General features: G+C 39.3%; 2 protein-coding genes across 5 annotated transcripts; one reads left to right on the top strand and one right to left on the bottom strand.

Moving 5' to 3' along the window:
- Positions 1–47,465: 47,465 nt before the first annotated feature.
- On the bottom strand, positions 47,466–48,491 carry LOC121397280 (serine/threonine-protein kinase N2-like). Its single transcript, XM_041573887.1, has 3 exons — positions 48,198–48,491; positions 47,701–47,980; positions 47,466–47,596 (listed from the first exon to the last, which is right to left on the bottom strand). The coding sequence occupies exons 1-3, from the start codon at positions 48,243–48,245 to the stop codon at positions 47,466–47,468; spliced, it is 459 nt and encodes a 152-aa protein (XP_041429821.1). The 5' UTR covers positions 48,246–48,491.
- Positions 48,492–53,604: 5,113 nt separating this feature from the next.
- Positions 53,605–244,913, top strand: mid2.L (midline 2 L homeolog). Of its 4 annotated transcripts, XM_041571881.1 has the most exons (12): positions 53,612–54,920; positions 56,823–56,977; positions 57,760–58,468; positions 83,134–83,229; positions 97,632–97,739; positions 99,138–99,286; positions 118,573–118,700; positions 120,512–120,655; positions 178,234–178,395; positions 189,889–190,096; positions 240,544–241,514; positions 241,654–244,913. In XM_041571881.1, exons 3-11 carry the CDS (start codon positions 57,809–57,811, stop codon positions 240,950–240,952), a joined length of 2,064 nt encoding a protein of 687 aa, XP_041427815.1. In that variant the 5' UTR covers positions 53,612–54,920; positions 56,823–56,977; positions 57,760–57,808; the 3' UTR covers positions 240,953–241,514; positions 241,654–244,913.
- Positions 244,914–246,840: the final 1,927 nt, after the last annotated feature.

Genomic DNA, 246,840 nt, shown 5'->3' with positions numbered 1-246,840 from the left:
CTCCTTTAACTGTTAGGGGCACATTTACTAAGGGTCGAATATCGAGGGTTAATAAACCCTCGAATTCGACCCTCGAAGTAAAATCCTTCGAATTCGAATATCAAATTTGAAGGATTTACCGCAAATCCTACGATCGAAGAAAAATCGTTTCATCGAACGATGAAATCCTTTGAATCGATCGATCCGAAGGATTTTAATCGATCAAAGGATTTTCCTTCGATCAAAAAAACCTTAGTTTAAACTGCCGAAGTATGTAGTCAAAGTATTTTTTAAAGAGACAGTACTTCGACTATCGAATGGTCAAATAGTTGAAGGATTTTTAGTTTGAGTCGAAGTCGTAGTCGAAGGTCGTAGTAGCGTATTCGATGGTCGAAGTACCCAAAAAAAATACTTCGAAATTCAAAGTTTTTTTTACTTCGAATCCTTCACTCGAGCTTAGTAAATGTGCCCCTTAGTGTTAGTTACTTTATTTATTCAAACAAGGTCCTCCACCACCACCCAGTGGCGGATTATTAAATTGTAACCAAATATCCAGTTACCAGCCATTTACATTCATAAGCAGAAGTGTTGGCAACAAACAGTATAGTAATATTAACTGAGCAGTTTTCTGGGCAACACTTATGAGCACCAACACGGTGCAGTTTCAGCCTATGGGGCTCAGTATTATTTACATACATCGTATTCATCACTTCGTCAGAAATGAATGTCAAATACGGGGCAAAATCTAAAGAAAAAATAATGAGGTTAAAGGGGTGGTTCACCTTTGAGTTAACTTTATCTTTATACTTTCATATTTTGATTATTTGTAATATCAGAGCATCTGTAGGTTTGTGGTTGGAGGTTAAGTCCCATTCTCTGTACATATATTTACAATAGGTTTGGTTGTGGACACTTCAATCCACATGGCCTACGGACTTAACAACTTTGGATATACCTTGCTTGAACAAAATTGGTACTGTTTAAAAACTTTTCAATTGGTCTTCATTATTTTATTTTTTATAGTTTTTTTAACTATTTGCTGCCTTCTTCTGACTCTATCTAACATTCAGATGGGAGTCACTGACCCCTTCTCTGTAAAGCTACAAATGTATTGTTATTGCTACTTTGTATTACTTATCTTTATATTCAGGTCCTCTCCTATTCAAATTCCAATATCTTTTTTAAACATATTCCAGGATCTTTTCATTTAAGTTAACTGTTAGTATATGATAAAGTGGACAATTGTAAGCAACTTTTCATTTGGTTGTCATATTTATTTTTAGAAGTATTTGCTGCCTTCTTCTGACTCTTTCCAACATCGGGGTCACTGACCCCATCTAAAAAGCAAATGCTCTGTAAAGCTACAAATGCATTGTTATTGCAACTTTTTATTAGTCATCTTTCTATTCAGGTCTCTTCTATTCATATTCCAGTCTCTTATTCAAATCAGTGCGTGGTTGCTAGGGGAATTTGGACCCTAGCAACGCGATTGCTTAAATCTCAATCTGGAGAGCTGTTGAATCAAAAGCTAAATAAGTCAAAAACCACAAATGATAAAAAATTAAAACCAATTGCAAAGTGTCTCAGAATATCACTCTCTACATCACACTACAAAGTTATCTCAAAGGTGAACAACCCCTTTAATGGGAATATACAGCAAGTAAAGGCAATGAGAATATGTGGACAAACATATTTGCTAATGTAGATTTCCTTTGTGCCCTCAATAATATTAACCTTTGGCCTGCCAAGCACGTAGCTAAGACTCTATCTACATTTTGATATCCTTTTTTTTTTTATTTACACACTATCACTCAACTTTTTTGTTTATACACACATATACACAAAAAGTTTTCACTTTTCCTATTCATTTTACCCTTTTGTATTTTCCCTAATAACTGTTTATTTGAATGCGTGACCATAAATTACACAGCTGGATCGGTTATTTCGTTATTTCATGTGCTTTGCATATTTTACGCTTTAATGCATTTCTATCCCTGCATTATGGTTCCTTATATGTTTTCTATTATAGCTTTGCCGTTTAGTACTTTGGTTTAGAAAGGCATCTTCAACTGTATTGGGTCTGTGTAATTTCTAAAACGAAATCGTTTTCTGGTCTTACACATTTTACACAGTTAGAGGTATTTAAATGCAGAAGTTAAGTTGACAGCCGAGAATATCTTTATTTGGGGTATATACTTCAATGTATATTAGGCATCAAACCTTTCATCAGATCTCTGGCATTTACATTTTGGGTTATTTGGCTTTGTATGTAAAGCTGTCCATACATATGGAGATCTGCTCGTTTGCTGAGGTCGGATCTCTCCCCGATATTCCTGATATTGAGGTGGGCGATCATGGGCCCTAGGGCCCAACGATTGGATCACAACCAGGCGAAAACAGGAGTTTGGATCAAAGAGTCAGAAGGAGAAGGCAAATCATTTAAAAATGATAACAAATAAATTATGAAGACCAACTGAAAAGTTATTTAGAATTGGCCATTCTATATCATACTAGAAGTTAACTTAAAGGTGAACCACCCCTTTAAGTTGGCACCTTATTGCCCAGTATATGCGGCCCTCGAACGGGCTTTCCCCATATCTGGCCTAAAGTCGGCATCATTTAAAATCCTGATGCTGTATACAGTATAAATGCCACTGTATGGGGAGGGGTGGATGTATAATTAGGATCCAAAGAGAGTGAGTTTTACCATTTTTGTTGTCTTTGCTACAGCAATTAGACTGCTTACAGGCATGGTCTTAAAACCTTCAAGATTTTATTCCTTCCCAGCACCAGAGCAAGAGGTTGAATCTGAAAACATCCCTTGCATGACGATTGACAGGACTGACCTTGATTGTATCATATCATCAGAGTAATAAGGTAAGGTATTTTCTCTAAGTGTAATGTAAGTGGATATACTGCATTGAATTGATTCTGTTCAAGTACAATAAACGCACCCATCTAGCTTGGTTTTTTAGAAGATTCCCCTGATATTTCTCTTATGATGATATAATAACTTAAGATTAGAGTTCCAATCCTATAACATATTGCAGGAATGGGACCTGTTATCCAGAATGCTCAGGACCTAGGGTTTTCTGGATACTGGACCTTTCCGTAATTTGGATCTTCTTACCTTGTGTCTACTAGAAAGTCATGGAAACATTAAATATGCCCAATAGGCTGGTTTTGCTTCCAATAAGGATTAATTACATCCTAGTCTTGAGTACAAGGTATTGTTTTATTATTGCAGAGAAAAAGGAAATCGTTTTTAAATATTTGGATAAAATGGAGTCTATGGGATACAGCTTTCCCCTGTTTCTGTGCTTTCTGGATAACGGGTTTCTGGATAACGGATATGATAACTTTAGATTAGCGTTCTAATCCTATAACATATTGCAGGAACGGGACCTGTTATCCATAATGCTCAGGACCTAGGGTTTTCCGAGTAATGGACCTTTCCGTAATTTGGATCCCCATACCTTGTCTACTAAAAATCATTTAAACATTAAAAAAAACCAATAGGCTGGTTTTGCTTCCAATGAGGATTAAATATATCTTAGTTTGGATCAAGTACAAGGTACTGTTTTATTATTATAGAGAAAAAGGGAACAATGTTTAAAAATTTAAATTTTTGGGAGACAGTCTTCCTGTAATTTGGAGCTTTCTAGATAATGGGATTCCGGATCCTGTTTAATTAGGTTAGTCATAGCAATAAATGCTGGCCTACCAATACTTTTTTCACTGTCCCTGTGTGTTGTGGTTGGAGGGAATTTTTTTTTTTGTTTATTTAAATATTTTTTTTTTATTGATTTTCAAGTTTTAGGGAGTGGTAAAGAAAGAAAGAAGTGTCGGTTAACATTGTACAGCTTATTATGTTCAAAATAAATGTTTACAATCACTTAATACAGGTAAAACAACAGGTTATACTACAGTACTGCCACATCGCCATGGAAGCTCATGTAAATTGGATTTCATCCTTGTTAATTGTTCCCATTTCGTAAAGGGGAGTGGTTTCACTGACTTCCATTTTCTAGGGACTAAAGCTTTGGCCGCATGTGGAGATATAGGGGCAAATTTACTAAAGGGCGAAGTAGCGAACCCTGGCGCAAATTCGCCAGCGCAACATCATTTCGGTACTTCGCCGATTTACTAACGGGCACTGGCGTAAGTTCACTATCGAAGGAGATAGACCGTAGCACTACTTCGCATTCTAACGCCAGACGAATTTTCGCTCTGGCCAATGGACGTCACCTCTTACGCCAGACTTGCCTTCGCCACCTCAGTCCAGGTGAAGTGCAATAGAGTAGATAGGAGTCCCAAAAAACGCTGGCGACTTTTCCGTTTTTCAGGGTGATAGGCTGCAAAATATGGTAATTTTTTTTTTAGGGTACCCGGCTTCCCCCATACATTTCCTAACATATGGCACATAAACTATGCACTGGGCACATGTGTAGGGCAATATAACAACTCTATTTTATTTTGCTTGTGTAGTGTAATGTATTTGCTGCAACATATACGTCCATTCAACTTTAACTTCCCGCCATATGCAAATTAGCTAACGCTAGCGCAACTTCGCTTTGCTTGCCGAATTAACACTAGCGAAACTTCGCCAACGTTCGTCGCCCTGGACGCAACTTCGCATTTTAGTGAATTAGCGTTGTCCTGATGAACTTTCACCTGGCCATGTGAGCGAAGCCGTCGCTGGCGAATTTCCGGAGGTTTGTGAATTAGCCCCATGAAGAGCTAGTTTGTTCGTCAGAGTGGTATTTTTTTAGTCGAAGTGAAAAAAGATGAGAGCATAAGTTTCTAGTGGACTCTTCAATGTATGTTATTTTCTTATAAAATTTCATATGTCAACCCAATATTGTTTAATTGCAGGGCATAGGAGCCAGATGTGTTTTTAAAGCTGAATCTTTCGCATAACTATGAATAGGAAGGAAACCGCTTCTTTCATTTGATGGTATGTAATACCACCTAGTGTTAAGTTTATATAACAACCTCAAGGTGGGCATATCGGGCAGAGATCCGCTTGTTTGGCCAAATGAGCGGATCTCTCTGTGTATGGCCACCTTAAGATGAATTGCTGCTTTTATGGCCATAGCATAAATGTCCCAGTATTTTGGGTCTACTGCTATCTGAGGCATTGTTCGTGCAATTGTATCTCTGTACTGAAAGACCTACATTTCTAAAGTTAAGATAAAGCTTCATAAGCAGGGTATTTATTCAACCAGTCTAAAAAGATTTCATGCATCTGTATTGTGCAGTTACCGGTGCTTCACTTTATTCACTCTTATAGGCTGGAGCAGGGCAGTAAGTGGTAGTACTGTATCAATATGATCAAGGGACTTGCACCTTTAGTAGCTTAGTATAAGAATAAGTCTGGAAGCCTACTGTGCATGTTATTGTTGAGTTTGGGGAGGGTAGGATTTTTTTTTAGTTATCTTTTTAAATGGGGTTGTTCACCTTCCAATTTTTTTTTTTTAGTTCAGTTGGTTTCAGACAGTTAACAGAAGAGACTTTTTTCCAATTACTTTCTATTTCCTTTGTGTGACTGTTTTGCTAATATTGTTTATATTGGAAATGTAAAGTGACATTTTTTTACCTTCTAAAGCAGCTCTGGGAGGGGAGTCGCCGACCCTGTCAACTGTTCTAAATTGATGAAATTTAGTTGATACATTTCTTATCTTTGTCCTTGATGAGCAGAATCCCTGGTTCCATTAAAGGGGTTGTTCACCTTCAAACAACTAGTTGTTTTCAGATAGATCACCAGAAATAACAACTTTTTCCAATTACTTTCTATTTTCTGTTTGTGGCCGTTTTCTAATATTGAAGTGTAAAGTGTAATTTTTCACATTCTAAAGCAGCTCTGGGAGGGGGGTCGCTGATCCCCAAAACTGTTCTAAATTGATACATTTAATGGATACATTTCATATCTCTTGAGTTTCATTACAGGCAGCTGTGAGAATCGATACAATAGTTGCGAATACTCCAGAGATGCTGCTGAGAAATGTATCAACTAAGGGGCAGATTTATCAAGGGGTGGAATTCGAATAAAAAAAGACCAACCGAAATTTATTTAAAAAAAAAAAATCTTGTTTTCCCCCCGGATAAATAGGCCGTTTTAGTTCGAATTCGAATCATACAAATCGAAGTAACATTGTATTCGAACGAATGTGATTCGAAGTTTTTTTCTAAAAAACCAATTGACTCTTCTACTAAATGGAAGGGAAATCCGTGTGGGTGAAGGGGTTGGTGGAACGAAGTGGAATTACCCAATATAGCTAATTAACTGTATAGCTACATTTGAGGTTGAATGGTCTGATATAAGCAGTCAAGGGAATCCGTGATGCTTCTCTCCGAGCGTTTGCCTGCGGCATTAAGGTGCACACTTCCACAGCAGAAATAGTAGCAGTGGTGCAGGCCAAATGCCTGTAGGTTTCATATGAAACCATACACCCGCCGTTGGAGAAATCCGTCACGGAGCAGCTGTGTGAATAATAGCATGGACGGGGATAACTTGTCTGTTTAATAGAAAGTGTAACAGCTCTGCTTGTGTCTGGCCTGAGAGGCCACGTTTTTCTGTTAAATGGTATGTTCCATATCAACTGTCTCCTGCACATGAAACCTAGTGTAAAAGATATACAGGTATGGAACCTGTTATCCAGAATCCTTGTGACGTGGGACTTTCCGGACAATGGATGTTTCTGTAATTTGGAACTTCATAGCTTAATTCTATAATTAATAATAATTTAAGCAGTAAATTAACCCCAGTAGGTTGGTTTTGTTTCCACTGAGGATTAATTATATCCGAGCTTAGATCAAGTACAAGGAACTGTTTTATTTTTAACAAAAAATTTTTTTTTGTTATATCCCAATATGGGGAGAGCCCATGAGGGTCGTGGCCCACCAGGTTTTTTTCCTGGTGTCCACCGGCCCAGTCCGAAACGTATTTGCGGGCTAATGGTACAGTGTGTGCCTTTGCTGCCAGCAGTAAAAGTAAAGCGTAAGTAATTAAACAAATAATATATATATATATATATATATATATATATATATATATATATATATATATATATATATATATATATATATATATATATATATATATATATATATATATATAAAACAACATACCGGTGCACTCAAAAATCCTCAGGTAGTTACTGCCCAGGTGCTGGTTAGAAGTATCATATGGAGCTGCAAAAAGAACCGCACTCACAGGACTTGTTCAAAGTGTAGAAAATGGAATATCTTTATTTCAACGTTTCGGCTCCAAACTCAAGCTGTCTTCAGGAAGTCGGCTTGAGTTTGGAGCCGAAACCTTTTTGCAGTTCTATATATATATATATATATATATATATTGTATATCCATAATGCGGGTTGATGAAACTTTTATATATATATATATATATATATATAATAAAAGTTTCATCAACCTGCAGTATGGATGGATTTGGAAGCTAAATATTGTCATTAAAATATTCACCCTATGGATTAAGAAACATGGCACAATATCTTGGAAAATGCGACCAAAACTCCAATTTGTATTTCTTTAAAAGAGAACATATATAAGATTTTGATGGGCTGTTAGCATACCCCCTCCTTGTTACAAGATGTTGTTACAAGATGTTTTCGCAAACAACCTCCCCAAACTGTTGGAGGGGCTGTAATTTGGAGGGAACATTAAAACATGTGTTTTGGACCTGTCTAGGCATTCAATCATCAATGGGGAGACATTGGTTACAAAGGGTGTTGCTTCTTGAAGTGCAGCTTGATCCTATGGTTTTTATACTAGGGAAAAGATTCTCCAAGCTTAAAACCCCAATGCAAAAACTGGTGAACGCTTTACTTACAGTGGCCAGATGTGCAATTGTGGGGAAATGGAAAAGCAGAGAGAGGAAACTCACAGGTCCACATCGCGGCCACTCATTCGTTGTGTCCAGTCCTAATAGTGTGCTGGCTCCCTCTTACTGGTCTCCAATCCAGTGGACATCATATGTAGGGGGTTAGGTGGGTGAGAAAGCCAATCCACACACTTTGGATAAAAATCACTGTCCAGCTTTATTGAAGAAATTAAAACAACAGACAGGCATCTTTAGCAGTTGTACTCCTACCCTATGACATGTAGAATCACCTGACGCGTTTCATGCCCCCTTCTGGCACTTCATCAGAGGTGAGGTCACAGGATATCCTGTGCCTTATATACCTGTGTTCATTAAAAGAATCTCACATATAAAACAAAACAAACAAAAAATATAGAAAGATTTTTCGTTTGTTACAAGTCATATAGGTCACAGCCAATATTATCATAATATCATATAAGCCATACAATGATTTTACACTTATCTAACAGCGATGTTATTCACTCTTAAATCATTATGACATCATATTATCAGGTTACTACTGACACATTATGGCTAAAAGGAACATTATGGCTGAAAAAAGCATGTTACTTCCCAGTCATTATTGAGACCATGTGGATGTCTAGTCTTTAAAGTGAAAATCCAAAAGATTTCCCTTTGGTCAATTATTTTCTTGATATCACCTCCACGTGGTCCCAATTTGACATGTTCTATGCCCTGAAATTTAATGTGTGAATAATCACCCCCATGTCTACACATTATATGTTTACTAACAGCAGATGTGCGCTTATTTGAAAAATTTGTTTCTTCCATTCTGTCCAAATCAATGGGTGTAAGATGTTCCCTTGCCCTCTCCTTCAGTGACCTGTACGTTCTGCCCACATATTGAGCACCACAACTACAGGTCGCCAGGTAAATAAGGCCCCTTGAATCACAGTTTATATAACTTCTTATGGGATAGATCTCCCCAGATGTGGTACTCTTAAAGAAATTTTGAACCAATATATGTTTACACACTTTGCATCTGTTTTTACCACATTTGAACGATCCTTGCTTCACTAACCAGTTTTTGTTCGTTTGCAACTGTTTATTTTTAGGTTGATACAGACTAGCTGACAAGTCATTTGAAATGGTCCTACTCTTTTTGAATACATACTTTAAACCTCCCAGCACTTCTCTATCTAACAAGGGATCTACCTTCAAGACATCCAATCTCTTGTTTATGATTCTCCTTATTTGGTCGGCCTGGTTGCTGTACTTGGTAATAAAGTATAAATTAGATCCACTTTGTTTTTTGTTCCCTTTCTTGTTTTTAAATGTTCTACTCTTGTTGTTCTGGTATTTAACTGGATACAAGAGTTCTTCCCTGGAAGTACTGACTGCTCTTTCATAAGCTTTCTTTATTACAGTAACATCATATTTTCTCTCGATCAATTTATCCCAAAGTATCATCGCCTGTTTGTTAAAGGTATCCCATGTGGTACATATGCGTCTAAGTCGCAAGAATTGTCCCACCGGGATTCCCCCAAAACAGGACGAGGATGGCAACTATCAGCTCTTAATAGAGTGTTCCTAGCTATTGGTTTTACATAGAGGTCACAGCGTATTTCGCCAGTTTTCATTCCTTCCAACTTGATGTCTAAAAAATCAATCACTTTATTGTGGATAGAATGGGTTAAGCGTAGATTAAATTCATTCTGATTGCAATATTCCAAAAATTTGGCACTATCTTCTTGGGTGCCATTCCAAATAAATATTAAATCATCTATAAAACGGTGATAGGTAATAATTCTATGTCTGTAGGGGTTCCCACATCCATAGACGCGGCACCGCTCCCACCAACCCATGACGAGGTTGGCATAGGTTGGGGCAAATTTTGCCCCCATAGCGGTGCCACGTCTCTGGAGGTAGAACACCCCATCAAACATGAAAAAATTATGAGTGAGCAAATATTCAATACTCAAAAGAATAAATTCCTGTGTTATATCATCATATAGATCAGAATATCGCAACCAGAACTCAATTGCTCGCAATCCTATAGTATGTTCAATGCTAGTATATAGTGAAGTTACATCCAATGTTAACCAACTATAGCTCCCCATCCATTCAACATTTTGTACTATTTGCAAGTAATGCACATTTCAAAAGTAAAAGTAGTAACCTCCGCTGTATGCTGGCAAATGCACGGAGTTTGTCAGGTAAAATGGGAGACCTAGAATTAATTGCATGCTCTAAAAATTATGATATAATTGGTATCACTGAGACCTGGTGGGATGAAACATGTGACTGGATTGTGAATTTAAATGGTTACACCCTTTTTAGGAGGGACAGAGGGATTAAAAAGGGTGGAGGAGTGGGTTTGTATGTAAAGCCTGAATTAAAGCCATGCGCTAAAGAAATAAAAATAGCTGGCACTGGTGAGGGTGTAGAATCACTCTGGGTAGAGATTTCGACTGGGCAAAAGGTATCAAAAAGAATTATCATTGGTGTATGCTATAAACCACCTCGTATAAGTGTCGAGTATGAAGCCCAGCTACTCTTGCAGATACAAGCGGCTTCACAGCTGGGTCAAGTTGTTGCTATGGGTGACTTCAATTATCCAGACATTGACTGGGGTAATGGGGTTGCTAAGACAGAAAAAGCTAGTAGGTTTGTAAATATGCTGAATGACAACTTTTTATTCCAGCTCGTTCAAGAACCTACTAGGAATAACTCTCTTTTGGACCTTGTAATAACTAACAATACTGAACTCATCTCTAACATTTGTGTGGGTGAGCATTTAGGGAATAGTGATCATAACATGGTCTCCTTTGAGATTCTGTTGCAGAAGCAATTCTATAAGGGAGTAACTAAAACACTAAATTTCAGACGTGCAAACTTTGACAGTATAAGGGCATCTCTGCAACATATTAAGTGGGAAATGCTTTTCACAGGGTTAAACACAGAACAAAAATGGGAAGTCTTTAAAATGCTGCTTAATAAATATACTTGTCAGTATATTCCACTTGTAAGCAAGGAACGTCGTTGCAAAGCAAAACCTTTTTGGTTCAATAGAAGCGTTTGTGTTGAGGTGGGTAAGAAAAGACGTGCTTTTAAGGCTTTCAAGTTAGCTGGTACAGCCGAAACATTTATAAGGTACAAGGAGGCCAATAAATCATGCAAAGAAGCTATAAGGCAAGCTAAAATTGCTATAGAAAAGGATATTGCAGCAAGCAGTAAAAAAAATCCCAAATTATTTTTTAAATATGTCAATAGTAAAAAAATGAAGCAGGAAGGGGTGGGACCCTTACTATCAGAGGGGGATCAGCTGGTTGATGAAAACAAAATAAAAGCGCAGATTCTGAACTCGTATTTTTCATCTGTTTACACAAATGAAGAACCAGTAAGTGAAGGTTTCCTTCTTAACACTCCCAATTCTAGTAATACAACTAATGATGCATGGTTCACACAAGAAGAAATTCAAAAGAGACTTGAACAGGTTAAGATTAACAAAGGTCCAGGGCCAGATGGTATTCATCCCAGGGTAATTAGCGAGCTTAGCTCTGTGATTGCCAAACCTCTTTACTTAATTTTTCAGGATTCATTGAGATCTGGTATTGTGCCAAGAGACTGGCGAATTGCTAATGTGGTGCCTCTATTCAAAAAAGGATCCCGTTCTCAGCCTCAAAACTATAGGCCAGTTAGTCTGACGTCAGTATTAGGAAAGCTTTTCGAAGGGTTAATAAAGGATAAGATACTGGACTTCATAGCAAATCATAATACTATGAGTTTGTGCCAGCATGGTTTTATGCGTAATAGATCTTGCCAGACTAACTTAATTTCTTTTTACGAGAATGTAAGTAGAGACCTCGATTCTGGGATGGCAGTGGATGTGATTTACTTAGACTTTGCTAAAGCATTTGATACAGTGCCACACAAAAGGTTACTGGTTAAATTAAGGAATGTTGGCCTGGAACATAGTATTTGTACCTGGATAGCGAACTGGCTAAAAGATAGACTACAAAGAGTGGTGGTAAATGGAACATTTTCTAATTGGACCAGTGTTGTTAGTGGAGTACCGCAGGGCTCTGTACTAGGTCCCTTGCTTTTCAACTTGTTTATTAATGACCTGGAGGTGGGCATTGAAAGTACTGTTTCTATTTTTGCAGATGATACTAAATTGTGCAGAACTATAGGTTCCATGCAGGATGCTGCCACTTTGCAAAGTGATCTGTCTAAACTGGAAAACTGGGCAGCAAACTGGAAAATGAGGTTCAATGTTGATAAATGCAAGGTTATGCACTTTGGCAAAAATAATATAAATGCAAGTTATACACTAAATGGCAATGTGTTGGGAGTTTCCTTAAATGAAAAGGATCTAGGGGTCTTTGTAGATAACACGTTGTCTAATTCTGGGCAGTGTCATTCTGTGGCTACTAAAGCAAATAAAGTTCTGTCTTGCATAAAAAAGGGCATTAACTCAAGGGATGAAAACATAATTATGCCTCTTTATAGGTCCCTGGTAAGGCCTCATCTGGAGTATGCAGTTCAGTTTTGGACTCCAGTCCTTAAGAGGGATATAAATGAGCTGGAGAGAGTGCAGAGACGTGCAACTAAATTGGTTAGAGGGACGGAAGACTTAAATTATGAGGGTAGACTGTCAAGGTTGGGGTTGTTTTCTCTGGAAAAAAGGCGCTTGCGAGGGGACATGATTACACTTTACAAGTACATTAGAGGACATTATAGACAAATGGCAGGGGACCTTTTTACCCATAAAGTGGATCACCGTACCAGAGGCCACCCCTTTAGACTAGAAGAAAAGAACTTTCATTTGAAGCAACGTAGAGGGTTCTTCACAGTCAGGACAGTGAGGTTGTGGAATGCACTGCCGGGTGATGTTGTGATGGCTGATTCAGTTAATGCCTTTAAGAATGGCTTGGATGATTTTTTGGACAGACATAATATTAAAGGCTATTGTGATACTAAACTCTATAGTTAATATAGGTATGGGTATATAGAATTTTAATTAAAAGTAGGGAGGGGTGTGTGTATGGATGCTGGGTTTTCATTTGGAGGGGTTGAACTTGATGGACTTTGTCTTTTTTCAACCCAATTTAACTATGTAACTATGTAACTATGTCCCGTATCCCTTAGGTATGAGGGTAGGGCTTTGACAATAGGTTGTAACATTATATCAATTATATTTGACAATTTTTCATTAAGTCCATCTATGCCTGAGATAATCGGTCTCCCTTTTATGTTCTCTAATCCTTTGTGAACCTTGGGTAATATATGGAAAATCGGTATCTTTGGGGTATTAACCACTATGTCCTTCAATTGGTCTATACTAAATACTTTGGCAATTACACCAAAGTGAAATATTTGTTTCAATAAAGTCTGGTACTCACTAGTCGGATTACATTGTAGGGGTTCATATGTTTCACAATCATCCAGTTGTCTAGAACATTCTTTAAAATAGTCCAAACGATTCATTATGACTACCGAACCACCCTTATCTGAATCTTTAATAATGATGTCCAAGTTATCCTTTAACTGTTTTAATGCCATACGTTCTGCTCTATTTAGATTATCATGCCCCTTTCTATTTCTGGACCCATCTTCGATATTTTGAGCTAATGTAATGAGGTCTTGTTCCACAAGTCTTTGAAACAAGTCTATATAGTGTCCTCTATTGGAGGCTGGGTAAAAGGAAGAGTGGGTGTGTACCCTTATAACATTGGTGGGAAGATCTGTGTATCTAGTTCTATCTAAATCAGTGTCTATAGTGTTGCAGTGCTCAAAGAAAGATAAAGAAGGAGAAATAATTTGAGAAAGTGTTATTTCTGTGTCTATGTGTTCATCACTGATGTGTTCAATAGGTGCTAATGCCTCCACAGATGTGGAATCAGACTGCCCTCCAATGTGCCGGTGAAAATATCTCTTTAAAGTAAGTTTCCTAGTGAACTTATTCAAATCTAAAATAGTGGAAAAAAGTGAAAAATCATTATTGGGTGCAAAATTTAAACCCTTATTTAAAAGGGAATGTTGTGCATCTGTTAATACATGTGACGATACATTTATAATATTACTTTTCTCATTACATTTTTCAGTGTTGGGCACTTCTAGTTTTTTTCCCCAGTGGTGGGCCCACCCTCCAAAAATCTCTTCCTTTTAGCATTCTGTAGGAACCTGGGTTTCTCTCTCAAACTAGGCTCAGAGTCCTCATCACTTGTATTAGCCATATCTGAGAATGAGACCCGGGTAGAAGACATGTCAACCTGTGCAGTTTTGGATTTAGATTTCTTTTTCCCATTCCCATAGGTTCTCTGTTTAATTACAGGTTTGGGAGACCGCGACAATCTTTCTTTGTGCCAGGTATACACATTGTCGTTGTCAAAATCTAATTTATCGCGATTATATTTCTGCTGTTTGGACTGCATAATATTGTTCTCATTTAAATTCAATTTTGTTCTCAATTTTTTATCACGTTGCAAAAAATCATTATTCTTTGGTAAACTATTTATCTCTGTCTGTAATAGGTTGATCTCAGTTTTCAATCCTGCATGTTTGTTTTTTTCTCGGCTCACTATTAAACCCATAAGAGACATAGAACATTGTGTTAAAACCTCATTCCAAGATGTAATGAAGTCCTGGTCATGTGAATCCACATAAAAGGAGGGGTATTTATTAATTCTCAGTCCCCTAGGTATTCTTCCCTCATTTAAATATCGTTGCATCGTGGTAAAATCCCACCAAGTTTTCTGTTCCATCAACATGAGTTTCTCCATATCATTAAACAATAATGGCATAGGTTTTGTACCCACATCATGTTGGACAAAAGTTCCACTTGTAAATAGAACATCCGCTCTGTTCTCCCGTGTAAGGTTCAATGTATCAATATCATTCATACAGAATACTGCTGTGTCCTGTGTTTCCATAATCTGCTGTGAAGCCTGTTCCTCCATTGTGTTTAGCTGTGTTAAAATATATGCATATAAACTCATAAATATAAACATGTCTCTTTCAAATATAATAAGTCAAAGTAGGTAAAATGAAATAAATCCTTCCAGTAACGAATTATAAATTAATGGGAGCAAGAAGAAGAGGGGTAACAGAAAGTGGAAACTGTAACATATCTGTAATATATAAAATACACTCTTTAGTTGATATTGCAATGCCACAATGGTCCTCATATATAATCCTGACTCTTTTGTTTCCCAGAAGGTTATTATAATACATGGATATGGTGCATGTGCTTCACAGCAAATATAATAAAAGTGTAGAGTTGCTTGATCTAAGTCCAATATCTGTTGTCAAATATCAGACAGTCTTGTAGGGCTAGAAGTATTAGAAAATATAAGTAGCAGAGCCCCAAAACATACTTGAACATATTGTTAAAGTCTCTCACCACGTGTCGCTGTTCCTGCAAATGTGCGTTCCAGTCCTCCTTATCCGGGTTAGTACAGTGTCCCGCAACTGAGGAGGAATTCAAATATTAGGAGCCATGCCCCAACCTATGCCAACCTCGTCATGGGTTGGTGGGAGCGGTGCCGCGTCTATGGATGTGGGAACCCCTACAGACATAGAATTATTACCTATCACCGTTTTATAGATGATTTAATATTTATTTGGAATGGCACCCAAGAAGATAGTGCCAAATTTTTGGAATATTGCAATCAGAATGAATTTAATCTACGCTTTACCCATTCTATCCACAATAAAGTGATTGATTTTTTAGACATCAAGTTGGAAGGAATGGAAACTGGCGAAATACGCTGTGACCTCTATGTAAAACCAATAGCTAGGAACACTCTATTAAGAGCTGATAGTTGCCATCCTCGTCCTGTTTTGGGGGGAATCCCGGTGGGACAATTCTTGCGACTTAGACGCATATGTACCACATGGGATACCTTTAACAAACAGGCGATGATACTTTGGGATAAATTGATCGAGAGAAAATATGATGTTACTGTAATAAAGAAAGCTTATGAAAGAGCAGTCAGTACCTCCAGGGAAGAACTCTTGTATCCAGTTAAATACCAGAACAACAAGAGTAGAACATTTAAAAACAAGAAAGGGAACAAAAAACAGAGTGGATCTAATTTATACTTTATTACCAAGTACAGCAACCAGGCCGACCAAATAAGGAGAATCATAAACAAGAGATTGGATGTCTTGAAGGTAGATCCCTTGTTAGATAGAGAAGTGCTGGGAGGTTTAAAGTATGTATTCAAAAAGAGTAGGACCATTTCAAATGACTTGTCAGCTAGTCTGTATCAACCTAAAAATAAACAGTTGCAAACGAACAAAAACTGGTTAGTGAAGCAAGGATCGTTCAAATGTGGTAAAAACAGATGCAAAGTGTGTAAACATATATTGGTTCAAAATTTCTTTAAGAGTACCACATCTGGGGAGATCTATCCCATAAGAAGTTATATAAACTGTGATTCAAGGGGCCTTATTTACCTGGCGACCTGTAGTTGTGGTGCTCAATATGTGGGCAGAACGTACAGGTCACTGAAGGAGAGGGCAAGGGAACATCTTACACCCATTGATTTGGACAGAATGGAAGAAACAAATTTTTCAAATAAGCGCACATCTGCTGTTAGTAAACATATAATGTGTAGACATTGGGGTGATTATTCACACATTAAATTTCAGGGCATAGAACATGTCAAATTGGGACCACGTGGAGGTGATATCAAGAAAATAATTGACCAAAGGGAAATCTTTTGGATTTTCACTTTAAAGACTAGACATCCACATGGTCTCAATAATGACTGGGAAGTAACATGCTTTTTTCAGCCATAATGTTCCTTTTAGCCATAATGTGTCAGTAGTAACCTGATAATATGATGTCATAATGATTTAAGAGTGAATAACATCGCTGTTAGATAAGTGTAAAATCATTGTATGGCTTATATGATATTATGATAATATTGGCTGTGACCTATATGACTTGTAACAAACGAAAAATCTTTCTATATTTTTTGTTTGTTTTGTTTTATAATTGAGATTCTTTTAATGAACACAGGTATATAAGGCACAGGATATCCTGTGACCTCACCTCTGATGAAGTGCCAGAAGGGGGCATGAAACGCGTCAGGTGATTCTACATGTCATAGGGTAGGAGTACAACTGCTAAAGATGCCTGTCTGTTGTTTTAATTTCTTCAATAAAGCTGGACAGTGATTTTTATCCAAAGTGTGTGGATTGGCTTTCTCACCCACCTAACCCCCTACATGAAATGGAAAAGCACCCACCCCCCTTCTGAAACAGACTTTTTAGAAAGAGTCAGATTCATTAGGAGAATGGAATATCTAACAGCACTTAGAAATGATACTGTGCACAGTTTTGACAAAATTTGGACTGCTTGGGATGCTTATTCGGGTGGTATAGGTACTGTCCTGATCTAGATCGATCTCTTGGTCACTTTAGCATTCCGACATCCATGACCAAATGGAACAAGATCTAGGCCTGAAAGGGATAACTAAGGGGGGGAGCCACAGCCATCAATACTCCAATCCACATACCACAAAGGAAGATCTTTTGTACTTTCTGTTTGTTTACTTTTTTGGTTATTTTGAGTTATCCGCTTTTATCCGAGTATGGATGGCCTACTTGTAGTTCCTTTCTATCTGGTTGATTATGCTTTGGTAATGACAAATGCTTCATAACATGTAACTCATGTGAATATATATAGGCTCAATGGATGTACAGTATATCATTTAATTTATGACTGCTTACAGTCAGAGCTGGGCCAACTCGGACAGACGCCCTAGGCAACCTGGACAGCCATGGTGCTGGCTGAGTGTGCTCTCAAACGCGCATGCGCTAAACTGCACTCGAGCGCGCATGAGCATGCGCATTTACACAAAAAATACCAGGGAGAGATGGGACCGGACATGGAGTAGGCGACAGAGCAGGTACGTGCCTGGTGCCCCCCCAGCTTTGCTTTAAAACAAGACAAAGGTGAAGCAAATTTTGTTTTGATATCACACAGCACATCTCAGGCCAGTGTGTCATATATAGTTATTTAAACAAGGTGTTATAATGGTAAGTTTCAATGGACTCTCAAGATGGGACATGACTTCCTATATTTTTTTTTCTTCCCTATTAATTACATTAGCATCAAGCATAATTTTTACCACATTCTATTGTTCTATAATCCCCCAACTCCGTGCCTTCTGTTTAAGGCAGAAAGAAGATAAAATTACTTGGGGGGGCCCCCTCCAGTTATCATAATCACGTAACTTGGTATCCCACACATGCCCCAGCTCGGACCAAAATGAAAAATAGACAAGCTGAAAAAGATGACGACAAAGAGCTTCTACAGAAATACCCTGGGCTAGTGCAATGTTTATTGAACAAGAGTACTAGCCTTGAGAATTAGGTAAGGGATTATAATTGATTTGGGGTGCCTAACAATTTGGCACCCCCCAGCGATTATACCTCTTGTTTTCCTTTAAGGGCCCAGTGGCATTAAAATGATGCCTTAAAAAGATGTTTATGGAGTATATGGAGGGGGATCTGAAGTGCAGATCAAGTATCTTCAGTTGCTTAGCTCCGTCCTTATAAAAAGCCAAAAAATGACATGGCCCAATATTGCCATTGATTGAACCCTCCTTACCAACTTCTCAGGCTTTTTCATAACCAGAAAGAGACACTATTTATCTATGCCAGTGTAGGTATTGAATGCTACAGAACATTATCCATCTGGCTAATCTGATGGGGTTTTTTTTGTATTATACTTTAAATAGGGTAAGAGTTTAACCAAATCCAGTTAGTATATATATGTCTATTACCAATCATGGGACAGCTATACAATAGGGTTAAAACAGATGTTCTGTTTCCTTTAACATAATGATATCAAAGAAGGTGCACTTGCATTTCATCAGGCGGAGCATAGCCTCCCTAGACAGTCCGTTTGTTATTACTGTGGAAATATGCACCCTGTCCGAGGGAAAAGAAAATTCTTGTTTATAGTTTAAAAGCAAGAGTCTGCAGTCTGTCATCTGAGCATCTGTATGTAGCAACTATAACTATTAATCCCAAAGGCTTTACAATTATATAATAATATGCTATATGAAACATTGCTATCTTACTAGGACTTGTGTAAGCAAAATTATAGGATCAGTTATTCAGTAAGGCCTGAACTCCAGGAGCGCTTTTGTAGGATGGTGTTGGATCAACAAAACACATCCTACAAGTCAGATGTTGTCACATGGGTTAAAATATAATGGGACTTTTTTATCATTGAAATATATGAACTGTTGACAGGGGTGATTTGTGTGCTGCTGCCCACTGAGGCAGCTACCTCAATGCTGCCCCCCTCTCCGCGCTTAAAAAGTTTAGCATCGGAGCAGGTCAAAAGGGTCTGCATCGCTAGCGCAACGAGCGTGTACTGCGCTTTCTGCACTAGCAGAGCCGAATTTCCGGTTTAAAAACCAGAATTTCGGCTCTTAAAGTTACAGGAGGCGACTTTTTGCCGCCCCTTGTAACTGGCGGTTCACTGCCACCTGAGGCAAGCGGCTCATCATAACCCAGTATGCTTTGAAAAAAAATATAGGGTTTATTAACAATGAGTTGGAAAGGTAAAACCCAAAGTGCTCTGTGCCACTGAATTGTGCCTGTCACTCAGATGCAACTCTTTACTCTCCCTGTATTAAAGAAGAACTAAAGTTTAAATCATTGGGGGGGGCTCTACCAAATGTTAGGCAACGCCCAGTTATTAAAATCCCTTACTTGATACCTTAGGCTGGTGTTACTGTTTACAAAAAACTGCACCAGCCCAGGGTACCTCTGCAGATTCTTCCATCTGTTTTTCATTCAGGTTCTGGCAGGCGCATGAGCAATAGAGTGAAACCCAAAATTAGAAACACCAGCTTTTCACTGTAGTGCGCATGCCCTTGCTCAGAGGAGAGGAACAATTGTACCTGAGAACATCTGCACTGGACCAATGCAGTTTTCTGATAACTGGAGCGCTGGCCTGGAGTATCCAGTAAGCCATGGGTCCCCAACCTTTTTACTTGTCAGCCACATTTAAAGGTAAAAAGACTTGGAGAGCAACACAAGCATGAAAAAAGTGCATGGGAATGTCAAATACTGTAAGTGATTGACTATTCAGTAGCCTCTATATGAACTGACAGCCTATAGAAGGCTCTGTTTGCAGTACACCTGGTTTTTATGCAACCAGAGTGCAGCAGCAACAAATTCTAATTGACGGTAAACAAAAAAATCACCACAAAGCAATGTTTATGTTTCTAACAAATGGGAAAATTAAAGGCTTATATTCAAACTGTTGCCAGAGTTCTTTAGGTGTATTTTAATATTGCTTTTTAATTTTACAGATTTTACCATTCAGAGCAAACTTAACAAGACCAAGTGAGTAAATATAAAACTCTCTAGCTGCAATGTCGTTTGATCTATGGGAGTTTCTGTTATATTGGTGATACGTATCTGACAGTTTTAATGGATGCCTGTTGCTAACCACTTTTTATTTTTTATGATGAAACACTAAAAACTGGCGGGACTCTGCTTCCCAAAGTTTTGTCGAAATGCAGAATTTATTATTCTTGCCTAATTTGTTATTCCTATGCAGTTAATTAGCAAATATTGTCATATGCAGAAAATTGATCTGATTTGCCCTGGTGTAATAACCCTTTCCATAACATATCCCAGGTATAATCTGCTATTCATTTTGACCATTCCACTTCTGGAGAAAAAGGCAAGCATATCATTGACTGTTTATTCTGGATTACCTCATTGGATCACAGCAGCATAGAAAATTGAGAGATATTAGCACTGCTAAGCAGAAAAACATTGCAGTTAATTTTCTGACTTTTTTTTTTTTTACTGTCTATTGTCGGCCAAATTTAACAGCAGGTGACGCTGTTGTCAATGTCATCATAGATATTACATGATAAAACAAGAAAAAATTCAGAAGTTTTCCTCTTACAAGAAAATCAACTTGTCTGTAGTTGTCCTTGGTGGGCATCTAATGTATTGTTGCTCAACTCTCTTAGGAGCTTTAAATCTAAAGACACTCCATATTATGCGGTCACTACGTCAGCAATAACTTTCTGTTTTATAATATGGTGGTGATTCTCTTTTGCTGCTCTCCTTTCCTATAGTTATATAACAAACTATCATAGACTTCAATCTTTTAAAATTTTACAGATTCGGATTGATCCCTAAATTGATGAAGAACACTAATACACCGGGGAAGCGTTGAACATATCGCACCCCTGCCAGTGAACTGGCGTTTCATTGTTCTTTAAAATTTAGATAAATTGAATAATTTTTACCCCAGTACATTGTTTTAGGAAAAAATGCATCAACCCCAGGAAAAATAAATAAATTCAGAACTGCAATTAATATTTATTAGCTGTTATTTTTAATGCACAGCAGTTGTTAACGGAGATTATACATTTTTCACATTGGTGGAGCTTGAAATCAAGGTTATGATACTTACATTTCCCAGGAGACCCTAGTGCAGATTGTACAGTAATATATGTAAATGTTACTCTACTGCACATGCGCAAGAGGGACACCTACTAAAGGTAAGTAAGAGGGTGGCTATTATTGTTGACTCTTGTCTTTTTTTACGGCTCATAGTGATACTTTTCAAAATCCTTTTGCTAGTACTGTATCTGTGACTTTACCTTAGTATAGAAACACCCAGTTTCCTGTTATTTCCAAACATGACTGCTGCAATATATTTACATAGTTAAATCAGGTTAAAAAAAGACAAAATCCATCAAGTTCAACCCCTCCAAAAGAAAACCCAGCATCCATACACACACAACTACTCGCACATAATATAGATATGGGTATATATAATTTAACTATAGAGTTTAGTATCACAATAGTCTGTCCAAATATAATCCAAGTCCATCTTAAAAGCATTAACAGAATCAGCATCACCTGGCAGTGCATTCAACAACATCAATGTTCTCACTGTGAAGCACCACAGCGAGCCTTGCAGACATTCCAGTATATACCATCTTTCATAATTTCAGTCTGTTCTAAACACTGCCACTAGACTATTCCATCATTTTCATCATTCATTACCAGCTATGCAGGTCCCTTCACAGGCTTCAGTTTTATCTCAAATCAAATTCAAAATGCTCAAATTCAAGACCCATAACAAAGTAGCTCCTTCCATATTTCTAAACTCTTGATTCAATGTGCCCACTATTTTTGTGCTGGACCATCATCACCATTTCAACAACCATTTCTCTAAATCTTATCTGGTAGGGTTGACATCTCTTCTAGTTCCACCCTTTTATATTAACTAATTCAAATAAGAAGCTTCTTTAACCTACAGAAATGGTAAAACAACATCATCAAGACAAGGTAAAAGCTACGATATGAAAATGAGTTTAACAAAGGTTAGTGGAATTTACAATGTTGAGACCTGCATAACAAACATAAGTAAAAGTTAAAACATGGAAACCAATCTAGTAAAGACAAGCAGAAGTTGCAGCATGGAGACTAAGGTAGCACCAAGTTCCAAGAGACCAGCATTCCTAATGAAGCCCAAAGTAATAAGGAAGGTTCAACATGGAACCAAGATAATAAATAAAGGTAGGTGAAACATAAAGACCTGCATAAACAAGAAAAGAGTTAGGAACAACATGGAGATGTCTATAATAAATCGAAGAGGAAGGACATAAACATAATAAATAAAATCAGCATGGTAGAACATCATCACAAAGGAAGAAACGCAAAAGTTTAACACAACATGTTGTCACAGTGTGTTTTCCAAATGTGTCTACTCTGGCAACCTGTTTGGAGGCAGGTACTGTGAAAGTCTGTCTACTGACTGGTGAGAGAGAAGGTGACTCTCTGGAGAGCTGCAGCAGAGGGGATCGGACAGAAAGGTAGCAAATACCATGTCTGGGTGGAAAAATCCATATAGGCCCCAAGGAATGAGGGTCCTTCATCAAATTTACCCAGAACCTTTGGGGACGTGACTATTTTACTGAACTTTTTATTTCAAAGTTGCACTGCTGATAATTAAGTACAGTGAGAATACTACTTTAATATGATTTAGCTTTGCTTTCTCCTGTCTGCCTTCAGCCAGCCAGTACCAGCCTGAGCAAGCCCCACAATGGCTACAAACCTAAACCAGAACCAAAACTAAGAAAAACTTTTAGTTTAGTTCTTCAGTTTTCTCCCACACTTCAAGAACAGGCAGTTACTTGGCTCCTGATAAAATCTACTTTACTGCGTGTGAGAATGAGATAATGGATGTTAGACTGTAAGCTCCACTGGTGCAGGGACTTCAGATTTCATCCGAAATAAAGACTTTTTCCAATTGCTTTCTATTTTCTATGTGTGACTGTTTTTCTAATATTAAAGTGTAAAGTGTCATGTTTCACCTTCTAAAGCAGCTCTGGGAAGGGGGGGGTGGTCGCCGACCCTGTAAACTATTTTAAATTGAAACATTTAGCTGATACATTTCTTATTGTTGTCCCTGCTGAGCAGAATCCCTGAGCTTCATTAAAAGGAAACTCTGGCTTCCCAACCCAAATTTGATAAAGAAGCCCACATAACACTGATATACCCATCACAGTTATCAAATGCACTTAAAAACAAGGGAACACTGAGTATCCAGAGAGAAGTGGAATAATACATGAGACATATGAGTTGTATATTAGTGGCAAAACATACTATGGAAATTTGTCTGTTTGGTCAGCCAAGTCCCCGTCATGACAGCTGGCAGCATTTTGAAGGATCAATCTGCACTTTTATGCAACATTTTCAGCATGAGAAAAATAAATAGAACAACTTAAAATACATTCTGCCCAATCTTTTAACTAAATGTGTACATTTCCTTGTTATTTGTATTATAAATCAATAACTGTGAATTATTGGATCAGTTAACTAGAGATACTGAGCTCTGTATGAACAACCCCCTGCCGTCAACCTTAGTTGAGACTACTGTCTTATAGATAAGTAGACTGGTATTATATCTACCTTGCAAGGACAAACACTTATGATATCAATCATACTAGGCTGGAATCTGTTTCCCTCATTTCTTTGTAAGACCAGATACATTATTTGAAATCCCAAGTTTTGGCACTGTGTGAAAGCAGTGCTAGTCAGGTGTTCCAGTCAAAGGGTGGAGCCCATGTAGATACAGCTCAGAACGAGTACTTCCATCACAAGCAGTTACTTGCGCATATTCAGTTTTATGCACTGATCTGCATCTTTATGTTTTTTATGTTAGGGGCACATTGATACTTTGTGCCATAACAACTTCCTATAGACTTGCATCAGAATCATCTGCAAAGCATTTGTTAAGAGATAGTTTGTAATGTAATTCATTCATGCTGTTTTTGTCCTTGGCTGCCAAAAAAAGACTACCAACATAGCTGTTCTCATGTCACTGTGATTGTGTGCAGGCATCACATTAGTACCATGGCTGCAAGGTATATAATGGAAGTTAATTAAGCAGTTAATTAGTTCTAGAGCATTGAACCCTTTTCTCTGGTCTGGGACCAGCCAATTGTTGTGTTAGGGCTTGGTGGACACTGAGCTTCTTTCATGCAGTTGACAAACTAATGTTTCAATGCCTATTCTTTTTTTCTTCTTCTTCTATGCAATTTTTCATTCCCAGAGATCAGTTCTCAAGTATCAGATTCTGTATCTCTCCTTCAGCAGCTCTCTGAGCCTTATCATGTAGGTTAATGAGTTCCTAAGTGGCCTCTATTTGGAAGTGTCTTCTTGGAAAACACCTGGAAATACTACTCTACCCATCTCTGCTTCCCGTTCCTTCTAGCCCTGGCATTCTGTTTGAAAGGGCCCCTAAAATTATTTATATGCTACAGCTACCTGCTGAGAGAAGGATGGATTGCAAAGAAGCCCTCTGCTTATGTTCTGAAATTCCTCAGGAGCTCGTTTTGGCACAGATCTCTCGGCTTTGGTCTTCCCTTTCTTTCTCTCTTTGCAGCTAGAGGCCTATAGGGACACGGTTACCTCCTACAATATGCTGACTCATTGACTTTGTGTCATTCACCAAAACATCACAGTTAGAACGCACAAAGTCATTTTCAAATGACACGGTTTAACCTTGGAACCTGTTCTGCTTTTTTGATTAAAGATTCAACTGATGTAAAGTATCCTTAATTAAGGCGACCTTAAGTATTTACGGCTGACTGTTGTAAAAAGGGTTGTACTACAGTATATTTTGTTGTGCAATAAGATAGTCCAAAGTAATGTAATAGATACACTGCACACCCGGAGTTTATTCACTCTGCAGTAGTGGTGCTGGTTCTCCTTTGACCCGGCACTGTCCCATAGCAACAGCAACTTTTTGTCACGGGAGGGGCTCTTTCCCCACTGCAGAAATTTGTGTGTGCGCGGATCCATGAACAAAAAGTTGCTGGGGCACTAAGACAGGCAATATACAACACATACAGGAGGGAAATAATATACTGGCTGTTTAAAGGAGCCCAATGACACAGTGCTGGAACAAGAAATGTATTTAACAGGTACCGATAAAGCTGATGATTTTGTGAAAACAATCAATTTTGATGTGCATGTACAGTGCCATGCTTATGGCCAGTGCTACACAGTAAGCAGATGAGTTCAGGGGCGCTTCGCCAATGAGGCGAGTTGAGGCTGTCACCTCAGGTGGCAGCCCCCCACTAGGTACCAGGGGCGGCAAAAATGGCGCTCCTGGTAGGTTAAGAGCCGAATTTCCTGTTTTCAAACAGGAAATTTGGCTCTTTTTAACGCAGAGAGCGCAGTTAGGCTCTCTGCGCTAGCATACTGGCCCTCTCTGCCGCCCTTTTGGATCCCCTCAGGTGCAAAAAGGTAAGCACATGGGGGAAGGGGGGCAGCAGCAGCAACTGCTGCTGCCTCAGGTGGCGGGGGGGCCAGGATCGCCCCTGGGTGAGTGTTGGCAGACAGCTACCTAGGGGTTGGTACAAAACTTCAGGCAGTGATGGAAAAGTTAAGAACATGTTATTCAAGCATCTCTTCAAAAACCGATTGTTTTGATCTGTAACAGATCAGTTCTCAGGGTACAGAACACACTAAACATTAAAGTTTATTTGCTGGCAATGACCTGCACCGTGAGGCTGTCTCTATGAGAGGCGCATAACACAGCTCCTAGCTACAGTGATTCAGTGGCCCACGGAATTAAATCCATTCTTGCTGTTCTGATGACCGTGCTCTGTTCTTGCTCCCTGCTCTGCTGCACCTCTTTATTCCTTCCCTTGGTGAGCACCTTTGACCCACCTTTGCATTATAACAACCAGTTCAGCTCTTCCTTTATATAGAACTGGCTTCAGTCATTTCCAGTCGACTGTTTTACAATTGAAAATAAATGTGTCCCCTTGTTCCATATAGTTGGGCTGGTGTTAGACTTTCTGTCCATGGGTGTATATGATTGCATTTGCAAATGAGGCACTGTCTTATGCATTCCTCAAGTTATAATGGATTTCATTCGGCCCAGTATTCATGGTAACTGACACTAAACAATTAAAAAATATTGCTCTTTATTGATATATTTCTTGTGAATAGTATTGGGGTTTGCTTCCATGGGATGGGTGGAATGAAATTACTTATCCCCTGTGTTGCTGTGTAGTGGAAAGCATAAGCCCTCCTCATAGCCTTATATATTTATATATTTTTAAATTGATGGGACTCACTCATCATATCACCTATTAGGGGCATTTATATGTAACTCCAGATACAGTGTGTAACACTGCCTTGTACTTGGTTCCAACTAAGATTAATCCTTATTGGAAGCAAAACCAGCCTATAGGGTTCATTCAATGTTTACATGCTTTTCTAGTAGACGAAGTATGAACATTCAAATTACGGAAAGATCCATTATCTGGAAAACCCCAGGTCCTGAGCATTCTGAATAACAGGACCCATACCTGTACTTTCGTTCAAAAAATGGCAGTTCAACTTTAATATTTCTCTATTTTCCATTAGTTAGTTAATACTTTAAAGCTTATAGTAGCTTTGTATTTAGTTGGCCTTCCAATTCCTGCATCTTACAGCCGAGGGATATTATCCTGATATGGCATTAGAAAGACTAATTTTATCTTTCCCAGTAGCAGGTCTGATGCATAGTTGGTCATGATCCAGAAAAGACACCACATTTAAAAGGGCAAGACTGCCACCTTTTGGTAAAGCATACTCTGTTTTATTGCTGATATCTCATGCAAGAGGCAAATTTATTTTTGTGGAGTTGTGCTGAAAAATCCATATACGTTGTTTAATGCAGGTACCATTGGTGAACCAATTAATGCCACAACCAGAAAACTGTTAGGCAGAAAGGTGGAAAAGCCTGACTAACTTCAGATTCTTACTATGGCAAGCTCTTCATGCATATTGCATATTTCTTACTATTTCATACGCTTTTTATTAACTTTAGCCCATCTGACACTTCTTTTTTTATAATTCTTTTATGCGATTTACAATAATTTACAGAAATTACAAGAAATTCTTATTCTCTTATTCTGGAGACATTTTTATAATTATTGCTACCCTGCTTATGCTCATTAATTTGCTTCAAGATTGTTTTATATTTGTTGCATTTCTATTTAATGGTATCTTTCCTTTTTTGCTTATCTGCTCCTTTTTGAACTTTCAACAGGTTCTGTCTCCGTTAACAGTCGATGGGGGTGTAAGGGAAATTCTTGACATTGAAGGGAAAATGTATCTGGAGGGACGGCCTGAACCTAGAGAAGACATACAGCTTTCCCTTGAGGTCTGGGCAGAATTCCTTGGTCTAAGATCTGTTGGTTGCATTCGGGACTTCTTTGTTGATGGCAAAAGCAGAGATATCTAAAGACTGGCAGAGTTATGTGGGGCCCATGGTCTTGCTCCTTTCTATACTCTGAAATGCAGTGACAGCATCTTGGTGCTCTCTATTATCAGAGTTCCTTGGCAGATCAGTAATCGCCTCCCCTATGCCTCTCGTGGGACTTAGAGCCGAGGTGTTAACAGAAATAAGGCAGGATTCAGAGTAATAAAGACAGGCTGTAGACACTTAACTGTAACCGGAGGCAGAAATTGGATTCAGGCAAGGAGCGAAGTCAGCCAGTCCAAGGTCAGGATCAGGACCTGGATCAGGACAACCAGGCAAATCCAAAGAGTAGTAGAAAACAAGGCAAAATTCAAACCAGGAATCATGAAGAAACGATCAGTGTCGATCTGTGAAACGACCACCTTGTACTGGAGTGTGGGCCTTTGTGACCATTTACGCACCGTGTGTATGAGGCAGAAAGTGCGCAGGCACCCTCAAAGTGTGTGCACCAGAAAGCGACCAACGAAAATTTATGCCCAAACAACCTTGATTGATGAGGCCAGCAAGAAATGTCTGACACATATGCACCAGTACAATCTATAACTTACATGCGTATGGCAGTCCAGAGCTCCCCTGATTATACACACTATATTCTGTGATGTAGAGCAATTAAACGGATCAATTATATATTAAATGGCCTTATTCAATTGAATGTTGTGCATCACCACAATGCATAAGTGTATGAATATGCAACTTTGACAAAGTATAGTATATAGTACAAAGTGGGTATAGAAAACCATATCTAAAGGACTATTGGTGTTAAAAATTGTTTTAACATCAGGACAATTAACCCACAAATCCAAGTAAGCCTGTATCCTGATTTAAAATGATCCGTTCTATGTCACATCCCTTTGGCCAGGGATATATATTTTTCAAACTCATCATATTCACCCCCTCTACGCTACAATTACATTTAGTCAAAAGACTGGCAGCTACTGGTGTTAAAACCTTCTCTTCCTTAACTCTCTCCATGCTGTGGATCAATGTAAAATGTTGTAGTTGCTGCTGGAGATTTTTGACCTGTCATTAATTTCTATAGAACTATACATATTGGGTATTGGCACTTTCAGGAGCAATGGGACTTTACAAATCAGCTGTAATTGTGAACATAAATGTATTTTTTTGTGATGTATGTCTTTAAGTTTTTGGAAATATGATTTTTTTTCAGACTGCAGCCTACATCTTGTTACAGAAGGGGAATTACACAAAAAAGTTTTTTTTGAATGCTGAAATGGTTTATAGTTTTCCTAGTAAAACTAAAAGTCCCATCAAATGCGCCCAAAAGTGCACAAAATGTGTAAAAACTCATTAATAGTACCAAAAGCCCCAAATTGCCTGGCATTGAAAGGGATACAGTGAGAGGAAGTATTTATGGATCATAATTGATACTCTAGGACGGTTTTCTTAATACTATCATTGCCCGAATAGACTTATCACAAGTTGTATGTGACAGTGACAGGACAGAATTCTCTCTAAAATGGGGTTCTTGAAGGAACACAATATTAGCTTTGTTTTTCTTGCAATGGAATTTCTTGTTTGTATTCAAGCTGAATAGTGTATAGGGATGTATAGATAGAAGGATAACTATACATAAAAGAGGGGTCAGGAATGTAAATGTTACTCAAGTGTCTTTTTCTTCTCTTGTTCTAGGTGTACTGTACATACCATTTCTTGTATCTGGCAGTAGTGTGTTATGTCTCCTTCTTTTTTAGGATTCTATCCCCAGGGAGCTTGTTGGATCCCAGGCAGGTACGTGGAGACATCTAACCTTGACTTGTAGGAAAACTCCTCTGTATCTTAAGGAGAACATAGACAATGTTGCTGCCATTTGTTTTTATGATGAGGGGAAAGGCAGCGTTGGGATGGAAATTCCTGGACCCACCAGGAATGGCTCAACTAGGGGTAAGCAGAAGAGACAAGTGCCTAGGTGCAGAATCCAGGGGGGGGGGGGCACTAGGCACGTACCTCATCTGCTGCCTACCCATGTTCGGGGTCTTGTACCACCACTGCTTGCTGGGTATTTAAATGCCAGGTCACCAGCATGCGCAGCAGGTGGGTCATTAGTATGTACACACTCGTGTGTGCGTTGCAGGTGGGGCTAGGAGCTGGCCACTTGGGTTGCCTAGTGCTGCCGGCCAGCTTGGCCTGCCTCTGCCTCCATGGGAACTGAAGGGCCCGTCTTCTGATGCTCAAACTCGCCCCTCTCCCCCAGTGTGCTCGACAGTCCTGCATACCTCTCTCCTTAATTTAGCACTGTTATCAGGACAGGGGAGAAGTGAAGCCAGTTTCTCTTAAAATGTCAGTGAGCGATTTTAAAACATTTCTTTTAGCCAAGGTTTCCTAGGATACATCTTGGAATATCGTAATTTTACTTCCCTCGTGCATCATGTTGTAACATAGGTAGCTTTATATAACATTTCTTCTTTAAAGGGGTGGTTCACCTTCAAGCAACTAGTTGTTTACAGATTGATCACCAGAAATAACTATTTTTTCCAATGACTTACTATTTTCGGAAATATCTAGTATAGGTCAATCTAAAAACAACTGGACTTGCTGAGTAATCAATGAAGACGTTTCACTACTCATCCGAGCAGCTTCTTCAGCCAGGTCATAGATATACTATGACCTGGATGAATGAAAATCTTCATAGTCATATTTTCGGAAATATTTTCTATTTTCCGTCTATGTGTGACAGTTTTTCTAATATTGAAGTGTAATTTTTCACTTTCTGAAGCAACTCTAGAAGGTAAACTATTCTAAATGGATACATTTAGTTGATACATGCACATGCATACACAGTCTCACACAACCCTTCCTTTTTACTTACCTGGGAAAATGCCCCTAACTTTTTACTTACCCCTCGGTGCAGATTCAGGGATTGCAGTTCACGGCAGCCCTCTTCTGGGTCTTCCTTTCTTCTTCCGGCGCTTCTGCAATTTCTGTCCATTTCAGCGCATGCGCAGTTGTTGCACACCGGGAAATTGCTCCAACTGCACATGTGCTGCCAGTCTCATTCTCAGATTACCAAAGACCCAGAAGATGGCTGCCGTGAGCTCTGATCCCTGAATCTGCACCGAGCGGTAAGTAAAAAGTGGTGGGAGCCTTCCTGTCACTAAGTTCTAGAACCTCTGACATACAGTAGGCATCCATAAAGGGCGCACGTGACCCCCTGTTTTTTTCCAACAAACAGGACAACTATACAGCCTTTCTCTCTCTCTCTCTCTCCAGAAAACAGCTGTTTCTGCCTGGCACCAGCTCCATACATTTTACTTTGTATCTTTTTAGAGTCCCACCCTGATCACATGATGCTGTGTGTGAGAGACAGATTGACAAAATGGTGCTGCTTCCATGTGGGTGAAATGTTAATTCTGCCTGTGTCTGTGTGAGTATGAATATTATTGCTGTAAATGTGGGATAGTGTTTATAGCAAGGCAAGATTGTCTCCAGGATTGTTGCTGTATCTATGGGATAGTGTGAATAGTAGGGCAAGATGGTCACTAGTATTGATGTTGTAATGGTGGGATAGTGTGTATAGCAAGGCAAAATGGTCTACAGGATTGTTGCTGTAACTGTGGGATAGTGTGTATAGTAAGGCAAGATGGTTTGATGCTTTTGCAAAGTTTGGAATAAAGCATTCCTGGGCCAGCACTTCCCTTAGTGAAACAAGTGTTTTTTTTATTTTACACACATCACAGTGTTCCAACGTTTCAGTACCTCTTGGAACATTTCTCAAGGATAGTAACAATGTGCAATAAAACTTTATATAGTGATCACAATACAAAATGGCGCCAACGTGACCTCATAGGGTTCAACAATTTGTAACCAATAGTGTTCCATCTAATTTACATAAATCAATTATTGCATGTGTTAAAAATTGCAGTAAAAATTCTTTAGAATTTACTTAAATATGTGCAATATACCGTGTTGTCAGTAGGTGTCGCAATCTGCTCAATAAAATATCCTATGAAATAAAAACATAACAAAATACTATGTTACAACAATTTATCCAAATACTGCTTGCCACATATTTTTCCATCTTATAGAAACCCATTATCTATTTCAGAACATTCGTATCTATTTAATAAGCCATTTCAAACGGATGTTTTATCTAAAGAATAAATACTCTCAGATCTATGGTGTTTTAAGTTAGGAAGCAGTTGTATGCTGTTTGCCCATTTAACCCTTTTGGTGCTATACAATCTAATGTATGGATCTAGAAGGCCTCTCTGCGTTATAGCTCATTTTCGATATCACCCCCTCTAGGTGTAGGTTTAACTACATCAATAAGAATGCACCTAAATGCTGATGCATCATGCTTGTCCCAGTCCTTCGCCACTGGCTGCTGTGCGATATCTTGCTTCTTTTTGCCCTCCTTAGTTATAACCTTCCTGTCTGGATCTAGGGCTGCTGGAATGCGTGCCCTATGCATGGCTATCCTCTCCTTCAGCTGCCTCGACGTCTTATTAAATAGATACGCACGTTGCGAAATAGCTGTAGGGGATATTGTTTTTGCGTACTTCTTGAGTCATTGGAGAGAGATCCATAAATATTGATATTTTAGCATTTCAGAAGAACAGCTCTGTTTGTTGGTGACTCTTTGTAAAAATGGCTTCCTTGGATTCATAATAGTGAACTACTACGTCTCTTGGTGGTTTGGAGGCTGGTGGCTTAGCAACTAATGCACAATGTGCTTCATCAAGACGGCAAGGGGACAAAGATGGATAAATAAGCCTTTTAAATATTGCTGCAATCTCTGTGGGCTCACATCCATTGGCATCCCCCTGATTCTCAAGTTCCTCTCTTAAAGCTATATTGTCATCTTCTATTACTGTGTAGCATTGGGCCAGCTCATCTGTGATAGCTTCCACTTTGTCTGTTTCTCGCCTAGATCGCTAATATCCGCTCTGCTGTATAACTTTGGTAAAAGTCTTACTAATAGAGTCAGTTAGCCTTTGTTGTAAGTTATGTAGCTTTTCCAGGGCCAGAACTAGGGGTAGGCCGAAGATGCAGCTGCCTAGGGCACAACAATTGGGGGGCACTGGTCAGCTACCTCTTCTGCCTACTCCTAGACCAGACCTGGCACTAGACTTGCGCCCCAGAATAGCTCTTCCGTGCATGACTCTGAGCTGTTCTGCTAGTATTTGGCAGGTAACAGGCTGTATTTGCAAATTTCTGGTCAGAGTAATGGTGCTGATTGAGACTGACCTAGTGAAAGTGGTGTTGGATTGTCGCTACCACTATAAGAAGAAGCAGGTGAAAGAGAGGCACATTCCAGCTCTACTTCGCCAGCATCTTGAAAAGACACAGACCTTTCAGTTTGTGCTGATTTTTGAGAAAGGGCGACATGGTGCAGGTTTGGTCGTTCAGTTTTCAGTCTAGCCTGATGTGGGTTCTGAATGCTCCTTCTGGCTATTGTTTTGGGAGTTGAAAGGCCTATATTTAGGGTGTTTTATCTTAGTACCTAACGATATGTGGGAGATACTGTAAGATGTTGTAAATGTGAAGATTCTGGTGATTTCTTGAAATGTTATCAAAATTGCCAACATTAGGAAAGCTTTGTGGCTTAGTACTTTGGAGTTGAAAGACTTGTATCCATTTTGAATTTGGGGGAATGTGAGCTTTCCAAAAATATACAACTTTCTGGGGTGAGTGTGCTTTTTTTGTTGCTTTACCCATCATGAAATGCTGTAAATGTGTTGATTTTGCAGTAACTTAAGTGGCATAAGTGATTATTTGGGGTGTCTTCATTTAGTGGCCCCTATATGCCACAAACGTAGGTTAACCTAAGCACATTGGGCATCAAACTGTTCAGCGGATTCCTGGCATTCATATTTTGGGTGTTTTAGCTTGGTTCCCGGTGACCTGTAGGAGACATGCTGTGGACTGGAAGCTTTGGTAATTTTTCAACAATTCCACAAATTTTTATACAAATCAATTTAGTCACAAACTATACATATTTGGTATTGGTGCATTTAGGAGACATTGAAATTTCCTAATCTGTTGTGTTTTTATGCATAAACTAATTTATGTCTCTGATATATGTGTTTATTTTATGGGAAACATTCTTTTCAAAAAATGTTGGACACTCAGAAGCCTATATCTTATTACAGAAGTGGAATGACACCAACATTCTAGTAGAGTTTGAAAGCTAATGTTGTCCTGAAAAAAATCACTTTCCTGGGTAAACGCAAAGACCTTCCCAGGAAACATCCCTAAAGGAAAAGAGTTCAAAATGTTCAAAACCTCTCTGGCAACAAAAGTACCAAATTGGTTGTCAGTTTTAAATATCTGTGTCTCCAAATATGCTCCAGTAGCTCCAGCACATACAAACTCATCCAAAGGTGTTTGCAGCCGTTTGATACAATAGACTCAGGGGATCAGCCCCTCGTGGAAGATGCAATTCCGTGTGCCGGTTGTGTGTTCTTTATGTTTGTTTTGTGCTGATATTGCTTCCAGAGACAGTTTAGAACTCAGCAGTGAGTGTTCCATCTAAGAACATGTCAGTTTAGTTGGCTTCCGGATCATAGAACCGCTGATTTCTCAAGAAATTGCAGGTGATACAACACAGCTAATGGGGCAATTGCAGCTTTCCTGCAGCCCCACATGCATTATTGTATTTATAATCAGTGTAACATAGTAAGTTAAGTTTACAAAAGACACACGCCTATCAAGTTCAAACTTTTAACTCTATTTTAACCTGCCTAACTGCTAGTTGATGCAGAGAAAAGCAAAATACCCCATCTGAAGCCTCTCCAATTTGCCTCAGAGGGGAAAAAAATGCCTTCCTGACTCCAAAAACAGTCCCTGGATCAACTTGTACTGTGTTGTATCTTCCATAACCCTGTATTCCCTCACTTGCTAAACAGCATCCAACCCCTTCTTAAAGCTATTTAATGTATCAACCTGTACCACTGATTCAGGGAGAGAATTCCACATCTTCACAGCTCTCACTGTAAAAAAACCCTTCTGAATATTTAGGCAGAACCTCCTTTCTTCTAATGGTAATGGGTGAATAAAGGGTTATTTTCTTAATTTGCCATCAAGTTATACTGCACCAAATGACCTACACCTAAAACACACGGCTGCCCCCATGTTATACCAAACATATTTGACTCTTCCCCTGTAGTGATGTGCTGGTTGACTTAAAGTGGACCTGTCACCTACACATAAAAAGCTGCATAATGAAAGTCCTTTGCAAATTAAATATGAAACTCCAAAAAAAAATTTCATTAAAACATCCATACCTGTTATAAAGGTGTTTAAATATCTAAACTGTCAATCAAATATTACCTGCCCCGCCTCTATGCCCGTGGCATAGAGGAGGGGCAGTCAATTACTTTCACTTTCCATTCAGCACTTCCTACATATCACTGCTCTCCTCACATTCCCCCTTCCCTCCTCAGGCTCTATAATTGTGTAGGGCACTGCACATGGACATTAGGCCCCCCATTCTGGTGCATACACATGATTTTGGGGTGATACACAATTTCCCTTAATAACCGTGTCCACAAAATGGCTGCTGCCTGCTTGCTGTGATTGTATAATTCCAAGACATAAGGAAACAAAATTTAAATAATAAATACAGTGTAAGTAAATTTATTTTGCTCAACTAACATGATAGAAAAGAATTTGAAATTATTTCTTTGGGTGACAGGTCCCCTTTAAAATCCACATGTTGGGGGGGTTCGGGTGGAAATTTGGGCGACTGCTGTGGGTTTGAGTTTGGTGTGGGTCAGACTGGGGAAGTACTTTACTCCTCCACTTGGAAAGATTCCGTCTTCAGGTGCACAGAAGTAGTGTACAGAGAGGGGTAAGACATTAGACTGGAGTACAAATATATCTGCTGGGCACTGCAGGTCTCTCTGAGGGTCGAAGGGTTAAATCAATTTCTTTGACTTGACAAAAATGCCCCATCCTCCTTTTCCCTCATTCACCATCACCCTTTCTTCACTCTCCTCCCATTATTCCATTTTCTCTGTTTCCTCTCTCATTCTTTCTCTTCCAACTTCTCTTTCCTTGAATACTCCATAAAGCTATAATGAAAAAAAAAGATGAGGGGAATGAGCTGTAATTGGGGAATAGTGTGTATAGTAAGGCAAGAGGTTCTCAGGGGAAAGGACTGTAACTATTGGATAGTGTGACTAGTAAGGCAAGATATTATTTGGAGTAGAATTTTTAACTGTGGGATAATGTGTATATGGCACCAGGGCCGGATTTACATAGCTGGCACCCCTAGGCTTGCTGCTGTTCATCACCCCTATTCCCTCATCTTCCTTTTTGCACATGCGCAAATTTTTAGCATTGGGTTCCAGAGTTCTTGGGATTGGTGGACAGGGAATTTTAAAAACTGCGGATTGGGGCACAGGAAATTTTAAAAACTGTTGTATCTCCTCAGGGGCGTTTCGGGCATTTGCAATGCGGCCCCCCTGCCACCCGTCACCCTCACTTTAATAGCCGACGAGGGGTCCAGTGGAGTCCACGTTGAAATTGCGCTCTCTGCACTAGAATAGCCAGATTTCCGGTTTAAAAACCAGAAATTCGGCTCTTTAAATTACTAGGATCGGCTTTTTGCCGTCCCTGGTAACGTCTGCAGAGCTGCCGCCTGAGGCAAGGTGCTCACGTTGCCTCATGGCTGAAACACCCCTGTATCTCCTGCGAATCCCCAGTGCTTAGGGACCAATGTGGGTGTGGTTGGGCAGCATGCCACCCCACTAAAATTCTGCCACCCTAGGCCTTATGGGCCTGTATGGCACAATTTTCTGCAGGGTAGAGACTGTAACAGTGAGATAGTGTGTATAGTGAGGCAAGATCGTGTCAGTGGAATGATGAACTGTGGGATAGTGAGTATAGTAAAGCAAGATGGTCTCAGGAATAAGGACTGTAACCATGGGATAGTTTGTGTAGTCAAGATGGTCTCTGGGGTAGTGGCTGTAATTGTGGCATAATGTGCATCATACAGCAAGATGGTCTTATGAACAGAGATTGTAACTGTGGGATAGAGTGTATAGTAAGGCAAGATGACCTTACTGGTAGTAGATATAACTATGGGATAGTGTGTGTAGTATGGCCAGATGTTCTCAGGAATAGGGGCATGTTCTTCGCCATATCCACTTTATTACTGTACTTTTCTGTCCCTTACTGTGGGATTTTGCTGTAGTTCCACATACCTCCCAACATTTTGGAAATAAAAAGAGGGACAAAAAATGTGGCGTGCCAAGCGCGGCAAATTTTTGGCCACCCCCTAAATTACCATGTTCATTTTACAAAAATTTGGCAGGTTATGAAAGTTTAAACATATTTCTGTGTTTTTTTTTTCAGTTATTACAGTTTTGCTAATGAAGGTGAATTGCATTTGAGCTGTGAGTCTAACATTTCCTAAGGGACCTCCTTATCTAAATTGTTACAATTACTTACTGTAATTGCTTTTCTCAAAATTGTTACATAGTATTTTATCTGCACCTTGTGGCTGTTCTGGGCTCTTTTCCAAAAGCCAGTTAAGTTAGAAACTTGTATCTTTTTTTAGCTGTTCGGTGCCGAGAAAATCGGGACTTTCCAGTACAAACTCGTACCTGCGGGTTGAGCTGTCCAAAGAGGTGATTTTTCGCTTAAATCGGGACAGTTGGGAGGTATGGTTCCACTCACGCTGCTTCCTTTGGGTTCGAGTTGCAAATTTTTACTAGTGACTTGATATACAGTGTTGTAACTGAAATGGGTCAAGTCGAGAGCAATAATTAAGTGATGTACAGGATGTATTATGGGACAGATCTTGTGTAATGTGCCTCTTATAAAGTAGTGAGATTATGTAAGGCAGGGGTTTGATGCTGATCACTGGATCTAACCCACCTCTCTTACCCCTAAAATGACACAAGGGGATGGAGTTACTAAAGAAATCTCCTCTAATGCCATGGTTGATGATGGTGGCCAAACTATAAGCTCCATTGAACAATGCCTCTGATCCCTTCCCACTGCTCCGGCCCTTTTCACCAACATCTTAATATGATATTACACTACTTAGTGGATCAATACCGAATGTAATTGTCCTACAATTCAGGGTCTAGAATTACACCTAAAGATTTCTTTGGTGCTTTTCACATGTGATTGAAGTATTGAATGTTAACTGCCTCTAACTTGTTACTCAACCTTCAGCGCAGGTCCTCTGCTGCGGAGTTCACTGGCGCCATCTTCTCTCCGAGCGTTCTTCCTGCTTTGACCGGCGTTTTTTTGGTGCATGTGCAGTACGAGCCATTTAACGGTAAGGATCTTCTGTGCATGTGCCGAAAGTCACAAAGTTTCCAGGAAAAAAAGATTGGAAACTTTGTGACTTTCGGGCGCATGCACAGTTGGAGGCATTTGCCGGTACAGAGCTACTGCGCATGTGCCCGAAAGTCACGAAGTTTTCGATCTTTTTTTCAGAAAACTTCGACTTTCGGCATTTGCACGGGGGGCAGGTAGGCCGGGGGGGAGGGTTCCCCCCCCCCGTACAGGTTGACTTCTCCTTTAACTGTCACTTCAGTGCCATCTGGTGTCCATTTCCATTTACTCCTGAATGATGTGATTTTATGGAACTTTTGCGCCATCTTGTGTTCACTCTTTTTCCTGCAGTTTATGGAATGAATTGAGGTGCGGCACAGTCCGGAACAGTTCAGTGCAAGGGAGCCGGTTAGTACTTAAATACTTTGGGGTTTTATGTGGTTTGTTCATCATTCCTTTGCAGAATATTTACAGAATATATACTAACACCTCACTATTTGATCCCAGACAATCTTCCCTGGTCGTTTCTCAAGGAGGTGCTTGACTTTTCAGTATTACTATGGTGCAAGAACAAACATATTACTACAATACCTGCCTCATTAAATGGGGATATTTTATTGTAAATTAGTTTTCTACTTTACTTATATGTCTATGTTTATCTGCTTTATTTTAATATTTTTTATTTTGGTTCTGTTTTGATTTATTTACAGACATCCCGTTGATGGCTTTCAAGTTTTAGGAGGGGCCCGGGTAGCCGCCAAAGGGAGCCAAAGCCACCGAGGAGAATGAAGAAATTGCCAAGGAGGAAAAAGAAAGACGGTAAGTTCCATCGAACACCATTTTTTTTTTAAACTCCTGCCCACCAATGTTTGTTTTTTTAACTTGTAAGGGAGGCTCTAAGCACTAGTGTTTTTTTTATTTTTTTACTTTTACTGGGGCCCTGTCCACCAATGTTTTTTTACTTATAGAGGGGACACTGGCTAGCAATGTTTTTTTTTTCTTATTGGGGGCTGACCACCAATGGGTTTTTACCTAGTTTTTTTGATATCAACTGACAGGTAAAACACACCACATTACTGTTTTAGCACTTATGTCTGTGGTGTGGGGGTAGGTGGACCCTATGATTTCTGATGGTGGCCCTGACCATTACATTTATCTCTCTCTCTCTGTGTGAGGTTGAATACAACAGAATTTTTTTTCTTTGTGTTTGAAATACTTCCTGAATCAGCCACGCAAATTGTCTATATGATTTGTTAGACTTATATAAAAAAGCAGGTTGTGCCTATTGTTTTCTTATTTATACTGCTTTTTTTTTTACCAGTGTATAGATTTCATCCAGCTTTTTTGTTTACTATGTATGTTTCATACATGATCATCAAGGCTGGAAAAACACTTTGGTTCATGAAATTAAAATTTATTAAGCTCCTAAATGAGAGTAAAGGTAGGGCTCCATACTACTAAGTTAGCAGGTCCCTCTTCCCCTAGGTGCCCCAATTATAAGCTCACTGATCATTGTGGCTACCTGGTCAAGTAAAATGAAGCCTGTGTAGGACTGGTCCACTGGGGTACCAGGAAAATGCCTGGTGGGCCCAGGTGTCAGTGGGTCATCATGCTGCTAAACTTTTGGCCTATTTCATGGCCATTCCCTATATTTCTATGAGAACAATGAGGCTAAATAGCTGGAATAATATATTATAGTATAAAGAAAACAGACTAGGAGAATAGAGGTTGATTGAGGAGATTTAGAATATTAGTACTGAGAGTGGTCCCATGGTCTAAGGTTTTTGGGTGGGCCCCTGGACTAATGTTTTTGGGTGGGGCCCTGGTGTCCCAGTCCAACATTGAATGAAGCCCCAGTGAATAAAAGCCACGCGTACACATAGTTATGCCCCATAATGTCAAAACCCTGTCCATGTTCAACCGGACCCTCCCCCAACTATTAAAAAGTAATAGGATAGATAAAGGAGCCATATATTTCAAAGATGTTCCAGTTAAATAAAATAAGATCATTGCCATTTCCAGACATGCTTCATTCTGAAAGTATTTAGACATCAGTGGATTTGTCTGCAAAACATGTATGAAACGTGAGATGTGGCGCAGTACAGTCACAGCCTATAGAATGAATTTGCTTCCTGGAAAAAATGGAAGGATACTAGACTACAAGTAATAACTGCTCTGTAATAATGGTGATATATGGATAATAATAATAATAGCAAATGACAAAACTTAAATTTACACACTCTACCTTCCCCCTGCCCTCCGCCGATTGGGAGGAGCGAGCTAGTCAATTTAAAGAAAATAAAAGCAGCGGGATGTGGATTTCAACGTTATAGAGGAAACAGATCTGCTTCCTCTTCAGTTACATTAGTGTTCCAATGTTTTCCAATAGGCATTCCTTTTATTGTGTATGAAATGTGTTATTTCTTCTCATTTTCGTATTTCCTCTCCCAGGACAATCTATTGGGAGTGTGTTGGGGGCTGAGACAATGTCTAGGGATCAATGTTTTTACTGCATGTAGGAGACGCAAGGTAAGTAAATCATAGAATGTGCTTTTTTGTTTCACAAACTGTTGCAATCTCACCCTTCCACCCTCTCACTGACACAACCACACACACTCCTACCCACCAGTGTGTATATGGCACAATGTTCTAGGGTAGAGGCTGTAACTGTGGTATTGTGTGTATAGTAGGCAATATGTTTTTCAGGGTAGTAACTGTAACTGTGGGATAGTGTGTATAGTAAGGCAAGATTGTTTCATTTGTACCGCGCTGCTGCGTTATTATGAGCTTGTACAACCTAGACATCGTCCCTTTTTGTTTATCCCGTTACAACCAGAGATATTTGTGAGGCTTCAACCACATTGTTTTTAACTTGGTTACTTTAACGCAACATCCTAATAGTGCTGTATGACAACCACTGGGAGTATGTCAGCCCCTTAGTGTTGTGTAGAGTAGCAAAGGCCACTGGGCGGTTGCCCTCCTAGAGGCTGCCTATTACGCCCAAGCCCCTCTCAACCCAGCATTGGTGCCTCATATTTTTCAAATGTAAAAAATTCACAGTTGTTGAGTAGTGGAATTTCAGGGTTTAAAGCTTGGTGTTTTGTTAGCCTGGGAGCTGTGGTCCAGACTTTCCTCTTCAGCACTAAGAGAGGGTTTAGTATAGTATCCTGTCTCTTTGTGCTGCTGGCCAGCAGTCCTCTAAGCTGGGAGCTAAAGGGGGATGTTATTGCCTTCCAAAGGTTAATGATGCCAGGCTCGGCCCGGCCCAAGACTATATGTCTACATTGAGTAAGTTGGGTAGATAAGAAATACACCAAGGGTCTCCGACGGGTCGGTCGGGTAAAAATCAAACCTTCCCGATCGATATCGTGGCTAGATATCGATCGGGAAGACCTGTCGGAATCCCTCAGATAAGATGTCAAATTGGTCTAAATGACCGATATCGGCAACTTTATCTGCCCGTGTATGGCCACCTTAACTTGTATCCCCAGATTGGTTAATTTGTCCACTAGCTTTAGTGGGCACATACAAAGGGGGGAACTCTGTCAGCTGGACCTGAAACAGGCCGAGAGGAGGGAGGAAGCTCTTTAACTGAGATGTCCCTTGATCCACTAATGCTTGTGCTGTTGGCTTTGCCGAGTGCATATTATGTGCCGATGAGCTGGGTGATATAGTGCAAGCTGGAAGGTAGAAAGTTTAGTTTGCATCTATACAGTAGTTATGCAATTTAGGCCAGTCATCATAAACCGTTTGCTGGGGTTCTGTGAGGATTGTCGTGTTGGTTCTGCAGTCAATAAGGCAACCTAGTTGTGCTGAGAGGGTTGTCAGAATTTTAGACCTGTAGCTCTCCAGGTTTTCACATGACCACAGAGTATTTAACAAGGACCGAGGAGCCAGATTGCCCTTCTCTACTCTACACAACACTAAGGGGCTGACTAACTCCCATGGTTGGCATACATACTATTAGGATGATGCGGAAAAGGAACCAAGTTAAAAACATTGTGGTTGAAGCCTCACAAATATCTCTGGTTGTAACGGGATGATGTCCAGGTTGTACAAGCTCATAATATTGCCTTTCAAAGGTTAATGATGCCAGGCTCGGCATGTCCCAAGACTATTTGTCTACAATGAGTAAGTTGGGCAGTTAAGAAATACACCATTATATCAGGGAAGGCTTGGCATCCTGCTCCCTGGGGCAGTTGGAGTGTTTCCAGCAAGAGTCTACCTCTGCTCTTTCCCCATATAAATTATTGAGTGCTACAAAAAGGTTTTTACTAATCCACACGGTTGAATGACAGTACACATTGGACTTTAGGGCTAATGATCATTTTTGTAAATTGGTTCCGGCCCATTGGGCCTAGGGGGAGAGTAGCCCACAGTTCTGTTTTGGCTTTTGCCCATGTCAGTACTGGGTCCACATTTAGTTCAACATATTTTCTCAATGGAAGAATAACTTGTATCCCCAGTTAGGTAAATTTGTCCACTAGCTGTAGCTACTAAGATCCTCGTGTGGTGCAAGGGAAAGAGAGTAAGAGAAAGAGGACTGACTTGCTAGGGCCCACCTGCAACCCTGACATATCACCAAAGTGTCAGGTTAGTTCCATCAGGGCCTTTAGGGAGGTGCCCCTGTCACCCATATATACCAGCGTATCATCCGCGTATAATTGGATTATTTTTTTTGGATTTTCTCCCTGCCATCTCCCATCCTGCTATCTGGGGTTGTTGCCTCACTGCCTGTGCAAAGGGCTCAATAGCTAGGGCAAAGAGGAGGGGCAACAGGGGGACCCCCTGTCTGGTTCTTCTGGCTAGGTTAAAGGGGTCAGTTGTCTCAGCATTTACCCTGAGGGATGTTGACAGCTTATTATATAGAAGCTTTCCTAAGGCCGTGAACCTTGGACCTATGCCATTCCTGGCCATTACTTCCCACAGGTATGACCATTTAACTGTGTTGAATTCCTTGGCAATGTCCAACGCCGCCACTGCTCTATTTCCCGTATTGGTGTGAGATATGGAAAGATATAGGAAAAGACTCCTCAGGTTGAGGGCTTTTGCTTTTGTCTGGTGTTTTCCTACCTGATTTGTTATAACCTGGGTGCCTATTGAATTGAATGCCTAGCAATGAAGTGGGTAATTTTGGTTTGGGGGGGGGGGGTAAATTACTGAGAGTGAGAGATGGACCAGTTAATGCAGGAGAATGGGGAAAAGGGACTTGAATTGGGAGACTCCTGACAAATACAGTGTAGTTGACATGTCTGTACAGGATCTGTTATATGTTAATTATGCTCAGTACACCCCAGCCAGGGTGACACGGCAGAACTATATCTAGCAGGTCTATTCCAAGATACAACTCCCCCACAGGCCCAATTAATAGCCAGTGTCTGTCTTACAGCAGCCCCTTCTGGTGCCCCTTCTACACATTGCTAGTCCGGGCCAAGTACCTTGGAATTATGGGAAGACTTTTGGCCTAATAGTCATATCCTAACTAATCCCCAGTCACAAAACCATTCTTGGCAGCTAAACATAGTGCAAACACAAAATACACATCGCTCTATAGTGATATGCAGCAAGGTAATCAAACCTATTAAATGAGTGTCTGTGTATTTGGTATTTTTTTCTTACAATACTTGTAGCTGAAAATGCAGGCTATGGATACAGCAGAAGAATAAATGCTCTTGCTCTCTCATTAACTCCCACACCTTCCTTCCTTTCTCTCTACTTCCTTTGCTCTCTGTGTCACTGCTGCTGGTGCTGCTGCAATATTTGGATCAAGAACAACTCTATTTAATAACCCTACATTTAATGCTCTCATTTTGCTAGCTCTTCTGATGAATAATGTGTAGTGAACCTATTGAGGCAGTGGAATCCGCAGCAGCATACTTCCCCCGGAAATCAGAACATTGCAACATTTTCAGCATATTACCATCCAATTTGTGTGATAAATGCATTTTAGAGCAGTGTTGTCCAACTGCTGTGGTTACGAGGGCCGGAATTATTCGGGCCTTCATGGTGGATAATAGAAACCAGTGTTGACCACTCCCTGTTTTAAACCGCACCCACTTTAAACCACACCTACCTTAAACCAAAGCCACGCTATCACTAGACCATATCCACATTAATCATGGTTGCACACCAAAAAGAGTTTATAGACAGGTAGTCATGCTGCTCTCGTTCTTACGCCTCAATCTTTAATCTCACTCGGCCAAATTTTATTTGCGCCAAACCTATAACCTAACTCATCACTTTTGTTTTTGTGTAGGTTCCCCAGGGACTCCCCCTGCTAGACTTCGATTGCGAAGCTCCGAGGAGAAGATTTCAATGAGCCCCCTGCACAGAAAACTCTAGGTAAAATGACAAAGGGGGTGACTTCTTTGCACTTTGCGTCTCTGTGATTCGAAAGATGGTGACAAGGTAAGTGTGCCTTTTGGGGGCTGTAGTTCAGAGTAGCTGTGGGGACAGTGTGGGTTGTGTTGTTTGTGTCACCCCAAAATGAAAAGATATCTAATAGGAATAATTTCATAAAACTGTTATCTGTAGGTGTATAGAACTGGATCGTTGCCGTGACAGCTTGCTGCCACCAACCAGTGTGTCAATCAATAGGAGCTGCAGCCACAGAGTGCTGTCCATGGTACTGAATGGAAAAGGCAGTTTCAGCTTCCCTCAATGGCTGCATTAGTTATTGCAGGGAGAGAATTCCACATCTTCACAGCTCTCACTGTGGGAGCTCTGACACTCTCTTTACCATAGCTCCCATATTAGGTGCAATGTATTGCTGATATATAGAGATACATCACTTGTTCAGGACAGTGGAGATCCGTTGATGGCTGGAGGGCTCATTAGGTTTTCTAATAGTTTCTGCAGGAGACAGAGGGAGGCCATACAGCATAATGCAGTCCCTTTACAGTGGCTCTGCTAGCATTGATTTCCCTCTAATTAATAGACTCAGTTTCTCAGATACAACTCTTGCTTACTTTATTCACTTGGCACAGTTTGCCCTGGGGCTTGTTATATCCCTCCCCTTTACCCACACAGGGAACCCACCCATCCTCTTCTTTACCCACACAGGGAACCCACCCCTTTACCCACACAGTGAGTGCCTGCGTGCCTCTTTACAAACACAGGGAGCTCTCCCTCCCCTTTACCCATACAGGGAGCCTGCCCCTTTTCCCATTCAGCCCACCCGCCACTTTACCCACCCAGGGAGTCCGCCCGCCTGCCCCTTTACCCACACATGGAGCCAGCTCACCCCTGTACCTATGCAGGGAACCAGCCCGCTCTGTGCCCGCACATGGAGCCCGCCCACACTTTTACCCGCACAGGGAGCCTATCTGCCCTTTTACTCATACAGGGAGCCCGTCCCTGTACCCGCACAGGGAGCTGCCCACACTTTTACCCGCACTGGAAGGTCGCCAGCCCCTTTACCCGCACAGGGAGCCCACCAGCCCCTTTATCACACAGGGAGCCTGCCCGCTAATTTACCCTTACAGCAAACCTTAACCCACACAAGGAGCCCATCCTCCCCTTTAACCACACAGGGAGCCCGCCCCTTTACCCACACAGGGAGCTTACCTGCCCCTTTACCCACACATGGAACCCTTCCGCCCCTTTACCCACACATGGAACCTGTCCACCCCTTTTCCCACACAGGGAGCATGCCCACCCCCTTACCCACCCAGGGAGTCCGCCCCGCCCGCCCCTTTACCCACACATGGAACCCGCACGCCCCTGTACCCACACAGGGAACCAGCACGCCCCTGTACCCACACAGGGAACCAGCCTGCCCCTGTACCCACACAGGGAACCAGCCTGCCCCTGTACCCACACAGGGAACACGCCCGCCCCTTTACCCACACAGCGAAACCAACCACCCGCCCCTTTATCGACACAGGGAACCAACACGTCGCTCAAATGAGACCAGTATCCAGAATAAAGACACACACAGTGACTTGATTTTAAATCTGTGCAAGACACAGTTTTATTAATGATAAATTGAATAAACTGCGCTTTTTGATCCTGAAGAAGGCAAAAAACCTCTTGTGAATCTTTGGGCTTCACTAGAGGGAAAAATTCCTTCCTGACCCCTTAACAGCGATCGGATTTGCTCCCAGGATCAATGCTCCAAAATAAATTCAAGGGAACCAGGGTGAGGGAAATAGAAGGGAATATGGTAACATACACACAAGCATCTTTAAGCCGCAAAGTGAATGCTGCATTCCTTTCCATTCCGTTTGATCCCAGACAACCTGCAGGCCCGGCTTCTACAGTCTGAGAGATGGAATGAAAAGGAATGCAGTATCAACAGAGCGGCTTAAAGGTGCACCTGTGTAAAAAAAACTACATTTTGGGAGGAGAAAGCACCATTGGGGGAAAAGCAGTAAAAAGTAGGGAAACAGAAAGTAATATGGCTGCATACACAGGTACCCCGTTAAGCTACTAGGTGAATACTGCATTGCGCTTCATTCTATTGGCCCTCAGGCAGCCTACAGACCCGGCTTCTGCAGTCTGAGGGATGGAGTGAAAAGGAATGCAGGATCTACCGAGTGGCTTAAAGGTGCACCTGTGTATAAAAACATATTTGTGGAGAAAGAGAAGGCACCGCTGGAGGAAATACAGTCAAGGGAAAAAAAAAACAATTTGGCTGCATACACAGGAGCCCCATTAAACTACTAGGTGAATACTGCATTCCTCTTCATTCTATTGGTCCCCAAATAGCCTGCAGACCCGGCTTCTACAGTCTGAGGGATGGAGTGAAAAGGAATGCAGGATCTACCGAGTGGCTTAAAGGTGCACCTGTGTATAAAACATATTTATGGAGAAAGAGAAGGCACCGCTGGAGGAAATACAGTCAAGGGGAAAAAAAACAATTTGGCTGCATACACAGGAGCCCCATTAAACTACTAGGTGAATACTGCATTCCTCTTCATTCTATTGGTCCCCAAATAGCCTGCAGACCCGGCTTCTACAGTCTGAGGGATGGAGTGAAAAGAAATGCAGGATCTACCGAGTGACTTAAGGGTTTTCCTGGTTATGATGCCATATTTTGGTAGAAAGCAGAGGTAACTTTGATTAGTACAAGGGGGGCGCTGCTGATGTGGATATTATGGTGGATAGAAAGAGAGGCATACTAGTAAGAAGGTAATAGGCAGAAGGTGATAGTGGTAGAATTATAAGGGATAGAGGAGAAGGCACTGTTGTCATTGGAGTATTCTTACTTGAATACACAATTGATTGTTCTGTCGGTAGGTGCCTTTTCTGAACGCAGCCTGTAAAAGCCAAATGAAATAACTTTAAACTCAATGCACATTTTTTCATCTTAACTAGTGGTATTACTGTGGTAACCCTATAACACTTATTGGCACATTAATCACAATTGTAGCACTGTTCTGCTCAGTGCCCCTGCACCCATACCACAGGGAATCCTAATACAGAATTACAGTCATCTCAGGGATCAATATTCCCATAGAATCCACTTCTCCTTGCATGTACCCAGTGTATCCTCTTCTCATAATGAATGTAGTGATGAAAAGGGCAATGCTTGTGTTCAGCCCAAGAAATGAATGGCATCAGTGTAATGTACTCACTTGGGAGGAGTCACTGGCGGGTTGTAAAACAACCTGAACCTCAGGCTCAGTGACCTCTCTTGGGAATGCTACACAGATATCTCCAGCATTCTCAGTTGTCTCGTGAACTGCCTCTGAAAATATAGCAAATTGAGAGATATAAGGATGTGAAGTTATGATGACACACAGGTTCCACATGATGGCAATAGGAAAGAGGCCAGAGACTGTTATATCTCACCTGGAACATTCTCTTCTTCCCTCCACTGCGCTATCTCCTCATTCAGCTTGTGGAGAGAGGTGTAAAGGTCTTTCACCTTTTTCTCGCTGCTGTTCCTCAGCTCCTTTATCCGGGCTCTCGTCTTCCTGTCCTTGGTGAAACGGAACAGCTTTTCCGCCCCTGCTGCTATCCGCATTTCCTTCTGGATAGTAATTAGCAGCTCCTGCTTCATATCTAAAAGATACTTACGCATACTTACTGAGGGCCCCAAAAATTCAAAAGACTGACTGATGTCAAAAGTCTATAGAGAATGGAAAAAATGTAGAAAAAATTATTAAGCGCTTGATATTCTCCCAAACTATCATGAATATTGTACAACGAAACATGATATTTGTGAAGAACATCAGAGAAATGTAAAAAAAAAATCATTGGAAGCTGAGGCAATTCTCTTTGCATTGACAGTTCCCTTTTATTTCATAAGGTAAAAAAGAACAGCTTTATATTTCCATCTGCCTTACCTCGGTATGCCGGTCCCGACATGAGATGCCACACACTTTGGCGCCCATCTTGAAACTCCTGTACAAGAAAAGAAAGGTTGGTATAAGTCACTGCTTTAGTGGAGATAAAGAATACAAGTGTGTGTAGCTGCTTGTAAAGGATAAGCTGAAGACAAGCACCTCTCTGTAACCTCACAGCTACACACCTGAGCAGGTAGGGAAAGGGAAGCTGATATAGGCAAAGTGCTAATATTATGCTTATATCACACTTCTTATCCCCATTGGTTTAAACCGGACTAGTCAGAGCAACCAATCATTTCACAGCTGCCATTGTTAATGTCAGAAATGTATGTTTAAATGTTATACATTACTGAAATTGGCAATGTATGCCAGAGTACGAGTCCCTCATTGAATTACTTTGGGGTTAGATGATAAGAGTTACTATTTTAAAAGTATAATGAGCAATATGGAACTCCTACCGAACAGGAGTGATACCGTACACACATTATAGAGAGGGGGAAATTATGTCTATAAGAGGTAGTTAGAATTGTATTGCTTATAATGTCATGATCAGGGCTGGACTGTGACAGGACAATAGATCCCATCATGCACCTCAGTCATATTATGAAGGGATCATCTTAATGTTCCCATAGAATCCACTTCTCCCTGCATGTACCCAATGTGCCTGCTTCCCATAACCAGCTCTGTTCTGATTAGTGTCCCTGCACCACAACATAAGACATAGCAAATGGAGTTAATAAAACAGACAGAAAATCGTTTTTCTACTTGCATAATATTGGAGTAGTGAGTTTAATATTGGAAAAGTGGCTGTTAAACTTGTTAAAGGTTACATATAGAGAAAGAATGAGCCATAATAGGAGTGGCAATAGGAATTGAAAACTATTGTTTTACATCACTTTAGGGCTGTGGAACATGGGGGCAATTGTCCCCTAACTAAACCGTGGATTTGTGGGTAATCCGGCCTAAACGCTAGAAGTACAGAAGCAGAAGGCAGTTTCCAGAGATAATGGTGGATCCCATCATGTGTTTTACGTACAGAATTCTACAGGTTAGTAAAGGGAAAGACATTTTTAGGAAATATTAGAAAATATTAGAATCCGTTATTGGGAGTGGCAGCGAGTCAAATGCAGAGACATAAAATGTGTAAAAATAATAAGGGTTGCCTTAAGGACCAAGGATTATGTTAAATAATGTGCATCAAGTGTAAATGAGATAAAATGCTTTTGTGCAATAAATATTTCAGAAACTTTACCACAATAAATAAGTAAAACGCCACCATGAAACAATGACAGATTTCAGTAAGTAAAAAAGAACCGTTTTTAAATAGTCTCTTTTTAATGAGCCATATAACCCAAAAAAAATGGGGATTAAGGCACTAGTTTGTTTCTAACAATAGTATTTGTACCCTCCCCAAATGGACACTTATTTAAGGCCAGATTTTGGTACAAAGTGGTGCTATCATTTTCACGTTGTGTTCTTGTTACTGGTGTCATTATTTCTTTCCAGACCATCTACTATTCATCTCCCAATGTTATTTCCAAACTGATGTGTGGTTGTTAGGGTAATTAAGCCCTAGCAACTAAACAACAACTATCACTCCAAGTCTGGGAGTCACACAATGTTGAAGTGCTCTACCTGTGTATGCTTTCTTTCGAAATCAGGTTCTCAGCAGTAAAATATCCCACCTGCTATGGGTTAGGGAATACACATGCAAAGTCCAAAGCACTGCGGCACACTGACAAGATGAATGTGTTTATATTCGTGTCATTTATTGGCTCCAATTCAAGTAGACAGACGGCAACGTTTCGGGCCCTGTGAGGCCTGAAATGTTGCCCTTTGTCTACTTGAATTGGAGCCAATAAATGCCACGAATATAAACACATTCATCTTATCAGTGTGCCACAGTGCTTTGGACTTTCCAAGTCTGGGAGTGACCATACAAAATATCAAGAAATTAGTCAATTTTTAAACTCTTTTGAATTCGCATGTCCCTTTCTGTTTTAATTCTGTCAGTTAGATTGCCAGTCTGACCTGCAGAAAACTACCCTGGGTAGGTGCATTTCACTTTTTGAAGAAGACGAGCACAGGCCTGGGAAAGAGATGTGGGACCTTACAAATTGCCCTCCCCCTCCTGAATTTAGGGCAGGCTTGCTGTAAAAGAAATCATATCAATTTGATTTGCAAGAATACCTCTTAAAACAAGCTCTTCAGATGTCCGATGATGTTTAAAAAAAACCAAAAAAAAAAAACCAAACGCCTGAGGTGTTCTGGCTTTTTGGCTAAAATAGAGGGGCCGGCACAAGGCCGGGGTACCCCAGGGGGTCTCCCTCTTTAAATACTGGCTCTCCTTATTTATGTTCAGAAAAGAATGTTGTAATCTGAACTAAGGAGATGCCAGGAAAAAAACAATGCAATATCGCTGGTAATTTGCTAAAAAAAAGTAGCAATCCGTCCACTGTAGCAATCTGTATAGGAAAGAGAATAAATTGACAAATTAGCTTCTAGGATAATGCATTTAACACTTAATATTTCCTATAAAGGAAAGCAGAGATCTAAATGTGAGCTTTGTGTAACTCCCAGTGGTACTGGCACTTAATACATTGTACATAAGATCACTGGCCAGGTGCAGATTGTCCAGTGTTCATCTTTGCCTACCCCCCCCTGCTATAGGAAGTATTTAAGGAATAGCAATTAAATATCATTGTAATCAATACTGGCCCTACAATATACCCTGTTGCCCCCCCACAGCCGGGACATTTGAGGGGAAAGGACATGAGACATGAAAGGAAAAAACATTGCTATGTATTCCATTAAATTCATGTTAAGGTTGGTATATCAGAACAGGTTAGATACCATGGGGCAGAGGGGCAAAACTGTAAGGAGCCTGTTAATATTGGGCATACAAATAAAGTATTTATAGTGAGGCACAGGGGTCCCCATATGTTATCTGGGCTCCAAGTGGGAAAAAGTTAATATTTCCTGACAGCCCCTGTATAACTGTCAAATCCTGGGTCTGTGTCCCTCAATCAGCACTAAGATTAAATTCGTCTCTAAAGCCCATTTTAGGGGAAAATTCTCTAAAATCTGTAAGAGGATCACCATCCGCTTGTCTGTCCCCCCTTATTTTACTAAAATAAGGGTTATTGGTCAAAAAATCTCTCACATTTATCACTCCAACCAACCAACGGACCAAACCAACTGTCAAATCCCTATAGGTAAAGTCACCTCTCATCCCTGCACTATGATTAAAGGCATCTCCAAATCCCATTTTAGGTGAAAATTCTCTAAAATAAGTAAGAGGAACAAAATCCGCTAGTCTGGGTGGGCATAACACAACTATTTCCCTCCTTTTTATTAAAATAAGGGTTATTTGCCAAAAAAATCTCTCACATTTACCACTCCAACCAACCAACGGACCAAACCAACTGTCAAATCACTTGGGGTAAAGTCACCTCTCATCTCTGCTGTTAAACCATGAGACTTATAAATGAATGTCATTGTGTAAAAAGAAGAAGCATTGCTATTTATTCCATTAAATTCAGTTACATGTTAAGGTTGGAACATAAGAGCAGGGCAGATACCCAAGGGGCTGAGGTGCAAATCTCTAAGGAGCTTGTCAATACTGGGCATAAAAATAAGTATTTTATCATGAGGCACAGGGGTCCCCAAATGCTACCTTCTTATGGAGTTACTGTAAAAAACATGTAAATTTGCTGTCAGCTCTGTATAGCTGCCAAATCCCGAGTCTGTGTTTCCCAACCAGCACTAGGATTAAAGGTGTCTTCGAAGCCCATTTTTAGGGGAAAATTTTCTAAATGTTTCTAAAATCAGTAAGAGGATCAATATCTGTTAGTCTGGGATGTCGCCCAACAATTTCCCCTCTTTTTTCATTAAAATAAGCATTATTTGACAAGGAATATCTCCCAGAGGGAATATACACTTACCACTCACCACGATGGCAACCAACAGACTGAACCAACTGCCACAGCAATAGGTTGGAAGTCAACTCTGTTTCCTGCTCTTAAAGGGGAAGTGTACCCTGTAAGTAGGGTTCATAAGAGTAATGTTCATATTGCATTTATTTCCACTTAGATGTGCAGTACATACATAGCTTGTTACGTACACAGAGCATTGCTTTGTATGTGTGGCCTATTGAGCCAGTGCAGTTACTGTGCTGCCATATCTTTTTGATCCATGAATTCTTCAGCCATGGATTCAATCACTGCTGCTGCTCTAGTTGTTTTTGGTTTATAAAACTTTATTTCCCTTTTAATTGTGCTATGCAGAGACTCATTGGTCAGACAACAGAACCATGGGGACACAGGAAAGTATAGAGGCAGGGGATAGATTAGTTTGTGAACCTTCCTTCATGTACCATCTTACTCCCCCAAAAACTGTTTCTATCACCTTGATCCATAAGAATTTATGAAGGTTCACAGAATGGCAGTAAAGATGATTTGGGAAGGGATGATGTCTGAGGCTGACTTTGTGGGGGAGGCCAAGATGCTGATCATTTATAAAATCTGAGAATTTGCCCAAACCCTGTAACCCATAGCAACTAGTGATGTAGTTGTGACCATCACCTGTCCATATTCTGCCTTTTTAATTCCTTCAGAACCGATAAACTTTTTTGTTTCCATCATGTGAGCCAAACGTAGTTTTCTCCATTTCTCCAATTGGCTGCTTGCAATTGCCTGGTGGGGAATTACTGGTTGTTATGGTTTCAAATTTTAGGTTGGCCAGGTAAGTGCAACTAATTTCAGTTTCAGAGACAATTTCAAACTCCACCATAAATTACTGTATAAAGCAGCGGTTGTCATACTTTATTAATATAAGCCTCACTTGAAGGTCCATCCTCTGGCCAGTGCCCCTTTAGCTCATGAAATGGGTACAGGAATAGTAAAATATTGGTGTATCGTTGTTTCATCATAACATGGTTTCAAGAATATAAAGTGAAGTGTGGGTCAGTGTTTAGCCCAGGTCTAATCATACCTTTCTTTTCTCTCTCCTTTAGAAGTGTTCGTGTGGGAGGTGTTCAGCAAGGGCAAGATACAATCTGAACATTTTTTCAACTCTGTGGCTGTGGATAAAATCTCAGCTGGACCTAGGCTCTTCAAACCCAAGGGGGTAAATTTATCAAAGAGTGAAGTTCCGCCACTAGAGTGAAATTCCGCAGCTCACAATTCATTTCTATGGGATTTTGAAAGGCATATTTATGAATGGGTGAAAGTGAAAGTTCACCCTTTGATAAATACGCCTTTAAAAATCCCATAGAAATTAATGGAAAGTGGCGGAATTTCACTCTAGTGGCAGAACTTCACCATTAACTTCACTCTTTGATAAATATACCCCAAGATGTCTTCAGAAAGAGTGTACATGCTGATGAACAACTGCTGGTGAGGGATAAGGTTTATGTACACCTTTAACATAAATAAAAAAGCAGTTGGATATTCTGGTCCAATAAAGAAAACTACATATGCCTATGTGATTACAATCCATGGACAGACTGTAGAAGCAGGTACTGATAATGGGACCTGTTATTCAAAAATCTCAATACCTAGGGTTATCTGGATAAGTGGACTTTCTGTAATTTGAAACTCCATACCTTAAGTCTAAATGAATTGCTAATTAGCCATACAGGCTGTGAATTCAATATGTGGCTGGTATTAAAGAGGTGAAGAGACAACACCCCAAAACAGATAAAAAATAATACTTTATTATATAAATTAAAAAAAACAATATAATAATATTTGTGCTGCAATGCCTTTTTCGAAATACATTACTAGACATAACAAGGAGAATGTGAGTGTAGTTACTACACTTTATCTTATCCAAAAAGTCAGAAAAGCAAAGCAGTGCTGCACTTTTAATATATGCTGCTACCCAGCATTCCCTGCGCTATCCCTCCTACAACGTGCTCCCTGTTATTGCTTTTCCACCAAAGGAAAGTTGGCTGCACTGTGGCGCTGCTACCAGCAGAGGGAGCCTTCTCCCCTTCTAAGGGAACCCGTGAACGTGTGACTTCCGAACGTGCCAGGGAGTGGGAGTGAAGATGGATCGATCCTGGAAGTAACTGCACTGCCTGTTACTCCCTCCCTCTCAGAGATAGCGACGTGAGAGTGTCTGGCGCTCTGAGCACTGGATCCTGCTCTCCTTCCTCTTGGCATAGACACACAGGCAAGTGACAGCCTGCCCTTTACTTGGGAGAGACTTGATCCCTTCCTGGATTTTTGGGGGAAATTGCCAGGGATGTCTGGGCAGCCTGGCATAGCACACTGGATCTGTCCGTCTGTGTGTATTGCACCCTGGGTCCCTTGCCCTGCTCTGCATAATCATTACTGTGGATTTTGCTATTATTAGAGCCTGGCACAGTGCATTGGTCCCATGCTGGCAGCTTTTGGGCTATGCATGTACTCAGCAATAACTGTGTGCTGCCTGCCAGTCACTTTGCACCCCCTGATTGCTCCACACTGTTGGCTCTAGCCCATCAGCACTGGGACAGGCATATGGGCACTAGCCCTGGGCACGGAGGTGACAGCTCAGTGCCTGCTCCGACTCAGTAGCTCTGGATTTGTGCAAAGCCCTGTCTGATACCCCCTGGACAGCCAAGCCAGCACCTCTCTCCCTGTGAATCTCATTGCGCCCATCACTGCTTCTTCTGCGACTGACTGCACCTTGCTCTCGCTCTCCACTGAAGATGGGCAGCTGTCGGGAAAGTTACGGGTAATTCATGATGTGCATATGTGTAAATGGGCAGGTGAAGGACACATGGCAGGGGGCATGGGGGTTTTCTGGCCACATCACAGCAGGTCTAGGGCATCACATTGGCTCCCAGCCTGTGTATATTAGCAAGGACTATACACTTATACTCTCAATACAATGTAATGAGATCTGTGTGTCTGTCCATATATTATCTGGCGTGCCTCCGTCTGTCACACAGCTGCTGTGACTTCATGCACAGTACAACTACATGCAAGCACAAACGTTCTTGGCATGTGCACAAATATTGTATAGTGGGTTTGTATTTTTATTTAATGAGCACAGTCTGATTATACTGGGACGCAACACTCCAATAGCCTAGGATGAAAGCCAAATCTCATATTTGTTGTCCTGTTGTTTTCATGCTGCCTGTTGCCATCTGGGAGATAATAACAAATTTGGTCAATTTACCATATGTATATGTTATCATTGGGTCGGTTGTTTTGACTAGCAAATTACGAGCTTACTGGGGGGGGAGGATTGCTGGCTTAAAATGAATTAATAAATTGCCTGGATCTCTGACAGCCTGTGGTTATGGGCAGATTCTACTCCGTGGAATCATTTAACTCATAAAGCCTAATATTACTGGGCCCCCTAGCGCTATAAACAGCCACTTTATATCTGACGTATTTTATTTGTATTTTTGATTTAACGTGGTTATAGAGGAAAATACAAGAGTTTATGATAGTATAATATTCATGTTGCTTGTATGATCCTGTGTGATAATTAGATTACTGTCTTTGTATAAAATGAACGAGTTATTAAAAGTGACTTCCCTCTCAAATGTTATAACGTCACAATGGAAATATTACGCACCATCGTGACATCACTCATTCATTACTTATGAAGCAACACATACATTCTTCCAGTTTCTGCTTATGCCTATATGTGCCTCTTTCAGGAAACCCTCTTAATTCTAAACGTTAACCCTAAACATTGATTATAACATTCAGGAAACCCCTAAATGTTAGCCCCACTGCTAAGCACTTTAATCTAGAATGCTAAATGCTTTATAATATTGTGTTTAAAGAGGAAGTTCACATTTACAGTAACATCATGGTATAGATGGACTTATTCTAAGCAATGTTTCAGTTGTTTTTCTTTATTTATTTTTTATGAATTACAGTTGTTCCTATTCTGGCTCTTTCCTGCTTCCAGCTGCTATCTGCTTATGTGGGTCGCTGTCCCAGCAACCAAAACACAGATGACATTAAATTTTATTCTGTTTTTTTTATCGCTTATTATGTATCTTCTATTCATTCTATTTCTTGATTTAAAACACTGCTTCCTGGTTGCTAGGGTTATTAACCCCTAGCTACCAGATTACTGTTTGAATTCCAAGCTTCAAAGCTGCAGAATAAAAAATTTAAATAATTAAAAAATTTTAAATGAAGTCTCAGTACAAAGTCAATCCAGGGACTGGTCAGATTGCCATCTTGGGTGTCAGAAGGCAATTTTTTTCTGCTGTAAGCCAAAAGGTTTGAAATGTTTCTTCTAAATAAACTAGTACTGAGGAAGGTTTCACTTAGACAAAGAGGTTAAACTTGATAGACACAAGTCTTTTTTCAACCTCATTTACCATGTTACCACAACGGATAAAATAAAGACAGATTCTACATTGTTTTAGACTTGTCTACACCATACTTAAAGTCAACAGAAGTTTTGCATATGTTAAAAAAACCTTTATTTATAATAAATTGAATAAAAGCAAGTTAGTTTAAGTAGCAATAATGAGCTCAGTATAAACAAATTCTCCTATATATTTGTTTTGTCTCACTTTTATAGATAAGGAGCAGTTCATTCATAGATTTTAATCATGAGCTGGGAACTGAACTAACTCCTCCTTCTCCCATGATTGTTTTAAAGAACCAAGATGATGGGATCAAGTGTAAAACCAGTGATTTCCGCTTTTCAGCAAGTTGACCCACTATTGGGTACCAGCTTGGACACTGTACGATGCATTCACTGTACGACGCTACATCTTGAAAGAAATCCTTGAACGTCTATTTAAAATGCCTTAGGTACACAGTCTTCAAGAGTCATAAAGGAACATGGTCATAGTTTGTCTTGTCGCATTGGTTTTGTGATTGGCAGTAAGGGGAATCTCAAATTTAAAGATCACAAATAGCTGGTGAGGCACACGGTGGGAGAATTTACTTGGACATGTCACACTTGCTATGTTATTTATTCCTTAATATGTCTGTATTATACAGTATAAAACATTTGTAATGCCGTTGACTGGATTACCTTGCATCCATTTGCTGCTGGAAGTTTATTTAAAGGGGAAGATAGTCTATTTTTTATTGTAGGTATGATCATTAATTAGCTGATTGCACAGAACATCCTCTTAACATGTCTGCATATGTCTATTAATCCTTCCTATATATCCAGGTTTGGGAACCGTTATCCAGAAAGCTCTGAATTTACGGGATGCCATCTCCCATAGACTCCATTTTAATCAATTAATTTACATTTTTATTTTGTTTTCCCTTTTCTCTGTAATAATAAAACAGTACATTTTAATTGATAATTCCAGATGCTAAGATATAATTAAGCCTTACTGAAGGCAAAACCAGCCTATTGGGATTATCTAATGTTTAAACTATTTTTTTAGTACACTTAAGGTATGGTGATCCAAATTACAGATAGATCCCTTATACGGAAAACCCCAGGTCCTGAGCATTCTGGAAAACAGGTCCCATACCTGCTCAATCAACTTGTGAATTGTCTATTGAGAGTTTAAAAATGCACCCCAAAATACAATGGCAAGTCCTTTAATTTTGCTACTGTTGTTTCCCTGCAGGTGAATGACACAGCCCTGCCTCATTCTAAACCAAATGTTTTAACTAAAAATGGAAACACTGGAGTCAGAACTGACCTGTCCAATCTGCCTGGAGTTATTTGAGGACCCGCTGCTTCTCCCTTGTGCCCATAGCTTGTGCTTCAGCTGCGCCCATCGTATCCTCACTTCCGGATGTGCTTCCAACGAAATAGCTGAGCCAGTGCCAGCTTTTCAGTGTCCCACTTGCAGATATGTCATATCTTTAAATCACCGCGGTCTGGAGGGTTTAAAGCGCAACGTTACCTTGCAGAACATTATTGATCGCTTTCAGAAAGCTTCCTTAAGTGTTCCCAACTCTCCCAGTGAAGATCACAGGGAAAAAATCTATAGGAGTGTCCCCATTATGGCCTCCGAAAGGATTTCTTGCCAGTTCTGTGAGACCGAGCCGCCACGGGATGCCGTGAAAACATGTATCACCTGTGAGGTGTCCTACTGTGATCGCTGTCTGAGGGCCACTCACCCCAATAAAAAGCCCTTCACTAGCCACAGACTGGTGGAACCAATTCCAGACGGTCATTTCCGTGGCCTGGCTTGTCTAGAGCACGAGAATGAAAAAGTCAACATGTACTGTACGACAGACGATCAGCTCATCTGTGCCTTATGCAAACTGGTTGGTAGGCACAGGGAGCACCAGGTGGCTTCTTTAACTGACAGATATGAAAAACTCAAGGTAGGAAACTGAGGGAGTATTTGCTCAACTGCAATAACTATATAAAGTACTTCATATAATGTTTATAACTCACTCTATTGCTGGTTTTATTGCTTGATATCCTGTGAGCACCCCTTATAAATCCTAATTCTGTGTGTTCCCGTAACCAATACACTATCCTTAAACTTCTGCTGATAACTCCTTCTGTTGCTTGAGAATTTATTCCACATGGCTTGTATCGCAGGAGGCAAGGATTTTACCATAACTGTTTTTAAATGTGTCAAGACTCAGAGACACAGCAGATGCTAGGGTGGTATTTGACATCAAAGATTTGCCCATTCTCTTTCCCCTTTTTTGTTTTTCGGATTTAAAGGACCAGTAACACCAATTTTTTTCAAGTTATTTCCTCCCCAAAATAGCTATAATAATAGGTAAGGCTTACTTCCCCTTGGCTTTTTTCAAATCTTTAGCCTGAATTTGACTTGCAATAGGAGAAAGGCAAAAAGGCGTGAATTCCTCTGTGCGCTGAACCAGCTTTGTACCAAAGGGCTTTTCCAGTACTGACATCTATTGCAGCCGCTACAAGAGGACAAAGTCCATTGTGTTTATCTTACCACTGACCGTGATCTCCACCAATACTTTAAAGAAACAGTAACACCAATTTTTGTATGCTTAATTCCCCCAAAACAGCTATAATAATAGGTAAATCTTACTTCCCCTTGGATTTTTTTAAATCTTGAATTTGACTTTCAAAATGCCCTAGGAGAAAGTGGAAAAGGCTTCAGCAGCTTGAATCCCTCTGTGCGCTCAACCGGAAGTCCGCTTCATATGGATAACCTAAAAGCACCTAGGCTTTTCTCAGTGCAGCTTAAATTTATGTTTCTATTTCTTCATACTGCTTTGGGGGTAATGATGTGAGCATATATTTTAGCTGCAGACACTGAAAAAAGCATAGGGGCTTCAGGTTTCTGGTATGAAGCTTACTTCCGGTTCTGCACATAGAAGAATTCAAGCTGCTGACGCCATTCTCCTATAGGGCACTTAAAAGAAAGTCAAATTCAAACTGAAGATTTCAAAGAATTCAAGGGAAAGGAAGACTTACCTGTTATTATTATAGCTGTTTTGGGTGAAATAAAGCATTAAAAACATTTGGTTTTAGTGTTTCTTTAAAGAATAGGTGTAGATGACAGTCAGTGATAATATAGATACAAGGGACTTTGTGCCCTTTCAATACATGTCCTCTTGAAGCTGCTGATGTCAGTACTGGAAAAACACTGTGGAATTAAATACAATAACCTGATGGTTTTTAGTGGCTTTAGCGATATATACATGGTGGCGCAGAGTTTAGATGTGTCTTGGGTTCAATCCAGACCAGAACGCTATCTGCAACTAAGTGTATATGGAGATGAAAGAAAGAAGAAAATCTTTCCTTAAGCTTTCCATGACTCTCTATTATATCTTAGGAGAGGGCCACATTGGTGATCTTAAAAACACTGGCTAGAGGGAAGCAGTTTTGTCCCTCCAGCTCTCATGAAAGTGCAGAAATTATCCTTAAGGTGGCCATACACGGAGAGATCCACTCATTTGGCGATGTCGCCAAACGAGCGGATCTCTCCCTATGCCCACCTTGAGGTGGGCAATATCAGGCTGATCCAATCTTGGGCCCTAGGGCCCAACGATCTGATCCTAACGAATGGTAATGGGCGGTCGGATCGTGGGACCGCATCAAAGAATAGATGCGGCCGCGATCCAACGGGAGGCCCCATACACGGGCCAATAAGCTGCAGACTCGGTCTGTCAGCAGCTTTTATCTGCCCGTGTATGGCCAGCTTTACATAGAGCTTTTTCCTCCATGGAGAACCTGCCTAAATTGTTGGGTCACACTCACAGCCCTTCTTAAGCCATGCTGAATCAAAGAGACCAACAAGAATGTTTTAAATCCTTAGAAATACCCTTACAAAAGGCACCATGCGGTACCATACCAATGATCCTCAAGATTAAAGAAAGTACAGGTATGTGTCCTTTACTTAATTTGGATCCACATACTGTACCTAAAATCTAAAAATCATATAAACGTTAAATACACCTAATACGTTTTGCCTCCATTAAGGATTAATTATGTCTTAGTTGAGATCAACACAAGATAAAGTTTTATTTTTACAGAAAAAAAACATTTGAAAATTGTAATCATTTGTTTGAATATAAATATAGCAAAGTTTAGGGAAGATAGCCTTCCCGTAACTCAAAGTTATTTGAATAATGGGCTTCCAGATAATGGATCCCATACCTGTGGCAGTATACCTTTACTAGACATTGGAATTGTAATACATTGTAGATACTTATTACTTTTCTTTGACAAAACTGTGGTCCTGTGGGAAGTGGCTGCAGTGTTCCTGAATTCTGCACAAATACAAAAAGGCGCTTATAATGAATCTTTTGCATCACAATGTTGTGCTAGCATGTTCATGTGACCAGTGCAAGCGGCCAATCAGAGCTTTAGAATGTTCACTGTGAGCAGCGAGGTACGCCAGCTCCGACAGGATCAGATGTCTATGGAATGTGTGAGAAGCGCCTCTGTGAAATTCATACATTTAGCTCCTATACACTATGATGATGCTGTCTCAGTTTACAATGCATCTCTTGTTACCACATATGATGAAATTAATCATAACCTGTATTAACATGTTATAGGTGGACTTGTGTTGTCAGCACCTACATCTAATACAGGTACAATGTGTCTCGTTGTTTTCCGTAAGCTTGTATGGGAAAGATATTCAGAGATGCATTTCTGCCGTATGATCCATTATTATTTTATCATATTCAAGACATGTTGTTAATTTGTAGTTCAGGCTTGGTTTACGGATCCTCAGATTTTCATAGGGAAATAGATACTATGTAAAAATAAAAATTTAATTTTTTCACCAAAGGGAGTGCTGGTTTGGAAACTATTGGTGTATATATATATATATATATATATATATATATATATATATATATATATATATATATATATATATATATATATATATATATATATATATATATATTCTAATGCAGAATCCACTGGTTTCTGAGCTGGCCTGTAAAGCAAATCTGAATGAATTACTAACTAACTTGCTGTGACTCAGTAGAAATGAAGGTTGGAGCTACTGGGGGTAGAATCCTCCAGACTTGTCCCCAACCTAGACCCGCTGGTCTGCTATAAAGGGCCCTGTCCCCGCATCCAGTAACGATAATTGTGAGTTCCCCCCGAAAAATAGGTTGGCAAGTAAAAATTTTATATATATGGCAAAGGCCTAACGTGTTTCGTGCCTGTTGGGGCACCCTGTCCCCGTATCCCTAACCTATTTGAAACGTTAACCCAACCTGGGACCTACACACATTAGAAGTGAAGTCACTGGTGGGCGGATATGATGTTGCTTCAGAGGTGGATCAACCAGATCAGGGGGAGGAAGTTACTTTTAACTTTAGGAAGTGGAGGCAATGCATGGCTGCAATGGGCCCGGGCATCCAGGCAGGGTACCTGTGGACTACCTGCATGCTCCAGGAATTGTGGTCTCTCTGCCCAAAACCAGACACTTAGTGGGTATTCTGCGGGTACCTGATGAAGGACTCTAACTGTCCCGTTTTTCACAGGACAGTCCCAATTTTAACAGCTCACCCCCCCCAATGAACTGAAATGTCCCAAGTTTCTCTTTGATCTCCTGCACTGATGGCAGAAAACGATAAAAAAATGTTAAAGCTTAATAAATAAGAGGCTTTTTGGCAGAGTCCAGAATACTCAGCACCTGCAATTAGATGCATTTGTAACTATTTAAGACAAGCAGTTGTAAGTATTTGGGATGAGAAAGTCTTTTGGGCGAACTGAGGCAGCTTAAAGGGCAATCCATTTTCATTAGAAAAACTATAATAACATAAAACATGACCCTAAAACCCCCAGAATTGTATTCAGACCTTCCATAACGTGCCACATTTTTAAAATGGACATGGAATTTAGGGGGTGTGGCCAAAAAATGGACATGGTCAAACAGTTTCCATGCTGCGGGAGAACTTTTTGTCCCTTTCTACAATTTCCAAATGTTGGGAGGTATGAACAGATTTTTTTATAGTAAATCAAACCTCAAACATAATAGGTGAATAAAGACACTCCTTGCACTTATAGTTGCTTGTGTTGCCAGTGTGTCGATCCCACCTCCTTTTCTGAAACACTCAGTGTTTGGCCTACTGTGTCCTAAATGAGTGATGCCATTCAGCAACCTTATCCGAGATCTCCCTATTACTGAAACTGAAATTTCTCAGGGAATTGGCACATTCAGTTAAGCTAGCCGAACAGATCCGCACGCAGACATATCCAGCCATTTACGTCAAGTGCTTTTATCAGATGGACTGGAAAGAGTTCTCTGTATGGCAGTCAAGCAGTGCAGATTAAGAGTGATTATGTTGTTTTGGGAGGGCTACAACTGTCACCATCAGTGCAATGCCATAACAGTGTATAATATTTGTGCTTGTTTCTACTCTTTAGTTCTGTGCCTGATACAACTAAAGTGCCTTGTTAATGTATTCAGACCCATGACCCATTTTCATTTTACTGAGTAACACATTCTACGCTATGACATTTTGAAATGTCCTTTATATTTTAGCATTTCACATTCCATGACTTTTCTTAAGGGGGATATAAATAATAATTTCCAGTAACGGGAAGGCTTTCCATTGTGCATTTATTATAATTTGATTAAACATTGTCTGTGGTTTCAAAGTTAATTGCAAATGGTATTGCAGCATTCGTCAAACTCTTTCTACACTGCTGGTTTAGACTTTTGAAACGATGTACCGGTAATCAGCCAAAACTCTGTTTTAAACAAAACATTGCATATCTTTTATTAGCTGACCACTGCTACATTGTTTGAGTAGTCAGAACAAGCTTCTGATGAAGTGACCGCTGTAGTCACGAAACGCGTTGAGCCATGCACTCCCCTGCCCTACTCATTCGGATTTCTGTGTTTTTAACCAAGTTTATATAATAAAAGAAGATTTTATACAGTTCATTCATCTAGTGTCTCTATCCAAAGAAGAATCCGAGTCATGCGCCTTCAATATAGTGTCAAGCAGTAAAAAAGGCAGGCGACAGACAGGGGCAGATTTATTAAGTTGTGTTTTCCATAAAAAAAAGTTTTAGAGGTTATTTTGCAGTCAAAAATAATTTTTTTGGGTAAAAAAACCCTCAAATTTATCAATATTTATTATACCCCAACTCTGGAAATAGCTTAAATCTGAAAATACACCATCTAAAACCTGTCGAGGTCATGTAGAATGGCAGAGCGTTCCCTTGAACCATTTGAAGATGTTAATAGCCTTCATGATGTTCAAGTTTTTTTTCAGATGGTTTTGTCCAAAAACTCGATCAATTTGAGCGATTCAAGTTTTTTTTGAGTTGTCAGGAGTTTCGTGTTTTTAAACCTGAACTCAAAGATTTGAGTTTTTTCTTAAATTGGGAACCATATTAGTTGTGAGTTCATTTGAGGTACAAAAATACTAAAAAATTTGACCTTTGATAAATAACCCCCTTTATGTTTAATTATAAACTGCATATATGTAAGGGTGGTTTGATTCTATTGATGAGGATAATTTTTCAGCAGGTATGAATTCTAGGGGAAATTTTGCATTTCACCAGCAGCAAATATTTTTGAAATGTATTTTGTGCAAAAATGTTGCCGCAAAAAAATGTCCATTGATATTTTGCAATTTTTCCAGCAGTCTTGCCAGTTTTTTAGTGAAACCAAACGCGTCAGATTCGCTCATCACTATTTGGCATCTCTGGTGTAAGTGCATTAAAATCAATGCTTAAATGCATATATATGAGCCTTTACTAGGAATTTTGGGGGTCCAGGAAGGAGGCTGTTGAGTTGAAATGCTCTGTGCATCCAGCCTTTGCAAGGTGCATTAGAACTTTCTCTTTATGAGGCTTATTAACGTACATACTGTAGGTACTAATAAAAGAGCAACCAATGAACAATTTATTTTGCACAAAGACCTGATTATTTAGCACCTATTTTAGTCAATGAGCACTTGTGTGTGCATGCCGTTGCCTCAGCCCCATCCCCTGTTATAGGGGTTATATATTGCTCATTTCACTTTTCCTTGGCCTTGTTGCCTTCCAGAGAAATAAGAATGGTTAAAATCAGCCAGAATCAAAGTCAAAACTCTTAGGTGGTGATTGATCGTAAGTCTACAGTCAGGGTGTATGTCCTATATGCTAGGGGAATATATATATATATTAATGCAATTCAGCAAGATATTACTTATCCTTTCATGAAGTAATGAGAAAATGAACACCAGAATGTCCTCTTTAAATAGCTGTATTTTTACATGAGAAGCAGAGAGCAAGAGCGAGCCCAGAGGTTAAGTGCTCTCACTGTGACTCTTGTTTTCATGCTGGGACTGAAGATTAAATATCTGTGTCAGCTGCTTGTGACCTTGGAGAAAGCACAAAAAGGCCCACTATGCCCTCACATTTCCCTCCAGTTGCGTGCAGGAGTAGAAAGCACTGACATAGTTTTAAGGACTCTCTCTGTTCAAGCTCTGAGAAGACTCTAAGGAGTTTCATTTAAAGAGCTACAGTATTTAGTCATTATTTTTCCTAATGATATAAGATCTTCACCCTTGAATGGTTGTTTCTAGTTTGGGGATTATAATAGAACAATAGGGTTGTGAGAGGTGATAAGGAGTCTGTAAACAAGGCAAGGCAGAAACTGCAAGCTGCAAATTAGACCAAGTAGTAGTGCTGCCTCCACCCTGCTGCCACTCAGTCCATGTAGCTTTTACAAATAACTTAAAAGGCACTGAAATGTTTTAATAAATATATATTGGAAAGTTGCTTTTCTTTTAGGCACATTTTTATTTTGGGGATTGACTTGCCCTTTAAAATGCTGTGTGTTTAGATATATCCTCAAACAAACTCTGGGCTCTTCTAATAATGGGTATATAGTATTTATTTTGAGATTATGTGACACTTTAATTGCACCTTGGGGAATTTCATCTAATCAATGATGTGGCTTTTTAAAGGAGTTGGTTGTGCCAGAGCTTATTTAGAGGTTTCAGAGCAAAGGTGGTGAATACTATCAGTGTCAAGTCTTTTTCAAATTTTTATTTGTAGCTAAACCTGTGTTTTTTGCACTTCAACATTCAGGGTTATTCTGTGCAGGTCAGTTGTAAAGATCCATTATTGACTCCATTTTGCGTTGTGTTAGGTTGTAGGAAAAAAATCCAAGGGGTTGAATACTTGAGCAACACAATGTATAAAGCTGGTCTGGAGAGGGACATTTGGTGCTGCCAAGTGTGCCGTTTTTTTTTTACAGGGTAGTGATGTATAGTGCCTTCTGTTCCATCTGCAAATAGTCAGAACCCAAACATTTTGTGTTTACATTTCACAGAAAAGTCCAGATTTTTGCTGCAGATTGTCCCTTGAATGTCCTGTTCTCCTGCCATCCCATAATAATCTTGGTACATGAGACTGGGAGGGTACTCGCAGCTGCCTGGATATAAGAGAATGGGGAGTGCTGATGGGGCATGGACTTGCAGTGTGTCTGTCATGAAATGCTTGGGGTCTACAGAGTTATGAAATGCTTGGAGGTCACAACTGTGTCTGCCATAAAAATGCTTAGAACCACCCCCATTTATAAACACTGGGTAAAATTACTCCTGGACAGTAACCCTTGTCAACCAATCAGATGATTACTTTCAGTGTTCAACCTGCAGCTGACTGAACAAAACTAATCACTGATTGGTTGCCCAGGTGCAAATTAGCAGAGTTTTGATGAATAAGCCCCAATAATACTTGGGAGGCCACCATTGTGCATGAAATGCATGGGGTCCACAGAGCCATGAAATTATTGGGGTCATGAAATGCTTGGGGCCATAGTGGGTCTCATTTATAAACACTGGGCAAATTTGCACCTGGGCAGTAACTCATAGCAACCAATCAGCGATTAGATTTTTTTCAGTCAGCTGTAGTTTGAACACTGAAAGCAATCATCTGATTGGTTGGATCGCACCTGTCTATCTAGATCCTAAGTTTTCTTTTTTTTATAGCCAGACACTCTGTGTTATCCAACTCACCTGCTTGTTCAGCAATAATTTGTTCTGTTGCTGTACCACTGTCCTGCCCAAGCTACAGCTTCCCTTCTGTGTGTACATAATATTCTGTATAAATCACAGTTATTACCAGCAAGATATCAGGGCTTTATTCAATTCATAAGGACTGCGGTGTTAAATGGCTCCCAGCGGAGACATCAAATTGCTCAAATTACACTATGAGACTCTGCATTACTCCAGAATAATATCTGTTCAACATCTGTCACTGCTGCTTTCCCCCAGAAACATCGTAATGTCATGTTAAATTGTGGCAAAGTGAGTTAAGACATTGATGTTTAATTGGTTCAGCAATCCCTAAGGGTGACTAAACATTCAAATAATAAACGTAGGACTGTTATTAAGGGGTATGCTATCATCTCTTTGCGAATGATTTTATTAGGTCTCTTTTGATCTCCTTGTGATTATGGTGTATAGCTCCTGGGTGCCCCATAGCCACTCGGACAGGCTCATATTCAGTTTAGCACCTTTCTTGTTCCTTCAGTACTCCAGCTTCTGTTGACATGAAACACAGTTCAGGTATGGGACCTGCTATCCAGAATGCTCAGGACCTGATGTTTCCAGATAACAGATCTTTCCGTAATTTGGCTCACCATACTTTGTCTATTAAAAAAACGATTTCAACATTAATTTAATCCAATATGATTCTATTGTTTCCAGTATTGATATGTTATTTTTTGTAGCGAGCCTCTTTTTGCCCCATCTGAAAGCTGCATAGAGGTACAAGAATAGGGCAAATAATTAAATAATGATCAAAAAATAAAAAATGGTGACCAGTTGAAAAGTTGCCAAGAATAGGGCATTCTGTAACAAGCAAACATTTAAATTAAAAGTAACAATCCCTTTAACTGGCGAGCTGGAAAACAAATCCAGTTAAAGCAAATAAATAAAGGTTTGCTCCTTCCAGATCTCCAGCTTTTCTCTTGATTTACCCCGAGCACTACAGAAGCACATATTTAGAAAATGTTTCCATATGAAGCGTTGGCCCAAGGAGGGTGGAGTATGTTAATAAGTAGAAATGTGATATAATTATTTGGGGTTTCCTGGTGTGGTGGGTGCTACATTGCCAGACAAGTTTTGAAACTGTAATCTGATAATAACTTAATACATTGCTCCATACGCTGAATGCATTAGGATTTGAAAGATATCAGCAAGCTGCACCATTATTCTGGAATTTAAGCATGAAAAATAACAGATACTAATAATCCACCTTTTCCCCTTCCCAACACACCTGCTGTTGTAAATCTATGCAGTTTCGGAAGGTTGTATTTGCGGTATTTTGTAGATCTGCTCACCTACTTTAGAGTCTTTCAGGCCTTTGCATAGCATTATCCTAACTCCCAAAAGGGTAGAGAGGAGTTGATTGTGTGGTTTGATTGTTCTTTTAAGTAATGGGGTGTCAGATTACTGGAATTGCTCAATTTTTGCTTATAGTTGACAGATAAACCTAGGGAATGAGATTTTTTGCTATACCTGTGCTTAGGGTTGCCACCCGGCCGGTATTTTACTGGCCTAGCCGGTAAAACACCTGCCAAGGCCGGGGCCGGTATTACAAATTTACCGGCAATGTAGCTGCCGGTAAATTTGTAATACCCTTAAAAAGACCCCCTCGGCCAGCCCCCAATCCCTTGCAAAACTTACCTTGTCCTTCGGTTCTTGTCCTGGCCGCGCAGTGGCCCCGCCCCTTTGTGGAATAACCCCGCCCCTTTGACGTCACTCCACGCCCCCTTTTTGTACCCGCCCCCACCAGCCGGAATTTTTTTTGGGAAAAGGTGGCAACCCTACCTGTGCCAGAAATGGTGGAGAATAGGCTATATGCAAACATCCAAACAGCAAGGCCAGAGCTAGGGGTAGGTTGGAAAGGCACCCACCTAGGGCACATTGCTTGTGGCTGCATTTCAGAGTTTCAAAGTGAGCTCCTATGGGAAGGGAGTGAGCAATTGTCAGCCAGGAGGGTGGTGGTGGTGGGTTTCACTATTTGGGGAGAGATGTGGAGGTGGCTTGGGGGGGGAGGTGGTGGTGTGAGCAAAAGGGTTTTAGGCTGGCAGAGCAACAACTAATTAGTATTGCCTTGGGCACCAATGCTACTTGTCCTGGCTCTCTCTATGGTTTCTCTTATTATTGGTGAATAAACCAAAGAGAGAGAACAAACCCCCCAGTCACAACTTGCACTGAAGTACAATATAGATTGGAGTCAGGTGAATACGACTACTAAATGAGAATGTTTTGGCATATAGAGAGGATTTTTATTGCTTTGCTAATTTGTATTCACCATAATTATAGGTATTGCTTTCCTCTGATATAATCCCTACCATTTTGTCATGGTGTTTTTTTCCCTGGGAAAAGTCTTTGAGACAGGATGCCACATGTTTTACAGAAGGGAGTAGTGAGGAACACAACAGGGTTAGACCTTGCGGACATTGGACCGAAGATATCTCCCATTCATTCTAATGGATTTTAACTGATCTAGAGCAGCATCATTATTTGGTGAAAAATACATTCTACACAGGCAAATTATATCGGCTTCATGTTTTTATAAATGGGGGAAACATTTCTATGCAAATTGGTACCCATTTTTTGTTAAAAAAAAATAAGCAGTAACCACTTTAGCTCCCTCAGATAGACTCAAGATTCCAGTGCTGAAACATAGCAGTACTACTGAGCCTTTCTGCCTGGAAGGAAGCATAAATATGACGTTAGAAAATTAGAAACAAAGTACTTCTAGAAAAACAAGTGTAATTGCCATTTTGTTTTAAAATAAGCATATGTTAAAACAGGTTCCATTATCCCCAAACCCGTTATCCAGAAAGTCCAACATCCAGGAAGGCCATCTCCCATTTTAATCAAATAATACAACAAAAAAGTTTTCTTTTTTATCTGCAATGATAAAGCAGTACCTTGTTCTTGATCCTAATAATTAATCATTATTGGAGACAACACAATCCTGTTGAGTTTATTTAATGTTTAAATGATTTTTTAGTTGAGAAAAAGTATGGTGACCCAAATTACGAAAACAACCCTTATCTGGAAAAACACAGGTCCCGAGTATTCTGGATAACAAGTACCTGTATAACAAATTACACCTTGTATTTTAGATTTAGTGACCTTTCAGATCTGGTTCATTGGAGGACCAAATTCAAGAAAATCTTCAATTTGATATTTAATTTGCGAAGAAAAAGACTTTTCTCTTCAAATTGAATCTCACCCATAAGTTATGATAAACCATAAAATAATTTTTCCTCGTTGATTTAAATCTGGCCCATAACGTGTATGGGGCGAAGTATAATACTGGTAGAACCATTTCTTATACTTACAACGTTTTGGTTGTATTGCTTTTGGTTGTATTTGGTTGTATTTAGGAAGTATTGCTATAAACAAATTGCCACCTTTTGCAATGGGCAGAGGGTGGGGAAGATGATATCAGCAACAGGGTGAGTGATGTCAGGGGGTAGAGCACGTGACATTATGGGGGTTATTTATCAAAGTACAAATTTATCTCAATATTTTCTGCTACAAACTACAATCAAATCCGCTCGGGTTTTTTACGTATATTTATTATTACATTTTCCCAAAAATTTGGTTTGCTGGAAAAAAATCAAATCAGATTTTCATAAATTTTTCGGACTTTTTCATCCGATATCCAAGATTTTTTCGTAATTTTCACCTGAAAAAAATTGGGGTATTGCCCGAAACCCAGCGCACATCAAAAAATCATTGGGACTTCTCCCATTGACATATATGCAACCTTGACAGGTCTGAGATGCTGGATTTTCAGATAAAGACTTTTCCATCCTCGTGGTTTAATAAATTCCGAAAAATTGGTGATTTTTTTAAAAGTCTGATTTTATATAAAAAAATCACAATTTTTTCGTGATTTTTGCATTCGGAGTTTAGTAAATAACCCCCCCAAATGTCATATCTATGATGTCCGGGTTCTGAAATTTAATGTCCAGTCCTAATGTTGAAATCTGGACAGGCTGTTTTTATCTGGACAGCCCATCAGAAAACTGGGCTGTATGGTGAAAGTGGACAGGCTTCAACTCTAGCTATGGGATATGTTATCTGTAAGCAGGGGCACTGCACCAATGTTCCTTACCACTGATTACAAGGGGTGGCAAAAATGCTGCTCCTGGTTACTTTAAGAGCCAAATTTCTGGTTTTCAATTATGCTCTCTGCACTAGCATTCTTGAACCCCCTGGACCCCCTCTGGCAGCATTGTGGACCCTGCTGGGCCTCCTCCGGTGCCAAGACCAGCAAGCCAGCTCAGGTGGCAGAGGGGCCAGGATCACCCCTGTCTAAAAGCCTATTATCCAGAAAACTCTATGTTGCGGGAAGGTCATCTCCCATAGACTCCATTATAATCAAATAATTCAAATGTTTAAAAATGCTTTGCTTTTTCTCTGTAATGAGAAAGCAGTACCTTGAACTGTATCTCAGCTAAGATGAAGTAAATCCTTATTGGTGACAAACCAATCCTATCGGGTTTAATTAATATTTATATTCTTTTTTAGTAGACTGGTAGGGGTTGTTCATCTTCAAACACTTTTTTTCCTTTCGGTTGTGTTCTGATAATTCACCAGAAATAAAAAGCTTTTCCAGTTACTTTCAATTTTCTGTTTGTAACCAAGCGGAACGTTTCATATTTCATTAGTTGATACATTTCTTGCGTTTGGTCCCGCACAATCCCTGAGCTTCATTAAAGGCAACTGTTTAGTTACTAGTATTCCACAGATGCTGCTGAGAAATGTTGGAAATTGTAACAGTTCAGAATTTGCACCTGGATCACTGACCAGCCAGACTGAAACACCAGAGACAGGGACATAAACTTCAATTTTGGAAAAACTGTAAAAAAAAAGATGGAAAGCAGTTGAAAAAAATCTTTATTTCTGGTGAACAATCTGAAAACAAATGAACTGAAAATAGTGTTTGGAAGGTAAAAAAAAAAACCCTTTAAATACAAAGGGGAATTAAAAAAGAATATTATCTGTCATTTAGTACTTTTTTTAAAGTTTTTATTTTTGTTTTTTAACAAACATAAACTTGGTTTACATACACGGGGTACATACACAGTAGTATATATCCATAGATTATTCCAACGATCAGAGAATCAGTATACCAGATTGTGGGCAGTACCGTAACTAGAGGGGGGCGGGCCCTGGTTGCCTCCTTCACTTCTAATACCTGTCTTAGGGATGGATATACACCTAGTAGTCCGGGGAAGTCCCTTATTATGAAGGGTCACTGAGGAGTTCTGGGGTTGGATTAGCTTCCAACCGGGGGGTCCAAATTTTATCAAACGTTTGAGGGGAGCCCCTGGCAAAATATGCTATCCTAATCAGTGCAGGGGTGTAACTACAGAGGAAGCAGGCCCTCTGAGGTATAGGGGCCCCCGAGAAACCCTAATATGCAATTTCAATAAATATTGGCAAGACTAGTAAACCTCTAGACATTTTGGGGGCCTGAAAAATAATTTGCTGTGGGGCCCAGTGATATCTAGTTACGCCACTGAATCAGTGGGAGAGTTTTGTTTGCCAGCGTCACCCAATCCTCCACAGTGAGGGGCATGTTACTCATTAATGTCATGATGATTATGACATAGAATAAGACTGATCTTGCCATAACCCTTGTGTGACTTTGAGTCATCAATCAATTAGACCAAGTAAACAAACCTCAGGGGATTTAACCTGTGGTATATCTAGTTGTTCAATTGTTTAATTAGATGATATTAGGTGTTTGTTTTTTGGTACTACAAGTCCATTGAGCAGCCATCATGTATATATATATATATTGTGGTGATGTGACCTATTAGCCAGCCTCGAAGCTAAATGGTTTCTAGACTTTCTCTTAAAGAGAGAGGCGATCTAGAGTACAGTTGTGCACGAATTAAGAAAAGCTTTATGTAGATTGACTTTGCTTGGAGAATTCTAGTTCCCTTGCATATGTATACTTGCAGATTTTGGAGTGGGATTTCATGGTCCCTTAACATCTGTCTCAGTCTGTTTTTGTGACATAAAAAAACAATCCAGCATAAACAGTTAAAATATATTATTTCTTTAAACTGGAAAAATAGAAACTGTTAGATTGTGCTAGCATTCTTCAACATATTTAAATATGGTATTTCATTTTTGAAATCTGTCTGATAAAGATTTACAGTTTTTGAAGAGGGATAATCCCCAGACAGCTCATGGGGTCTGATCTGCGCCTCCCATTAGTAGATTAGCTCCTTTCAAATTAAGTATAAATCTGCAAATGTGGTACTTATGTTTAGAATACCAAAAAGTGTTGACCACAAAACAGGTAGTCCAGTGCTTGTATATGGGGAGGGAGTAAAGCAAGGCTAAGGGTCAGTAAAAATAGTTACAGATGTATTACAGGTATGGGATAAGTTATCCAGAAACCTGTTATCCAGAAAGTTTCAAATTATGGGAAGGCCATATATCATATTCTCTCTATTTTAATCAAAAATTTGCCCATTTCTGTGTACAGGTAAGGAACATGTTATTCAGGATGCTTGGGACCTGGGGTTATCCAGATAACAGATCTTTTTTATACCTTAAGTCTAGCAAATTATACCTTAAGTCTACTAAAAAATCATGTAAACATTAAGTAATTATATCTTAGTTTGGAGGTACTTTTTTATTATTACAGAGAAAAAGGAAATTATTTTTATAAATTTGGATTAATTGGATAAAACAGAGTCTATGGGAGACGGCCATTCCGTAAATCAGAGCTTTCTGGATACTCATATCTGTAATAATAAAACAAGTAAAATACAGAAAGACGGGCCAAATTGGGGATGCTCACGAATTGCTTAAGGCGAGATATGATAACTATGTATAAATATATAAGGGGATCATATAATAATCTCTCTAATGCTTTATTTACCAGTAGGTCTTTCCAGCTGACACCCATTCCGATTAGAAGAAAAGAGGTTCCGCCTAAATATTCAGAAGGGGTTTTTTACAGTGAGAGCTGTGAAGATGTGGAATTCTCTCCCTGAATCAGTTGTACAGGCTGATACATTAGATAGCTTTAAGAAGGGGTTGGATAGCTTTTTAGCAAGTAAGGGAATTCAGGGTTATGGAAGATAGCTTAGTACAAGTTGATCCAGGGACTAGTCTGATTGCCGTTTTGGAGTCAGGAAGGAATTTTTTCCCCCTCTGAGGCAAATTGGAGAGGCTTCAGATGGGGTTTTTTTGCCTTCCTCTGGATCAACTGGCAGATAGGTAGGTTAAAAAAAAGTCAAAAGTTTGAACTTGATGGACGTGTGTCTTTTTACAAACTAACTTATGTTACTATGCTACTTGATCCAAACTAAGATATAAATAATTAATACTGGAAGCAAAACAATCCCATTGATTTTATTTAATGTTCAAATGATTTTTTAGTAGAGATTAGGTTTGGCGATCCAAATTACGGAAAGACCCCTTATCCCAGGTCCAGAGCATTCCCTTACCTGTACTACGACTGCCTCTTCCAGTGGCGTAACTAGATATTACTTGGCCCTTACAGCAAATTATTTTTCAGGCCCCCAAAATGTCTAGAAGTTTACCAATATCTATTGAAATAGTTTCTGAATTAGGGCTTCATGGGACCCCTATACCTCCTGGGCCCCCAGCAACCACAGGGTCTGCTTCCTCTGTAATAATGTTTCTGGTCTGGAGACATCCAACATATATGGGCCTTTCATTGGGATGTATCCCCAATTAGATTATCAGAATAGAGCCATGCTGTCATACTAAACTATGCACTATGTAGTGAAGTAAGAAGTGAATGGAAAATCAGGGCAGCAGCTCAGATATAATAGCAGATAAACTCTTCAGGAGTTAGGGGTACAAATATATTAAGCTGCTATTTATGTCTTGGAAAAGCAGCCCGAGGGTCTTCAACAGCATACAGTCCCAGTGGAAGTGCAGATTACCCTATCTTCCCATCCACCTTCCAGACCTGTCACATTTAATTTCATCACCTTGCCTGTCACAGATGCTGTCTGTTCATCTGAGCAGAGGAATGCCCCAGAAATTGCAAAGGTAACTCTTGCTGCCACGGGGTTAAATCAGAGTTTCTGATTTTATTATCTGGCCAAGCCCGGACTGGCACACTTAAAGTGTTTGCTAGAAGGGTTGGCATGCCATGATCTGAAAGTGGGAGTCACAGTGCTCTGTGTCTGACATTTATAAAAACAAGATCAGTTTAACCCGGTGCTAGTTTGGATTTACTGCGTCTGGGATATATTAAATACTTAGATACGCAGACACGTTCTGTGATAGACAACTGGTGAAATGCAAAACTGACAGTTCCAGCAGGTAGATGGGAAGATAGGGGAAGCAACACTTCCATGGGATTGTATGTTGTTAGAGACCCTTAGCCTGTGTTCTAGGACATACATAACTATTTGTAAGATTTGTTCCCCTTACTCCTGAAATAAAAAGGTTAGCTTCACATACAGGAAAGGAGGATATTGCAGGATACCTGTGATCATTCTCCTGTTGAGACAGGGAAATTGTCAATCAAAGTCTTGCTGCTTTATAAGCAGCCTAAGCAATGGAGCAACAGTTACATCACTGAGCAGGGAGGGCATTGTTTATTGCATTGGTTGAGGGGCTCTCATGGAGGAATGTGTAGCAAATTGGTTTTGACACATTGTGCTTTTGGATTAGCGTAAGACCTAAGGTTTTTGGCTTGTTTAATAATTTTTTTAAAAAAAAAAACCTTGAAATAAGCTCTTGAGAGCAGAGACTTCTAATCCTACCATTTTGTTATTTAACCCTTGTTTGCAACTTTAAGAAACCTGCTGCCACTGCTTAAATAAATTATGATGAGAAATTAAAGATTTAAAAATGGTTTAATGATTTTCTTTTGTAAGTGCCACTCTTGATGTAATACAAGGCTTCAAGCTAAAATGCCTTCTTAATTACCTATTCACATTTTATTAACAAAGGCACAGATTGTTGGCGAGAACAGCAGGAGCAGGCTCAAGTTAAAGGGGTCAATTGTGACCACATGGGCAGTGTGCAAAGATCAAAAATGGGTGCAGTGGAACTCTGTTCTGGAGTTGGTGAGTGGTAGGGAGGGCATAGACTGCAAATGGGTTGGCCTGCTCCCTCTTACACTCCCTAAAATCAAGATGCACAGTTATCCCCCTGAGTAGATGTGCTGCCTGAATGAGCACTAAGGGGTGTACTTTTTTATTTCTGGGATCTAGCAGTTCTACCTGGGGGATTCATAATTTGCCCTTAAAGTGTTTGTGGATGCCATTCTAGGTCAGGCTGTTCACTGTGGAGTACTGGGCTACCCGGAGACTGTCCAGAAAGGCGGTCAATTCCAAATTTGAAAGAGCTACAGGATTTATGACTACAAGGCTAAGGCTAGTCAAATCTGACCTGTGTGTTAGGGTGGCAAGAATGAAGTCACCTAAAGTCCATCTTGAATCCTGTTTCAAGTATTAATCATTAAATTAAGTTTAAGTGGTAGTTCACCTTTAAATAAACTTTTGGTACGAGTCAGATGGAGATATCCTGAGACAAATTGATATTGGTCTTTGGAGAAACGTAGGCAGAGGATCAGCTCCTCTGCTGCTGCTGGTGGATATCAGCCAAAAACTGCGAGAGTTTGTATGTCACAGCCGAAATTCGCCACACCTGTCAACACCCAGACAGAGACAGTGCTTCTCGGTGCAGGCACATCAATCAGGACAACAGCAGAAGAGGAGCGGATTCTTGGCCTGCGTTTCTCCACAGGCTGAGATGCGCCTAGTCTATCACTAACCTAACAGTACAATGAAATTGTAGCCATAGAGAGCAACAGTTTTTTGGATGCTGGGGTCAGTGACCACCATTTGAAATTCACTCCTCTGCTCCTGCTGTCCTGTCCGATGTGCCTGCACCTGGAAGCATTGTCTTTGCCCAGGTGCAGGCAGAGGGATAAATGCAGCTGTTTGTGGTCAATGATCTGCTCTTTAACAGCTTAACAGCTACTGGTTCATTCTATTGGTACATTACAGTCTATATTCACCCCTATTGACCTATCCTTTTTATTGATTTTCCCTTTTCCATTAAAGGAGACGGAAAGGCTTTGTGCACTTGGGGTGTCAAATGTGCAAGTGCACAAAGCCTCCATCCTCTTGTCTCTTTGACAGCTCTAAGGGCTTTAGCACACAGGCAGATTCGGGGAGATCGCCTGGCGACTAATTGCCTCTTCTTCGGGGCGACAATCTCCCCGAACTACCTTCCCCCGGCCTTCCGCCTGCTAAAATGAAAAAAACCCTGTGGCAATGCACTTGCGGCGCTTCGATTTCCGAAGTCGCGAGAAGTTGCCGCATGAGAAACCTTTGGGCGACTTCGGAAATCGAAGTACCGCGAGTGCATTGCCACAGGCATTTTTTCATTTTAGCAGGGGGAAGGCAGTTCGGGGAGATTGTCACCCCGAAGAAGAGGTGATTAGTCGCCAGGCGACTAAATCTCCCCGAATCTTAAACTTTATTTTAACTGTACTTTGTATTTATGGTTGTATAGGTACTCCCTGTTTGTTCTATTGATTGATTGTTATGCTGTATAGTGCTTTGTGCATAAGTAGCGCTATGTTAATAAAAATATCCTATATACTAACCGAAGGCCTATCTATGTCCCGAGTGGAGGGGAGGCAGATGCGCACGCAACTTCGGTTAGGATCTATGAGATGCGCGCGCAACTTCAGCCGAAAGACATAGATGCGGCCTTCGATTAGCAGATGTGCTGGAAGGTTAGGATCAGAACAGGTTAGGATCGGGGAGGCAGATGCGCTGGAAGGTTAGGATCTAGGGAGGCAGATGCGCTCACCGTCTCCTTCTGCCTCCCGCCGCCTCTTCTTTCCTGCTCACTCAGGCGGCGACCGCTGGAAGGTTAGGATCTAGGGAGGCAGATGCGCTCACCGTCACACTAGGGGAACCGGTTGCGTACCTGCACGAAAGTCTGTATAAGCGTCGGCCATCTTGCTACTCCTCTGCGACTTTGTCATCCGCCCACTGCCAAATCCGCCCACTAAAGTCTGTATAAGCGTCGGCCATCTTGCTACTCCTCTGCGAGTTTGTCATCCGCCCACTAAAGTCTGTATAAGCATCGGCCATCTTGCTACTCCTTTGCAAGTTTGTCTAATGGCGGCGCTAGCGTCACTCTAGGAGGGGAACCGGTTGCGTACCTGCACGAAAGTCTGTATAAGCGTCGGCCATCTTGCTACTCCTCTGCGACTTTGTCATCCGCCCACTGCCAAATCCGCCCACTAAAGTCTGTATAAGCGTCGGCCATCTTGCTACTCCTCTGCGAGTTTGTCATCCGCCCACTAAAGTCTGTATAAGCGTCGGCCATCTTGCTACTCCTTTGCAAGTTTGTCTAATGGCGGCGCTAGCGTCACTCTAGGAGGGGAACCGGTTGCGTACCTGCGTGGGTGGCCATTTTTAGCAAAACGGGCTATATTATCTCCAAAAAATATTGATGTTGACATGATAAACAACCAAGTGATTGCATTACTTCCTGGACAAAGCTGTGTCTTTCTGAGTACTGACTGTATTGATTCTGAGGACGAAAGTGAGAAACTTAACTTCCCATTAGAATATTTAAACACTATCAACAATGCTGGATTACCACAACACAATCTTATACTCAAAGTAGGAACAATAGTCATGCTGTTAAGAAACCTTAAGGGTAGGGGCACACGGCGCGATTTCGCCGCGATTCTGCGCTAAGCGAGTTGTCGCTGCGTTTTTTAAGCCGAAATAGCTTTGCTAACTTTGGCGCTGGCGTCAATGCAAATCGCGGCGAAATCGCTGCGCTAATTCACACGCGGCGATTCGTTTTCTATTGTCGTCCGAAGTTGCCTCGCTGAGCGTTTCCGGGCGACAGTAGAAAAAGAATTGCCGCGTGTGAATTAGCGCAGCGATTTCGCCGCGATTTGCATTGACGCCAGCGCCAAAGTTAGCAAAGCTATTTCGGCTTAAAAAACGCAGCGACAACTCGCCCAGCGCAGAATCGCGGCGAAATCGCGCCGTGTGCCCCTACCCTAACACTAAGCAAGGTTTATGTAACGGTACACGGTTGGTTGTGAAGAGCATGAGACAAAATGTTATCAAGGCAGAAGTGCTTACAGGATCCCATAGCGGTGATACTGTTTTGATTCCCAGAATTGACCTTACCAGTTCTGACCAGGAATTACCTTTTAAACTTAAACGACGACAATTCCCCATTAAGGCTGCATTTGCCATGACAATCAACAAATCACAAGGACAAACATTGGATAAAGTCGGCATTTACCTATCTGAGCCTGTGTTTGGTCATGGTCAACTTTATGTTGCATTTTCAAGAGTGCAGCGTTCATCTGATGTTAAAGTCAAGATTTTAAGTACAGCTCACCAGGGAGAACTCATTCAAGGACAGGAGAACATTTTCACAAAAAATGTTGTTTATAAAGAAATTTTTCAGTAACACTTTACTACCAATAAACTCAAAATTTAAGAATTCTAATAGCAGATAGGTAATAACAAGCAATAGGCACAGATTCACTCTACATCCCCACAAATTAGCGTCGCCAGTTGCTGCCTGGGGATGCCGAGTGAATCAGCACCCATCGCATTTTGCTGCCTCACTGTTGTTACCATTCTTTCATTAACGATTCTTTAGAGAATCGGGGGTTTACTGGTACATACAGATTATAAAGAAGGGCAAAACCAAGAGAAGTATCTTGCCCTTAAGCATATCTATTATTAGTGCTGTTGGTTTCTAGATGGCTCTGTCTTCACATGAAGTCACTGATTTTCGGTACTGTACTCCTACACTCTGTTCCCAGGAAAGAATTATTCTGGTTCTTCAGGATTCCCAACTGGGAGTTCCAGATAATTGATTCACTCCACATCATTTAATTTTGTGCCGCGGTGGATACTTGAAATCTTTGCCTCTGAATTATAAAGAATTAATTTCATGGAAGGTTTTAACTATTAATAAGGTATCACTTACGTGATAGCTAAAGCAGCATTGCCTTGCCTCATAGCCAAAACCACATCATTTAATGGGAATTCTATGTCCCTTGAATTATTGATGTTTCTATGGTCTGCTGTGACCAGAAGTATACTTTCAAATGGAGTATCTTTAGCTCCTCTAAGCTCTGCCCTGCCCTTATAAATGTTGCATAGTGCACAGTGGGCAGATAAACAGTGGCTAAAGTGGCGTACGGTTTGCTAAATGACAGCTCCGTTGAAGAGGACCCACATTTATGTAAATGTATTCATATCTTTCCACATTCCGAGAACGTAAACATTACCTGTTGAGTGATTTTAAGGCCCAAGACAGATGTGAACGAAGAAACTGTATAACCGCGTCACTTAAAATGTTGCGCAGCTCTGCCTGTGATGGCGTCCCTGAGCCTGCTATTCTGTGATTATCTCATTCTGACATCTCGGCCCGTTTGCTGATTTCTGCATCTCATTATATTTCCCGTACATGCTCTGTTGTACATTTGTGCATTATCAAGCTTTTGCTATTATAATAATGTGTGTATATAGTGTGGCATAGCAACTGTAAAAACAGTAGTGTCTCTCACAGAATGCTCTATGAGACGCAGAAAATGTGGAGAATAACAGGGGCTATGTTCACTCAGGCTGACAAGCCAGTACAGGTGCTGGAATTAAAAGGGTTGATCACCTTTAAACTTTTAGTATGATATAAAGAGTGACATTCTGAGACAGTTTGCAATTGGTTTTTAATTTTTTTTATTATTTATGGTTTTTAGCTTTGTATTCAGCATTTTTGCAATTTCTGGTTGCTAGGGCACACATTACTATAGCAACCATTCATTCATTTAAATAAGAGACTGGAAAATGAAAAGAGGAGTCAGAATAGAAAGATGAGTAATAAAAAGAAGCAATAACTTAACAGTTGTAACCTTACAGAGCATTTGTTTTTTAGAAGGGGTCAGTGACCCCCGTTTGAAAGCTGTGAAAAAGTAAGTAGTCAAATAATTCAAAAACTATTAAAAAAGACAAATAAAGACCGATTGAAAAGTTACTTCATATTAGACATTCGGTAACATTCTGAAAGTTAACTCAAATGTGAACCACCTCTTTAATGAGTCTTAACGTGTAATAAATGGGTACAGCTGGGTGGGATTTCTTTGTTCAGGAAGTAAGAATTAGAAAGTATGGGATGAGCTTGTGCAGTCCTGGTAGAGCAGAGAAAAAAACACGTAATTACAGTGTGAGTTAAATATTGGTCATTTTCCTGAATTGAAACAGGTTTTTGAGATATTCAGGCTGCCAATGAACCAGACTTGTCTGGTAGCAGAAGAATAAATGTTACTTTTGTTTATTTTCCCATGTTGCTTTATTTTAAAATTGTCTATTTGTAGAAGTAAAAATAAAACACACGTGTGAATACAATTTAGGACTAATATATATATATATATATATATATATATATATATATATATATATATATATATATATATATATATATATATATATATATACATATGTGTGTGTAGCAATATTTAACATTCCTCTATTTTATTTTATTAATTTAAAAATCAAAGTTGTTTTTCGACAGTCACAGTTGCCATAGCAGGGGACAAGTTAAGCTAGAATATATTCAGCCTGGGGCTGCAACTAGTTTATTCAAACAAAGAAACCTAAGCAAGGACTCACATAATCTTGCCAATGTCTAACATCAGCCTGCAAACATATATATATGGGTCTATATCATAGTAACATAGTTATTCATGCATCTTGTCTCTGGGGATACTCAGTCATTTTGCCTTGCATTATTTAAAGGTGTCCATAGGTGCAGAACACTGGAATTGTAACGTTTGCCTAAAGCGGTGGAGTAAGGCTGGATTCTGCTACTTTGTTGTAATACAGGTATGGGACCTGTTATCCAGAATGCTCGGGACCTGGGGTTTGCCGGATAACAGATCTTTCCATAATTTGGATCTTCATGCCTTAAATCTTCTACAAAATCATGTAAACCTTAAATAAACTCAATAGGCTGGTTTTGCTTCCAATAAGGATTAATTATATCTTAGTTGGGATCAAGTACAAGCTACTGTTTTATTATTACAGAGAAAAAGGAAATCAGTTTTAAAAATTTCATTATAATGGAGTCTATGGGAGATGGCCATTCCGTAATTCGGAGCTTTCTGGATAACAGGTTTCCGGATAAGGGATCCAATACCTGTAGTCAGAACTACTACAGCCAATATATTGAATATCAAGAGATAGGCTGCATTCTATTGAATCAGACCCTGGTATTAATATACACAGTGCTAACACAGATATTTCCCTGGTCCCTATTGAATAGGCTGTGTAGATTTGGAAGTCTAAATCCAAAATAAAAAAGGTTCTAGGTAACGTTTTTTAAGTATAAGTCAACTAATGTATTAGCTTTCACAGTAACAGTTAGCTTTTAGTTTACTCAGTGGTGCTACAAAGAGACTAAAATATTATTTGATGTTATCCAATAAATCCTTAATGGTACAGGTATGGGACCTGTTTTTCAGAATGCTTGGGACCTTGGGTTTTCCAGATATTGGACCTTTCTGTAATTTGGATCTTCATACTACATCTACATCATTTAAACATTAATGAATCCAAATAGACTGGTTTTTGCCTCCAATAAGGACTGGTTATTTCTTAGTTTGAAATAGAAGGTACTGTTTTATTATTACAGTGAAAAAGAAACACATTTTCATGACTACCTGAATCATTTGGATAAAATGGAGTCCTTAATTCAGCACTTTCTAGATAGCGAGTTTCCATATAATGAATCTCCTACCTCTATTTACTTTCACTTTAAACTTCTATTTTTGGGTTTAAGGGATCTCCTAGTTGTTTCTGTTCTTTCAGTGGACGGCCCTCTAAATCTCTCAAAGACAAGTCTGTAGCAAAGATAAAATTCCCCTGAATGCGTGATATTTATCTGATTATATAGTTTAGCACTAGTTATAGCATTTCGCTTTGCTGAAAAATTGGAAAATTTACCCGAAAATTCGTAGAAGGGTGAAAAATTTGCAAAAAGCATTGAAGTCAATAGTTCTCAAAATAATTATGATGCGCTACAAATTTGACGCGAGCAACATTTTTTATACATGCTACTATTTTGTCCAAATGCATTAATGTCGATGGGCATCAGAATAATTTTGTCGCGTGACAATTTTGACACGCGACAAATTTTCGTCACAGGTTTACAAATTTATTCGCTGCCAGCGAAACGCAAATGTATTCACCCATCACTATTTAGCACACATCCCCTACGTGCAGAATCAAATTGAATACCGTTGTCACTTTCATTGGGGTTCCCTAGTCATGCAAAAAAAAAGTTGCTTTATTTGTTATATTACTGTTGGTCTGTTATTGATCCTGAGACCTTTAGCAAACAATAAGGTAAGAGGCAGAGTTTTTGAAGAAATGCAGTTTGTAATATCTGTTAAAACGGTCATTATAGAATTAGTGGAGTTCTGTGTATTTTACATAAAAGAGATACTGTGTTTCAAGTGTTTTTTTTTTTTTTTTTTGTTTCAGCAAACTTTGGAATCCAATTTTTCCATCTTGGTCAAGCACAGCAGTGAACTCGAAAGCCAGATGACAAAACTTATTCAGATTTGCCAGCAGGTCGAGGTAAGGGCAGTGCTTTTTATGCCCATGTATCAGTGCCGGGATCTGCACATGCGTGCAATAGAATGTGTGCACACCTGCGTCTTTATATGGTGGAGGAGTGCAGGGAGGATGAGTGAGTGGTGTGAAGATCCTCCAGGTGCTATGAACTAGGGGTTGACAGACAGAAGAGGTACATTCCTAGCACACCCTGGGCATGTGCCTCTTTTGCCTACTCCTAAAGGTGTCCATAGACGCACCGATAATATTGTAAGAAACACATTTTTGTGCGATATTCGGTGCATGTATGGTGGGAGACGAGCTGACGGGTATTGGCAGAAGACTTGTATATCTGTCAGCTCGTCGATCGGCCCAGCCGGAAAATTTTGCTTGGGCGCCTTTGGAGTCACCCGAACATTGGCCATTGTTAGTGCTGAATCGTCAGATACAGGAAGAATTCTATTGTTTCTACCTGCATTTTTGATGATTCAGTGCTACATGTGTATTGAAATGAATGATATTTCTTGGAAAGGTCATAATTGTTATGTCTATGGCCACCTTAATTCTGGCACTGTCATGTAAAAAAACATTATTCTTTGTACCAATGTGTAACAATTAAACGGATAACAGTTGGGATTTAGGCACATCCTATTTCCCCTGCCTCCTCCCTGACAATGCAAGTGCTGAGGACAGAGATCTGTACAACTGCAGATAAGAATAACTCAGCAGCTTTAAGCTCCCCATAGACGCGACGATTCTTCTTGCCGAACGACCGATTTTAGGGAAGCCCGAACAATCCTTCGAAATTATTGTGCGGTTAGTGGGATTCGAATGATTGCACATCATACGATTATTCGGCCGACAAGTGTCAGGAAATTGATCCGCCAGGTCAAAAAATCTTTGTCGGTCCCAGTGCAATCTATCTATGTTTGCAGGGCCAAGCAGGCAGCTCCCCTTTGTTTTCCTGGCAAATTGGTCTTTTTAGTTGATGGTAAATTCGTACGATCGTTCCGAGAAAATCGTGGTCTCACGATGAGGATCGGATCTTTTAAAAATCTCAACATCTATGGCCAGCTTTAATGAAGCAGAATTAACCAATGGGAGTGGCCTGGCATGGATATCACACTAGTAGGCAGGCAGGCTGGAGTGCCCTTTATAGGAGCCTATTTATCAAATAGCTAACCTGCAAAGTGTAGACAGGCATTGGGTCCTAAATGAAATGGGAAAGGCGTTGATACACTTTGCCTTCAAAATTCAGCTACAGAAGTAAAAAATATACATTAAAAAGTAGATTTCAAACTATTGGTAGAAGCCAGTGTAATACATGAATTATTAATGCAATGTCCCCATCACCCTCAAGCTACTGCAGGTTTGATCATGCAGTTCAATCACACTCACTGTCACTAACCACCAGCCTAACATTTCTCTAGTAATAATGCCACCAAACATTATATAAATATATATACTGTATGTATAAACCCACCAGAGAGCACAGCTGTGCCCTATACATGCTGTAATCCATCAGAATGTTACAAAGGGAATAAATCATACTAACTAGCACAGTCACAGACAAAGTATATAAATACATTAAAAGCATAATTAATGTAATGTGATTGTTTTTTTTAATGCAGCAAAAGCCTTATTAAAACAGATGTTATTTCCATGCCTAATGCTACAGTGGTTTGATTGCCTAAGAACCAAACTATGGACCTTACTGAAGCAAAATCAGAAATAAAAATAAACAAAGGCTTATAGTACATACAATAGCTGACCAGTAAAGTGTTCCTGCTGTTTAATTGTATAGGTGATTACTTGTAGCAAATGTATCATTTTTCATTACATTTAACCCTTAGAATGACCCGGATTCTGGTCGGTTTTCGTCCGAATCTATCATGAAGGCTTTCTGATTCGTCCGAATCCCAAATAGTGGATTCAGTTCATCCCTAACTATAAAACTACTACATACTATTACAAAAGTATATTTTTAAATAAATGTGCTTAATTTATATGAAAGTGTTTTACATATGGGCTGATTTACGTGATATACTGTATTTTTAGACACCTGCAATACTCAGTTTCCATTTTAGAAAGCCATAACCCTATAAAAAAATCTTTTAACAGGTGATGTTTCATAACCCAATACATTGCTAGAAAGGCACCAAAATTACAGTTTACAAAAACATATTGTTATATCATGATATTGCAGCGACTCTAACTCTATTGTGTGAGACAGCTTCTCTCAAAGCACTGCTTTCTCTAAATGCTGCCTGTCAGGTTATAGGACACGCTGAATGTCACCTTTCATATACAGAACCATGGATCATTTCTTTCTAAGGTAGTCATGACAATATTTGATTTAGGTCAGCAAGATATTCAAGGGAAAATGTCCTATTGTTATGGCTACTTTGGTGGAATATTGCCTGCAAAGAAAAGCATTGCTTGGTCTGTTCTTTTATATGGAAATTGACATTTAGACTGCGTGATGGTTTGAATGGCAGCATTAAGAAATACACAGAGGAATATACTCTTACCCTTGTTAAACTGTGTTTTCATACAATACAATTTTCTCAGAGAGTTATAAAATTTAGGGCAAATGTGTTTCTCCTTGTGAAAGTCAAATACATAAGATTCTGATGTTCGCTTAAAGATTAAACATTTAAAAAAAATGTAATATATCTGTTCCTTGTGCACAGAGTCAAGGGATATGTTCATCTGTGTACCATGGGTTAATTATAATGTGCAATGGAAAATGGAAGCTTTGTGGTTAAATAGTATACAAAACATCTGGGTGAATAGTATACAAATCATCTCTCCTATCCTCAGTGTAGTGCAGGGATCCCCAACCAGTAGCTTGCGAGCAACATGTTGCTCTCCAACCCCTTGTTTGTTGCTCTCAGTGGCCTCAAAGTAGGGGCTTATGTTTGAATTCCAAGCTCCAAGCAAGTTTTGGTTGCATAAAAATCAGGTGTATTGTCAAATAGAGTCTCCTGTAAGCTGCCAGTCCACATAGGGGCTACCAAATGGCCAATCACAGTCCGTATTTGGCACCCAAGGAACTTTTTGCATGTTTGTGTTGCTCCCCAACTCTTTATTTTTGAATGTGGCTCATGAGTAAAAAAAGGTTGGGGACCCCTGTAGTGGTATTAGATGGTTTTAGTAAAGGGGTTGTTCACCTTCCAATACTTGAGTTCAATTGTTTTCAGATAGTTCAATAGAAATCAGAAAAAGACTTTTTAAATTATTTGCATTTTTCTATTTGTGACTGTTTTTCTAATATTAAAATTAGATTTTTCTCCTCCTTTCTGAAGTAGCTCTGGGAAATGTTTTAATCTGATACATTACATTTCTTATCTTTAGCCCTGCTTGTATCTAATGTAGCAACAATCAGAGACAGTAACATTCAACTTTGAACTTCAACTTCGAAAAACCGGAAAGTAATTGGAAAGCAATTGAAAAAGTGTTTGAAAAAGTGTTTGAAAAAAGTGTTTGGAACAGTCCGTTTAAAAAACCCAGTTTGTTACAGTTCTTAATTAATGTATGTTCAAATAATTGTTTCTCAGTAAAACCACCTTGCAACTAAAATTAGTATTTATCTGTCCTTTTCTGCACTCCATTTTTCTGAAACAATGGTGCAGACATCAGCACTCCTGCAGCCAAGATTTCATGTGAGTCATTTACAAAAGCACCCATGCACAATGGATGCAGTATTGATGCACTTCATTTAGGTACATGCAGCTGCCTCTATTGACGCTGCTGCCATTCTGGAACTAGTAGTACCTCCCAGGTTCCCACAGTGTTGTCAATAGGTGTGTCAAACCAAATCAGATGCAAACACAGTTTTATATTCAACCACATCCCCACTATAAAATTGCTAGGTGCAACTTGCTCAGTTAGAGCAAATGCAATCCAGAGCAATAGTGGTGAATGCAGCTTAGAGGGTCTCTGCAATTACACTGGAATTATAAGGAGAAACCACATTATAGGTAAAAAGCTATGGTGATTTGCACCTGAAATTACACTTTGGACACTGATGTTGCACAAGTAAATGACCCCTCATTTCTGGCAATACCCTGCATGCTTCTTCCCAGACGTGTTAATCAACTGGCTTCTATTACACTGTTTCAGTTTTCAAAACCATCAGTGCAGAGAACAGAAAGTAACCGGCAGATAATACTTTTCATAGCAGTTACATTTACAAATACAGTCATATGAAAAAGTTTGGGGATCCTTCTGAATTCCTTGGAGTTTTGTTTATCATTGTCTGAGCTTTCAAAGTAGCAAACTTCCTTTTAATATATAACATGCCTTATGGAAACAGTAGTATTTCAGCAGTGGCATAATGTTTATTGGATTAACAGAAAATATGCAATATGCATCATAACAATTAGACAGGTGCATAAATTTGGGCACCCCAACAGAGATATTACATCAATACTTAGTAGAACCTCCTTTTGCAAATGCAACAGCCTCTAGACGCCTCCATTTGATGAGTGTCTGGATTCTGGTTGGCCGTATTTTTGACCATTCGTTCATACAAAATCTCTCCAGTTTAGTTAAATTTGATGGCTGCCGAGCATGGACAGTCTGCTTCAAATCATCCCATAGATATTGGATGATAGTTTTGTCCTTATGCCCGGATGCCAGGGCAGAATTTAGGTAGCTTTAGGGAAGCCAGAATGGGAACAGGCAGAGGCAGCTTTTGGGGAGCCTGCACTTGTTTGGATAACGTTACAGAACAGGGCAGCTGGTGGTTCAGCAGTTCAGCAGTTCAGCTGAGACAGAAGAAAATAAATCTTATGCAACTGGCCATAAGCCCCGTATAAAATGTATTTTCATTAGGGATAGAAAAATACAGGGATCATACAAGATGGGTCCTGTCCTGTTCAGCTCAATTCTGAGCACAGGGCAATGAACCTACTTCTCATATACACATGGTTTGCAGGACAGTCTTTTGCACAAAACTAGAAAGTCCTTTTGCTCTGCATACCTTTTAATAGCAGGGAGCTGCCCGGCAGTTGAGCTATGTGCAGCATATTAAAGTTACCAGCAGGCTCCATTATATTAGGCTGAATCATTCTGTTAGGAATATTGCTGGCAATTAAATGGAAATTAAACGATGTGCTGATTAATTATTCAGTTTAAAAAAAATGTACAAAGACCCCTGCAGATGAGCACAAATAAGGGCAGGCAGGAAACAAGGCAACGGCGGGCAGCAGACAAATGTAACCAGGAACAGGCCAAAGGTTGGGACAGGCCAAATGTTGGGACAGGCAGAGGACTTGTGGAGTCAAGAAACAGACTGAGGTTAAATCGGGGAGTCAGAACTAAAGAGAACAAGGACAGGAGCAGGCCTTACAAGGAGCAGGGAATCAGGAACAAGGTTGCAGGAACAGGGACAGGAACAAGATCACAGGAACCAAAGCAAATCAAGATCAGGAACATTACACAAGTCGAGGATAAGGCAGGTTGGCCAATGATCCAGCAATGGGGAGAAGGGGAAACGGCTTTACAGTAACACCAAAAAATTTAAGTAATGAAAATGTAATGTACTGTTGTGCTGCACTTTAGCTTTAACAAGCTACAGCTGGATAGTGGGTATGATTTAAGAAAAATGGACTTGGAGCCAGCGTTACAGTAGATGTTTTCTCAGTATCAGGCTGACACTACACTGCCTCCTGTGGCTTAAGCAAAAGGATCAGTAGAATATACATGTAACTAAATTTTACTGGGCCCCACAGCAAATTATTTTTCAGGCCCCAAAAATGTCTAATGGTTGACCTGTTTTACAACTATTTATTGAAATTTGATATGAATTAGGGCCTCATGGGGCAGATATACCTCCTGTGTCCCCCTGCAGCTGCAGGGTCTGCTTCCTCTGTAGTTATGGCAATGAACATTTTTCACATATCTATGTATATCTTCTCTCAGAATGAAAAATTGACTTCTTTACAGCCACGTTGTTTACTCACTCATTAATCCAAACACAGAGGTTGATTTGACTAATGTTTTAACGGGGAAAATCATGTGCCATCAGCCTACTGCTTTGATTTCTGATTTCTGAAGCTAAAAGAGTTAAAGGGTTATGTACTGTATTTTTTGATATCAAATCCCTTTTGAAACCAAAGTTATTTTTTGTCTCCTTTTATATTTATTTAAGTACTGGACAGTTTACACATCAGAGATGCACATGTGCCAAAACTACTATTCTAGTGCAGAAATAGTTAAATATGGCCTTTGACAACATTAAAAGAAAGCATAACAAGCATATTGCTGCTATCTGCTTGAGGGCCATGAAATACCTAATTATTTATATTCTAAGTATAGAATGGAAAGCCAGAAAAAGTAATTCAGCGATTGTCAGAACAAACATCTCATTTTTTAAGTGAACAGTGCCTGAGACAATGGGGTTCTGTATGGAACAGCAATTCTGTGCTATAGCTTCAGCCCATTGGCCTTACATCAGCTGCAGTATTTGCTCTGTCAGTTAGACAAATAACTCCAACGATTGTGTACGACACTACACCACTGATACCCTGACACTTTGAAAATGTAAGTAAAAATCCTTTTACTTTTCACCAAGCCTCAGAAGCAATGCAATCCCCAATCATCAATTATATGGGATTTAATGATTTTCCCTTCCATTCCTTTCCTGTTCTTCTAGGGAAAAATATGGAATGCATGCATTGCTAGACACTGTAATGAAAACTTTATACTGAACTGTCATTATAATAGGAACCTCACCATGGCAATGTCAAGCAGTTGCCTGCTTTATATTATTTCATTAAAAAACGTGAGCTTGAGTATGCTTGCTCTACAGCATATGTTTTGTATGTGTGTGTGTGTGTATATATATATATATATATATATATATATATATTTATTTTTACACACCGACAGCAGTGATTTATTTTATAGCAGTTCATGTCAGTGATGCTTTCAGCAATAAAGTCAGAGACAATGAAAGCGTAATGGAGATCTGACGTAGCTTAAAGCCTTTAAATCAATATAACTCATCAAGTCATTTACAGCCGTAGCCTGTTATGGCGGTGAAGAGTGGATGGTTGCCCAGGGCTATTGTGTAATAAATTTTATATATTTTTAGTACTTTGCTTCTGAAATACAGTTCGCCATTGTGAACCTATAAGTACAAATGGAGGCTGGACAGTTGTTTGAAGTTGAAGACTCCCAGCATTCCTAAAGTCCCTGTGTCAGTCTCCCCCCCCCCTATTTGCATGTGTCTAGATTGTTTAAGGAACATGCTGAAATTGCAACTAAGAAGGGACACACAGGCAATGCTAACACTTAACACTGCAAGCACTTCATTTTTATTGTCATAATCCAGTTTTGGCGTAGCATATTGTAGAATTAAGCCGTCTACAACTGGACATGCCTAAAAAAATTAGAATTACCGCTTCTTGTCTGCTATTTATAAACAGATGCTCAGCCCCTTGGGTGGGCTGCTTTTCCCACCGTCATTACCAAAATAAGGTTTATATAATTGCAGAAGTGGTGTATTCTTACTGTTATACCCTGGCTCTACAAGACCGCAATGCTGCCACTTTTGAAGCTGTTGCCATGCAGATAACACCCATGCATGTACTATGGGCCCCTGCCTAATTGGAGCAGTGAGCAGTAATTTTGGTGTAAGTGAAAAAGGCTTGCAATTACACAGCAAATATACTTCCTCATTGAGTTTATTACTATAAAACGTTATACAATATGAAACCACAATCAAAAATAAATCAAGATAGTCTACCAGTACATAGTTTCAGAAAAATCAGACTGTCCCTGAGAATGAAGGACAGTATGCAGTTGTGTTGTCATTATTTTCTAGAACCATTTCCACTACCCTCAGCCTCATTGCATTAAGGCCAACTGTGCTGTAAGTGGGTACAAGTGCTATGATTGGACAAATCGAGTCAGAATTGAGTCTTGTGAGTGTGTGATTCAACACTTCAGTGGGAAGAATGCAACTCGCATTTGATGTTTTTTTGGGTTAAAAAAGCTTACATTTTTCCAGATTTATAATACCCAGACTCTGGAAATAGTTCAAATCCGATAATACACCATCTAAAACATGTCGAGGTCATGTAGGAGTCAATGGCAGAGGTCACTTGAACCATTTGAAGATGTAAATAGCCTGCATGATTTTCGATTTTTTTATAGAGGGTTTTGCCTGAAAAAAAATTTTTTAGCGACGGATTTGCAACTCAAATTTGCTGAATTTAGTTTTTTACATTCAAGTTTTTTCTTAAATAATAAACCATTTGAGTTGAGTTAATTTGAGGTATAAAAAAGCTCTAAAATTCGACCTTTGATAAATAACCCCCTAAAACTCTGTAGGTTCTAGTGCCACTGTACTAATCTCAGCACTTTAACTACAGACAACTGGTCCTACTAGAATCAAGGCAAAGCTAGAAGGAGCACAGAAAAAACACACCTACAGATATTCATATTTATTTATGAAAAAACACGAATACCCATGTGTGGAAAACATTGGTATTAGTGGTTTTTCATAAATATACATATAATGTAAAAAAAAAAAAATATTGCCACAAAGCCACACTGGGGTGGGCAGGGGGCCCTGATGTGGCAACCCAGGTGGGCCCAGACCCCCCCAGTCTGACACTGGACCTATTTTGAGCAACATTTTATTGTCGTCATGAGTTTTGCCTCTTTACAGACTGAATCTCCAACTGTTGTATGGTTATTGTGGTCACTAACACTGGTAACCAAAACCATATCAGGTGTGAGGCTTTAACTTTTTTTGTTGTCATTTTTTTAATTCACTATAATTCTGCTCCGATACTGTTTATCTCGCATTCTGATTTCTTAAAAGTTGCTAGCTACCAAAGAGAGGTAAAAATTCCAAGTGAGAAAACTGCAAAACAGGAATGTAAATAATTCAGAAAGCATAAAAATAAAAACTGCAAAAAAAATAAAATGATCTTAGAATATCTCTGTGTTTGTCCTGAGCCCCTGAGTGCATTAAAACAGCCTTGCCCCAAATGATGATTCCACCTTTACTTTAATAACCAAATAACTTTTGTTTATGTTGCCCATGATGTTAGTGTTTATTAACCACGTATCTCCTGCTCTCCTTCCTTTTTATATTTGCTGCTTGAATCATTTATATTTCTTGGACCTACTTCCGACAATAATACCTCGGGCTGATAGAGTGATACTGTCTCTATTTGAATTGTTATATTTTTTACTTTTCTAACAGGCACCAGAATGTATGGCTTGATAAGAGGAGCCTACCAGGCTTTGGGCACATTATCCCAGCTTTTAGCTTTTTTTTCTATAGCCTATAAATGCTACATTTTATTTATTGGGCTCAGGGGACTTTGTACCATGAAAGTTCTTTCTTTTCTATGATGCTGTATGCTCTGTGAACAACAACTATGAAGTCATTACTAGTAGCATAAAGAAGGATCAGTGCCTGTGTTTTTTTAACAGATTCTGTTGCATTTAAAGGCCATCTGTATCTGTTGTATGTGTTCACACAACACCTTCTAATAAACCAATTTATCGTAGCAATGGTTGTGTTTTATTGGTGATAAGGTTTCATTATATAGTTCAATAGAGACCTATAATTAACATTTGACCCCTGTTTATCTTGCTGTGCAAAGACTAAAATCTTTGTATTCGACACAATTTATCGGTTTCCTGCTGTCCAAATTTTGCCATGTTTTGGGCCAATAAGCTAACATTCTACATGCTCATAGGCTTTACAATATGTCATACACAGCAGTAGTCCATAGTCAAGCTGGGGTCCAGATGGCCACAACAGCCCTGTACTATGTAAACATGTTCCCTTTAACCTGTTTTAGCTTGAAGTCCTGTCTCTATAGCTGCACATCAGCTTATTTTTTAAACCATAGAAGTGTATCTAAAGTAAACATACAAAGATAGGAGAACACTGCATTATATTTAAATTTGTACAAAATCATGTTTTCCTGGCGTGGTCCTTTATCAACTGAATAATAAGACAGACCAGAAAATTTAAAGGAAATGTGCGTGGACATGGGCTGCTGTGCTCTACTGGTCAAGATCTTCTAGTAGACCACAATACTTTTGGCCACACTTCTTTTGTGGAATAGCAGGAATGGCAGTATTATTAAGTAGGTAGACAAAAACAAAGTGTGAATTTATTATTAAGTCGGGAGACAAAAAAAACTACCAAGCATGAATATGAGTCTAGCAATCTAGGGTACGATATTGGCTTCCAATTTTCATCAACCTCTTACAATGTTCTCCCCAGAAAAAAACAAAAAAGAGGTGGGTGGGGATAAGAAATAAAAGCTAACCTATTCCCTTCCTCCTTAGCATGCCTATTTTTTTAGAAGCCAGAAGGAAAATCCGCTTCTGCAAATACACCTCATGGTCCTACCTGCTTTTGTTAAATGAGAAATAAACCCTAAAAATGAATGTGGCTAAAATGCCATATTTTACAGTATATATTGAACTAATTGCAGCAGCCTAAAGTTTCAGCTTCTAAATAGCAGCAATGATCCAGGACTTCAAACCTGTCACAGGGGTCACCATCTTGGAAGGTGTCTGCGACACTTTCATGTTCAGTGGGCTCTGAGCAGCTGTTGAGAAGCTTAGGGGTTGTCGCAAATGAGGTTTGTCTGTAATATAAGATGATGCTACAATTCGGATTATTACATTCTGATGCTAGTTGCTATGGTTTCTGAGCTGCCATGTAGTAATTAGCTGTATTAATAACTAATCTGCCTTGTTTAGTGACATTTATATTACATATATAGAGCATATTGTGCATCGGTCCCTAAGTTTAGTAAGTGACAACATCACAGAACATGTGCAGTGAATCAGCAGAAAAGAAGATCAGGAGCTACTGGGGCATATTTGGAGACACAGATCTTCTCCACTAAAGGGCTGATGTTGCCTTGGGCTGGTACAGATAAAAAACCTATTGTACAACATTTCTATCTACTTCTTTAGTTAAGCTTTCTATTAGTGGGAGTGAGGTACAGGTGGGAGAGGAACGGGATGGCTGCTAAAGGGTTCTGGCTGTGTGTGGGCCCTAAACAATGCCTTTTGAAACTTCTTCAATATTAATATGGAATGCTGTAAAATCCCATATATAATTTGAAATGTCACTTTGTGTCCCTTTGTGACAGTATACCCCAGTGGCGTATATATGCCCTGTTCATTGCATTTATATTGAACAAGTGGCTATACTACCCCTTCAAATATTGTTCTATTTATGCAGATCCTCTTCTAAATGTTTACAATTAATTAATTGAATCAATTAATTTAATTCATTTACAATTAAAATTTACAATTATAAAGCAGTTGGTTAAATGAAGCCTCAATACCATGACTTAGCCTTGTGGTATACATGATATTAGGGGTCACAATGAAACACATAGTGCAAAGTGCAAAAAAAAGCAGTAATTGCAATTTATTGCACAACCATGGGGGACCCAAGTTCTGTTAAATGAGCACTAAAGGCCACGCTTTTGCACTTATGCTCCCGACAGCTTATAAATGAGCCATTTGAAGTTAATTTCATTCTATGAGGGGATTCTGTGAATGCGAGATAATTTGATTACCATTTATTGGCACTTATTCAAAATAGCGGGACTGGAACCTGTTTCTATGGAGAGTTCAGCACTGGACAGCACCTTTCACCTTAGATTGCATACACTGGTATTGTAACTGCAGCAAAGGGGCCGAAAACATGAAGACAGAATTCTGCATGTATTACTACTCCAAAACTTGTATTCAGCCAAATAACAAATACTTCACAAAAGATTATGGTGAACACCAAATGAACCTGAACTTGAAATTCATGTTACCAATGGGCAATCCATTGGTAACATTCAGTCTGAGGCCTTACGTTTTTATTTGTGAAAACGTAAGGCCTCAGACTGAACTTGAAATCCCCTTCAATGGTAAGGGTACCATTGAAAAACATTTAATTTAGCCTCAACTATAAAATGAGCCGATACATTGCGGATGTGATTTCCTTAGGCAGGGGAAGACATTGCTGTATTTCACAGTGAGCTACTTTACATCATATTGATTTGTTTGCTTATTTCACCTGACACTGGATCCTTGTCAGATATTTTGATACAGTACCATGTTAATGGGTAAAGGCGACAAAACTTGATTTACCATTTGGAACTGATCTCTACTGTTATTGATTGGAATAAAGTACAATACAAAGTATCTGTTGCATTCATTTTCTAGCTCATCTTTAATCTGGAGGCAAGTCTGTGGTTTATTTTTTGTCTCCTTCTTCAAATACCAGAGGTAAACCCCCTTCTTGAAATAATGAGAATTAACATTTTAAGTCTTGTGGATGTTTGGATACAAATACTGAATATGACAAAACTGCATGGGGGGAACTTTACTTGTCTGCCTTTAAAGGGATGGATCACATTTAAGTTAACTTTTATAGAATTGTCAATTCTAAGCAACTTTTCAATTGATCTTAATTTGTTTTATGTTTTTATAATTATTTATTTGACTTCTTCCAAATCTTTACAAATTTTAAAAGGGGGCCACTTACCCCATCTAAAAACAAATGCTCTGTAAGGCTACAAATGGATTGTTTCATATATACAGTCCAGTCTCTTGTTCAAATCAGTGCATGATTGCTAGGGTAATTTGGATCCTAGCAACCAGATTGCAAACTGGAGAGCTGCAGAATAAACATTTAAATAACTCAAGAACTAGAAATAATAAAAAAATGAAAACAAATTACAAGTTAGCTCAAAGGTGAACAACGCCTCTAAGCATGAACAAGTAGCTTAGACATAGTTGCATAAAAGCTAAAAAACAGCAAAACAGCATCGCTTTTGTGTTCTGTGACAGCAAACAACAAAGTTCTTAAATCATTACTGTGCAGAGCAGGGGCAATTCAGGGCCCTGTGCTGCCATAAGGTGCCCAACATGTTGCTGCCCCCCTCCTCCCAGTGCTTAACTTTTCAGCTTTGAAACAGGGCAAGGGCAACCAGGGCCGGATTTAGATAGTGGGCGCCCCTAGGCCCACTGCTGTTTGTCGCCCATGTCCCCTCCCCTTTATTCGTGCAAATTTTCATCATCTGTACCGGAGCAATGTGGATTTAAAAAATTATTGTATTTCCAGCATATTCCCAGTGTTTTTGAACCAGTGTGGGTGTGGTTGGGCAGCATGCCGCCCCCTAAAATCCTGCCGCCCTAGGTCCGGGCCTAGGTGGCCTTTCCACAAATCCGGGCCTGAGGGCAACGCCATTGCCGCACTAATAGAGGTGAAATTCCAGTTTAAAAAACCTTGAAAGGACCAATTCAATTTCCCTCTTTCTGTCTAAAACACCATACATTTTTTGTGGTTAAAACAGGCAAAACGTATGTTCAGCACGAGCCCTGTTCATTGCATTTTGAACAAGTGGGTATACTACCCCTTCAAGTATTGTTCTATTTTTGCAGATCCTCTTCTAAATGTTTACAATTAATTAATTGAATCAATTCATTAATTTAATTAATTTACAATTAAGTTTGACAATTATAAAGCAGTTGGTTAATGAAGCCTCAATACCATGACTTAGCCTTGTGGTATACATGATATTAGGGGTCACAATGAAACACATTGTGCAAAGTGCAAAAAAAAAAGCAGTAATTGCAATTTATTGCACAACCATGGGGATGCAAGTTCTGTTAAAAGGGCACACTTTTACACACCTATGCTCCTTAATGAGCCCTATTAAGATTAAGATTGCCTGTTTTAACCACAAAAATGTATGGTGTTTTAGACAGAGGGAAATTGAATTGGTCCTTTCAAGGTTTTTTAAACTGGAATTTCACGTCTAAGCATGAACAAGTAGCTTAGAACAAGTTGCATAAAAGCTAAAAAACAGCAAAACGTTTGTGTTCTGTGACAGCAAACAACAAAGTTCTTAAATCATTACTGTGCAGAGCAGGGGCAATTCAGGGCCCTGTGCTGCCATAAGGTGCCCAACATGTTGCTGCCCCCCTCCTCCCAGTGCTTAACTTTTCAGCTTTGAAACAGGGCAAGGGCAACGCCATTGCTGCACTAGTAGAGATGAAATTCCAGTTTAAAAAAGTGAGTTTTTTCTCAACTTGCCTCATGGCTGGAGCACCCCTGATGGGCAGATGTGCTACATCATCTTTAGCCAGTCTTGAAACTATACATTATGTAAGTGACACCAGAATTACTTTGGATTTAGAGAAAAATAAAGGGATGTTTAAAAGATTAAAAATATGCTAATGATGGCATGTCTTACTGAGATGGAAATTATGTATTCAAGTGATATGGAGCAATTTGTCAACGTGAAACGACTGTATTAAGAATCCATTAAACATGCTGCTGCTACAAGGTCACATTCGCCTAACAACCAGAATAATCAGGGTGCATCTTGTCTAAAACCTTTGGGTTTCATTTTGTCTCACAGGTAAATACCAGCATGCATGAAGCAAAACTGAATGAAGAATGTGATGAGCTAATGGATATCATTCAGAGAAGAAAGCAAATGATAGCCGTGAAAATCAAAGAGACAAAAGTAAGAGTTTATGTAAAATTTACTTTCATGTACTGATTCTACTTTAACAGAATAGAAAATATTTATATAATGTTTTTCTTCTGCTCAGTGTTCTTGTTATTAAAGTAACTGACATATGTAAGTGTAAGAAATGTGCCAGTAGATTAAAGGAAACATATAGCATAAAGTTGGCCACACACAAGCAGATGTATGTATGGGTCCCACCAGAACCCTTATCTGACCAAAAAAATATCCAATGGGATTTTCATATGATTTTACATTTGCCCAAACAGTGGAGCATCATGTTGATGTTGTCCTTGTCTGACAGGTCTCTGTAGGGCTGGGTAGATGATCGTCGGCCCTAGGGTCAAGCTATAGATCAGCCTGATTTGGCCCAGCATGGGGATTGCCAAATTAGGCCCAGATCAGCTTGTTTGGTGATCTCGCTAAACGAGTAGATCTGGCCATGTATGACCACCTTAACTCAAAATCCCCCTAATCTTGAAGGCAATTATGAATATTATATGGTATGGTTACACTTTGGGCTAAAAAATACCATTATCTTTATTGGAGCTCCCCTTAGATCTTATTTGTTCCCTGTGCGTGTTTCAAATAACTGGTGGTCATGCCCTTACAGTCTCAGCCTGGGGCATAGGAGAGGGTGGGTTGCCAATAACAGCCCTGCTGTCACACAAGCAAAGACAGGCTTTGATTCCCTGTCAGGTACGCCTAGTTGCTGATTGGTTCCTATCCTACGGTGCTACAAGCTGCTGGCTTCCCTACACAGCCTGGGAAATCAGCCATCAGGAAGTGGAACAGAGGGACAGGACTATTAAGATTTCCGGGGGAAATTTTCTATTGAAACTAAACTTTTCTTCCTTCTCTGTCTAGAGGAGTATAATGCAATGGCACATTCTTGATTTTTACACAATATGTCTCTTTTAAGTGATGTGTCCTAGTTCACAAAGACTCGCCATTGGAATTCCAATCCAACATTTGATCAAGCACTCATATTACAGTTCTCCCAATTGGTTCTGAAAGCACATCTACAGTTTGTCTTCCAAATACAGTTGCAGGACAAGCTGAATGCCAATAAGGTTTTATTGAATAACAGCAAAAATCTAGTCTCCCCGTAGCATAACCGAGTAAACAGAAAGCTAGCAACTTTGTTACTGGGGAAGCTACTGAATTAGTTTACTTTCAAATAACAAAACAACTTTTCCTAATCCCGTTTGATTTGTGGATTTGGTTTCAAATCATTGCATGCTTCAACCTATCCCATGGGGACCATGTTATCACTGTGCATATTAATCCCAGGGTCCTGTGCATCAAATAATCTGAGATGCAGCTGGCATAATGTATATGATGTGCAGTGAGTAGTTTAAATCTCTTCCTAATACCTGCTGTAATATCTCAAAGGTCATGAAGTTAAGAAAACTTGCTCAACAAATTGCCAATTGCCGTCAACGGCTGGAACGTTCAACAGTGTTAATCAACCAAACAGACCATATACTCAAGGAGAGCGACCATGCAAGGTTTCTGCAGGGAGCGAAAACTGTAGCAGAGAGGTGAGCAAACCTATCCTTTTATGTTGTAGCGTATCTAAATATTGTTCAGGGTTAAATACAGCCAGTCTACCATTTTTTGGCTATCACCCTTTGAATATATTTGGCTTGCAAAGACTGTCCATCTCACCTCCCAACTATTATTTTCCTGAATGCGTTATTGAATAATAATTTTGTAAATGAATTGACTGAGCTTTTCTTATTTGACAGGCATTGCTGGCTGATAGTAGCTGTTGGCAGATTAAGTCAAAAATTAAGAAACCATTAACTCTAATTGATTGTCATGAATTCCTCCCAGTGGGACTGAACTTTCAACCCATTAGACATTTCACAGCCATTGCCTGCATAATCATGATCTTCTGATGCATTACTATTCTCTTCCATTTAGTAATAGTGTTTCTATTCTCAGCCTTAGTATGGTTTAATAGGAATCTAATCTAACTTCATTTTTGTAAGGGAAATATGTTTTATGAACTTAAAAGTCAATATAACATAGGTAAACTGCGTGCTCAGTATAATCAATTCATCAGAAAAAAAGCTCAGTACTTAGTCCAAATCTTTCTAAAGCAGCACCAGCATTAATGTCTGTGGACCCACTCATCCACAGTTCAAAAAAATATATAAGTTCAAAGACTGATGCGCTGTCAGAAAAAATGTATATATTCCTCAGTCCCTAGGGGTGAAAATACATTTTAAGCATCAATAGTAAGCAAAATCGGATCCACTCACACTGCGTCTTTTAGTTGTTATGCATATCACAGGTGCTGGGAGGCAATGCACCTGTGATATGCATAACAACTACTGTAAAAGACACAGTGTGAGTAGATCCAATTTTTCCTACTATTGATGCTTAAAAGGTTAACTATCGAATGTATTTTCACCCCTGGGGAATGAGGAATATATACATTTTGACAGCGCATCAGTCTTGAACTTATGTTTTATTAACTATTTTATACCTATATGAAAGTGGAACTGACATAAATGGAACTGACATGTAGGGGCCAATTTACTTAGCTCGAGTAAATAGAATAGAAGAAAAAAAAATTTCGAATGTTTTTTTTGGCTACTTCGACCATCGAATGGGCTACTCCAACATTGGACTACGACCTTGAATCGAACGATTCGAACTAAAAAACTTTCGACTATTCGACCATTCTATAGTCGAAGTACTGTCTCTTTAAAAAAACCTTCGACCCCCCAGTTCGCCACCCAAAACCTACCGAAGTCAATGTTAGCCTATGGGGAAGGTCCCCATAGGCTTTCTTAGTATTTTTTGGTCGAAGAAAAATCGTTCGATCGATGGATATTCGAAGTTGAAGGATCTCAATTCGGCAGTCGAATATCGAGGGTTAATTAACCCTCAATATTCGACCATAAGTAAATTTGGCCCGTAGGGTTGCTAAATATAATTTTTAATCCAATATGACAACAGTATGACAACAGTAATATATGTACTCATCTTTATAGCTAGTTTGGGCTAGCTATAAAAGATGAGTAGAGGCAATTTGATGATTGTTCCCAGCCATTTTTAGGGTTTGAGCTGATTCATTCAACAGAGATGTATATAACTTAATCACAATCACAATATACAAAGAAATATACTCTTAGTAGTCAGTCTATAACATCAGATTCAATAGTATCCTGGCAGAATAAAATATAGAAGGCATGCATGTGAGCACTTGCTAACATGAAATAATCGAAAAACCTTCATAATGAACCATTAATGCAAAAAATTATTCCTTACATTCCTTACATATTGTTATAAGAAATAAATGCACTCCTGTTTTAAACTTAAAAGGAGAAGGAAAGCTACCAAGGCAGTTTATTGCCACAATAGTGCAAGCTAGAATGTTATTTATTCTGTAGAATGCTTTACCATAACTTCCCGCCTGAGTCTCTCCCTGCTGCTTATGGCTCTGGGCTCTAGTGATGTGCGGGCCAGCCTAATAGCACAGGTTTTTGGACCGACCACACTGCTCCTCTTGTAGGCTGCGGGCGGGTTTGGGTTGAGCTCTTCTGCCTGCTCTCCCCACCCGCACCCTTAGACTGCTGGCTTCCGACTTGGCTTCCTGTTTTATAGACTCCTGCCTGCCCTGCCCCGCCCCTTTTGTGACATCACCGTCAGGTGGGTACGGGTCTATAAATGGAGGGGGAGGCGGGTGCCGGGCAAGGTTTTCTAGACCAACACATTGCTACTGGTCTCATATTACAGCAGGAAGGGGAAGAGGGAGAAGGGAGGGAGAGAGGATCAAACTGAGCATGCTCAAGCCGTGCCCTGGACGATACCCCCCAAACAATGTAGGTCTCTATAAAAAGATATTGCATAAAACAGCTCATATGTAAAACCCTGCTTTAAGTAACTAAACCATTTTCATAATAATATACTTTTCTAGTAGTATGTGCCATTGGGTAATCATAAATAGAAAATTGCTATTTTAAAAAATAAGGGCCACCCCTGGAATCGTACGATTCACAGTGCACACAAACATACCAACAAACCATACTTGTTAGTTCACATGAGCCAATTAACAGACAGAGTTCTGTCTTTTGCTTTAACACTTTTTCCTGTTACAGTTAGAGTTGTAGTATTTCTGGTCAGGTGATCTCAGAGGCTGCAGCCTGCCAGAGACCATCACGAAATGGTGGCCCGAGGCAAGAGATGTAAAAGGGCAAGATTTACTTAAATATATAGACCAGTTTGGTAAGATTCTTTAATATGCCACTTAATATGATGATATGCTTGTGTTCATTTTGGGGGTATAGTTTTCCTTTAAGCTGAAAGAAGGAAGTCTGATACACAATATGTGTACACAATAGAAGGAAAGAAATGTGATGTTTCTTTTGACAGAGGAATTGAAGCAGCATTGCTTTGATAGGAAGGAATCTGTCTCTTTTGTGCCTTGGATTGTTAATAGAGAATAATTATTCTTCTTTATTAAGAGTGGAACATGTTGTTCATCCAGAATATTAAATGCATTTTGGTGTACATAGAAGCAACCAATGCAAAAAAAAAAACCTGGTTATATCCCAACTTTGCTCATCCAAACACTCAAAAACTGTCACTGAGTTGGTCAGAATGTTAGTGCATGGAATAGTAAGGGGATTCACTATTTATAAGTTGTGCTTTTTGTTTGGTACTCCTAGTATGCTGATTTCCTGACTGCAACTGAAAAGGCTGTCTTGTTTACAGGGTCTCCGACCCCAGCAACCAAAAACACACTTGCAGTGTGAGGGTTTTCTTTTCAGACATGTTCCTTTCTGAATAAACTGCTACCTGGTTTCTAGGGTAATTAAGCCCTACCTACCAAATAGCAGTTGAAATTCCAAACCCAAAAGCTGCAGAACAAAATATGTAAGTATTTTTTTTAAAAAATCACTTCAGTTGTAAATTGTTTTAGAATACGGCTTTCTACTTTATATTAAAAGTTCATGTTAAGGTGAATGACTCCTTTATTGGAGAGCATAAGCTCTTGCGCAGCTGTTTGGATAGCATTACCAATATTCTTTATGAATACTTATCCTCTGTGCATTGGTGGAAGCTCACACGTTGCTTGGCCTACTTATGCATTTGTATACAGACATTTCTTTTTAACAGTAGACTGCTTTTGTTTAACAGGTTTTTAAAACAGACATCAGTCTGGCCTGGGGCAATGTCAGAAAATATTTGAGTTTGAGATCTGGGGGTTGCTCAGCCAGCAGCTCTTCCTCTGGAAATATTTCTCTGTTACAGTATGCCGAGATTTAAATCCAAAATTGAACCTGTAGTTGCAGTGAACCTTGCATATAAAAAAAAAAGGGTGTTCAATGGTATTTAGGAAAAAACCTGGGATTCGGTGTCTGGGATATTAACTATGGCAAAAAACAGATGGGCCTTGGTTAGATGTGGGGTTGGAAGAGGAGGGACCCCTTGACAATGCAGGAAGGTGTGGACATCCGAGGATGACAAAAAATTGTTCAAGGGCCTCTGAGATGCAGTGAGCCCTAGAGAAATGCAACGTCTACAGCAAGCTGTACTCTTTATTCAGTTTATTTTTCTGTTAAAACCCACAGCATATTTTTCCATTGGGAAAGAAGAGCAATTAACGTATGCATTGCTGTGGTGTGAGGGAATAGAACTGTACCTGTGAATATATATAGAAAAATCTTCAGTGTCAATGTAATGAGCAGTAATGATGGGGTTAACATACCCAAACAAGCGGGGGATCCAGGTGCTTTAGCCCCAAACCTTCAGCTCAGAAAGGCAAAGTAGCAAATAAAAGATAGTGATGGGCTGGCACAAACCGGATCACACTCCAAAAATAGATGTACCGGTAGTAAAAAGTATTTTTATTAAAGCAAAAACATCACAGCAAAGGCCTTACGCGTTTCGTGCCATAGGGGCACTTAGTCATAGAACTGTACCTGACATCAAGCTTCCTTTTCCTTTACTGATTGGCATGTGATGAAGTCTCATAGTTATAGTTCTTATCAGATGTCTATGGCAACAACTAATGTTTATTAATCATAGGAAGTACAAGGCAAATAAAGGAGTTTGGGAAATGTATACCCTTTCCCTTTGTGATCTAATATTTGGTTGGAGCTCAAAACAAGTTCAACCGGCTATACTTCTAGGGGGTACCATTTGGGGCCATAAAGAGTCACTTACATATATTGTATATATTCTAAAATACTTTTATGTGGATATGTGACATGGAGGTAGCATTGTGGCAGCATTGGGTTAAAATGTGTAATCCCCTTTGATTCTCATTTGTGACACATAAAACACAACGCAGAATGTAGTCTCTCTTCTTCTAGACAAATTAACGGTTTGGTTTATAAACCCTGTAGATGGCCTGGGTTCATTATTAAGATTAATTAATCTCATAATGGCATGTGGGTCTCCAATATATAGCCCAATAACTATTTCAGCTTTAGATAAAAGTATTAATCAAAAGCTGTGATTCCAGTGGTGGTGGTGGTGGGGGGGGGGTGCAGAACCTTTAGTGTAGCTGAGAAAATATGAACAGGAGGTCCCCTTTTTAAAAAACACCAAGGTGAGGTCAGTAATATTAAGGCTGTGATCACAGCTAGACCATTGCTGTCAAAGCAATGTTCTCCAGCTGGTGATGTGCAAAAAAAATAGGTCTGCTTAAAAAAGCAAATCAAAAATAGTATTTTGTACAACATGCAGATAAAAACCTCTGGGTCTGCTTATTGCTGATATCCATGAATGGGTTTTATGGGGACTATATAAGGACAGCAATGACTTTATATTCAGTGTTCTGGCAAGCATGACTTGCTGTTTATATGTCATCATTTGAAAGTACAAGTAAAAGTACTTGTGGGACTCTGCTTAAAAAAATACGTATATTATTATCACATATATTATTTATTATATCACATTATATAATATAATGTGAATGCTAAATTACATTATTTAAAAGGAAACTATACAGACTATTGGAACTTTGCAAACACAATATGGTAAGGGCAATACTTCAAAGGAAACTTCAAACTTCCATTCCATTAGTATTTTAGCCTTATTTTGCTGCTTGTTTGATATCATGTTGACTCTTCATTGAGTTGGCTAGCAATGGGTTACACAAGCAACTACATGGTTCTTTTAGGCTTTTAAATCAAATAACTTTTTCTTAATATATGTCAGAAGCACTTGGTTGCGGAGAGCTCCACTTCAGGAATCAAGATTGCGGCACCCAGGGCACATGACATCATCATGCCGAAAACCGGCGCGAAATTTGAAAATAAAAGGACGCAGGTTAAATGTCCGATTTTAGGTCCCAATAACGGGTGTTCCTGGGTGCTCCTAAATATTATTTCTGATTCCTGGACTTTGACCTGCTGCTTTGACTGACTTTGATCCTTTGCTGCCTGCCTTTACCCCTTTGCCCAAATTACGACAAGTCTCTTCTTAACCCTTTGGATACCGGCAACTGAACTTTTTGAATCCGGTGCTTCCTCCTTGTTCCGGACTTCTCCATCATCTGAGCCATAAGGCCCTGACAATTTAATTGTTACTTGGGACTTGGTGTTTGTGGAAAAGTTTTCTAGTTTGGATCTGGCTTATATAGACCACTGGGAGCAGCATTTGTTTATAGTTGTGTTTTTTTCTTTAGCACCTTCGGGACATTGGTAGCAAATGCCTTGACTCTGCATTAGACTGAGACGGTATTTGCTAAGATGAACAGACCTTTGTCAGGACATCTGGCCAGTTGGCTGATGTGGGGGACGTGATTTTTTATAATATTTTTTCTGTCTGTCTCAATGTCGGCCTGATCTCTTTTTGTTTTTAGTAAACCACATAAAACCCCTAACTACAACAATGACACTCCTGAAATGGTCCTGCTCATCCATAGTTGTCCTTGGAAGGCAGAGCTGATTGCCGGACATGTGCATGTACACTGGAAGCCTATCTGGTCCTGGCTTTTAGTGCAGAGCAGCTGAAAGTGGCCAAAAATGGCTTCTGCCATATCCACTGTGCAGCACTATAGTTGGGGGTGTGGTTGCTTCTTTTTAAAATGCTGTTGCCTTTGTTTTAAAGGAGAAACAAAACCCTTATTAAAGAAAACCCTACCCCACATAGACCCCCCTTCTTCCTCCCCCCAACCTAGCTGCTACCCCGGGCAAATGCCCCTAACTTTTTACTTACCCCTCGGTGAAAATTCAGGGATCGGAGTTCACATCTACCGGGTCTTCTGTAATCTTAGAATGAGACCAGGGTGGTGGCACATGCGCAGATGGAGCAATTCCCCAGTTCGGGGCAACTGTGCATGCTCCGAAATTGCCGGAAATTGTCGAATCACCGGAAGAAGACATAAAGAAACGGAAGATGGCTGACTCCGATCCCTGAATCTGCACAGAGGGGTAAGTAAAATGTTAGGGGCATTTGCCTGGGGTAGCAGCTAGGCTGGAGGGGAGGAGGGATTGGGGGTCTATGTGGGGTAGGGGGTAGGATTTTTTTAAATAAAGGGGTTTGTTTCTCCTTTAACTGACATTTGTGATTGCTAGACTTGATGTGCTCAGAATGCCATCCATATGAATTCCATCCATAAAAGTAACTTGTACTTGATCCAAACTAAAATATCATTAATCCTTATTGGAACCATTATTTAATTTTTACATTATTTTCAAGTAGACGTAAAGGAACAGTAACATCAAAAAATGAAAGTGTTTTAAAGTAATAAAAATATAATGCAACGTTGCTCTTCACTGGTAAAACTGCTGTGTTTGCTTCAGGAAAACTACTATTGTTTATATAAATATGCTGCTGTGTACAATGGGGCAGCCATTCAAAGGAGAAAATGTTCAGGTTACACAGTAGATAGTAGATAAGCTCTGTTGAACATAATGGTGTTATCTGTTATCCACTATTTAACCTGTGCCATATAGCCTTTCTTCAATTTCCCCCATTGCTACACAGCAGCTTGTTTATATGAACTATAGTAGTGTTTATGAAGCAAACTGATCCGTTTTACCAGTGCAGGGCAAAGGTAAATTATAGTTTCATTACTTTAAGACACTTTAATTTTTTGATGTTACTGTTCCTTTAAGGTTTGAAGATCCAAATTACTGAAAGATCCATTTTCTGGAAGACCCCAAATCTCAAGCGTTCTGGATAACAGATCCAATACCTGTCATCTTCTATATACATACATATGAACTTCTCTGTACTTGGGAAAATAATATGCATTTTTCCCTCGCCGGTGGTAAATTTTAGGGATGCACCGAATCCACTATTTGGGATTCCCTTCATGAAAGATTCTGCCGAATACAGAACCGAATCTGAATTTGCATATGCATATTGGCAAACTGCAAATTATTGTCAGGAAAGGGAAAAGTGGAAAAAAAAATTTTTGTTTCCTTGTTTTGTGACAAAAAGTCATGTGATTTCCCTTCATGCCCCTAATTTACATATGCAAATTAGGGTTCAGTTTGGCCATTCATGAGGATTCAGCCGAATCCCGAACTGAATCCTGGAATCAGTGCTTCCCTAGTATTTTTATGATGATGCACATTGACACCAAGGCAGTTTGCATTTCATTTACCAAACTGGCACAACTTTAATGCTAAGGATTGACACATCAGGAGCAAATAGCTTCATACACGCATTTTATGGAGCAATGACACTGGAATATGAAAATGATACCCTTTTGCACTGTTATATAAATGAGCATAAATGTAGTTATCTCAAGTGACGCACAGAAAGAAAACATGAAAAAGAACAGTTAAGGAATTTCCATATAAGCTCTACAGCAATGAGAATAAGTGCAGCCAACAAAGCTTTCCTATGACCTACAGCCAGATTGCGCTGATTATGTTTAGAAACTGTTTTAAATGCACACCCTCTGGCAGTCCTTTTTTTTAACTTTAAAAATGAAAGTGAACAGATGGAAAGGGCACAAGCATCGTCACTGCTGGTCGGGTGGAGATTTCTTCTTGTGCATTCTTGGACAGACTAGGACGATGCCAGTTAATTTAATACAAACCCGAAGTGCATTTTTAAAGGCAAACAATTATGCCCATTTTTAATTTGTTAGCATTGAATGAATAGTGGCAAGGGTGGGGTTCATTCTGGAGAAGATTATGCTTGAGTTAGATGAGAAGCTAAGTGTCAGTGGGAGGCATTCCTACTTGTAAGATATGATATTGTATTGTATTGTATTGTTGTATGGCAGTTGCCTGGAATTGTGTGTGTGTGTGCCTGCTGAGCAAAGCAATGCTGTATAGTTTTATTGAACAAAAGCTTACCCAAGCTGTGTGTGCATTTCCTTTTTCTGCCACCATAATATGTAGCAGGATGTTAATGATTGATTATTGTTTTTGGGCAAAAATGGCAGAACTCACTCATGTTTTTTTCTTTTCCTCATCCTCTTTTGCAAAAAAAAATTGTCTATTTTTCTTCAGGCTGTTTTTTTGCAAAGAATTAAAAGGTTGCACATGGAAAAAATTGTGTTTTCAGCTATTTTTTATTGTTAATAATTCATTCTATGACTCCAAAGCAAGTGACATTGTCTTTAAAACAATATTTGTGTTTGCTGTCTGATTAATTTTTTAGCTTGTTTGAATTCAGAGAACTACATTGTTGCACACAAAGGTACGGGTTCCTACTGCAGGAATTTTGGGCCCTTCATAAATAATTTTGTTTTGTAAATTATTAAAGGCCAGGAGAAGAATGTAAAACCTCCCCGTTAGGAAATTAATGTTACTTTTCCAGCAAGGATTCATAAGAAGTTATTAATGTATACTGGTAACTTGCCCTGTTTGTCTCAAACACACTGGGGTTATACCTTTGTCGGCAATGAGGGGTATAAAGGCTGTATTTATAGTGCCATATAGTGTATGTACTGTATAGTTGTGAATCTATAGCTACCCCAAAGATGTGTTAAGAACACATGCAGACACAAAACATAAAATGATTCCTCTTTATTATAGGATATTACTTTGTATAACATCCTCATTCCTCAGTAAATTATCTATATTGCCCATTAAGATGTTCTCTATTGCAAACAGCATAAATCACATATAACGATTACAATCCTGCGCTGTAAAAAACATTTATTTGCCCTTTTTTCCTTGAATATGTAGGAGGGTGTTAAACATTTCAGGACTTGGATTTTATTATCTCACTAGTGACCCGGAGTTAATTGATGTCTCTGCCTTTTGTATAAAAGCTTTGCTATTCCATTTTGTAAAAACTAACTTCACTGGCAAAGTTCACTTAGCGGAGCGAGAAGAGAACTGCTGGGGATGTTATATGTGCTTTCCGAAGAAATTAATTGGTAAAGCAGAACAAGGAACGGGCAGTTTGATCACATTCATAAAGCGACTGGAAGCTTTGAACATTGCAGCATTCATTCTGTGGCTCAAGAACAAATATATATATATATAGATAGATAGATAGATATAGATATATATAGAACTCCTGCCCCCCACTCATGCACATTTTGCATCTTCTATCCTTGCAATCATGACCAGGGACGTGGGTCTGGGTCGGTGACAAGGGTTGTGTCGTCAGTATGACACTGGATATTTTCATTAACAGGAAAATTGGGAACTGCAGTTTAGAAACAATGAATTGACCCAGCAGGTCATGGCAAGGCTGTGAATGTGAGTTATCCAATGACAAGACATATGAAATGTTTCTATCTGTGGATCAGTAATGGCCAATAGCATAGGGCTCATTTATGACTGCAAGTGCAATTGCACCATGCAGCTTTTCTCCACATTTCGAGAGTAATAGTGACCTCAAAGTGGCCAAGCACCTGACTTAATTGCAGCCGATTCGTTAAATCGTGCATTAGCATGTTGGCTTCAACATGAATTGATATAAACAAAAAGAAAATGCCGGCTCCAATCTCTTCTGGACTAATTTTTTTATATACATAGAGCAAAACCACTTTTGAACTTGTGGGTATAATCCCCATTAATTGCTTAAATAATTAAATAATTATATCGATATGAACCACTGGGTAATCCTTACCAAGCGGAAATATCTGACCTGGGTGTCCATACCCCAGGCCCGTCACTCGAATTACTTTAGGTAGTAGAAAACAGCCAAAGAGCTTTTCACTCACCGAGTTAGCCGGATGGCCCGGGTGCCGTGCCCCGAACCCGCAGCTTAGGCAAAATCAATCTTCAAAATAAATCTGCACGCACTCCTGCAACCATGGCCATGGAGGTTAAAAATGTAACTTTATTCCATATTAGTTAAAAGGTATGCGTCCTAACGCGTTTCGTATCAACAGATACGTAGTCATAGGCACAGACTTGTGCCTATGATTACGTATCTGTTGATACGAAACGCGTTAGGACGCATACCTTTTAACTAATATGGAATAAAGTTACATTTTTAACCTCCATGGCCATGGTTGCAGGAGTGCGTGCAGATTTATTTTGAAGATTCAACATGAATTGGACATACTTGCTTTGAATATCTTTAGGTGCAAATGCCAAGCCACGTGGGACAAATGGGCATGAGCCAGAGATATTAGTGTGTGTTGGCCACCATATTTGCTAGCTGGATCTTCTCAATGAATACCAAAGTCAATGAGCAGCCAATGTTTAAATAATATAATAACCAATCAGCAATTAATCTTGACATTGGATAAATCAGCTACAAGTTACAAAATGAAAGATCTGATTGGTTGCTACAAGTGACTGAATGTTTCATTTGAATTAGTAAATTAGCCATGATTGACTCTGGCCTAAGTCAGGGTTTATATTAAAAGCAGCTTAAACATTTGAATACAAACACTTGTTATGCAGTGTTGCAATATGTGGTTTTGTTGGTCACCCTCCAGTGATTCAAATCACTTACCTCCTCCCCCGGGCTGGCATTTGGCTTCTTTAAAAATGCAGCAGTGGGTGGTGTTTACAGCAGAGTGTGCACTCACCAACTCTACTCTGTTACAAGGAATACCATGCACTTATTTAAGATACAGAAACTGGGAACATTTCCTCAAGGAAAAGAGGGGAGGCCTAGGGTAGGAGGTAGATGACTAGAATTACTGTGGGTGCCTATTTTGGAACATCCCAGCCATTAGTGCCAGGTTTTTACACTTTCCTATATATTGTAGCTACATAAAATTATTACACAAAACAACATTTTGGACACGTTTTATAAAAAAAAAAAAAAAACAGGGCTAACCGACACTCAAAGGAATCCACATGGCTAGAAAAAAGTATGTAAAACATTATATTTATTCGTAGAAATGAAAAATTACAAATCTACATGGGCCCTACTAATTTCGTACCCTAAGGACGTTTAACATGACTAAGTGCCCTTAGGGTACAAAACGCGTAGGGCCCATGGAGGTGTGTAATTTTTAATTTCTACTAATGCATATCATTTTTTACTTAATATTTTCTGTCCCTGTGGATTCCTTTGAGTGTTGGTCAGCCCTGTTTTATTCTACTTGCACATACTGGTTTGCCGCTCCCTGAAGCTGAGGGTCTGGTGCATCTGGACCACTGAGTGTACTTGGTAAGCTATTTATATTGATATTCTGGAGCACCTTTTCTTTTTCTGTACACATTTTAATAAAAAACCCATGGTGGCTGGGTCCCAGTACTGAATTGTGTGAGTACATAACAACATTTTATGAGAACTTCATAACTGATAGTGTTTATTGTGTTTGCAAGCACACAGTTTAAAGAGAGCAGTGCTACCCCAAGTCCTCTCCGTGGAACCTTCAGTTGGGGATGCTTCTCTGTACAGGTACATGATATCCATAATCCAGAAACCCATTATCCAGAAAGCTCCTAATTACAGAAACGTCTCCTATTATTTTATCCAAATAATTTTCACTGTAATAATAAGATAGTACCTTGTACTTGATCCAAACTAAGATATAATTATTCCTTATTGGACTAAAAACCAGCCTATTGGGTTTATTTAATGTTTACATGATTTTCTATTAGACTTAAGGTACGAAGATCCAAATTATGGAAAGATCCATCATCTGGAAAACCCCAGGTCCCGAGCATTCTGGATAACGGGTCCCATACCTGTACTAATATCACAGTTTGGTCCTTTATACTGTATATGACTATGAAGAGAAGAATGCACTTATACATTGCCAGCAAAGATTTGTATAATTCTGGACTTTTTGCCCTTCAAAGTTTTGCCCCGCCTAATCAAAATGTATTTCCATGGAGGTAAACAGGCCTTGCTAAATGTTATATCACTTAAAATAACCATGTGCAGGTACTGTATGTTCCACTACCCCTTTGGTTAATCATATTTTGTGATATGTGACACATTCACCCCTACTGGCATAATCTAATCTGTCTTTGCTTGGGCCCTAGGCATTTGAACTTTCTATTACTGCTCCAATGATTGCTCAGCCCTTAGCTCACGCTAACTGTGCTATTACTTGATTACTTCCAGGCCCATTCTCTTCTTTAGCCTCTGTTATTTTTCAATCAATTATAGCAGTCAGGGCTTGCAGTTCATGTCTCAGACTCACAGCAGCAAATGAAATTGCCTTGAAAGGACAAACCTGGGAATTCATTTAACATTTCCACTCAGAGGGGCACAGGGTCTGGAGGCCAGGAGGGCACATTGTGCATGATGGAGGCTGCAGTACAATTTTTATATAGAAATAGCTTACTTCAACTTGACCCTGTAATCCAAGAATTGCTTTCCATAGTCAGTATCCAACTTTAAGGGGCAGATTCATTAATTCATTAGTTAAAAATACTTCGAAATTCGACCCTCGAATTGAAATCCTTCGACTTCGAATATCGAAGTCGAAGGATTTAGCGCTAATCCTGCGATCGATCGATCGAAGGATTTTTCGTTCGATCGAACGATTAAATCCTTCGAATCGAACGATTCGAACGATTTTAATCCAACGATCGAAGGAAAATCCTTCGATCAAAAAAAGGTTAGCAAACCAATGGGGACCTTCCCCATAGGCTAACATTGACTTCGGTAGGTTTTACCTGCCGAAGTAGGGGGTCGAAGTTTTTTTTAAAGGGAAAGTACTTCGACTATCGAATGGTCGAATAGTCGAATGATTTTTCGTTCGATTCGTTCGATTTCGTTCGAATTCGAACGAATTTAACCAATTCGATGGTCGAAGTACCCAAAAAATACTTCGAAATTCGAAGTATTTTTCATTCGAATCCTTCACTCGAGCTTAGTGAATCGGCCCCTTAGTCACATTAATTTTGTTTCATTTCAAATAATGAAAATCCACATTTCATTGAGTAGTTGGTACTTCCACGTGCAACTGCCTCGCCCCTAAAGAACTGCACGGTAACACAATTTACCCCTAGTAAATTGTGTGTGAGGTACGGTACACTGTATTTAGTGGGTGCCAGCAGTTCTGGAATTCTGGGGAAAAAATACGACATTGTTGGCAAAAACATGGTGATTTTAGCACTTTGTGCTTTAATTAATACACAAGCTCAAAGTTTTTTTAAAAAAAACATTTTCATTGCTTTTGCCATTGGTCTATATGTCCCTGGGTAGCATGAAATCAATTAATACAGGTATAGAATCTATTATCCAGAATGCTTGGGACCTTGGGTTTTCTGGATAAGGGATCTTTCCATAATTTGTAGGGATGCCCCATACCCTGCTTTTCAGGGTTTGACCGAATCCCTAAATACATGGTTATGGATTCGAACAAATACCGAAATGATTATGAACCCTTTTTCTGTGCTAGAAATTCCAGCGCACAGGCAGAAATACTCGATGCAAAATACATAAACAAATGATAAATACAAATACATACAAAGTCCAGTTACATTAAAGTGGCAAAAAGATAAGGGAAAACGTTTAAAGGGGTTGTTCACCTTTGAGTTAACCTTTGGTATGATAGTGATATTTTGTAACAATTTGCAATTGGTTTTTATTTTTGGTTTAGGTTATTTAGCTTTTTATTCAGCAGATCTCCAGTTTGCAATTTCAGCTATCTGGTTGCTAGGGTCCAAATTACCCTAGCAACCATGCATTGATTTGAAAAAGATACATGGTGTATGAATAAGAGAGGGCTAAATAGAAAGATGAGTAATAAAAAGTAGCCTTAAAGCAGCCTAAAAGTGACCCCCATATGAAAACTGGAAAGAGTCATAAGTAGGAAGCAAATAATTCATAAACTCTAAAAAATAAAGACCAAATCGAAAAGTTGCTCATTCTGTAACATACTAAAAGTTAATTCCAAGGTGAATCACCCCTTTAATATTCTGCTTTTGTGCATACATATTTTTCTGTAGGTGTATGGTCTAACTTGTGTGCACAAGTGCACAGTTTAGAGGGAACATTAAGTTCTGTGTCAGTTATTTCATTTTCTGTGAACAGTGCCTCTTTAGTACCTCTTCTCTTGGACTCTTCTGCAATAAGAGAGACTTTTTATAGGACCAGTAATGTTTATGGAAATGTTGCTTGCGTGTGAAAAGCCGGATTGTGAGGTGCAGGGCGTGTATGCCATCTTTTACATGACTCCACTGAACTTATATTTATGTAACGTGTGTGTGTGTTTAAATAGCTGATTTTAACAGATTTATTTTCCCCTGGACTGTCAATGAAGGCACAGACTGTTACAGAAATAGAGAGGTTACAAAAAGCTTCTTAAAGATGGAGACGTTTTTCTTTCCTGGTGCATTTCATGCACTGAACCTTTATGTTTGTATATGTGTGTACACAAGTGTGTGTGTGTGTGTTTGCCATTCCATTTCACCACTGGAAACTGTAATGTATTCAGCCTTACAAGCCCTAGGTCATAACATCACCTTGTGTGTTTTATTTTTTGTTACATTCTTAATGAGACATTTTTAGTTAATTCTAAATGATGTAGTTTGTTGAGCTAACACCTGGTTTGATTGACATTTGTGGAGTTAGAAAAGATATTTTTAAAACCATTTTAGGGCAAATTAGGCCCATCTGACCAGCTAAGGGACTCATTGTTTCAGAATCCCAGTTTTAATAGTCGTGGGTTCCATTTATCGAAAATTAAATAAGGAATTCTGTAAGATTCCTATTCATTTGATCTTTGATTGATTTGTGATTGACTTGGTCAAATTAACTTATTAATAGTCAGTGGCATAACTGCTGATTGCTGGATCAACAGTGTGGGACCAGTACCCATTTACACCACACAGATACATTACAAACACCACATTCACAAATGCAGGGCCATATTTCAAGATGCTGCACCCCTAGGCCCCCACTGCTCGCACCTTACAGTTTACTCACCGTTTATAACTGATGACATCAGAACTCACCGTTTATTAAGATATAATTTACAAGAAATTCATAGCTTTTGTGTATTTTATATATATATATATATATATATATATATATATATATATATATATATATATATATATATATATATATATATATAGATATAGATATATATATATAATATATTGTATGCCAGATGAAGAGGCAATATTTATTTTTATAATAATTCTTTGCATTGAATGTTTGATTACTACAAATACAGGGTTTTTTTACCTTCTCTTCGTTTAGTTGTAGGTATGGGATCTTTATTCCACAAGGCTCCATACTGGCAATGCTGTTCCTCACAGTGTGTTTTTTATTAAAACAATACTTCATTGTTGCCTGATTCAGTGTTCCAGTGTAATAATTGGAAAATGTCTTGTAACTGATCCTTACTCACTAATTGCTACTTAATATAGATGGAAAAAGGTAGGTTAGTAGATAACAGCATGTGTTATTTTGTCATTAAACAGGAGAAGTATTTTTTCATGTGTTTAAAGATGATGCCATACGTCTAGAAGGCCATATGTTTAACAAAGTTTCTGTACTTAGTAGATATAACTAACTGGGACAGATCTGGGTCAGCACAGAAGATGACGTCTCTGTAGATATTAAAGGAACATTATAAATTTCAAACAAGGATGACTATATATGTCATGACAATGTGTGTGTGTGTGTGTGTGTGTGTGTGTGTGTGTGTGTGTGTGTGTATATATATATATATATATATATATATATATATATATACATACATACTGGATAGGTGCACTCAGAAATCAATGGAATATATATACTGGATAGGTGCACTCAGAAAACAATGGAAATGCCTAGGTGCTGGAACATATATCAAAATCTATAGAGCAAAGAAATCTGCACTCATAGGTCTTTTGTGAAGAAAAAAATGGGTTTATTCAACGTTTCGGCTCTTAGACTCGAGCCGTCATCAGCCACCAGCACCAGCTAAGCATATATATATATATACACTGTATATATATATATATATATATATATATATATATATATATATATATATATATATATATATATATATATATATTCAATATGCTTAGCTTGTGCACTCTTAAAAATCCACAGCTGCCTGGGTGCTGGTCAACACATTAGTATGCAGTGAACAAAGAAGCCGCACTCCAAGGACTTCATTTTGAAAAATAAAGGTGAAGTTTTATTCTCAACGTTTCGGCTCCTTAACTGGGGCCGTCTTCAGGAGAGTGAAGACGGCCCCAGTTAAGGAGGACCAGTAGGTCCTTCCAGCAGGCACAAGGGCACCCATTCCAATTACAAGAAAGGAAGTTCTATATTAATATGGGAAAGCTGATGTTTTTTTGCAGCGAGAGCTGTGAAGTTGTGGAATTCTCTCCCAGTTGTACTGGCAGATGCATTAAATAGCTTCCATGAAGATTGGGGGCTTTAAAGAAGTGAGAAAATACAAAGTTACTGAAATTATATTTTTGCACAAAGTTTATCCAGGAACTGGTCCAATTGCCGTCTTGGAGTCCGTAAAGAATGTTTCCCCCAAATTGTTTTTTTTTCTACATCTTCCTCTAGATCAGCTAGGAGTTAGGCAGGTTTCACTTCAGTTTCATTCAAAAAGGTTGAACTTTATGGTGATGGGTCTTACTCTTTTTTTTTAACCTTATCTGCTGTGTTACTATGTAGAGTTTATTGCATGGTCTGATATATATTTATGCATAATGATCTATTCCTCTTAGGGGTTTCTTCTCCCTTGTAAACAATTCTAACGTGGTCAGCCTTTCTCGTAACTTTCACGCTGGGGGGGGGGCAGAATGGTGCCTGGCCAGAAGGGCACCTATCATTATGAAAATTGCTTACCCCACTGAAGCTGCAGGCTGACAAATCCTGCACTCTGGAGTACTGCAGCAGTCTATATCAGTTACCTGTTCCTGGTGGAGGTTCCATAATGGGGCCCTCTCATATGCACATTCAATAGGACAAAGTGAAGCCCAGTGTTTGCAATCATGTCACCCGAATTTTATGTTACATGCATATTGCCCAAGATGCCCCTTGGGCTCCAGGACTAATCACTTTGCACATGCATGTGCCCTAGCATTGCTGTCCACACCAGGAATATGCACCGCCAACCCCACCCCCAGTACTCACCGTGACATAATATTTCTTCAACCAGAGTGTTGCAAAAACACATTTATAGTGATAGAACATAGAAAACTGGTTTAATAAAAATAGACCGCAATTAAAAAAAAAAAAAAAAAAAAAAAAAAGAACATTATTTCTTAGGTGCAATATGTAACATCCCTGACCTTATAAGAGGAAACATTATTGTTGGTAAGGTATGAAGAGGAAATGCAGAAGAAACACTGGAATAAAAAGGAATATCTTGAGAAATGGTATGTCTTTTTGATGGTGGAAGCAATATGCACACAAGTAGCTGACTCAATAACGGTACATACATTTGATTGCTATTGCATGGGAATGACTCTTCTCTTAGGGAAAGTGCATTTCTGACAGTTTCTATTGTGTTGCCTGCTAGTGTACCTTATAATTACTTGTACTCTTTGCAAGAATGTTATTTTATCAGCATGCAGCAAGGTAGTTTGATCTGAGCAGGTACTAAATTATGCATCAGTCCCGTTTGCTCTATGAACTATCAATTTTTAATGGAATGGGGTAATGTTAATTCTTTTATGTTATATGCTGTGATTTTTTTTTTTTTTTTAACCGTGTGCTTAAATCAGCTGCTTAAAGGAAACATTACACAGAGCTGCAGGTGAAGTTCTGTATATGAGATCCTGTTTAACCTAAATAAACCTAAAAAGGGGCATAGCTTAACCCAAACTGGGTAGAGTTCCAAATGTATCAAGGGCATGGTTGAGAGTAACTGGACATGGCCATGATAGATAAATATGGGGAATTTTGGAGGTAATGTGCTTTATAGCTGCTATGTACAGCTTTCTCCACTATAGTTATGGGACCTATCATCCAGAATGCTCTGCACCTAGTTTTCAGGATAAGGGATCTTAACACAATTTGGATCTCCATACCGTAAATCTAAAATAATAAAAATTTTAAATCTAAAAAAATAAATTTTTTAAATAAATTTATAATTAAATAAACCCAAAAGAATTGTTTTGCCACCAATAAGGATTAATAATATATTATATTTGGATCAAGCACAAGGTACTGTTTCTTTATTACAGAGAATCTGAATTATTTGATTAACATGGGAGACTACTTTCCTGTAATTCTGAACTTTCTGGATAATGAGTGTCTGGATGAGGGATCCCATACCACATACCTGTATAAGTTTTCATAGATATGCTGATGCCAAATAATTTGCCCATGGCAAATACCAGTGAAAGCCTCATCTGCCGAATAGGTCTGCTGTAAATGACAGAATATGCAGCATCTCTTTGTAAGGAATACAGAATACAAACTGCCACACCATGAACTCATGATAATAGCCTAATATCACTTTTATTGAAGTCGTTTTCTTTGTTGCACACCTTTTGTTAAAAGTCAAGGAACAGCCCTTATATTTAACACCATTCTTATTTTACTACAGAATCTCCATGACAACAACCTCCTCTCAAATTCCAATGCATGATGTCAACTTAAACGACGCCTTTGAGAATTTTGCTTTGGATTTCTCCAGAGAGAAGAAATTGCTTGAAGGTCTTGACTATGTAACTGGTAAGAATATCAAAAAGTTCATGTCTAGGCACTTTCTCAGTTCATGCTGCCTACGACTCCCAGCATCCCCTGACAGCCTGCTTGCACATTTTAAAAGTATATACTTTTTGATATATATATGTTTTATATTATTTATTAATATAGTGTTTGCAGCAGTCCGGGTTATGCTTATGCTAAGTGACAAAATGTATAATCCCAACTATAAAGTTGGGAGGAAGAAAAATACAGTTCTGGGTCTGTTTTTTAATGGTTTGGACTTGGGGCCCCTGGTTCTAGTGAATGCAATGATGTCCATGGTCAAATAGATGTTAGTAGGAAATCTATTGCTAAGATGGATGTTTAATTCTGACCCAGCTGCACATTTGTGGGCTGAATTAGAACTGGCAAGTGCGAGCAAGGCCCAACATCAGTGTCCAAATACTTTTATGGTCTAGTGGCTGAATGGAAACAAGTTTCACCAGTGACATGCCAACATTTAGCAGAAAGTCTTTCCAACTCTTAATCTTCTACACCTCTCATCTTCTTTGCCCCTTTCCCTTCTCCCCCCCTCTTATTTTCACTGCTACTTTCTTTTCTTCCTTTTCCAGATCTGCTTTTTACTTCCACATCAATTCAATCTTTCTTCACTTCTCATCTTATCACTTATTCTAATCTACTCCTTTACTGCCTCCACTCGTTTTCTTCATCCCATCCCACTTCTTTTTTTCTTTTACTTTCTTTTGTACTGTAGATCCACCAGGGCCAGAACTAGGGGTAGGCAGCAGAAACTGGGGCACAATTGGGGGAGTCAGCACAATTCCAATGGGGGATGTGCGTTAGTAAGCAAGTGGTGGGGGGAAGTCTGGTGCGGCACTAGGCCATTATAGTATTGCCTTAGGAGCCTTTAGCTCTGGATCCCACCATTCACTTTCCTCCTCCTCCTCTCTCCCTTATGCCTCCTGCTATCTTCTGTCCTACTCTACCATTCCCTGGCTCCCTTGCTTCTTCTCTCCCCTTTCACAAATGGTCTTCCTTCTACCCTCCTTTCCATTTCCCCATCTCTTTTCTCTTTACTACCAATTTCTATTCTTCTACACAATCCCACTTCCTATTGTAAGAAAGAACATTATTTTTGCAGTGTGTGTACAAGTATGGGATCCATTATCCAGAATTGTGTCATCCGGAAAGCTTCAAATTAGGGGATGGCTGTCATAGACTCCATTTCAATCAAATAATTCACATTTTTAAAAACAATTTTCCTTTTTCCTTTGTAGTAATAAAACAGTACCTTGTACTTTATCCAAGCCTAGATATAATTAATCCTTATTGGAGGCAAAACACCCCCCACAGGTCCCAAGCATTGTAGATAACAGTCCCCAAACCTGAACATGTACAAATAAGATGGGTTGCATTTTTTTTTGAACCACTATGCAACTACTTGATTGCCAGACTGTCATTTTTCATAGTGTCCGATTTAAATATTTTTTCACTTTCTATTGATTTGCTTTTTTCTTTAAGCATAAGTCACTGACTTGTACTTGATGTTAACCAAGCTAGCATGTATCCCTAATAAATAAACAAACATTTTTTAAAGGTCTTTCATTATCCTTTAAGCTAGGTGCTCCACAGACCCTTTATCCAGAAAACCCAAGGAGAATAGATCCCATAAATGTATTTTTATCAATATGGGTTTGTAGCAACTAAGATGCCAAACCGTTTCTTAAAAATCCATCAGAACTGTGTGTAATTTATTGCAGTGCACTGGAGCCAGTTAAGATGAGGCATGAAGCGTTGCTTTCTCTGCTTTAGATGGATATTTTCTATCTCCGCAGCTCCCAACCCTCCATCTATCAGAGAGGAGCTGTGCACTGCATCCCATGACACCATAACAGTCCACTGGATGTCGGATGATGAATTCAGTGTGGGCTCCTATGAGCTTCAATACACCATTTATACTGGACAAGCCAACTTCATCAGTAAGTCTTTATCTACAGTTGTCTGCAATATTAGCGGGTGTTATTTTGTTAATCATGCTGAACCTCTCTGTACTGTGACACACAAATATTACAATACACAGTGTAAAGGCATAAGCAGATTTAGCTACATGGAGATAATTAAAAACATAAATATATCAAATGTTGGTAAATACATAGTAGAATAATTAAATGCAGAACTGCAGGCATTTTGCAGTAGTAATCAGTTTAAGAGAATATTGCCATTTCTTTGCCAAGTGTTTGTCAGAATAAAATGAGCTATGGTCTTCATTCATTTAAAGATACAATCAGAAGCCTTTGCAAATAACTGCAGTTCTGGTGTATATCACGTTGTTGGATTTCTTGTACTCTTTGAATTTGTTTTTGATAATCATTTGGCAGAAGTGGCAGGTTATTGTGTTAGGCCATTCATTATGCCTGGAGCCTGTGCACAAAAGAGTGAACATTTTAAGACCTTTAATTTACAGAACAGACACATCAGACTGATATTGTGGCCCACTCCTAATCCGAGGCCCCAAGAGAGTTTTCAGTCTGTAAGTTAAATGTGGCCCACCCCCTTTTACACTGTAGATAAACTGGGGTTTCACTTTATCAGTACTTTTTAGGGTTCTGGGTAATTAATTAATGAATCAAATATAAATGTAAATAATGAAGGAGGAAAGAGAATTGTCTACCCTCTTATGCCCAATTGTGGTTAGTCTCAAACTCCTTCACCCACTCTTTGGTGCTCTATAATGCTGTCTATCTTTTTTGGTTTAGTGAACCAATTATTCACTATATTATATGTTCTGGGAACAGATTATATTAAAATAATGATGTCATCTAAATAGGTTAGTGAATCTATGGAATGTCTGGGGGGGTGTCTTAAAATCTCTTGGAGGGCCTCATCTGGAACTTAGGCCTCCAGTTGGACATTTCTGCTACATAACATTCACTGCTTCATGCCTGAAATACAGTCTTTACCTGGATGATGCTGAGTGTGATCTTCTTACTGAAGAATCCTGACTTTGACCTTATAATGTCTTTGTTAGATTCTGTGTATTGTCCTTGAAACATTGGCCTTCTGTGTGGCTCAAAACTAAATATAGGTTGTAACCTAAACAGGTCAGAAACTGATTGTGGAAGAAACCCACAGTTTACCGGAACCTGCAGATGGTGTCCCCAATAAGATACTGTTGTACACATTGCTCTCTCTGTCCACTGGGGTATTTTAGAGCTGTATTGGCTGCTAAAGAGAAGGAGTTTGCTCCCTAAAGCCTAACTTCTGAAATGGGGTCCTTTAAGCAATCTAACTTAAACCAGATGTTCTTACCTCACTAACTGTGTGGGCACAATGGGTCCATCTGTTTGAGATCACTGACAGGACCCAATAACTGTGGTTTCAGAAAGGTGTGCTTGGCTGCATGGAAGAGACTTCTTTCCTCTGTCTTTCCATACAGCTCTGAAATCCCAAGATTGCAGTGACAGCATTGTACAAAGTAGTATGCTATTAGAGACTTTGCCTATATATTCAGCTAACCTTTGGGCCACCGGCACAGCAGCTCTTAAGAGAGTTTCAGTATAAAACAGCTAATATTATTTACATGGCACAAAAAACATGGTTTTTGACAGAAGTCTTAAAAAAGATTAATAGTTTATTTTATGCCACAGACACTGAAATCAATCATATCCCTGCTATATCCGAAGAACCATAATTAAGTATCCTGATACAATGACCTGCCCATCTACCCATGTTTGTGTTGATTAATAAATGTTCTTACCAATCCTTCATGCTTACACAGCCATCTGCATTCTGTTTCATAGACCCATAGACTGATAAAGTGATAGTACAGGTATGGGACTTGTTATCCAGAATGCTCAGGACCTGGGGTGTTCAGATAATGGATCTTTCTGTAATTTGGATCTTCATACATTTGGTCTACTAGAAAATCATGTAAACATTAAATAAACTCAATAGGCTGGTTTTGCTTCCAATAAGGATTATTAATATTTTAGCTGGGATCAAGCACAAGGGTACTATTACAGAGAAAAGGGAAATAATTTAAAAAAATTTTGGATTATTTGGATAAAATAGAGTCTATGGGAGATGGCCTTTCCATAATTCTGAGCTTTCAAGATAGGTTTCTAGATAACTGATCCCATACCTATAAAACATTTACACAACAGTGTGCAAAGGGTGCATATATATATATATATATATATATATATATATATATATATATATATATATATATATATGGTTAGTATCCAAACCCATCCAGTGTCCATCTCTTTGTGTCCAGCTGATGACTTTTATAGAATATCTACAAAACAAGGGAGGCACAGGGAAAGCCTGGGACACAGAACAAAATAGAATGAGGTAGGAGGTAAGTGACTGGAATGACTGGAGGTGCCAAACAAATTCGCTTCCTTTGATTATACCTTCCAGTTATCTTTTATGTGAAAAAAGCATACAACATCCCCACAATTGTTACTGGGTAGATGCAAATAAGCCTAGTGTTTATAAATGACCCCTGGACTCTTAATGGAGCTGCAATAAAGCCAACACACTCAAAGGTCAGGTGGTACTTGGCATATTGGGAATATGTTGCAAAAAACAGCCTGTACTCTTTAAATTCAGTTCTCAAGAATACCCAGCTATTAAGATTTATGAGCACAGCAGATTAAAATTTGATCTTCTCGTAACACTGTGATATGTCATGTCTTATACCTGTATTAATGTTAATGTGTGTGATTTTCCTTTGTCTAATCCGATTAAAGCAATGAGTAAATATTAAAAACACACAGTAATCACTACTGTAATTAACAGCCAAATGTTTTACTGTCTATGAGAAATTCCTTTTATTAAATAAAAGTACTCTAGATTAGCTTGAATAAAGGGCATTGCAAGAACTGAGACAGCAGACATTATTTTCAATTAAAACTTGTGTTCAATAGATTTCCAATGGAGACACCAGTTGGTTCTGCAGTTAATTTAGGGTTGCTGAATATGTTGCAGAAAGACATTTTTATAATACATGTTTATTAAACAGCTACAACAGGGAAACAGTGAGTAAATGAGTTAATCATGTGGCACTTTAATTAATGAATGGTCGTAAGTGTAACAGGGCAGGCAGTTGTTCAGAGACAATAGGGTTGGGTCCTTGTTTGTGAAAGCTTACAATCTAGTGTAAGAGAGTGGGAGAGACAATGCAATCAGCGGCTACCTGTTATCCAGAATGCTTGGGATCTTGGGTTTTCCGGATAAGGCGTCTTTCCATAATTTGAATCTCCATACTTTAAGTCAACTAAGTAATATAAAAATTGGGGCCCTTATTTATCAAAATCCTAATATTTCTGATTAATTTAATAAAAAAATACTAAACTAGAAGCCATGATTGGACCTTATTTATTATTTAAAAAGTACAATTTAATCAGATCAGGGACAGACATGAAAAATAGAGCAAAAATCCAAATCGTACGTTTTTTGGGGGGTTTTTTTTCCCAAAAAGCCTGAATTTTTTGGGAATTTTGCTTGAAAAGTCAGAAAAATATGGATTTTGGGCTAATTCTAGCGCAGACCGCAGAAACTTCCAAATAGGATAGGAACCTCTTCCACTGACTTATATGCAACCTCAGTAGGTCTGAGATGCCAGATTTTTTGATTCTGACTTTTTTTTAAATACATTTTTCCACTAAAAATTCGGATTTTATAGTAATAAAAAACTCAAATTCGACTTTAATAAATAAACCCAATAGGATTGTTTTCCTTCCAATAAGGATTAATTATATCAAGTACAAAGTACTGTTTTATTATTACAGAGAAAAAGGAAATCGTTTTTATAAATCTGAATTATTTGATTAAAATGGAGTCTATGGGAGATGGGCTTCCCGTAATTCAGAGCTTGCTGGATAATGGATCCCATACCTGTATGTTATACTGGATATGAAACTTTTCAGAGGAAGAACTATACGTTTGTACATCTGCTTATCTAAAATATTGCATTTTGGATAATTAGACTGGACAGTATTGTATTTTATAATCTGCCCATTTGTCATCAGAGCTAGCTTCACATCTTGTCTTTATAGCTGATGGCATTGTATTATAATGACAAAAAAAAGAGAAATGAAGTTGCTGTGTGACTTGGCAGTATTTGCGCTCATTATTTTCCAGGGATAAAAAGATACTTATTGCGCAGGATTGAACAATTAAAGTAAGGGATACCGCACAGCAAAACACTAGCAGTACTAGACTGCCTAAATAGTTATTTAATTAGCAAGCTCTGCTTTTGAATTTGGCTCATTGGGTTTGTTAGACCACTGTTATTCCATTTCTAAATGAGGTTGTTTACGGTGAGCGGATTGAAGGCCTCTTTATCTATACCCCACAGTTTCATGTGGTTCATTTTATTTTATATTCTTCTTGACTGAGGTATGTTTGAAAGAGAATTTCCTTTTTTTATCTGTAATTAGAAAGTTGTACATACTGTTACACTTCATTAATGTCTGTCTGGAGTTAGTGGGACGCAGCTTGAACCAGTCTCATTATAATTCTATCTTCTACCCAATATGCATACACATATAGCTGGCAGGTGGGCTTGAGTCCCTAGGGAAAAGTTAGTCAGGTCACTGGTCGTGTGTGTTTTCCATGCATATTTGTTATATTTCAGTCACTTTTGTTTGGATAATATTTCATATATTGATGTCTTTACATGCATAGCTGGTCAGCCAACTGATCCTATAAATGTTGGTACAGGTATAGGACCTGTTATCCAGAATGCTTGGGACCTGGGGATTTCCAGATAAGGGGTCCTCCAATAATTTGGCTCTGCATACCGTAAACTCAATATGATAGTTTTGCCTCTAATAAGGATTTATTAAATCTAAGTTTGGATCAAGTACAAGGTACTGTTTTATTATTACAGAGAAAAAGGAAATAATTAAAAATGAAATTATTTGATTAAAATGGAGTCTGGAGAACTTTCTGGATTCATCTATATATATATATATATATATATATATATATATATATATATATATATATATATATATATATATATATATATATATATATATATATATATATATATATTGCACAAATTGTGGTTACATATCTCCATTCTATTTACAGTACATCAGGGATGGCTTTAATCTTTAATCTGAGTGGCAACCAAAACCTGATGATGTTGCTTGCAGTATGTGAAGAAACACATTTGACGAGGCCGAGCAGTATTGTTCTGGTTTATTGAACACTGACTAAGTGATTTTATTTTTCTTAATTTTTCTCAATTGAGCTCAAGTATAGATAGATCATTAATCGTTGGGAATTAGTATTTAGTTAAATGAGTATTTAAAGGAGATTGCCGAGTTGCAGCCTCATTGATTACATGGACTGGTTAAAATCCGATTGAATGTTATTTTACACATTACTCTTTAGACTTTATTTACATGATCCAAAGAAAATGTGTAGAACGTACTCGCCTGCGCACTTTTGCATTTTTGCTGTATTTTTAGTTTAATGGTGCAGTGATGAGCGACTGTGCCGTTTTGTTGAAAAATTTGCAAAAAATTCATCAAAAACGCCCATTGACTTCAATTTGTTTTGCATCTTTTTTGCCGGAAAAAAACCATTAAAATCAATGGGCGTCATCATTTTTGTTACACATGACAATTTTTTTTACATGGAGAACAATTTTTCTCGCTCCAAATGCATTAAAGTCAATGGTCATTTTTTGTCTCTGCTTCATTTTTTTATGCTTGCACCAAATTTTTGCTGCAGTTTCGTGAAAAGATTTTGCAGATGGCAAAATGAGGAATTTTGTTGCAAATCCATGGCTGGCGAAAGAATTTGCTCATCACTATTAATGAGTCTTTTTCGAGAAAAAAGATCTCCAGATTAGAGAATTAATTCTTGCAGAAACTCTTCATAGAGTAAACTGCCTCCTGGTGCACTGGGCTCTGGTAGGACTCACTAAACCCAGCAAAAAGCTCTGGCACCTGATTCAGACTCACTACCGCCACCATATCTGGGATAGTAATTGGCCATTTGGGCACTGGCAGATTCTTTAAATGGTTTGTTTAAAAAAAAAAAAAAAAAAAAAAAAACATTGTTAAAGAGAACACTTTGTGCATATACGATTCTTTAGATGCCTTAAGTTCCCCGTTTAACTGTGTTTTGTTGCATTATCCAGACATTAACAAGGCAGAATATAAAACTGAGCTCACAAATACATTAATTTACCTGTTTTATTAACAGTGGCCATGCTGATAAAATCTGTCAATTTTTTTCAAGTAGACTTTTATGATATGGAGATCCAGGCCACTTATACACCTAGGTCCCAAACATTCGGGATAACAGGTCCCATACCTGTACTAGACTGAAAGTAGCCATGTCCACTCTGCAGGGCATTCTGTATGGTGCTGGATGTCTTCAACAAAGAGCTGTACATTCAGCATGCAGACTCGCAGGCAGCTGTCAGACTTAAATAGACCTTAAAGCAAACATTTTCTGAGCTGATCTCACTGTGCAAGAATCCAGATCCATCCTGAGGAATGAGAATAGGAATTTGGGCATTAAAAGGACATTATCATAACATTTTATATTCCTGTTTAGCTTTAAATACCTAGCTTAAAATATGGTGTGCCTTCATTCTTTATTACTCTTGCCAATTTAGTTAAAGTTACATCCTTTTAAGTACTGGGATCCTGCTGATTTATATGTCCCACTCTGCTGCTTAATTCTATTATTGATTCTGCCTTGGCTTTATCTGCGTGCAAACTCTACGGTAGTACGTGTCACTTTATTGGCAGAAGCTAAGCTTCTCCTTATGGCCATAAATAGTCACTGTAAAAGAAGGAAAAAAATCACATTTTAACATAACAGTCACAGTTTATTCAATATGATGCAAGATTTAGGTGTTAGGTAATACAATAACAGACACAATGGTAATGGAACAAAAGGTGCAACGTTTGCCTTGGTCTAGTAACCCATAGCAATCCAGTAGATGTTTGTTTTCAAAAAATGTTATTTGCTGACATTAGATAACTTTGCATCTTTTTTTACATTACCCAAAAAGCTCACCTGATTTTAAAAACCCAAAGCAGCCCGTCAGGCCTTGGCTTTCAAACAACCAGTAAATGATAATTATAAATCAGATACTAAATTTGGAAAAGACTTGGCAGATGCTTTAGTAAGAGCATTTTCCTTCTTCTAGCAGACACTTCTGTTGTACATTTCTATTCATGCCTGCTCTGCCATATGGACAGTACAGTGCAGGTGTAGTTATATATGTTTGTGCATACCTGCATAGCCAAATGGATTGTATAGTGCAGCTGCAGACAGTGGCAGATTAATGAGATGCAAGACCCCTAGGCTACACTTTCCACAAGTCCCCCTTTTAGGCCACTCCCATTCCCAAAAGTTTAGAAATATACAATTGATCAGGGTCACGGGTGCAGCTGGAGACACAAGGGGCCCTTCATATAGCTTTTTCAATTATTATTTGTATTTTCTTTTCTATCTAATTTTATGTGCACTGCTGGGCCTGGGTCCGCTCGGGTGCACCCCACACACTCCTAATCGTCTCCCCTAATCTTCTCCTAGCAGCTACCATGCGCCTGTCCAGACCCTGGCCCAGCATCGTAGATAAAAATAATTTTTTTATAAGAAAAGAAAAATAATAATTGAAAAAAGCTAGATGGGTCCCTAATTACTCTGGTCCCCAAGCTATAACCTAGTGTAGCCTATTCATTAATTTTCCCCGGCAGCAGATATATGTATCTGTAACTGCTTCCCAGCTGAATGGTGTGTACAGTGCAGACACCAATATGTACAGTACTTCTATAACTCTTTTCCCAGATGAACAGAATTAATAGTATGTACAGTATATTGCAGCTGCAGCTAGTACTGTCTATAACTGCTTGCCCTGCTGAATGTAATATACAGTGCGGTCAGTGCCAGGCCGAAAGGTTGCGACTGCAGCTATGCAGAGCTATAATTAATGGCCAATAACCAATTTAAACAGACATGGCTAAAGAAAAAAACAAACCCAGCTTGCTATTGCATGTTTTGTTGAAATTGTTTGTTCATCTTTGCGTTAACTTTTAATATGATATAGAGAGATATTCTGAGACAATTAGCAATTGGTTTTCATTTTGTATTATTTGTGATTTATTTAGCTTTTTATATCAGCAGCTCTCCAGTTTGCCATTAATGCCATAACATTATTATATGTTTCCATAGTGGCTCATAAGGGTAGTGTTGTGGGGTTTAGGGATGGGCGAATTTGCCCCGTTTCGCCAAAAATTCGCCTCCACCAAAATGTCGCCGACGCCCATTAAAGTCTATGGGCATCAAAAATATTTTGTTGCGCGTCTTTTTTTTGTTGCACTACACCATACAAGTCTATGGGCGTCAATTCCACGGCGAAACAAGGCGAAAAAATTCGCCCATCCCTAGTGGGGTTCATTGGAGCAAGGCCATGTAGGGTTGGCTCTCCCAGTTCGCTCATTAGATCATTGACTTTTCAGCAGTGGAGTAACTAGATGCTACTGGGCCCCACAGCAAATTAATTTTAGGGCCCCCAACATTTCCAGAGGTTGTCCTGTTTTACCAATATATATTGACATTTCTCATTAATTAGGGCCTCATAGGCCCCTTATACCTCGTGGGCCCGCTGCAGCCGCAGGGTCTGCTTCCTCTGTAGTTACGCCCCTGCTTTTCAGTTTCCAGTAGATAATTGAATGTGATCCATTTCTTTAAATGAGCCCAGTTGGAGTTTTTGCTTTGAGAGAACAAGGCATCGCTAATAAGCAAGGAAGGTTCATTTCCTCCCTAAAAAAGAAAATATATAATCAAATTATACATTATTTTGGTGGCCTGCAATGTTAAATCATATTTGTTCTTTATCTTTCTAGTGGAAGGCATGGTAATGGAATTAATTTATTTCAGCTGCAACAGTCTGCGTGCAGTTGTTCTAAAATGCCGCTGTCCCATTTAATTATCAGCATAATGATGTGCTGGTTTGCCTGTCAGGAAATGGATTCAAATAATCATTTTTAATTCTCCTGTGATTGAAGCACATCAAGTAGAAATGAACAGACTGCTTCAGAGGACATAGTAGCTGTCTACTAGAAAGTGGCCTGTGTAAATGAAATAGGGCTACTGTGCATTCAACCCCTTACTGGGCTTGGGAGAATCGATAACCAACTGATTAAGTGCTGGATTAAGTGGTGGACCCAAGCTGCAACACACAGTGTGAAATTGTACTGCCCCAGTGTCAGCATTGTAGATTCTAAGATCTGTGGCACTGGAAGGCTTAATATCAGTGGCGTAACTACAGAGGATTCAGACAGAGGATTCAGACCCCGCTGTCAGGGACCCGGGAGATACAGGCAGTGACGTAACTACCAAAGGAAAGCACCTGGCAGATAGCAAGGCAGGCATCAGGGTGGTACAGAAATATAACTTCTTAGAACTCTGAAAGTTCAATAATACAATGACGTGTATGTTTGCTCTCAAAAAACAAATATGTATATGTAATCAGAAAAAAGTTACACTGTGGTCTCAACACATAAGTCTCAGTCCAAAGGTTGCCATAAATGACAAAATACCAGATGCTTGAAAGAGACCCACTCGTAATAAATGCAATAGGAAGAATTGTTCCAAAAAATCTAAATTATTTATTAGGACATGTGTGGCCTAACGCGTTTTGTGCCTAATGGGCACATACTTATAGACTCGTGGTCCCACCCCTGTACAGGAATTTTATAGGGTTTATGACCAGTCAAAAGGATTTCATTATACAAAGCCTTATCCAATCAAAAGAAAATACATCATACAAGACCTTCGCCAAAAGGGATCATGTGTACAGGCAACAGCCAATAAAAACAAGTAGCGAAAAGACCATCCAGTGTAAATGAACATTGTTTAGTTGATATGGTGAGGATTTATATGAAAGGCAGTATTTATTAATTCACTGGAGTTGCTGGATGTTTTTTTTCTGGCGGCTATGTGCTTTTATAACATAGTGACTGCTGAAATCTGTATAATTTATATAAGTGATGTGGTTTTACCCTATATAATTCAGATGCAGCCTTTATGGCTGTATAAAGTCAGTGGGTAATAGACTTAATAGTAAACCATTTTTCCCTTTCCAACTCTTTTGATCTTATAACCGAGTCTGATGTTTCAAAACATATAATGTCCTCTCTAGAAACAACTTGCTCACTTGATCCTATGCCATCACCTCTAGTAAAACCGTGTGCCCCTGTACTTAATCATATATTCAATTCCTCGCCAACTTCAGGCACTTTCCCTTCATTGTTTAGACAGGCCTGTGTCAAGCCCATTCTGAAAAAGGCTACACTAGACCCATCCTGTTTCTCTAACTACTGCCCTGTCTCTCTCTTACCGCTAAACTTCTGGAACGTCTTGTCTTTTCCTGTATTACTAACTTTCACTGCACCAATAATCTGCTTGACCCTTTGGCTTTGTACTTGCACACTCTACTGAAAAGTGCCTTATGTAGAGTTTCAAACTCTTTCCATACTGCTAAGGCCAAGGGACATTACTCTATTCTTATTCTCCTGGACTTATCTTATTGTGTGTTTTTTGATACCTTTGAACTGCATCCTGATTCTTTTACTACCTTTCTGACGGCTCCTTCTTTGTTACTAACAAATCCTCTCCCCTCGTTCATCCTAGTGTAGGAGTTCTCAGAGTTCTGTACTTGGTCCTCTGCTGTTCTCCTTGTACACTCTCTCTTTAAGAAACCTTTTATCTACATTTGACCTTAAATACCACCTGTATGCCGATGACTTCAAGATATATTTAGACACCCATTCACTAACCACTGACATTTAGACCCAGATAACAATCTACTAGCAATATCCTCTTGGATGAACCAACTTCACCTCAAGCTCAACTTGATTCCCACACAAACCTATCCCATCTCTTTTTTCAGCATTCACTTTTAATGGCAGGACTTTTAACCCTGTTTATTCAGCACTCTAGTTGGGGGGTCATCTTCGATCAGTCACTCTCCTTCTCTTCTTATATTAATACTACTGCCAAAACCTGATGTTTCTTTCTTCACTATATAGATAATAGATGCCCCTTTATTTTACAAACAACAGCCAAAACACGAATCCATGCCTTTATCTTATCCCGTTCAGACTATTGCAATCTCCTACTAACTGGTCTTACCTGACTCCCACCTCTCTCCCCTCCAATCAATCTTTAACTCCCCTACCAGGATCCTCTTGCTCTTTTCCAAGAGGGAACCTGTCAACCTCAACTAAAATCCTTACAGGCAGGGACCTCTGTCTTACTGTGTCTCTCACCACATAGCACTTAAAGGAGTGATTCACCTTTTAGTTAACTTTTAGGATGATATTTTTGCAGTTGGTTTTTGTTTATTATTATTTGTGGTTTTTGAGTAATTTAGGGTTTTTTTTTCAGCAGCTCTCCAGTTTGCAATTTTAGCAATCTGGTTGCCAAATTACCCTAGCATTGATTTGAATGAGAATATGGAATATTCATAGGGGAGGGTCTGAATAGAAAGATGAGTAATAAAAAGTAGCATTAACAATACATTTGTAGCCTTACAAAGCATTTGTTTTAAGATAGGGTCAGTGATTATTTTGAAAGCTAGAAAGAGTCAGAAGAAGACAAATAATTCAAACACTATAAAAAATAAATAGATAATGAAGACTAATTGAAAAGTTGCTTAGAATTGGCCATTCTATAACATACTAAAAGTTAACCTAAAGGTGAACCACCCCTTTACAAACACTTTTTTAGTTGAGTTGTTTTCAGATTGTTCTCCATAAATAAAGACTTTTTTCAATGACTTTTCGTTATTTATATTTTTTTTTTACCATTTTTCCAAAATCCAAATTTAAAGTTTAATATACGGTACCTGTCGCTGGTGTTTCAATCTGGCAGTTCATTAATTCAGGTGCAGATTCTGCATTGTTACAATTTTGCAACATTTACTGTAGTTTAATTTCTCAGCAGTATCTGTGGAATATTAGCAACTATTGTATCAATATACAGCTAGACAGCTGCATTTCATGAAATGTTCGGATTCTGCTGAACATGGACATAGAAAAGAAATGTAACCCCCAGAGCTGCTATAGAAGGTAAAAAATTAGATTTATACTTCAATATTAGAAAAACGGTCACACATTGAAAATAGAAAGTAATTGGAAAAAATCTGAAACCAACTGAACTCTGTGTAAATTTATTGTCTCACTTGTCCTCCCTGTGTTTACTTTTATATATTGTTCTTTCATTTATATTTTACTTTAACCCTTTGCCTGCCAAGCACGTACGGCGTACGTGCTGGCAGGCAAATGCTCAGGCTGCCAAGAACGTACATTGTACGTTCTTTAGCAGCTGAGCGCTCTCTCTGCTTCGGCGGCTTTTGCCGCCTCCGCAGAGAGTGGGGAGAGAAGACAGCCCCCTAGGCAACGAGGCTGGGGGGCTGTCAAGTCGGATCTGCGACTCGATTGTCGCAGATCCGACTTCAAAGTAGCAGACGCATCGCATGGAGCGTCTGCTACTACACTCACCTTCTTCCTGCCTGCAGAGCCGCCCACGCACTTCCTGCTGCGCAGCAACTCTGCAGACACGCTGCCAGGACTCCTCCAAAGAAGACAGCGATTCTCCTGCTCCAAAAACGGTAAGTGCACGTTTTTTTACACACTTACCTGCACCTACACATACTTACAGTACATTTATGCATTTTAGTAAAGATTGGAATTTTTTTAAATTTTTTTTTTTTAATTTTAGCACACTTGGTCCCTTTTGTACAGTTATTTACACTTATTTACACTTATTTACATGTATTTGCACACTCAGATAACTTTTATTAGTGCACAAATATGTATACACAAACAGGTGTTTTTTTTTTTTTTTACGAATTCATTATACTGTTATCTTTTGTTTTTTTTGCCTAAAAACGTGTTATTTTGGCAGCGTGACTATTGGATAATCGATTTCGGCCACTAATTACGCTGTCAGAACAATTATTTTGTTATTTCATTGATTTACGCTATTTTTGTGGTTTTATTGCAATTTTATCCCTGCATTATTGTTCCCTATGTATCTTTAGTATCGTTTTGCTGTTTGGTGCTTTGGTATAGAAAGATAGATTTTACTTAGTTTGATCCGCCAAAATATGTGCTTTCCAAAAATATATGGGTTTCTGGGGGTCTTTTTACAGTTTGGGGGTCTTACGGCACATAACGTACAGTTAGGGTTCTCTTTTCTGCAGCTTAGTTGGCTAGCGTGAAAATTCATAGTTACGTTTTTCATTTGGGGTCCATACACAACACATACTTTGGTAAATCTATACATATTGGGCATCAAACTATTTATTAGACCTCTGACGTCCATATTTAGAGAGATTTTTCTTTGTACGTAAAACATTGTGTCCGATAAATGCGGCAAACTGCAACATTTTTAGGCGATTTTCAGAAATGTTGTAAAAACCTATATGTTTAGAAAAGCTTTGCAGTTTGGTAGTTTCGTGTAGAAAGACGTCGTTATCTTTGTTGGAATCGGCAGAATGTGTACTTTCCAAAAATGTATGGTTTTGGGGGGTCATTGCTGTTAGGAGGGTCTTGAGGCAAATAATATGAAGTCAAGGGTCTATGTTCACAGAAGGCGAATGGGCAGCGGAGAAAACTCATATTCACTATTTTTATTTGGGGTCCGCACATGCCAGCTGCCTTGGTATATCTATGCATATTGGGCATCAAACTGTTCAGTAGACCCTTGGCATCAATATTTATGGTGTTTTACAATTGTATGTAAGAAATTGGGTGAGATAAATGCGGCCAATTGCAATATTTTTAGGCGATTTTCAGAAATGTAAAAACAGTTGCTTTTATCGCCAAATTTAGGAAAGGCTTGCGACTTGGTACTTTGGAGTACAAAGACATGCATACCCAATTTGGATTCGCAGGAATGTGTACTTTCCAAAAATATATGGTTTTATGGGGTGAACGCACTTTTTTCTACCTTTGCCCCCCCAAAACAATGTAAATGTGTTGATTTTGCAGTACCTGAAATGACAGACCATATGGGGGTCTTTGTTTTGGGGCCCCTATACGCCACGTGCTTGGGTACACCTATACATATTGGGCATCAAACTGTTCAGAGGACCCCAGGCTTTCATATTTGGGGTGATTTGTCTTGATACCTAAAAGTATGTGGGTAACACAATGCTGCAGGGTCGAAATTTTGAAGTCATTTTTGGAAATGTCCCCCAAATCACCAAATTTAGGAATGGTTTGCGGCTTGGTACTTTGGAGTACAAAGACATGCATACCCAATTTAGATCCGTGGGAATGTGTACTTTCCGAAAATATATGGTTTTCTGGGGTGAACTTACTTTTTTCTACATTTTCCCCCCTCAAAACAATGTAAATGTGTTGATTTTGCAGTACCTGAAATGACAGACCATATGGGGGTCTTCGTTTTGGGGCCCCTATACGCCACGTGCTTGGGTACACCTATACATATTGGGCATCAAACTGTTCAGAGGACCCCAGGCTTTCATATTTGGGGTGATTTGTCTTGATACCTAAAAGTATGTGGGTAATACGATGCTGCAGGGTCGAAATTTTGAAGTCATTTTTGGAAATGTCCCCAAAATCACCAAATTTAGGAATGGTTTGCGGCTTGGTACTTTGGAGTACAAAGACATGCATACCCAATTTAGATCCGTGGGAATGTGTACTTTCCGAAAATATATGGTTTTCTGGGGTGAACTTACTTTTTTCTACATTTGCCCCCCTCAAAACAATGTAAATGTGTTGATTTTGCAGTACCTGAAATGACAGACCATATGGGGGTCTTCGTTTTGGGGCCCCTATACGCCACGTGCTTGGGTACACCTATACATATTGGGCATCAAACTGTTCAGAGGACCCCAGGCTTTCATATTTGGGGTGATTTGTCTTGATACCTAAAAGTATGTGGGTAATACGATGCTGCAGGGTCGAAATTTTGAAGTCATTTTTGGAAATGTCCCCAAAATCACCAAATTTAGGAATGGTTTGCGGCTTGGTACTTTGTAGTAGAAAGACATGCATACCCAATTTAGATTCGTGGGAATGTGTACTTTCCGAAAATATATGGTTTTCTGGGGTGAACTTACTTTTTGCTACCTTTGCCCCCCCCAAAACGATGTAAATGTGTTGATTTTGCAGTACCTGAAATGACAGAACATACAAGGGGGGGTCTTCCTTTTAGGGCCCCTATATGCCACGTGCTTGGGTACACCTATACATATTGGGCATCAAACTGTTCAGAGGACCCTAGGCTTTCATATTTGGGATGATTTCTCTTGATACCTAAAAGTATGTGGGTAATACGATGCTGCAGAGTAGATATTTTGAGGTGATTTTTGGAAATGTCACCTAAATCACCAAATTTAGGAATGATTTGCGGCTTGGTACTTTGGCGTAGAAAGACATGCATACCCAATTTGGATTCGTTGGAATGTGTACTTTCCGAAAATATATGGTTTTCTGGGGTGAACTTACTGTTTTCTACTTTTGCCCCCCCCAAATCGATGTAAATGTGTTGATTTTGCAGTACCTGAAATGACAGACTATATGGGGGTCTTCATTTTAGGGCCCCTATATGCCACATGCTTGGGTACACCTATACATATTGGGCATCAAACTGTTCAGAGGACCCTAGGCTTTCATATTTGGGGTGATTTGTCTTGATACCTAAAAGTATGTGTGTAATACGATGCTGCAGGGTAGATATTTTGAGGTGATTTTTGGAAATGTCACCTAAATCACCAAATTTAGGAATGATTTGCGGCTTGGTACTTTGGCGTAGAAAGACATGCATACCCAATTTGGATTCGTTGGAATGTGTACTTTCCGAAAATATATGGTTTTCTGGGGTGAACTTACTGTTTTCTACTTTTGCCCCCCCCAAATCGATGTAAATGTGTTGATTTTGCAGTACCTGAAATGACAGACTATATGGGGGTCTTCATTTTAGGGCCCCTATATGCCACATGCTTGGGTGCACCTATACATATTGGGCATCAAACTGTTCAGAGGACCCTAGGCTTTCATATTTGGGGTGATTTGTCTTGATACCTAAAAGTATGTGTGTAATAAGATGCTGCAGGGTAGATATTTTGAGGTGATTTTTGGAAATGTCACCTAAATCACCAAATTTAGGAATGATTTGCGGCTTGGTACTTTGGCGTAGAAAGACATGCATACCCAATTTGGATTCGTTGGAATGTGTACTTTCCGAAAATATATGGTTTTCTGGGGTGAACTTACTGTTTTCTACTTTTGCCCCCCCCAAATCGATGTAAATGTGTTGATTTTGCAGTACCTGAAATGACAGACTATATGGGGGTCTTCCTTTTGGGGCCCCTGTATGCCACGTGCTTGGGTACACCTATACATATCGGGCATCAAACTGTTCAGAGGACCCTAGGCTTTCATATTTGGGGTGATTTGTCTTGATACCTAAAAGTATGTGGGTAATACGATGCTGCAGGGTAGATATTTTGAGGTGATTTTTGGAAATGTCACCTAAAGCACCAAATTTAGGAATGGTTTGCGGCTTGGTACTTTGGCGTAGAAAGACATGCATACCCAATTTGGATTCGTTGGAATGTGTACTTTCCGAAAATATATGGTTTTCTGGGGTGAACTTACTGTTTTCTACTTTTGCCCCCCCCCTAACGATGTAAATGTGTTGATTTTGCAGTACCTGAAATGACAGACTATATGGGGGTCTTCCTTTTGGGGCCCCTGTATGCCACGTGCTTGGGTACACCTATACATATCGGGCATCAAACTGTTCAGAGGACCCTAGGCTTTCATATTTGGGGGTGATTTCTCTTGATACCTAAAAGTATGTGGGTAATACGATGCTGCAGGGTAGATATTTTGAGGTGATTTTTGGAAATGTCACCAAAATCACCAAATTTAGGAATGATTTGCGGCTTGGTACTTTGGCGTAGAAAGACATGCATACCCAATTTGAATTCGTGGGAATGTGTACTTTCCGAAAATATATGGTTTTCTGGGGTGAACTTACTGTTTTCTACTTTTGCCCCCCCAAAACAATGTAAATGTGTTGATTTTGCAGTACCTGAAATGACAGACTATATGGGGGTCTTCCTTTTGGGGCCCCTGTATGCCACGTGCTTGGGTACACCTATACATATCGGGCATCAAACTGTTCAGAGGACCCTAGGCTTTCATATTTGGGGTGATTTGTCTTGATACCTAAAAGTATGTGGGTAATACGATGCTGCAGGGTAGATATTTTGAGGTGATTTTTGGAAATGTCACCTAAAGCACCAAATTTAGGAATGGTTTGCGGCTTGGTACTTTGGCGTAGAAAGACATGCATACCCAATTTGGATTCGTTGGAATGTGTACTTTCCGAAAATATATGGTTTTCTGGGGTGAACTTACTGTTTTCTACTTTTGCCCCCCCCCTAACGATGTAAATGTGTTGATTTTGCAGTACCTGAAATGACAGACTATATGGGGGTCTTCCTTTTGGGGCCCCTGTATGCCACGTGCTTGGGTACACCTATACATATCGGGCATCAAACTGTTCAGAGGACCCTAGGCTTTCATATTTGGGGTGATTTCTCTTGATACCTAAAAGTATGTGGGTAATACGATGCTGCAGGGTAGATATTTTGAGGTGATTTTTGGAAATGTCACCAAAATCACCAAATTTAGGAATGATTTGCGGCTTGGTACTTTGGCGTAGAAAGACATGCATACCCAATTTGAATTCGTGGGAATGTGTACTTTCCGAAAATATATGGTTTTCTGGGGTGAACTTACTGTTTTCTACTTTTGCCCCCCCAAAACAATGTAAATGTGTTGATTTTGCAGTACCTGAAATGTCAGACTATATGGGGGTCTTCCTTTTAGGGCCCCTATATGCCACATGCTTGGGTACACCTATACATATTGGGCATCAAACTGTTCAGAGGACCCCAGGCTTTCATATTTGGGGTGATTTGTCTTGATACCTAAAAGTATGTGGGTAATACGATGCTGCAGGGTCGAAATTTTGAAGTCATTTTTGGAAATGTCCCCAAAATCACCAAATTTAGGAATGGTTTGCGGCTTGGTACTTTGGAGTACAAAGACATGCATACCCAATTTAGATCCGTGGGAATGTGTACTTTCCGAAAATATATGGTTTTCTGGGGTGAACTTACTTTTTTCTACATTTGCCCCCCTCAAAACAATGTAAATGTGTTGATTTTGCAGTACCTGAAATGACAGACCATATGGGGGTCTTCGTTTTGGGGCCCCTATACGCCACGTGCTTGGGTACACCTATACATATTGGGCATCAAACTGTTCAGAGGACCCCAGGCTTTCATATTTGGGGTGATTTGTCTTGATACCTAAAAGTATGTGGGTAATACGATGCTGCAGGGTCGAAATTTTGAAGTCATTTTTGGAAATGTCCCCAAAATCACCAAATTTAGGAATGATTTGCGGCTTGGTACTTTGGCGTAGAAAGACATGCATACCCAATTTAGATTCAGGGGAATGTGTACTTTCCGAAAATATATGGTTTTCTGGGGTGAACGTACTGTTTTCTACCTTTGCCGCCCCCCAAAACGATGTAAATGTGTTGATTTTGCAGTATCTGAAATTACAGAACAAACGGGGGGTCTTCCTTTTGGGGCCTCCTATGCCACGTGCTTGGGTACATCTATTCATATTGGGCATCAAACTGTTCAGTGGACCCAGGATTTATATTTGGGGTGTTTTACATTGATACCTAATGATGTGTGGGAGATATGTTGCTGTAGAGTGGAAGCTTTGAGGTCATTTTTCAAAAAATTCACCAATTTCTATAAAACACTATAACTTTAGGAAACAATTGCAACTTGGTGGTTTGGAGTACAAAGATATTTCTACCCATTTTTGATTCACCAGAATCTGTTCTTTCTAGTAATGGGTAGTTTTCTTGGGTAAACCTACTGTTAGTGGAATGTTTGGCCTTGAAATCAAAAGTATGCCGTTTGGGGAGTGTTGCTTTGGAAATTTGGTTGTGTACTGCTTGTAGATTTTGAGCTATACAAGTGAGAAATCTCCATAAAACTATATATATTTGGTATTGTCGCGTTCAGGAGACATAGACCTTTCTAAATCAGCTGTGTTCTCGTACGTAAAATGAATGATGTTTCTGATATATGTGATTGTTCTTCGTGCAACATGATTTTTTTCATTTTATTTGACACTTAGAATCCAATATTTTTTTAGAGAAGTAGAATTACACCAAAATTCTTGCATATTGTGAAAGTTCAGGTTGTCCTGAAAAAAACAATATATTGTTTTCCTGGGTTAACTAAAAGACCACCCCAGGAAAGGCCCTTAAAGTGAAAGAGTGCAAAATATCTAAAAACTGCTTGGCAGTAGATGTTCGCATCTAGGACAAAACGGCTGGCAGGGAAAGGGTTAAGGCATTCTACGGTGCTGTGGCTCCTTAACAGCACATTACAAAGAAAGTTATACATACATACACATTATGCAGCATCACTGAAGACATTTTCCTTGGCTCTGTTTCAGCTCGGGTCTGTTTTTTGCAGGAAGAGGATCTGCTTTTTCTTTTAATTACTCTAGTGCTGAGGGCTTGATGTGCACCTGTTCTAAATGCACCACAGCAAGCAAGCAGCTTGTTTTCTATCATACATTGTGGGCAATCCCATATACTTGATTCTGATAAACAAAAACTCCCAGGGAAATGCCCTAAACTATGAATGCCTGTACATTATAAGCCAGTTGGTATCTGGACGTCCTTGTAAAATCACATCTCCTCAGTTGAGACACTCAGTGCCAATTCTTAATTGTCCCCAGAAGCATTTTTAAAACATGAACTCCCCATTGATAGGGTGCACTGGCTTTGTATGTGTCCCCAGAAGCTAAGAAACCTAACATCACCATATACAATGCAAAAATGTCATCTGGAGTGGTGTAAACAAGGTCACAATCACTGAACCCTGGAGCAGTGGAAACGTATCCTCTGGAGTGATAATTGGCAGTTTATTATGTGGCAGCTTGATGAAAAAGTATGTGTTTGGCAGATGCCCGGTATACATTACCTGACTCAAGGCATAGTTCATGTAATGTAGAAGGAATACTGTTATTTTGCTGTATTCTATGGTTTGGGCTAGGGCCCCTGGTTCAGTTTGAATGCAAACTTTAAAGGAGAGATCCCCTACCTCCTTTCCCAGGCTGTGCAGGGGAGCCAGCAGCTCTCAGTACTCTGCAGTGTATGATAGGAACCAATCAGCAGCAAGGTGGACCTGACGTCTGTATTTGCTTGTGTGCCTGCAGGGCTGTGATTTGCTGCCCTCTCATACTGCGCTTCTGGCAGGGACTGTTTGGACACACCAACCCTTCATTTGAAGCATGGACAGAGATCAGAGAGGATCTATGGGGAGTTCCAATAAAGGGAGATTTTTAAAGATAATATTAACTTTTAGCCCAAAATCAAACCAGCACCAGGCTACAATGACATTCTTGATAATTTTGTGATTCCTACATTGTGGTAACAGATATAAGAAAGCTGTGCCCTGTTTGTGTGCAAAACAATGCCCATAGGAAATAGAGATCAAACTTGAACTTGGCCAGCACTGAACCCCGAGCACCTGTATGATGAACTGGAACATTAACTAAGGGCCAGGATTGATCCTCAACATCAGTTTCCAACCTCACTAATGTTGCTTGTGACTGAATGAAAGTAAATCCAATCAAGACTGCCCCAAGATCTAGATGAAATTCTTCCCAGAAACGTAGAGACTGTTACAGCAGCAAATGGAAGATACATTTCATATTAAAGGAGAAGGAAAGGCAAACGATAAATAGGCCTCTAATCAAAGTCTTGTGGACAAAGAATTTACCTAGCATTTTCAACGTTTTCTCCCTGGTCTAATCTGGAAGCAGTTGCGCTCATAGGAAGACTGAAGTGTAGGACTTTGGTGACATCACGCTTTACACAATCTTCTACTTTCCTGCTGCCCGAGGCACCCTTGAGGCGCATAGGGTATAATTTACATCCACTGCGCATGTTCTGTGGGCGCTGCTAATCTGAATATGGCACGTACCTGCTCTGTCGCCTACCCCGTGTCTAGTCCCGTCTCTCCTCGTCTGGCACTGGCGTAAATACGCTTCTGCGCATGCGTGCGCACATTTTGCGCATGCGCACTGGAGCGCACTTTCGCGCATGCGCAGTCGAGCGCGCACAGAGCCGGCGCCTGGCCGGGTTGGCCCGGCTCTGCAGTGGCCCCTTTAATAAACATTGCCTCTGTAACATCTGCCCTGCAAATATTCATTGGTGGTCAGGTAGGTGTTGGGTTGCCCCCTTTAAGTTCAATGAAGTCTGGGCAGGGGTCAAGGCAGTGATATCATGGGGCAGCATAGTGACATTGTGGGGCAGAACAGGTGATGTTGGGAGACCAGGCCATGACATCAGGGGAGGCAGGGTTGTAACATGATGTTCGACAATTTGACGATCACCACGCCAATCAGGGAGAGTCTTGTCCAGATTTCCAAATTTGGAAAACCAGGCAGGAAGTTTTGACCAATGCAGCCCTTCCAAAGACCAGGCAGTCCTGGTCAAAACCAGGCAGGTGGCAACCCTTCTGACCCACATACTTACTAGTTTCACCACTCCCTTTTGTAAACTATATTACCTAAGTAACACAAACCAGCTAGGGTTGCCCCCTTTTGGTTTTGACTGGCCCGATAAGTGGATGAGGAAGCGGGACAGAGAAGGGGTGGGGCTATGACAATGCAAGGGTGGGATTATGCCATAAATTGTGGGCCGAGCAGGGATGCTGGGGCCAAAGCGGAGGAAGAATTGGGGATATAAAGGCTAAAAGAGGTAATGGACTGGGGAGTAGGGAGCAGAATTTGGGCGGATCAGGGGTGGGCCAGAGGCAGAGCAAATAGGGTTTGCAAATTGATATTCTACCTGCTGGGTGGCAACCTTAAAACCAGCACAGACAAACACACTTAAATACACTGACGCACAATTATGTCATTGCCCTGTGCAATTAAAATACATTCTAAGCAAAGGATTAAAAGGATTTAATTGAGTCTGCACTGGCTTGTGCATCCCTACCTTCTTATGCCTGCAACTCATGCAGTATTTAAGCATGTTCAGGTTTTATTATAATGCCTGCAGTTTACTCAGAACCGGGATTCTTTAATGAAGCAGAGAGGGCAGTTATGTACACAGCCTGAAGCAAGCGTGCTGTCATAGTAACCTGAGTTCCCTGTATGACCTGTCGTTTATCATTATTCTCCCTGGCAGCCTGATTCCATTGCCTGAATGGTATGTTTACCTTGACAGCGTATGGACATCTGATCACCTGCTACATGAGGGGCAGAAGTGAAAGAGTGGTGAAATTGCTATACCTTGTACATAAAGCATCTTAGTGACATTGAGTATTTTGGTATTATTTTTTATTCTTGAGGTGTCGTGCATACAGTATTATTCTGTATTCAGGCAACAAGATGGGTAAATGATTATTATTATTATTATCCTTTACACCATGTTCATCAGTTTCTGCCTCAGCAGCAACTAGGGGGTATTATAATAAAAGGTGGAAAATTTGCCCAGGTCTAGTAACCCATAGCAACCAATCATATGTTTGTTTTCAAACAGGTGACCAGTAAATGCACTTGCTTGTTGATTGCTATGGGTTACTACACTATGAGCACATTTACAGTAGGGTTAGGGCTATACAGTATTTATCAAAGAGTGAAGTTAATAGTGAAGTTCCGCCACTAGAGTGAAATTCCGCCACTCTCCATTCATTTCTATGGGATTTTTACCCACTTTCACCCATTGATAAATACGCCTTTCAAAATCCCATAGAAATGAATTGAGAGCTGCAGAATTTCACTCTAGTGGCGGAACTTCACTCTTTGATAAATTTACCCCTTTGTGAATTAAACTGCTTGCAAGTTTTTGGAGTGTGGAAGGCAGCCAAGCTACACAAAGGAAACCCACCAAGACACAGAGAGAACATACTGACCCAATACATTGAACTGAGGACCCAAGTTCTGCAAGGCATCGTAATACAGAGGCACAGTTAAAAAGGCATAGGAAGCACAGTAAGATAAATTAAGATCGACTGAACTTGTTGAACTCCCTTTTATCCACATGAGTTACACCATATGGCAACACAAGTCATAATTCATTTCATTCTGGTCTTGATCAGGTTTTTCTTCCGTGAGTACAGACCCGCAGATGTGCCACGTGGCAAACACACGTTAAAATCCCTGAAGTGGAGAGCCTTATACTTCAGTACAGTGCCACAACATATGTTAACTAGGACCACACGAGTGGGCTCTCAGCCTGCGTGAAACACAGGCAGAGAGTTCGCTCCTTTACTGCTGCCTTCTGCCTACACCCAGAAACATTACTTCTGCTTGGGTGCAGACAGATGTGATGGATTTCAATGGGAAATGCAAAATCTCATGTTTTTTTGCGTCAAAATTCACTGCGTCTGCTGGCACCCAAGCAGAGAGAATTTTTCTTGGTGCAGGCACAGCGGGCAGGGGGCAGCAGCAGAGGAGCAGATTCTTGACATGCGAACCGACTTGTGTGCCCTAGGGTTGCTACCTGTCTGGTTTTTACCTGGACAGCCCAGCTTTTGGAGGGGCTGTCTGGGTCAAAATTGCCTGCCCAGAGAATAACATCCAGACTGGACTCCCATTGATTGACATAGTGATTGGGAAATCTCCAATTGACAGATAATAAGTCCTGCCCCTGATATAAGCAGTCACACCCTGATGTCAAAAGACACACCGCGTGACTTCCCTGCAGCGCTGCTGTGTAGCCATGAGGATTATAGAGCATTGGTTTTATCCGCTATGTAGCCTGTGCCTTATGACTACATAGCAGTGAAGCAAACACACCAGTTCTTCCAGTGCAGGGAAACAGTAAATTATATTTTAATTACTTCAAAAAACTTGTTTTTGTTGCTATACCTTTAAACTTAGACAGTCCTTGCCCCTTTTCACATCAAGTATTTCAAAGGGTGCATATGACTGACCAATCAACCGTTAATATCTCCCCATACATGTAAATGCTGTGCTACTGCTAAGCATATGTATTCTGTGCTTTTTTCAGCTTTTTTTCTAGAGCAGATGAATAAGAATTTGAAGAAGAAACCAAGTCAATTATTACATTGATTCTGGCTGCACACAATGAGCTGTGTATATCCTCTGGGGATAATTGAAAAAGGAACAAATCTAAGCTTATGTTTCTAAATAAACACTCAAGCAAAGTAATGGGGATTAAAAGAGGACAGAGGCAGCATTCGGAAAGTCCAAGCAATTAAACATAGTGAGCAAAGGTAAATTCAAGTTGGCCAGAGATGCTCAGATCAATTCTTCTTTGGTGAACGACCGATTTCAGTGCAGTCCGACCAATCCATCAAATTATCGTGCGGTTAGTGGGATTTGAACGATCGTACATCTTAAGATTTTTCAGCCGACATCTGTCAAAAAATTGATCGGCCAGGTTTAAAAATCTTTATCGGTCCCAGTGCAATCTATCTATGTTTGCAGGGCCAAGCAGGCAGCTACTCTTCAGTTTTGCTGGCAATATCGCCTAAAATGGTCTTTTTAGTTGATGGACACATCATACATTTAAACCATCATTTCGAGATAATCGATGACGATTGGATCTTTTAAAAATCTTTACAGCTATGGCCAGCTTTAGGTTGTTACTTGTAAACGGCATAAGAGAAGGAGGAACAGACCAGTCGAAAATAGATCTCCCTGCAAAGATCAAATTCCCCTAGAAATAAGATGAGAGCTATACAAGCGAGATCTGTATCATGGGTAGCATCTGCTGGTTCCAGAAATATTTTTGCAGGGAAACTCAGGGATTTAAATTTACACCTCTTGTGTCTAGTTCTGCCTGAGGACTCATATAATATATGAAATCAAACACAGAAATCTATGTTTATATGGTTAAGTGGTAGAATACAATCTCTCATTAGTTCCCTCTGAGAAATGCAGGATCCATAGGCTATAAAGTATTTACAGCAAAATAACATATTGCACTTACATTTAATTGTTGCACAAAAAAAACAAAATGTATGGGATATGTTGTGCTAGTAAGGCACAAAGGTATTCTTGGGAATTAAGGCATGACAAGCAAATTTGTGAAAATAGTACAGGTATTGGATCCGTTATCCAGAAAGCTCTTAATTATGGGAAGGCCATCTTCCATAGAAGACTCAATTTTAAGCAAATAATTAAGATTTTTAAAAATGACTTCCTTTTTCTCTGTAACAAAGAAACAATATGTTGTACTTGATCCCAACTAAGATATAATTAATCCTCAGAGGCAAAACAATCCTATTGGCTTTATTAGATGTTTAATTTAATAATAATAAATCTCCAGGCATCGCCATGTAAAAAATGGCATAAAAATTGTGTGTTGTTTAACATGCTTTTTATTTAAGCAACTTCTGCTGGAACTTACTTACAAAGGTCTGAAGCAGTGTAAAGATAACGGTGGAAAGTCTGGAATAAGATAAAGCACAGCTGGATAAATAAGCAGTTTACTTTACACAGCTTTTTTACACCGCTTTTTGCCTGCAAATTTCATTTGGCATAATAAATTTGCCCCTTAAAGGAGAACTAAACCCCCAACCTAATGAAAACCCCTACCCTCCATACTCCCCCCTCCCTGTTCTCCCCGCACAGGTGTTAATACCTGTAAATGCCCCTAAGTCTTTAGTTATCCCTCGATGCAGAGTCAGCGCAGCGGAGCTCAAAGCTGCCATATTCACCACTTCAGGAATCTTCAGGTCCATTCTGCCGTTTTTGCGGCTGTTGGCGCATGCTCAGTTTTGGGGACTGGAAAATCAAAACAATTGCGCATGCACCGATATGCCGCTTACTTACTGAAGAATCCCGCAGTGAAGATGGCGCCCGTGAGTCTTTCAATGTTTTTTCTGAGCAGAGCAACATAGCAAGATTTTTTTTAACTGTCTTTGTACAGTGTTTTTTTAAAAAATATTAATTAAAAGATAGTATATCTTTCTGACCCATACCTCCAAATATTTCAGATTTGAAATAATTGGGCTGCTTTATGGTCCACTCAGGTGGGTACACTGGGGAGAACCGCTGACCTTATTAAGAGTCTGTGAACAGAATAGAGAAGTCATGACCAATTATTCTAATTATATGGCTAAATTAATTTATTACAAATTAGCACCAAACATAAAAAAAAGTTCATGCACATATAGGTATCTATATGCAGTATATTTCTATTATTTCTATAAAGGTTTTCCATTTTGTAAACAGAAGGTCTGTTCTATTTATTGTAACAGTGAAATGAGTGGTCTGGTCTCTGTGTGATAGAGCTTCACTCTCTCCCCCACTTGTTTATTAACAAGATTAGCTCCAAACAAGACTCATGTTTCTCTGGCAGTGCAGACAATTATTGATATGTTATGCTTTTATTTGTATTGCTTCTCCAATACTCGGCTTCCTGAAGGGGCATTGAATCAAACATATTATATTGTTCGGTACTGTAATTAATGAAATGTATAGAAACTTGAGGCTCTTGACAGCAGGGATTGTAGGTCCAGCCCCCCCCCCCCCAAGGAGCAGTTATCATTTCAGCACTTGATTTTGTGCAGTGTTTCTGTGTAAAACAGCAGTTTAATAGGATCAAGGGAATTCAGTTGAGCCCCATGACCTAAAAGGGAACCCACTGACTTGGTACAGTACATGCTCCTTACATACTAGTAGAGGCAATTAGCAGTATGGAATGAGTTAGATTACCAGTGATTGCCAGTGAATAAATAATCTCCCTGCATAATGAGCTCCTGCTTGCAAAACAGTAACAAAAAAGGGTGAATGGGTTGTATACTGGTAATCTAATTATATAGTTTCCCTGTTTGCCAACTTATTTTAAGAGATAACAAACCTGTAGATATTGTTGATTAAAACAGGCAAAACGTATGTTCAGCACAAGCCCTATTCATTAAACTGTATAACGGTATACTGTTCCTTTAAGTTTAAGGGTTAGGAGCTGACCAAGCCCTAAATGTTCAACCACACTGAATCCACACCCTAAACCAGAGATGTAACTACTGATCAAGTAGACCCTGCAGCTGTAGGGTGACCAGGAGGTATAGGGGCCGCAACAGGCCATTTTGAGGGTCCTACTGCCCTAAACGTCATGTTTATTCTCAACAACAGATCATATAAATTAAGGTTCCGATTCAGTTAAGCATTTGGTCCAAACTGTAGGGGTTGCTTCGGTATTCAGCCAATTTCAGAAATGATGGATTTGGCACATCCCTACTTTATAATCTGGAATAATAACAGCAACCCTATCACTGTTCCTTGTCTTTCCCCTTTCCCTGTCGTTCACAATGCAGCATAACCCTGCCTGTTGCACCCTGCAAGTATTATATGGCAAATGAATTTCATTTTATTGTGTAGTGATCCTCTTTATGTAGAGCAGCAAGTTCATTAATGGTGTATAAATTGCCAGCATCATTACCCGGCATCAGGATTCATTGAAAATTCTCTGTAGCTTGAAACTGTGAGGCAATGCTTATAATCAGAACTCTAGGACTTGGCACATTAATGAAGCACTATAATTTATTATTGCATTGTAATATGTAGAATATAGTGAATTCTCTACCATTCCATTCTAATGTTCTTCCCTGGAACTAGCAGTGTGCATGAAAATGTATAAAATGGATGGAAGCTGGTGCTGGCTTTGTGCTCGTTCTCTGTCTGTGAATCAGTGCATCATAGTTCATGGCTCTCTGTTCCAGTGCTATTTATGTAATTTGTCAGTTCATTGGAAGCGCACGTCTTAAAATCTATAAACAGCCACTTTAATTTGATTTTTCTCCTGTAGACAATGTCCCTTATAATGACAATGGCTTTTCTACTACCAGGCATCCACTTTGATAAACGACAGTATTAGGGTATATTGGATGTAGCTATTCTGACTGTAATGTCCCAGGAGCAGCTGCCTTAGAGAAGTGCCAGTATTTAAACAAGAATGCTCTAATTATGTCATATATTTGGCTGAGAAAAACATAAATGGTTGGTGGGGTCAAACAGAAGTCTTATCATCCATTAGCATATACATATCAAAGTGTATCATTTTGTACAGTTCCACTTCTGCATCTGCAGAGAGCAGCAGGGTTTTTAAGCATTGTGTTTGTAAATGGCTCAGTGATTCCTATATATTTAGAGGCCAATTTACTAAAGGTTCAATTTTAGTGGTATTAGAACTTTTTGGAACCACAATGAAACTTTTTTTCTATAAAATCACGAATGCAATGAACGTTATTGAAAGATTCGAATAAAAAATGAAAATAGCTGTTGAAAAAATTTGTAAACCCCTGAATTTTTTTGTGAACGGACAAAATTTTTTATAACAATGAAAGTTTTGATCTCCGAAAACCTCTACAACCATGAAAGAAAGGCTGATCTTTGCAATCTTCTACATGACTTTGACATCTTTTACTCGCTGTACTTTTGTATTCGTACATTTTATGGTTTTACACTCGATAAATTGCAAAAAAAATAAAAAATCATTGATTAGGTAACTATACAAAAAATGTGTTCATTTATGAACTAAAAATATGATTTGGAAAAATTAATATTCTGCGAACTTTTATAATTCAGATTTGGAAATCTGAGCAAAAAATTGTAATTTGAATGTGATAGGGCCAAAAAATAAAAGGGTTGGGTTAGTAGTGATCTAGATAAGATCTTTAACCTCTGTATCTCTGTATCTCTGTATATCTAGAGGAGCCAAGTTTTGGAAACAGGTTGGTGACCTGCTTCTCAACAGCCTATAGGTTAAGAATATGTGCTCTACGTGAACGTATTAATTTCCCCACCCAATGTAAATAGACATGGGAAAAGGGTATACTAGACTTTCTTGCTCTGAATTAACTTTAGACAGAAGACCTCTGATGCCCAATCTCAAACTGACCTTTGTGGTGGGACTTGAACATAACGTGAAGGATAGTTTTGTGATAATGTCTACTTGTTCTCCTAGATACCCCTAATAACCCAGCTAGAAGGTGAATTAAGTGGAGATTGTGGTAAGCACTTATTTTTAAGGGCAATGGCCAAAAGGTTTATACACCAAGCACTCCTTATATTTGTTACCTTGTTATGAGCTAAGAAGGTCCCTGAAAAAAAAAACAACCAACAAAGTCAAACATCAACTGGCAAAGGGTGTGGACTTTAAATTTCTTCCCTCCCTAATATTTTAAGTCAAATGTATTTTTCTGTAAAGATGTAAATACTGATTTACTGTCCTGGGTGGCCCTAGAACGTTTGATTTGGTAAGGTTTTCATATGACTTTCTTGTACATTAAGAGGGGCCCAAACAAATGTTGGACAGCAATGGGATCTGGAAAATCAGGGTAATGTAACTTAGGGGCATATGTATTATGCTGTGAGATAATACACCACACATCACCAGGCTTTGCCGTGTAAAAAAAACAACATAACATTTTTATGCTATGCTGTCGTTAGCAATGTAAAGTAACAGCAGCAAAATTACACACCTTGATAAATACACCATTTTTTCTGCAAATTTTGTTATACACAGCATAATAAAAAAGTAACCCGATCAGGGCCGGATTTACGTAGTGGGTGCCCCTAGGCCCACTGCCGTTTGTCGCCCCTGTCCCCTCCCCTTTATTTGTGCAAATTAAATTGTTATCATCTGGACTGGAGCAATGGGGATTGGTGCATGGGAATTTAAAAAATGATTGTATCTCCAGCCCATCCCCAGTGTTTTTGAACCAATGTGGGTGTGGTTGGGCAGCATGCCGCCCCCTTAAAATCCTGCCGCCCTAGGCCCGGGCCTAGGTGGCCTTTCCACAAATCCAGGCCTGAACCCGATCAACCAATCAGATGTTTGTTTTCAAACAACTGACCAATAAATGCTACCTGCCGATTGGTTGTTATGGATTAATAAACAAGTAGCAAGCTTAAAGTGCACCTATGACCTAAATATTTTTCCCCACCAGAGGTGCAGACTAACATAGTTTGCACTCTAGATAGGGGAAATGATTTTAAGGAAAAGCCCCCTTTTGAATACTGAGGCCTTATTCACATATGTGTGTCCCATCATGGCTACCCACACTGGGAGCTCCACCCTGGTGTGGAGGCTAGAGCAATCAATAAAGGATTTTTTTTATAATTTCCCTATCCAGAGTGTGGGGGAATAGTGATAGGGGCCCTTTAAGACCATTTATTACATAACCCCCACATTCAGGGACACATTTAAAAATGTCAGCTTGAAAGGGCTGCACGGACTTCAATTAAATTTATATGCAATGAATGCAATTAGTGTAGCCCTTCAATATATATTTACATTTACATTTTTAAGTGATGTGGAAACCCTATCTCAGGTCTTTGCTTTGCAGTAATACAATACGTTCAATGGACCTGGTAGCTCAGAGCTGATGGATTATGTTTACCCATATTTTCATGTTCTTTTTATGAGCACTTAATAAAACATTGTTTCTCTTTATAAAATTCAAGAAAATGCCTGCTATGCTGAGTATTCACAGTATAAAAATTTCCGTTTGATCTCTGTGCTCTGTACCTACAGAGTCCAACCGCCGTGATTCATATAATGCACATGTTATTTAGTAATGAACTTGAGGCAGTCCTTCCAGCAGCAGTTTTCCTTTACTTCATTTTGACAAGCATATTCAGGTATGAAACTTGTTATCCAGAATGCTCTGGACCTGGGGTTTTCCAGATAACGGATCTTTCCGTAATTTGGATCTTCATACCATGTCTACTAGAAAATAATTTACACATTAAATAAACACAATAGGCTGCTTTTGCTTCCAATAAGGATTCATTATATCTTAGTTGGGATCAAGTACAATGTACTGTTTTATTATTACAGAGAAAAAGAAAAAAAATTTTTTTGATTATTTGGATAAAATGGAGTCTATGGGAGATGGCCATAATTTGGAGTTTTCTGGATAATGGGTTTCGCTGGAAAAGAGACAGTACAATATTTCAGGAGTCCATCTGAGGAAGGGATGATGGTCTCCCAAAATTTTGTGCATGCTAGTGACCTTCATATGAAATGATCAATTTGCAATATATATTTTGGATATCAGGTATGGGACCTGATATGCAAAATGCACCGGAGCTGTATTTTTCCAGATAAGTGGTCTTTCTGTAATTTGGATCTTCATACGTTAAGTTTACTAAAAATCATGAAAACACTATAATAAACCCAAAAGCCTAGTTTTAGCTCCATTAAGGGTTAATTATATCTCAGTTTGGATCAAGTATAAGGTACTGTTTTATTATTACAGAGAAAAAGAATCATTTTAAGAATTTGAATTATTTGGATAAAATGGAGTCTATGTGTGACAGTCTTCCTGTAATTCGGAGCTTTCTGCATAACGGATCTCATACCCATACATGTACTAAACAAATATTTATATCAGTAACAGTTCTGCTTTAATGCTTTCAAACCTGAACATCTTCTCACTTGCGTATCTGTAAAAAAAATTTATGTATTGTGTAGATAACTGAGTGATCATATAAACCATGTTCAGGAAACCTTGACATAGGTATCAGTAGAGATAAAATTAACTTTAAAGAAAAAAGTGCAAAAATCTCAAACTCCCTAATGTACAAGCATGATGGAGTCAAACAAGATATGGCACTCAATGAGCTGTGTAGGGCAAAATGTTTATACTGTGGAACAATGTAATGCATTTAAAAAATCTAAAATGCTTAGGGTGGTAAAGTAATAACACACATAACTTTTGCATAGGCTCTAGTATCCCATAGCAACCAATCATCAGGTCACATTTTCTTGTCTTCAGTGTAAAAGTAAACATCTGATTTCTGTTTTTATGGCCGTTTATTACATTACCGATTATAGTAATGGTATTTTGTTTTTTTGCCTTTCTAAATAATAAGCAACGAGCTTGATAAACATATTTTTTTCATCCTAATAACTAGGTAACTCATTAACTTAATAACAGTGTTATGCAACCAAAACTTGTCCTAAGCCAGGAATTCAAAAATAAGCGGAAAGAGCACGCTACATGGGAGTCCATTACCCAGAGACAGGTGGTTTCTGAGGCAGTGACTAGCACAGCCACGAAATGCATTAAGCCGTGCTCACCCCTGCCTGCTTTATTTGTCTGCCGTTATGCAATGATTTTACCAGAAAACCGAAATAAACTTGGATTTTTATTTATACACTTGTAAGACACGCTGGGAGATCCTTCAGCTCTCTTTCCTCCCGGCACGTCTCTTCCATCTTGCGGCCATTGGCCCAGCGCTGACGTCATCTTTTCTGGATTCCTGAGAGGCAGGAAATGTTATTATTGACAATACCTTTGGCAAGTCCTGTTCCTCTCAAGATTCCTCTTTCTGCTCGGGCTGTGGATGGCAGACCTATTTCATGAGGGCACTCTTCATGAAGACAAAATCTCCTTCTTGCTCATTGAATGTCCTGAAACTCCCATTATATTTGGTTTTCCTTGGCTCCGACTTCATAATCCAACCATTGACTGAACTTACGGCTTGGAGTTCCTTTCGTCGGTCCAATTGTATTTTTTCGTTTCACTGGCAGCTTCATCCTTGCTTCCTGCTTCCAACTCTCTTCTTCCTGATGTCTACAAGGAGTTTCTGATGTCTTTGAGAAGTTCTACCTCCTTTCCGTGTGATTGTCCTGTTGATTTAATCCCTGGCTCCATTCCTTCAAGGGGTAGAACATATCCTTTGTCCATACCTGAAACCCAAGTCAAGTAAGAATACATTCAGGAAAATTTGTCCAAAGGTTTCATCAAGTCCACGTACCCAGCAAGCTGGTTTCTTTTTTGTCCAGAAAAAGGGTTAGACCATGCATTGATTATCAAGCCTTGGATAAGATAACAATTAAGAATCATTATACTTTAACGTTGAGTCAAGAACTTTTGGACAGATTGAAAGGAGCTGTAGTCTTCACCAAATTATACTTGCGCGGTGCGTATAACCTAATTTGCATTAGTCAGGGAGATGAGTGAAAAACAGCCTTCAACACCAGGGATGGCCATTACGAATATTAAGTCATGCCGTTCGGCTTATACAACGCCCCCGCTGTTTTTCAAGATCTCATTAACGATGTCCTTCGCAAGTTTCTACAGACTTGTGTCATTGTTTATTTGGACAATATCTTAATTTATTCCTTCTCAATGTCTCTTCATCTTCGTCAAGTGAAACAAGTTCTACTCAAGTTAAGGGAGAATCACTTTTATGCCAAGCTTGAGAAATGTGAGTTTCACATGTTTACGATCTCTTTTTTTGGGTATGTTATTTCATCCCCCGGATTCGAGATGGATCCTAGTAAAGTTTCTGCTGTTCTTGATTGGCCTGTTCCAACGAATTTGAAAGCCATTCAATGCTTCTTAGGTTTTGCCAACTTCTACCGCAAGTTCATTAAAAACCAGACAGTGTCTCCTATTACGGCTCTCACAAAAAGATATTGTAAAGTTTCTTGGACCTCTCTAGCTCAGGAGTCGTTTGTGACTCTAAAGAGACTTTTTAGTTCTGCTCCAATTCTTCTTCATCCTCATCCTAGCCGGCCGTTTATTCTGGAGGTCGATGCTTCTAAGGTGGGAGTTGGTGCCGTCTTGTCTCAACGAGCGGAGTTTCAAGGGACCCTTCATCCTTGTGCTTATTTTTCTCATAAATTATCTCCTGTGGAGAGTAATTATGATGTGGGTAACCATGAACTCTTGGCCCTTAAACTCACACTGGAGGAGTGGCGCCATCGGCTTGAGGGGGCTAGAGAGCCTATTACCATTCTTACGGATCACAAGAACCTTGAATATATTTCTTCGGCCAGGAGGCTTAATCCTCGTCAGGCTCGCTGGGCTTTGTTCTTTTTTAGATTTAACTTTTTAATTTCCTATTGACCTGGTTCTAAGAATACAAAAGCGGATGCCTTATCCAGATGTATGGTGTTGAGAGAGGGCAAGCTAGTTCCACCCACCCCAATTTTTCCCTCTGACTTAGTTGTGGCGCCTACTTCTCTGGCTGACTTATCCAACTTGGAACATTCTCCTGAATGCCCCTCTGGGAAGATTTTTGTACCTCAGCCAAGGGTTGCTCAAGTCTTTGAATGGGTTCATTCGTCTAAAGTTTCTGGTCATACTGGCATCAAGAAGACCCATGAGTTTGTTTCGAGGTATTGCTGGTGGCCTTCACTCACTAAAGATGTCAAGCTCTTTGTTTCGGCCTGCACAGTCTGTGCACAACAGAAGAGTTGTTTCTCCAATTCTTACCTATTCCTACCCAACCCTGGCAGGATGTGGCTATGGACTTTATCGTGGACCTACCCAGATCTTTTGAAATGACTACTATTCTAGTAGTAGTAGATAGATTCTCCAAGATGGCCCATGTTGTCCCTTTGAAAAAACTGCCTTCAGCTGCCGGCCTAGCCCAAGTTTTCATTAAGGAGATCTTTCACCTGCATGTTATCCCTCAGTCTCCTGTGTCTGATCGTGGAGTGCAGTTTGTATCCAGATTCTGACGGGCCATTTGGGTATCAAACCCAAACTTTTCTTCAGCTTATCACCCTCAAAGCAATGGTCAGACAGAGAGGACCAATCAGATCCTAGAAAAGTTCTTACGATGTTTTATTTCTCAAAATCAAGACAATTGAGTTGAACTTCTTCCCTGGGCTGATTCTGCTCATAATAAACTTCAGCATGATTCTCTGGGTTGCTCTCCATTTTTCTTTGTTTTCGGCTATAATCCATCTGCTCTTCCACCTGGTGTTTTCAAGACAGAGATACCTGCGGCAGATGCACTTGTTCGCAATTTCAAGTCCATTTGGTCCCAAGCCAATCAAACTCTTATCAAAGCCTCTTTGTCTCAGAAAGCTGCTGCTCATAAGCACCGTCATTCTACTCCTCCCTATCAACTCGGGGATTTAGTTTGGTTGTCCACAAAACACTTTGAACTTCAATAAACTTCTCCCAAGTTTGGACCTCGTTATGTTGGACCATTCAAGATTAAAGAAATCCTGTATCCATTAGGCTAGATCTTCCTTCTTGCATGAACATTTCAAATTATTTCCATGTTTCCTTCGTCAAACCTTTTGTGAAGAATATTTTTTCTAGTGATCAACTTCCTCCTGCTCCTATTGTTCTTGATGATTATCAGGAATTGGAAGTCCAAGAGATTCTGGACACATGCTCCTTGGAAAGACCCCTTATTTGGGAAAACCCCAGCTCCTGAACCTTACAGATTCTACTTAGGGTCATTGCAACAGTTAGGGACAGATTTATTAAGGGTCAAATAGTAAATATGAATTTGTATTTTTGGTCAAAACTCACAAATTCAAATTGGGAATAATCCAAACTCTATTCGTATTAAAATTTTGAGATTTATCAAACCTTGACCCTGGGAACAATTGATTTTAACTATTTGCCGCCTTAAACCTGGCAAGTTCACGTAGAAGTCAATGGCAAAGGTCCAGTGACCCATTTGAAGATGTTTATAGCCTTCCTGACATTCGAGTTTTCGTCGGAGAAAAAACTTGATTAGAGTTTATTCTAATGTGATTCAAATTCAATTTGAGTTTTTCGAGTTGGTAATATTCGTTTGAGTTTTAGACGTTTGCATGCTTTCTTAAATAACCTTCCATTTGAATTTTGGGTATATTCGGATTTATTCGAGTAAAAAAAAATTCACATGAATTAGAAATTTGACCTTTGATAAATCTGCTCATTAATATCAATCAGTTTGTTGAGCTGGCAGATATCATGGAATACTTGTATTGCACATGTATTGTATTTGTATATTACAACAATCTAAATGTAAATTGAATTCTAAATGCTCTGACTATAGTAAATGCTGGATAATTTAGAGCATCTGAGGAAAATTTTGTTTTTGAGTAGACATCTGCTGCTGACTTCAGTTGTCAGTTTATTTATGACTTGTAGTCAACCAGAACTGAGAGAAGAGGGTTGGGGCTGGGAGCTGGGTTAGGTTCTGTATATTTAAGTGTGTGTTGTAGAAACAAGGATCATGGCTGGAGGGAGAGTATCATGGGTAAAATATAGATGTGTGTGTTTGCAAGAACATGTAAAAAAGGAAAAGGTAAGGTTACTCACTATGCAGAGCTGAAAAATGTTGGCATTAGAAATATATTCAAAATACTGAAAGAACGAGAGAAAGGGAAAGTGTGCTGGAATGAGTTTTAAGGAGAGAGAGAACGGTACAAACAGAGGTCCTGTATATTGTAAAATATATGCAGACTAAGAAAGGAGACGAAGGATAAGGACAATATACTAAGGATTTATGTTCCTCTGAAAGCAGTGGTAGGTAGCAAATAGAAAACAGAATAGGTGGAAAAAAGGAAAATATTAAACAGCAAGGGAATTCATAATACTGAAGAGAAGTTATTGAGTTGAGTAGGAAACCGAGTGATGAATGACAAGAAGAAGAGAGAATAGCGGGAGAGGTTTAGGGAGTGTTCTGCACCATAGACACAGATCTGCTTATTACCATTCACAGTGTGTCCCAGACAGAGAGCCGGCTCGCACTTCCAGAGTTTGGAACTCTACAGCAGAAGATTACGATAGATGCTTAACCAATTTACTGCCAAAGGTTCCTGGAAACTGTAAGGCAGAAATAATCTTACAGCCAAATTTTATTAGAGCAACCTCCCAAAAAATTATGGAATTATAGTTTATAGTGTACCAGTCAATGCAAGTTTTAGGGAAAGAATTAAATGGACACGAAGGGGCACATTTACTAATGGTCGAATATCGAGGGTAAATTAACCCTCGATATTTGACCCTCGAAGTTAAATCCTTCGACTTCGAATATCGAAGTTGAAGGATTTAGCGCTATTCGTTCGAACGAACAATCGAAGGAATTAAATCCATCGATCGAACGATTTGTCCGTCGACCCCAAATTGGCAGGAAAGTCTATGGAGACCTTCCCCATAGGCTAACATTGATGCTCGGTAGGTTTTAGGTGGCGAAGTAGGTGGTCGAAGTTTTTTTTAAAGAGACAGTACTTTGAGTATCGAATGGCCGAATAGTCAAACGATTTTTAGTTTGAATCGTTCTATTCAAAGTCATAGTCGAAGCACGAAGTAGCCAATTCGATGGTCGAAGTAGCCAAAGAAAACGTTCGAAATTCGAAGTATTTTTTATTCTATTAATTCACTCGAGCTAAGTAAATGTGCCCCTAAAACTAACAGATTCTACGTTAAACAAATACAAATATTATAAATATATGTTTAAAAAACATACTTTTCCCCTCTGAATATGGTGTCTTTCCTGGAGAGCAGATCTGCTTTCTTCTACCATAGCCACCTTCAGGTATGACTGTGAAGGCAGTCTACTCCAAGATATTTCTAGCTTGTCTAGAACAAAGGTCCTCAGTGTTTTTGTGGTTCAAGCCCCCCATTCTGAAGTCCATCATTTTCTCAGGGCCCTGTTTTTGGAATTTTATCAGGTCCAGGGACAGAAAATTTAGATGGGCAGTCATTAAAAGATCTTTCCCCGAAATGCCCACCATGATCATCACAACAGAACAGTGATGCAGTAGATAATTGTGGAGCTGACTTGGATGGATTCTGTTCTCAAGCTAGCCTTAATCACCAGTACCCTGGCCTTGAGGCAGAGCCACCTGCTTGGCTGTAAGGGCAGTTCTTTGTTTTAATTCTGTGCTGTGAAGAAATATCTCTATGCTGTCTCACTGGTAAATCCCTTTTACTATAAAAAGTCTATAATTACCCTGTGATTTCTTTGTGAATCCAGAACCCAAGTGGTTTGTGTCAAATAAACTTTGTCTTTCACCACAAGTGGTCTTAGGTAACTGAACTTCCGCATTAATCCCAAATAGTGTAACTTAACATTTTGGAGGTTATTAATTAAAGCCCGAATGCCAAAAACTCAAAAAATTTGATTTATTTACTCAAAATAAAAACATTTATTTACTCAAAATAAAAACAAAAATTTGTTTACTATAAAATACGAACTTTTACTGGAAAAGAATACTCAAATTTTTCGGGATTTATTATACCCCGAGGATGGGAAAAGTCAGAATCCGAAAACCCAGCATCTCAGACCTGCCAAGCTTGTATATAAGTCAATGGGAGAATTATGAAAGATTTCCTGATCTGCACTGGGTAGTGTGCAATAATCATGCAAAAAATCAGTGTTTTCAGGTTGAAAATCAGAAAATTTTGTACGAATCGCTTTTTTCACAATTTTTAAGATTTTTTTCCCGCATAGGAAATTTTCAGAAAAATGTATTGATAAATAAGGGGAAAAAACCTGTGCGGATTTGGTAGGAGTAGTTTTCAAAATATTTGGATTTTGATAAATATCCCCCTTTGAGAATAATAGACTGGTCTGTACTAGTAAAAAAAAAAGTTTCTACAATGGTGGGAAATTATTATTTAAGGCTGAAAATGTGACTAGAGACAACTCCATGAACATTCTGCCAACAGTGATAATGTGTTTTACTTCATCCGTGAAAAAAAAGTAATTTCAGACATAAAAAATTTGCTTTGCTAACCGTTTAAAAAATGTGTGATTAAACTCAGTGTTCTCTGGAGATTTGTTTTGCATTCGGAAATGAGACCAGGATTTCTGAACCTTTTTCTAATAGGTCCCAGGTTTGGGAGTCAAGTTCACAGCTTAAGATTTAAATTGTTATGAACGATGGATCACTGTTATATATCTCCTTCTATAGATCACATATATTTGTATTTAAATAAACTGTATTAAAGTGGAATATGATGTTCTGTTAGGGTGAGGCCACAACAGACAATAATTAAATGAAATAAGATAAATGGGTCTCTTAGTTTATTTGCAAAAATAACCCTTCATTTTTAAGTAAATTGATGTACATTGCAGCTCAAAACAGCCATATTGCATCTGCCAACATCATTTTTGTTCTAAAACTCACAAACTCGAATTATAACTTCAAATCAAGTATGTATTAAAGGGGTGGTTCACCTTTAAGCTAATTTTTACTATGTATAATATATAATGTATAATATAATATAGACTGGCCAATTGTGAGCAACTTTTCAAATGGTCTTGATTATTTTCTATAGTTTTTGAATTATTTGCCTTCTTCTTTTGACTCTTTCCAACTGTCAAATGGGGGTCACTAACCCAATCTAAAAAGCAGATGCTCTGTAAGTCTACAAATTTATTGTTAATGATGCTTTTTATTACTCATCTTTCTATTCAGGCCTCTCCTATTCATACTCCAGTCTCTTATTCAAATCAATGCATGGTTGCTAGGGTAATTTGGACCCTAGCAACTTGATTGCTGAAATTGCAAACTGGAGAGCTGACAAAAAGTCCAAATAACTCTAAAACCACAAATAATAAAAAATTAAATCTTGAAGGCAAAACTTCAGCATCTTAAAGCTTGTGAGTTCATGTAGCTGTCCTAGGCAAAATTTGAACTATTTTTTCAATTTCGAGTTTTTCAAGGTTATTTTTGAGCTTGTAAGCTTTATTTTTTAGAGGCTATTCATTTTTTTCAATGATTTACTTCATTCAAGGATTTTATATTCAGATAGTTTCATAAATAAGGTCGCATTCATGTTTTTTTTAAATTGTGAGTGTATTGAAAGTTGAAAAAAAATCTTTTTGTGTAGTTTTTAATGAATTGCTACTATTCGAGTTTTCAAAAAATATTTTCAAGTACAGGTATGGGACCTGTTATCTAGAATGCTCGGGACCTGGGGTTTTCCGTAAGTGGATCTTCATACACTTAGGGGCAGATGTATCAAGGGTCGAATTTCGAGGGGTTAAATCCCTCGAAATTTGACTGGGGAATACAATCGAATAGGCAATTCGGGCGAATTTACGCACTGGCGAATGGTCAAATTGGCGAATATTCGCCAGGCGAATAGGCGCACGATTGAATATTCGCTCGAAGGATTTTCATTTGATCGAATGCCTTTTTATTCTATCAAAAACTTAGAAAACAAGCCTATGGGACTTTCCCATAGGCTTTTAAAGCAATTCAGTAGGTTTTAGGTGGCGAAGTAGGCAGTCAAAGTATTTTTAAAAGAGACTTCGACTATCGAATGGGCGAATAGTCGCAGCGTTTTTGCGCTCTATCCAGTACTTCGGCTATCGAATGGGCGAATAGTCGCAGCTTTTTTGCCCTCAATCTATTCGAATCATTCTACTCAGGCGAATTTACGCCAATTCGATAATCGAGGAGCACAAAAAACTACTCGAAATTCAAGCTTTTTTCCCTCTATTCATTCACCCGAGCTTGGTGAATGGGCCCCTAAAGTTTACTAAAAAATCATTTAAACATTAATGAAATCCAATGGGATCGTTTTGCTTCCAGTAAGGATTAATTCGGTTTTATTTGGGATCAAGTAAAAGTACTGTTTTATTATTACAGAGAAAAATGTGGACAAATGGCAAATTGAAAATTTTTTATATCCTTCCCTCCCTCTTGACAGGTTAAGAAACTTCCACTTAGTCCTGTGCTAGCTTGGAAATAAATGCTGAGAGGTATAGTAACATACAGAAATAACATGCAGACAGATCCAGCATGCTGAGTGATTTAATAACTCACACAGAGATGTGTTAGTGACGAGAGATATATCTGCACTTGAGAGGGGTATAATTTACATGCATGTAGGATGCCTTGTCTTGGAGAAAGGCAATCTTTATATTTTATGTCATGCTGAAATTTCATTTTGCCTGGCATTATAAGGCACAGGTGGAGAGCATGTCATGTAGCTCTTATCTTTGCTGCCTGAGGATAAGAGGAGTTATAGTTTGCTTGCAGCTCAGATTCCCCATCCAATTTAAAAGGGAGAATATACATCTTTTAAGACTTGGAATAATTTTATATTTATTTTTTATGATGGTGTAGCTTCTGCGCAAACCATATCGGCCTTCTTTGCATAATTTAATTTGTTGATTTAAGTGGGCGCTGCCATAATGTTTTTCCCACATCAGATGTATTTCATTTTTTTTTTTACCTCAAGAAGGTGCTGCTAAGTCTGAATGCCTCAGCTTAGTCAAGTGATCCAGAAGATGATGCTCATATTGATATGTGCTAGATAAGCAAAGCGCGAATGTTCTCTGCACCCTAATCTACAAATCTACAGTTCACTGTAAAACTTTAATTAGCACTGCATAAATACTATTTGTACCTCGGTCTTGCAAACTGTACTGCTTTGACAACTTGCAAATTGATACAAAACTTAGGAATTCATTGCAGATTTTAGGGATATTTTTTTGTGTGTGTCTGTTTTACAAGATGGTTATTTAGCAAGCCATTGGAGTAAAGTTATTTAGGTCTGTTTTTAAAGGTAAGTTCACATTTACATTTTGCAGGATATGTAGTGCAGAGTACATCAGATGTTGCAGGTTGTTTAATATCTAGTAGAATTTAATCAAAAGCAACTGGACATTTAAGGTGGTATGCAAGCAAGCAAGTTGCAAGCATTATTTAAAATGATGTCTTTGCGAATTTAGTACTGCTCCCAATGTAAAACCAGTCGGTGAATTTCACTAAGGGGCCGATTCACTAAGGGGCAGATTTACAAAATTCGAGTGAAGAATTCGAATGTAAAAAACTTCGAATTTCGAAGTATTTTTTGGGTACTTCGGCCATCGAATTGGTTAAATTCGTTCGAATTCGAACGATTCGAACGATTCGAAGTAAAAATCGTTCGACTATTTGACCATTCGATAATCGAAGTACTGTCTCTTTAAAAAATACTTCGACCACCTACTTCGGTAGATAAAACCTACCGAAGTCAATGTTAGCCTATGGGGAAGGTCCCCATAGGCTTGCCTGTGATTTTTTGATCGAAGGATTTTCCTTCGATCGTTGGGTTAAAATCCTTCGAATCGTTCGATTCGAAGGATTTAATCGTTCGATCGAACGAAAAATCCTTCGATCGATCGATCGCAGGATTTGCGCAAAATCGTTCGACTTCGATATTCGAAGTCGAACGATTTTAGTTCCCAGTCGAATATCGAGGGTTAATTAACCCTCGATATTCGACTATTGATGAATCGGCCCCTAAGGGTCGAATATCGAGGGTTAATTAACCTTAGATATTCGACTAGGAATTAAAATCCTTTGACTTCGAATATCAGAGTCGAAGGATTTAGCGCAGATAGTTTGATCGAACGATCGAAGGATAATTCCTTCGATCGAAGGATAATTCCTTCGATCGAACGATAAAATCCTTCGAATCGAACGATTCAAAGGATTTTAATCCAACGATCGAAGGAATATCCTTCGATCAAAAAAAGTTAGCCAAGCCTATGGGGACCTTCCCCATAGGCTAACATTGACTTAGGTAGCTTTTAGATGGCGAACTAGGGGGTCGAAGTTTTTTTTAAAGAGACAGTACTTCGACTATCGAATGGTCGAATAGTCAAACGATTTTTAGTTCGAATCCTTCAATTCGTAGTCATAGTCGAAGGTCGAAGTAGCCCATTCGATGGTCGAAGTAGCCCAAAAAAAACTTCGAAATTCGAAGCTTTTTAACTTCGAATCCTTCACTCAAAGTTTGTGAATCGGCCCCTAAGCAAAGGTTTAGAGTTACCGGCTCTGGAGTTTCATGAAATATTTTGTTGCTAAAAAGACTTTGCTCATGCAAAATTGAATTACATACCCTGTGAATGTTCACAAAAGCCATTTGTTTGCAATTGTTGCGACAAAGTCTATAATCAGTCGAAAAGGACACTAACGCAGGTTTTTTTTGCGCTACCAAAACATATCACATTCCCCCACTAGAGTTTTTCTTGAAAACGTTTCACCACTCATCCGAGTTGCTGTCCTCAAAGGTGTGCCCCTTTTTTCTTGAGATTTGCACATTTTGGATAGAGAGGACAGATGGTTTGAAAGAGGTGTGTAAGAGGCCATGTATGCCAAAGTGGAAAAACCATCCTGATCAAGGAGGGGGACTGCGACACCACTTGTCATCAACCTACAATGTCGCTTTGTCGTTTTAAGTGTACACGTCCATAGATGGATGCCATGTGGCATTTCTTTTGGTGTGGAAAAAAGTCATTACTCTGGCCCTTGCTAAATAGTCTTAAGAATAGTGGAGATGTTACCTACTGCAGACTTGTAATTGTAATGTACATGTCTGTAGGGCAGAGGCTGATAGAGGTGTAATATCTTTTAGGCTTATTCTAAAGAGGTCGGTAGAGGAGAAACACACTGGAGGTCCTAAGTGAATTTGCCGATAAAAGGGGTAAAAACTTCTGATTTTAGTAAAGATGATGTTAAGTTGGCAACTACACTTGATAGCAGAGGGATAGTCATATAACAGAAATGCAGCTTCAGAGCTGATAGAGGAGTCATATGCTGCAAGTCAAAGGCTAAGAAGTAATAGCCTACAGTGGAAAGTAGCGGAGTCGTAGTCTGTAGGCATGTTCTTTAACTTCACAGGATATTAGTCTGCAGGAAAACCATGGATTATCTGCATTCATTTTACAATGTAGAAGAGTTATGTGTGGGAGGCCCAAGTCAAGGGCACCTTGCTCTACCTTAAATTCTCGATTTGGACAGTACTCCATGAGCATGGGAAAATATCCTATAGCCCATGCCAATCAAGTGCACCTCAATCCACCTGGACCTTTTGGCCCATTGGAGGCCTGAGTTGGAGAGTACACCATGATACACTGAACATGGGAAGATATCTGGCCCATTTCATAGACTTTCCAGCCTTATGTCAATTATGTTGCAAGGGTTCTTTGTGTTTAATGTTTATTTTATTTTGTATGTGCAAGATCCTTGTCCCCATATTTATTCAAACCCCGTAAGTTCACCACCTTCAGTTTTGCCTATATTTTTTGGACTTTCCTAGAAAGTTCCAAAATAATACTAATAAATATAGTTTATATTTTGTATACTGTAAATGTCTGATATAAAAATGATCTCCCACATTCTCTTGCAGCTATCTTGCTTCCGCCATTTGTGTTCCTCACTCAGATAGGAGCATCCCATGAGTCATCTGTGCATAAACGCAACAGAAATACAGCTGGGATTTATCACGCGGTGGCTGGCTGTGTGACATCTTCCATATTATACTTCTGCTGTGCACTTAGCTATCAGATCATTATGAGAACATTTTTTTCCAGTTTATTTTATGCCTATGCAATAGAACTGCTATATAAGGCAAATATAGGTATTTTTGAGAACTAATCTCATGTTTTTTTGGGAAAATTCTCTCATGAGATTCCATTCAATACAAACATGTTACCTGAACAGTTTTTTGTTCAACTTTTTTCCGAAGACTAAATAGGGACCAGCTGTTTTCATCATTTTTATGTACTTATTATTTAGTGGCATATGGTTTGTGCCCCCTGGAAAAGAATCTGTTCCAGTTACAGCAACCCATTCTTTCTGTGTCATTAGAGATTCTTCTCTTCTGTGGCATATGTGTCGGGTGAAGCTGATGACCTGGAATTGTACTAAAATCTGGGAAATGTTTCAGCTAGTTAGGAACTACTGTATATCTATGACATGAGAATGCTTTGAAGGGATTTAGTGTTAAAATAAAAAATAAATAAAAAAGACTGGTGTGCCAATTCTGCCATCAGGGGGAGTCCTTTCAAGGGACCATGACTGGCCAGAGAGGTATACCTACCAATGGTCCAGATTCATGGAGCATGAATGGGGGTGTGAGTTGACATTGCATAAGGATTTATGTCATGTCTGGTTGGCAGGTTGTTTTGGGGATCAATTTTGGATTCTACATAGTTTGCACAAGACAGCCTCCAGGGGAGTATGGGCATACAGTGAGCCAAAAACCCAAAGTTGGTTGGTGCAGGAGACCTAAGACAGACAGGCCTATGTACAGAATCCCTAGCTTTTATTGGCCTGTGTATGACCTGAAGCCATATTGCTTTCCTATTCTTCCTCTTATAGCCTTTTTCATCATAGTAAAATTCAATTAAAATTTTAACTGCCCCTTTAAATACAGCAATTTTATTTAAGGACAGAGTTAGGCATTATTATGGTTACACATGTGGTCCTTGATGCAACAAGTAATCAAACCTGCCTGATCGACATCTGCTCGCTTTTCGGACAGATATTGGCTGGTTGTTTGGGTGGGCCGGTTGCTAACTTATGCACCTTGTAGTGGCGTAAATACCAGGGGGCAAATTTACTAAAGGGCGAAGTGACTAACGCTGGTGAATATTCGACAGTGTGACATAATTTCGGTACTGGCGCAAATTCACTAAAGGTTTCCATAGATGAAAAATCCGCTCGTTTGGCAACATCGCCAAACGAGTGGATCTTTCCCCAATATGCCATTAATGAGCATGGCTATATCGGGGTTAATTTGAACGTTCGGCCGTATGGCCAAACAATCCGATTGTGATGCACAATGGTCTCCGGCGGGAGAGGTCGGGTCAAAATCAAACCTGTCTGATTGACCAAACGACCGATCTCCGCCGGACAAAGATGTCGGCACTCTCTACACACAATCCGAAAATCGTACGAATCCTTGATTCGTACGATAGGATCTGTGCGTCTATGGCCAGTTTAAGATGCAGATTTTACTGAACGTTAACTCTTGCGCCAGACTTGCCTTCGGCGCCCTGGACGCAACTTTGCATGTTAGTGAATTAGCGTTGTCTGAGCCCTGGTGCACATCCTTCACCCAGGCCCATCAGTGGCAAGTTACGTTACTGGCTATGTGTCCAATATGATCAAAATTTCACTGGGCCTGGGACAGCAGTCTCACATTACCCCCAACCCCCAAGGTGGTTCTGCTGATAGTACTGGGTGCCAGCCATACAGGGATATTTTGAATCAGTTTGATTCATTACTTCACATTACACAAGTTTACGATAAATTAACCACCACAACAGTCCAACATTATTATAACAAATGAATAGCATGTTTACATTTTAAAACACTAGCCACCGAAGGCTGCATATAACAATTAACAACATCTTACAATAAATTAACCGTACCCCTCTTAACCAACCTGTTCTCCAGCCTAAGGCTAAGCCTCCACCAGCTATTTCCTCTCTTACTGTGCCTCCATCCCCTAAGCCTAGTCCCAGGCCTATCCGACACCAACCTCACCTTAACACTACAGCCCTATTTTTGGCTACCCAGTAGGGCAGCCCCACCATGCCAGAGCTGCGACTCTATGTCCAAACCATCCCTACAAGGCGGGTGGGAGGGGAACACTGACTGCTCCCGTGCAGTCATGAGGTTAGAAAGGTTCCCACACTTTCATCTCCTCTATTAAAACATTAAGTCCTTTCCACCTTTTTCCTTGCTGCTTCTATACTTCAACTCCCATACAACTCCCATACTTTCTTGCCTGTTACCCCACTCTCTTTACCTAACTCTGTCATGCCCCTTTCCATTCTACCTGTTCCACACTCACTCTATAGGGCTTCTGTATGCTTGGTTTTTCTGTAACAAAATTCATAGTCAATTTCCCTCTCTCTCAGTCAGAGCCAGCTTCCCTCCCCGGTTGTTTGCTAAGTGACAGATTCAGGATCATTATTAAATGAATTTGTAACAACACCTTTTCCCAGACTGAAAGCTCATTTGCCGGCTTTTTTCTCCCCCGTCACAATCTGTCATTGCAAGGTGAGGTTACCAGATCATGTGAAAAAAATTGGGGAAAGCTTTAAAAAAATTCAGTTGTTTTGTATTTAGCACAGCCCAGCAACTTGCATTTAGTAGCTCGGTGTCAAAGGGTGCCTATTCACTTCAGAAAAGCACCCATGTCCTGCTGTGCAGCTTGTCACTCTGGTATCAGTTGGTTTCCACCTGGGTGCCTCTCCGCTGGCCAAGAATATGCCCTTGTGTTCTATTAGCCTTAGAACTGTGCAAGACTTTTTATATGATTCTGTAACTTTTAAGCAATTGGATGTTTGTTCAAGTATGTTACCTGGTATCCAGAGTGCTCAAAACCTAGGTTTTTCCAGATAACGGATCTTTCTGTTATATTTATCCTCATACCTTACGTCTAATAGAAAATCATGTAAACATTAAATAAACCCAATAGGCTGGTTTTGCCTCCATTGAGGATTAATTATATCTTAGCTAATGCGTGCACACTCGCACAAGGAGATGCAGAATTACGGAGCCCTCTAGAGCACAGGGTGCAAATAGGGTTGCCATCTGGCTGGTAAAAATAACAGTTAATCCCAATGTAATAAATAGGGAAAAAAGAGAAATGTATAGGAAGGCCGGTATTCTTTCCAGAAAAGGTGGCCACCCTAGCAGCAAAGGAATCCTGGAATTACCAGCTGCTCTGTGGAGAGGTACAGAATACAGCTATGCCTTAGGTGCAAGTGCTCAGCAAATGAGCAGTAAAGGGCATGACAATAATTAACAATTGATTAAACCGTACCTTTTTTGGGTCAGACTTTTTGACTCCAAAAATAAAAAAAAAAGTTGCGGGGAAAAAAAAGCCTGACTTTTCCTACATTTGTTATGCTTCAAAACAATTCCAAATCTGAAAATACCGCCGCTAAAACCTGTTGAAATCATGTAGTCAATGGCAGATGTCCATTTCAGAATCCCTTTCTATGATGGGTTTTAGAGGTTTTTGGGTTTTTGTGTGACAATATGAATAAAAAAATCATAGTTATTGCGTGCCAAGTTGAAAAAGTATCAGTTTTGTGTCTTTTCCCTTTCATGCATTTTCAGTTCAGATCTTTTTAATACATTTCATGACATTTTCAGCGAAAGTGAGTTTAGTCGTGGTTTGAAAAACCACTAAAATGAGACCGTTGATAAATAGGCTTCCACTTTCCTTGCAGGACATTGATTCAAAATAAACTCACACCCTGATTTATCTACCCTCATTTATTTTCTGGTCCCGTAGAAAACATACAGTCGGGGTTTGACTGTAAATAATACAGTATTTTACCCTTAAAACTAAAGTCATGGCATAGCTAAAGTAGCAATTTATGTAAAAATGCAGGGCAGCATGCATCTACTTTATTGGCTGAAGTCATGGTTTTAGTCCACTATAAGTGCTGCCCTGCCTCAGGTAAGAAGACTGCCTAGCTCTTTTCTTGGGGTTTCATGTAATGGAAGGCACTAATAGAACCAATAAAACTTGCTCCATCTACACATTACTTGATGTGGCAGGATGTAAAAAAATGGATGAAATTATATGTATTTAATTTTTCTGCAAAATTGTTTTCATGTTGCAGCTTGCACCACTATTGTAATGTTCTATTATTAATTCAGGCTATATTGCTTGCAGCTCTTACATGATCCAGTATTGGACTAACCGGATTTATTTCCAAATCACATTCAATGCGTCACCCTGGAGACACTGCCATGTGAAACATTATATAGAGCAATATTGTTTGTAGCTGCAGGGAAATGCAATTGTATTTGTTCTGAATCTCAGATGGATTTTGTAATGCAGGCAATACTATAATATTTATTTATATTAGAACTGATTTGACCTCTCATATGAGGGCTGGGTTAGTCAATGGGCTACCTAGGAGACTGCTAGTTAATTTGGAAAATACAAAGCAGGGAGAAATAAATTTATATTTCACAAATGCAAATAAAGTGCAATTGGCCTAAGGAAGATTTGTCTATAACATTGTCATCACATTCACAAGAAGAATTTGGGCAAGGCATATGTCGGTAGGTTGCTCCAACAACCCCACCCCTTCTGTTAGTGAACAAATAATTGTTTCTTGATCTTACAGATTATTTCTTGCAGAACAAATAATCACATTGGTCTAGCTTGCCCATATATGTATGTCTTCAAATTACTCCTGTAGTCCATCTAGAAAACAAAAGGGAAGAGAGAAGATGAAGACAGGAAACCAACTATATGGGCAAAATTATAAGGAAGTATATTGTGTAAAGCTGGTTCTCTCCTTGCAGCTATAATAGCCTCCAAATATCTAGGAAGGCTTTTCTCTAAAGCTTTAGTGAGGTTGGGCCTTGATGTTGGTGATTAAAGGTCCCCATACATGGATACATCCGCTCGTTTGGCGATGTCGCCAAACGAGCGGATCTCCCTCCGATATGCCCACCTTGAGGTGGGCAATATCGGGCAGATCCGATCGTGGGCCCTAGGGCCCAACGATCGGATCCTAGCATTCGGCAAACGGGCGATCGGATCGCGGGACCGCATCAACGAACAGATGCGGCCGCGATCCGACGGGATTTTTAAACCCATCCGATCGAGATCTGGCCGACTTTCGGCCAGATCTCTATCGGGGAAGCCCGTCGTGGGCCCCCATACACGGGCCAATAAGCTGCCGACACAGTCTGTCGGCAGCTTTTATCGGCCCGTGTATGGCCACCTTAAGCCTGAGTTACAGTTGCAATTCATCCAACTGATGTTTTTTTTACTTGAGGTCTGGACTCTGTACAGGCCAAGTTCTTCCCTCCCGATCTCAGCATATACATTCTGTATGGGTATTGCTTTGTTTGTGAGGCATTACTGTGCTGAAACAATAAAGAGTTGTCCCCATAGACTTATGTGCGCTGTAGCCTTTTTGCTTTCACCGGAACCATGGACCCCAGCCCAAAACAGTCCACCTCCGCTGAATTTTACCGTCGGCGTTATGCATTCAGGAAGGTAGTGTTCTCCTGGCATCTGCCAAACCCAGTCTTTCATCAAACTGCCTGAGTGTTCCAACTCAATTTTAGATGGAGTGTCTGGATACTTTTAAAAGGTGTCCAAGTCCTTTGATCATTTAGAGTATATGTATAACTACAACCTATTTAGACAGTAACATATAAAAACCAAAGATATTGCAGGACTTGTCTGCACCAAGTATTTTTGATAGCAATATGCAAATATCCTCTTTCTCTCACAGAGCCTGATAAACTGTGTGTAGCTGGCATATTTCTAGCACCACAGTCTATTCTGTTTTATTAGAGCTCTCTACTAGAAGGATTGGCCAGGTTTCTGTACTTGGGAGTCCTATGGAGAGATTTTGGAGGACAAAAAAAAAGAGCAAACATTTTTTTTTCTATTGCTCTGAAAAGAATAAATCCTCTTTGTAACATGAGGATATTTAGGCAAAATTCAGTGCAGTTATGAGGATTTTCAGCTAGCATTATGTTACCATGCTGGTGGCACAAAGCAGATAACATTTGCATGTCATTTTTCCACAGTCCAATTTTCAAATCCAGAATTATCTGGGCTTTTATGCCATAATGCCAGTTCTTGATTTGGTATGCAAAACCTGCCTGTCTAATTTACAGCGAATTTTCGCTTTCTCTGATGAAGGGAGCATACTCCTGGAACCAAATTAAAAAAAAGGAATGAAGAGCACATGGATGGGAGAGTGACAAGAAAGTCTATTTGAAAAGGAATCTTTAAATGATTATTGCATTATCTTGCTTTTCAGAAGCATGATTATTATTCATTGTTTCAGCCTCCTTGAATAATTGACACTAATGCATTAGTTACCTTGGGAATTTTTATTAGGTTAGATAGTAGAACAGAAATAAACACGTTTCTGTTGGTACAGGTATGGCACCCTTATAACATTTGGGACCATGAATTTTCCAGAGAATGAGTATTTTTGTATTGTCTTAAAGGTGGATGAAAGTCTAAAACAGTGAGCCTTTTATTCCTGGTATCTGTCTTGATGCCCTGGGTGGGCACATGCTCATTACAGCATTTTTATTAGATCTTTCTGCACCTTGAATCAGCAGTAGGGGAGAAAATGACATGTGGAATGTACCTTTTACTTTTAAAGAAGAAGTGGCACCAGTTATAAAGGCAGAGATGTTTAGTAAGTGGGAGGTGCCTTATAAAGTACCCCCCAGTGTGTTAGGCCTTTTTTCTCTTTTAAAGCTTCTAAAACATTTGAACATACAGTGTCATTGTGGGATTGTTATGTTTAGCCTTCAGCATTGGTTCATGCAAGCTTTATTATTGGTATTATTATTATGACTATTAGTCACGTGGTGCTGTCATCTGTCACCTGCTGAACTAGAAGATGCATTGCTGTTTGGATAAAGGGTTTCCAGATGATAGATCCTGTGTCTGTAATATTGTATCTCTGATATATGTATACTGTATATAAAAATATTACAATATATTATAAAAAAATCATATATTATATAAAACTCATAGGAATGTGTTTGTATCAAAGAGGTGCTGCACTCTAAATATTTACATCCAATAGCCCCAGAAGCCGCCCCTAGCCCCGCAAACCTTCGTGAAGCCAACTCTCTGACACTGCTAATGGATCTTTTGCGGTTGTTTCAGTCACGATGGGCTGGGGGGGCGCAATGAAAACAGGACTCCAGCCTATGAAATTTCACAGGGCTTTGGGGGGCTTTTGATGTAAATATTTAACGTGCAGCACCTTTTTAAAACGGACACGTGCGATTTTTACAGGAACATGTCAGTATTGCTTTAAGGAGTCGCAGAACCATTCAATGCATAAAGGTACAATATAATGTATAAAATTACATGAAATAAAAGTGCACACAGGGAGGACAAGTCATAATACATACAATAAATATACACAGTGCACAGAGCTCATATAAGGACACAAAGCTTCAGTGCTATGCGGTAAGAGAAACAGTAGGAATGAGGTCCCTGTCCTGTAGAGCTTACAGTCTAAGTAGGTAACATACAGACAAAAATTGTAGGGGAAAAGTGCACAAGGTAAATTGTCCCATTTCTCTAATGCTCAGTCCTTCACTGAATGGGTCACTGTTGCAGGGAGAGAAAGGTTTATGGCATCGCATTAAATTGGTTGTTCACCTTTAAATTAACTTTTATTATGAGGTAGAGCGTTATATTCTGACAAGTTGCAAATGGTTTTCATTTTTTTTTATTTGTGGTTTTTGAGTTATTTATATTCTTGTTCAGCAGCTCTCCAGTTTGCAATTTCAGCAATCTGGTTGCTAGGGTTTAAATTACCCTAGCAACCCTGCATTGATTTGAATAAGAAACTGGAATGTGTATATTGTAGATGGTCTAAATAGAAAGATGAGTGACAATAATACATTTGTAGCTTAACAGAGCATTTGATTTAAGATGGGGGTCAGTGACCCCCATTTGACAGCTGGAAAGAGTCAAAAGAAAACATTTAAAAACGATAAAGAATGAAGACCGATTAAGAAGTTAGAATTGATTGTTCTATAACATAGTAAAAGTAAATTTATTGGTGACCCACCCCTTTAATACCAGCATTATCAGACATTTCTAGTAACTCTTGTCTGTACTAGATAGATTTATTTCACTTTTCTTCTTTCCTGTCGCTGCTCACAAAAAGAATGGTACACATGATTTTTTTTTTTATTTCCAAAGTAAAAATTGTTCCTTCAAATTTCTTTTGTGTGCCTCTGCTCTGAAGATAATACGTGAAAGCTTGAAATGCAGCCCATAAAAGGTTAAAACGCGGTTTGCCAGGAGAAAAAGTTATTGTATGGTGCCATGAAAGCCCTGACGGGTTTCACTCCACTGCCTTCTTCTTCCCCAGAGCAGCGAGCTGAGACTGGATGAGCTTTCATGCTGCATTCCGTGTTTTGATTTAGACCATCCCTGTACCTAGAGAAACAGAAGGAGCTGCTCCTTCGCAAGTGACAGCAGACCTCTATCTTCTTCTTTGAGATCATATCCATAGAAACCTTACTGTATGTGTCCTTCCTTTCTAAATCACGGTGGTTACCAAAGCAACCAATTAGCAATTAGTTTGGATCAGTCTATTGCCCCCGGAGTGATGTAATTGGTACTCACCTGATCCCTTGGCACCTTTTGTGCATCTCTACATTATCATCAAAATAAACATGTCAGAAAAATGTGGGGGGAAAAAAGAATATTTCAAAAGGGACTTTTGTACTCGTGTCAAGTTCTACCATTGTAATTCCACTCACGCAGCGTGACGAGGACTTAATCAGATAAAGTAGTGGAGTAGGAAAGATAAGAAAGGTGAAGGAAATTAAAGAAAAGAGAGAGACGCAGCCAGCAAATAATTCAGTGGGCAACATGATATTATTGACAGAAACCTTCAACTACTCTGTAAGCAGTTCAATAATGGCACTCATAAGTAAGTGCCTAGGGCAGCAGGTTCAGGGTGGGTGGAAGAGACATGCAGCAAAAAAATTAAGATTAAATATAGTGATATATGAAATCAACAACTCCCTGCGATGTCAGACTCCAGTAGCCCCTCAATCTCTGTAACATCGAGTGCTTGACGAAGGCACTGCTAGCCAAAACATTGTACAGGTATGGGATTATCCAGAAAGCTCGGGACCTGGGGGTTTCCGGATAATAGATCTTTCCATAATTTGGATCTCCACACCTTAAGTCTACTAAAAAATAATTGAAATATCAAATGGACCCAATAGGATTGTTTTTCCTCCCATAAGGATTCATTATAGCTTAGTTGAGATCAAGTACAAGGTACTGTTGTATCATTATAGCAAAAAAAAAAAAATATAAAAATCATTTTTAAATGTTTGAATAATAGGTGATTAAAATGAAGTCTGTGGGAGATGGCTTTCCCATAATTGGGAACTCTCTGGATAATGGGTTTCTGGATAATGTATGCCATATTCGTACTGCGTTTTTGCCATTATTGAACCAAATCGGTGATTCTCCATTTTTATACCCATCAGCCGCGAGTTTGCTGCCTCTCCATAAGCATAGGCCATTGTGTATTAATATCATTCTAACACATGTTGGACTGGCCAATTATTCCGTAAATATGGCACTTGTGTCTCGCATTGTCTGACCTTTTCATTGATCAAAACCTCATGCACTTCAGAGACATCCATCAAGTCGCTTTACTTATGGACTCCCAGAGGCCTTTCTACAATCCTTTTAATAACTGGATTTGAGCTGGCAATAAACAGCTGCACATACAGTAACATTCTCATCTGTGCTGATCACAGCGAGGGGCCTTTTATCCTGACTTGTCCGACGTTTAACCCTGGAGACAAGTCCTGAACTGGAGTTGTCTCAATTAGAGGAAAGGTATTTTCCTTTCAGATGCTAAAATCCTTCTATAGAGGAATAAAGAACAATAATCTATTCTAGCAGGAAGCCAGTGATCTTCTCATTAATTTATTATAAGGCAGAGCCAATGTAATAGGCTTTAGTACAATATGTGACAAAATAGCATTATAAAAGAGAGAGACCTATAGACCAAGTGTGAGACAACTACAAATAAGTACACTGCATTGCTGGAGTATAAATCCCCTTCTTAGCTACATGTTCTGGATTTTCTCCATAACAAAGTGTTAAAGGCTGCTGTAGTGATGAAGGCAACATTTTTTAATATTTGATAAATACTGTATGTGATTAAAATGAAGTCTGTGGGAGATGGCTTTCCCATAAAAAATCGGTTTGCTCTTTTGAAAAATAGATTTCAGTGCAGAATTCTGATGGAGCAGCACTATTAAGTGATGCATTTTGAAAAAAACATGTTTTCCCATGACAGTATCCCTTTAATCTGGTTTAGAGAATTATATAGCAATGCAGTGTACTTATTTGTAGTTGTCTGTCACATGGTCTATATGTCTTTCTCTATTGTACTAAAGCCTATTACATTGTCTCTGCCTTATAATAAATTAACGAGAAGATTATTTAATATTTACACAATTTTTAGAAGACAATGTATGGTGATCCAAATTACAGAAAGACCCTTTATTTGGAAAACCTCAGGTCCAAAACATTCTGGTTAATAGGTCCTATACCTTTATGACCTACTATAATTTGTGTTGTAGCAAGCTACCTGTTGGGACCAAGTACAGTGTACATAAACAATTCTTCTAGTTGGATGCTCAGCATTCCTGGTCATGCAACATCTCTCATTGCTGACTGGTTTTAGCATTCTGTTAGCGTCCTTCAATACCTAATTACATATACCACCCATTTACAATTCTGGGGCCATGAATCAAGGGTCAAGCTGTTCTTGGGGGTCACTCAGATGCACCTTTTTGTGAGATGCAGGCCATATATAGAACTAGAAATTGAGTGTATAGATCTGCTGAGCAACAAAACGCCCTGACACCTCTCCACTTTGCTGTTTTTCTTTAGAAATCCAGGTTGTGATACATTTATAGATTAAAATACCATAATGATCTTGGAAGGTTGCTCAGAGGTTGTAGAAACTAATTTTGCTTTATATAAATATAAATATCTGTTTATATATGAATTCAAAGCTGCTTTGCTGCATGAATCTATTAATGATTAAGATCTGATTCACTATTTGTCTACTCCAGTCTTTTGTTTATCAACCAAGTTTACTGTTACAGGTATGGAAACCCGTTATTCAGTAAGCTCAGAATGACAAGAAGGCAATTTCCCATAGACTCCATTTTATCCAAATCATCCAATTTAAAATAAAAAAGATTTCCATTTTCTCTGTATTAATAATACAGTTGGTCCTTGATCCCAACTAAGATATAATTAATCCTTATTGGAAGCAAAACCAGCCTATTGGGTTTATTTAATATTTACAGGAGTTTCTAGTAGACTTAAGGTATGAAGATCCAAATTGCAGTAAGACCTATAATCCGGAAAACCCCAAGTCCCGAGTATTCTGGATAACAGGTCCCATACTTGTATAAGTTTTCAAAATGGAATATGTTACTGGCATCCAAGTCTTGTTGGCTTTTCTTACATTTATTTCAGAGTTAAGGGAAAATATAAGAACGACAACCAGTCTGTGAATTTAAAATACAATTTCCTGAGATGTTTGAAGCTAGACATGGTTCACGTTGTGCTGAGCTTTTGTCTGTAATAATAATATATTGTGTAATTTTATTTTTTTTACTATCAAATCCATGTTTTATGTTGGCAGTTTCCTGTCACTGTATAATTCCTGTTCTATTCAGCACCTCCTTTACGGTGAATATATTATGCATTGGTATATGGAAGCATAAAACCTGTCTGACTAATTAGAGCTGCTAGGGCTGTGTCAGTAGAAGGGTGCTGTATATTATAGGTTTGTTCTGTCTGTTTGAGAAACTATTCATCTTTTTTAATCATTGTTTTGTGAATGTTTGCTTTACAAAGCTGATATTTGTCTCCCACCAGTTGCTATCGATGCACCAGTTTCTATATATGACCACATCTAAACCCAAATCTGTTATGTAGTAATTTCCCTGACAGCACATTATAATTATAAAAAAAATGTAGGCACCATACAGTGAAGAATTTGTTATAGCAGGCCCTACCAGCTGCCAGTATTCATGGTAAGATGGATATACAAACCATTTTGGAGTGAAAAACACATGGACTGGTAAAATAGTAATGAAAGTGATACAAATAGTAATCTAATATAAGGTGGCCATCACCAATGTATTGAGCCAAAGGTCAATTTGAACTAATCTGTATTAAAAAAAAATGTCTAGTGTGATCTTCCTCTATAAATGGTTATACAGCCTAGAAAATCTTTCTACTTCAGGGATTGGAATAAATCTGATTCATAGTATGTTCCTTTTAATTAACAGTATTTCAGTAGTGAAGACCAAAATCTGCTTAATGGGATTTTAGGATTATATACCCCCCAATTAACCTCTACTGCCATCTACATTTAATTGGCTGTGCATATCTACAGCTCAGGTTCAGAGTTTTACTGGCTAATATATATTTTGCAGCTTGGGTATTTCTAGTATGTTGTATATGTGAAGTCAATGTATGTGTTATTAGTTTCAGCAATTCTATTGCCCTATCTACTTAAGGAATCATCAATAGTGATGGGCGAATTTGGGGTGTTTCGCTTCACCGACAAATTTGCAAATTTCCCGTGAAATTCGTGAAACGGCGAAAATTTTGCGAAACTGCGCCATCGTTCGTTTTTGGTGCCTGGCGTCCATTTTTTGAACGACATGGCTGTTCGCTCCTGGAGCTCCCTCCAGGTGCGAGGGTCCTAGCGTTGGCAGGGGGCAATTTTTTTTTTAAAAAAAAAAAGCTGCTGTTACCCCTAACCAGAGTATGTGCTCTATTAGCCTGCACTTTTGGTTGGGTATAATATATTTTGACAAAAGGTGACCTTTAAAGGGATACTGTCATGGGAAATTTTTTTTTTAAAAAAATGCATCAGTTAATAGTGCTGCTCCAGCAGAATTCTGCACTGAAATCCATTTCTCAAAAGAGCACAAACAGATTTTTTTATATTCAATTTTGAAATCTGACATGGGGCTAGACATATTGTCAATTTCCCAGCTGCCCCAAGTCAGCTGGGAAAAAAATATGTTTTCTGATGACAGGATCCCTTTAAGGTATGGTGAAAGACTACTTATCCAAAAACCCTTGGTTCTGAGCATTCTGGATACTAGACTCTATACATGTACTGTGAATGGATTCCTTTTCGAGCAAGTTATGTGACGGCTGCAAGGGTCATTTTCTGAACCTCAAAATGACTGCCAACTATGTATGGCTACTATTATAAAAAATGGTTCTTGATTGTGCTTGGCTTGGTGATGGTAGATTTGCTAATTCTGTAACAGGAAAACAAAGGTCATTAAATTGTTCTCATATCTTATCTTTTCTTATATTTTTCAGGTCTGTACAGTTCAATGGACAGTTGGATGATTGTACCTAACATCAAGCAGAACCATTACACTGTACATGGGCTCCAGAGCGGCACACGGTACATTTTCCTGGTCAAAGCCATTAACCAGGCTGGCAGCAGGCACAGTGATCCTGCAAGACTGAAGACTAACAGTAAGTATCTTATGAGTTAGAAGAACCTGGCATCAGTGTTAAATCCTAGAATGACTATGGAACATCTGTAGAGACATATTTACATAAGAATAATTAACTCATGTTCTTGTAGAACTGTGCTACAGGGTGATAAATATACTGCCATAAATGCACCTCTTACTACATATTACATAGGAAGTTGCCCCTACTACTAAAAGCACAATTCCTGTTTGGCTGGTTGCACCCCAGACTGGTAGGCCTTGTAACATTTAACAATGTCCCTTAACACTTATGTGTCTTATAAGTCCCACGAGGGAAAAGTGTAAGCTCCACAGGGGCAGGTGAATGAATTCATGAGAATGATGTATATTTGCTGTACCGTGATGTGGAATATGTTTGTGCTATAGAAATAAAGAATAATATCAATAGCACTGATTGACAGATTGACAGACAAAACTACTGGATCTTAGACGAAATGTATTTCTTTACCTATATGACCAAAGAAATATGGAGTAATGTAATCAAAGGTGTAAAGTTTGCTACTGCTCTAGTAACCCATTAGCAGTGAACAATACTGATAGTGGTGAGCAATACTGATTGAAAATGCACTGAATCCACTTCTTTTTTTTTTGGGATTCAGCTGAATACTGAATCTTTTGTACAGGATTTGGAGAAATTGCAAACTGAATCCGAGCCCTAATTTGCATATCCAAATCAGTGTTCTGATTGATTTAAAAAACATGCAAAAAATTTTCTATAGTTAAAATTGTTGTACTTCTTTTAGGGGGGTATTTACTCAAATTTTTCCCATGTTTTGTATGAAATTAAAGTCGACCTAACTCCCATCCAAGAATCTACTTCATATATCAAAAAATCAGCTAGAAAAAGTCAGTGCGGGAAAAGCCTCGACAAAATCGTACAACCTGCTTCGTGGTATAATAAAACTCGAAAAATTAAAGTTTTTTTTTCCGCTAAAAATTCGAGATTTTCCCCTGTAAAAACTCGACCAGAAAAAATTGAGGTTTAGTAAATAGACCACTTAGTGTTCAGATTTGGTTTGCTGTGTACTTAAATTTGCCTGAGTACAATACTGATGAAAAAGGCTCCTGGATTAGGTGCATCCTTAACCTAAAACTGGGCAAATGTTGCATCTATTATTGCATAACCCTATTCGGGAATAGGATCTGTTATTTGAAAACCTGTTTTCCAGAATGTTTCGCAATTGTGGGAAGGCAACCCCCTTGCATTCCATTTTAATCAAATGATTCAAACATTTACAAATAAATTCTCTTTTCTCTGTAATAATAAAACAGTTCCTTTTACTTGATCCCAACTAAGATATAATTAATCCTTATTGGAAGTAAATTCAGCCTATTGGTTTTAATCAACGTTTAAAAGATTTTTAGCAGACTTAAGGTATGGAGATCCAAATTACGGAAAGATCTGGAAAACCTCTAGGCCCGAGCATTCTGAATAACAGGTACTATACCGTAGCCTGTAATTGTCTTTTATCACAATGATACTTCTTATGGCCCTGTTTATGTCTTTTTCTCTGCCTCTAATGATATCACTGTGTGTATATATATATATATATATATATATATATATATATATATATATATATATATATATTATATATATATATATATATATATATATATATATATATATAAACCAAAATACTGTACAAAAACCACACTCACAGGACTTTATAAAGGTGCAAAAAAGATCTGTTTATTTCTTTACGACGTTTCGGCTTCTATTACTGAAGCCTTTCTCAAGTGGTGTCTTGAGAAAGGCTTCATTAATAGAAGCCGAAACGTCGTAAAGAAATAAACAGATCTTTTTTACACCTTTATAAAGTCCTGTGAGTGCGGTTTTTGTACAGTATTTGGGTTTACATAATTTTTGAATACTGCACCCAGGCAGCTGTTTTTGTATGCACGAGTGCTCCAGTTTTGTGAGAATATATATATATATATATATATATATATATATATATATATATATATATATATATATATATACAGTATCTGTGCTAAGAATAACCTGATTAAGGTAAATATATAACCAAGCATCTTGCCACTTCTGTCCTTTAAATAGCAATGACATAAAAATATGCAGCACACTTTAGGACTTTATCCTCCACAAATGAACACATTTCCCTTCATGTTTTATCTGGCCTGTTAAATACCTATTGACATATCAGGCTTCTAGGTTATTCTTAGCACAGTATCTGTGCTAAGAATAACCTGATTAAGGTAAATATATAACCAAGCATCTTGCCACTTCTGTCCTTTAAATAGCAATGAATAGCAAATGAACACATTTCCCTTCATGTTTTATCTGGCCTGTTAAATACCTATTGACATATCAGGCTTCTATTACTGAAGCCTTTCTCAAGTGGTGTCTTGAGAAAGGCTTCATTAATAGAAGCCGAAACGTCGTAAAGAAATAAACAGATCTTTTTTACACCTTTATAAAGTCCTGTGAGTGCGGTTTTTGTACAGTATTTGGGTTTACATAATTTTTGAATACTGCACCCAGGCAGCTGTTTTTGTATGCATGAGTGCTCCAGTTTTGTGAGAATATATATATATATATATATATATATATATATATATATATATATATATATATATATATATATATATATATACAAATATTAACAAACCGCACTCCAGGGTCTTTGTCCTCTGTGCAAAAAGGTGAGACTTTATTTCAACGTTTCCGAAACGTTGAAATAAAGTCTCACCTTTTTGCACAGAGGACAAAGACCCTGGAGTGCGGTTTGTTAATATTTGTATATATAATTTTGTGGAAGCCTGCACCCAGGCATTGGACCAAGTTGGTTGGGAGTGCACCAGGCCGGATCTGTTTATATATATATATATATATATATATATATATATATATATATATACAGTATCTGTGCTAAGAATAACCTGATTAAGGTAAATATATAACCAAGCATCTTGCCACTTCTGTCCTTTAAATAGCAATGACATAAAAATATGCAGCACACTTTAGGACTTTATCCTCCACAAATGAACACATTTCCCTTCATGTTTTATCTGGCCTGTTAAATACCTATTGACATATCAGAACAATTCAGCCCCACCAAATCAGCTCAGAGAGGTTGTGAATTTTCTATTTAAAAAAAAAAAAAATTTCCCGACACTAGTAAGAGAGAGAGAGATAGAAGAGCTATTTGCAAGAACTTTTTAATGTAATTCTATCTCTCCAGGTGAGGAAATGATTCTGCCCTTGTATCTACTGAATGGTGGCACGCATGCACGCATTTTCCTTCCCACCAGAACGACAATAATAGCCGTCTGTAAAAGCCTCAACACTCAATAAGGATTTCAAATCAGAGGCCTGACAAGGCAAATGCAGAGCGTGCAGGTCCATTTAGCAACGAGGCTGTATCTTTAGATGGCAATAGATTTATCTGACTGCAGCTAATGGCGATTTTCTTTTCCTTTTTAGTTTTGGCATGTATTGTATACACTAACTACATAATAGGATTTAGCCATTTATTTAACAATAAGGCAGCATCCTTTATTGCAGATAATATAGATAATCTCTCTTATCATACACTTCTTATTGGAGTTTCTTTTGTCTGTTATCTCTTCCACCAACATGTGCATTGCCATTTCTTTATAATTTCTTCTTGTTATTCCTTTCCATTGTACTTCTCCTGAAATATATTTAATGGCATCAGATGTTACCTTCTTTTTTGTGTTTGCAAGAGGCTGTATACTTCTGCATCTGTATTCCACCTACTGATCCAACCATTAACCCTTTCCTTATATATCACACATCAACACTATTGGGTCCTGCCTACTAAGGTTTCCCATTGAAGAGGCGAGGGAAGGCTGGAAAGGTGTATAAGAGACACATATTGATTGCTGAAGACCATCATGCATTATACCCTCTTAGAAAAGCTTACTTGGAGAGGTGCTTCTATGGGGGGCATCTGAGGGTTGAAGGCAATCGAAATTTGTTGATAAAATTTTCTCAGCTCGGAGTAATTGAATCGAACCGAAAACTCAAATCAAATTCGGTTTGAATTAGAAAAACTCGATTCAAATTTAAATAACTTGAATTTCAGGAAGGATGCAAACATCACCAAATTGATCCCTGGACCTCTCCCATTGACTTATACAGCAATTTAGCAGTTTTATCGGGGAACTATCACGAAAATGTATTATAAATTTCAGCATACTGAAATAAGAAACTTTCTAAATACATTCAATTACAAATCATGTACAGTTTCTGAAATAATAAAGTTCATCTTCACTATTCCTCTCTCAGCATCTATTTCTCTTTATTTTCTCTTCATGCAGCAGTTGGGTGTCAAATAGTCATTGATAGTTAGGTCCAATATATCTTATAGGGGGGTTCCTTTTGCTTAATATGTATTAGAGCTCATTCTATTCATGCAGGATTTGTGCAAAAGGCAGTCATTTTGTTAGATTTTGTTTGTACTGGAATCAGTTATTTGAGTGAACTCTAACACATGGCTTAATGCAGAAGTAAAGAAAGAAAGAAGAGAAAGGCATTTAAAAACTACAAATCTGTTGGGACAGAAGCTGCATTTAATGAATATAAACACTGTAATAAATGTTGTAAATCAGCAATCCGGAAGGCAAAGAAAGGAAATGAAGAGTTAATTGTGGTGGAGGTGAAAACTAACCCTAAAAAGTTTTTTAAATATATTAATAGTAAAAAGATGCAGGTTGAGAGCATTGCTACATTAAATAATGGTACCAGTATGATTGTAAGTTATACAGAAAAGGCAAATGTGCTAAATCAGTTCTTTTCTTCAGTGTATACAATAGAGGAGTCTGAGTTCCAAGGCTCACTTTATAGCTGCACTAATGGCTCAGCTCAATCTAGTCAGTGGCTGACTCAGGATATGATTCATAAAGCTTTAATAAAAATGAATGTAATCAAGGCTCCAGGGCCTGATGGCATACACCCCTGGGTTCTAAGAGAGCTTAGTTCAGTTTTAGACCAGCCCCTATTTCTGATTTTCTCAGATTCACTTTCATCTGGTATGGTACCTATGGATTGAAGAAAAGCTGATGTTATTCCAATATTTAAAAAGGGATTACGATCTCAGCCTGGCAATTATAGGCCAGTAAGTTTGACATCTGTGGTGGGCAAATTATTTGAAGGCTTGTTAAGGGATCACATTCAAAATTGTGTCCTAGTGAATGGCATTATGAGCAGCAATCAGCATGGCTTTATGAAGGATAGGTCATGTCAGACAAATTTGATTGCTTTTTATGATGAGGTAAGTAAGATGCTGGACAGTGGGGGGCAGTAGACGTGATCTATTAGGATTTTGCCAAAGCGTTTGATACTGTGCCCCACAAACGACTGCTTTCTAAACTAAGGTCTGTTGGGCTTAATGAAGTCGTTTGCACATGGATAGGAAACTGGCTACAGGATCGGGTACAGAGGGTGGTTGTTAATGGTACATTCTCTACTTGGAGTAAGGTTCTTAGTGGGGTCCCTCAGGGCTCGGTACAGGTTCCACTTTTATTTAACTCGTTCATTAATGACTTAGGGGGGACTTATTGTAAGTAATATATCAGTGTTTGCAGATGACACAAAACTATCCAGCCCAATTAATTCCATCCAGAATGTGGCATCCTTGCAACAGGATCTTGACAAACTGGCAATCTGGGCAGCTAAGTGGCAAATGAGATTCAATGTTGATAAATGTAAAGTCATGCACCTGGGATGTAAGAATATCCAAGCCACTTATACTCTTAATGGGACTGCACTAGGCAAATCCATTATGGAAAAGGACCTTGGAGTCCTTGTAGATGATAAACTTGGCTGTAGCAAGCAATGCCAGTCACCAGCATCAAGGGCAAATAAGGTCTTGAGCTGTATTAAAATGGGCATAGAGTCACGGGAGGAGGGGGTCATTCTTCCACTGTATAGAGCACTTGGAAGGCCCCATCTAGAATATGCTGTACAGTTTTGGTCTCCATCGCTCAAACAGGACATTATTGTATTAGAGAGGGTACAGAGAAGGGGAAGTAAGCTGGTAAAAGGTATGGAAAATCTTAGCTATGAGGAAAGACTGGCCAAATTGGGGATGTTCACGTTGGAGAAGAGGCGCTTAAGGGGTGATATGATAACTGTATTAATATATAAGGGGATCGTATGATAATCTCTCTAATGCTTTATTTACCAGTAGGTCCTTCCAGCTGACACTAGGTCACCTATTCCGATTAGAAGAAAAGAGGTTCCGCTTAAATATTGGGAAGGGGTTTTTTATAGTTGTACAGGCTGATACATTAGATAGCTTTAAGAAGGTGTTGGTTGGTTTTTTAGCAAGTGAGGGAATACAGGGTTATGGGAGATAGCTCATAGTACAAGTTGGTCCAGGGACTAGTCCAATTGCCATTTTGGAGTCAGGAAAGAATTTACCCCATCTGAGGCAAATTGGGGAGGCTTCAGATGTTTTTTTTTGCCTTCCTCTGGATCAACTAGCAGTTGAACTTAATGGACGTGTGTCTTTTTTCAACCTTACTTACTATGTTACATCTGCTAGGAAAGGACACCCAACTGCTGCACGAAGAGAGACTGAAAAGAAACAGATGCCGAGAGAGGGATAGTGAAGATAAACTTGATTATTTCAGAAACAATGCAGAATTGTTAATTGATAATATTTAGAAAGGTTCTTATTTCAGTATGATGAAGCTTATATAAATTTTCATTTTCAAAATAGTTCCCCTTTTAAGGTGGCGAATAGTCGAATTTGGTTCTTAAAGGGCAAGCGTATAATAAATCTCGAAATTTGAATTAAAACTTGAATAGAGATTGGATAATTCACAATTCAAATTTGACAGTTTTGACTCTTTTGACCCTAAAAGTTACTAGAAGTGGCTTTTTGCCCCCCCCCCCCGGTAACATTGGTGCTGTTGCCACCTGAGGCAAGTTTCTCAACTTGCTTCATGGCAGCAGCGCCTCTGACAACCATGCAATGATTGCAATAACAGGCTGGAATATGAATAGGAGAGGCCTGAATAGAAAGATGAGTTACAAAAAGTAGCAATAATTGTACATATATAGCCTTACAGAGCATTTGTTTTTTTAATTGGGGTCAGTGACCCCTTATTTGAAAGCTGGAAAGAGTCAAAATAAGAAGGCAAATAATTCAAAACATAGAGTAAAGGAAGGCTAATGTAGGGGTTGTTCACTTTTAAATGAACTTTTAGTATGATGTAGGGAGTGATATTCTGGGATAATTTGCAATTGTTTTCATGTTTTTTTATTTGGGTTATTTAGCCTTTTATTCAACAGCTCTCCAGTTTGCAATTTCAGCAATCTGGTTGCTAGGGTACAATTTACTATAGCAACCATTCATTAATTTGAATAAGAGACTGGAATATGAATAGGAGAGGCCTGAATAGAAAGATTAGTAATAAAAAGTAGCAAGAACAATAAATGTGTACCTATTCTTAGATAACCCCTTTGTAATCTACTAGAAGGTCCACCTCAGATGGTACAGCGAAGCAAGGAACCACACAAAGTACCACTGATTCTCACATATTCTTTAGTTAGAGTAAGCAGGTATCAAAATCCCTCCCTGTTAGTTTAAGGTACAAGTTTAAGTACTTGCGGCAAGTGGGTGAGTAACTCGTCGCATATACGAACTCCTATACCATCTAACAACCCACTTACCCAATACACAAGGTAGACACAGCAAGGTGTTAGATTAGCTGAGGTTTATAATTTGTATGTTGTACCTGCTATCATTGATTGTACTGTATTCACTTATAATATGACTTTGCATTACCTACCTGTGTCATACTGATGTTATTCGGATATACTTAATAAACTTGGTTTGTTAAAAAAAAAATAAAAAAAAAATGTGTAGCCTTACAGAGCATTTGTTTTTAGATAGGGTCAGTGACCCCCATTTGAAAGCTGGAAAGTCGCAGAAGAAGGCAGCAAATTAATTCAAAAACTATAAAAAGGAAATAATGAAGACCAATTAAAAAGTTACTTAGTATTTGCCTCTCAATATACTAAAAGTTACCTTGAAGGTGAACCACCCATTTAGGTAAAATTCCAGAAACAAAGATAATGACAGAAAGATGATCTGGTCCACATGTCGTAGAAGAATTGAACTATTATAAAAAAAAAACTGTATTCTAAGTTGGCTCTGGTGGAGGCAGAGGCCACTTGTATTTTCCAGACTGGAGGTTCTTGAATAACAATTATTGACCAAGGTGCCCAAGCAGGGAGCAATGGGTGTTTTTTTTTTTTTGAAGGAGCAGGTCATTAAGGAAGATATTCAATGTTTAAATAATGAATGTTATCTGGTGTGTCTTATGGATCGATCAGTTAGCAGAACTGTTTTTTCATCTTTCAACTACCCCCTACATTTGCTTATGGCCTCTACAAAATTACACCAGGTAATTATTGTTCTTGCCCTATTTACTTAATTCAGAAAATTTTAATTAAAGGCAGCAGTACAGTTCTATTCAATATAGAAAATGTATTAATTTAAAAGCGGAGCACCCTGTTTAATGTTCCTTTAATCATACATACAGTACCTGGGCTGTATTCATTGAAGACCACACAATGAAGGCTTCCTTACTGAAGCTTCACCATCAGCTAATATAATTAGCAACAGAGATAAGGATAAATCACTTCCAAAGTTTCCAAGAAATACAACGGATAGATTGTTCTTCTAAGTCAATTATCTACGGCTCATGTTGTCAGCCATTAAAATGAGTAAACATTTGATTTTGTTAGACATTACAAAGTGTAAACAAAGAAACTCAGACGTGGTCTTCTTTGGAATCAATAGAAAAGCAATTTGGTTGTGTTTATAAGCGCCCTTTCAGACTGATAATTAGATAGGTCTCAGCAATAGATACAGATTGAGGAACTGCTTTGAAACTAGTAATGGAATGCCATTTGTGGAAATTCTGCATGTTCTATATATATATATAGTCCAAACGTACCCGCACTCTTATTACATTATTCACTGTTGGGTTTCAATGTTGGTCAAAGAAGTATTATGTAGTATTCAAAATGGACCAGCACTCCAATAGTCTTCAAACAAATGTGTTTATTGAGTCATCACTCGTGTAACCAATGTTTTGGCCCTCATTGGGGCCTTTATCAAGGATGATAAAGGCCCTAATGAGGGCCGAAACCTTGGTTACACGAGTGATGACTCAATAAACACATTTGTTTGAAGTCTATTGGAGTGCTGGTCCATTTTGAATACTATATATAGAGAGAGAGACAGACAGAGAGAGTGAGTGTGAGTGAGTGAGTGTTCTGGAAGCCAGCACAACTCGTAAAACGGTTGTATTTGCCTGGGTGCAACAAGCCCAAAAAGTAGAGGTAGAGAGAAGGATGAAGCTTGCACTTCGAGAAAGGCTAGAGTGCTAGCCGAAACGTTAGTTGTTTTTATGATTCAATAAACACTTGAAAACTTTTTGTAAGACCTGTGAGTGCAAACTTCATCCTTCTCGCTCTCTCTCTCTCAGGAATCTTCGTCAGGGTGAGAACCCTGTATATATTCACTTTGAGAAAGGCTGAGGAGTTACCCGAAACGTCATTCTGTTGCTAAATAAATGAAGTTTATTTTTTAAGACCTGTGAAGTGCTGATCTTCTTTGCAAGTGTTTTGAGAGGTTTTTGATCGTGCACCCAGGCAAATTTATACAGCTCCCTGTGGATTTGTGTGTAATTATATATATATATATATATATATATATATAATATCAAAACAGGGGGGTTGTGGGAGCACTCTAAAGGCTTTAAAGTATATATATATAAGTATAATAAATGCTATTGCATATGTACCCAAAACAGGGGTTATTTTGTTACAAAGTTATGATCATAAAATTGATAAGCCACCATACCACGTCAAGGTAAACCCCGAATGGCGGTCCCTAACTTGTTTTATATTTTATGTGCATTTTAGCATTACCTGTAATCAATGTCCGTTGAACGCTGTTTTTTCACTGAGGGCTAAATCCTCCCCAGCCAGCAATCAGGCTTTTAAAGGAGAGATATTCCCAAAACAAACGCCCAATTTTAAAAGCATAGGATCACCACTAGTTTAAAGGGGGGGTATGGGGTGCTACGACCACTGAAGCTATGCCACAGCTCCTGGCTAAATATACAAGGGTTTACCTTGACGTGGTATGATGGCTTATCAATTTTATGATCATAACTTTGTAACAAAATAACCCCTGTTTTGGGTACATATGCAATAGCATTTATTATACTTATATATATATATACTTTAAAGCCTTTAGAGTGCTCCCACAACCCCCCTGTTTTGATATTATATATATATATATATATATATATATATATATATATATATATATATATATATATATATAGTGTTGAAGAACAATATATATGCCTGTTATAAAATTTTTGGGATATTTGAAGTGATTCTGAAATCTCTTGAAGCCGAGTGTCTTTTTACAGATCACAAGGTGACCAATAGCCTTCTTTTCTAATTTTTCATTAGGTGGTACATCATTTTTTCCAATAAGTTCCATTTTCCAGAACCCCATTATCCAGAAAGCTCTGCATTACGGGAAGGCCAACTCCTACAGACTCAATTTTATCCAAATAATTAAAATTTTTAAAAATTATTTCCTTTTTCTCTTTAATAATAAAACAGTAGGTTTTACTTGACCCCAACAAAGATGTATTGGAGTCATAACAAGCCTATTAAGTTTATTTAATGTTTACATGATTTTATAGTAGACTTTAGGTAGGCAGATCCAAATTACAAAAATATCCCTTATCTGGAAAACCTCAGGTCCCAAGCATTCTGGATAACAAGTCCTATATTTTTGCATGGATTTTAGTTTTGAATAAAGTAACCACAATTAGATTCAGACTGGCCCACCGGAATACCAGGAAAACTCCCGGTGGACTCTTGTTTCTAACCATTTTGCCTATTTTATGGTCATTCCCTATTTCTTTATGGAAACAAATAGGCTTAATAATGAAAGAATAGAGTATAATATGTAGAGAAAAAAGACTAAGAGAATAAAAAGAATGAGTGATGAGAGGAGGTATAATAGTTTGGAAAGTGGGCCTTCAGCCTTAGGTTTTCTGGTGGGCCCCTGGCATCCCAGTCTGACACTGATTAGATTATTTAGGTGGAAGGAATACCGCATGCTGTCCAGCCAATCAGGGAAAGAGTTAATGGGGAGGGAGGGGTGTAGTTTTAGCTTGAGGAATACAAGACATATGGCTCTGATAAAGTGCCAATTTATTTGGCACAAAATCCTGTAGCCTTGCCTTTTTTTTTTTTTTTTTTTTCAGATCAATTTTTTATCAGTTCCGCAGTTGACAATCTGCAGAGGCAGTACTGCATTTCTCTTGTATTAAAGACGTTAACAATACAGCCAACCAAACTATCAAAAATCATCTTGGTCCTAAAATGTCAGTAGCATTTAAGTAAGATTTAAGATTAACTGACTTCTCTTTGCAGGCCAGCCCTTTAAGCTTGATCCTAAATATGCTCACAAGAAGCTGAAAATATCCAATGACGGAATGCAGATGGAAAAGGAGGAGAGTTCTCTGAAGAAGAGCCACACGCCTGAAAGGTTCAGCGGAACTGGTTGTTACGGAGCCACAGGGAACATCTTCATTGACAGCGGGTGCCACTACTGGGAGGTGGCTGTAGGAAATTCCACTTGGTGAGTTCATTATAAAGTAGAACTTTTTTTATATACCACACAAAGTTAACACATTTTGATATACAGGTATGTGATCCGTTATCTGGAAACCCATTATCCAGAAAGCCCAAAATTATGGAAAGCCCATAGACTCCATTTTATCCAAATAACCCAAATTGTTAAAATTCCCTTTTTCTCTGCAATGATAAAACAGTAGCTTGTACTTGATCCAAATTAAGCTATAATTAATCCTTATTGGAAGCAAAACCAGATTATTGGGTTGATTCCCTAGTAGACTAAAGGTATGAAGATCCAAATTACGAGAGATCCGTTATCCGGCAAACTCCAGGTCCCAAGCATTCTGGATAACAGGTCCCATACCTGTATTAAAAAACAATGATTGCATGCATATACAGAAGAATTAGGAACACAAACAAATATGTACATTATCTGCCCTCAGTAAGTCACAATGGTATGAATGTAAAATAATTAGGGTGCTTTAGCCCATATAAGTGTAAACTACTTATGACTGGCATCTCCCTGTCTAGCTTATCCTACCATAATCCTGGCATAAGATCAACTGGTATGCGGTAGGTAAACCACAACAAGAAGAAAAACGTATGTGAGTTGTGAGAATTCATCAATTAAAGTATACTTAATCATATATGTAATACAGGTATGGGACCCGTTATTCAGAATGCTCAGGATATGGGGTTTTCCGTAAAAGGGATCTTTCAGTAATTTGGATCTTTATACCTTAAGTCTACTAGACTAAACATTAAGTAAACCCTATAGGCTTTATTATGTCTTAGTTTTATTATCACAGAGAAAAAAAGAAAATCATTTTTAAAAGTTTGGATTATTTGGATAAAATGGAGTCTATGGGAGAAGGCCTTCCAGTAATTTGGAGCTTTCTGCAACAGGTTTCATGGATCCCATACCTGTATAGGCCTCTTCCAAAACCAAAATAGGTACTAAAGTTACTTTAGCAGTAATCCTAATCATTGGGTGTCCCAGACATTCATCTATGAAAAACAGTAATCCCTAACAAGAGCTGTTCCCCACCTCATTCGATTACTTCCAACAACCTCACTTTAGGGGGGTTATTTATGAAACGTTGAGTGTTAAAGTTTTTTAAACCTTAAATGAACTCACAACTCGAATGGTTTGTTATTTAAGAAAAAACTTGAATAGGAAAAACTTGATTGTGCGAGTTAGAATCCTGAAACCCAAAACTCGAATTAATCTAGTTTTCCGCTGGAAAAACCCGAATTGCTCAAATCAATCGAGTTGTCTGGCAAAACCCTCCGAAATAAAATCGAACATCATGCAGCCTGTTAACATCTTCAAATGGTTCAAGGTGCCTCTATCATTGACTCTTACATGACCTTGACAGGTTTTAGATGGCGTATTTTCGGATTTTAGCTATTTCCAGGGTCGGGTTATGATAAATCTTGAAAATTCAAGGTTTTTTAAAAATAAACTTGAAAAATTCTAGGTTTTTTTTAAACCCGAAAATGTGAGTTTTGAACAAAAAATACAACTTGAATACTTGAATTTTCATGGAAAACACAAGTCGAACCTTAATAAATCTGCCCCTAGATGTTCTGAAGTACTTGCAATCTGGGCAGTAGGGATTTTTCCTGCAGTGGAACACAAATATGTGAGTTTTCATAATTCAGAGGCTTTTTTAGGCAGTAGTATTTTATACGTTTGAATTAGGCTCCAGTGGACAGAAACACCTGAGGACCTCTGGAGTAAAATAACCCTTGCAGTTATGTAACCTTTTGAACCTGAGACTAGGTTTTACATGCATTTTATAATCAGTGACAAATGGGAATTCTAAAATATAGAACAATGCAAATTATCCCATTCCCACGTTAGGGGCATAACTGCATCTCTCAACAGGCAATCACTCTGTAGAGTGACTAATGATAGAGATGACAATTAGCAGATGGCAGTAGGAGAAACATGGCTGTACTTGGACAATATCATTCTGCAACCAAAGAACTCCACTATGGAAAGTACAGTGTTCAGTGAATATTATACAGTTACAAGACGTTCCTACATTTCTGACATATATTAGTAATAGAAAGCATGCATGATAGAGCCGCCTTACTCAGGGATATTGTAACCTTTACTGAAGAGGCCCCATTTTCCATTTTCCATCTTTATTTCTAGTTTTAGCACATAAATGGTAGCATATCAGCATCTGTCATCTTTATGGTGATTGCTCAGTGAAAAAAGTATGAGCGGGTACACAAAGAAGTCATCTTTTTCACCTTTATCTGCCCATTGGATAGAAAATAGGCCTTAAATTGCAGTGTTACTAACAGATATCATTTGCTACCTAAGAACAATTCTGTTGGCATTGGGCCCTGTGTTGTTCCACTTAGGAGGCAGTTGTCACATTAAAGCCTTCCATGTTAGAATACATTTCTTACTGATAACTTATTGAAACCTTTACGGTTTGGTGACAATAACATGTTTCTATAATTGCACATCTTGTTTGCATGTAATAAAACTGCTTATTAAAAAATATATTATTTTTGAGGCAACAAAATAACCCATCTTTTACCCAAAACTTTGCAAATTATTTATTTTCCATTTAGACCTATACACTACTATTAACTACTTTAATGGAATAAAAGCTGTCATTTTAGCTTCAGCTGTTTATTGTTGGCAGGTCTGTATGAGTGCCAGCTCCTGTTCTGGACTGCCTCTGTTAGACTTGCTTTGGCTCCAGGCTGATGGCAGTTCCATGATAAACCGTCGACTCCAGGCTGATCCAGCAACCCCTGCTGTACTCCGGCTCCACTTTGCTTCTCCAGTTACTTATCATTAGCTCCAAAACTGTAAACATTCCTGTGTTTGTGCTTATCAAACATTTTGTATTTATATATCAACAATATATTCAATTAGCAGGAACCTGATTAGCACAAGCTGCAGAGCATAGTCAGATCTAATGAGCGCCACTTTGTAGCCTTGTAGCAGATTGCGCGCCAGTCGTCCCTTGCTAAAGGTCAACTTTTTTTACCAGTGCAAATTCAAGAAATCGCTCATCGCTCTTGTCATAAGTTATCTCTTAACTGGCCATTTTATCACTGATGCAGAATTCCAACGCATATATGTTCTGATTGCATCATGTGTCAATTAAAGGTATTTTCCAAAAACCCATTATCCAGAACGCCATTATACCGAATTACGGGAAGGCCATCTCACATAATTGACTCCGTTTTAATCAAATAATTACATTTTTAAAAAATGATTTCCTTTTTCTCTGTAATAATAAAACAGTACATTGTACATGATCTCATCTAAGATATAATTAATCCTTATTGGAGGCAAAACAATCCTATTGAGTTTAATTAATATTAAGATAATTTCAGACTTCAGGTATGGAAATCCAAATTATAGAAATACTCCTTATCTGGAAACCCCAGATCCTGAGCATTCTGGGTAACAGGTCCCATATCTATTTTTGAACAAATAACGGTGAATTAGGACATCAGTTATACCAATGGAAAACAGGGGTGCCATGTTGCTCTGCATTAAGCCAAATGCACAGTAAAATAATGTTCCATCTGTAGCATCTGAAGCAGATGAAAGTAACACTAAGCCTAGGGGAATACTTGTTATGGTTGGTGGCAGTGGCGTAACTAGATTTTACTGGGCCCCTTAACAAATCATTTTCCAGGCCCCCAAAATGTCTAGAGGTTGACCTGTAGTGATGGGCAAATGACTATTTTGGTCCAAATGCATTAAAGTCAATGGGCGTCGAAATACATTTTATGCATGCTCCAATTTTGATGCACATCAATTTTTTTTTGACGCGGCGGATTTGTGTCTGATGAATTTATAGTGTTTGCCATATCCAATATGTGGGCCAAACCTCCCGTCCACTTAATTATATTAGAGAACATCTAGAAATAAAGAAATGGAACTCAGACTCCAATGTAGCTAAACATTTTCATGATTGTAATGGTGGGGATATCACCAAATTAGCTGTTATAGGTAGAGACAAATCAGTAAGGGCAGTGTCAGACTGGGGCGGCAGAACACCGGGAAAAAAACCCGGCGCCAACCCAGATCCGTGATTTTTAAAGTTGCTTCTTGCTGCGCCGCTTGTAAAACTAGGTGCGCATGCTCACCGGCGCATAAGCGCACACACTGGGCGGCGTGGAGGGAGGTGGTGCACACTATCGGCGGCGCAGCATAGGGGTCTGGAGGGGGGCCCTGGACAGCAGCCCCGGTGGGCCCCGGGCCCCCCAGTCCGACCCTAAAGGGGGAAACGGGCAGAAACATTATACCAAAACTACTTAGAGACCAAGTGGATTTTTGTAGAGAATGTTTTTGTATGCCCTCAGACAGGCTTCCATTTCATGGTAAAAAAAAAAAAATCAATAAAAATTCTAAAAAAATCAACCCTGAAAGTTTCCATCTTGTTCGACTGCAACGCTCAGAGATTTTTTTTTAGCTTTCGAAAGTGTTTCATTACTACAATACAGCACATTACCATATGCGCTTGCACATTTGAAATGCTTATGTTGACAGTAAAAGTTCCCTTGAATATACAAATTCAATTTTTTGTAACACTATGTAAGAAGCCTGTATGTAAATAGGTATCTAAATGGGTAAAGTGGTAATTTGGCTCCCCACTTGGTGATTGGCTGTGATGTATGTTGTCTTGATTGGTCACACACCCCTATATAAGAGCTGTACAGGGGTATGCCCATTAGCTTATGAGTAAATGCCCCAACAGGCACAAAACGCATTAGGCCATTTTTGCTATGTCCTAATAAATATTTTTGTATTTTTAATAATCTTGGCTGTTTTTGGAGGGACTAACAACTATTGTTGCATTTTCTTGGCGAATTTATTCTCCCATCACTATTGAACTGTTTTACCAATATTGACTGAAATTGTATATGAATTAGGGCCTCGTGGGACCCCTATACCTATACAAGGTCTGCTTCCTCTATAGTTACACCCCTGGTTGGTGGTCCTGGGAATGCACATTATCCATCTTAATTAATGCTGCTAGATGCCTTTCATAAGCAGTGTATAAAAAGTTATTTATTAATGTGAAATCCAGGTATTGTTCGTATTGTAGATGGCAAGAAGTTATTTGTGTAAGGCTCAGTTATAACAGCTGCAGTGAATACTTATTCATTTTCTTTCTATGGGAGAGCCGTCTCCCCTTTCTTATTAAAGAATATTCCATTGTGCAATTTAGTCCCATGTATTATATGTAGGATTGTGCAGAAAGGGGATGAATTTTTCATTACAAATGTTGCGTATGACATAAAGTAAGCAGTAAATTCATGTTCTGGATGATTTGGAGTCAATGGTAATTCTGGTCTCTCAGTATCACTTTAGTTCCTTTTTGTTGTGTTTGTGCCCAGTCACCCTGCAATTACTTCCATGGTCCTACCATTGTTAGCCTGATATGTAAAAACAATTCCGTGCACGGAATGTCGCTGACAAAAGATCAATGGCAATTTATTGGTTAAAGGGACTCCAGTTTATATTTCATGAAACCGAAGAACCAAGCCAAGGACTGATTTCCAGTCTCTTCCAGTAATTCTTCACAGAGCAAAAAAAGGATTGCCTTTAGGCTGTGGGTGACCTGCATTCCATATTTTGTAGAAACCTGATTAATTAAAAATCATCTGCTTACTTATCATTTGCATATACAGGGGAGACTAGGGATTAGACATGTTAAAAAGACAGTAGCAGCAAAAGTAAATGGCTTTCCTCGCATTTAAAAATAATGTAGTTTTATGTGTCCTGCTCCTGTATCCTGTGCTCTTGAAATTTATCAACTTTGCACGCTGCAGTTAAGCTTCTCAAATGACCCCTATAAAGTGACCCCATACATATACAAACTTCAAATGTATAAAAATGATTTTTACTTTATAGGAACCATTGGCTAAGAGGTTGTTCACCTTTAAATTAAAAAATAGCAATAACTATACACATGTAGCCTTACAGAACATTTGGTTTTTTATATGGGGGTCAGTGACCCACGTTTGAAAGTTTGAAAGAAGAAGAAGAAAATGATTTAAAAAAGGGGGAAAGAAGGCCAATCGAAAAGTTGCCTAGAATTAGCCATTCTATGACATACTAAAAATGAACCACCCTTTAACACAATGACCTCTTATGGCTGCACCGGTGCTTTATATGGCTGCTGTCATATTGCAAATAAGGCAGATTTTTCACACCATAGAGCCTAGTTAAGCTCATACTTTTACTGCTAACCCACTTTAATGTATCTTTTCCTTGGAATGGCATGGCATACCTTTAAAACTCTAAAAAGCTATTTTCTTTCATCTGCTCTCTCTCGCTATGTATATATATTAGGGATGCACCGAATCCACTATTTGGGATTCGACCGAATCCCGGAATCCTTGGTGAAAGATTCGGCCGAATACCGAACCAAATCCGAATCCTAATTTGCATATGCAAATTAGTGGCAGGAAAGGAAAAAGTGGAAAAAATTCTTCTTTTGTGATGAAAAGTCACTTGATTTCCCTACCCGCCCCTAATCTACATATGCAAATTAGGATTCGGATTCGGTTCCCCCAGGCACAAGGATCTGGCCTTTACATACAGGTCCTGGGGTTTTCTGGATAAGGGATTTTTCCATAATTTGGAACTTCATACATTGTCTAAAATCACGTAAACATTAATTAAACCCAATCAGCTGTTTTTGCTTCTAATAATGATTAATTATATTTCAGTTGGGATCGAGCTCAAGGTACTGCTTTATTATAAGAGAAAAGGGAAATCATATACTGATTCCATTAAAATTCTTAATGGAATCAGTACATAAGTCAGGCTTTTAACATAATGAGCCTGAAGTGGATTGCATTCTTCTGGACGCTATTAGTATATTTCTCTAAGTGTACGAAAACATTTGGTAAGACATAATTCCATTTCTCCTTATCAGCTTTAACAAGGACAGTGTGTATTGATTAAATGCATCTTCACAGCATGGATTAATTAATTGGATGTATTGATGTTTTTTCATTGCCTGCCACACAGGACAAGTCTTAGAGCTATCACTTTAATTGGAATGCTACTGAATGGTAAATGAATTAACCCAATAAAATAAGGAGGATAAGTCAAATTACAGCAGGACATAAACTATTCCCATATGTCAGTTTGTAAAACTTGACCCCCCCCCAACTTCAGCCAGTCATCAGATCTGATGTGGGTTGTAATAAATTGACAAATAGTGTCACCACATGATTGCCTTTGTAGTAGTGTCTCATCAATACACTAATATATATAACCACAACATTACCCTAATGGATATGGATCACCCTTACCCTCTAGCCTCCATAACTCTCAGGCTTCATTTGCTCAATAGATTTTTTTTTATTGGCCCTATTCTTATGGCTGCCATTCCTTATTTCCCCCTCCCCCATTTAATCAATTAATATGTGCACACCTAAAATAGTTTGTGCTTAAATTAGCTATATTAAGATATTTGTATTTTATCCAGAATGTTTGGGATCTGGGGTTTTCCAAATGTGAGGTTTTATTTTAAATTTTGTTAATTATTAGTAAATATGTAGTTACTTAAAGGAATGGTTCACCTTTTAGTTAACTTTTAGTATGTTTTACAATTGCCAGTTCTAAGATATTTTTCGATTAATCTTCTTTTTTTTTTTTTTTTTATAGTTTTCAAATTATTTTCTTTTTTCTTCTAGCACTTTTCAGCTTTCAAAAAGGGGGTCATGGACCCCTATCTAAAAACAAATGCTCTGTAAAGCTACAAATGTATTGTTATTGCTAGTTTTTACTACTTTCTATTCAGGCCTCTCCTATTCATATTCCGGTGTCTTATTCAAATCAGTGCATGGTTGCTAGGATAATTTTGGCCCTAGCAACCAGATTGCTGAAACTGCAAACTGGAGAGCTGCTGAATAAAAAGCTAAATGACTCAAAAAACACAAATTCTAAAAAATGAAAACCAATTACAAATTGTCTCAGAATATTACTCTCTACATCATACTAAGGGGCACATTTACTAAATTTTACGAAGTGGCTAACACTAGCGAAAATTCGCCAGCATGATGTCATTTTGCCACTTCGCCAATTTACTAACGGTCCCTGGCGTAAATTCGCTAGCGAAGTAGACATACTCTATCGGTACTTCGAACCCTTATGCCAGGCGAAGTTGTGCTCTGGCGAAGGGACGTAACTACGCTAATTCACTAAGTTGCGGATTTTACTGAACGTTACCTCTTGCGTCAGATTTTACTTCGCCAGCTCAGACCAGGCAAAATGCAATAGAGTAGATAGGAGTTTCTCTAAAAATAGTTGACATTTTTTCTAAGCCCCAAAAAACACTAGCGTTTTTTACTTTTTACTAGGTGATAGGCTGAAAAAGATTGAAAATGTTTTTTGGGGTACTCTCCTTCCCCCTTACATTTGGCGCCTAAACTTTACAGTGGTCACATGTGTAGAGCAATATAAGACCTCTATTAAATTTTATTAAGGTTCCCTGGCCTTGTGTAGTGTAATGTAGTTGCTGCAGCATATACGTCCATTGTACTTTAACTGTACGCCGTATGCTAATTAGGCATCGCTAGCGTAACTTCGGACTGCTTATCGTATTATCGCAAGCGTTCAGTAACCTGTGCGCAACTTCTTGAATCTTCGTGAATTTGAGCAGCCCTGGCGAAGTGCAGCGAAGCCGTCGCTAGCGCATTTTCGGCGCTTAGTGAATTTGCCCCTAAAGGTTTATTTAAAGGTGAGCAATCCCTTTAAGTCTGACAACTCATGAAAGCGCTGAATGCATAGTTGTTGGATTCTTCTAAATACTCTTTTAAAAATTTGACCAAATACCTAACTGAATATGAACTGTAATTTGCATCCAGACTAAGGGTTTGGCTAACAAGTAAGGATTCTTTGCCAGGCTGCTTATACATGGAAATTCAGTGGTGTTAGAAGAAAGAGAAGGTATGTTCAAAATTGTGCAGCCAGTGAATAGAGTTAAGTTATACTTGTCTCCTATCTCCTATTTCCCAGCACCTTATTTTAGGTACTCTGCCTTGTTTTTCTCTGTGGTTGAAGAATAACCATCTGCAAATTCTCTGCACATAGAAGGCCATTGTCCCTGACTGCTGATGGATCCCTCAGGAGAATGCCGAGACATGATTTTGCTCAGATCAGTGAAGGTAGATTTGGCCTTCAGAGATTTATGTAGCCAAGCGGAAGAGAGAAGGACGGTAAACAGAATAAATCAAGTCGGAAAATAACTCTAGAAATATAGAAATGTCCGCTAACTGGAACAGTTCGGAAACAAAAATAACTCTTAATAATATTTCATGCCTAAAATAGTGGCATTAAAGCCATTTAGTATTTTACTTGGATTCAATGGGTATTTATAATAGCGGTGTCCAGTATCGGGGCTCTGAGGCTTTAATATGTGATGCAGTAGCATGGATGCTTTTTTAGGCAACTATTTGTACGAGCACTTGTCAGGCGATTGCAATGTAAGTCTATAGGGAACTGTTTGGGGCATTTTTAAATATGAGGGTATTTTAGTACACAGAATAAGTTGGGGATAAGAATATAGTATGAAAAAATGAGTAAAGAAAGAGTAGTTTCAGGTAGGTAGCAATATGCTAGATAGATGTTGTTGGGCTATAATTACTGAATACCCCTACACTCTTTGATGGGATTGTTGATGCTGGAGTTAGAGAAAAGATTAACAATGTAAGAGCTTTACTTGTATTCAAAACTATATTGAAAGCTGAAGTGGGGTTATTGCAGGGCTGGACTGACAGTGGGGCAGGATTCAGACCCCTTTGCAAAAGCATACCACGTAGATCTCGGGTCAAATAGTCCCTGTCACAGGATTTGACCAATCAAATTGGTCAGATTGAGGCGTCTGGGGCCCACCAGAGCTGAACTCAAGGGCCCTCCGACCCCCCCCCCATCCCACTGTGCCAACTCCCTACCCCTTTTGCCTCCCACCTCTCTAACTAATGATCCCTAGTTTCTTCTGACGGTCCAGGCTGGGTACAAACTTGGGGTCCAGGCAAGCAGGACTGGGCCGAGGTCTACTGGGTTTTTTCCGGTGTCCCGCCAGCCCAGTCCGACACTGGCCTTAGTCTTTTTCAAAGTAAAACTAACTCTGAACAAAGACATATCATAAGCTAGAAATGCTGCACGTGTTTTCAGATTCTGTAGCCTGCAAAATTGCCCCCCAGTAGCTCCCCATCTTCTTTTTTTCATTGTTGTCAGTTGGCTGAGCTTAGGGACTGATTAACAATATACTGTATATAGAAAATATGAAAGGCAAGATGCAAGGCTGATTAGTAATTTATTTAGATATGACATATTAGTATCACATGGCAGTTCAGACACCAGTTCAGTTTGTAACATCAGCTTACATGACAGGTAAACCTTATTTTTTCTTTGATAATTTGTGACAACCCCAGGTTCCCAGAGCACACTGAGCATGTGCAAACACGCCTAACAAAATCCAAGATGGTGAGCTCCTGTGCACAATATTGAAGGCCCGAATCATTATTATTATAGGGATGCTGAACATACTGTATCCTGTATACACTGTGCACTAAATTTGGTATGTAAAATACAACAGTTTTAGCCATATTACTTTTTAGGGGCAAATTCACTAAAGTGCAAAGCGTCTAACGCTAGTGCAAATTCACCAGCGTGACGTCATTTCGTTACTTCGCCAATTTACTAACGGGCGCTGGTGTAAATTTGCTAGTGAAGTGGACCTACTCTAGCGCTACTTCGCACCCTTAGGCCAGGAGAATTTGCGCTATGGCGAAGTGATGTAACTACGCTAATTCACTAACTTGTGCATTTTACTGAACGTTATCTCTTGCGCCAGATTTTTTCTAAGTCCCAAAAAACACTGGCGTCTTTTCCTTTTTTAACGGTGATAGGCTGAAAAAATATATTTTTTTGGGGGTACCCTCCTTCCCCCCTACATTTCCTAAACTATACAGTGGGCACATGTATATGGCAATATAACAACTCTATTTTATTTTATGAAGCTTCCCTGGGCTTGAGTAGTGTAATGTATTTGCTGCTACATATACGTCCATTGTACTTTAACTTGGCACCGTATGCAAATGAGGCATCCATAGCGTAACTTTGCTTGACGAATTAACGCTAGCGTAACTTCGCTTCCTTTTGCCTCCCTGAGCGCAACTTCGGATTTTAATGAATTAGCGGAGCCCTGGCAAAACTTCGCCTGGCGAAGTGCGGTGAAGCTTGTGCTAGCGCAACTCCGCAGGTTAGTGAATTTGCCCCTTTTCTCCTATAACATTTAATGTATTCTGCTTTTCTGCTGCTGATTCCTTCGGCTGACTTTCTCTGTAGCAGATAGTGTCACTGTAGAGGAACTGCAAGCTTGTCCATAATTGCTACTATTAAAATGACTTTACATTGTCCCTACTTCAGGGAAAGGGAATTTATTCCGGCACTGGGTTCATACTCCCCCACACACCTGAGGCATTAATAACAACCTCTATTGCATGATTGATTTTGCTTGTTTAGTATAGGAGCTGAGCTGTGAAACACGGCTAAAGAGAAATGAGTAGAAGGAATGGGGCATTGAAATTAATTGGGACGAAGAGACGGGGATAAATGTAGCAAAGAAATTGAAAAAAGGTGTTCCATTTCTTGTTAATATATAGTATATGTTTTATCAGTATGATAATTGAAGTGGGTCGTCTAGTATTATAGAGAATATTTTAGCATGTACAGAAATAAAAGGCATAATTATTAGGATTTGTCACATTCTCATGGGGCCGTTGGGGGCCTTCCTTAGGGAGACTCTGTGTATGTTCAGGGGTGGGTAATAAGCAGTCAATCTTTTTAGCAATGTCTTGGGGGAGGGGATCATATATTTATAGACAGTGTGTGTATATATGTGGCAGATATTACATTATATATATTTGTGTGTGTGTTAGCCATTTATATTTCCATATTTAATCCCAGTGGAAAATAATTATAGATAGTGGTGATCTGATTTGCAATGTGTTATTTCGGTGTTGCTGCAAGGAGAATGCCGTAAATCAGTAGCTGTAAATCTGACTTCCCAACCTGTAATTGTATTGCTGGTTGGGATGAAGAACAATCCCTGATAGTGAAGCTATGTCGGTTTCCCAGGGGTCACTGCAATGAAAAAGCAGCAAGCAGAACACGGTGGCACACGCCTCAATCAAGTTGCATGACAAGCCACATAGCTACACACTAATGGTTTGCCATCTACAACTACAAGTATGGGACCTGTTATCCAGAATGATTGGGACCTGTGGATTTCCACAGGGATACAGGGATATTTCCTTAAGTTTGCTAAAAAACTTTTAAACATAAATATAACCCAATAGGATGGTTTTGTCTCTAATAATGATTAATTATATTGTAGTTGATATCAAGTTCAAGGTACAGTTTTATTATTATTATTATAAGGAAATAATTTAAAAAAAAATCTGAATTAGATCCTTAAATTGGAGTCTTATGGGAGATAGACATGACGTAATTCAGAGATTTCTGGATAATGTTTTTTCAGATAACGGATCCCATACCTGTACTTGTCAGCGATATTGCTGTAGAATTCAGAAAACTCATGTTCACTTTGCTTACTGATAAATAATACAGAAAGGCCTGCAGAACAGAGAATCCCAATGCTTTTGAATGATCCCATATCAACTATGCTGTCTTGACCCATCTCATTTTAGTTAGTACCTTTGAAAAGCTAGAGGACTAGGAGTTTTTCTCCATCATCTTCTCTAGCAACAACCAGAGAATAGTATCCAGGGAAAGGAGGGTTTAATGTTGGAGCATGGTGCAGATTTGCCTTATCTGTTTATCTCCATTTCTTGCCTGAGGCCCCCCACCTGAGTCACAAGCTCCACCAACCCTCCAGTTGTGAGCACCACCAACACCCCCCCTTCCAGGTGTCCCACAGCACATACCTTATGACAATACATATACTTGGATATGTGATTGCAGAGGAGAGAATGTCATTTCTCCTACCGCACACCTGTAGTTCACCAATCCTGCAACTGGTGGTGCGTCTCTTCCGTAGACCTGGCTGGGTCCCCTAGCAACATATATGTATAGAAAGACGGATCCGCACACACTCTGATTAATGCAGTCGGGGAGTATCCCCTTTTATTTAGCAACCAAACATCAACGTTTCGGGGGGGAAACACCCACCCTTCATCAGGGTGAAGGGTGGGTGTTTCCCCTCCGAAACTTGATGTTTGGTGGCTAAAAGGGGATACTCCCCGACTGCATTAATCAGAGTGTGTGCGGATCCGTCTTTCTATACATATACATTGCAGGGGAGAGAGCCACCAGTGCCTGCAGCAGAAGAAGTGGACCTGGGTCGGCAGAGTCTTTGAGGCCCATGAAGGCCAGGTCCCACTTTATTTTTTCCCCATGTCATGACGGCACAGTCCAACTCTGAAGCCATGGCAACCAATCAAATGTTTGCTTTCATTGCTGAACCTGCAGTTAACTGAAGAAAACCAATCCCTGGTTGGTTGTTATGGGTTATTGACTATGGGATAATTTTCCCAGTTCAAATTATTCAAAACAATTTTCCCAGTGTTTATAAATGAACCCTAAATTGCCATATTTATCTGCGCACAAGTCAGTTAAGCTTCCCACGATGATTATAAAACCAGGAGAAGAGCATGAATATTAAGAGAAGGAGCATCACTCTGTGATTTACTTGGTCAGGGACAGCACATCCCATTTATTCTAGAACTGGTATGCATTACTGGGAGAAATGAAAGTCAGAGCATTTTTAAGAAGGAGTGACCGATATGACCCAATTTAAAAAATGTGCGTTGTAGCAAACCATAGCCAAGGCAGCTGGTAACCAGAATGAATGTCAGCTGTCAATGGATATGGCAACTTCAATGAGAGAATTAATGGACCCTCTACCGGAGAAATCTCTGTTTCGCTGGTGCAGTCTGCTGCTAAATAAGAATGGTTTTGTTGGCTCGTTTTATTTAAGTGTTAAACGAAAAGGCAGCACATAAATTATTGTAAACCTTATCAAGCTCTGCAAACAGGTACTCTCTATGTGTGAGCTGCTGCTGAGCCATATGCTAGGTGAGGGCATAAATAATGCTCACAGAGAACAAGAGGCTATTGCTTTATGGATCAAATAAAGGAAAGTTGCCCAAATGCCTTCTCTGTGGTCAGGCCCTTATGAATTCTAAGTACAGCATAGTATGCACACAAAGCATATTTATTTCTTATAAGTTAGCATACAAAAACATTTATTAGTTGCAGAATTCAATCAAATTAATCAAAGTTGTGCATACCATACCAAACACCCCTGTACTATACATGAAATATATTCGGAGGGTATATAAAGGAAATGACTGGTAAATGCCCAATGAAACACCCAATGGCACAAAACATATAGAGGACAGAGCATTGAGACCATGTGTCACTTGGATATGGACTTGTCTGGCGTGGTATAAAAAGTTTTGATTTATTTGATTGAATTTTGCAACCAATTCTTGTGTGTGACACCCCTAATTCGCTTGTTTGTTCAGTACTGTGTATTCGGGACCTTTGTGGTGAATTGATGCAATAGAATGGCTAATTCTTAGCAATTTTTAGCCTTCATGTTTTCTTTTTATATCGTTTTTAAATTATTTCCCTTCTTCTTTTGACTCTTTCCATCTTTCAAAAGGGGGTCACTGACCCCATCTAAAAACAAATGCTCTGCAAGGCTACAAATTTATTGTTATTGGCAGTTTTTATTACTCATCTTTCTAGTTAGACCCTCGTCTATTCATATTCCAGTCTCTTATTCAAATCAGTGCATGGTTGCTAGGGTAATTTGTACCCTAGCAACCAGATTGCTGAAATTGCAAACTGGAGAGCTGTTGAATAAAAAGGATCAAATTATCTTCATGCTTACAGAAATATCTACTGTATAGAAATAAGTAAAATCAACTGGACTTGCTGTGTTTTTTCCTTGAAGACGTTTCCCCAGTGATCCAACTGGCTTTCTCAATTCAGAATTAGTGATGGGCGAATTTGCGCCGTTTCGCTTTGCTGAAAAAATTTGTGCGAAATGGCGAAAAATTTGCAAAACGGTGCCGGCGTCTCGTTTTTGATGCCGTCGCCCGTTTTTTTGACGCCAGCGCCCGTTTTTGATGCCAGCGCCCATTTTTGACGCCGTTTTTTAAAAAAAAAAAATTGTAACACCGGCGACTTTTTGCCGCAAATTTTCACGGGCGTTTCACTAATTTATTCGCTGGCGGTGAATCGCGCAAATAAATTCGCCCATCACTATCCAGAATAAAGCTGGCCATAGACGTACAAATATAAAAATCAGTGAATCCTCGATTCGTACAATTTTCAGACCGTGTGTAGAGTGTCCCGACATTTTTGTGCCATGGTGATCAATTGTTCAGTCGATCAAACAGGTTATAAAATTTCTGTCGGCTGCCGATAATATCTCTGCATGTATTGCCGATCTGACAATTTTCAGTGGGAGACTGTCACAAGCTTTTGTCGGACATAAACTTTCATACGATTGCTGTCAGGGTAGAACATTGCCTAATCTGTTCTTTTACTATTTTATTTAAACTGAAGGTTAGTGGCAGATCGGGAGATGGGGACATCCGTTTGTTCGTCCAATATTGCAGGTAAAGCTGCAACGTCTATGGCCACCTTTACTTGTAAATCTTCCTTCGAGAATATATATCCTGTTTATCATAATCCACAATGATGTCATTAGGTTAGGTGTTGATTGTATTAGCAAGATTTGAGTTTTGTGTCTTATTAAAACTTCCAGGGAGAGGTGCCAAAACAGCATTGTATATGGCAGACAATAGATGCTTGTTTAACACCTCTTTTGTACCAGTGGATCTCCCGGTCTAGAATCTGGATTTGGCAGTCTTCAAACGTGTGTCACAAAAGGGGGGATTAAAGCATCCAGCCCAAGAATTCAAAGATGAATCCTTTCTTCTTCTTCTGTTATTTGCTTCCGCCATGGCCGGCTGAAAGTGTACAAGAAGAAAGGAACAAATAGAAATATGAATAAAGTACTCCTCCTTTAAATAAAGACCATAAAATAAATAGCCATGGAGGAACATACTTAGCAACAGAGCACCTCTCACTTTCAGACTTCCTCCTTAATGAGACCTGCAAGCAACACAACAATGAGTATTTGCTTCAAGAATCACAGCCATCAACCCCAGTGCTCTTCAAAAGAAACATAGAAAGGTTGCACAAGCAGAAATACTTGACTCGTTGTGCCAAATATACTGTACCTACCCATATGCTATTGCTGACATGAGGTGGCCAGGAATGCTAAATAACTCAAAACTACAAATAATAAAAAATAACCAATCTCAAATTGTCTCAGAATATCGCTCTCTACATCATACTAAAAGTTAAAGGGATACTGTCATGGTAAAAAAAAAAATTTTCAAAATAAATCAGTAAATAGTGCTGTTCCAGCAGAATTCTGCACTGAAATCAATATCTCAAAAGAGCAAACAGATTTTTTTTATATTCAATTTTGAAATCTGACATGGGGCTAGACATTTTGTCAATTTCCCAGCTGCCCCTGGTCATGTGACTTGTGCCTGCACTTTAGGAGGGAAATGCTTTCTGGCAGGCTGCTGTTTTTCCTTCTCAATGTAACTGAATGTGTCTCAGTGGGACATAGGTTTTTACTATTGAGTGTTGTTCTTAGATCTACCAGGCAGCTGTTATCTTGTGTTAGGGAGCTGTTATCTGGTTACCTAGGCTGCTGGGGGGGGGGGAAAGGGGGGGTGATATCACTCCAACTTGCAGTACAGCAGTAGAGAGTGATTGATGTTTATCAGAGCATAAGTCACATGACTTGGGGCAGCTGGGAAATTGACAATATGTCAGCCCCATGTCAGATTTCAAAATTGAATATAAAAAATCTGTTTGCTCTTTTGAGAAATGGATTTCAGTGCAGAATTCTGCTGGAGCAGTACTATTAACTGATTCATTTTGGAAATTTTTTTTTCCCATGACAGTATCCCTTTAAAGGTAAAGCACCCCTTAAATAGTTATATAAATGGGGCTGACATTAAAAGAGTTGTTCTTAGTAGACCTCTGTGTAATGTAACCTCTTTTGGTCATCAATATATTGCACATATAGAAGCTTCCTGAAACAATAACGCGGGTTTCCCTACTCGTTCGCATAAATGTAAATACAAAGAGAAACTATGTATGAATTATTCTAATACATTAGTTAAAATAAAATAAATGGTAGTTAGCTGTAAATAGGATGCACTTGCAATAGCAAAATATAATATGTAAATTACACTGTACAGGTATGGGATCTGTTATGAGGAATGCTCGGGACCGGAGGTTTTCCAGATAAGGGGCCTTTCCCTAATTCGGAACGTCTTACGTTAAGTTTGCTAAATTTCATATAAACATTAAATAAACCCAATAGGGTTTGTTTTGCCTCCAATAAGGATTAATTATATTTTAGTTGGCATCAAGTACAAGGCACTGTCTTATTATTACAGAGAAAAAAGGAAATCATTTTTAAAAATGTGGATTATTTGTTTATAATGGAGTCAATGGGACATGGCCTTCTCATAATTTGGAGCTTTCTGGATAAGAGTTTCTAGATAAAGGATCCTATGTATAAAATAGTTTGTATAAGTATCCTTTCTCTGAACACTAGCAGTTATGGGAGCTGCCAAGAAACACAGCAGGGAGGGAATATCATCTTTTAAAATATATAATTATGATATATATGGTGAATGGGATGTTCAGTGGGGTTTAGGAGGGCTAAATGCGCAAGGAAATCACCTTCCTGTGCCACACGGTAGTTCTTCAATGAGTAAGTGGTCTGCATTAGGTTATACTATTAGGATTAGTGATGGGCGAAATGGCGCCCGTTTTTTTTACGCCGGCGCCCGTTTTTGATGCTGTCAAAAAATTTTTTTGATGCCGGCGAATTTTTGCGGGCGGTTCGAGAATTTATTCGCTGGCGGCGAATTGCGCAAATTCGCAGCGAATTTGCGCCTGGCGAATAAATTTGCCCATCACTAATTAGGATAGGAGGGGATGTGCCCAAACCACAGGGGTTTTGTGCATAAGCAGATGTTAGAGTATTACATTGGAGTATGTATGTGCCACATAGCTACAGTATACCAGTTGGGAACATGTTACAGGACTGTGTATCTAGAGGCATTATTTCTTAAATAAACATATATTCCAGGCACACAAACAACGAGCTATTTCTCATACTTTTTTTCTGACTGGTAAAGCAAAACAAATGATAAACCTATTACAGAATTGGCTATGTTTTTTCTCTTTAGAGATTGAGATCAGGGCTAGTTAGTATAATGCTAATCTAAGTGATGGATGTACAACTTCTGAATTTCATTATTACTAAAAGCTACATTTCCCCTGCTTTCTTTTCCCTAACAATCTAAATGCTAAGCACATTTTTGCCACAGTCTTAAATTAAATTAGAAGGATTTAGGCTTAAAACAGTTTATAGCTCAGCATCAAGGGGAAAAATCTAGGGGAAAACGGAGAGGGCTCATTACCTAGTTTAATAATCGGCCCTTCTGTGCTAGCCATGGCTAATTATGAAGTGGGGGAGCGTGGCGTGTGTGTGTGCAGACAGGAGTGTGTCAGAGCATTACTGTCTATCCAAAAGAGGGATATCTGTGTGCTGTTTCAGAAAAGGAGGAATTTTGAGAGCGCTCCAAAAGCTAGACCCAGATGTTCTTTTTGTTTCCAACCATCCATGTTTCCAACTACACGTCACTGCGTATCACAACTATTTTTAGTTGCGGGCTCGATGGCTGAACATATGCTTCTGAAAACATTACTGCACTGGCAGATGTTGCTTTATTGAATAGTTATGTGGGGAATTACATTCACGTAGGAGAATTAAATTGCCTGTTTTCACATGAGCGAGAAAAAAAACCATATGTATCTTGTGCTTAAATAACTACAGCCAAAATGAATTTTAAAGCTGGCTTTGTTCATACCTGGTAATGTTTAGTTTTTAGGGGGCCGGAGGATCTCTGGGGCATTGGAACGCCACCAGGACGCCACTTCTCCATTAAAGTTAATAGCTCTTCTGTTTACTCCACTGATCATACAGTTTCCCTGCAGAATTGTGTCATAGTCCAGGGGAATATTTGTGCTGGCATAGTTATACACTAGCTACCCATACAGGCTATGAAGAAACGTAAGGGAATGCTCTGCAGTTATATCTATATAGTGATGCGACCATTCCCTCTGGGGCATAGATAAAACACACGGGGCTAAACAATGGAGATGTACATAAAGATGAAACTGTCACTGTAACATCTTTAAAAACCTAAGGGAAACAAAAGTACAAGGAAAGAAAGAGGGTACTAAAAAACAAAAACTTTATGGATTCGGTTTCCAATTCAGAGCTGGAGAAGAGACATAATTAATGGTGTATATGGTATTTTCAGATGAATTGTTCCCTTTTTTCCTTTAAATATTAAAGTATCAATGTATACATTGCATGAGCAGAATATTCCGTTTGTGTAGATTTTCCCATTTGCCTCGAAGCATATGTATAAACACTAAAACGAAAGAAGGAATTAGAAACTATGTACAATAATGCCCACGATACACTGTACCATATTTCTCATGAAGTAAAATTTCAACATAAATGCAATGCAGATATGGGGACTGTTATCCAGAATGCTCGAGGCATGGTTTTTCCAGATAACGGGTCTTTCTGTAATTTGGATCTCCATACCCTTGGTCTACTAAAAAATCACTGAAGCATTAATTAAACCCTTTAGCCCCCAACAGGACCGCCATCAGAAATCGCAGGGCCCCATACAACAAAATTTCCTGGGCCCCCTGGGCTGCGCCCACGCAAGCCCCACCTACAGGTCGGCCCTCCCCACCCCACAGTTCTGCCCCCACCACACAGTAAAAAACCAAAAAAAATATTGGTGGCTAGGGTTCCCACATGTTAATAAAAAATAAAAAGATATTGGTGGTCAGGGCCCCCCATAAAAAACATTTGTGGCCAGGGCCCCCCCATTTAGAAATATTGGTGGCTAGGACCCCGCATGAGAAAAAAAAAATTGGTGGCCAAAATTGGTGGCCAGGGCGCCCCCCCCCACATTATAAGAAAATTGGAGGCCAGGTCCCCTTAAACGTCCATGCCTTCCCGAAGTCAGCAGCTCTCAGAAAGACAAGTAATCAAGTAAGTGTGGCGTGGTCGGCCCCCCTTACCCTCGGGCCCCCTGTCCCCCCCTGATGGCGGCCCTGGCCCCCAATAAGTATTGATTATATCGTATTTGGGATCAAATAGAAGGTACTGTTTTATTGTTACAGAAAAAAATGAAATCATATATGAAAGCATATTTGCTTAAAATTGAGACTATTGAAGATGGCCTTTCCACAATTCGGAGCTTTCTGGATAATGGGTTTCTGGATAACAGTTAGTAGATAGGGTCCAATTCCTTTAAATTAATCATTAAAAAAAAACTGCATAAAGCATGACATTGGGCAGCCAAGGTTTTATCAACTGCTTAATTTATTCCTGCCTGTTGTGGCGGCAGCACTAAATTTTTATAAAACCAATTAAAACCAAAGATTCCATTTCAATCTAACCAATGATAACTACATTTTATCCAAACAATTCAAATATTTAAAAAGGATTTCCCTTTTCTCTGTAATAATGAATAGTAAGTTGTACTTGATCCAAACTAAGATATAATTAACTCTGTTGGATGCAAAACCAGCCTACTGAGCTTATGATTATCTATATATGTATGAAGATCCAAATTATGGCAAAATCTATTATCCAGAAAACCCAAAGTCCAGAACATTCTGGATAACAGGTCCCATATCTGTATTACCAATCCTTTGTATGAAGTCTACCTGTAAGATTTCACCACTTATTCAAAGATCAAAGCCTTTGTTTCAAATGTTCAGCGTTGATTAAGAAATAACTGTAAAATAAATAAATCACAACAAATGTACATAAATGAGCCAGAATTCTCCATTGTAAATGTATCAGAATTATATGGCTATGTCATGTGGTTTGCCTAGACACACAGGTGATAGTTATACAACTGCAGGGTAATTGCACACCTACATTATCCTCAACCAAACTGTACGCATCATGGCATGTCAAAGCAAGCATGGAATTCTATGTGTGCCTACAAACTTTTCTTTGTGCTGCACAATTATTTGTATGATGCGGATGAGAGCACAATTTAGTGGGAATATGGCCCATGTGCTACGCACTTGCTGCTCCGGTGCCTGCAGGGAGAATAACCCAGCCAGATGGGGAAAGGACAGTAAGCTAAATGAGACCAGTAAGGTTTGTTTTTGTATTGCATAAATATAGAACATGAAAGGAGGAATTGGCCTACGTCCGGTTGTGTTCACCTGTCTCCTATTATATGGAACAATAATATTATCTTTCCGGCACACGTTCTATAGAAAATGCCCCAGTCTGCCCAGTATATCAGTCACAGTAGCTGAACCTCAGCCAGAACAACCCCCGCTCTAAAGCCTCTTTGTTTGGTACACTACAAAGGGGATATGTATGTGCTGTGACATCTCACCGGCATGTGTGCAGGATTTCATCAAAGAGAACAGCACAGCCTCAGGAAACACTAGTCCTGTCATGGAATACTGATTTGCTGGACTGGACGTACCCCACTCAGTTCAGTGTAGGTCACGAATAGCCCCGGGTTGTCATAATTCTCTGGCTTGTAATGTATTCCTCTTGTAATTCTTGTTAATTAGAAACCTGTTTAACTAATATTATTGCTTGTTCTTAACATTTTAATTAAGATTGAAATATTATATATGTTCCTATGTAAGTATACATGAATATCTCTCTCTCTCTCTCTCTCTCTCTCTCTCTCTCTCTATATATATATATATATGTATATATATATATAAATTTTACCGGTGGCCAGATCTGACACTCCAAAGGATTTTTATGGCCATGACTCCATGCAGTAGGCTGAAGTCATCTATAACAGGTTCCAGCCCACAACAATGAGCTAATTCTTTTATAGCATGTTTAAATGCCGTCCTGCAGTGTTCTGTTTTGTCTGCACTTCCACCACAATTAACTTCTACCACTGGGGTGGGTAGTTTACTGTGATGTGGTATGGTGGTTTGCCAATGTTATGATTACAAATTTTTTAACTAAAGCCCCCTGTTTTTAAAATTACATGCACTTGCATAGATGCTAAATTACTTAGGAAGCAGGGGGCCAGGGAATAGGGGCTGTTAATAAATCCATTTCACGGATGGCTTTTGATATATTTGAATTATATGGGGAAATGGGGAAAACTTGTTCTATTGAAGCAACCTATAGCAACCAGAAATTATATTTCACACTTCTAACTATATTAGACCTGTGAAAGCTAGCATTTCTTTCAAAAATTAGTTTTTTTAACTGATGAGTAAAATTGGTTCCAACAAGAAAATCAGCCCTAAAGAAGTATGCGAGAGAGGCGTGTCACTCTGTGCTAGTACGTGTCTATTACTAACACCTTCGGCACACAGGCAGCAGTATAGACCAAGTGGCAGATCATTTCACTAATGTGCCCAAATATTACTGCTACGGCTACGCGATTCCTGACTGAACTGTGCTGGCAGGCCACATTATTATTAATTTCATGACGGAGGCTGAGGGCTGGTGTAAATTTGGAAATGGGCCGCAAATGGACCCCGGGCCGCACTTTGGATATGCCTGAAATAGACAATAGAGAGTGGCAGATAAATGATGATAGATAGATAGATACAGTAGATAGATAGATAGATAGATAGATAGATAGATAGATAGATATAGAATAGATAGTAGTAAGAGACAGATATGGAATAGCTAGATATAGAATAGATAGACAGAAGTAAAATAGATAGACAAGAGATATAGAATAGGCTGCATTATTTTTGCCAACTTAGATAAAGCCAGATAAATGGGTCCCTGGAGTGAATGGAAGGAGAGTAGGGTGGGTCCTCCATTCCATACCATTTAGTGTTTGCAACTGCCTAGCTATAGGTAGTTGTCTGATTAGGCTGCAGGTTTTCCTCTGAAAACTGTGTACAAGCAGATGGCTTGTCACAATAGATATAGAGACAGGATAGATAGATAGATAGATAGATAGATAGATAGATAGATAGATAGATAGATAGATAGATAGATAGATGGGATGATAGATAGATGGGATGATAGATAGATGGGATGATAGATAGATAGATAGATAGATAGATAGATAGATAGATAGATAGATAGATAGATAGATAGATAGATAGATAGATAGATAGATAGATAGATAGATAGATAGATAGATAGATGGGATGATAGATAGATGGGATGATAGATAGATGGGATGATAGATAGATGGGATGATAGATAGATAGATAGATAGATAGATAGATAGATAGATAGATAGATAGATAGATAGATAGATAGATAGATAGATAGATAGATAGATAGATAGATAGATGGGATGATAGATAGATAGATGGGATGATAGATAGATAGATAGATAGATAGATAGATAGATAGATAGATAGATGAGATAGATGATATAGAATGGATAGAATATAGAGGTAGATGATAGATAGATATAGAGATAGAATATATAGATGATTGAGAGATGAGAGGAGACCGACCCAAAGAAACTGTTATGACAGCACAGTAAACAAAATTGGGAGAAAACGGTTAAACCTGTGCAGAAGCCTTGGACTTTCTATTCTTAATGATCGCACCAAAGGAGACTCACTAGGGTGATATACACTTAACTCTCATATAGGTAGCAGTTTGGTGGACTATGCTATTACAGATATGGACCCTGCAAACATCATCACCTTTACTGTGACTCCAGCAACCCACCTGTCAGACCATAATCAAATACTTCTATATATTAAATCTAGCAACAAACCACCTGCACAACCCCACCAGTACAGTCTCTACAACCTTCCCTCTCCCTTTAAATGAGTCCAACACTCTGCCATTAAGTACAGAGAGGTCACCAAAAGATCTGATGTCAGACAACTGCTTGAAAGCTTCGAAAACAACCCATATGAGAGAACCCTACAAGGGGTGAACAAAGCAGTAAACAACCTTAAAGGGATACTGTCATGGGGTAAAAAAAATTTTTTCAAAATGAATCAGTTAATAGTGTTGCTCCAGCAGAATTCTGCACTGAAATCCATTTCTCAAAAGAACAAACAGATTTTTTTATATTCAATTTTGAAATCTGACATGGGGCATATTGTCAATTTCCCAGCTGCCCCAAGTGACTTGTGTTCTGATAAACTTCAATCACTCTTTACTGCTGTACTGCAAGTTGGAGTGATATCACCCCCCCTCCCTTTTCCCCCCCAGCAGCCAAACAAAAGAACAATGGGAAGGTAACCAGATACACAAGATAACAGCTGCCTGGTAGATCTAAGAACAACACTCAATAGTAAAAACCCATGTCTCACTGAGACACATTCAGTTACATTGAGAAGGAAAAACAGCAGCCTGCCAGAAGGCACAAGTCACATGACCAGGGGCAGGGGAAATTGACAATATGTCTAGCCCCATGTCAGATTTCAAAACTGAATATAAAAAAATCTGTATGTTCTTTTGAGAAATGGATTTCAGTGCAGAATTCTGCTGGAGCAGCACTATTAACTGATTCATTTTGAAAAAAAAAATTTTTTCCCATGACAGTATCCCTTTAACAAAATACACTTCATAGCAGAACCATCTCACCTGAAAAGAACCAGCTGCTAGAAACAAGCAGTAAAAACCCCAATAAATGGTTTGGCAGGGAGTGCAAGGCAATAAGGTACCGCCAAAGGAAAGCCTCTAACAAAAACATAGAGAGCCAGCCAACCCATAGCAGAAGGCAGCCCATAACAACATACAGAACCAATACAGACAGATCCTTAGAAAGAAAAAGCAAAATCACATCTCAAACAATCTCCAACAATTGGAGGATGCCCTGCAAGAAAACTCATTCTGGGAGATCTGGAAAAACATGGGGACCCGACCCAAGAATAATTCCCTCCATATACAAAATGGCAACATCTGGCTAAACTATTTCAAAGATCTGTACAAAGAAATCCCCCTAGTTGAACAAACCCTGGAACAAAAGCAGTTAAAGACAAAGCTTCATCTAAAGACAAAGCTTCATCTTCTGAAAGCAAAAATAAAGGATTTCCAAACCCCTCCAGATACACCAATAACACCCCAAGAATTAGCAGAGAAAAAAAAAAGAGGAAAAAGACCTACAATGTAAAAAAGCCGCCGTTACAGATGGAATCCTGCTGGAGATGATTAAATACAGCCCCCCAGAAACACATGCTGTAATAACAAAACTCTTTAACCTTTTCCTTAGTGTTGGCCACTTCCCTCAGATATGGAACCAAGGCCCCATAACACCATCTACTAAAGTGGGGACCGGTATGACTCTTGCCAAATACAGAGGGATCTGTGTGGGCAGCACAATAGGCTCAGGGATCTGCAACCTTGGCTCTCCAGCTGTTAAGGAACTACAACTCCCACAATGCAATTAAGGAGTCTAATGAAGGAGTCTAAAGGCAAATGCATTGTGGGACTTGTAGTTCCTTAACAGCTGGAGAGCCAAGGTTGCAGATCCCTGCGCTAGCTGTTCAGCAGTATTCTAAATAGGCCAAGCCTCACATTCCTAACCCAGCACCATGTGCTCAGCCAGAGCCAAACAAGGTTCATGCTAAACCAAACCATCGCACCACTGATCACATCTATACCCTGCATAGCCTCATCAGGGGCCATACTACAAAACTTGGAAAAATATTTGCCTGTTTTTTATATTTTAAAAAGGCTTTCGACTCAGTGTGGCACCCATGTCTATTTCTGAGACTTCTGGAGAGTGGAATAGGAGGGAAGACATGTGATGTCATAAAGAGGTTATATACTGAGAACCAATGCAGCATGAAGATTAACAGGAAGATAAGCGAGTGGTTCTGGACCATCAAGACCACGGAGTCCAACTCTATTTAACTATTCTACATTAATGAACTGGCAGCAGCATTAGATTCCTCCTCAGCACCAGGATTGAAATTACATGACACTGAGTTGAAGTTCCTGCTGTATGCCGATGATCTCCTTCTCTTGTCATCAACAGAGAGTGGCCTGCAAGTCAGCCTGGCAGTACTGGAGAAGTACAGCACAACATAGTATACATAGTATACATAGAACATAGTATTTGTACCTGGATAGACAACTGGCTAAAAGACTGCAAAGAGTGGTGGTAAATGGAACATTTTCTAATTGGACCAGTGTTGTTAGTGGAGTACCGCAGGGCTCTGTACTAGGTCCCTTGCTTTTCAACTTGTTTATTAATGACCAGGAGGTGGGCATTGAAAGTACTGTTTCTATTTTTGCAGATGATACTAAATTGTGCAGAACTATAGGTTCCATGCAGGATGCTGCCACTTTGCAGAGTGATTTGTCTAAACTGGAAAACTAGGCAGCAAACTGGAAAATGAGGTTCAATGTTGATAAATGCAAGGTTATGCACTTTGGCAAAAATAATATAATTGCAAGTTATACACTAAATGGCAGTGTGTTGGGAGTTTCCTTAAATGAGGAAGATCTAGGGGTCTTTGTAGATAACAAGTTGTCTAATTCTGGGCAGTGTCATTCTGTGGCTACTAAAGCAAATAAAGTTCTGTCTTGCATAAAAAAGGGCATTAACTCAAGGGATGAAAACATAATTATGCCTCTTTATAGGTCCCTGGTGAGACCTCATCTGGAGTATGCAGTGCAGTTTTGGACTCCAGTCCTTAAGAGGGATATAAATGAGCTGGAGAGAGTGCAGAGACTAAGTGCGACTAAATTGGTTAGAGGGACGGAAGACTTAAATTATGAGGGTAGACTGTCAAGGTTGGGGTTGTTTTCTCTGGAAAAAAGGCGCTTGCGAGGGGACATGATTACACTTTACAAGTACATTAGAGGACATTATAGACAAATAGCAGGGGACCTTTTTACCATAAAGTGCATCACCGTATCAGAGGCCACCCCTTTAGACTAGAAGAAAAGAACTTTCATTTGAAGCAACGTAGGGGGTTCTTCACAGTCAGGACAGTGAGGTTGTGGAATGCACTGCCGGATGATGTTGTGATGGCTGATTCAGTTAATGCCTTTAAGAATGGCTTGGATGATTTCTTGGACAGACATAATATCAAAGGCTATTGTGATACTAAGCTCTATAGTTAGTATAGGTATGGGTATAGAATTTAATTAAAAGTAGGGAGGGGTGTGTGTATGGATGCTGGGTTTTCATTTGGAGGGGTTGAACTTGATGGACCAAACAAAACAAAGGTCATGATGTTCTAAAAGAAGAGCAAGCAAAGCAAAATCCCTCCCTCATACTAAACAACTGTACACTGAATGGCACTGACAGCTATACCTACACTGGCCTCAGGCTTTAAACCAGCTTGAGGTTGTCCTAAAAGACAAGGCATGCAGGACCTTCTATGCCATCAGAAGACACATGTACCACCTGAAATCATTGGTGAGACTCTGGCTTTGAATCTTCAACAGTGTCATCACTTCTTTTCTCCTCTATGGTAGCGAAGTGTTGGGTTCTGTCACTTACCCAGACCAATCCAAATGGGATTCTAGCCCAACAGAAATATTCCACCTGGAATTCTGTAGGCACCTTCTCCAGGTACAGAAGAGCACCTCAAACTCTGCCTGTCTGGTTGAGATAGACAGATTTCCCCTACTGTTTGCCATACAGAAGAGGGCATCCTCATACTGGACAAACCTACAGGACAGCAGCCCCTTGACCTACCACCATAAAGCCTGGCTGAAAAACCAGACTCAGGGCAAACCATGAGCCTTGAAACAACTCATCAGCAGCCTGCCCACCCAAGACTCCCACCAACTGACAAACGGCTAAATAACACAAAAAATAAACAAATCCAAAGAACAATATGTCTGTGATTGGAGGAATGAAATATCAAACTCCTGGAAACCTTCCATCAACCACCAATCACTGGGGAGGGAATACAGACTGGCCCCATATCTGTAAAGGCAACAGAACCCCAAAGACAGGCAGATCCTGAGTATGTACAGACTGATAGATAGATAGATAGATAGATAGATAGATACAGTAGATACAGTAGATACAGTAGATAGATACAGTAGATAGATAGATAGATAGATAGATAGATAGATAGATAGATAGGAGATCAATAGACAGATAGATGGATGAGTGATAGATAGATGAGTGATAGATAGATGACAGATTGATGAGAGATAGATAAGAGATCAATAGACAGATGGATGAGCGATAGATAAGAGATCAATAGACAGATGGATGAGCGATAGATAGATGAGAGATAGATTGATAGAAAGATAGATAGATAAATAGATGAGAGATCGATAAATAGATAAGAGATAAATAGATGAGAGATATATTCGATAGATAGATAGATAGATAGTACCCAGGGGAAATCCACACAGTCACAGCTCCTCAGAACTATGGGTCAAACAGCTAGGTTTTTATATACCGTATATACTCGAGTATAAGCCGAGTTTTTCAGCACCCAAAATGTGCTGAAAAAGTGTACCTCGGCTTATACTCGAGTCAATGTGCAGAATCACCCAACCGCTAACACTATCACGCTTTCCGGCTCACAAACTGCCCTCTGCCCGTCATTTATATGAACTCCTCACCGACAGCCAGCGACGCTGTGCACACTGATATAAACACGATCAGAATGGTATCTGCAAACATACCGGCAGTACTCATCTTGCGGGCACGCTAGCTTCACAACTCCCACACAGGAAGCGCAGGCCTCCGTCTAAGCGAGGCAGCATTCCGAGAGTGACGTCACGTCACCTAGCAACTGAAAGCCGGAAGTCGGGGCCAAAGGCTGGACTGGGCTTACCGGTAGTTTAGATTTGGGAGATGCTGCGATTGCGCCACGATGCTTCAAGTACTTCAAGGCTCTGTCCTGCTCATCCCCAGACCTGTCCCTACCCAAACTTTGTGTAGCACGGCTAGCAAAGTAGCAACGCAGCGGGTGAAATTACGGTATTGTGGATGGGAGAAACAGAAGGGAAGGATGACCATTAGCAGGTCCTATCTTTGGCACAGTAGGAGTTTGGCCCGGCGCTGCCTTAGTTTGACAGCTGAAGGGCCCCAGATCAGGCAGAGCAAATATACAGTGTTACTGTCACTAGTGACTCAATTTTACACCGTCACTGTCATTAACTGCATCTGCTATCTTGCTTTACAATTCCCATTTTGGGCACAGTAGGAGTTTGCCTACTGTCATCATCTTGCCCTATTGTCACCGTCTTGCCCTACTACCTTAAATTTCCCTGCTGTCACCATCTTTCCATTCTGTTGACACACTGCCCTACTGTCAGCATCTTTTCCTACTGCCATCTTAACCCACTATTACCATTTTGCCCAATTGTCACCATCCTGCCTTATCAACATGACTATCTTGCCATCCTATCACCATCTTACCTGCCATCTCCCATGTTTCCTGTCTTCTGTGCCTACTCTGTAGAGAGCCTCTATGCATGGATGCATGACAGCTGCTGCCTCAGTACGTACAGACATCACAACACAGTGTGTACTGGAATGCACCCTAGGCTTATACGCGAGTCAATAAGGTTTCCCAGTTTTTGTAGGTAAAATTAGGTACCTCGGCTTATACTCGGGTCGGCTTATACTTGAGTATATACAGTATCTTTAATATTACAATCAACTAAGTGGGTTTGAGCACAAAGGGAGGGGGTCATGAGTCCTGAGCAGAAAAAGCCCAAAAGCCACTAAACAATAGTGAACTATGTAGAAATTTGTGGAAAAGTGTATTTCTCTCCTCGAAACCTATAATTAGATGTGTGCATTCCTTTGTTATAATGGCACTAGACAAGTAAAAAGTAACTGCATCAATTACCATATTGATACTATACGCTAACAGAATCCAACTTCATTACATTGGACAGGAAGTTTTTCTAATAGGCATAAACTGCTGAGATGGCTTTTGCTATTATTTGTCTTCTTTTCTAAGATAAAGGACTACAAATCAGAACACTGCTGTAACAGGAGACTTGTGAGTTATTAAATGCTGCAAGTGATATTAATACTGTAAGCCAGGGTGTTAGCTCTTGATCAGTCTTTGCACAAGATAAATGATTGTCAAATGATATTAAACTGATACTGTTCTCAATTTATTACCTCAAGGAGTAAATGTAGAAGCCCTAAGAATCACCCTATGTGGTTTAATATAGAAGTAAAGAAGTTAATAGGAAAGAAGAGAGAGGTATTTTAAGTATATTAATAGTAAAAAGATGCGGGTTGAGAGTGAGAGTAAATGGTACCAGTTTGGTTGTAACAGATACAGAAAAGGCAAATGTGCTAAATCAGTTCTTTTCTTCAGTGTATACAATAGAGTCAGAGTTCCTGGAATCACATTATAGCTGTACTTTTGGCTCAGCTCAAACTAGTCAGTGGCTGACTCAGGATATGATTCATAAAGCTTTAATACAAATTTATGTAAACAAGGCACCAGGGCCAGATGGCATACACCCCTGGGTTCTAAGAGAGCTTAGTTCAGTTTTAGACTGGCCCCTATTTCTGATTTTCTCAGATTTGCTTTCATCTGGTATGGTGCCTATGGATTGGAGAAAAGATGATGTTATTCCAATATTTAAAAAGGGATTACGATCTCAGCCTGGCAATTATAGACCAGTAAATTTGACATCTGTGGTGGGCAAATTATTTGAAGGCTTGTTAAGGGATCACATTCAAAATGTTGTCCTAGTGAATGGTATTATGAGCAGAAGTCAGCATGGCTTTATGAAGGATAGGTCATGTCAGACAAATGTGATTGCTTTTTATGATGAGGTAAGTAAGATGATGGACAGTGGGGGGGGGGCAGTAGATTTGATCTATTTGGATTTTGCCAAAGCGTTTGATACCATGCCCCATAAATGACTGCTTTCTAAATTAAAGTCTGTTGGGTTTCACACTGGAGAAGGGGCGCTTAAGGGGTGATATGATAACTATGTATAAATATATATGGGGATCATATAATAATCTCTCTAATACTTTATTTACCAGTAGGTCTTTCCAGCTGACACAAGGTCACCCATTCTGATTAGAAGAAAAGAGGTTCCGCCTAAATATTCGGAAGGGGTTTTTTACAATGAGAGCTGTGAAGATGTGGAATTCTCTCCCTGAATCAGTCAAACAGGCTGATACATTTGATAAATTTAAGAAGGGGTTTGATTGCTTTTTAGCAAGTGAGGGAATACAGGGTTATGGGAGATAGCTCATAGATGATCCAGGGACTGGTCTGATTTTGGAGTCAGTAAGGAATTTTTCCCCCCTCTGAGGCAAATTGGAGAGACTTCAAATGGGTTTTTGCCTTCCTCTGGATCAACTAGCAGTTAGGCAGGTTAAAATAGTTCAAAGGTTGAACTTGATGTATTTTATCACCCTAACTTACTATGTCTTAACTACAATCTCTTGTTTTTGCATCTTTATTTCTCAGACAGAAAGTTGGATGTTAGTCATGTTTGTGGGCTTCTTTGCATTAGCAAGGGCTACGTTGGGCGTTAACGTGGGACTACCTGTACTATGAACATTATTTCTACTATGTTGTTTTTGTAAATATGTCTCAAACATGCCTCTAGAAAAGACAACAGCAAATCTGATTTTCTGTTGGGACAGGCCAATTTCAACCGCATATATATATATATATATATATATATATATATAACCAAAGGAATGGTGCACTCCGTAGACAAAATTAATACCTGGGTGCCAGCATGAGAAATAAGCAGTGAAAAAGGATTGCGGCACTCACAGGGTTTTAGTGAAAAAACAAAAAATGTTTTATTATTAAGCCTCAACGTTTCGATCCCCCACAGGGATCTTCGTCAGGAGCAAAAACAAACAAACATCCAGCACCCACAACCCCCCAGAGGTAATAAAGCCTTGAAATGGCGCCAAAATCTGTTGCAAGGCAACCATACAGGTGTTAGTGAAAGTGCTCAAATCTATTGGCCAGTGATATAATCTAAAAGGCACATGGGGAAAGATGTAACAGCAGGGTGAAACGCACAAAAAAGATTAAGAGAAAAAGAAACCAAAAGAAAACAAGAGCGCAGTACTGTGAGTGCACAGTGTCAGTATGTAGGCCACTCCCCCAACTCCTATTCTAACTGTCAGTGCGTGTCAAAGGCGGTCCTGGCGACCTATCACTGAGCAGCGGTGGGTGTATACTATGCTTCTACCGGGTCTCTGTACTTCTACATTATCAGTGAGCATACAGTAATTAGGACACGACCGCTGTCCAAGCGGTTCTGCGTGTCACTTATCCAGCCCAGCCATGAAGTGTGTGGTATTCAGGACACGATCGCTGTCAAAGCGGTTCTCAGTGTCGCTGCACAAAAGTTTAAGGAACTAGAGGGTAAATAGACTCCAGGCCTGTCATCGGGGTAAAGGATTACTGTTGGTACACATCAGTACTCCCACTTGCGGTGGGGGATGGTATGCCCGGCGCTGCACCACTCCGGCAAGGAGTGGGTGGCTATCAGAAACACAGAGTACTTTGACCACAACCCACATGCTACTGTGTTGCTAGGACCCGTCACGTATGGAAACACATAGGAGTCTAGTGGCTACTGGTCGGTCCGGTGCCCCAGTACTGTGTAGGGTTAAAAACACAGATAACAGGACAGCACATGGACAATAGGAAAGATGGGGATAAAGGGATGGAGGAAGCACAAAGAAATGTTTCGATAGAAATCATAAAGCTGAAGCAGATAAAGATAGCTACAAATGTAGCTAGTAAGCTTGTCAGAGAAAGTCTTATTAATATATCCATATCGCCATTGTCCAGAGTTATGTACTTAATGATATAAGCTATCCCCATATAGAAGTTCAATCCAAGGATTCATATAAGGCAGCCAAGAGGGAGAGTTTCGTTCAATCCACAGGGAGCTACTGTGTCTAGGCGATATATCCATCTCGACTCCCGTCTAAGGAGGGCCAAATCTCTGTTGCCCCCTCTCGCCAGAGGGGGTTGGTGATCGATCGCCATACAACGGAAAGTGGTTAGGGTGTGGCCCATTTGTAGAAAATGTCTTGCCACAGGTTGTTTAGTGTTTTTTTCTTTTAGGGCTTTACTTATAGCTGACCTGTGGTTTGCGATCCTATCCTTCAGTGGTGTAGTGGCTTTGCCTACATAATAGAGGCCACACGGGCAAGTTACAATGTAAACCACAAACGATGTGGTGCAAGTCAAGCGATACTGTATTTTTATGCATTTTCCAGTATGTGGGTGGGGGAAGTCTTTGCCAGTAAGCATAGATCTACACGTCGTGCAGTCAGGGCACCGGTAGCACCCCAATTTCTGTTGAGCCGAGAGCCAATTCGGGGCTTCCTTAGTTCTGTTCACGAAGTCAGTTTTCACCAGAATATCTTTCAGGCTACGATTCCTGCTGTGGCCAAACATAGGTGCTGGGGCATGGTGTAGGGAAAGTGTTTCGTCCATGGCGATAATTGGCCAATTTTTTTGCACACACTTCTTTAGGTCCTTGGACAGATGTGAGTATGTGGTGGTGAAAATTAACTGTGTATTCTCTGATTTAGTAACATGCGGTTTTTCACTTATCAAGTCCTCCTGAGTATGTGTTAGGACCCTCTGCAGTTGCTGGTGTAAGAGATCCTAATTATAGCCCCTGTCTAGAAAACGTGTGAATGTCTCTCGAAGTTGTAACAGTGTCTTTTGAGGATTACTGTTGTTGCGTATAGTCCGTAAGAATTGTGAGTATGGGATGGCTCTGGAGGTGGCTGGTGGGTGGTCGCTGCTAGCATGCAAGATCGTATTACGATCCGTTGGTTTCCTATACAGACTGGTACCTAAGCCCTGTTCTGTCTTAAATATCAGTAGGTCCAGGAACTCAATGCTATGGTTATCAAAATTCAGTGTCAGTCTGATAGGGGTGTCAAGTGTATTGAGTTTTTCCACAAAGTTTAGCAAGGACACAGAGTCGCCCTTCCAAATAAACAGCAAATCGTCAATGTAGTGTAAGTATAAAATGATATTGTCCCCAGTCCAAGTGGCAATGTTTTCTTGTTCATATTGTAACATAAATAAATTAGCATAGGAAGGAGCTAGGGCACTTCCCATTGCTGTCCCAGATACCTGTAAATAAAAGGTATTTTCGAATCTAAAGTAGTTCCTAGTTAGTGTTAATTCTAACAACTGTAATAGGAATTCTGTTGGTACAGTTTTGTCTGTGTGTGTCTCAAGTGCTATCCTGCAGGCATGAATGCCTAGTTCATGGGGTATAACAGTGTATAAACTTTTTACGTCCATTGTTACTAGTAAGTAGTTATCTGGTAGTTCCCCCAGTGCTTTAAGGGTTCTGATTACGTGTGTCGCGTCACGGGTATAAGATGGCATTTCAGTGACAAGTGGTTGTAAGAAATAGTCAATAAATTCTGCCACAGGTTGGAACAGGGAGCCCTTAGCCGAGATGATGGGGCGTCCTGGGGGTGCAGACTGGGATTTGTGTATTTTTGGGAGTGTATATATAATGGGAATGCGGGGGAAGTCTGAGCATAAAAACTTATGTGTGTCAGGGTCTATCCAACCTGTGGAAAGGGCTAACTGCAGCAAACTGTCCAGTTCACGTTTAAAAGTTGCCGTGGGATCCCCTGGTAAGGTACGGTAAGTCGAAGTGTCAGCCAGCTGGCTCAGTAATTCTTGTTTATAATAGTCATAGCTCATTAGTACAATCCCGCCTCCCTTGTCTGCTGGCCGAATGACCAGTTCATTGTCATGTGTTAGTGTGCCGATGGCTTGTCTCTCTAAGGGCGATAAGTTCTGGTGTGGTCTGGAATGCAATATTATTTGAGACATCTCTTTAGACAACATGTTGCTGAATGTGCATATAGAGGCAGGGGTATTTGGAGGGTCAAATTTACTGGCTGTTTTAAAGATCGGGGCAGTGGTTCTAGATTTGTGCCTGAAGTGCTCCCGAAGTTTCAATTTCCGCTGAAATCTATGGATGTCCCCCAGGATGTCAATTGGTTCAGGCGTTTTACAGGGTATGAATGAAAGGCCTTTGTTGAGGAGAGAGAATTCACCAGGGGTGAGGATATGTTGACTTTAATTGAATATCACATTCGTTTCCCCCGTGGGGGTTTCCCTCTTGGGTTTGTACCTCCCCCTTCTGGTGTGTCCTCTCTTCCTCTTTCTTTGTCCAACCGGGATCTTGTGGTGACCCCTAAAAAAAAATATATATATATATATATATATATATATATATATATATATATATATATATATATATCCTGTTAAAACTGACCCCGGGAGGTGCCATATACAGCCAATTAGTTAAACAGTAAAATTAAAGTCAGCTGTTCCAATTTGTGCCACACAAAGACAAAAATATTATTTGGATACTCATTGCAGATTTATTATAGAATTAAACATTTATGAAATCATCATATCTGCTGAAGTGGATTGAGGGAGTTTATTGTCTGAGCCTCTTTGTTTGCCATAGATGCAGATAATTCAATAAATATTAAACATATAATTAATTTTATATTAAGTTAATCTGCTTTGGTCAGTGGCTTCTATGTGATTTTGCCTCCTGTGCCATTTGGGTGAAGTTATCTATAATAATGGTTTAGTTTGATTCAGTGTATTCCATTTCAGACCTGGACAAATCAATGCATACAGGTATGGGACCTGTTATCCAGAATGCTTGGGACCTGGGGTTTTCTGGACAAGGGATCTTTCAGTAATTTGGATCTTTATACCTTAAGTCTACTAGAAAATCATATAAACATTAAAAAACCCCAAAAGGCTGGATTTTCTTCCAATAAGGATTAATTATATCTTAGTTGGGATCAAGTACAAGGTACTGTTTTATTATTACAAAGAAAGATTATTTGGATAAAATAGAGTGTTGGGTGGGGGCCTCTCTGTCTGAGCTATCTGGATAACTGGTTTCTGGATAACAAATCCCATACAAACAAACAGTAGAAGAAACTGCGCTAATTTATGGTCTCACCATAAAATGTTTGTTTTCTAACTGATGAAATCTGGTAATGATTTACTCCACTGGTTAGTGACTTCCACCGAAAGCAATGTAAAATAACGGCGGCAAATCTAGCATTCTCATGGCGTAAAATTACACACACCTTGATAAATTCACCATTTATTTTACACAGCTTTTTACACCATTTTTTCCAAGAATTTTACACAGCATTGTAAATATGCCCCTTAGGCGTGTGAATCAATAAAATCTCTTAATTGTTAAGAATTCTTAGACACCTGAAAGCTGAATTTGAAATATGAATACACGACTGTCAGTGGCAAAACAAAGGCACATTTGTAGAGGGAAACTCACTCAAGGCAGTCCCCAGAGAAATACAGCATCTGTCACTGCATGCATAGGAATGGCCCAGCCAATCAGAAATGCACAAAGGAAGTTTTAGTCTCATCTGTTTGATAGGGAGCCAGGTGCAGTCATTAAGGTTTAGCAAAAGATTAGGTTTTCTGCTTTCCTTTTCTCTGTTTACACATCCTGATTTCCACTATGAAACTATACACATTGCTTATTCTCTCCTTTACCCAAAATTCCTTTTTCAGACAGAGAAATTGCCTAAACTGGTTATAGGTGTATTTCTTTGTATTTGACTAAGGGATTTGACTGGTTTAGTTGCAGACACTCCAATAGACAATAAAAATTGATGCATTACTCAATTGTCTTGTAATATGTATTGTACAGCCCTCGGACCAACATGTACATGCAATTGTCTTGCCCCTATACAGGTACCTTAAATGTACCAACTGACAAGGCAGCAGAAGTGTTTGGTTTATAAATCTGCCTTTTCTTATGGTCATAAGAACCTTGAATTGAGCTCAAATTTGTATTTAAAATTTTTATTACAGGACGGACCTGAAATCCCTGGAATTTTGGGTTTGATTCTGACTTAAGGCAGATATAAGCTGCCGACAGATTTAGTCAACAGCTTATTGCCCAGTGTATGGAGCCCTCCGACTGGCTTCCCCAATCGACATCTGACCGAAATGTCGATCCCATTGGATCAATGAACAGATGCGGTCCTCAATCTGACCACCCATTTTCTTCTAATTATGATCTGATCATTGGGTTTTCCGAAGTCGCCCAAAGTTTTCTCGTGAGGCGACTTCGGAAAACGAAGCACCACGTGTGCTTTAGCGCAGGCGACTTTTCTTTATAGCGGATGGGAAGATTGTCACCCAGAAGAAGAGGCATTTAGTTGTCAAACGACTAAATCCCCCCGAATCTCCTCGTGTGGACTTACCCTAATTTGTATCTCTGTACCTTAAGTCTACTAGAAAACCATTTAATCATTAAATAAACCCAATTGTCTGATTAATCTCAGTTTGGCTCAAGTACTAGCTACTTTTCTATTATTACAGAAAAAAAGGAAATTATGTTAAAAAAAAAATCTATGGAAGATGTCTTTTTCGTAGTTTTCTGGATCACAGGTTTCCAGATAATAGATCCCATACCTTTATTATACACTCCATGCCGCCCCACTACCTAGCTGCCTGAACCCCCTGCTGATACTGACATAGAGCGTGCCACAGAGTGCAACATGCCAGCAGTAATTAGAGGCAAACTTCCATTTACAACAGTAAGTTCAGATGTTGATGGTTAATGCACTCAGTGGCAGCACATGTAACATGTAAATTCCTGCAGGCAGCTAATTTCTTCTCAGCGAGAGTGCTACTAAAGCGACAAGCTCCATTTAGCTCCTGGCATGCCCATGTAATCTCCACAGAGTGATGTACATATACTGACTAAACTGCCATGTGTAATATGTCAGCCATATATAAATAAAGGATAGCAATTAAAGTACTTTAGTTTTTCTTTATTAAGTAGCTACCAGTGTTTTCAGTCAATCATGTTATATCTTCACACTTCAATAAATAGACATACAGTTATAGTTACAATTCTATGTACTGTGGCATGCAAATGTATATTTAGTGGGTCCAGAAATGGTCAGTTTATCTCCTGGGGTCTCAGCCTCTAGGCCAGTTTGAGTGGTTTTTGCAGAGAATGCCAGTTTGTCATTCTAGATACAGATGAAAGCCCGGCTTAAAAGACAACTATGATGAAGTTTTATTTTTTTATTTGTTAACTTTATTTTCTGTTATTTATATATCTCCGACACATTTCCACAGTACTGTACAGAGATGATCAGTCATCTAAGGTCCCTATCACATTCCCACGCACTATGGTCAATTTGATGATGGGCGAATCTAACCCATATCACTTTGCAGAAAATTCAAACTGTGAAAATTCATTGAAGTCTATGGGCACCGTTTTTTTTTTTTTAACCGCTTGAGGTAGCTTGTCAACCTTTTGTTGACGTGTAACAATTTTTTTCACCCATTTCAGTCTGAGTGTCATTTTTATAGCGAAACACATCATACATCTTTACCCAACTTCAGTAACAATAGCATAAATCATTGTAAAAAACACATTATCATAACACTTGAGCCCCCTCTCAGTCTGCTATTCTGTGACCTGAAGTAATACCTTAGCATAAGCCAACAGTCTGTACTCCTTCAGCCACTGGCTACAGTGCAAGTGCTCTAAACTGGAGCCATCATAATACCGCATCTTACCTGGACTCCATCCATGATAATGGTCACTTTCGGGGTTAAATCACCACACTAAGATATGCCTATCCGGACAGCACCAATTCGCCCTGGCAGACTGACAAGGCACTGCCTACAGCGGAAGGACTGCCGCCTCATTTGAGTGGAGGGGCGGTGTGATGAAATGGGTGGATGGGTGGGGAAATGGACATGCTAGGTGGGGAATCAGATAGGGTAAAAACAGGCCTCTTCTTTATAAGGGGTGATCGGTAGTGCAAATGGTCAGGGTAGGGAGGGATTATAGGGTTTTACAAATTCACCAGCAGGTACATTGCTGGTAAATTTGTAGTACTGCCCCTAGCTGGCAATTTGGTGGCTCAGCTGGTCGAATACCATCCAGGTGGGAACCCTAGCCAGCAGTGACCTGATAATTTACCTGGCCCTCCCACTGTACTAACTAACAACTATTGTACCCCATGCCTCAAGGCCACATGTGTGACAGCAGGAAAATAATAAACTAAAAAAGCAAAACACCACCCCCCCAAAATGGTGGCAAACTGTCCCTTGCCTAATCCCAAGATGGCAACTCCACCCTCTGACTTAACTCACTCTATTTTGAGTTAAATTAAGCTATGAGGAGCCTGCCTGGGATGAGCATGGGTCAAATTGGCCCTCTTCCAAGTTTTGGTGCTAACCAATGCTCTCAAACTCCTTGCAATCCTTGGGATTGAACTCAAGACCCCAGCACTGCAAGGCAGAAGTGATACTAAGCTCTAGATAGTGTTAGTATATCCCTATCTACACAATCTTGTTATGAGCTACGGGAGACCATGGGAAACAAGCAATTGAGGAAACGGCACACAGAGTTGAATGCCAAAGGGGAAAGACCCCTATGGATTTATTGTGTCAAACAGCACACGGGAAACCATGACCAGCAGGGTCGGACTGTGCCGGCTGGACACCAGGAAAGAACCTGGTGGGCCCCCGGTCCTTGTGGGCCCTGCCAGCCCAGACCCGTTATTAGCACTGCTCCCTAAACTCCCTTCCGGTCCCTGGTTACCGCTGCAAGCAGGAAAAAAGGTAGGCATGGGGGGCTGGAGGGGGGTTGAGGCGTGGGGGACCTGAGGTGTCTTCACAGCTGGGGTTGTGGCAATTTGGCGGCCCCGAAGCAAAAGCACCGGTGGGCCCAGGGCCCACCACTGAACAATAGTAAAACTAACAATTTTAGTGTGCAATAACAGCAATTTTATTGATAACGAATTTGTTATTAGAAAATGCCACTGCTGGGATTCACTTAGGGTGTATGCCGTGTTCAGAGAGAAGTATTACTTTAGCAGCGCATGTATGTGGAGCATCATTAGGCAGTAGTGTACACATGCTTCAGAGAGAACACCTGAGGGGAAAAGTGCGTTGGATCAGAGGCAACACGTTTCCTCGGATGTGCAGGTAGTCATTTGGGCCCACATATGAATTATAAGAGCGAGCTCAGCCTTTCCTTGGGGATACAGTGAGTCATATTCTTAAATTAGTCCAAGTAATTAGAGAAATCGAAATGAGGTGAACCCTTAGCTTTTTTTTCTTTCTTGTTGGTAATTATTTTCTTCCTGAGTGCATCACTTATTTAGCCTGTAAATTATGTACAGCCTGAGTAATAGAAAATGGAGGAAAGTGCATAATTTATGCATACATAAACTTATCGATAAATATTCATGTTCTGTCCTGCCAGCCGAAGAACTTTGAAAAAGCCGCAGACAGAACATGTTACAGCGTATGTATCTGCTTAAGCAGCTTTGTCTGCTGTTTGATAAATGCTAATAGCTCAGCTCTGGCTTTTTAGTTCCCTCCTCAGATTTTTTCCTGACTTTTCTGACATTTGCTTGCAGTTTCGTCTCTCACCAAACTAGGAATATTTCATCCAGCCGAGTGTGACTGCCACTTGTCACTGTCGAGATGGTGAAGATGTGAATGAGTGCATGTTATGTTTGCTCTGAAACTGTAATTTTTTTTAACTTCAGGCATTGGATTAACACTTTGGTGTTTAGTATCTGTCGCTTGTATTTTGGAATACCCCTGACTTGGGTGGCCCTAAAGCACTATAGCTATTAAATTAGGAGGAGTGTGAGCAACTAATGGTCCTCCAGCCTTTGCTGAATTAGAGCTTCATCTCACAACAATATTAATATAAATCTTAATTACTGAACCCTGGGGAATACTGCGTGCATAGCTTCTTGACCAATACTGCTATCTTCTGGCAAGCACTTTCAATCACACTTGCATTTTTAACTGCATTCCTCTACTTATATGTTTTTGTAGGTTCTAAGTTTTCCTATAATGTTTCCACTGGGGCTCACCAGTTGTGCCCATTATGAGCACTTGAAAGAAGATATATCTGGATGATCACCTGGGAGGACCTGGGTTTAAGGCTAATGCCACCCAGAGAGATTATCAACTGCTACATCTAGATGGCTAGGGGATACATTATAGATTTTTATGGAGTATAATAGGCGAATTGCTCCAGCAAATATATTGAATATAGTGAAATGTATTTCTAGGCATCATAAAGCAGCTGGTGTCGGACTGGGCCAGCGGGACACCGGCAAAATACCCAGTGGGCCCCACCCTTTGTGGGCCTTGCCCAGGCCTGGTCCACCTCCCAGAACCCATGTCCTCTCCCTGCCTGGAGCCTCTTGCAACCTTGCCAGGGCCCAGACCCCAAGCTCGCTCCCCCTACCCGGACACCAAACTCGTACCCTGCCCAGATTGTCAGACGTAGAGTTAAGGAGGAGAGAGGCAAAAGGGGGTCAAGTATGGGGATGGGTAGGGTCGAGGGCGATTGCCAGGAGGAGGTTCCCTGAGTTCAGCCCTGGTGGGCCCCAGACAACCCTGCAAGTAACAACTACAAATCTTTCTGTATGACTGAATTCTCCTGGTTTAATGATGCCATACAGACTCAAGGCACCCAGTTACAAAACATCAGCAAATCTCCATGTCTGACGGTAGTGATGGTGTTGTTCCTCGAAGACTTAATTTTTCCTGTAAACAAAGAGATGTACTTTACCAAAAAGCTCTAATTTGGTCTCGTCTGTCCACAGGACATACTCCCAAATGGATTTTGGCATGTTCAGGTGTGTTTTGGTGAACTCCAGTTGGGCTTTCTTATGTTTCTCTGTCAGCAGTTGTGTCCTTCTGGTTCTCATAACATAGAGCTCCCTTTCATTGAGTCGTGAATAGATGGTACAAGTTGAAACTGGTGTAGATTTGTGTCTCAAAGTCAAATTAAAGGGGACCCGTCACACAAAAAAAAACATTCAAAATTCTATTTTATCACATTAGTCAAGCAAAATGAACTTCAATTACACAATATAAATTATTTGAATCTTGTTTCCTTCAGCAAGCAGGCAGGAGCATTTTGTGGACACTGTTATTAAGGAAAGCCTTGCATCATCTCAAAATCTTAGAATGGGGGACCTGATGTCCATCCCCATGCCCTGGTTGCACAATTAAACAGTGAAGAGAACGGGGGAATGTGGAGAGAGCAGTGACATCTAGGAAGTGCTGAATGGAAAATGAAAGTAATTGTCTGCCCCGCCTCAATGCCTAAGGCACAGAGGAGGGGCAGACAATATTTGATTGACAGCTGAGATTTTTAAATGAGTTTACAACAGCTATGAATGCTTTAATAAAAATAGATATTAGATTTCATGTTTAATTTGAAAAGGACGTTTATTATACAGATTTGTGTGTCTGGGTGACAGGTCCACGTTAAAGTTGAAGTTCTTTCACCACAATTTCATCCTTCTCTGCAGTGTCCCTGGAAACAGGAGGTGGACTTGACACACACCTCCACAGACTGTTTTTTGCTTTTATTTCTTTTCTCCATGTTAAAAATCTAAAAGTTTCTTACAACTTCTAAAATGTGCAACTCATTTTGTCCACTCTATTTTAGGATTTCTGTGTAGAGTAAGATTGAATCTTTTCCAGCTTTTCTTTGGTGTTGTTCCACTGCAAACAAAAGAAATACTGTACATACGTGAATACCATAGCATTGTGATTGTGCCAATATCTTTGCCCACAAGGGTAATTTTAATGTTATTTCTTAATAGTCTTATTAGAAAGGGAAAAATAATTAAAAAAACCACTAATGGCCTTTTTACAATTTAGCTTAAGCCACACAAAGGAAATGTGTATATTTGAAACGGCAGACTGAGTGAATGTGCTATTTCTATTCTGCACCTTATTGTATCTTTTCCAGTTACAATGGTTCTTGATGCTGTTGCTTCAATTTAACATAGCCCCTTGATGTTGCTTCATGCCAATGCGTGTATGTTCACATCAATAATTTGTAGCCATGGCGATATATATACTCACCGCACCTGAGAAAAAGCATGAAAAATCAGCATTTTCACACAGTGCATCACACTTTATTTGCTCATTTTATTTTCACTCCCTCTATGGAGCTTAAGTTTCTGGCTGAGAAACAGAGCGTGTCGTCATTCTCCTGCAGCGAGAAGGATTTGCAGCTTTGGTGACAAGGAAAGAAGGTGCCAGCAGAACCGTCTGGGGAATTAGAAGCACCTTTTGCTTTCCCAATATATATATATATCTCCTGCTGTCCTTCCCCAGACACATTGGCATGCCTGCCTGTAATTCTATCAGCTTTCCAATTTCCTTTCCCCAGCTAGCAATTCTGCGTATGAGTGGCACACCGCTTTGCTGATTACAATTTTTAATTTTCTACTTTAAATATTGGCAACTTGCCCTGCGAAGTTGCATAAAATTTGTGTGGAAGATGTTTAGCCTGAGTGTAAACTGTTATTCCTTCTGTATTTGCCTGGAATTTAATATTGTTGCTGTGTTAAAGGACACTTGGATTCTTATTTCTATCCCCTTGACACTCTGGCTTAATCAATATTTATTCAGTAAGTACCTGACTAATTAAGATGTTGTTTACAAAGATTATTATGTGGCATCTTACTATATGGTTGGATAACCACATATTTCCTACATCTTTGTACCTTTGAGACTTAAAGGGGTGGTTCACGTCTAAGTCAACTATTAGTATGTTATGGAATGGTTTCATTATAGTTTTTGAATTATTTGCCTTCTTTCTCTGACTCTTTCCAGCTTTCAAATGGGGTCACTGACCCCATCTAAAAAACAAATGCTCTGTAAGGATACATTTATTGTTATTGCTACTTTGCATTGCTCATCTTTCTATTCAAGCCCTCTCCTATTCATCAATGCATGATTGATAGGGTAATTTTGACCCAAGCAAACTGATTGCTGAAATTGCAAACAGAAGAGCCACTGAATAAAAAAACTAAATAACAAAAACCACAAAATGAAAACCAATTGCAAGTTGTCTGTATGGGGGGGGGGCATACACTGGCCAATAAGCTGCCACCTGTCTTTATCGTTTGTGTATGGCAACCTACAGAAAGTTCAGTGGCTACAGAGTCAGTAAGGAGCATGCTCAGTTGGGGGTGAGTGAAGCTGCTGGTACTGAGATTTAATTGTGCATAAGACACTTTTTATTTCCATAATGAGAGTAGACACTGTTTTTCTTATGGTAACCGGGCCAAAGAAATACTGCTGTGCAGTTGGTCATTTATAAAAACCTGAGCCATTTCCTAGGAATAATATTTTCAATAAAATGAAAGTGAAAGGTTAGTCTGTCCTTGGTAAAGGGCATATTAGGATGTTTCAACATTAACTTTATCAGTACACAGTACAGTGCACAGATTTAGCCCTTAGTCACTCATGGAATCTTCTTACTGAAAATCCAAATGCATTTTATTGCACGTTAAAATCCTGTCACTTTTTGCACATTTCCTTTTCCCACTTTGCAACTTAAATATTAAGTATGGTCACGAACTGTATGTGTTACACATAGCTACAGCCTCTTCTTTCCACATTTAAATGATGTGGGTAATATTAGGTTTATTTATTTCAAAGAATTTGTTAAGGGCTCATGTACTTGTCTTTCTGATTAAACTGGGATTGTGACAGGCAGTTGCATTATGTTAATTTCATTACAATCTTTAAGGTTATAGATTGTGGAATGAGGAAGTTTTTAGGGTTAAGATGTGCCATTTGGTTCCTGCCAATCGGCTACATGATGCTTTCAATTGAATGATCTCAAAAAGAATAATAATATGGTCACATAGAAATAACTGTTCCCAAGAATCCTTGGTAGGTTTGGTCAAACTGAATCATTCTTGCTACAACTCCTTCTAAAGGCTGATAACACAATGCTTTGTAGCAATATGGTACTGTAGATCAAATAGACATTTAATATAAAGCTATGTCTCATTGTACTAATTTATATGTCCAGTTAACATTAAGTCATGCACTACTAATATTATAATTTTTAAACTCTCCTTAATAGTAGAACAGACAGACAGCAGAGTCTGGTGTCCAGGAGGATCATTTGGTCCATATACCTAAAATGGCCTACCAACGGTATCACTAAAAACACAAATGTAATATATTTTATTTAGATGGTGCTTTCTGTAGGGTCCCCTCAAGCCTGAATTTTATGGGGAAATGCCCATGGGGAGTGAGCCAGGAACTGGGAATGGCAGACATTGACAGGTTTAGGAAGTAGGGAACTGGAGGAGTTTATAATAGGAATTATGGGTGATGGTGTTTTTTGTGTAACCTGGGAGTGGAGACATGAGAGGTTCCCACCTGCCCTCCCCAGAGCAAGGGTGGTAGCAAATTAAGAGGCTCCCCTGGGGTGTAGTTTGTGTTAGGAATATGAAGTGTAGAGCATAGTGGGGTTAGGCCTGGTGTCATGGATGGGGCATGAGTTATAACTCATGCCCCATCTAGCAGTCACTCATAGGAGAAGCTTAAGTCTATAGACTAAAGCTTCTCCTTTGAGTGACAACTGGCTGGGCCTTTGCTCTTGGATTTAACAGCATTGAGCAACCATTAGAGGTTACATGAAGTTAATTATTAAATATTGTATAAATAAAACTGTTTGCATTGGCCCTACATTTTACAGATGTTAATAAACAGTATGTGGCCTTTTTCAGCCAAAGCATTTAATATAATCCAGTATGTGATCTTAATGAAGGGGGAGAAGAATCTTGGGTTGGGATGGGCCTGTCAAATTAACACTGCCACTGTCAACACCTTAGAGGTTGTGTTTTGGGATGGTGGGCTGTCCCCATTGTTTAAAAGGAAGGAAGAGAAACATTGTTAGATTCTCTTCAATATCCGACCCAATAAGCACAAATGAGTCAGTGGATCATTAGGTGTAACTGAGGCACCAGCACAGATGTAGGTTCATACTCACCATGTGGCCTGAGTGGAAGATTAAGGGAATATGCACAAAGCAGCCAGACGTTCAGTAAAGCAATTTGTTCAGAGGTTTTCACAGAAAGGGGTTATTGCCTTTACTAGAACTGCAAGGGTTCTTTAATGAATGCAAGTACAATGCTCTAAAATGCCAATAAATTGCAATTTGTTTTACCTATAATACTGCATTTGTTCTCCATCTATATTATGCACTTGTTCTAGCTCTGCATACTTTCTTCCAAGTTTGATCTATTTTTTTAAATGCCTTAACCCTTTTAATATTGTAGTGTTGTTGGGAGAGTTGTTTAGGCAACAGATAAAAGATGCCAGTAGACACCAATAGAGTTGACAGAATGTACCTTATATTGAAATACAAATGCTGGATAAATGTAACAAATGTACAATATATAATTTCAGATGAATACTGTTCATTCAGTAAATAGAGTATCGTATAGGGGTATCATATACTGTATGTTGAGAACAGTCCTTGATATATGACTTGTCTTGTCTCGGAAGTGACTATAGACATAAAGGGCAATAGAAATAATCTCTGCTGTTTCTCTGCTTCATTCTATAAAATAAATATACAGATATGAGATCTGTTATCCAGAATGCTCTGAACCTGGGGTTTTCCGGATAATTTGAATCTTCTTACATTAAGTCAACTAAGAAATCATGTAAACATTAAATAACCCAATAGGCTGGTTTTGCTTCCATATGGGATTATTTATATCTAAATTGGAATAAAGTACAAGATACTGTTTTATTATTACAGAGAAAAAGGAAATCATTTTTACAAATCTGAATTATTTGATTAAAATGGAATCTATGGGAGATGGCCTTCCCATAATTCTGAGTTTTCTCGATAACAGACCGATATTGAATGATCTTTGGACACTACAGGCTTCTCCCTCAAAAATTACTAAAAAGATAAATGGACAATAAACAGCACTCATTTCACTGTAAAAGCTATGTATAGCCATTTAATAGTCTTTGAACCCAGTGGGTCAGTCTAACCCTAGTGATAGCTGCATTAGTGGCCCCATGTCTGCATTTATTTAATTTCCTTTATGCTAGGTCAGCTTCTCAGCTGCAGTTCACCCCCGTGTCCCATTTAGATACTTCAAAGCCAATGCAGTGGAAGCTGAATGTTGCCGTTAATAGGCTGGGGAGCTGCAAATGTGCCCGTAGTTGTGTATTTCATCCTCCAGCCTTGCCCACACTAGCGTAACTATAAAGGAAGCAAACCCCAATGTCATGTTGTGGGGTAGCCTGGGGGGCAAGGGGCCCAGACAGCAAGATTTGCTTCCTCTATAGTTGTAACAAAAATCCCCCTCTAGTTGCTCTCCTACCTGGAGGTGGGCAGGATGGACTCTCTTTGTGCCAGGCTCCTCTGAAGGGTTTTTGTACTTGTGGGGGTTCTAGTTATGCTTCTGTTTGCTTGCTGCCATTTCATCTAAATGTGTACTGTATACCACTTTATTATCCCATTTACATAAAATATACCTGGCCCTGGTCTGTGCTGCTCTCTGTATTATCAGTGCAAGATTGTAGCAAAAGAGGCAGTTGCCCAGTGGTATGATTGCCACCAACCAGCAAAGTGCCTGATGCCAATTCCATTTTATAGGGAGGAAAGGTATTATAGGAAAGTGGCAAACCTACTCAGGTGCCCTTGGTTATAAACCAAGAGATTGGGTCTTCACTAAAGCAATTCCTTTTGCCTGAGGTTTGTGGGGAGGGGTGGCCCTATAAAGAATTTGCTTTGGAGCCCAGTTACATTACGCCACTGCACACTGAATCATTGAATGCCCGTCTGAGCAAGTTATTATAACTTCTAATGGCCCTATGTGAATCCTGCACTCTGTCTCTACCCCCCCAGGGTCCTGCACTATGTGGTCAGTTGGTTCCTGACAACTCCTATTACAATGATGCTGTCAGCTCGGCTTTAAAATCTCACCCAGAGTCTGTTTAACATGCAGCGTGTGGTCCTCAAACATTCATTTTTAATAAGGTACATAGCACTTCAGGCTTCCTAAGCGTAAAATTACCCCAGTCCTTTCTGCAGAGAGGTGTTGGTAACGTTCAGGTTGCAGCGTGAAGAAAATCTGTTGTGCCGAGTTAATAAAATAAAAACCCACGAGCAAAATCCTTGATTTGCGCGGACACATTACCCAGGATCCCGTTCAGGTGACAGTGTGTGGTTAATGCATTTTTAACATTGTTGTGCATTAGTCAGGGCTTTGGTACAGATACACGGAGGCAAAACGTTCACTTTCTTCTGCCATTAAATGACACTTAAGACAAATCACTTCTCGTCAGATAAACAGTGAATTGATTTTCTTTTTCCACTCTTAATTAGATTAAAGCAATGGTTTCAAAAGAGGAAGGGTTGATGTATAATTTAAAGAGGGATGCACAACTCGTTCATGGGAAAACGTAATTTATTTATCGTGTTATATAGTACAGTGTTGGACTGGGGAACCTGGTGTTCACTCTCCAAAATAATGCTTCCCTTGTCTTTACTTACCTTTTTTCATTCTCCTAGTTTCTTTACATAGTAGGGGCCATTTAAAGATACAGCAGAAAAGCACCCCTTAATGCTCCTTCTAAAAACACTTTTGTTCGGGGAATGCACCTGGAAATCTTGCACTAGGTACAGATCGGTACTTAATACTTGCCTCCACCTGCCCGTCATGAAGACCAGATTTTATTCATGGGAGGACACTCAGGTCTCTGTGCTCCATTTTTGTTGGCAGAGACTTATGGCAATGGAGTATTTGCACTTTGCCCCCCTGCCCTGCAATTAATAAAAGACCCCTAGAATATTCTGCCCTTCACTTCATTTCTCGATTTTGTTCTCCTACTGAAATTGATACTGATCATGGTTTCCTAAAATGTACCGACTCCTAATGACTTTAGATAAAAGCACTGAAAATCATCAAATCAGATTTAAGAGTTTGTATGAAGGAGGATATGGCAGAAGTAATTCTATTTCTAAGAACAAAACTTTAGTTAATTTTAAATTGTATTTAACAGCTATTCTACAGCTACATGCCCGGTTCAATTAATATAAGTAGTTTTAGGTTTTCTAATTGTGTTTGGTTTATGTAGTTTATCTTTGATTTTGGTTTAGAATTACCAAAAGGATGTGGTTTATATTTTTTAACTGTGGCAGTGATAAAATGCCTTGTATATTGTGTACTTGACTTCTTTCTATCAACATGGAAATTACATTAGGAATAGTAACGCCAATAAATGAAAGTGTTTTAAAGTAATTAACATACAATATACTTAAGCATGCAGTGGTAAAACTGTGTGTTTGCTTCGGAAAGACTACTATAGTCTATATCAGTGATCCCCAACCAGTAGCTCGTGAGCAACATGTTGCTCACCAACCCCTTGGATGTTGCTCCCAGTGGCCTCAAATCAGGGGCTTATTTTTGAATTCCAGGCTTGGAGGCAAGTTTTGGTTTCATAAAAACCAGGTGCACTGCCAAATAGAGTCTCGCTGTAGATTGACTATCCACATAAGGGCTACCAAATGGCCAATCACGGCACTTATTTGTCACCCCAAGAACATTTTTCATGCTTGTGTTGCTCCCCAACTCCTTTTACTTCTGAATGTTACTCACAAGTTCAAAAGGTTGGGGATCCCTGGTCTATATAAACAAACTGCTGTGTAGCCATGGGGCAGCCATTCAAGCAAGAAAAAAGGCACAAATTACATAGTACATTACAGATAAGCCCTGTAGAATACAATGGTGTTTTATCTGTTATCTGCTATGTAACCTGTGCCTATTCTTCTTTTTTTCAGCAGCTTGAATGGCTCCCCCTTGGCTACACAACAGCTTGTTTATATAGACTATAGTCGTTTTTCTGAAGCAAACACACATCTTTTGCCAGTTCAGAGCTACAGTACATTATATTGTAATTACTTTGATACACTTTCAGTTTTTGGTGTTATTGTTCCTTTAAAAACAGAGGAGACGGAAGTACCATAAACTGAGTTTGAGTCGAAGGATTTATGTACCGACTCAACAGTCCTGGTATACTGATGGGGCAGTCCAATGCTGTATATGTAAACTGGTGTATCATGATCTGTATTAGAAGTTTTAGCTTCCCAGGTCTTAGTCACCTTAGCTGCCCAGTTACAATCCAGCTTGGCTGCCATTGAGTAAGACTTGCTCACAATGTGTCCTATATCTTGAGAATATAGGTTTTTTTTGTGTGCTTAAAGAACGTGAATGTTTCTTCATGCTAATACCTCACTAATGAACTGAATTGCAATACAGGAGCCTCTTTTTCCAGTACGGACCCTTTGCATCCTTGTCTATAAATCACGTAGCACTGTAAATCTGTCTTGCGTTAATACAGGGCAAGTAAAATGAAATCAAGCATAAAGACTTTAACAAGGAGCATATATGTTCTGGTTTCACCTTATTTCATATGTTTTTCTCACCTTCCAGGTATGCCATAGGAATCGCATATAAATCCGCTCCAAGGAATGAGTGGGTTGGGAAGAATACCTCCTCATGGGTCTTCTCTCGATGCAACAATAATTTTCTTGTAAGACACAATAACAAAGAAGCTCTTCTGGATGTCAATCCTCAGTTGAAACGCTTAGGTGTTCTCCTAGACTATGACAATAATACATTTTCCTTCTATGATCCAGCCAATTCCCTCCACCTGCACACCTTCCAGATCTCCTTTATCCTCCCTGTATGCCCAACCTTCACTATATGGAACAAGTCCATGTTAATACTCTCAGGACTCCCTGCTCCAGATTTTATGGACTCATTTTTTTCTCAGCCGCAAGAAAGTATATCTAGACCACAGGAGTCTCCCTATGTTTCTGGGCTTAAGGGTTGCCAGTAAACAGTGTTTTTTCATCCTCAAGGATCAATTCCACATGGCTTATTCAGCAAATGACTTGGATGGGAAATCTTTACACCAGAACAAAAATCTGTAGGGTGTCAGTACAAATACTTGTACATTCTTCTGGACCATTGAAGATCAGCCAGTAGCTCTGTATATTTTCTTAATATAAAATTACAAACAGAAAGCAAAAAAGATACAATAGAACTCTTCCAGGTACTATGTATATTATTTCTGTACAGGTTTAGACCAATGCTTTAAGTACAGTTTGTGGTTTCATTCCATAGAGCAACTGAAGGTCTTTATGAATCACATGTTGTTGGGCATTTTAAAGGTGAAGCTAACCTTTACTAAAGCTTTACTGTGTTAGAGAGAGGCCTGTTCTAAGCAAGTTCTCAGTTGGTCTCCATGTTTTCATTTCTTCCCAACTGTTGCGTGGATGTTGAGCAAATAATCTATAGCAACCAGATAGCTGTTAAAAACAGATTCACAACAAAAAGTAGATAGTTCCCAGATAGATAGATAGATAGATAGATAGATAGATAGATAGATAGATAGATAGGTAGATAGATAGATAGATAGATAGATAGATAGATAGATAGATAGATAGATAGATAGATAGATAGATAGATAGATAGATAGATAGATGATAGATAGATAGATAGATAGATAGATAGATAGATAGATAGATAGGTAGATAGAAGACCTATTGCAGATTGTCTTAGATTAAAGTGTGTGTATCATACTATAAGTTTATTTTAAGGCAAACAACCCCTTTTGCATTGCAGCTAAAGCTTTGTTGCTAAATGCCATAATTTTTAGCCAACTTCCTAGTTCATGCAAGGTCTTCCAACATCCAAAGATGTTCTAAGATGTAGCCCAAGATGTATGAAAATGTCACTGTGAAATGTGTGCACCTACAGTATGTCTTTCAGAGCTGACCTGAGCATAAATGCTTGATTGGACCCAACCGCTGACTTTGGTTCCAAACTTGAGGTCGGCTCTCCTATACGAGTAAACATTTAATGGCACCATATAAATTGTATGTTTATGGACAGCACATGAAATTCTTTTTCTATAAAAGATCTTTAATTAGACACACATAAGCTCAGGCCATGGATTCTGGATTTGGTGCAATGATTAAAATATAATATGGTGAACCTGCCTCAGTGGGTGGTTAGGATGTCACAAGCCCATCCAAAGAGTGAGTAATGGTGAGGTCCATGCTCAGTGCTTGCTATTGTCCGGCACAAACATAGGGACTCTGTAGGGCTTCCATGAAAGTGTCTTCAAACAGACTTGCCTATCTGACTGCATGCATAAAGGGACACTACAGGGCAAAGATACTTTCAGACTCAGTGTATGAGCTTCTTGTCTGCTCGCAGCAACCATGGAGAGCAGTATCTGCTAATAAATACAGGTAATCCTAACTTATCCCCAAAAAAGAAAAAAAAACGAACCCCTCAATAGTAAAAGCAGATACTAACATACAGTATCTAGAACAGGCAGGTCTGCTTTTAGATCAGGGTGGTAGTGGTGAGAATTAATATGGTGGCTCCATCCATTGCTGTTTTTTTCTAGCTATGGAGGAGAGCCCATTCCTTATTGCACTGGAGTCTAAGGGCTTGTTAACAGGGCAAGGTTTCACAGTCTCATCGTCGGCCGATTCACGCATGCACGCCTCCCCCCGAGGCAGCATGGTCTTATTGCCGGCCACTTATCACACGCAACCTCCCGCATGCTCTCAAGCATCGGAGCACTGGGGTGCTTTGACCCCCCAGTGCTCCTTAGGATGCGGCTCAACAGCATGCTGCCCCTAAAATTTTGCCTCCATTGCCAAGGCCTTTGTGACCACTCCACAAATCCGGGCCTGCTTGTTAATAAGCATTGGGAAAAAAACCCATCATTCTTTTTTTCTGAAACCAGCAGCAGTATTCTATTGCAGCCTATGGAAATGTACTACAAGTAGCAAATCTGTTAAGTCAGGGTGGGCTCCAAAATATCTAATATTAATTAAGGCAGTGCTTTAGTACTCTGTCATAGTAAAATGTGCAGTTCAGGTCCACGTCTATTTCCATAGCTGCATAAGAATGTGATCAGTCTATAAGTGGCCAAACATAGTCCAGATTTATTACAGTGTTTTACACTCAGCATACAATATCTCTGCTTCCAAAGCCAACCCACCTGGAGGAGAACAAACCAGGCACATGTTACACATACCTCACTTCATGGCGTAGCATCCAGCAAAGGCTTAACCTCTCATATCTGGGAAAAATGTGCTTAACCCTATCAGTAAATTTCAGAGCACTTGCCTCCATGTGATACATTCACCTTTATGATCTGTTTGGATAGATCAGACTGCACAACACAGAATATTTAAAGGCCAGAGAGAGAGAATGCACGCTTTAAGTGTTGTTCTGCTAAATTCTAATTGTGTTGTTGTACCTCTTCAGCGAGAGTGGCGTGTGTTCCATCTTCTGCTCACTTAAGAGATAGGAAGCATAGACTAGAGGCATGACTGGGAAATAAATAGGCTTTCGGAGGATAGAATCCAAAACACTTTTTTTTTTATAGAGTGGTCCCAGCAAAGCGCATAGTTATTAATATCATGGCTTGGAAATGATCTGCAGTGGTCTATTTTAAATGACAGCTGGGTAACCAGGAGAGATGGAGATTTGCAAAAGACTCTTAATTCATATGAAATGTAGTATTTCAGCAAAACAACGAGCACTCTAATATCAACCGGTAGTGATGTGCGGGTCGGGAAAAACTCCACCCACACCTGACTTCCCCCTTCCATTTATAGACTCCCCGCCGATGACTTCACAAAAAGGGAGGGGTAGGCGCAAGCCTATAAATCAGGAAGTGGGAAGCCGGCAGTCTAAGAACGTCCGCAGGAGGACCCACAAAAGGAGCAGCGAGGTCGCCCAAACCTGCCTGACCTGTGGGTAAACCCATGGGTATCGGGCTGGCATGCACATCACTACCAGCCAGTAACAGGAGTGCCAACAGTTAACCCTCCCATAGTACTAAGCAATTGGGTAGCTGAATGTGGCTAATGGGAGGTTGATACTAGAGAGGATAATGCCGGGACCTAAAACATTAGTGGAACCCAGAGAGATGTCATAGGTCAGTTCACCTTTAAGATAACTTTTAGTATGTAAGAGAATGGCCACTTCTAAGCAACTTTTCACTTGGTCTCCATTATTTATTCTATATAGTTTTTAATGACTTGCCTTCTTCTTCTGACTTTTGGCTACAAATAATACCCCAACCCCCCTCCCCGGTGTGTACTTTTTTTCTTCAAGATGCAACACGATTGGGGCCAGTAGAGGAGGTCAGGGAGCAGCATGGAGAGTGGGTCTGGGTCGGCAGGGCTCACTGGGTTTTTTCTCTGTGTCCCGCTGGCACAGTCCAACCCTGTCTACCCAGCTAAAGTAAACCCAGTCTGATCATCTTAGATCTAAATCAAACCAAACTGAAACAGGACAGATGGTCAAGCGTTAGATACAATTCTAAATAAAATAATACTTGCAAATGGCCTGTTTTCTTGGAAACCTTTATTAGGATTTGTATTTAAAATAATCTGTTACACATCCTATGTCTGCCATGAAGTTAAATGCATATATTAGTCTTTTAAAAGCCAGATGTTTACAGTGGGTAAATATTGCCCTTGCAGAGACCTCTAGAAGACATGGGAAAGGAGCTTTTCACATAAATGGGGTTCTGAATATCGGGATGTGTTCACAATATATGCTTATATTAATATATATATACATATGGCTGTATGATATATTTATGGGTTGAAAATATTTAACAGTAATAGTATTAAATACATTTTATGTCCATAAGAATATGGCAAATACAGCAAAGGATTTTCATGTATAATGTAATATAAGATTTGACAGATGCAAAGAGATGGAGAGATTTATATAAATAAAATCTGTGCATTGGGCTGGAATAGACTTCCCGTGATTTTGTGTTGCGCGTCTCATACAGCAGTAGAAATATACTTTAATGGGCTGCTTGTATCAATCAATTGGAAAATCACATTGAAAAGATACTATCAATGCAAGGCAAAGTGGCTTCAGCAGTGAGATCAAATTAATGGAGGAGAACTGTCTTTGGAATCTAAAGTGGAACTATTGATACACAGGGCAGGGAAATCTCTGCCACATTTGTTGATTTCCATGCAATTTAGAGTAGAGGACTATAAGCCCATTGAATTCTAAATGTGCCTTGCAGTTGCCTCTATCAGGAAAGGGGCTGCACGGAGCATCTTTTAAATATTGTACATCCTCCCACCCAATTCTACTTACGGCATACATTTATGCATAGTATTTTTTCTTTTAGATATGCTTGCCATTTTAATAAGAGGTAGGACCATCATAGAAATGCTTTGATAAGGGTTCCTGCAACCCTACAAGACTATAGGAATAATAAAGGGGTACTTTACAAATACTGCAAATCAACATATTGATTTAGTAAAAGTACTTGTATCCAAACAAGCCCCCTTGCACTTCTGTATAGTTGTGGAAAGCACCATTGCATCTATTCCTTGACTCCTGCAAGTGCACCTTTTCAGAGCCTCTCCTGTCATGAGGCAAGGTTAGAACCTCAGGAGGCAATCAGTAAGCAGGGGTAGCAAAAAGCTGTCTCTGGTACCTATATACTTGTGTGTATATATATATATATATATATATATATATATATATATATATATATATATATATACACGAGGTGCAGTTCAGGGTTAGGCCGGTGCCGGATCGGCACGCACGCTCGCAAAAAGGTGCAGGCACACAGTCCCTCATAGCCAGGCAGAGAATAGAGAGGGGGCCGACTAGGGGCAGGAGGCAAAGAAGGTACTAGCCTGGCACCCCCAGCTTTGCACCCTAGGCACGTGCCTACTCTGCCTTCCCCTAGTTACTGCCCTGCCAATGTGATTTCAAGAAGTAGGCAAAGAAACAGACTTTAGACTAGGGCGCAATATGCAGAGGTACACTGATATATAACAACAGACTGTGCTTCGATATCAGAAAACATTTTTGGTAGTGAGCACAGAGAAAGAATTATGAATAGGCTGTAGTACACTACATTGCCATTACCCAGTCCAGGGACTGTGCTCTTGTAAGAAAGAAAGGACACTCTTAGGACGGTATGCACCCTTTGAAAACCGGAGGTAATGGGTGTTCCCAATGGGTACTCTTCACCACCCAATGAGGTCAGTATATTTATGGCAATGGTGCACACAGTTGCTTTTACATATTTATGGTCTTAAAGGTAGGTATTTTAATGAATCTCATAAAAGTTTTACTTTAAACTTGCCCAATAATTAACATTCTTAACAGGGGTGGATTATTGATAATGTTATTGATCTACCCTCTTATCTCTTATTTTTTAATCAAATTGCTGTTCCCAGCACACCTACAATGGCCATACTTCAGGGAGTTTAGTGGGTGCAGTGCAGGGACAATTTTCACCCCCCCCCCCCGTCATTACTAAAGGGTGGTTAGTATGTTATAGAATGGCTAATTCTAAGCAAATTTTCAATTGTTCTTCGTTATTTAATTATTTTTTTTGTAGTTTTTGAATTATTTTTCCTTCTTCTGACTCTTTCCAGCTTTCAAATCTGAAAAACAAATACTCTGTAAGGCTACCAATGTATTGTTATTTCTACTTGTTATTCCTCATATTTCTATGCAGGCCCTCTCTTATTCATATTCCAGTCTCTTTTTCAAATCAATGCATGGTTGCAAGGGTAACTTGGACCCTAGCAACCATATTTCTAAAATTACAGACTGAAGAGCTGCTGAATAAAAAATAACTCATAAACCATGAATAATAAAATAAAAAAAATAATGCAAATTGTCTCAGAATATCACTCT

This window comes from Xenopus laevis, chromosome 8L (assembly GCF_017654675.1).
Source record: "Xenopus laevis strain J_2021 chromosome 8L, Xenopus_laevis_v10.1, whole genome shotgun sequence".
NCBI classification, from domain to species: Eukaryota; Metazoa; Chordata; class Amphibia; order Anura; family Pipidae; genus Xenopus; species Xenopus laevis.
This window is presented reverse-complemented; position numbering and strand designations above follow the sequence as displayed.

Coding starts and splice junctions, on each gene's coding strand:
- mid2.L (XM_041571881.1), top strand. CDS start 57,809: ATGGAAACACTGGAGTCAGAACTGACCTGTCCAATCTGCCTGGAGTTA. Junction 118,701..120,511: donor AGGTCTTGACTATGTAACTG/GTAAGAATATCA, acceptor CTATCTCCGCAG/CTCCCAACCCTCCATCTATC. Junction 178,396..189,888: donor TGCAAGACTGAAGACTAACA/GTAAGTATCTTA, acceptor TTCTCTTTGCAG/GCCAGCCCTTTAAGCTTGAT.
- LOC121397280 (XM_041573887.1), bottom strand. CDS start 48,245: ATGGGCGCCAAAGTGTGTGGCATCTCATGTCGGGACCGGCATACCGAG. Junction 47,981..48,197: donor GTCGGGACCGGCATACCGAG/GTAAGGCAGATG, acceptor CATTCTCTATAG/ACTTTTGACATCAGTCAGTC. Junction 47,597..47,700: donor GGAAGAAGAGAATGTTCCAG/GTGAGATATAAC, acceptor CTATATTTTCAG/AGGCAGTTCACGAGACAACT.